This window comes from Cydia pomonella, unplaced genomic scaffold, assembly GCF_033807575.1.
Source record: "Cydia pomonella isolate Wapato2018A unplaced genomic scaffold, ilCydPomo1 PGA_scaffold_206, whole genome shotgun sequence".
NCBI lineage: Eukaryota > Metazoa > Arthropoda > Insecta > Lepidoptera > Tortricidae > Cydia > Cydia pomonella.
Genome location: NW_026907846.1, coordinates 33,676 through 322,033, shown reverse-complemented (window position 1 = coordinate 322,033; position 288,358 = coordinate 33,676). Strand labels below are relative to the sequence as shown.

Genomic DNA, 288,358 nt, shown 5'->3' with positions numbered 1-288,358 from the left:
AAACGACCCGATTTGAAGAATGATTAAGACACGTTTAAGATCTTTAAAAGATCGATAACTAAACGACATGTGAAAATTATAGTTTATTTCGATTCCGCTGTGATCCTAATAAGATCTATCTACAATATTTCTAACGTCAAAGTGACATTGGTTGCCCGAATCGAGCTACTTCTGTCAATTATACGACATACAAACGATATCTAAATGAGAGCTTATTTAACCAGAACTTATCGTTATCATATCTCATTCTTCGAATCTGGCTGAAAGTGTGTTTTAGACCTATGTTCGGGATTTTTTTCTACCGAGTGAAAGTTAAAAACTCAGGATTTGAATGACTTAAGTCCCTAGAGAAAGGCCTGAAGATTGCCAATTAAATTGTTGGCAGCAATAGTTGGCATATTGTAATCTAAAAAAGCGCTACGACTTTTTAAAAAATCCGGTCTCTGAGCCTGCTGCATCTTAAAGCCTTTAAAAAAGTTAACTTAATGCTTCTATTTATATATGTCTTCGCATACACAAATCATTGAATTAAAAGAATTAAATATTCAAGAAGTTAATAAACCACGGGTTCAGCCAAGAATCCATTAAGAATGTGAATCTCAAAAATCATAATATACATATTACAAAAGTGATTTTGTAATTCGGCCTTCTGAGGTTGGTCAGTGGACCGGACGGCCTCGCGGCCGAATTTGACCAAACCCTAGCTATAGCGGTCACTGCCATCTCGTTACAAATATATAATCATAGTCTGTGTCCTTGACAGACAGATGGCGTGACCAAAAAAAATTAAAGAACCGTTATAATCGAACGATCTTTTGTTTTTATGCGTCAACTAAGAATGTTTTTGTCTTTATGACTTTTGTGTGGCTTTGGTGCATTTTTTTCCATATCTTTATACTTTATATTACAATAAAAATAAATGCTAAAGTTGAATAAATAAGTTGTTTAGGTCATACTGAGCGGGTTTTCGTTCATTTCAACTAGGGGGGTGGGGTTAGGGTCGGCAACGCGCATGTAACTCCTCTGGAGTTGCAGGCGTACATAGGCTACGGAGACTGCTTACCATCAGGCAGGCCTATGCTTGTTTGCCACCGACGTAGTATAAAAAAATATTTACATACTGTATATTTATATATAAGTAAAATAGACGCCTAAATAAAGTACCGATACCATAAACTTTGCTTAGTTCAGGGTTTGGTCGATCTGTAAGATTGTCCCCAAATATTTAATTAACACCTTAGAATTATGCTAAAAAAATATCAGGAAGTAGATACACGGCTATGGTACATGATCTAACTCCGAAACAAAAGCTAGAACTTGTTATGCTAAAACAAACATGAGTAACTTCCCTTGCAAAAGAATAAATTATTGTAATAAATATAAACAAGTATGAACAATGCCATATTCAAACGAGTCTTAAGTTTTTAAAGTCTAAAATTTCTCTAACATCCTGTACCCTTACCGTGAGTTTGACACTAATGTATTCGATAGCGAATGCATAAACTAACATTGCATTATTGATGCAAGCGAGATGAACCGCGTTTAAGTTAACGCATTCGAATACGTCAGTGTCAAACTCGCAGTAAGGATACTGATGATCCTCGTTACGGAGAAATATTCAATTGTTATTTATTTTACCAGGGGACATCCTGGTATTACCCCGGCCAGTATTATTAGAACAAATTAAATCGGCCAGTATTATTATTGCGAACCTATTGTGTCCCACTGCTGGGCAAGTACCTCCCTCTTCCCATCCCAGTTTTGAGCTACATCTGGCCAGTCTCTCGAAAAGGCGTCTAAGTGATCCCGCCATTGCCGACGAGGAGGATCCCCGGTTTGACTCGTGGAGGACGTACTCTGTGGTTATCTTGGCCCACAAGTCATTCGGCATGCGGCAGACGTCACCAGTATATATTTAATAATATCGGCCAGTCATTTCTCTGTTGGGCAATAGTACAATATTGCCTGGTACTAATCATTAAAGTGGACTCATAGACCTGATTACTAGCATAACCTTGAGATCACTGCCCCCCTGTATTACTCATTGAAAATGGTCACCTATTTTATTAGCTTGCAATGAAAATGATGGGTTTTTGCTACGGAATGAATACCGGAATTCCGGGATTTAGAAATAACGGAAGAAAAACAAATATTTACCGGGAAAAGCATGGTTTAATCATATTACTTCAATGTATTTTTTTAATATACACCTGCCAAGAGAGACGTGAAGGAGCTGTCATAGGAACCATCAGTCGGCGCGAGAAGTATAATAATAAACAACGCCATCTACCAGCAAAATTGTTATATTAACAATGCACTCCTATGTAAATAAATATGTATTTGGGGACCTTACACAGATCGACCTATGGGTACTAGGCGACGATGTACAGTCAGCATCAAAAGTAGCGGATCAAATAACGTTTCATAAGTATCCTTATCCTACTACCATTCTGTAACAGCTTAACAAAAAGTGATGTCTTTAATATGGAACAAGTAAGAAAAGATATACTTTTGAGCGCGAATTTTAGAAATTTATCTATATTTCGAAAAGTTATCCGGAATGTCAGATACTTTTGGCGCGCTGTTTCATCCGCTACTTTTGATGCTGACTGTACGTACTTATACATAGAAAACATCCATGACAAGAACAAATGTCCGTGTTCACCACACAAGTGCTCTTACCGGGATGCGAACCCGGGACCATCGGCTTCATAGGCAGTCTACATTAGGCCAGACCGGTCGTTTAATTAATTAACTGGCCATCGCCATATGACTTGCGCGTGTCCAATACAGGCCAAGAATCTCAGTAATCGGCCGGTATATGCCCATTGTGCAACATGCCTCGCTCACGCAAGCGGCAGGATATTGCGTTCCAAGGACTTCGAAACCACTAGACTGACTTTTGCTACTTCCAATTCCTTCCGATTCAGGAACTGTTAAATTAGATAAGCGGATGTTACACAACTGTTACAAGAGTTGTGTAAGACCCTTGAATTGAAGAAAATCTGAGACCTAGACATTATTTCAGGTGTGTATTGCGTTGTAACAATTTTTAAAGGGAATTATAAATTTGTGTTTGTTTTCTATTGTTAAATCAGTTTCAATGTGGATCTTATTTGTATCATTATCGTAAAACACTATTGTATAACGTTTCAAGTATATTAATGTATTTATACTAACTATGATGTCTCCAATTATAAGTACTTTAAAGGGGTTATAGGTACTCATAGATACTGATACTAAAGCGCATTTTTAATGAGTTTAGTACCGTGATGAACAGTCTTATTTGAGTGGTTTTCATTTTTTTTTTTTTTTCATAAATCAGGCTTTCAGCTTGTTAACAATGATTTGTTAAATTTAAGATCTTGATAATAATACATACTTTTTGGATTGCCTATTTTAGCGTCGGCTGTCAGAAATTTAATTTAAAAGTTTCCTAATGGAACTTTTTATTTAAGAACAAGTACCAGTTTTAGGTCGGATGAAGTATTTTTATAATAGAACAACAAAAAAACGGAACTAAAATTATTGCAAACTAGTTTATAAACTCCTTTTACAGTACATATGGTGCTACTTTACCGCACTAGTGCGAAAATTAGCATATTACGTTACTGTGTCGAACATTTAAAGGGCCATATGTACTGTAAAACGTTGTACGATACATGTGCGAATAGGTAATTCGCAACTCGTGTCGATTTAAAACACTCCATTCGGTCATGTTTTAATTTATCGCCACTCGTTTCGAATTTCCTATTTATCGCACTTGTATCGTAATGTACTATTGAATTATAGTATTGTAATTGTAGTATTTACGAAAATATTAAACGTCGCGTTCAAACGGTAGGTAGCGGATATATTTTACATATTTTGCATATAATAGGCTAAAACAAGTATAACTGTGAACTCAAGTTCAAAACAGCTGGTTCGCAACCGAAGTAAGGATTTTTATTTCGCATTGTACGCCACTAAAATTATTTAAAAAGTTTATTTGTTTTCTTCTAATATTTCTAGAATAAGCATTAAGCATGATATAAATTAGAATAAAGTTTGGAATTGGAAAGAATAAGAAATTAGTCATTTATTTTGTCTAAGAAGGTACAGAACAGAACAGGGTATAATATATACAGTTGTTATTTATCACCGAGTGAAGCACAAACATTTTCACCACACCAACACGAGGAAAACGCTAACTGTAAAACATCAACCCAAAACAAATCAAATCGAAATGAACGTTATTAAATACCTATTTATCATTCAAATTCGTCATTCAAAAGTAAATTCTACCAAACAACATAAGGTCAGGAAATAACTCAACATTTTCATAAAATTACTTTGCCACACATGTGGATAAGATGCAAATTTCTCACCTGAAAAGTAATTTACACGTAGAATTTAGATTTCCAGTACACTAAAACTTAGTTTCTTAAATTCAAACAATTCAGCGTGGGAATGTAGCCAGCCTTATGGGCACCTTTCCACAAGGGACAGACTTGGGAGACTTAACATATTAGGTGGATGGATATAAGTCTTAGTTTATTTGATTTTATTAGTTTTAATTTAAGGATCTAGTTTATAGTCTTAATCTACTTTTATTTTTACAATAAGTGTGATAAATACACTGGGTACAATAAAAAAACGAATGTCTGCTACCATTAAAAATAACAAAAAAAAATTAAATAGTTTTTAATGAGGTTTATTAGTAATATGTTATAAAAAACAGTTGAAAGAAGCTTGTTTTAAAAGAACTTTTTTTTTATACCACGACGGTGGCAAACAAGCATACGGCCCGCCTGATGGTAAGCAGTCACCGCAGCCTATGGACGCCTGCAACTCCAGAGGTGTTACATGCGCGTTGCCGACCCTTTAAAAACCTGTACACTCCTTTTTTGAAGAACCCCATACTGTAGACCCTCGGGAAAACCTCGGAAGAGAGCTCATACATTTTCAATAATAGTGATACGAATTTGAGTGATTGCCGCTAAACCACCGCAGGAGAAATCTCTATTCATTTCGTATTTCATAATGAAGCAAATATACTATGTAACTAGTTCTTTTAAATTATTAACAGGTATTATTATTAGACGCAATTAAGGGAAAAGGATCAAAAAAAATTAAGAATACAATTTTAACCTCCTGCCTAAAACATACGAGTATTTAAGTCACATATTTTTGATGATATGTAGTTCCTTTTTGCTACACTTCTTCAACATTCTAAATTACAAAGTTTTTTTTGTTGTTTAAATATTTTTTTGCATTAACGTATTAGTAGAATGGCGCGCTTAATCTATCTTTTCAATATTCGTTTAATTCGTTGATCAACGAAGGTCAGTGCGTTGTTTGTAAGTTAAATCTCGAATTTCTTCAGAGGTCGAAGTTACTAAATTAACTAAAGGATATTGCTTAAATATATATTTAAATTAATAAGAATTAATAAATAATGTTTTGGGCGCGGAATTATTGAATGTATATGTGAATATTATCGACATTTACTCTATTATATATAACCTATAAGTATAAATATGCTTGTAACTAGCCCTAGCACAGGCCTCGGTCTTTTTGGGCTGTTACTGCACACTATGTCTTTAAACGCTGGTTTCAATTCAAATGTATAATTAGATATAGTGAAAATTTTGCTGTACATATTTAATGAATAATAAAAAATAAAAATAAATTATTTAAGTTACTTAGTATGCTCGTGGTTTGTTTAATATGTGCATCAATTACTGCTTCTGTTTTGTCTCATGGTTGACTGGTTGAAAATGCCTTTAGGCATTAAGCTCGCTATTTGAAGTTTATTTTATATATTGTGAAATAAAGTTTAGAATAATAGATAACGTGTTATGGAAACATTCAACTAAGGAGAGATTCGTCCTTATTTAAATTTAGGCCCTTGCCGGGAACCACACCTTGAACCACTCTAAAGTACCTACTTACTGCTAAATCCAAAATGACCGTTGAAATGAATATAGTTACTCAAGCTAATATACGCATTACCTAAGTCATTTTATTTAAAATCAAATATAGTTCAACGTTCAATCAACATTCCCGATGTTTTTTTAAAATTTAATATAAAAAAAAATCGTACGTGAAAATTAAATGCAGAAAATTATTGTTAATTGATTCCGGTAACTATATAACGTCTCTGCATGAAATTATATGCTATTATAATCGGAATTATGATAAAGAGAAATTACCGTTTCAGAGGAAATTATTTCAAAACAATAATTACAACCACTTACTATTAAACAATTATAAATTTAAATATACTTACACAATACGAATCAAGACAAAAATCACCTTCTCAAACTAATTTATTTCTCACAAACTAGCAGAGTCAATATACATCGCACTTTCCAAACCAAACTATCGATTTTCCATTTCTATAAACACACGAAAAAAACCAAGTATATTTATGTGTGTATATCCGCTACTAGAATGCTACTAGCATACTTTAGAAATTAAGAACTTCATATATGTTGAGTCAAAGCAAGCAACCCTTGACGAAGTTATACGGTTCGCTTGCCAAAGAGTACTGAACGAAAGCAGAGGCGTCACTCCTAATTACTCGGAGAGGGGATCGAGACTACGCTACTGGCCTTGCTTCGTCCGTGTTATCGGAATTTCATTACTAATTTTGCATAACTATAGTTTTGCAATATTTAAGCTAATAAATAATTGGGGATTAGATGAATGTTCATTATTACGAGAGTCCATTTAAACTATTAAGAGAGGTATTGGGCACTGTGAATGTCATCTCGCTTTATGTGGTAGGGCACAGTACAGCGGATGTCATTCCAGATCTAGAGCAGAGCTTTACAGAAAAGCGCAGCCAAATAACACTAGTCCCTACTTTGTGTTCCTACCGGTGTGTCAGAGCTCAACGAGGGTGCGGAGCATTATCGGCAACACGCATGTAACACTTCTGGAGTTGCAGGCGTCCATAGGCTACGGAGACTGCTTACTATCAGGCGGACCATATGCTTGTTTGCCACCGAACTAGTATAATAAAAACCTTCGAATTGGCAGCGATTAAGATTTGCAGCGTCACAATAAACGCCGTTTTTTCATAGGAATTTATGATGGCGCTTCCATACTCTCTCGTATGCCAAGATGGCGGGGCGGGCCTCGCTAATGGCTCCTTACACGATGGCCCAGCGTAGGCCAGTCCAAGAGACGCATTTATGAGGACGAGGAAGCAAGTGATATTGCTATCCCATTCCACTGCATAGCTGCGTCCCTTAGACTGGCGTACGATGGGCCATCGTGTAGAGGAGCCCTAAGATGACAATCGCACATCGGCAAACGTCAAGCAAAAAAAAATGCATCGGAATGACATACAGTGTGTCCCTAGCCATTGGACAAAGCCAGTTATTTATAACCAGTGTACAAAGTATCATAACAACCGGTGTAGCGGTTATAAAGATATTTACAAATTACGATTTTGTACTTTGGAGCAGCCTGTATGTATGTGTTAGCCTCAAAGAATAGGATGGAACCTTCTTCGACCTTTTTAATTATCTTTTTTATTTATGACACTAATAAGATTCTGACTTTTGAAAAATGTCATCATTGTCAAATATGTCGAACAAATTGTCAAAAACACTGCCAATGATTAATACAGCATGTTTCTTTTTGTTGTCGATTATTTCAAATAACTTTTGTTCGAAAATTGTTTTTTTTTTTTATCTTTTGTTCTAGTTAAAAAGATTAACGTTAGAGCATTCCTGAGAAGTAACCTCACGTGGGATTTCAGGGTTTGTCCAATGGCTAAGGACACACTGTATACTACGAAAAGTCACGTGACTAAATTCATACATTGTGTAAGTGTTCTTCGCGCCTATTTTTTTAAATTTGCTGGCTTTTTAAAATTGGCGCCAAGGTTGTTGTGACAGACCAGCCAGGGCATAGATTCATGTTAATAAAAATATTACTGTTAATGTGTAAAATATAAACGTGATTTCATTTAAATTACTCCTTAAGGTTAGGGTTCGTTAGGTTTTGAAGTTTACTTCTTAAGAATCGAATTTCATGTGTTTTTGCACGCATAGTGGAGCCGTTAATCACGTTTAGTACAATGAATCACCCCCCATACCTATGTTTTTTCTCAACCATTTTAAAAATGCACCCCTTTACAGTTTTATGGCGCCAAACACGACTGCACTTGGTTAATGTATCATTATCTGTCAATTTACCTATCGCATATTTAAAAAATAATAATCATTCTATAGCTTATGAATTAGGTCATAAATTTCAAGCATAAATGTTACAGAGAATTATCCACAATTAGTCGAGAATAAATAACCAAGATAAAAATTGTCTTCAAAAATTTACTTTTTTTTTACATTTTATCTTTTTTTTCGATAACAAGGTCGTTGATCTGTAGTTTAATGATAGTACAGGATATCAGCTAAAAGTTGACATCAAAACGATAGCCCTAGTTCAAACATTTCACAAGTTACACGAGACCAAACAAGACCTTCTGTAATGTGCGTCGAACAAAGTTGCTTTAGTTCTAAATGATAATTCGGGCGGCGGGCAATTATTCTTTAGAACTAAGTAGATGCTCATTAGAGAAGGTCTTGTTTGGACTCGTGTAACTTGTGAAATGTTTTAAATAGAGCTATTGTTTTGATGTCATCTTGTAGCTGATATCCTGTACTATCATTTAACAATAAAAAAAGTACAAATCAAGGACCTCGTTTTCGAAAAAAAAGATAAAATGTCAAAAAAAAGTAAATTTTTGAAGACAATTTTTAACTTTGTTATTCTCGAGTAATTGTGGAAAATTCTCTGTGACATTTATGCTTTGCATTTATGCCCTCAGCTATCGAATGATTATTATTTTTTAAATGTACGATAGGTAAATGGACAGATAATGGTACTTTAACCAAGTGCAGTAGTGTTTGGCATCATAAAATTTTAAAACGGGTGCATTTTTAAAATGGTTGAGAAAAAACATAGGTATGGGGGGGTGATTTGTTGATAAAATTCATCGTACTAGACGTGGTTAACGGCTCCACTATACGTGAACAAACACATTGTATATATAAGCTCGGGTTATTGAATTTATGGGGAGTAAAATCAAACGTTACGTTATAATATATTTCGTGCGCAATTAATCTTGCGCATCCCCTAGCAACGTCTGTATGGAAACACTTTATTTATTCAATGTCAATAACAACTGTCATTTTTCTCATCGATAACAAACATTATTACTTATATTATTTTTTGTTGGCATTCTGGAACGAGGTACCTTTCGTACGCAAATTAAAATACGTGCGTAAGTTTCATAATTAAATAAAGATACCTAAAAATATTAACACAAAACAATATTCGACAACTCGTAGACTCATATCAGAAAATGTATTCGGAGAAACGTAATAATACATTTTTGATAGTTATGAATTATTGTCTTATATAACATAATAAGCCCAGCAGTCGGACACAATGTAGGCTATCAAAAAAAAAAAAACATAATAATATGAAGAGTGGGCTATTCAACAGTGTTGGCCGAAGGTTAATACAATTACCCATAACAAATTGAACCGTAAACTGTAACCGTGCGTTACCGTTTACGGTTCAATTTGCAATGGTTATATGTCAATTCTAATTAGCGTTCGGCCAACACTGCTATCCAATGTGTGCTACATTGGATTTTTGGGGGCAAAATGTGACGACACGTAGGGAGGTCTTATATCGATAAACTCAATTATCAAAGCTTCTCCTGTCTAGTGATTGCTGCAAGTTTTGCTTGTAAAGACATAATTATTTTAAAAATGATAATGAAACAAAATAATACCAATTTTCTTCTCAATTGTTTGAAGGGAAACTTTACATATCATTGCATCCTTCTTTAACTGTTAATACTATTTGAATTATATAAAGGGATAATAATCATTATTTCATAATGCAATGGTTCTCAAACCCGACGATCATTTGAAGTATGCCGTAACCTACTTTATCACCGTCTTCAAAATAATACTTATTAACTAAAAATTACCTCCAAACAAAGCTGGGAGCGGTCACTAAAATCCGAAAAAATATTGATATTCGAGTTTATCGATATAGGAATTCCCTGTCATTTAATTTGGCCCTTTGGCCCCCAAAAACCCAATGTCTGGCTATCAGACGGTTAGTTTCATATTATATATCAGAGTCAATTCAAACCTATTGTATGTCATAACCATTATCAATCTGTAAGATTTTACAGAACTCCGACGGTACGTTTTGTTCTCGATCAGTGATTATTTACTGTTTTATTTACTTTCGATTTCGCGAGAGTATAACCTTCAACTTGTTCAAGTTGTGAAATGACTAGTCTTTTTCATTGACCAAGCATTGTCAACTACTTGGCTAGGAAATAAGTTCATTTGTTAATAGTTTTAGCAACTGTATCGAATGGTCACACTCCACTAGTTTTTTTAGATTTATAACAAAAGATGTACTTACATTTTTTATGCTTCTTTTTGCAGATAATTCTTTGAAATTTCTTTTGTGACATGAAATATGTAAATAAAATGAATATATTTTAAGTTCTCATTTTAAGTGAATTGTACAAATTCTTATGAGAATAAAGAATCTTTAACCCGGAAATTTACTTCGACTTAATACTTTCTTTTTTCGAAAAGAAAATAGTTATTTGTTTTACAAGGGGACTGTTCTTTAACTCGATGCGCTAATATTGATAAAATACATGAGCAAGCGAATGACTCTGAAATCGAACCACAAGCGTAGCGTGTCGTTCTCCTCCGCCTCCGTGAGAACACAATCCTTAAAGCACCAGAGACCGCCGAAGGAGGGGCGTATTTAAGTATATACAAGGTGGCCAAAAAATATGTGCATTCCCGTTGCCAGGAAGGTTTTGGGATTATACTGAGCAACTTTTACTATGAAACCAACCCCAAAACAGCGAAAAAAAATTTTACCCTCCCATAGAAAATGAACCAGCTAAAATGTATAAAACAGCAAGATTTTTTTTTCGCGATTTCGGGGCTTTGTCCCAATGTAAAAGTTGCTCAGTATATGCCCAAAACCTCCCTAGCAACGGGAATGCACATATTTTTTGACCAGCGTGTATATACATAGTTATGTACTTACAGTTTAGTACGGCAGCGCCCTCTGCTGTATGCAAAACTCGTACTCCGTGAGTAGAATACGTACTCCCCCTCCTCAGTCAGAACGCACTCCTCAAAGCACCAGAGACAGCCGATGGCAAGGAGGAGCATGTTCATATATATTATGTATGTATAACTACAGTTCAGTACGGCAGCGCCCTCTGCTGTGAGTAGAACACGTATTCTTCCTCCTCAGTCAGAACGCACTCCTCAAAGCACCAGAGACCACCGATGGCAAGGAGGAGCGTGTCTATATATATTATGTATGTATACTTACAGTTCAGTACGGCAGCGCCCTCTGCTGTGAGTAGAACACGTACTCCTCCTCCTCAGTCAGAACGCACTCCTCAAAGCACCAGAGACCGCCGATGGCGAGGAGGAGCGTGTACACCGCGTAGTACACCAAGTATATTAGGATACTTAGCAACATCGCGTAATAGCTATAACAATATATAGTATATTACTTCTAGTGCAATTAGGTATTATTTATCTTAACCTAAACTAATACTTTACTAAGTAGCCTCTCTAAAAAACGGAAACTATAAATATACCAAGTATAAAAAAATAGTTGAAATTTAAAGAAATACAAATCAAAAGTGTGTGAAGTGTGTCTATTTGAAATAACACAAATTAAAATATATTCCATAAAATAGTTAATTACGTGACACGTAAGTAATACCCGCACAAAAAATTCATTACAACTTAAATAAACACTATTGCTATTCAAATTTTATAAGCCAAAATAATTTACACTTTCTTACTCAAGTGTGCCTGCGCAGTAGCCGATAATGTGGGTTTTACTTACGTGCCGCGGACTTAAAATATAGAAAAAAAATTTACAATGAGACGGGAGAAGAAGATAATACAATAAAAACATACCCGCTTGAAACTGCCTTCTTATTCGATACGATGTTGACAAGATTAATCTGTAAAAGATCATACAACAATAGCTTTAATATATAATATATATAATACCTGCATGCAATTTCAAACACCAAAGATAAATAATATAAGAGCATAGTGGACCTCATTTGTCAAAACATACAACGACCACAATTAAAGTTTTTTTTTGTGCTTTATTGGTTAGTAATGGTTATGAAGACTATACATTTTGACGACTATAGATTTTGACGACCGGTTTGGCCTAGTGGGTAGTGACCCTGCCTACGAAGCTGATGGTCCCGGGTTCAAATCCTGGTAAGGGCATTTATTCGTGTGACGAGCATGGATATTTGTTCCTGAGTCATGGGTGTTTTCTATGTATTTAAGTATTTATAAATATTTATATATTATATATATCGTTGTCTAAGCACCCTCAACACAAGCCTTATTGAGCTTACTGTGGGACTTAGTCCATTTGTGTAATAATGTCGTATAATATTTATTTATTTATTATTATTTATACATCTCTGTTGAAGAAGTGATTATTTATTTTAGGATTATTAGATTAGATTCGATTAGATGATTTATTTCATGAAAAACAATTGCAAAATAAGTTTGCATTTATGTCAAAAATATAAGAATTTGTGTCATAATCGTCAAAATACACGTAAAATAAAAATGAAAAATAATACTAATGAAATAAAATTATCGCTCCAATAAGTGTCAATATAATTAGAATAAGAGTAAGTAGGTAAATACTTTCAAATCCAAAATATATATTTTTCTGATTAGGTAATCATTATGAGGATTAGAGGAGTTCAAATTTTGTAATATATACAATATCGATGTTTATAATTTAATAAGTTTTTCGCAAATTATTATATAATACAAGAGCAAGACGAACCGCCTAAAATTTTTGAAGATTTTTTTTAGATAAGAATTAATTCAACTGACAAATTCTGATTGAATAAAAAAACGTTTTCTAACAGATCAATCATTATTGTTCATTCTTGCGTGTTGGGATTGCAACATTCTACTTAAATTCCTACCTATTTATTTTAATATTATAAAATTCCTAGGTCCTCTGGCTTCTTAAGTGTTTTTATTTATTTTCAAGAAGTTATTTCTATGCACATACGGCATAATTCGAACTTTAAGATACGACAAACATTTGCTAAATATACGACATGGATTAGATATGTCAGTGTTAAAAGTGACGTTTCTACTACTAAACTACAGTTTTGACACTGACAATATCAATTTCAATTCATTTATCTATAGGAAAATTATATGTAGGTATCTTAAAGATCGAATCCGGCCGTTAATATACCTTTTGCGTCCGAGGTTAGCCTTAAGAACACAAAAATTGGTCAATTAATATGGAAATTTCCTTGTTTTCATTGCTTTCGAGTACTCAATCATCTCATTATTACGGTAGTTTCCCTTATTCTTCTATAAAATATTCCTTTTGACGTGTAGCCAAATCGCAATGACTAGACAAACTATTGATGCGTCATTCGAGACGTCAACATAATTGCACTAGGTAATCTAGGTATCAAAGTAAGAAAAATAAGGCATTAAATTAGCTTACGGATGTGTAATAGACTAGCATTTGCCCGCGACTTCTCTCCCGTATAATTAGTATAGTCACCATCACAGATAGCGGATTAAACTACGCATCAAAATTATCTACCATTCTCTAACAGCTTAACAAAAATATATACAGACAGACGGCCCAATTGAACTTTAAGATACGCCAAATATTAGGTAATGCGTGCTGCGACCGGTTCATGGGTGTCTATTGTTGCGCCTGTGAAAGGGTTCCAGCAGGCGTTCTACATGACATTAAAGCTCTCCAAGGGGCCTCTACGTGTTCGATCTATATCCCCACGCAAGCCTATCAAAAGACTAGGAAATCCTGGTATAAATATAGGTCTGCGAAATCCAAGGAGATACCTACTAAAGTCCATTATTTCTCCAATCTTGCACAGATCGAGATAATTCCGGAATAAACAAAATTTTTACTATAGGAATTAAGTAAAAGAAAACAATATTATACAATATTAGACAAACATACTTAAATAGTTTAAAAAAAAATTGAAAATCGGTTCACGATTCTCGGAGATATCGAGTAACATACATACAAAAAAAAAACAATCGAATTGAGAACCTCCTCCTTTTTTGAAGTCGGTTAAAAAAAGACCGTACTTGGATACATTTTCCCGCAATACCTATTTACATAGAAAACTTCTATAGCAAAGTAAGTTACACATTTTGATTATTATAAAAGTTGTGTTTATGTTTAATAACAGAACTGCCAAGTAATTGTTATTAAAATACTACTTAACGTATTTTTAAGTACTTACGCATACAATATTATTAAAAACATGAATAATAATTAACACATGTAATGTAAAAGTACCAAGTGACGTAAATTATAAAAACCTAATGCTCAAAATCTCTGTTTCTGACGCACATTTAAATAAGATAAATACCTAATAGTTAAGTTCAAAACCCTCAGTCATAAATAATAAAAATATTAAGCATTGTTTTCTAAAACAAGTTTTTGCAGAAGCGCGAAAAATAAAAAATAAATCGTTTTCCTTATTTTTTGTTTGTATTTGTAACTACATTTTAAAATACATGCATGAATGAAAATAAAATATTGCTTATAACGGTTGCTATGCAACAATTCTCTGAGATAAAAACCTAATTGCTTATATTACAGAATAAATAATAGTACTACCGTCTACCGTACAGAAAGGAAACTTCCTACAAAGCCGAAGTTTGACAGCGATTCAGGGCCGAATCATGTATGCAACTATCCCTTTTGGGCTATTTAGGGGTGTCAAAATTCATGTACTCGTAATTATCACGTTGGTGATTGTGCACGGAAAGGAACGTCAAGTTTTGCCAACCATAATAATTGCTCGGAGCAGGGATCGGAAACCGGTATTTTTTGTATGGGAACGAAAACGGTATTTTTTCGTTCTTTGTTAATTACTTCATTTCTAATTAGGCAATCTAATAATACGAAGTCGTTATCTAAAAACACAACTGACTCCTACATTTAGAGTATAAAAAAAACCGAAATATATGGTTATTTCGATGTTTTTGCAAAAAACCGGTTCCGATCCCTGGCTCGGAGCAATGCTGAGCCGAACGGAGCCGAAAATGCTTTAGTTTCCTCCCCCTGCTTATATCGCGTATTAATACAGTGTATTTAGATGAAGATGCTGTAGAGAAGTAGAGATGACTAAAACTCATTTTATATTTTATTTAAATTGGATAGACTTATATTTTTAATAGGAGTCTAGGAGTCTTGCCCAGGTGGGACTTGAACCATTTTTTTTGAAGTGGCAAAATCAAAGTATGAAATCAGCACTCGAATATCACCTAACTATACCTATTCCGACATGGCATGACATGCTGCCGTGTCAGGTTTTTTTTTTATACTAATGTTAAGCAGTCTCCATAGCCTATGTACGCTTGCAACTCCAGAGGAGGTACATGCGCGTTGCCGACCCTAAAATTCAAGCTTCATATGTGTTACGTTTTAAGCGAGTTTAAAACTTAAAAATAATATGTTTTTCCATACTTCCCATAAAACGTATTACTTGTAAATGTCTTTCTTTTGGGCTAAATGCTGGGCCGGACCTATAAAATTTTGCTATTGTTTACGAAAGGAAACTAATGTTTGGAGTAAGCACTCTAAGTTTATTTATTTCTCTATACCCTGTGCAAGCCTCGAGGATTTCCCCAACTAAATATCGTGAATACTATTTGTTTTCCATCAACTTAAAATGCCAAAATTCAGTCGCGATATGTCAAACGCGATTTAGTGTGTCAAGGCTATAATGCTAATATTTGTATAAGTGTACATATTTTTGCACGTAGCTCTAACTTATGGCCCTTGCGAAATAAGACATTCGGTTAGGTTTGATTGAGGTGAACTTGACATGTGCAACGTTACGTAGCATTTATTTATAACTTAAATTAGGACACAATCCGAATATTTTGACCTTAAGAAAGTCCTGCTAATTAGCCTCATGCATGAAGTTTAAATTTGAACCAAATATTTTTATTCGAATGACTGTTACCGTTATATTATGTTACAAATGCATTTCCATTAAATATAATTTAATTGCTTGAAATAACAAATAAAATGGTACAAAATTGCACGCGAAAAGCTAATGAGCGGAACGCAACGCCATGTGACGTCATTCGTTAAACAGATTTGTCGTTTTGTTCTGCGTCGCAACGATTCTGAAAGAAATCTGAAAAAAAAAGTATTTTCGTTGCGATTTTGCAATTCAAAATGGTTATATCTCAAACATAACTTATTGTCGACTGTCCATACGATATAAAGTCGGTTAACAGAAGATAATTCTGCGTGATGACGTCATAAGAAAACATTGATGAAAAATTGTATACTTTTATTTATTACTTGAATTATCACTGAATTATCATTATTTTGTATAATACAAAGGAGTTACCATGGAGATCTGTCCACTACGTGGCCGTAACGTTACCATGCAGATCTTTCCACAACGTGACACTTTTTTGTCAATTTATGAAGCTAATTATTTAAATATATCTTAGGAAAGAAGTTTTAAATATACTTTTAGGAGAAGGTAGCTGATTTCTGAAACTAAAACTAGGTTATATATGCGGCGTTCATCGTGACCTTAAGGCAGGAGCTAAGGATCCTTAACCTCTAGTGGTCTACCATTTAAGAAATACGTTTATGGCAATAATTTAATTTATGGTTTATCGCAAACTGTTCTTTTTTTTTTTACAGGCAACTCAATTCTATCAACGCCAAACAAACGCAACCTAATTGTGTTTGGGGTTTTTAGAATTAGCTCGATGAGTATTAGTCGCCTGTCTAAAAAAAGTACAGTCAGCGACAAAAGCTTGTTGCAAAAATTAAATTTTTGCCAAAAACTTATTTTGAGACTTTAAGCCTTGTATATCCTTATGATCTTAACATGTATTTTTAAAGTTAACTTTTTTTATGATAGATAACTCATTTTCTATTCATTAAGCTAAATTTTTTATAATATTCAACATGTGTCAAGGACCAAATTGTATTGAATTTTTCATACTTCAAATATTACATCATAAATCAGCTTCGTGCCGCCATATTCAAAGCTTACCAAAGTAACTTATTACTAAGCACATCAGTTAAACTGTATACTAACGGCCCGATTCAAAGAATGAGATACGATAACGATAAGTTCTGGTTTAGATAAGTTCTCATTTAGAGATCGCTTGTAAGTCGTATAATTGACAGAAGCAGCTCGATTCGGGCAACCAATGTCACTTTGAAGTTAGATATATCGTAGATAGATCGTATTGGGATCACAGCAGAATCGAAATAAACGTCAATTTTGACATGTTGTTTAATTACCGATCTTTCCAAGATCTTAAACGTGTCTTAATCATTCTTCAAATCGGGCCGTAAAGATATGACGGTTGAAAAAGTATTCAATATCTCCAACATGTCCATTTCTGAAACTTAAACTGTTTTTAGAATTGATTCTTAGAGAAACGATAAGACGGTAAGATGGATAAAGACGTCCAAAGAGTTTACAAGCATTGTCTCATTTTAAATATTTACATAAGTAACTGAACTTCCTGTGTTTTACCGATATTGGCAGAAGATATACATATTTATACACCTACAGGATGGCACAGAAATACGTTGGCAATGAATATTAAGGAATATTTTTCTTATTAACATAACATGTCATTAAAAATTTAAACTTCAATCATTTAACTAAATATTCTCCTTAACTTCGAAACACAAAAACTAACAACAATACGGCGCCGTAAAAAAAATTGTCAACGTATTTTTGTACCAGACTAGTTAAGAAAAAAGACTTCCGTCTCGAAGTATTGTTGTTGGGAATACCGAAAATTAAAATACAGCGTGTAAATCCAACACAGGCGATAAATTAAACCAGATTTAGAATTTATCCGTGTAATTACTAATTAAAGAGTTTTTTGAACTATTACTAATTTTTGAAAATTTACCGAGCAGCAATGTACTGCAAACATACGAGACGTAACATGACATGACATTACGCGAGATATGAGCTTTTTAGTAACTGCCAACAAGCGTTGACAGTTACTTTAAAATGCTCGTATTTCGTAACTTGTGTGTTGCTTTACATTGCGGGCCGAATTATTTTGCAAGGTTAATATTTTCATTTTATTTCTAAAGGGGCACAGTGTGTGTATTTTCAATACGGGCAAATATTTAAACGATGGTTAACACAGGACCTATGAAATATATTGAGATACATTTTGCTTAAGGGGCCCACTGATTACCAGTTCGCCGGACGATATCGGCCTGTCAGTCGCAAAAGCTGACAGACCGATGTCCGGTGAACTGGGCCCCTTAAGCAAAATTTATCTCAATATATTTCATAGGTCTTGTGTTAACCACCGTTTAAATATTTGCCCGTATTGAATATACACACTGTGCTGCACACTGTATAGTTATCGTAAACTACATGTTTTCAGTGCGTGTGTGTTTGGCATCTTCATTACTCATTTACATGTAGTTTACGTCATCAGTTTTTATATTTATTATATTTTCGGCATTGTACAACCGAGTCGTTGAACGAAGGATTGAGTCTGCAAAATTAGCTTACACAAAAGAAATAAACATTAGTATATTAACTGACTAAACTTTTTTGGCTAAAAATACATTCAAATCAATTCAAAAACATATCCCTGGTTTTCACTACACCTCTTCGTGTGCTGAACTCCCGCAGCGGGAGGAAAATAAAATGGCCACGTCTGCCGGCCTCCATTTTTTTAATTTTGCCGCGTTTGTCAGGGGCTGGGCGAGCCGACACGCCAACGTCCAATTAAACACGGAATTGTGAAGTTCCTATAAGCCTAAAAGTTAGTTGACGATACTGACCAACTGTAGCCTATCCTTGTCTAATGATCTAGCATTGGTATATTTCAGAACAGTACAGAACTAATTTTTGGCACTCAACTTTCTGTCAAGATAGAGTACCTAAAATTGTCCCGCAGCGGGACATCGGCAGACAAGCCAATATTTTTTCCTGGCAGCAGCGGAAGAACGGCATACGTACAGACTTGTAATAAAAAATGGCGTCTGACACACGAAGGGCTAGGAGAATAACCTCATAATTATAAATAAATATTTTAGGACATTCTCACACAAATTGACTAAGTCCCACAGGAAACTCAATAAGGCTTGTCTTGTGGGTACTTAGACAATGATATATATAATATAAATATATAGAAAACACCCATAACTCAGGACTCAGGAACAAATCTATGCTCATCACACAAATGAATGCCCTTCCTAGGGCTTACTTAAACCCGGGACCATTGGCTTCAATCAACATATTTTAAGATTTTGTGGTAATATTATTTAATATACGTCTTTATGTATTTTAAGAAGCGCTGGTGGCCTAGCGGTAAGAGCGTGCGACTTACAATCCGGAGGTCGCGGGTTCAAACTTCGGCTCGTACTAATGCGTTTTTAGGAACGTATGTACGAAGTATAATTTGATATTTACCAGTCGATTTTCGGTGACGGATAACATTGCGAGGAAACCGGACTAATCCCAATAAGGCCCAGTTTATCCTCTGGGTTGGAACTTGGAAGGTCTGATAGCAGTCGCTTTCGTAAAGCCTAGTGCCTACGCCAATTCTTGGGATTAGTTGCCAATCGGACCCCAGGTTCCCATGAGCCATGGCAAAAAGCGAGAAAGATGATGATGTATTATTTAACTATTATTTAAGTCAGTAAGCCCTCTTGAGTTTACTATGGGGCTTAGTCAATTTGTGTAATAATGTCCCATAATATTTGTTTGTTTAAGCATAGTGATATATAATTGTATTTGTATATGTATATGTACTATTTTTTACGTAAGTATGTTTTACATTAAGGTGATTTACTGTCCTCTTAAATATTGACGTTTCTACCAAGATGGTGCTCGAACCGGAAGTCCAATCCATATCGTAACTTTAACAAATGTTTGACAAAGTTCGAACCGGGCCGTCAGTACATGTTCGAATTGGCTTCATAATTTCGAAGTTCGAATGACACATTCTAACCTGCAGTTAAAGTTTACAGCATGACTGGTCGTGACCAAACCAGTCGGTTGCTCAATTTAATTCAATGTAAACATATAATTTTCTACGAATAGTTTAATTCAGAAAATGGCAAACTATTACTATCTACATATTTGAACATCTATGCTTCGTAGCCTAGCGTAGTCATCTCTCTCTTTCTCACTCTTCCTTATTAGTGCGGCAGTCACAGATTTCGTAAGCTAGGGAGCGTTAACGATTGACACGTTGGCTACGCACCCAGTATAGCATAAACGCTTACAACTCCAAGGAGGTTGTATGTACAGTCGCTATCACATATATCGGAGCGGCCGAGGTGCCCAAAAGTATCTGAACACGTACTCTAACGCCTTGACAATAGAGGCGTGCTCAGATATTTGTGAGCACCTAGGCTGCTCCGATATATTTGATGGCGACTGTACGTTGCTGAAACATATCGGCAAGGAGATCATTTCCTTCCTCTGAAACCGCACCGATTTCTTTCCCTGTAAATACCGTCTATATCTCAAAGCTACCTATAAACAAAATATTAACTACAGCTAACGCCTTTCAACGCCTTCAAATATGGGCTAATAGTTGCTATACATATTTATTGAAAATGTCAGGTTTCTACACTGTTCGCGGTGAATGATGGCCCCAATGACGCTAACAAAAGGGCTATTTATATTCGTTTTTTTTGCAGAGGACTCAAGTTGTTTTTTCCAGCCTGTTAGAGAGTCCCACTGCTGGGCAAAGGCCTCCCCTCTTTCTCGCCATTTGGACTCAAGTACTATCTAAAAAAATCAGAAGAGCTCGACCAGCAGACATGCCTGGTCAGCGGCAGACGCCCGAGAGTGACACAAGGTCAACAATATATAGCTGTCTCGGCGCCAACTACGAGTTCGTCTTTGGCGTTGGGACACTCGGGCCGTGGAGCAAAGGTGCGCGTGGGCTTCACAAGGAGCTCGGGAAGCGATTAAGGGAGGCAACGGGAGACCTTCGCGCAGGCAGCTTTCTCGCGCAAAGACTCGCTACTGCGATACAGCGCGGGAATGCTGCGTGTGTGTTGGGCACTATGCTAAGAGGCCGAGGGTTGGAGTGTACATTTTAGTTATTTTACTTTTTTGAGTTAGGTTTAGTTATATTAGTTTATTTTATAAGTAGTTATAATTCTTGTAACTTAAATTTAATTTGTATATACATTATTTATTAATAAATTTTGAAAAGTAGAAGAACTCGATGTCGGAGTCTTAAGTCGAGCGTTTAGTGGACTTTACAGACTTAAATCTTTACCAACACCACAAAAGTCTGGAACATTCAACTTCTAAATGACCATTCCTATGACATGGAGCATGTTTGTAATCATATATTAGTATCGAATTAAAGTAGTACTTAAAAACTGTTGCTACTTGAACAACAACCACAAACTTTATAAAAAATAATTAAGGAAATTCTCTGTTTCTGAAAAGTACTTGCGATGTTTTAAGTAAACGTAATTAAGATATAAAATAAAAGATATTCATTCGTCACAAACACAAAACATGTACGGAAAAGCTAGAAAAGAAGAAATCATAAAATGTGCATCACGAAATGGACCCAAACTCAGCATAATGCTAGCTATAAAACCAGCGCTGTTCTTTGGTCTTTCGTAGGCAATGTAGTGAATGAATCAAACCTTTACCAATACTACGAAAGTCTCGAACATTCAATTTCTAAATCACATTCCTACGACCTATTTACAGCGTGTTTTTAAGCAGATAAATTGAGACGCAAGCGCGTGGCGAGCGTGTCGAAATTCGCGAATGACGCAAGGAGTGGACACTGCTTGTACCTCCTACCGCCCGGCGAAGGTTACTCTGTGGGCGCGGACAATAATCTTATAATTTTTACCCATTTTTTTTCAATAACATGTCGGTGGCGTACAAGCATATGACTCTAATGGTAAGCGGCCACCGTAGCCTATGGACGCCAGGGATGACTCTTTAACCTGTTCACTTTTTTGAAGAACGGACATTTTGACAGTATTTGTTCTGTTATACTATGCTGTATGGGTACAGTATGGGTACTGTAGCCACTTAAGAAAACCTCGGCGGGGAGTTCCACAGCCGGAGGGTAATTCCTCTTAAACCGCACCACGCGGGTTAAGAAAAGTAATACTTCCCTCTAGAAGTTAGCAGCAAAAACAGCGAAGTGTGCGTTGTTCAAAATGAGTACAGCTTAGTTTTTAAGAGAACAGCGCGTGCATGAGCATCTCAAGAGTGCGTAGCCAACATGCCAATCGTTAATGCTCCGTAGCAACTGTCTCTGTCGCACTTATATTGAAGAGTAATAGAGAGAGATGATTAACACGTTGACTAAGCACCCAGCTCCTTACAACTTCTGCTGCTGACTGATAAATGGGTGGGGGGGGGGGAATATATACTCTCACAGCTTAAACTCACATAGTTATAGAAACAATGTGGTTAAACAAAGATGATTGTGACCATTCATATACGTATTCTACAGTGGTATTAAACGGTGACAGTCTATTAGACTATTTAAAGGACTGTTATTCGTGGGTCAGATACGTAAGATCACCTGCGAAGTAAGCCATATAAAGTATCTATTACTTTGTGAACCGGTATGAAATGTCGCCACTTCCTATGCTCCAATATTATTTGTGAGTTAATATCTGATTTTAGTAGTCACGATAAAACACAATCTGTAGTTTAGGTTAGATATCCAGGATGGAAGATTGGGGGAAATTGAAAAACGGTCATCTTCGCTCTAAAATGTGAACAACTACCGTGGGCCCATATAACCCGACAGATTTTAATCACACATTCCTGAGGTCATAGGGAGCAAAACATGTTATATGACTTTTCTTCTGACAAAAAATCATTATTTTGCATGTGATTACTTTGCCCCACATTTGGATAAAATGCAACTTTCTCATTAGTTTTTGAACAATCAAGCGGGCCTTTACCAGTTGGTATGGTGAAAAAAAAAATGTGTCTGTGTTTTCTGCATACAACACGTAATTTATTTTTACATCTTGGCGCAAAACAAAACATTGCAATGAATTAGTATTTTTTTGTTTATTTACAGATACATTTTGCGAGTTACTCTGGTCAGTATGTCTAAAACATGTCACAGACTTGCAGTATCGCAACCAAAAAGGCGTTTTTTCGGAAACAAAATATCTCAAGAATTGTCATTATTCCTAAAACAAGACTGATTTTAGAAAGCTTTGTATGGCATTTTAGTGTCTAAATGCGCTCATTAATACACCTTTAAAATCTGTTGGGTTATATGGGCCCACGGTGTAGAGGAAATAGGTGGTAGGTTTTAAATACTAGTTGTAATTTCCTTATTCTGTGTGTTATATATATTATAGGGTATTTGACTGTATTAAAAAAATATATTTCACACCATGCACGAAATAAAGCACCATAACATTAATAGAAAAACATAGACAGCAGTTATTTATAAACTCTATTTCTATTTTATAATTCGTATAGAACTATTAAGGGTAGGTGAGTTGACCGTGACGTCATTTGCTGGAGTTTCATATAAATTTCATAGTGGCAAATCGTTTTGATAGATCGTATAAATTAAACTAATTTGACTAGTAGTCAAATACCCTATTATACTTATTAGATATGTGTGAAGTGTGTAATAAAGGAAATATGTATCAGGAGAATTTTAAATTTTTATGGGACGACAGCTTAAAATGTCTGACACAAATTTAGGGTAAGTTCGCCTTTGTACTACCCAATTATTTTCCATCTTATGTAATATTTATTTTTCTCGTACAATAAAGTGTTTACTTACTTACTTAAAATGTCCCAAACCGGTCAAAGTGGCGCCATCTCCATTGGCACGCACAAAACGATTTGTCGCAATGACGAAAATTTATTGAGTTTTTTGACCTTAATGTGACCACATTCATTGCAGATGATTCTAAACGATCTCAATATGCATACCTAATGACAATGTTGTAAACATATATAAATAGTTACACGTATTATGTAAGTATGAAATGTGATGTAAAGATTAAAACGTGGGGTCTCTATGAAAGTAGTTGGTCTAATAACATATAACGTTTATTGCCGAAACGTTTTAAAACCTGTACTGCTTACTATATTTTGTAAGTCACGTTACAATTTAATTCTTCGTGTAGGTACTAGATTGTTATGTGTAACAATGTATTAGTACGTAAATTTCTTTAAAAATAGGACCATATTTTATTATTTTCGATTCTTGTCGACTGGGCAGAAACGGCTTTGGACAGAGAAGCATGGCGGTCTTTGGTGTCGGAGGCCAAGATCCACTTCGGGTCGCTGCGCCACAGCAGTAAGAATGTTTTATTATTTTATTTATTTATTAGAAGAGCAAACAGATTTAATTTTAATAAATATCATCATATTTAAATCATAATTAAGAACATACCTAGACATTATACTATTGATGTTATTAGTTTAGTTGAGAAAAACATGGGTATAAAAATTGTATTGAGTAATTAAACAAATAATTAAAAATAAATATAATAGGATATTATTACACGAGTCCCGCAGTAAACTCCAACAGGCTTGTGTTGTGGGTACTTAGACAGCGAAGTATATAATATTTATAAATACTTATATTCATAGAAAACACCCAGGAACAAAAATATCCGTGCTCATCACACGAATAAAAGCCTTTACCAGGAATTGAACCCGGGACATTCGGCTTCATAGGCACAGTAACTCACTACCCACTAGGCCAGACAGGTTATCAAATTTATTGACAATAATATTAAATAAGTATACATGTAGTATATACATATATAGACACATATATAATAATAAGAAATAATAAAGGATTTGGTAAAATTGAAGATGGAAAAATAATAAAAGCGGAACTTTATAATATATTTATTATAATAACATCATAATTTTTATTATAAAATAGTATTTTAAAATGATATATAAATACATACACAATAGTTGTAAAAATAACAACAAATATTTAAATTGAATTAGAGACAAATTAGGGAAAAGGATCCAACCCACAAACTGTAAATAAAATGTACAGTACATATCACCATATGTACATATGTGTATATGTACTGTAAGACGTTGTACGATACACGTGCGAATAGGTAATTCGCAACTCGTGTCGATTATAAACACACCCTTCGGTCGTGTTTTAATTTATCACCGCTCGTTGCGAATTTTCTATTTTCTGCACTTGTATCGTAAAAAACTATTATAGTTTCTGTCAAAAATATAAGTCATTAAGATCCAGTGAAACGCAAATGCATAATAATATATAAATAAATTTGACACATAAGAATTTTAATAAATATATTATAATCATCTAATGTTAGTAAACAAAAGTATATATAAATATAAAGGTAAAGAAAAGGGTCAAGGTCGTCCGTTTAGACGTCGACCTTGAAATAATCATTCAAGATATCATTAATGTGACGTCACAAACGTTAATGTAAGGTCATACACTAATACGCACGCATTTCCCGCCGTACTTGGGTAAGCTGAATACCTTCGATACAAATTAATAAATAATAAAATGGTTCCGTAAGATACATAGGTAGAAGTCAGACTTAACGTTAGTTTAGGGCACTTGCAGGGACTTTGCAATGTCAAAGTGTGGCTTGCCGTTACAAACGTCAATTTAATATGGCGTTTATAATGACACTGTTACACTTTCTTCTGTGAAATCCTGAGCAGAGCTAAGAACTTGACTGAGAATGCCTAGGTTGGACCGTTAAGGGAAGGAACCTGAAAATTTGACATTTTATTTTTTAAATGAGAAATTTTTGGAAACTAAATTTCTACGGAGTGAAAATGAGGTCTAAAAGTGTATAGCTCTCAAAATTCTAAATAACATTTAAAATATAACATTTAATGTACATGTACTTAAAGAGAACATGAATAAAAAAAAAAACTCTTTGGCCAGGTTCAGAAAATCTTTCTAGGCAATTGGAAAAAAACATTAACATTTAATCCACAACTAAGTAATTAATTAACCGTTTAAGATCTTTGTATAAATAAATCACCTTATAAAACAAAGTCCCACGTCGTGTCTGTCTATCTGTATGTCCGTACGTTCGTGATAAACTCAAAAACTACTGAACGGATTTTCATGCAGTTTTCACTTATCAATAGTGTGATTCTTGAGGAAGGTTTTGGTGTATAATTTGTTAAGGTTTTGTGTAACCCGTGCAAAGCCGGGGCGGTCGCTAGTAAATTTATAAAGACCTATCTTCCTAAATTATATTACAGTCGATAATTTTTTTCTACATATTTTTGTAAGATATTGAAAACCATGAAGGTACACTACACATATTTATAGCTTAAACAAAACACGCTCAATATACGTAATAAAAAAAAACGACCTACTCAGAACAATTATCAATGATGCATCAATGCGTCCTATTGAATGCATTTTTTTTATTAAACCTACGAGTAAATTAGGACCTCCTCCTTTTTAAATTCAGTAACAAACAAAGACTGCAAATGTAACAAAGGAAGAATTTTTTTTCTACATAAAACTACACACAACTTATGACTAAAAGTTATATAGATTTTAAAATATTGTTAAGAAAATGACAGGTGTCTATTAATGTTCCTTAAAATAACAAAATTACACGGGTTTTGTTATACGTAAAACGAATATTTCACCAATAAATTACCTATTTTACAAAAACAATATTCTCAAATTCCGTAAATAGAATACCTTGTAATTTAAAAATAATAAATAACAAATATTTTAGGAAAGTAAAAAATATATATTGCAATAGGTGTAAATGTGTAAGAGTAAATAAATAAATAAATAAAAAATAAAGAAATAATAATAAGTAAATAATAATAAGTGTAAGTGTAGTAAATAGGTGTAAATGTTACACGAATCTCTCACGAAGTCCAATATTAAGACTCAACGAATATATGGTATTCAAACGAATTAAAAAAAGGCCATTAATAACAAAATTATTTCGAAGTGACAAATTATATATATATACATATATTATCATCTGACTTCCCCACCCCTCCGCACCTATCTTCACTACCAATAAATGTCAGCACACAGCTGTCCCCCTAAAATTGGCCTCATGTCATAAGGTAAACATCATTGAAGTCGGTCACACACGTGAAAAACCTCTTTTTAAGTGCATTATCCTCTTTTATTCAAGATCTATAACCTAAACCTAAGACAGCAAAAAATCAAAAAATATATTAAGTCTCTGAATTTCGGGTCCGGCAAGAAACCTTCAGTCGCGAAAGGCTCTCTGGAGATGCATCGGAACTTTTGGATGGACTTAATCTTTCAGACAAATCAGGTCAGAATCTATTAATTATATAGATTTAGAAAAACTGATATAAATAATATTATCAGACGCCCTTAGCCAAGTTACTAGTAATGTCTCTAGAGACATTCGCGTTTCGTTCGCTACGGCGTAAACGAATGGCATCCTGGCTAGGCCCCCAGGTCGGAGAGAACTGAAAGATTTCCGCCCAAAATGTCGCATCTACGCTGAGCGCTAAACAACCTTTACACAAAATCTGCGATTAGTACTAATTTAGCACAAGGTATATTTCACCTGTGTATATATCATATACACTCATATACATAATAAAAAAAATAAAACACACGAACAGTTTTAACTATGTAGGTCATGGTTAAACACAGAGGTTCTAATTTTTCATTGCTGCCTAAAACTTAAGAAACTTTTTAAATCAATTTAAGGTGACAATCACATCCAAATTAAGCTCTATTATCACTTTCAAGAACAAAATTAGCTCTCCTGATTGTACCAACAAGTTGTGAATTTGATCTGTCAGTATCAAAACAGACATTTCTTCAGCCAGAACCATCACTATTGACAATGACAGATCATATACACAACAAATCCAGTGCCTTGTATATCTATTGTTAAAACTGCCCGTGTAAAAGCCGGCTTTCAATCTCAAGGTCAAGTGTAAGTTGTGCAACTCACCCCAAGGCCGGCGCGGGAGCAGCGGGCCGTGTGCGCAGCTCGCTACGGACTGAGAGCTCGCGGCGCCCGCGCAAGGGTTTCGCAAGTCTGTCTTAACTGGTGATTGGAGCGAGGGTTTCAAATGCAAGGTTGATTCATTGGAGTGGAGGGTGGAAGTAAGTAAATGATATATTTTTCTTAGTAAAATGTTTGGAAAACTTTTTTGCTGGAAGGCAAAGATAAGGCTACGATTCTGTTATGTAGACTCGGAAAATTCTACGTAATGCGGTGTAACTAAAATAATGGGAATCCTTTTAAGCGCATATTCAATGACAGCCAGTGGATGTCATTCCAGGTCTAGAGCAGAGCCAGAGGTTGCCAGAGCTCAATGAAGGGGGGGGGGGTTTGGGGTCGGCAACGCGCATAGTTACATGCGTACGCACTGGAGTTGCAGGCGTACATAGGCTACGGGGACTGCTTACCATCAGGCGGCATATGACACACACTTAGGTATTATCCTTTCTTCTTAAATATATCCGGCCCGCAGCTCCGGCTCTGTGCGGAAAGAGAAGAGTCGTATGTCCGGACTCCCTTACATACCACGACTCTTCTTTTTCCGCACAGACGCTTATAAGTTGACTGGTCTATAAAATCTCTAATTGGCTAAAAAAAATTCTATATGTCAAACTTCTTGCACGGCATTACAATATTTGACATTGTCAAGCTGCGCGCTGTACAGTGGTACGAATAACTATTATTACATATTATTATTTTTGACAGTTGACTCGCTGGAGGCACAATACACGTCGTGCCATTTTTGAGTTCCTGTCAGACTTTTATATAGTTATAAGACTTATAAGTAAGTAGTTCGTTGTCGGCAGCTTACAATCTTACGGCCTACGAATATTAAAGCATTATGTAGGTGATATATGCCTAGGGCGTCCAGACGGTCTTCGGTCATTTGGAACTCCAGAGTACGCCCTCCAGACTGCACGATCCTCACCCATCGGAGTCTGGCGGCTTTCGCTGCGTCTGGCCGCTGGAGAGACGAAGTGCAAAAAGACCTTAGCGAACTCGGCACCGTCGACTGGACGGAAACGGTTTTGGACAGAGAAACATGGCGGTCTTTGGTGTCGGAGGCCAAGATCCACTTCGGGTCGCTGCGCCACAGCAGTAAGTAAGTAAGGTAAATATATCGTTAACGATCCTATAAAATACACATTTTCAAAACACAGGACCAAATTATTTAAAAGATAATGAATTAATTGAAGTATTTGTAAGTGTATTCTAGGATAAGTACAGACAAAGGTATATTCGAACGGCCCGATTCGAACTTTAAAATACGCAAAAAAATTCCTAAAGATACGATTTGGATTGGATATGTCAGTGTTAAAAGTGACGTTTTTGTTTGAAGAAACATCACTTTTCACACTGAGATATCTAATCTATATCGTATCTTTAGCAAAAGTTTGACGTATCTCAACGTTTGAATCGGACCGATAGGCCATAGTTCGCGTTCTAAAGTATATGTTGCAGTTACAGCTATTTTCAGTAAAGTTCATTATTTATGAACCTTCATTTTATGATAGAACTATTGATCAATAATTAGGAATACTGCAAGTTTTGGTTAGTTAAATTTAAAGTAGGTAAAATATGTGCGGCTAATGTTAAGGGAGATCGAGGAGCTGCAGCTTCCCACGCACGAAGAAGGAAAAGCAGCTGACGGTCGCGAGACATCATCTCTCTGAAACAATTTACGAGTTATACATTAGTAACTGCGTGAATTAGATCGCATTCTCTCTCTATCGCACCAATACAGCATTGTGAGCGAGATGGATGTGATCGCTAACCCAACGGATCCCTTTCTTTCGCATAATTATCGCAAGTCATAATGTAATGATAGTCATATTATCATTAGTCATAACTCTGAAACCGTTAACTTTTCAGGAATATCCTTAGGTTATCCTATAGATAGGTTAGGTTAGGTTTGTTTTATGGCAATCCTGAAAAGTTACGCGTTTCTGAGAAAAAACAAATTATGGTTAACGAAAATGCGGACAAACAATACATTATGACTTAAAACTTTATGGGAAATAATGGAGACCCCTAACCCAAGCGTCAAATTAGCTCAAGAAAATTAACCTGAATATGGGCAATCAGGGGAAATAATTCATGTAAGTATTTTTGTAAATTGATACAATTATACCTTGTGGTGTCCAAATGAACATATTAAAAGTCCTCTAGGGTGGGAGTTGGTGAAATAAAAACGTAGCCAAATTTGTAGGAATTTTTATATTCAAACTTTTGTCCGAAGTAGGTAATTACAATGCTATTTGTATAGATATTCAAGATGTCATGAAAATAAGTTTTTGGCAAAAAAATCATTTTTGGTACAAGCTGTTTTTGGTAAAAATCAATTTTATCGCTGACTGTACCTTTCTTTCCACAGGCAATCTCATCATCGAGACAATTCTAAAATCCCCAAACACAATTAGGTTGCGTTTTTTTATCACAGAGTTCCTATGGCTACCTCCTGTCTCCATCATCAGATCAGCTCGATGGTACCATAATATTACAGAGTCACCGGAATTACATATGCATGCAAATTTTCACCTTCATTGGAAACCGGGAAGTGGGTCAAATTTAACTTGCAAGATTTGATTACAGACCCACAGACAACGGGACAGGTGAAACCAAATAAAAGCTTGTAAAAAGTAAATAATAAACCGGCACACTATTTTTATTAACCAGATGCGCTTAAATAATTCGACATGTAACAATCATTACTTACAATTTAATACATGATCTAACTATTACAAGATTATTACACCCTAACTTAGAATAACATAAGCGCATATTAAAACTAGTTCAATATAATGAATTATAGAATGAGAATAAGGTTTATAATCATAATCAAACAAGATTTCAAATGAAGTTATGATATATATACAGTATGTAAATTCAATACGGGCAAACCTTAAAACGCTGGTTAGCATAGGACCTTATTTCTTATTTCCTTTATTGCAAACCATGGTACATATGTTGTTACAAAAGATTAAATGTATCACATGGACCCTGACAGGGTATAGCAAGTATATTCTTAAAAATAATTCTTAAAGCTAGTTCTTAAAACAAATATAATGGGGTGATAATAATTCTTCCATTATAGATACTTATCCTACAGGAACTCTGCAATAGAATAGTAGGCTTTCCGAATTAATAGCGTTTTTAATTTTGTAGTAAATAAGTTATTAGTTGTGATATTTCGTATATTTATTGGTATTTGGTTATATATTAATATTGAGCTGTAATATGGGCCTTTTTTGTAGATATTTAGTATCGGTTCTGGAGGGATAAGTTTATCATTCCGACGTACGCTATTATAAAAGGGTGTAGCAGGATAGCCTAGGAAAAATTGCCCCCAGCGATTTTGGGCCGAAACTGTAATCAAACGATGCCTTTTGGGGAGGTTATACTCTGCACAAAGTTTCATCCCTCTGTTACCCCCTGGGGGTGAAAAACACCCGATTAACCCCAAAACTGTTTTAATTATTTTTTCCTAAACTATGAATGTGACGAATTTAAAATTTTGTACAAATATTAATAAGACTAAAAGCTATGTGCTAAAAAAATATTAACCCCCTAACCATTTAAATTCTTGTAAAAAAAACAAAAATAAAAAAATAATCACCTGTATCTCAAGTTTGGCTCATGGTACACACACCATTTTTTTTTCAAAAATGTACCAATTTATATTCTATATTATATAAAAGTTTCATGGACCTACTCCAGAAGGAACATTGCGAAATTAAAATAAACGTACTATTTCGTAGCTACTAATCATTATACTCGTATCATGCTTAATACGCAACGTCTCGGACCCGAAACCAAAATAATTTTCAAAAACCGGCCAAGAGCATGTCGGGCCACGCTCAGTGTAGGGTTCCGTAGTTACTCTTCCGTCACAATAAGCTAAACTGGAGCTTAAAGTATAGTAAATTGTTAACCAAGGAATGAAACGGTACCTTTCACGCGAGTTAAACAAATAGGCAAATTTGCATAATCAGTACCTAATTAAAGTAAGTCTTTTTACTATGAAGGGGAAACTTTTTGCGATAACTCAAAAACAGCTAAACTGATCATGTCCGCTATAGTTTTCATTTAATGTCTTTCTTAAGCTCTACTTCCACGATTTCTTTCATTTTTTTTGGATTATGGTTCAAAACATAGAGGGGGGTGGGACACATTTTTTTTTCTTTCGGAGCGATTATCTCCGAATATATTCACTTTATCAAAAAATGTTTGTTGAAGACCCCTATTAGTTTTGAAATACCTTTCCAACGATACCCCACACTGTATGATTGAAGCAAAAAAAAAAATTCACCCCCACTTTACGTGTAGGGGAGGTACCCTCAAAAAAATTAAATTTTTAGATTTTATTGTACGACTTTATCGGCTTTATTGATTTATATATCCATGCCAAATTTCAGCTTTCTAGCACTAACGACCACGGAGCAAAGCCTCGGACAGACAGACAGACAGACGGACATGGCCAAAACTATAAGGGTTCCTAGTTGACTACGGAACCCTAAAAATGTTTTTATAAATACAAATGAGTTTGATTCATACTTCTTTATCCCCACCTTTTTCAAATCGGGCCCGAGCAGCGGTCCGATCGCAAGCCATTGTTTATTAATAATGCAAGGCTCTTAGTGGGAGTTCAATGAATAGTACGCACCAAAGAGCCAATACATATTAATTTCGCAATGTTTCTTCTGGAGTAGGTCCATGAAACTTTTGTATAATGTAGAATATAAACTGGTTCATTTTTGACAAAAAAATGGTGTGTGTACCATGAGCCAAACTTGATATACAGGGTGATTCTTTTTTTATTTTTGTTTTTTTTACAAGAATTTAAATGGTTAGGGGGTTAATATTTTTTTAGCACATAGATTTTAGTCTTATTAATATTTGTACAAAATTTGAAATTTGTCACTTTCATAGTTTAGGAAAAAATAATTAAAACAGTTTTGGGGTTAATCGGGTGTTTTTCACCCCCAGGGGGTAACAGAGGGATGAAACTTTGTGCAGAGTATAACCTCCCCAAAAGGCATCGTTTGATTACAGTTTCGGCCCAAAATCGCTGGGGGCAATTTTTCCTAGGCTATTCTGCTACAGCCTTTAAATAAATGAAGGTAAAGTAAGAATTTTGAAGTTAATAAAGTGAGGCTTGCACCTTACGAGTTGAGGAATATTTGCAAGTATGCGGATACATTTTTTCTGCGTTAAAAATATGTTGTGTGCGTCGGTGCTATTTCCCCATAGCATGACACCGTAGCGTGAGCAAGCTTGAGCGTATGCATGATAAGCGGAGAGTGCACATTCTGTATGAGTGTTAGCCCTTAGTATACTTAATGCATAGAGGAAAGAGATAGTTTTGCTTTGACTTTGGCTGCACGTTTTTTCCAGTCGAGGTGTGAATTGATTGTCAATCCGAGTAGGGTGGCGTCTGTCGCTTCGTTGATTTTGAGTGCATCTAGCAGTAGTCTTAAGAAGTATATTGAGATAACTTTTGCTGCATTTTAAAAGACAACATTTTAAAGACAATAAAATAATTAAAATTAACTAACATAAACATAAATAACAGTCCCCCAGGTCTGTCCCTTGCGAAAGGGTGCCCATAAGGCTGGCTTCGTTCCCTCGTTGAATGGCGATGCCTATTCTTTGGACTAGGAATGAGCCAGCCCTAGGGTCACCCGCAGTCATTTTTGCTTAGCAATACAATGAAAATATTAACCATACAATGGCCCGCAATGTAAAGCAACACACAAGTTACAAGCTCGTATCTCGTAATATCATGTCAAGTTATGTCACGTAATGTTTGCAGTACGTTGCTGTTCGGTAAATTTTCTAAAATTAATTAAGTGTTACTTAAAAAAAAACTTCTTTAGTTCATGATTACATGGCTATTTATATGTCTAGTTTGATTTATTGCCGTATTGGATTTGTAACTGTATATAATATAATAAATAGTTTTTGTGCTTACATAAGAGGCGTATCGAATCGAAGATTGTGTCACTTTATGTCTGATTTTCCACATGATAATTATAAGCTGTATTATTTATTCCGAAAAGTCGAACCGTGCGTAGATGTATAATTCGCAAAAAGACCTAGATGTTAATCGGCAATGTGGAAATGTTGCATTTCTATTGGCTATAAGTAATTTGCCAATCCTTTAATAGAGCAATGACCTACAGGCCAAATTTGAACGTACACTAATATCAGAATTATATTTGAATTTTGTGTAGTTGTCTTATGCCCGCGCCTATTCATGTAAACAAATATGAGCGAAATATATGATAACCGAATGATATTACATTTCGCAGATGTAACACGTAGGTACTAATGATTACCTACCTTGTTGTTTGCAGAATATATATTCAATAATGATGTATTCCTCTTTATCTCGTAATTTTTTGTAGCGTTTTTCTTATATTCAAATCAAATTGAAAGAGTTATTGACTATTTTTATAAATTTTAATGTTGTCTGTGTCACATATGTAAAACAATTTGAATACACTTGTAAGGAAACAAATACATTTTATCTAGATTCTTTGCAATGCGTATAAATAAATAAATAAAAATAAATAAATAAATATTATAGGACATTATTATACAAATTGACTAAGTCCCAGAAGAGAGAAGTTGAGGGTACTTAGAAAACGATATATATAATATATAAATATTTATAAATACTTAAATACATAGAATACACCCATGACTCGGGAACAAATATCCATGCTCATCACACGAATAAATGCCCTTGCTAGGATTTGAGCCCGGGACCATTAGCTTCGTAGACAGGGTCACTATATACCCACTAGGCCAAACCGGTCGTCAAAAACAAACTCGGCGCGGCGTATGTAGGCAGAAAATGAACAATTGTCATAACAGTTTCGCTTCTGGCCACCTATGCTTATTCTTTAGCTTAGTGACAGACGTCAAACGCCGAAAATGGCAGACACAATTTGTTCTCGATAGCCTGTCTAGTACGTAGTACATTTATGTCAGTGGCCGTGGGTCGGTATTCGAGCTGGCGGCCGCCTCAACAGCGAGCTACACTACACCGCTTCCTGATGATCGCGTGGCCGTCGATCCGTCCCTCCGCGAACATATCCGAAGCGCTATGGTGTCGCGGCAGCCCGAACACTACCCTGTACGTACCTATAGAGCGCTGTTTGCCCGATGCGTATAGCTGATCCACGGCCCGATTCGAAGAATGATAAAGACACGTTTAAGATCCTCGAAAGATCGATAACTAAAAGACATGTCAAAATTGACGTTTATTTCGATCCCTGTAATCCCAATAAGATCTATCTACGATAATTCTAACGTCAAAGTGACATTGATTGCCCGAATCGAGCTGCTTCTGTTAATTATACGACATACAAACGATATCTAAATAAGAACTTATCTAAACCAGAACTAATAGTTATCGTATCTCATTCTTCCAATCGGGCCGCCATAGGCTGCACGTGTAGAAGGACTGGCAATATGCTTTAAAAAGCGTAGCCTTCACCTTCTCAGTACATCGTGCAAACCTACAAGCAATCAAAAAAAAAACCGGACAAGTGCGAGTCGGACTCGCCCACCGAGGGTTCCGTACTTTTTAGTATTTTTTTTTATACTACGTCGCTGGCAAACAAGCATACGGCCCGCCTGATGGTAAGCAGTATCCGTAGCCAATGTACGCCTGCAACTCCAGAGGAGTTACATGCGCGTTGCCGACCCTAACCCCCTCCCACCCCTCGTTGAGCCTAACCCCCTCCTCCCTCGTTATAGCGGCAACAGAAATACATCATCTGTGAAAATTTCAACTGTCTAGCTATCACGGTTCATGAGATACAGCCTGGTGACAGACGGACGGACGGACGGACGGACAGCGGAGTCTTAGTAATAGGGTCCCGTTTTACTCTTTGGGTACGGAACCCTACCAACCTGTGTACCGTCTGGGCTAACAAAATCGCTGCCAACTTATCTTGGTTTGACTCTCCAACAATGGGTTGTTTAAAACATTCACTGACCATTCTCTAACATACTAACCCCAATTACCTAATTCCTATTTGAATACAAATAGCCAATGTGGTCTAGAATCTATCTAGGCATTACAGATTAGTTACATCAAAGAATAACCTAATAACTGATGTATAATAATCGTATATAATAGCCAAATCGTTACATAATTGATGTTAACTGTAAGAGGCTGTCAACACCCAATGTCCTTGAAATTGATGTTACTTAAACAGTTTTTTAAGAAAGACTATTTGTTTTAGTCAAGTAAGAAAAATTTATGTTCATATTAATTATATTTCAAAGACCGTGGTTGTACTCGATACACGATTGAACGAAATCGGCTCGATAGAAAATAATTGCAAAGATTGGTCTTAAAATCACAATTAAACGGTTTTATGTCTTTATTGTTTTGACTTATGGGTCTGCAATTAAAATCACAATTTTAAAACATTTATATCTAAACCGTGGTTGAGTAAAATATTACACTAATAATCCACTTTTTTTTATTTAAATATTTTTCTTATTATTCCCTTGCCCAGGCCCAGTAACATGCGACAGTGCTATCTCATTTACTCCGATACAAATAGAACGTGTGCGCGCTTTAGGTATTGACAGCCTCTTAAAGACATGCAACGGTGGATAGTATTACTGAAATATTTTTAGGGTTCTGTGATTTGAAGTTTAGGAACACAAAACATCGGTTTTGTCTGCGTGTGACAGGGTCATATTATATGTATTAAGTTATTTTTACTTAATTATTTATTAATGGTGGCTCAAATGGGATTGGGCGGGGCACATCTGTAGGATGCACCCGGACAGATGGGCCAAAATAGCGACCGAATGGGCACCACAGATCACCCGAGGCAGAGGAAGGCCAAAAACGAGATGGCGAGACGACCTGGACTCATTTCGTAGCGACTGGCGGGAGCATGCACAAAGCCGTGACGAGTGGCGGAAAACAGGGGAGGCCTTTGCCCAGCAGTGGGACACAATATAGGCTATATAAAAAAAAAAAAAAATTTATTAATAGTACATTGTTATACAAGTGTGCTAAGTTGGTTATTAATGTTATTATACTCGAGGCGATATTGTGCGCGCAAGCTGCAAGCGAGCGCGCAATAAGAAAGCCGATGTGTGTAATGACCATAGCACACGTGTTTCATACGACGTTCTTCAACACACTTGCGAGGAAAAAAGAAAGTTTCGTATTAATCAAATTTTAATTATTAAATCGGTCAGTATGCAGTGTTGCATCTGTCATACTGCCTGCCGCCCCTCCCCTCGCCCCGCCAGTCCACGTTGTAAAATCTACTCGACCAATTTAAGAAGGCTCCGTTTCCATACATATTATTAGCAATCAGTTACTTTCTTAACTCAGTCGGATAATATAATGAAAAAGCACGAGTGTTATAATATACTTAAAAAGCACGCGTGATTAATATTTAGGATTATGAGCCAAATATCGGTGGAATAAAAACGCCGTTTTGAGCAAATGTACCTATTGAAAAAGCACTTTCCACTGCAGCAACTGTACGCAAGATGCCTAGGTAACTCCTATATTTATATATAGACTTATGTTTTGAAATATGCGATATTTTATCCACAATGAAAATGACACAACCCACTTTGAAATTCGTTGAGTGGTAACTGGATGTATAATTAATTATGTATTTTGGGTATTAAATTACGCTACTAAACCCCGTGAGAATTCATTCCACGTCATAATTTGACATATAAAGTCAAAATTACGAATAAGTAGTGTGCGTACTTTTCTGGTGTAACTAGATTTTTTTTATTATGATACAGGAGGTAAACGAGCAGACGGATCCCCTGATGGTAAGCGATTACCGCCGCCCATGGACACCTGCAACACCAGAGGGGTTTTCATACAGTGTGTCCAACACGGGCGATAAATTAAAGCAGGTTTAGAATTTATTCGTGTTATTATTAATTAAGACGTTTTTGTGAGTTACACTTAATTATGACGCTGTAATTATTTATTTGAAAATTTACCGAGCAGCAATATACTTAGGTACCTAATTAGGTAAGTATATTGCTGCTCGGTAATTACAAACATTACAAGACAGACCATAACATGACATTAGGAGATACGTGCTTTTTATAGTAACTGCCAACAAGCGTTGGCAGTCACTTTAAAAAGCTCGTATCTTGAACTTGTGTGTTGCTTTACATTGCGGCCTATTTTATTTTGTATGGTTAATAATTATTTTCATTGTATTTCTAGGCAAAATGTGTTTTAATATACTTCTTAGGTCCTATGCTAAACACCGTTAAAATATACACCCGTATTCAATTTATACACTGTATATATATATATCTAACCATAATGGTATTATCGTGTATTTACGTCAGTAGTTTTATAACATATATATTAAATTTATCACTGAAAATTATTACTAAACTTATATTTACAGATTTTTATCATATTACTTAATATTTTTCTTGCGATCAAATAATAATAACTTGTAATAAAGGGCACACTGATTACCAGTTCGCCGGACGATATCGGCCTGTCAGTTATTTGTAAAGCTGACAATTGTGAATAACTGCACTGACAGGCCGATATCGTCCGGCGAACTGGTCAGTGGGTCCCTTTATACGGAACCCTGTTATAAGAATGCCAGTCGAACTTGCTTTTAGGCTAGATTTTTATTACACAACAGACCAGACAGACTAAATACATCTAGATTCTAGACCTGAAATCGAATATGACCTAGTGCTTAGTAATAAATACAAGGAAGTTCTTATAACGTTACAGTCTTATTCAATTGAGACTAATAGATATTTTAGCAATACTTTTACATCCTGGGTGTTGCAAAATTCCCTAATTGTTAATTGAAACTGAAAGTCGAACTCGAAGTCGCCTTGATGATCATAATACACACACACACACACGCACGCACGCACGCACGCACGCACGCACGCACGCACGCACGCACGCACGCACGCACGCACGCACGCACGCACGCACGCACGCACGCACGCACGCACGCACGCACGCACGCACGCATGCACGCACGCACGCACGCACGCTATTTATTGTATGGACTGACATTTATCTGACATAGGTTTGTACGTACCGTATAATTAATTTAATTAATTTTGTAGCGGTTCTCAGTTGATATTGTAATGTTCATGTGTATGTTCTTTTTTTCTGATTTTTAATTTTGTATATTTAGTTTTTATATCAATGTTTTATGTTTGAATGTTAATTTCTTTGTGTGTCGTTGGAGTACGTGTCGCCATTCACTCTAGATTAAGGGCTTGTGGACAAATCACGCGAGGTTTTTTCGGCTACTTTTTGATGCACTGATTTGTGCAAAGGCCCTAAATTAGGTCCTTAGGTCCGGATATTAGGTTTCGGATTGCCACGGCATTGTGCTGAGTGGGGATCCTATTTTAGCGTCCAAATGATTTTATTTATGTCTGCATGCCTTCTTTTTTATGTACTATGTTGCGGCGTAAAATAACGCTCAAGATTCCAATATTCGAACCATTAGCTACACTCGTGTTTCAATTTTGGAAACTTTCGCTGGCTCAGATATCACTAGAAGTAAAACATCAACTTTGCTCCCTTGTAAAACAAATAACGTTTTATCTCGAGATGCTTACGCCATAACTCAATTCAGTCGCATTTCATTGAAATTGAGTCGCAATTCAGCTCGCTGACATTTTGGAAGTGATTTTATCATGCGTATATGTCAGGGCTCGGATGACGGCTGTCAAGACATCAGGAAGGGCCGAAGGGCAACAGATAAAGCACAGGTAAATATTTACAATGGATCTGGACACGGAAGTTTACATTTGGTAGTCGTACTTCTACTTACGTCGAAATATGAAAAGCACGATGTGTGCCTCAAAACTTTTCTGCCCCATTTTCATGTCAAAACAAAACTTCTAAAATCATTTTTGTGAATCTCTAAAACATTAGAAGATGTATGCTTCAAATGTTATGGTCTTTGTTTCAAGTTTGAGTTTGTGTTTATGTTTAGATTAGAGGATTCTAGGTTAGAAATATTTGAATGTATAATTCTGCCCACTCCTATGACGCAAAAGTCGTAAAATCCATTAGAGATTTGTAAAAAAATATATACACAATCGTTAGCTTTTTATATGTATTATATAAAATTAGTGTTGAGATTTAAAATTGCCGCATAAGAGTATATACTGTAAATTAGTTACTGAATTGATCGCTAGATGTCGCTTTTTAAAATTCAAACTAATTAACGATGTGTTTTCCTAAAACAATGGAGTCAAACAGTTTCCATGGTCAAGTCAGTAACCAAAAATGAAGTGACAGTGATACAGTGTTTAGTAACAGTAAAGTGAACCTTAAGGTGCAGTATTTAAGTGCGGATTTACAACAGCCAGGTACGAAAAATTAGTTTTAAAGGTTAAGTTGCATAAAAACTGAGCGCATCTCACCATCAAACGTAGCAGTCTGGCGAGAATATAAATGTTTAGTAAGTTGTGAATTAAAAAATCTAGCTCTTATTTACTGTAAGTACCAATGTATTTCCTTACTTTCTACAATTAACTTGAATTTGAGTTGAAGCACATAAATAAACAGTTCTTCCCTCACAATAAATATTCTGTTATTTACTGATCAAAACACACGATCGACCTCTATACTGACCGATAAGGGAATGGTCGCGAACTGTAAAAACTTGACATTTAAAGATCTTCATTAATTTCTCAGGCAACATTATTTCATCGCCTCTTTACGATCAGGAAAAATCACCGAAATACTCATAATAAATTCTGGACAAATTGAAAATAATTACGATCTCAATTGCACTATCGTAAATAAGGACTTAAACATCCATAATTATTTTCACCAATCACTGAGAAGTAAAATGTCAAATGTATATGTTTTATGTATGAAACTTACGGCCTTTTGATTTGAAGATTCTGACGTTTATGATAGCTTAAACCAGCGGAGGCATCGCGAAAAAAACTGCCGAGTCATTAAGATTACATGACAATCCGTGTGGAGTGAACTTGACCTGGTTTGAGAGAGGTGTGACTCGTTGAGGTATGAGATTTGTGAAATAGGCAAATAATACATGTGGATTTAAGGTCGTTTAACTCTTTTCGAAAGTAAAAAAGCACGTTTTTTAGCATTCAAGCTTCCAGTGATAATATATTTGGCATTGAACTTTGCTAAATAAACATGACATAACGTTAGTTTTGTACCTATTACATATGTCATAGTGGTTTTATTTATTCTATATTCCTGTCTCCATTACAGAATACATTATTTGCAATACACTTAAGGCCCATTTCGACGGCGCCAGAACTCGCATGCGAGTTTTATTACATTGCGGTATTTGATCGGTCGGCGAATTGGATGTAACCTCAATAGTTCGCAATGTAATTAACATCGCATGTGAGTTCGCGCACCGTCTAAATGAGCCTGTATTGTTTAATAACAAACATCTGTCTGTGATATTTTCATGATATGCTAGATGCTTGCGAATATTTGTTTGGATAATAAATTATTTTACAGTACATATGGGGCTACTTTATAGCACTAGTGCGAGAAGTAGCATATTACGTTACTGTGTCGAACATTTAAAGGGCCATATGTACTGTAAAACGTTGTACGATACATGTGCGAATAGGTAATTCGCAACTCGTGTCGATTTAAAACACTCCCTTCGGTCGTGTTTTAATTTATCGCCACTCGTTTCGAATTTCCTATTTTTCGCACTTGTATCGTAATGTACTATAATAAATTAGGAAACTGAACATTTAAAAAAGTTTTTCTTATATTAGCTTTCATAAAAAGAAATAGAGTCCGACCAAAATAAATTGGCAGTGATCTTGACAGCCCAGGCAGTGCAAGTGTTATTTTAAACAACAAACTTCTATTAATTTCTGACGTTCACTTAACACTTGCACACTGCACAGGCTGGGCTATCAAAATCGCTGCCAACTTAGCTTGGTCTGACTCTAAATACTTGCGAGTCATTTCAACTATACTCCTGTATGAAACATCTCTGTCTAGTGGCCCAATTCGAACTTGAATATATGTCGAATTAGATCTAGATACGATATGGATTGGCTATGTCAGTGTCAAAAGTGACGTTTCTTCAAACAAACACGTCACATTTGACACTGGCATATCCGATCCTTATCGTATCTAGACCTAATATTTGACGTATCTTAAAGTTTGAATCTGGCCGTAGGTGTGATGAGAATGAATATCATACATAAAATAATGATGAAACACCGCGGTCAAAGTAAAACGACACAATACTTGCCCTTTATTCATTGACTTCTGAGAAGACAGTATGAAATGAAATCTCCGCAGTTTATCTATGAGTTTCATAAGATGTTACATGTCCGAATCAAATTGTTAAACAACGGAGCTGGCGTATTTGTAAAGGATTTATGGTGTATGTATTATATTTGATGATACGTACGTATTATATTTGTGGTCATATATAGTTAAAGTTTAGTTGCTGTCAAATTGGTAGGAGACCTATCTGGTGTCCGAATAGAGCGTTTGTTTATAAAGTGCATAATTTTATTACATATCATTAATCCGATAAGAAGGAGGACAGGACACATAATTTATCAATTATTTAATATTATTACATATATTTAAAAAAATCCTAATTGTATTATCAACAGGGGTTGGTTGTTAGTAATGTTGGTGTAAAAATTCAATCTCAGCTTTTTCGAGACCAGCAGTGGAAGCATTGTCTTGTCACTATGCCCGTCACTTTCGCGCTTACATACTTGTTAGAAGGTTAGAACGTGACAGCCATGGCGACAAATATGATAAAGAGCCGACCATCGTAGTCTTACAGGGAGCAATGGTACCTGACAAGTCAAATTTCAATGAAGTAGAAACAAATATAGCTATCAAAATAATTTGTTATACAAGGACGTTAAGGGGGTCCCTACGCCAATGACCTTCGATCTGAACCCCTTAGTTTTCTAATGTTTTTTGTAGCTTATCATATTAACAGCAACGGCTGTAAGCAACATAGTATACTATATTTACTTCAAAGTTAACTGCCTTCGAGATATTTGGCATTAAAGTTGAACAATTTTAGGCCAAAGAACTGGTTTAATCGCCATAACTTTTGTGTTAATTAGTTTAAAATTAAAATCTCTGAACCTCGCGTTAAGCTTAGAAAATGTATAACTAAAAATTCTTAGTTCGTTAAGTTGTTATCACAGTGAACTTACAATGGACTTAAGCGCCATAGACGCTATTGGCGCTTAAGTCCTTGATGCCAATTTCCGCATTAAAAAATTTACCAAAAACTGGATCGACAAAAAAAATAATCATCGAATCTGGGTCAAAAATTTCACGAGAATCAGTTAAGAATTGCGACCTGTATACGAGAATATCCGGACATACAAAAGCAAATTGCCCGAGTTAAAACGGAGACCTCCTCTAACGCTTCTGTCAATAAACTCAGAGAAAGACGAGCCGGGGTTTGATTCGAATTCACAACCTTCGAGCTCTGGTTTGAAAGCCACCAGCACTGCACTTAAAGTGCCTTCACGATAGTAGATAGCAACGAACTTCACTAAGATAGTTAACATTTGTGTAGGCACTTTTTACTAAAATGATACCTAAGTAAAGCCAGCTGCAGAGAGGTGACCCCCCTGCAAACAAATTTCTATGCATTCAACTGACTGTACATACATGAAAGAGATATTGTTTCCTGAGTAAAGCCTGACCAGTAATATATGATCACGCGCCATATTGCGGAATTTCATTGGAACTAAATTTTTCATACTAAACTGAACTGTCACCCTATACATGCGACTAACAGCGCCCTCTTAAATAAATAAATATTATAGGACATTATTACACAAATTGACTCAGTCCCACAGTAAGCTCAATAAGGCTTGTGTTGAGGGTACTTAGACAACGATATATATAATATATAAATATTTATAAATACTGAAATACATAGAAAACACCCATGACTCAGGAATAAAATTAAATATCCATGCTCATCACACAAATAAATGCCCTTACCAGGATTTGAACCCGGGACCATCGGCTTCATAGGCAGGGTCACTATCTCACTATACCCACGAGGCCAGACCGGTCGTCATTCCTCTTGGCCTCTTGACAATGATCATATATTTCTGGTCGGGCTCTATATGAACAGGGCCCGTACATGTCATGCCGTTGACGGAAAATGGCGTCACGTTACATGGAATATGATTCCAATTAATATATTCGTAATAATTAATCATTTGTCAACCTCTTCTGTTAACTGCGGGCTAAGCACGGTCGCATTTTTATTGCCTGTCACGTTCTAACAACTGCGTAAGTGCGAAAGTTTTTTTTTTTTTTGTATTCTTTATTTAACATAATTTAGTACAATGTAATTACTTAATCTAGTGTACATTTCCATCCTAGACAGTAATAATAATAAATTAATACCGTTTAGTGAGCTATAGGCGCTCATTATAAACTTTTTAACAACTTAGTGTTTATAACATTGCCATGGGTAAAATCATACTTACACTAAAGCTTAGAACAACAGCATAACTATTATTACGTTCGCTCAGATATAGCTTACGTTTGTTGCATACATAATAACCACCTATAATTAAAACATTTAACGATTAAGCTAAACTAACAAATTTGATATAGTTTATAATTATAACGTACAAGTGCGAAAGTGACAGGCATAGTAACAGGTGATAATAATATCCTATAATATATATTTATTTTATTTTATATTTTTGATTATTAACAGTGTATTTTACGTAATAAGTATTTATTTTTCTACGCGTCATATAGTTAGTTACGAATTTTTTTAGTTTTGTAAAAAAACTCCCTGTATGTTTAATTATATCTGTTTTGCGTTAAGGGCATGAAATGTACGGGCCCCGTATATCAATCACGCCGACAAATTGGTAAATTAAAAATTAGAATAAAAAAAATTGGGAACTTATAATAAAAACCTCCCCCTACATGTAAAGTGGGTATGTTTTTTTTAAATCCTGTGGTGAGGTGTCGTTAGATAGGTCTTTCAAAACAAATAGAGATTTTCAACGACCATTTTTGATACAGTGAATATTTTTGGAAATAATAAAATAAAATACCTAAGCACTTGAGTAGTAATCGCAAAAAGTCCTCCCTTTTTGGTAAAAAGACATACATAGCGCTGGGAAGGTACCTTTTGTTTGTTATGGACATCATACTTACTAATAATAAGATTCAAGGCAGCCTACTGTGACAGACGGGTAACCACGGATTCCTACCCTGAACATGGCTCGACATGCTCTTGGCCTGTTTTTTTGTAAATTAGATTCCATTTTTTATAATAATTGTGGCATAGAATAAATGAAAAAACAAACCGTAGACATTATATTCCTCTAACCTCTACTTTTCTGACTAGTATTATCAACTAGCAATGCTGAAAGGAATTCGTTTCACAGTCAGATAATTTATATTTATTTATGTTTGTATAATAGGGTAATTCCGGGGAAGGTGGCCACAAGGGAGAAATAGAGTACCGAAACGTTTAATAGTTATCCCTAATAACTTACCTCCTATTTAATTGGTTCCTTTTTGCACGGAGGAGCTAAACTACATCCATAACATAAAAAAAAAAAACATACATTAGTGTGAAACTGTGATGTAAGATTCTTAAAATAAAAACATTTTTTGTATTGTTTGCAATAGATGATCGAGGTTTCGTTCATAATAAAGATCGAATCGAATCGAAAGAATCGCTAGATTATTTTCTGAATGTTACTTTGATATTAGTTCATTTAGTAGTTTAGTAAATAATTTAAAATTTACAAAATAATTTAGAAGTCATCATCTGTTCCCGGAAGGAAAAATGCATTTTTACGTGTTGTAATAATAATACAATTTTACCTATTTGTTACGTGCGAAAACTAATTAAAAATCCCAAACCTAAATATAAAAATACTGAACGGAGTTTCTAAGGCGTTTTAGAGAAACTATAGCCATTTATCCTGGTATTACCATACATATGCGACAATAACAATAGATAATTAATTATTTACTTTCTGACCTTACGCATAATCTAACGCATTTCAATACAGTAGCCAATTCCAAAGACTTTTAGTTAATTTTCAACCTTAAGTCTTATTACTAAGTTTGAAATTTAACTGCAATCTATATCGACTTTTATCCTTTTCCAGCGATTTGTTGGGTGTTAGTTAATAATATTAACATACAAAGGCGAATGACCACTGAAATCACTAATCAATCTACTTAAAAGTCAGCTAATGAGCTAGAAAGTAATTTAAGTTTAATTTCAGTATAAAAGCAACCGCGACTATGTTAATAGGCATTTCGAAATTTCTCTGTTGATTTTATGATAAATAAATTAGGTAAATAAAAGCAGATTATACTTTATTTTAAGAATGGATTATGTAAAATTAAAAACTGCATATGAAGAGAATATAGAACATATTAATCTCCTCGATGATAACGGTGAGTAAACTTATTTAAATTTTAAGATTATGGTAAGGTGAAGTAAGACGGAGAATGGGGCAATATATTATGTGGAATCCCCGCACTTTCTTTATTCTCTAGACGACACAAATAATGTTATTGTTACTATACCTGGACAATAAGATTTTTGTATAGAAACAAAATTCAAAGTAATAATGCCTGTCGATATATGTGCTACCTTTTTATAATAAATAGGATAGTATGCTGACAGCCATGAAATTTGAATTACTTATAGTGTTGGTAAATTTAGGGAACTAATAACAATAAAAACCTTGATACATTGATATTCATATTTAACACGTTAACCGTGCGGGCAAAATTAAAAACAAATTATTGTTAACAAAGTAAATTAGACGTCACGTCTTATTGCGAAAAAGGCGTTAAATTTTTCTGTCACCAATCCATTTTATATAGTCCATAAATATATTTTGTTTTACAGATATCGTTAACAGATGGACTCTCACAGAAACCTCGATAGGTTTAGGATTAGTACTAGCCCTGTATCTATTGGTAGTTCTAAAGATATTGCCAAACTATATGAAGAACAGAGAACCATACAGCTTAAAAAGTATTTTAACCAAATATAATGCTTTTCAAGTCCTGTCTTCGGCCTACATTGTATTTCTAGTAAGTATACACAAACGTATGGTAATTCCAACCCTGATTTATACATATAAATTAAGTCGATATAATGTGACACCGGATAAAATATTGAAAACTATGGCAGAAGAAAGCCAGTTGATGATAGAGGTATAGCAAAATTTTACAGTTTCAATATGGAAGCATAATAGGGTATCTTATGTTTTTCAGATATTAAGTTATTTTAATGTTTATACAAATTTTTTTTTATATATTGTTCCATGTTGACCCAGGGATCCATTTTGGTGACCTTATAAATTGCTCTTATTAAAAACGTTTTGTTAAAGTTGTTACGTGTTATTTTTCCTTACTTGTATTTATATACTAATTATTATCATTATTTTATTCCACAGTACGCCAGATACATAGTTAAACACGGCATCATCACTACAAGATGTCCCCAAGGAGTGGACCTGCAAGGAGTTAGTTTGTATACAAGTTATTTAACTAATTATATATGTACAAGGGCAATAGTCCTGTAGGATGCTGTAAATACTTACAAATATTAAACCTCCAGGTCATCAAAGAGATATATCCTTACTTCATCGCGAAGCATCTGGACCTCCTCGATACGGTGTTTTTCGTGCTTCGGAAGAAGGACAACCAGGTGACGTTCCTCCACCTGTACCATCATACGGCCATGGTGTCCTGGACGTGGCTGCATCTGATGTATCACCCGACTGACCACTTTGTGGTGGTGGGGCTGCTTAATAGGTAATTTTAGGTTTCACTTATTATCTAAAATAGATGTTATATTTGAAAGAAATAGTGACAAAGACCTACGGAACGTTACAGTATTAAATGATTTGAAATAGAAAAAAAAATGAAGAAGATAAGCCAGGAATGGAACCTGCGTCAGACTCATGACTCCAGCAGAATTACTTTTGCAACGTTACAAATGTAGTGCATATTTATTTTCCACCGTGTTTTCACGGAAATGTACAGTCGAGTTCATAATTATATGAGCAAATCTAAGGCTTCAAAAATAAATGAGCATAGAAAAGTACATATGTAGCTGTACAGATTAACCAATCAAAAATATTGACACATATCACCTGTCATATTAATCTGAGCAAGTCACAGAATAATATGTAAGCAACTGAAAACTGATAAATATGTGTACAAACATTACCACATAGGTGTCATTTTTCTTACATTTATTGAAGTGTCATTACGCTTTCTTTTCCGCCCCGTTTTAACGTACGTTCAAATAGGACAGCAGTCTGGTATCTGGTGGTATTCGACAACATCAAACATTCGTTATAAGTATCATATGTAATCAATGATATTATAACTCCAGATAGGTTATAGGCATTCCAGAATTGCAGCGCTTGCCTTGCACAAGTTGTCTGTCGCGCCTAGGCAAGCGAGACAATACGCATATATTTAACGGGTATAACAAAGATAAATGGTATGTGAAAATTAATAAATAAAAAGCGGCCAAGTGCGAGTCGGACTCGCGCATGAAGGGTTCCGTACCATTTAAGACGTATTAAAAAAAAATCTACTTGCTAGATCTTGTTCAACATTTTACCACTTTGGACACACATTTTACCACTTTGGAACTGTCTCTCGCGCAAACTATTCAGTTTAAAAAAAAATGATGTTAGGAACCTAAATATCATTTTTGAAGACCTATCCATAGATACCCCACACGTATGGGTTTGATGAAAAATTAATTTTTTAATTTATTGACGTATTCAAAAAAAACTATTCACTAGATCTCGTTCAAACCAATTTTCGGTGGAAGTTTGCATGGTAATGTATATCATATATTTTTTTTAGATTTTTCATTCTGTTATTTTAGAAGTTACAGGGGGGGGGACACACATTTTTTCACTTTGGAAGTGTCTCTCGCGCAAACTATTCAGTTTAGAAAAAAATGATATTAGAAACCTCAATATCATTTTTAAAGACCTATCCATAGATACCCCACACGTATGAGTTTGATGAAAAAAGATTTTTTGAGTTTCAGTTCTAAGTATGGGGAACCCCCAAAATTTATTGTTTTTTTTCTATTTTTGTGTGAACATCATAATGCGGTTCATAGAATACATCTACTTACCAAGTTTGAACAGTATAGCTTTTATAGTTTCGGAAAAAAGTGGCTGTGACAGAATCGGACAGACAGACGGACATGACGAATCTATAAGGGTTCCGTTTTTTGCCATTTGGCTACGGAACCCTAAAAACAGATTCACTCGTAGATAATAAAATAAATTTGGAAATAAGTACATATTTGTAATGCTTCTTATGAGTATAACCTATCTATAATTATATAATACTTATCATATTATGTAATTATTTCTTTGTCCAACAGTCTCGTCCACGTGATCATGTATGCGTATTATGGGATTAGTTCCATGGGCCCAGAATATCAAAAATATGTTTGGTGGAAGAAACATCTTACTAAGATTCAATTGGTAAGTGTATAAAAAAATTAAAGAAATTAAATTAAATATCATTTATTTTCAGGCAACTATGGTCCATATATAGGTACATACCTTACAGACTAACATACATACCTAAAATAATAAAAATCTTAAAATATAAATATCATTTTGACGACGCAGTTTTCGGTTGCGCCACCTGTTGTTCTGGTGCGGGATTCGGCAGATTCCCACGAAACCGCCGAATATCACACCTTTCGGCCAGAAGTCCGCGCTCGCGATGGTTTCCAGTAGCGGCCGCGGGACGCGCACCACAAACGAGCTGAAGTGCACGTAATGCCGCAATCGCAGCTGGAATACTTTCAGCTCGTAACGAACCTTCTTGCGGACATATTCCACCACATCTGCCGTGGCGGAAACATGCACGCGACCACCGTAACATTTGGGCGCCTACAGCTCTAATAATATCACATAACAATTGTTTTTAAATAAAAACTCATATATTAACTCATTTCACAGCAGGAGCGGTCGCGGAAAAATATTTCGTGAAAACACTGTACTGTTAGCTCGTTACGGTATTATTTTATTTCAAGCAACATACATAGCTGGTAAACAAACTCTGAATTGATCGACAAATATCCGTCTCGTCGAAATTGCTCCAACAAAAACTATAGGCGTTTCAATAAACGTATGTCAAATACATAGATGTAGGTACCTGTAGACGATGGTATTTTAGTAGTAGCAAAAATTAATTAGGTATGTAAGATCATCAGAAGATGAGCAAAGTCTAATGGCGATTATCATAAACGTCTGTCAAAACTAGAATGCCGTTGATCGTTTGTCAGTCCTTAATTTTAACATTTCTGTTTGTTAGAAAGAAACAAAATTAGAAGAGGTTTGTAAGAGGATGCTAAGTTTTAAGAATAAGAGGGTAAGAAATAATCGGGCCCCCGAGTTTGACAGCTGAAAATGGCGCTAGACATGGCCACATACTTAACAGTTCTAGTGCATAATTATTTTCCATCGTATTTTCTCGGAAACGTTCGTATTTGTCATGCTACTTCGGTCAACCTCAGTACTTTTTGTATCAAGACTGACTGAAATGAAATAGCAAGACATGTTCGTACGTTTACGTGAAAATACGATGGAAAATAATTATGCACTACTCGTACATCTGTACTTTGGTAATTGAATTGTCAATCATCTCATCAACTTTTTACAAGCTTTTATTTAGTTTCACCTGTCCCGTTGTCTGTCTGCCGGTCTGTAATCAAATCATGCAAGTTAAATTTGATCCACTTCCCGGTTTCCGATTGAGCTGAAATTTTGCATGCATATATAAATCGGGTGACAATGCAATATTATGGTCCCATCGAGCTGATCTGATGATGAAGACAGGTGGTAGCCATAAGAACCCTGTGATAAAACAACGCAACCTAATTGCGTTTGGGGATTTTAGAATTAGCTCGATGAGTATTAGTCGCCTGTTTAAAAAAAGTACAGTCAGCGATAAAAGCTTGTAACAAAAATGAAATTTTTTCCAAAAACTTTTGAGTTTGAGTTACCCGATATGTAGGTAAAACACTGTACAATATCGAAGCACGAATATGTCTTACTCGTATACTTCACCTTTACACATTTTTCCATAACAACACTTTGGTAGTAGTTATTAACAGATAAATAAATACTTATCTATCCTCCTAAGGCGTAGACCACATACAAAAAAAAAGGAATTTGAGATTAAAAGTGAAAGAAATTGAATTGAATTGAAAACATTTATTTCATGTAACTGTGACATATACATTCTGTTAGTAAAAAACAGTTTCAAAAGGGTTAGTACATACCTAGCTGGTAGGTTAAGTGTGTACTTAACCTACCAGCTACCACTGTATGGAGCCCATAGAGGAATGTAGTCCCGCACAGTGTAGGATTAGCGGACAATCAGACTTATCCCCTATCATTCTTAAGATGATGTTGGGACTGCCCCGCACCCGGCGCACCAGTAATATAAATAAATAATAAATAATAATAGTAAATATGGTTATTTTTTTGTGTTAAATCGAACGTAATAAGTATGCAAGTGGTTCCATTTAAAAAAGGTTTCAATCGGGTAGGACCATGGGCCTTACAAGATAATAGCAAACCGAATAAATAGGTAACTGTTTTATGTCACAAACATACTTCATAATATGTATTTTATTTCCAGGTACAATTCATTCTCGTAATTTCTCATCTGTACTACCAACAAAAGTTAACCCCCTGCCCGCTGCCTGCTTTCTTCCACTACTTCTGTGTCTTTAGCATAGGTTCTTTCTTCTTTCTATTTCTTAAATTCTACTTCAATAGTTATACAAACAAGAGAAGGAGAGAATGAAGAGATTAATATAAAAAAATACAAAAGGGAAACGTGTGATGTCTTTGATTGATTTTTACCTACTTATCTTTAAAAAAAAATAAAAAAATTGTATTTTTTTTTATTTAGCTCCTAAAAATACCCCCGCTGTATAGAAATACAGACTGAGATATTCTTCACAAACATTAGTATGTACATAGACAATAATGTATACCTACGTGTTCTGTGTTTTCTGTAAAAACTTGTAAATAAAATAAAAATAAATAATCATTTATTCTGGTAAAAAAACCCTGCTTTTACAATTTTGTTTTTTTTTTTTCTTTTTATTGGAGAAACAACAGAAGTATGCGACAGGATAATAGGTTACATTGTTAGGTACAAACAATATAGAGATGAACACTTACTTCCTTAAACGCTCTCACTAAAACATACATAAAATAAACGGACTTAACTAAACGGTATGTTAACATACAAGTTTACCAAGTGTTGTAGACCAAGCTTATGTATATTATAATTTAGGTACTAAATTCAAATGGAGAAGAAAATAAAATCAGCAAAAAGTCGAAATTAGCTACTGATAACCAATTTGCGCAATACATTATTAAGTACATTGACAGTACCGATACTAGCAATGATGACGACATACTACTGATGAACATTATGTTGGCCGTTGAGAATATTGAGTATTTGATAACGGAATTTGGGCCTAGTGACATTGAATAGGTATATCTATGGAAGTAAATTCTTTATTGTAAGTGTTACAAATACGACGTAAGGGGGCTCGCAAACCGGCGTTACTAGAGGTGGTGGGAACTGAGTAGTACGGTCGCCAAGCCGCTCCGAGGCCAGATTTAATTGACTCAGCTCGGCCTTACCCACAACCGGTATCAATGTGTTTGGACAGTTCTCCTGATCACCGTACATGCGGTAGTAAAGCGGAAAAATGGTGGAGGGGATAGTAATGACGTCACAAAGATGGCGGCCGGACCTATTCTTTTTGGCGGTGTATCTCGAAAACCACTTAACCGATTTTAATCATCGAGGTGTCAAATAATAGCTTATATTATGAAGATTATTTCCTTTTCTACAAACATTTACGTGAAACCTATAGGAAAAAAAATAATCACAAAAAACAGTTTTTTTATAAAATTATTATTTTTTATTTTGTAAAAATCTCCGTAAATATTAGCATTTCGCAAATTTTGTTTCATATAAAACATATTGCTTCATTATCAAGGAATATAATGAGCCTTAAAACATACAGATCGAGTAATAAACAATGAAGCTACACTCATTTATTTGCGCATGGGTAACGATAACTGGCTTTTACCGGTCGAAACTGTGGTGACTGTTACGATACATATTGAATGGAATTTATAGAGCATCGGTTTTAATTACTGAAATTATAATTAAAATTATAAAAACCAGACACAATAATGTTACCTTACTTCGACGTTAAACGAATAATGTTACGTTTTTCGTCTTAATCATAGGTAGGTACATATTTCTTTTTACTTAAAAATTTTATACAGGTTGAACTTTTAACCACCAGTCATACTCTGCGCAGCGACTTTATAGGTCATACTTAACAACTTTTACTATGGGACCAATTCCGAAATCGCGAAAAAAATTTTGACTGTCCCATATAAAGGTGCGACCAACTTTACCAGACCAACACTTTTCCAAACTGAGCTACAGCTGTCCGATGAAGTTAAGTACTTAGGACTAACTCTCGACAATAAACTCAATTGGAACAACCACATCAACAAACGGATAGACAAGGCGGGAGTTGTCTTCTGGCAGTGCAGAAGGATGATTGGTAAGAGGTGGGGACTCAACCCGAAAATTACCCTCTGGCTCTATAAGACGATAATCCGCCCCTTACTCTGTTACGGTGCTCTGGTTTGGTGGCCAAGAACAAACCTAGGCAACGTACGAGACAAACTACAGAGACTTCAAAGGCTCGCATGCGCGGCCACCACTGGCTGCACGAGGTCTACCCCGACTGCAGCCATGGAGGTCATGCTAAACCTTCCACCGCTGCACCTACACATACAGCAAGAGGCCTAGAGACCAAGAGTCTCTCAGCGGTAAGGTTGCGAACCCTCAAGATATGGTCTAACATCACAGGAGCTCTTCACACAAAATGCCTGGAAAAGGTGTATGACGAATTTCCAGTGCTTAGGTCAGGCACGGACCGGATTCACAAACAAGCTATCTTCGATAAAAGGTACAAAATACAGTTATATGAGGACGACAATCATGAAGGACTCAATCCCCGGGAGCTGAGAATCTTCACTGATGGGTCCAAAACAGACAGCGGATCGGGCTCTGGAACCTTCTCAGAAGACCTGAACATGTCGATCACCACTCCGCTAGGAGCCCATAACTCGGTATTCCAAGCTGAGTGCATGGGCATCATAAACGCGGCGGCTGCCATCACTGCAAGGAAGGTAGTAGGATCCTCCATCCGCATACTCTCCGACAGTAGAGCAGTCTTAATGGCTCTAAATAGCCATATAGTTACATCCAAACTTATACACGAATGCCACGAACGACTAATGGAGGTATGTCATAATAACAAGATCACCCTACAATGGATCAAGGGACACAGTGGATCCCGAGGTAACGATGCTGCGGACGAGCTTGCCAGGCAAGGATCGAATGCGGGGGCGATTGGTCCGGAACCGATTCTTCCGATACCATTTAGCAAGGTACGCTCAATGCTGCTGGCACGTACAGGGAAACTACACACAGAACACTGGCTGAACCAGACTGGATGCAGACAGGCAAAAGAAGCCATGCCTGGCATCAACGGAAAACTCACAAGGGCGCTCCTGCAACTAGGGAAGGTCCGACTGAGTATAGTAACCAGTGTCATAACAGGTCATGGACTATTTAACAAACATCTTTTCACAGCAGGTGTCACAGACAGTCCCCTGTGCCGAGGTTGCATGGAGACAGAAGAAATAGCCTCTCACGTGGTGCTGGAATGCAGCGGAGTGACTCCATACAGGGCTAAACATCTCGGATCTCCGAGAGACCTCCCCGAGGTCCTACTCAACATCAAAGGTTTGATAGGATTCCTCGAGGAGCTGGGCTGGCAGGACTAGCCCACCCCCAACATATCACGCAAAATAGGCGCAAGTCGTCGAGTTGCGGAAAAATCGCCCGAATACAATACAATACAAGGTGCGACCAGACCGCAGCTTAAAAAACGGTCACGATACGGAATCGCAGTGACGCGTCGTATGCGTACCGTTTTTGACGCATGCTCCCCACACCGCTGTTTAAAAAACAGTGACGGTACGGAATCGCAGTGACGTGCTTCACGCGAATCTTTTTTGTTCGCAAAACAGTTGCGTCTTTTACGTCACCGGTACGGTGTCTGCCATATTAAGATCTCCGTGTAATATTTTTTGCGATTTTTACGCAGTTCAATTTACGGTGCGTCAGCTTATTTTAAGCAGCGGTGTGGCGAGCATGCGTCATGGACCCGGGTACGTCCTTAAACTACGTCCAAAAGAGAGGCATGGGCATTGTGAATGTCATCTCGCTTTGTGTGGTAGGGCACAGCCAGTGGGTGTCATTCCAGATCCAAATTTTCTTGCGTGATTCGGCATTGGTCCCATAATAAAAGTTGTTCAGTATGACCTGTAAAGTCACTGCGCAGAGTATGGCTGGTGGTTAAAATTTCATCTTATACCTATATTCGACACAAGTAGTAAGTACTTACAGACCAACTATGATACACATTTTGCCTGTATAGTGATACATAGTGAATAAATTAATACCTGATTTAAAAAATAAAACAAAAATAACAAATAGCATGTTATTTAATTCAGTAATCACTAATCAGTCTTAAACAATGAACATCATACTTTTAGATTAGACAACAAAATGTATATTTATACTGTGTTTCGACTTGAAAGATTTTACTGCTTTAAAACATAAGACAAACCTACCAACCAAATGTATAAAAAAAAAAGTTTTTTTGTGATTATTATTTTCCTATAGGTTTCACGTAAATGTTTGTAAAAAGGAAATAATCTCCATAATATAAGCTATTAGTTGACACCTCGATGAATACAATCGGTTAAGTGGTTTTCGAGATACACCGCCAAAAAGAATAGGTGCGGACGCCATCTTTGTGACGTCATTACTATCCCCTCCCACCATTTTTCCGCTTTACTACCGCATGTACGGTGATCAGGAGAAAACGCCCGAACACATTGATACCGGTTGTGGGTAAGGCCGAGCTGAGTCAATTAAATCTGGCTTCGGAGCGGCTTGGGGACTACTAATAGTAAAAGTTGTTCAGTATGACCTATAAAGTCGCTGCGCAGAGTATGACTGGTGGTTAAAAGTTCACCCTGTATAATTTTTTTAAGTAAAAAGAAATATGTACCTACCTATGATTAAGACGAAAAAAGAGACTAAACGTCGAAGTAAGGTAGCATTATTGTGTCTGGTTTTTATAATTGTCATTATAATTTCAGTAATTAAAACCGATACTCTATAAATTCCATTCAATACGTATCGTAACAGTCACCACAGTTTCGACCGGTAAAAGCCAGTTATCGTTACCCATGCGCAAATAAATGAGTGTAGCTTCATTGTTTATCACTCGATCTGTATGTTTTAAGGCTCATTATATTCCTTGATAATGAAGCAATATGTTTTATATCAAACAAAATTTGCGAAATGCTAATATTTACGGAGATTTTTACAAAATAAAAAATAATAATTTTATAAAAAAACTGTTTTTTGTGATTATTTTTTTTTCCTATAGGTTTCACGTAAATGTTTGTAGAAAAGGAAATAATCTCCATAATATAAGCTATTATTTGACACCTCGATGATTAAAATCGGTTAAGTGGTTTTCGAGATACACCGCCAAAAAGAATAGGTCCGGCCGCCATCTTTGTGACGTCATTACTATCCCCTCCACCATTTTTCCGCTTTACTACCGCATGTACGGTGATCAGGAGATCTGTCCGAACACATGGATACCGGTTGTGGGTAAGGCCGAGCCGAGTCAATTAAATCGTGTTTCTAGAGGGCTTTTGAGATTTGGCGACCGTACTAGAGAACAAAGCATTAGAGCGCGAGCTGAATCGAGCTGGGCTGAGCTTTTCTTCTGCCAAACTTCAAGACAGTTTATTGGCAGAGGGAACTCCCTTAAATACAGATGGGTTAGCTTATTGCCTAGTTAATTAATAAGTAAGTACGAGTACGGTACATCTTATAGCTTATTGTGTTATTGTGATTGTAATGCTAGCGGTGCGCCAAAAAACGCTACAAATTGTGTTAAAAACATCAAAATGGGTATGATTGATCTTTAGGCTATTTGAATCAATTTGAACCGTAGAACTAAAAAAATGGAGCGGAGTTGTGATGTCATCTTTTTTTTTATTCAGACACCTATCGTGTGACACTTCGGGTCGCTGCGTCACAGGGCACAGCAGTAAGTAAGTAAGTATGTAGATATTTTCATTTACACAAAATTATATCCTGATTTCAATCAAAACCAGTTCAAAACCATAATCTCTTCTCCTTGTCCTTTTCCCATTATTTGGGGTCGGCTCTCTAAGTTATATTTCGCCAGGCTTCTCGGTCCTGGATCATGTCAGGTAGGATTTGGGTTTCTTCCATATCCCTCTTCACTGTTGTCAGCCATGTTAGTCGGGGTCTTCTTCGTCGCAATTGTCTGGGGAACATATCCAGCACCTTGCGTGTCATGTCATCATGTGTTTGGGCTCTCGGCGCATGACTTGCCCAAACCATCGAAGTCGCCCTTCGGTTATTTTTTCGGGTAAATGTTTAACTTCAAAACTACCATGGATGCGGTCTAGTAAAGTGACACCAGTTAGTTAGTTCAAAACCAAAATAATAAATTTAAATCGGGCTTCAGGTCGTAAATAAATGCCAAATGCGTCAAGAACTGAATTGGAGTTAGACCAAAGGTTAGTGCAAGTGTTATTTATACGTCATAGTTTCATAGAAGTTTGACTTGCTACCAAAATCGTTGCAGACTTGTCTTGGTCTGTCTCTAGTACTGGAGCAGCAGCTCTGTGATGTTGTGATGTGACCAAGAGTTTTAGTCTTAGTATGCCCTAGTGGGCATGAATATCAATACTAAGTACTAACTTACATTGTGACATCAAAATGATATCATTCGGTTTCTCGCTCGCGTCTATACATATACAGACAAGTAAGAGAGAAATGCACGCGCGACCGGCGCGACTGACATTATTTAGACATAATTTTGATGTCACAATGTAAGTACCTCTTGTAGTTGAAGTGATCAGCAAAACGTCAAAATATATAATATAATGCATCGTAAGTTCGTACGGTACCCAGCTACTAGAAAATTATATGACGATGGCAATTTGCAGTTTGTAATTGGGCCGGCAGTTTAAGGCGTAAGGCTGACTAGAGACGAAAAACCTTCAAGTATTTTGTGATGATTTTATTTATAAAAAAAAAAGTATGATAAGAAAATAGTAATATATTCGTTTAGTAACAAGCTTACTAGCTTTGATATATATTTGGGCGATTCTCCGAGATGACGTTGGGTACGTAACTTCGGTGCTGATTTTTTCTTTTACTTTTTTGATATGAATTTATTTCCTAAAATCTAGCCTTAATATAAAAAAAAAAATGGTAGTGGAGGCCTCTATTAGAACCATATAGATTTAAGATATTTGAAATTTAAAAAACACCGAGATCATGTGCCGGCACTGAATTAAAAAATGCTTTTACATTATCACGTTTAATTTGTTTATCTAAATTTATTTACAATTTATTAATATCATTTTTTTATATTATTAAAATAATAAATAAATGTTTAATAGTGTCCCAGAGAGATTAAAGGCTAAAGATAACGCCTGATTTTATTCCGATTTTTCGATCAGTAAATCCAATTTTTTTGCCCCGGACACGTAAAAATTGCCCTCGGGAGAAATGCCCATTTTACCTTGCTGCATGCTTTTAATAAACCACATAATGTCATTTACTGCGAACTATATCTCATGAAATTATTATATTGTCTTCTATTACCGCGATAGATATGATGGTCCATATGGCAGTTTATTTGTAAAATGTTTGTGAACATGTTTTGGAAGTTAAGCATATTAATTGTGGCTTTCCATCAGAGAAGGTCCTTATGAAAATGCACAATTTATTTAGGAAAGTAACCTTTAAGTAATAAAAATACGTTAAAAACATGTCTTCAAACGTTTTTTAAACAAAGCCCAGCCAGAAGAAATATGAATGTCATCAAAGATCATTATTACTGACCGAGCGTTAGCAAAAGTATCCGTTTTTTTGTCCATTCAGTATTTGGATTTTTTCAAAATGGCGGTGCCATACAACTATTCAGTTTTATTCTATTTTTTAATTTAGTTTATTTTATTCCTTAAATTAACACTTACAGTCACATACATTGATTGAGCTTCGCATCGTTATTGGCTCTAGGTATCGGCTACTATCTGCCAAAAAACTAGCTTCAGTGCATTATATTGTATTTATTTGTAAAAAAAATGGGTATACATAAAGGATCTTATTCTATAGACAGTTTGTTCATTTTCAGCCCATTCCAGACAAACAAATTAAATTCGTTACGAAATGGCAAAGTGTTCCGAGTTATTGTAATACATTTTTCTAAAAAACACCTAAATAGTTTTGATTTAAATTGCGGTAAGTCCAATTCCTTCAGTTATGTTATACTGGCGAGGTCTACATTTTAGAGAGCCACTAGTTATAGTATATTTATTTAGATTCATACTTTTATTCAGTTTTTAAGCTATTCTCACGAGGTTTCAGGTCACAGAGCTACTAGTACAGTTTTTCTGATAAATAACGAATGGCCAAATATGCGTTCAAAACGCCCAGCATGCGCCAGCCTTACAAGCACAGGCTTTCGATCTTCGCACGTAAGAAAACAGTCGCTGTCCATCGGCCGCGAGGGCCGGGTGTCATTCGAAACCGAACTTTGTATTCGAAATTCGAAACTGGGAGTTCGAGTCGCGAGTGTTTTGTTTTCAGTGCTTCGAAGTGTTTGTTTTCGAGAAGGAGGCAAAGGTTGGTTTTGAAAGGGTGAAGGTATTTTTTATTATTTAGGAATTTTCTTTTATAATTATTTTTCACTAAGAATTTTATTAGGAATTCTATACCTATTGGTATAACGTGGTTTTTACCATAATATAAGGTAAAAATTTAAAATTAATTATAAAGTACAAATATAAGATAAAGGCAAATAGGGTAAATAACATACAAGCTTCTACCTGCGCCTTTGTCTACGTGGAATGATGATGATGATTGACAAAAACTACCCTATGTTCTTCCCTAGGTCTCAATCAATCTTCATACCAAATTTCATCAAAATCGGTCAAGCGGTGTAAGCATGGAGAGGTAACAGATAGAAAAACAGTTACTTTCGCATTTTTTAGTACCTTGTAGATTTTTGCCAATTTTACTTCTATAAAATTGTTGTTTACCATAATTTTAAATAAAAACTCAAATCTGCCGTCTTAATGGTAGGCCTGCGAAAATCCAAACATACTAAGGCGATCATGATATTTATGTGGGTACTTTCCTAGCATGGGCTATTGGCTACTATAGTTAGTTTTTTTTTTGCATTAGAAAAAAGGTAAACAATGTTGACGTGTCTTTTTATTGAAGATTATTGAAAAACGTTTGTAAAATAGTAGTATCATGAAAACAGAAGTTTTTTCTAATTAAAAAAAAACGAACTATAACTAGGTACTTGTTTATTTCTCTAGTTTTTCTATAAATCCCTTCCAAAATAGTGACGCAATGGTACCCAGCAGAAGCGAAATAAAAATGAGATTATTTACTGATGCAGAAACAATATTTTGATTTGTATTTATATGCAGTTTATGGAATGTATAAACAATTAAGGTATATTTTAAAGTAATTTGAGATATTTTTTAAAGTAGTATTATTATGTAACTTTACTTTTGAGTGGCATTAACGTGAGATACTTAATTCGGTTATTTTCTGTTCGTCAGTTTTTTTTTTGTCTTTTAATAATTTATATAAGAATTCAAGTCTTGGAGACTCTTACGTCTGTAAAGATAATTTTGATGATCGTTTTTAGGGTTCCGTAGCCAAATGGCAAAAAACGGAACCCTTATAGATTCGTCATGTCCGTCTGTCTGTCCGATTCTGTCACAGCCACTTTTTTCCGAAACTATAAGAGCTGTACTGTTCAAACTTAGTAAGTGGATGTATTCTATGAACCGCATTAAGATTTTCACACAAAAATAGAAAAAAAAACAATAAATTTTGGGGGTTCCCCATACTTAGAACTGAAACTCAAAAAATCTTTTTTCATCAAACCCATACGTGTGGGGTATCTATGGATAGGTCTTCAAAAATGATATTAAGGTTTCTAATATCATTTTTTTCTAAACTGAATAGTTTGCGCGAGAGAACCTCCCAAAGTAAAAAAAAGTGTGTCCCCCCCCCCTGTAACTTCTAAAATAACAGAATGAAAAATCTAAAAAAAATATATGATATACATTACGATGCAAACTTCTAACGAAAATTGTTTTGAACGAGATCTAGTAAGTAGTTTTTTTTAAATACGTCATGAAATTAAAAAAAAATTTTTTTTTTCAACATACCCATACATGTGGGGTATCTATGGATAGGTCTTCAAAAATGATATTAAGGTTTCTAATATCATTTTTTTCTAAACTGAATAGTTTGCGCGAGAGAACCTCCCAAAGTAAAAAAAAGTGTGTCCCCCCCCCCCTGTAACTTCTAAAATAACAGAATGAAAAATCTAAAAAAAATATATGATATACATTACGATGCAAACTTCTAACGAAAATTGTTTTGAACGAGATCTAGTGAGTAGTTTTTTTAATACGTCATAAAATTAAAAAAAAAAAAATTTTTGTCAAACCCATACGTGTGGGGTATCTATGGATAGGTCTTCAAAAATGATATTTAGGTTCCTAATATAATTTTTTTCTAAAGTGAATAGTTTGCGCGAGAGACACTACCAAAGTGGTAAAATGTGTGTCCAAAGTGGTAAAATGTTGAACGAGATCTAGTAGTTTAAGTAGTTTTTTTTAATACGTCATAAAGGAACCCTTCATGGGCGAGTCCGACTCGCACTTGGCCGCTTTTTTTGATTATATTTTATCTCTAATACTTAGTGCTCATTTAGACGGCGCGCGAACTTGCATACGATTTTAGTTACTTTGCGGACTATTGAGGTTACATCCAATTCAGCCGACCGATCAAATACCGCAATGTAATGAAATTTATGAAATTCGCATGCTAGTTCTCGCACTGTTTACCTAAACCCTTAATATTATTATATTATTGTAATAGACGCAAGGGCTCGCATGATTTGGTACCTATGATACCCACAAAGTGGCACAGTATCGTTGAAGGTACTCCGACAGGTTTTTATATGAGTTGAGAGTGAAATTTGTGGTTGGACTCGAATGTGGTTAATAAATTGTTCTATAAAAAAGATGCCGTTATTTTTACAAGCTTTTATTTAACTTGCCCTGTTAGTATGTATGGGACAAATCTTGCAAGTTAAATTTGACCCACTTCGCGGTTTCCGATGAAGCTGTAAATTTGCATACATATGTAAGTCGGGTGACAACGCCATATTATGGTACCATCAAGCTGATCTGATAGCCATAGGAACTCTGTGATAAAACAATGCAACCTAATTGTGTTTGGGGTTTTTAGAATGGTCTCGATGAGCATTAGTTGTCTGTGGTAAAAAAGTACAGTCAGCGATAACAGCTTGTACCTTAAATGATTTTATTGTCAAAAACTTATTTATTGCTATAATCACTGAATTAAAAAAGGCGTTCATATAAATACATATGACAGCGTGTTTTCTATAAACGCGAAATTCCGATTTACGAAAACAGTAAAAATGTTTCTGAATGTCATGCAATTTTTTTTTTTAAATATAATTACAAAAAAGCTACACACACTTGCCATAATGCCCTTTCGTATATTATTACTTAGAACAGTAATAACTGGTTGATAATGTAATTATTATTATACGTTGATTTTGTTAAATTGTGATTTAATCTAACCTGTAATTGATATAATGCTTATTTTATAATAAAAAAAATAGTATAAAGACATAGTATAATGACTTTTGTTATATTATATTTTAATATAACATAATAATTTATACAATCATAAACATTTGTTTTTATGTATGTTATACAATATATACGGGGTCGTAGTTCACCTAACCTAACCCAATTTTCCGAGCCTTTTATTTCTATTGACACCTACATTAAATATATAATGTCATTAAAAGTAAAGCAACTTTATTTTGTTTTTAAACATCAAAAAAGGCACGTCTTGGCATTCAACCATCAAACAGTAGTTGTTTCGTAATTTGTTTTTAGCGAATAAAACAAATTGACTTCCATTTATATTCATTAAAAGATTAGTAAGTATTCGAATTCTATGTTTTTGTTACAAATGCTGTGTATATTTATTGTGTTAAGTATATTTTTTTGGATATTGGTAGCATCTAGTTTTTTTTTTAGTTCTAGTTCTAGGTTTAGTTCTAGTCTTATAATTAGTTTTAGTTTTACCAGGCTTCACTGAAAACCAGCGTCCCGTAGTGTGTCGTAAGACTAACTTCGGGACATCAAGCTGAGTGAAGACCTTTTAGCACAATTTTCTGTGAGTACAATTAAATATTAATCTAAATTTTGTAACTTTTTGTGCTAATAAATATTTCTTATTCTTATTCTTATTCATTTTTATCATTGCAAGTTTTAAAAATAGCACTATACAAATCTCGGCGAAAAACAGGGTTGCCGGCTGCATATCCCTTTCCTATGTCTATATCTACGAGTACTTGGCCTGCAACCCTTTGTTTCCCGGCCTCTGTGTATCACCATTCTTTTCGTCTCTTCACACGCGTCATTCACAGTGTTGACTCAAATCGGGTCATAGGGGTAACATTGAACACCGTCGCGCCTGAGCGGGCTCTTTCATCAGGGAAGTGCAACGCACGACCTCGGATGTTTCACGGATGCCGTTGCAACAGCACGCGTTACTTGTTTGATATGTTGCTTAATGGGAGCAAAGGGCTAGTAGGTAAGGCTGTAACAAAGATACGGTGCTCGCTACACGAGAGATATAATCTACGTATTCCTGAGGTAAAAAAATAAAACCGTACATTTATCGGAACGTACTATAGAGGGAAGAATAGCTACCGAAATAATGGTACTTTTTCTTCGAATTTCCATTTCCGGAGAAAACGTTGTCCACTAACTAAATCTTAACAAATCACTTTGATTTTTATGTCGATCGCTCCAACATAATATATTCTAGGTTTATATCCGCAGGGCAGCTTGTGGCGAGCTGTTGGGGAGTAACGACCCCACGGACCCGAGTACTCCCGAGAGTCGGTCAGGGTCTCCGTCTCCGGCGTGTCTTCGTCGATCGGAGTGGACCCCAAAGGGACCCTCAACTCTGGCTTGCCTTCATTGGCCGGCCAGAGAGGATTCGTTAGAGCTAAATGCTCCAGGGGTCGAATATTTGTAGAATTGTTTTTTAAGGATTCGCAAAAAAAAAGTTTTGCATATTTTAAAAAAAAGGAAAACGTATAAACCTAGTTATTTATTGTGTCAATAACATACTAAATCTTGGAGAATGGAAAATATTTAGAAGTGGAAAAACATTGTCTTGTATCGAAAGGAACTAGCTCATCTTAAGCGCTCTTAATCGGTCTCGGTCCTTTAGTTCCGTAGTCGGTACGTCGTCGGTACCTAGTAACAAATCGGTCGGGAGCGAATGTAGATAACGGCAGCCACGACCGGATTGATTTAGTTAGCTCCTCCCTTGTCTTCAGATCTCGAGATTTGCTCCTGTACCCCTAGTGTACATTTATTAGACAGCGAAACGTGACGTCCGCATTTGCGTTAAGTCTCATTTTGTATGCAATTTAGAATCAGCGTGCCAAGCGGGACGTTTTAGAAACTCAAAATCCCATACAAAATGAGAGTTAACGCAAACGCGTACGTCACGTTTCGCTGTCGAATAAATTTACACTAGGGGTACTGAACTAAAGGAATTAAGAGTGAACGAGTTCCTTTGACCGATTGACCGAGATCGGAGCGGTCTTTTTAAAGACCGAGCGGGCACAACTCTAATAAAAAGTAACGCCGCATTGATGCAATCGGATTTCTCACGTGTACCTTACACATGGATATAACAATTATACCTAATACCTAATATAGGTAATATACGTAGTATGTATTGTTTTTAGCTGCACCATAATAAATAGCAATCAGGTAGTAAAATAGTATCACATCAAAAACATAACTGTGAAATGAAAGCCAAGTTCAGTATTATAAGAATAGGTACGCGTCGTTGTTGACTTCGCTGGAAAAAGAATTGAGATCTATATGGATGCCAAGTTCTAGTTCTTTTGGGATGTACCTAATTACACTGTACAATTTCAGTTTTATTTCAAGTCTCTCCGATCTATATTTCGTACATGGTGCCGAAGCCCGGGCATGGACCGGGATTGCTACTGGATCCACATCGGATCTCCCAAATCAAATAAAAAATATTGATTGAGCGCTTGTACGATCTTGTCATATAAAGCATAATATATGCTACCTCCCTTCATACCTTATAAAATACTCTCGGAAAATACTAAACTACTATACTAAAGTTAATAAAGAAAAAGAAAGAAGTGAAAGAAAGTAAGTTACTAGAAGGAAATTTATAATGTATATACACCGTGTTATTTTTGATGTCCGCTAATTTCAAGGGTGCATTCCTGAGCTTAAATCAAGTAATTTTCTCAAAGACACCGGTATTCTAATTAACTCCATTTCCGAGATAATCAATAATTAATTTTTAGTTATTGATTATCTCGGAAATGGAGTTAATTCAGTCATTAGTTCAGTACGAGTTAATATATTTGCTACTAAACGTAAGTACAATCTCGGACGATGGATGTTTGAAATGTCTTTGTTATGTCACAGTTTTCTCTTGTTTGGTTGTGTTAAATGTAAAGCCCGTGTTACAAATTACAATAACGCTATATGCAGCATTTAATTACTTTTTATAAAAAAATCAAAAATGAAAAAACTATAAAATTTTTTTTTTAAATTTCCCTTGCTATTTAGTTTCCTTATACGTACTTACCCATACCCCGAAGTTAACGGAATTCAATAAAAACACGGTGTATAGTAGTGAGAGTACTTTAAAGACATTATAAAAAATATTTGTTTATAATGTAAGACGAGAATATCTTGCTCAGCACAGGGAGCATTGGAAAGCTAGAGGGGAGGCCTTTGCCCAGCAGTGGGACACACAAATAGGCTAATAAAAAAAAAATGTAAGACGAGTAGGTAGGCATAATGTGCTCGTAATTCGTAATGCGACTCTCGTATTCAATTGATCGAGTCGGTGGCACCAAATTATCTATCTGGGAAATTTAATAGTTCTCTGCTGAATCCCTTAATTGACAAAATTTTAAATTCAATTTTATTGGTTATCTACATTAACATATACATTGTTTACGGAAATATCATTCTTGCCTTCAACTTAATGTGGATGCATCAGAATAACGGAAGTAATTGCATATTATATTATAATCTTTTTCCTCGATAAGTAAATTAACCGAGATATATTGATCTACCTGCTTCGTTTCTTCCCGTGTCTATTTCTTTCTTAATTATATTGGAATAAATACTTATGTTCAATGTGCGCACGTACGACACGAAATATTTTTTTTACAATTTATCCACTCTTTTATAATTGATTTTTATATACTTATACTAAATACTAACATTAATAAATATAAAACAAAGTAAGAAGAGTTGTAGGCCGCCCGTACTTTAAGCGGGGACCTATAATTTTAAAAATAGAAAACTCTTTTGGATAAACGTGCATGTAACAGCTCTGGAATTGCAGGCGTTCATAGGTTACGGCGACAGCTTACCATCAGGCGGGCCGGATGATTGTTACGAGCACGTGGTATAAAAAAATATTAAAAAAATTAAAAAAACTTTTTTAATTTATAAGTAATATTAATAGAGATGATGGCTGCTGTGCACATGGGACATGAACAGAGTCACAGGCTGGACATAGTAATATAATATTTAATTTATGCCTTACTTATACTTTACAAGTATCATCTATTAAGGAAAAGTCAGTATGATTTCTGCAACTACTCATATGTGCGGTTTCGAACGGAAGTAGGTATACACTTAGAAAACGAGGTAGTATTACGGGAAACCCACGTTTTGACGTAATCTAATCTCTAGTTAACGATGGATAATGACTCGTCAATGTATAACTGCATAAAGGTATAATCCAGGGATACACTAGGGGACGAATGTCCTGCGACACGTGTCGCCAGCGACGTCGGGTGAAGTGGCGCGACGTTGCCGGTCTTCGCCCGACATGTCTGGCAACATCGCGCGACAGATGATTTAGATTTAGATATTTATTCTCATAATATAAAATTACAGTATAAATTATGCTAAACTAATCTACATGAATTTAGTATGGTCGTCATTAATATTCACATAATATTAATTAATAAATTAATGGTTACTATTCAAACATTAAAAAAACCGGGCAAGTGCGAGTCGGACTCGCGCACGAAGGGTTCCGTACCATTTATGACGTATTAAAAAAACTACTTACTAGATCTCATTCAAACCAATTTTCGGTGGAAGTTTGCATGGCAATATATATCATATATTTTTTTTAGATTTTTCATTCTGTTATTTTAGAAGTTACGGGGGGGGGGACACACATGTTACCACTTTGAAAGTGTCTCTCGCGCAAACTATTCAGTTTAGAAAAAAATGATATTAAAAACCTCAATATCATTTTTAAAGACCTATCCATAGATACCTCACACGTATGGGTTTGATGAAAAAAGATTTTTCGAGTTTCAGTTCTAAGTATGGGGAACCCTCAAAATTTATAGTTTTTTTTCTATGTTTGTGTAAAAATCCAAATTCGGTTCATAGAATACATCTACTTACCAAGTTTGAACAGTATAGCTCTTATAGTTTCGGAAAAAAGTGGCGGTGACATAATCGGACAGACAGACGGACATGACGAATCTATAAGGGTTCCGTTTTTTGCCATTTGGCTACGGAACCCTAAAAAAACAGTCTTATGTCAACAATTTTATAATTCATGTCAAAACAAAGTCTGGGAATAAAATAACTAAGTACTAGTATATCCTGATGATAGTCATGTTCTAAAAAACAAACTAGGTACAAATTACACTAAACTATTTATTAAACTAGGTACTTACATGATTTAGATTTACCTATTGCTTTGATAATATTAAATTACAATATAAATTATTTTAAGCTTATCTGCATGCATTTATTTTATGAGCATTAACTAATTACACAACAATACAACAACTCAAATACCAATGTTGCCAATATTTGTCATAAGTCAGTATGTCAGGCGAAGTTTCGCGAAGTCGCATGACTTCGCTTGAAGTCGCTATTCGCGCGATGTCGCCGACACATGTCGCGGGATATTTGTCCCCTGGCTTAAACAAAACAAAAATATGAAAAGAAAATGATTTCATTTATATACAGATTGGTCCCGCTTTTTTCAAAACTCAGTTCTGATGATGGGATCCATGAGGAATCGAGGGAACTCTTCAAATGTAAAAGGCATACATATTGTATTTTCATCAACAAGTCAAGCATTTACATTTAATGAAGTGACATTTGATGAATTGGAACTGCTGATGATGATCAGAAAGGAACTCTTCAACGACGCATAGTTCACGATTGGTGATTTGTCCTCTTCGTTGTGTTTGTTAAGCAAATTAGATTTTCAAGACAATTTTTCGTATTTCATTGTATGAAATCCAAATTCAACAATAATCTTTCTTTCACCGGTCTCCCTCATTGATGTCGGTTTTTTTTTCTTAAAAATTAGTATAAATAAATAATTATAATGGGACAAATGACTTAGTCCTTTGGTAAGCTCAATAAGGCGTTGTTGGTACTAGGCGAATTACTACATACTTGTATATAAATTACTACATAATTACTACATATTCAAATCAGTTTATGGTGTTCCTAGTCGCCAGATTCGAACTTTAAGATACGTGAAATATTAGGTCTAGTTACGATAAGATCGGATATGCCAGTGTCAAAAGAAACATTCTTGTTTGAAGAAACGTCACTTTTGACACTGACACATCCGATACATAATTATCGTATCTAGACGTAATATTTGACGTATCTTAGAGTTCGTTAGTTAGTTAGAGTTAGTTTAACTTCGGGGTTAAGTTCCTTAAAAATAATAAGTATTAACCATTTTCACCTGAAATCATTCACACTTTATATCAATTAAACTGCAACAAATTAAATACCATCCAATTTTACAATTTCCGACAACTCATCAATTTGGAATAAAACACACAATAACAAAATTATCCGCTAACACAATAATTATGCACTTCATACGGTGCATTTTGCATTCGTAATAGTGACGGTTGTTTGTAGAATAATGCAAAGTCAAAGGACAAATAAGTGCATTTTAAAACTGCCAATCATCACCTATTCACGCGGTCTCACTGTAAACACAATCCGATGCATTTCTAATTGTAAAATTTTACTGTCATATAAATTGATTTATGAGTAAAAATCTATCGGCACGGCAGAGGCGGGCGTAAAAATAAGAAAGACCAAATATCTTTCGGAGTCTCGGGCCCGAATACGATTTCGTACCTTTTGGCGTCGAGACCCATGGCGTGGGCCTTTAATGGAGCCCAAGGCCCGTGGAGTCCGAACTGAATACGTCTACACTATTTAAGGAATTAGGAAAAGAATAATTAGCAGACGCCACCAGTGATCGTAGAGCTAGCAGCTTCCTCGCACAAAGAATAAGTATTGTGATACAACGAGGAAATGCTGCCATGCAGCATCTACGGCACCATGCCGCAGGCAGGGGAATAGTTTTTATTATTTATTTTTAGATTTAGATTCTATTTTTATAGGTTAGTTATATAATTATCTTATTTGTTTATTTTTCTTGAATTATTAGTGAATAGAATGCCATTAAAATCAGTAAAATCTCCAAGTTGTAAAAGTTTTACATGCCAATATATAAGTAGTGGTGAATTACGTTGAACTACCAAATTATGTCCACCATCTACTACCGCTTACTACTATAAATAAATAAAACTATGACTATGACTATAAAAACTTTTTAGTTTAATTTCGAGAGGAGAGGGAGCGGATTTAGCGCGTCTCAAAGCCATCGCGGAGCCAGAATCAGGGGCGTGGCTCCATGCTTTGCCCTCACTTCAGCTGGGTACCATGCTAGATAATGACTCGCGGAGGATAGCTGTGGCACTCAAATTGGAGGCAAAAGTATGTGAGCCTCACCGCTGTAGCTGCGGGGCATGGGTGGTGGAGAACGGACATCATGGCCTGAGTTGTCGGCGATGCGCTGGTCGATTTCCGAGGCACCACTCTATCAATGAGATTGTGCGGAGGGCCATGGTTTGTGCGAACGTGCCCTGTGTTTTGGAGCCACCGGGTCTCAGCCGCACGGATGGGAAGAGGCCGGACGGCCTGACGTTGGTGCCGTGGCGGAGAGGGCGTTGCCTTTTGTGGGATGCGACTTGCGTGAGCACCTTCGCTGCATCCCATTTGGGGCAGACCGTGCGTCGTGCTGGTGCAGCGGCAGAGGCTGCTGCTAAGCAGAAACACGCAAATACTCCACACTGGCATCGGCGTACGACTTTGTGCCGGTGGCTGTAGAGACCGCGGGGCCGTGGGGTATGGAAGCCCGTCAATTATTTAGAGAATTAGGCCGGCGTTTGCGGGACAGGGTTGGTGATCCTCGTTCTGGGTCGTACTTGGTCCAACAGGTCTCCATAGCAGTTCAGCGGGGGAATGCTGCAGGCATTATGGGGACCTTTGGGCCAGGTGCAATGCAGGGGGGGGGAGGGGGTTATTTTATAGGCTAAGCGTATAATTAATTTTAGTTTTAAGTTTTTTATTTTATTTTAAGGTTTGTTTTCTTTAGTTTTTAATAATTTACTTGTGTGTATTTAAAAATTGTGTATGTGATTTAAGTCTTCCTTTTACATTGTCATTAAATATAAATTGTATCGTATTATCTAGAAAATAAAGTACTCGGTTTAATTTCTAAATATAAAACTTTCTTAGCCTTATGCGACTTTCACGTGGACATCATGAAATAAATGCAATTTATAACCATTTTCTTGCTAACCTTTTTTAGATACCTATGATCAAAACTACATTTTAAAAGCGGTAATCGGTGAAATAGTGGCATTTGGTCATATACATTTTATAAAATCGTTATACAAATTTTTACGCTAAATCCTTAGGCATGATACATTTTTGCAGTAGTTGAGACTCACATAAGAAAAACGGAACACGTATGTACCAGAGCCACCAATTCTTAAGATATTGTCCACAGAAGTGACCTTTTTCTAAAATGTGTTTGACCCCATTCACGATCACGAGCAGATTTGGCAAAACAAAACTTAAAAACATGACAGAACGAACTAAAGTACAGACAATACGTCGTGAATGAACCTATCTGTGATGAAAATCTCAGTCTAAGAAGCGCGCTCCATGTATTGGGCAATATGTAATGTTGCACTAACACTAGATATAAGTAGGTACTAACATTGACATCCTTTTTTCGTTATTTGTAGTATCTAATAATAATAATAATAATAATAAATATTATAGGACATTATTACACAAATTGACTAAGTCCCACAGTAAGCTCAATAAGGCTTGTGTTGAGGGTACTTAGACAACGATATATATAATATATAAATACTTAAATACATAGAAAACACCCATGACTCAGGAACAAATATCCATGCTCATCACACAAATACATGCCCTTACCAGGATTTGAACCCGGGACCATCAGCATCTAATTTAATTAATTCATTACCTAGTTTAATTTAATTTTTGTTGTAATTAATTATTTTGTTGTGATTGTTGTAGTCGTAGTTGGTCGAAATAAATGATGATTTAATTTAATTTTAATTTAAGAAACTTATCTTCCTTCCAAAATGTTTTTTTTTTTGTAACTGAATTGTCATTACTGCATACCACACACTATTAGTACAATCGGATTAGGACCAACATCGAAATCCCTGGAACGGTCATGAAATTTGGTATGTATATAAATTAAAGGCCCCTTTTTCATACCCAGACCATTTGACATTTAGGGACCTCGAGGAATCGCAGCCATTTTGGAAAATGTGTACCATCCAGGAGAAATTCACGTTTTACTCTCGAATCGTCGAATTTCTCCTGGGTGGTACACAATTTCCAAGATGGCTGCGATTCCTCGAGGTCTCCAAATGTCAAATGGTGTGGGCATGAAAAAGGGGCCTATAATTTATATCTTTACCAAATTTCATGACTGTTCCAGAGATTTCAAGGTTGGTCCTATTCCGATTGTGCTATATCTATGTGAGTAACTTTTAGAAATGACTTACTTTAAAGAAATGACATTACTAGTGGTAGTTAAATGATTGGATTAAAGGAATGACAGTAAATAAAGAAGTTGGTTTAAATAGCTTGCTTCAGTATGAAAGTCATACCAATGTGGTAATGACATTATTATTGACATTATAATTATAGGAATGATGAAATTACGAATTACAGAAAGAATGACGGATGAAGTTGTCAAATACAGATCTTGTCATTCACGAAGACGCGTATCTTAACTCGTACTCTCATGTCATTAAAGGTTAGATTTGACAAATCTGCGCGTCATCGTGGATGTACGGTACGGACGAACTAATGTACGGTAATGTATGGAGTCGTACAGCGTACAGTAATGTTCGAGGCACGATATTTATAAAAAAATTACAAGTCCACAATTAATTACAATTTAACTAAAATTAATTATCTAAAACCATTTTAATTGGCTTTGTTGCAGACGGCCATTTTGAATGTTTAACACAGAAATTCGGTTAACTGCATCGCATTATGCATATTAACCAAAAATACAGTTAGAAATAGGTGTGTCACGTTATTGGCCCACGATGTATCAAATTCAAGTTTTGTAACGGTAAACCTGTGAAGGTAACAACGACTCAAATTATGCATTATTAATAGGTACTAAAAACCATAAAACTAACATTAAACTTTCTATCGTAATTTGTAGTGGCTTTCTCCAATAAAAATTGTCAAATAATACACTATAGTTTTATTCAGGAAATATAGCACAATATTATATATTTGGATATTAGAGAAAAGAAAAAATACATTAGCAAAATAACGTCTGTTCTGTATGACTAGACTCGCAATCAGTCGCCGCGAAAACCGAAATTCGCAAATTGCGGGGATCTTTCTCTTTTAGTGAGTAAGCCGTAATTAGACTGAAAGAGAAAAATGCCCGCAATTGATGAACTTCGATTTTCACGGTTATAGCCCAGATGTCTCGTTGGTGGGGACGGTGGGGTCGTCCCTGGCCCGCGCATCCTCACCCTGAGCAGCGCTCGGTACTCGTCGGCAACACTTTCCGTGGCTCATAATTCTCATAAACATGCATTTACCCCTGCAATTTAAGCAGAAAACGTGTCATAAATTTAATGTTCTATAATTCTTCTCTAGATGTAAACAATAATAGAGCTATAGAAACATTGATAGGGTAAAAGGTTCTCATAAAAGTCAGAGAAAATCTCGTGTGCGCGTCGAAAGTTATTCAAGCTCAAGTCATAAAAATCGGTTTATGGGAACCTTTAGAGCGCCATAATAAAGGCACAGATACATATATAAAGTTTGATGAAGGTAAAGATAGATACAGGGTGGAAAAAATGAGCCTGGAGGGAAAATGCCTTAAAACCTTAAGCTAGTTCATTTTAATTAAAAGAAACATTAGTTATTTTTAAAAATAAATAAAACTGCAAGTTGACTGTGAATTCTCGTAGCATTTTTACAGAAGCATCAATTGCGCTGTTGAAGCGCTGGTGGCCTAGTGGTAAGAGCGTGCGACTGCAACTGCAAACCGGTCGCGCGTTCAAGCTCTGGCTCGTACCAATGAGTTTTTCAGAACTTAAGTATGTAGTCGCTTTTCATCTCAATAAGGCCTAGTAGTAGTAGTCGAAAGGTCAGATGGCAGTCGCTATAGTAAAAGTTAGTGCGTACGTCAATTTTTGGTATTGCCAAGCAGACTCTAGAATTGACGTATTTACTAGTTCTCCCATGAGCCGTGGCAAAACGCCGGGACAACGGGCAAGGGAAGGTCGGGAAGATAATGATGATATGTAGATCAAACAAATAGAACAAAAAACCCTGCAGGTGAGAATTCGTGCACTTATTGCGAAAAAACTACACTTAAAATAGCTTGAGGTCATTAACATTGAATAATCGGAAAAAACGTAACACAGTAACGGAAGATAATAAGACAGTGCACACTCAGAGATATACTTTTAGCTATGCATGTTTAGGATTAGAATGAAATCTTTCTGGTAAAGTAGGTACTTTATGCGGTAAAATATTCAAGAAAAGGTTAGTTGAAACAACGTCAATTTTGCAGTATTTATAATCGTCTTGAGGCAAGGATGTATTTTGAGGGATCAGCGGACGATGGAATGAAGCTAAACAGCTGGATTATAGTTATAGATGTCTCAAAATTGTTATTGTTTCAACCAACCTCTATTTTTCCCCTAACTAGTTAGTTGAGATTATTTCATTAGTAAAATTCATGTAGGTACCTATAAAATGGCCGAAAAGAAAATTCGTGCTTTTAAAAAACCAAGTTTATATTGTTATCGTTTAATGTAGGAGATCTCTTATTTAATAAAATTATAAAATTAAAGTGGATGCTTAGTGGTGGCAATGTCGGTGCGCAAGATTTTTCATTTTATTCTCTTTACGCTGATGATAAGCTTTTAAGTAGGTACTTCCTTATTGTTTTAAAGAAATAATGGAAAAAATATTATAAGCTACTATTAGAAATTAAATTTAAAGTACGAAGTCACAGAATGATCCAGGTCCGGACAGAGGCTCCGTCCGATACTTTTGTCTATACTTGTGCTTCTTCCTCGAGAATATTCCCCATATTAAACGGAGAACGTTCTCGAAAACGCCATAAATCTTCCGTCTGAATCATAAAGTGATCACCGATCACCCATCATTGAAGTGTCGGACTACTCGGTTTCTACTGCTACCACCAGTTTGACAATGATAAATTCGCTAGAAAGTAAATTACGCAGACGTCAGCGAATATGTCAGTTGGACAATGCTAAGGCAGCCGTGGTAAGGCTACTTGGTCCCGGACCATAGCATGAATCATCCTTAATCCATAAGGGGCCACTGATTAACAGTCCGCCGGACGGTATCGGTCTGTCAGTTAGAACAAGAAATTGACAGTTCGGAACAACTGACAGGCCGATGCCGTCCGGCGGACTGTTAATCAGTGAGCCCCTTTAAAAATTGTGGCAGATGTATTGAAAATAACCTAATGTAAAACTAGGATATGTTGGCACCGATTTTGATAGCCCAGACGGTGCACGGGTTATTTTAAACGTCAAAATTCTATGACATTATGACGTTTACTTTGACGACCGGTTTGGCCAAGTGGGTAGTGACCCTGCCTACGAAGCTGATGGTCCCGGGTTCAAATCCTGGTAAGGGCATTTATTCGTGTGATGAGCATGGATATTTGTTCCTGAGTCATGGGTGTTTTCTATGTATTTAAGTATTTATAAATATGTATATATTATATATATCGTTGTCTAAGTACCCTCAACACAAGCCTTATTGAGCTTACTGTGGGACTTAGTCAATTTGTGTAATAATGTCCTATAATATTTATTTATTTATTTATTTATTTACTTGACACTTGCACCGTCTGGGCTATCAAAACCGCTGCCAACTTATCTTTGTCTGACTCTAAACACTACTAAGCTACAAACTACCTCACACAATGATATGTACAAATAAATACTTACTTGCAGAGTTCAAGTGATGCAGTATCGCAGCATAGACAATATTGTCTTTGTGTGCACATACTTTAAAATAAATGGTTTCGCATTCAATCTTTCGACAACTTTAGAGCGTGATGTGTGGTTTTATTTATTTATTTAATCTTTATTGCACATAAGAAAACACACTGTACAAAAGGCGAACTTAATGCCATAAGGCATTCTCTACCAATCAACCTTTAGGCAAAGCAGATAAGTTGTAGGCGGTGCAAAATACTAGGTATAGATGATACAATTAGGTATTAGGTAGGTTTATTATGTTTTTAGTAATAATTGCTTTTATATTCGTGGGTCATTTCTCAACAATCTCATTCCCATGGCTGTACCAGATACCTATACGCAGAGAGATTCCGCTAAGCAGCTATGGTTGTAAATGGAACTTGGCACGGGTTAAGTCACCAAAAATGAGATGCTAGTAAAGCGGAAGCTCCTAGGAATTAGCGAATAGGTATGGCCAGGGGAATGAGATTTATCAGTTTCACTAGTTGTTTATTGTTCAACAAAGATGGAACTAGCTGTTTATTTACATGCAAACTTGCTTTTATTTTCAAGGTTCTACCTCTTTCTCATTTACACAGTTTGTCAACCATATTTTTCGAGGCGAATTTACCTATAGATGAGCAACGTTTAGTGTTCATTTACATGAACTATATACCTAATTATGATATATATGGTACCATATTATTGCATTGTCACCCAACTTACGTAATATGTATGCAAATTTTCAACTGAATCTAGAAGTGACCCAAAACTTTCCAAGATTTAACCCACCCAAAAAGAAAGCATAAATGACACTAAATGACGAAATATATTCTCAAATTACATTCAGATTCTCAATCTAAGTGAAGCGACCATTTACATACTTTATTTCGACCTTATAACCATTGTTTTAAAAACACGAACAACAAAGACGGAGATTTCACTACCATCTTCTAACCTTGCATAATATGCTACCTTTACATAATTACAGCCCTCAATAATTCCAATCATTCACACCATTATAAGAGGACCTCCAATTACATATAGTTGTTACTGGACTCAAGGCTACGTATATACTACTGACGTAAGACTGGTCTTGCGCGGCGCAGCGTGAACATCAAATCAGTAATTAGTGACTAAATGACACTTCGACACGCGAAATCTGTGATTGGTCCGGATGATATTGTACGTGACACTGAAATAAGTACTCGTACACAGCATGATAGAAGCAGAATGGAATTGTACAGAATGCCTTCTGTCTCATGCCGTATTCACATAATATCGTCGGCTAAGAATACGTTGCTGCCTTATACATTTTTGAGCAAAATCGTTTTTTTAATGATTCCTAAAATAGGACACAAAAAATATGCTCTAATTGTCAATAATCGGTTTAAAAAAAAATTTAATAGCGTAGTGTCTGACGTACTTTTTTTTTAATCGGCCTTGGCGGTCAAAGTATTAAGACACTTATCCATTTGACCTTCTTTACTTTCGAAAAAAAAAACTATCGAAACAATAAAATTTTGTGTCGAAACTCAAATTGCCTCTTTAACTTTAACTACCAAGAAAGTTTAAAATGTTGTCAACTGCTAATAACAGTAGACTCTGATCACCGTAACCAATCGGACTTCGACCCCGCGCGACTGCACTCCACGCGTATTCAAACTGATTATCAACTGATTGATTTTTTAAGGGCAGAGCCTAGGTCGTGAGTCAATGATGCTAGAGGTTCTAGGTTCGAATCTGCAAGGGTAAAATAGCTATATTTTTAAACTTAAACTGCCTCACAATACTCGCATATTATAATATTTAAAACGATGTAATTCTACGCGCGGAAAACCTATTTTTAGGGTTCCGTAACTCGAGAAGAAATACGGTACCCTCATAGGATCAGTTTGTTGTCCGTCTGTCTGTCTGTCTGTCAAGACCCTTTATCTCGGGAACGCGTAGTCTCATGAAGCTAAGTAAAAATCAAACTTCTAGTTTAACGTAAACAAAGTTTCCACGTCAACGTCTTCTTAGTTTAGCTATCATACTAATTATGGCAGGAATTCAGTACCCCTAGTGTAAATAAATTCGATTTCGAAACGTGACGTACGCGTCTGCGTTTAGTCTCATTTTGTATGTGATTTAGAAAGAGCGCGCCAAGCGGGACGTTTTGGAAACTCAAAATCCTATACAAAATGACACTTAACGCAAACGCGTTCGTCACGTTATGATGTCGATTAAATTTACACTAGGGGTACAGTATTATATAGAATCTCAAAAACGTACAACAATACAATACAATACAAATCCTCTTTATTGCACAACCTCTGAAAATAATGTACATGGAAACACATAAAAAACATGAAGATAGAGGTAAACAACAGGCGGCCTTATCGCTACAGAGCGATCTCTTCCAGACAACCTTTAGGTAGTGGAGAACTGAAACTTAAATTAACTAATTGGGAGGTGCAAAAAAACTAAATAGCAAACTAAAATACACAGTCAGTTTAGCGATGTCGATCCATTTGTGCATAATAATAAAACGTCGTTTAAACGTGCGATTGCAGTTTTAATAACAATCATTAATAACAATCAAGTAGAGGAGTGATCACACACACACATAATTTTGTAATACATATGTTTAACGACCGGTTTGGCCTAGTAGGTGATGGTCCCAGGTTCAAATCCTGGTAAGGGCATTTATTCGTGTGATGAGCATGGATGTTTGTTCCTGAGTCATGGATGTTTTCTATGTATTTAAGTATTTATACATATTTATATATTATATATATCGTTGTCTTAAGTACCCTCAACACAAGCCTTATTGAGCTTACTGTGGGACTTAGTCAATTTGTGTAATAATGTCCTATCATATTTATTATTATTATTTTATTATTTATATGCCAAGTACCTAAGCAAATCCGTATTATTTTCATTTTTATCTGTTAGTGAGACCTGTTATTGGCTTCATGATAAGATTGCATTGTAGTTATTAGTCTATACTGTTTGTTAAAGCTGTTGGTCGTCTAATAAAATAATATAAAATAAAAATTGAAATACTAGAGTACACAGAAATAGCTGTCGATTATTCTAGCTGAATTAAAATTTCCACTGTATGTACACGGCATTTATTTCGTCAACCCTATCGGACAGCTCTCATGTTTATAATTTTGCGTAAAAAATAGTTAGGCTTCTTTTGGCCATCGCCCTACGCGACAACATTTCCATCCTTACCACTTAAAATGGGTGGCAGTCCTAAACTCTGCGTTTTTACAGGAAATTTCTGCCTCGCACAGCTAAACTGTGGAATTAACTGTTTCCTGCGGTATTTCCGGACCGATACGACCTTCAAACCTTCAAGAAAAGAGCGTACTCCCATCTTAAAGGCCAGCAACGTACAAACAACCCCTCTGGTGTTGCAGGTGTCTGTGGGCGGCGGTAATCGCTTATCATCAGGTGACCCGTCTGCTCGTTTGCCTCCTCTATGATAAAAAAGCGGCCAAGTGCGAGTCGGACTCGCGCATGAAGGGTTCCGTACCATTTAAGACGTTTTAAAAAAAATCTACTTGCTAGATCTTGTTCAACATTTTACCACTTTGGACACACATTTTACCACTTTGGAAGTGTCTCTCGCGCAAACTATTCAGTTTAGAAAAAAATGATATTAGGAACCTAAATATCATTTTTGAAGACCTATTCATAGATACCCCACACGTATGGGTTTGATGAAAAAATTTTTTTAAATATTAGGACGTATTAAAAAAAACTACTCACTAGATCTCGTTCAAACCAATTTTCGGTGGAAGTTTGCATAGTAATGTATATCATATATTTTTTTTAGATTTTTCATTCTGTTATTTTAGAAGTTACAGAGGGGGGGGGGGGGGACACATTTTTTCACTTTGGAAGTGTCTCTCGCGCAAACTATTCAGTTTAGAAAAAGATGATATTAGAAACCTAAATATCATTTTTGAAGACCTATCCATAGATACCCCACACGTATGGGTTTGATGAAAAAAGATTTTTTGAGTTTCAGTTCTAAGTATGGGGAACCCCCAAAATTTATTGTTTTTTTTTCTATTTTTGTGTAAAAATCCTAATGCGGTTCATAGAATACATCTACTTACCAAGTTTGAATAGTATAGCTCTTATAGTTTCGGAAAAAAGTGGCGGTGACATAATCGGACAGACAGACGGACATGACGAATCTATAAGGGTTCCGTTTTTTGCCATTTGGCTACGGAACCCTAAAAAGTGGCTAAGCTCTGCAGTGACCCGGGCCAGATTAAAACCGGTATCTTTTACGTTGGCCCTAAGGCCAACACACATACCCTCGACCCACGATACGACGTCGTCTCACGTTGCGGTGACGTGCAACGTTACGGCGTCGTATCGTGGGGCCAAAATACATACCCACGCGACACGACTTCGTTTCACGTTGCGGCGTCGTACAACGTTACGGCGTTGTATCGCGGGGCCAACACGCATACCCACGACACGACGTCGTATCCGATACGACGTCGGATCGTGGGTACGTGTGTTGGCCCCAACGTCATAACATCTAGGCCACCCGGTCACCGTGGTACCTGTCCCAATGCACTTCAAGGTCACTTTTTACTCTTTATATAAATTTGGCATTAATGATGACACTGCCACACTTTGCCATTGCTAATGCCGTGAAGAGTTAGCTTGGTCTGAGCCTAAATAAGAAAGAACGATAGTAAATAACTTAATCAAATCAAGTTGTAGTTTTATTCCGTTTGCGGCTACTTTAAGTAAAAAGCTCTGTAATTGATGTGTGTGTAATGTAATGTCATTCCGAGACACGTTATGGGCCAGCGCCCCTGTACTGCACTTTCACAGTAACAAGATACCTACTATTATAGAGTAAGACCAAAGAGAATTTGAAATAGATGTGTATTTTTTTTTTATTCGGGACAAAAAACAGTAACACAGGTTTAGACACAAAAATAAAATACAAAGAATAATGAAGTGTGAGACCAACAACATCGTCCACAGATTACTAGATTACCTACTGATAAATCTACAATATATAGCGCTAGGCAACAATATAGAGGATATAAAGCTAAAATTAACACAGCTACGGTTACAACATAGGTTTATAGATACAGTAACAAATTAATTATCGAGTTAGCAGAAGTAGTTTTGTATATATACATTTTAAGGAGCGAGTAAAAACGGCAAGGTCCACCGGGGCGACTTTTAGTAATGTTTTGTTTGAAGCAACTGAATCACATTCTTCTTATACACATTGTCAGACATCTTGAAAATGTCAATTTCATTAAAATACAAATGTATTGTCAAAGAAAACTTTGTAGCCACGGAAATTTACTGCCATCTTTCGACGTTTTCCAAAGCCGTGAACGGATTGACGGACTGACAGACAAACGGACATGGCAAAACTATAGTTATTGACTACGGAACTCTTAAAAATCAGAAATGGTAAAACCAAAGGGTTACTCAAATTGCATCTGGCTAAAAACCGCATATTGAGAAGTTACTTTGCAATGAGCCGTATCTACTTAAGAACCCTCTTATTCATAAACGTGTACTAAAGTTACGATGACGCTAATCATCGTTTGTCCCTTTCCGACTTATTGGTATGACGGAGAGGGACAAACGATGATTAGCGGCATCGTAAATTTCCAAGCCGTTATCATGTCCTTGACGCAGAACCTTTTAATTTCGGTTTCGCTCGAAAAACCGTTATTATTATACCGGTTTTTATTAGAACCGCTATTGTCAAATTAACCGGTTTAGAACAATAAAAACCGGTTTCTTCCTTTGTCGGTGTCTATGTACCTATACGTGGCACACCACCAGGCCAACCGGCCGTTGCGTCGCTCGTATAAAAGTTCGGAGGAAAACCGAAATAAACCGGTATTTTCAAAACCGGTTCTGAGCCTGGATTTTCAGGACTGCGTTTACTACTTCGATAGTTTGTCAGTAGAATGAGTTTTTGGCAAAAATTACATTTTTGGTACAAGCTTTTATCGCTGACTGTACTTTTTTTCCACAGGCAACTAATACTCATCGAGGCCATTCTAAAAACCTCAAACACAATTAGGTTGCGTTGTTTTATCACAGAGTTCCTATATGGCTACCTCCTGTCTCCATCATCAGATCAGCCTGATGGTACCATAATATTGGATTGTCAACTGACTTACATAATTATGTATGCAAATTTTCAGCTTCATCGGAAACCGGGAAGTGGGTCAAATTTAACTTGCAAAATTTGTCCCATACATACTAACAGGGCAAGTTAAATAAAAGCTCGTAAGGAACGTAATTCAAACCTTCAATGAGAGAGCGATTTATTTGCATTATTCGATTTGCCCATTATTTACAAAAAAAATGGTTTGAATATGGCATTGGTTGTTACTTGATACCGACTGTTACAAGAAACTAACATATTACAAAAAAAAAAAGTGAAAACGTTCATGGACATTTTCAACTACTGGGTAATAATGGGGAAAAGCGAAAGTAAGTTACGTGTGCTATTAGATTATTATGATGGTATAATGATATCATACACATATCATGCCGCTAAGTGAGGCCTTTAAGTTTTTAATGCCAACGTTTCTTTTCTTCGGGCATTTTGTACACGAAACAGTTAAGCGTCGTTTCGTGACAAAATACCGCTGACGGAGTTGAAAAGGTACGATTTTGAACTTTAGTTACGATTCCTACTTACTACCTGCTGTACTTAAAACATATGTACACTTATTATTACATACAAGTTTTCTTGGTGAAAAAAGGTGTTTAATAGTCACCTGAAATAATTTACGGGGTGAATATATAGGTCATACTGAGCAACTTTTACTATGGGACCAACCTAGAAATCGGGGAAAAAAATTGTCTGTTCCATACAAAATGTCAAGGTCAGACAGACAAAGGCAATTTCTTTCCGCGATTTCGGGGTTGGACCCATAGTAAAAGTTGCCCAGTATGACCTATATATTCACCCCGTGAATTATTGCAAGTGACTAAATAAACACCATGTATGTACATACGTTTTTGGCAAAAAAATCATTTTGGTACAAGTTTTTGTCGCTGACTGTACTTTTCTCACCACGGGCGACTAATACTCATAGAGACAATTCTGAAATCCTGGAACGCAATTAGTGGGCGTCGTTTCATCAAAGAGTTCCTATAGCCACCTCCAGTCTACATCATCAGATCAGCTCGACGGTACCATAATATTGCATTATCACCTGACTTACATATGCATGCAAATTTTCAGCTCAATCGGAAATCGAGAAGTGGGTCAAATTTAGCTTCCAAGATTTGACAATAACAAAATAACATACCTACAGGGTAAGTTAAATAAAGGCCCGTAAAAACGCAAAATGAAGATCAACATGTATCCTGTTATTGCCATACGGCCCGATTTGAAGAATGATTAAGACACGTTTAAGATCTTGGAAAGATCAATAACTAAAAGACATGTCAAAATTGACGTTTATTTCGATTCCGCTGTGATCCCAATAAGATCTATCTACGATATTTCTAACGTCAAAGTGACATTGGTTACCTGAATCGAGCTAGTCAATTATACGACATATAAACGATATCTAAATGAAAAGTTATCGTTATCGTATTGCATGCTTCGAATCGGGCCGTTATATTGCATATTAAAGGGTTACGATACATATTAGTTTGACAAGTAGTACGATCACATCTGAAAATATCGATACGAACACAGTGCCAAAAATATGTATACACTACCCTAATATGTTGGCCATAAGATCGTATATACATATTTTTGGCACTTCGATCGTGTCGATTTTTTCAGACGTGACTGTACCACTTTCGATAAAAAAAACTTGTTTTTTCACACTGCGGTCAGTTTAAACGACGAAACCTATATTAAACAAAAAATGACTCTTAAAACCCTGAATTATTTCCCTAAAATTGTATTCTGCATGCAATATCAACTGTTTATGTTTTTTGGCCTTAAACGATATTCGTTCACGCGGTTGCCATTATGGCGAATGCGGTTGGCAAAACGTTTGCGGTCCAAAGACCTGCGTTTAGTGGTTACAATAATTGGTAATCCCACTGACGTGTCATTGACCTGGATATATAGAAAAATACACCGTGAGCCCGAATAACCTGACAAACTTCAACCATATTTTTTTATGAGTGAAAATAGTTACGGAAAATAATTACCGCAGGCTGTCAATTATTGAATTTATTACTCGCTGTCAGTTGTCAATTATTATTACAGAAAATAAGACTATTGATAAAATAAACTATTTTATAATAATTGTGTATCATTAAAATTCATTATAAAAAGAAAGTTTAAATCTGTCAGAGTAATTACAGCTAATTTTGTAAGTACAAGCCTTTTTAGTCTTACACAGCACTATTGTCTTTTTACAATACCTATAGTATAAAAACCTACCGTTAACAGTTAGACAGTCACAAAGGTTGACATACAAGCTAAATTACCTCTAAAGAACAGTTAGTGTATAACTTTTATGGGTATTTAAACGACTTCAAAAAAAGAATGATGAAACACCGTGGGATTAAGTGTGATTGAAAATACTTATTTATTTATTGTTATGTTAATAATGATGTAATTGATAACTCAATGTATATATTAGGTAATCCGTATTTTTGGCATTTAAATTTTAAAGTTTCTAGACTAGTATTTTTTTATAAAATTTTGGTGTTTGACGATCCTTTTTGTTTGGCCCAGTGGGCATAGTGACCCTGCCTACGAAGCTGATGGTCCCGGGTTCAAATCCTGGTAAGGGCATTTATTCGTGTGACGAACATGGATATTTGTTCCTGAGTCATGGGTGTTTTCTATGTATTTAAGTATTTATAAATATTTATATATTATATATATCGTTGTCTAAGTACCCTCAACACAAGCCTTATTGAGCTTACTGTGGGACTTAGTCAATTTGTGTAATAATGTCCTATAATATTTATTTATTTTATTTATTTTGTGAATTTCTTATTATTAAGTTTGACATATATGTATAATAATAATTCATTTTTTTTTTAGAACAATAATACAATAATAACTGCATCAATAAATTGCTCTGATATTTAGATTAAGATGATATTTGTAAAACTTGACAATTTAAAAGTTTGCTAGGCCTATTTGAATAAAGAATATATTGACTTTGAGTTCGACTTCTTCAGAATCTCCTCCATCCTCAATGTGTCGCGACCTTTTTTAGTAGGTCAAGAAATTTCATTCCAGTACCTTGTCGCAGTGACAATAGTATGAGGTTTCTAGCAACTTTCATATTGATTGTCACTGTGTCAAGGTACGAAGTGGTACGGAAATTAATTTTTTACGTACCTACCTATGATACTATTTGAATAAATTTAATTATTTTAAGAAAGCATTTAAATTTATGATATTTCAAGTAGAAACACTACTATATATATTATAAACCGAATACATTTATTTCATTTATATACTTAGAAAAAGTGACCAAAGCCTATAGAACCCAGGGCTGGAATTGAATCAGCGTCTTCTACTATCGCGGCACGTGCCTCAGTCGTGAAGCCATCCAGATCACGGCGGCATAGGTCGAATTTTTCCAAGTATATGCAATTTTTACTGACGATTTGTGGCGCCCCCTGGTCAACTCTAACATAACAGTATGGTTCGACCTATGATCTCCGATTTATCAAGCACGGCTGAACCTATTCGAAAAATTCTTCTTTATTAGTCGGAATCTGAAAATGGAAGAAACTCTGAATAATTAAAAGGACAGTATAAAGATTTGGGTATATTTTAAACATTTTTATAAAGTTCCAAGGAGTGGGTTCTTAGGAGGCTTAATTCGACAAATAAAATATTTTTAATGTATGTTCTCCGATTTCTCAAAGGCAGCTGTACTCGTACCTCCACCTTACAGAAAACCGCAGCCAAATAACACTAGACCCTACTCGTAGTGTTGTGTTCCTGCCGGTAAGTAAGGTTGCCAGAGCTCAACGTGGGGGGGGGGGCGGGTTTAGGGTCGGCAACGCGCATGTAACTCCTCTGGAGTTGCAGGCGTACATAGGCTACGGAGACTGCTTACCATCAGGCGGGCCGTATGCTTGTTTGTCACCGACGTAGTATAAAAAAAAAACTTTCTATGAATCTCGTATTTATTGATGCAAGCGCCATATTAATATAAAATCAATAACATATTTTATAATCTAAATCGCATTAGGGATAAATAATATTTCAATAACGAATATATTTTAAGCAAATTGTTTCTTAACAACTTGTTCTAGAAGGTTTAAATATCTATGTACGTAGATGCCGAGATAAAATGGAGTTCCAATATTGATTTAAGCATTATGTTTGAACAAGTACCTACTCTATTGAACAAACAAATTTTCGTTTGATTCGCATTTGGTGATTAGCTTATCTTTAGATTTATCCACGATTTAGTGATTATAGGCACTAATAGTAGAAACACCTATATAATAATAGACATCTATAAATAGTAATATGGATTCCTCAATATGCGCGTGGCAGACTCAGATATATTTTTGTGGGATAATCATACCCCGGACAGACGGGGGCAATTTAGGTTTGATAATAGTGCAAAGGCAAATGAAAGTTGAAGATGAAGCAGATATGACTGCATAATTATTTAAATTATATTTGACATAACTGTATAATTTATTTATGCATATTTAACATTGTTTTTGTTTCTTATTGGTTTAATTATTGCTTTTCTATCAATTCTAGCTTGACGATCCTCTTCAGGTGAAAATTTCTATTTTATAATTATTGCCATGGAGCTATCTGGATTATGATGTTATTTTTAGTTATTATTAGACTTTATTTTTGACTTGACATGAATGTAATTTGTAATTTAGTCATATGTTGTGTAATAAATAAATCTTTGTCTGATATTTTTCTTTATTTACTTACTTTCATTTGCCTTTACTATTGTCAAAGCCTAAACTGCCGCCGTCTTTCCAGGGTTTCGGGATAATATCTTCAATTAGATTCGTAATTTACTGCTATAACTCACCGGTCGAATGACGGTCATTTTTTTATATCGATTTTTACTTTGGAAGTGCACGCCTATAAAATCTTGACGCTAAACGCCATCTTCGAAAATCTCGGCCGAAGCCCTTCTACGGCTTCTACGCATACACTTACGACTCAAATAGCGAGCTTTACTGCATGACTTGCGGCCGGCAGGTTAAAACAAAACCCGGTTTCGCAAGTCACGTTCGAGCCCATGCACGTCAAAATTTACATAATACCCGATCGGTCGCCGTCGACGGATACGTCTGGGAGAAGGTAATCATCATCATCATTTTTATATGGAAAAGCTGTCACTCAAAATGTTTGTACACGTTTTTTGTAATTTTAACACATTTATTTATTTAGAATTGTAACATTTAAATTACTACAAACATATTCCATTTTTTTTTTAATTAAGCCCAACCAAAAGATATTTGACGGAACTGTCATAGAAACCGTCATTCGAAGCGGGAGGAAGATACTTGACGATCAAGAATACATAACTAAAGTCTATCCAGCTATCTATGAAGCAGTCAATCTATAAAGCGCTGGTGGCCTAGCGGTAATAGCGTGCGACTTGCAATCCGGAGGTCGCGAGTTCAAACCCCGGCTTGTACCAATGAGTTTTTTGGGACTTATGTACGAAATATCATTTGATATTTACTGGTCGCTTTTCGGTGAAGGAAAACATCGTGAGCAAGCCGGACTAATCCCTGTAAGGCTAGTTTTCCCTCTGGGTTGGAAGGTCAGATGGCAGTCGCTTTCGTAAGAACTAATGCCTACGCCAATTCTTGAGATTAGTTGGCAAGCGGACCCTAGATTCCCATGATCTGTGGCAAAATCCCGAGTAAGAAAAAACAAATTTCGGTTAAGGAAAAGGTTGATAACTTGATAACTAAAGTCTATCCATTTATTGAGGCCCACGGTGTATTTAAAATTTAAAGCAAAAAAGTCATGACAAATGGTAAACATGATTTGACATTGACATTGATCGGTGTTTATCTTTTTCATAACATTATCAATAGTTTGCTTTTGACATAACGACAAGTTTTAGATGATACTGACGCAATTGGCATTGACATTGAAAAGAGTTTGTTATCGTACACACAAAAATGTATAGGTTAACTGGAAGAGATCCCTCTTAGGGATAAGTTCGCCTTTGTACTACCAAATTATTTTCCATCTGATGTAATATTTATTTTTCTCGTACAATAAAGTGTTTACTTACTTACTTAAAATGTCACATTTTTAAAAAGTTTATCAAGCTAACTATTGAGTCGCTGACGGATTTAAAATATATGTGTTTATAGGATTTTTGTTATTTGCCTATAATTAAAAAAAATCGACTGATTAAATTATTAAACAGCACTAGTAAATAGATGGAGAATGTGCCTGACGCTTCTCCTATCATACCTTTATTCAGCACTACAGGGTAGCGAAGCAAATTCAACCTTAAAGTATATTTTAAAGATCTTTTTTGCCCCCAAAAAAAAATCTTGAGGCAATCTCCCATTTTTTCAAGTAAAAGTTATTTATCCAAATAGTCATCAAAAAATAAGCCTTCCATTTGGTCGGGTCTTTGACCTTACCAGGCACGATCAAAATAAAAATAAAATATATCAACAGCTCTTGGATCATAAGTAGGCCAGTAGAGATAGGTGTCTCAACGGTGAGTCGTAGGTGTGAATGTGAACCACGACTTGTACCAATAAAGGTATCGTTCAGTTACCGGCTACACCAACACTACTGCAGCTGTAATGCCGCGCTGGAATACTGCTTGCGGGCGCAAATGTGTAAATTAAATTTTAGAACACTGAGTGCCCCTAGCAAATGAAAATCGATTTTTCAAATAAACTATGTTGGTTTTTTTAACTTTTTGCGGCGGCTATATTCGTGTGACTACTCGCTCTATTTTCTTTATAATATAAATTTTCGTGTTGAGAATGTTGAGAAATACCACATGTAGAGGAAAACAATCTTACGGCCGGATAGACATATGCATTTTTCACAAGCTGAAACGGGAACCTTTGCTCACGCTCGGTCAAATATAGGTAGCTTTTATACAATTTATAGTACAGTAAGTTGTCTATTTTCACTATAGTTTTTCACTCATCTTCTTGAAGGTTAAATGGAAGAGATCACTTATAGGGATAAGTTATTCTTACAAGCTTTTATATAACTTGCAATGTAACTATAATAGCTTAAGTCTAAATGTCTTACTGTACTTATATTGTTTATCCTAAGGTACTGGAATAAGCTGTGGTTACCTATAATTGGACAAACATCTACCCTTAATGTTATGTAAGCTACAGATTATTTTTTCCCTGATGTATTGTCTGTTGGTGATCCTAAATAATATTTAAAAAAAGCGGCCAAGTGCGAGTCGGACTCGCCCATGAAGGGTTCCTTTATGACGTATTAAAAAAAAACTACTTAAACTACTAGATCTCGTTCAACATTTTACCACTTTGGACACACATTTTACCACTTTGGTAGTGTCTCTCGCGCAAACTATTCACTTAAGAAAAAAAATATATTAGGAACCTAAATATCATTTTTGAAGACCTATCCATAGATACCCCACACGTATGGGTTTGACGAAAAAAATTTTTTTTTTAATTTTATGACGTATTAAAAAAAACTACTCACTAGATCTCGTTCAAACCAATTTTCGTTAGAAGTTTGCATCGTAATGTATATCATATATTTTTTTTAGATTTTTCATTCTGTTATTTTAGAAGTTACAGGGGGGGGGACACACTTTTTTTCACTTTGGGAGGTTCTCTCGCGCAAACTATTCAGTTTAGAAAAAAATTATATTAGAAACCTTAATATCATTTTTGAAGACCTATCCATAGATACCCCACATGTATGGGTATGTTGAAAAAAAAAAAAATTTTTTTTAATTTCATGACGTATTAAAAAAGAACTACTTACTAGATCTCGTTCAAACCAATTTTCGGTGGAAGTTTACATGGCAATGTATATCATATATTTTTTTTAGATTTTTCATTCTGTTATTTTAGAAGTTACGGGGGGGGGGGACACACTTTTTTTCACTTTGGGAGGTTCTCTCGCGCAAACTATTCAGTTTAGAAAAAAATTATATTAGAAACCTTAATATCATTTTTGAAGACCTATCCATAGATACCCCACATGTATGGGTATGTTGAAAAAAAAAATTTTTTTTAATTTCATGACGTATTAAAAAAAAACTACTTACTAGATCTCGTTCAAACCAATTTTCGGTGGAAGTTTACATGGCAATGTATATCATATATTTTTTTTAGGTTTTTATCATTCTGTTATTTTAGAAGTTACGGGGGGGGGGGACACACATTTTACCACTTTGGAAGTGTCTCTCGCGCAAACTATTCATTTTAGAAAAAAATGATATTAGAAACCTCAATATCATTTTTGAAGACCTATCCATAGATACCCCACACGTATGGGTTTGATGAAAAAGATTTTTTGAGTTTCAGTTCTAAGTATGGGGAACCCCCTAAATTTATTGTTTTTTTTCTATTTTTGTGTGAAAATCTTAATGCGGTTCATAGAATACATCCACTTACTAAGTTTGAACAGTACAGCTCTTATAGTTTCGGAAAAAAGTGGCTGTGACAGAATCGGACAGACAGACGGACATGACGAATCTATAAGGGTTCCGTTTTTTGCCATTTGGCTACGGAACCCTAAAAACTATATATAACGTTTGTTCGGGTCAAATCTTGCGAGATAAATTTAACCCACTTCCCGGTTTCCGATGAAGCTGAAAATTTGCATACATTATGTAAGTCGGGTGACAATACAATATTACGGTATCATAGAGCTGATCTGATGATGGAGACAAGAGGTGGACATAGGAACTCTGTGATAAAACAACGTAACCTAATTGTGTTTGGGGTTTTCAGAATTGTCTCGATGAGTATTAATTAGGTGCCTGTGGAAAGAAAAGTACAGTCAGCGATAAAAGTTTGTACTAAACATGATTTTTTGCCAAATATTTATTAACTCTACAGGGTGATTCATGAGACGTGAGCAGGACTAAGCCTACACAATCAGTAAATGTTAATGAACCGTTCATCATCATATTTAAGTAAAACAATCTCGCTTTATTTCTGTTATTTAACTTTTTGGGAAGGACAAATTTGATAATCTACAATCATGGACACCCTACAACACTTAATTAAGAAAGATATAACCTCTTTAACCGTTATGACAGCAGTTTGATTATGAAGAAAACAAAATGTCACACTTGAGTGAGATACGATTTTTCAAAAGTAACCAGACTCCGATGACATTCAATTTGTCACCTTGTTATGGATAAAACAAAAAGGGTGACCAGACATGGCGTAAATAAATTAAAACATTTTTTTTAACAGTAAAAAATAAAATAACGTTAATCTCACAAATACTGGTACGAAACAGTTGCTTATAACTTACTGAATGCTCAAGCTTGATCCTGCTCACGTCTCCTGAATCACCCTGTATATGTAATTATTATGTGAACCTGTGTTGTGTACAATAAAGACACTACTACTAAATGCTATTTAGCGCAGCGAGTGTGTTGCGACATAGTGCGGCCAAGAGTGCGCAGGAGTGCCGAGATAATCACCCACTTGAGCGGGCTGACCGCAACGCACATCAGAATGAACTCCGAGTACGGACTATTAGGATCTCCTGTCTTATTTGCAAACATTGACATTTAGTCATCTTTAATAATTTACGGGGTGGATATATAAAACATACTGTAGGGCTAAGATGGTCGGCTCTTTATCATTTGTCACCATACCTGTCCCGTTCTAACAAGTATGTAAGTGCGAAAGTGACGGGCATAGTGACAAGTGATAAAAATAGAACCATGATGCCGCCGCTGAGCAACTTTTACTGTAGGACTAACCCCGAAATTGTAAAAAAATGGCTGTTTCATACAGTTTGGCTGTCTGACCTTGACATTTTGTATGGGAAAGTAAATATGGTTTGATTGGTTTTCGCGATTTCGGGGTTGGTCCCATTGTAAAAGTTTCTCAGTATGACCTATATATTCACCCCGTAAATTATTGCAGGTGACTAAATATAAACCCTGAACACTATTCAGGAGACGTGAGGAGGATCAAGATTACGCTTTTCGTAAATTATAAGCAAATGTTTCGTATTTGTATTGGTGAGATTACCGTTTTTTTAGGAGCGTCGAAAAAAAAGTTATTTTTTTTACGACGTGCATGGTCACCCTGCAATGGAATACTACCGTCAAATACCGATATCCTGGTGTCAACTTGAATGTAATCAGTCAGGCTACATTTGAAAACTCATATATTTACGGTTACAGTTAATAATAAGAATAAGAATAAGAATAAGAAATATTTATTAGCACAAAAAGTTACAAAGTTTAGATTAATATTTAATTGTACTCACAGAAAATTGCGCTAAAAGGTCTTCACTCAGCTTGATGTCCCGAAGTTAGTCTTACGACACACTACGGGACGCTGGTTTTCAGTGAAGCCTGGTAAAACTAAAACTAATTATAAGACTAGAACTAAACCTAGAACTAGAACTAAAAAAAAAAAAAACTAGATGCTACCAATATCCAAAAAAAATATACTTAACACAATAAATAAAAATAAAATAAATAAATACAGCAAGAGGTACAGACAGAGGAGGTATTTATTAATTAGGTGGTGTAGGGTGACCATAATTGTAAATAGTTAAATATGTCCTCGCCAAAAAGTACAAAAATGGGAAAAAGTGTGGTTGTTTCACTTAAATACAATGGTGGCCTATTATATAACAGTTACTGCTAGTCCAGGATTAATCCTGCGCACTTCTCATGAATCATTCTGTATGTATATTACTACATAAAGACCCGGGACTTATGCGCATTTCGAATGGGGCCAATTCATGGGTGTCAAAATCACATTTAGTAACACCCCTGCACTCAGTCGTGTGGCGAATTGCGCAGTGGAAAGGTGTCACGTAATTCCATTCCCAATTTTTTTAATGCCTGATTGTGTCATGATATTCGTGACCAAGGAGTAAGATCTAAATTAGCTAAAAAAAAATTACAATAGTTTTAAAAAACGACGATTATTAATTTTAAATAGTAAAATAAAATGATTTAATTGCATAGGTATCGCGTTATCAATTATAGCGACATCCCGCTCGCACGTCGGAGCGCAGTTTCTTTGCGGTGGTTCTTAGCTATGTCTAATAGAATTCGAATCAGCAGTTTGAAGAATATCAGCTTTATTCCAAATTGCTGTATTGCATTTTTAGCATAAAATGGCAGTTGGTATATAAAGTTTAGTTTTTTTTTTTTAATAATTATAAGGTTAGGTAAGATAGGATAGCGTTCAAAAACACTGCACATATAAACACTAAGTATGTAAGTTTTTTTTTACAATTGAGCTCATTATAAATCGTAGATCGCAAACGAACGACCTTGTGAACGCATCGCATGTAAACCAAGTAGTTGCATCGAACAATTCATAAGCAATACCTAATAAATAGGTGAAACAATGCATTCTGTTGGCTTTTGACCTGCATTATTAGCTGCACATGTTACGTCTTCCGCCTGCAATACACAGAAATAGTACAAAGTACGGACTGATTGTTTTAAAAACTATTCTTTAAAATACCCTTTAAGAGGAAACTAACGCAAATTGTAGTTTTTATATTATAATAATCTAATAACTCCATCTCTATTCTGCCATTGTGGGACTAGACGCGGACTAGCTTTTCACCCTTACGTCGTTACTCTCCCACTGTAGGGCTAAGATGGTCGGCTCTTTATCATTTGTCACCATGCCTGTCACGTTCTAACAAGTATGTAAGCGCGAAAGTGACGAGCATAGAGACAAGTGATAAAAATGGAACCATGCATTCGTGTAATATTACATTTTCGTGTAATCTAAGGACGGGTCTCCCGCGTTGCGGCGATAAGACTGCATGATTGGCTCGAATTGTGTGTGACACCGCTGTACTGGCCCCATTCTTATTGCCCTTAAAGCCCGTCCTAAAACATATGTCAATGTATGCTAGGTCTTTTAAAATTTGGATTATTATACTTGTACTCGATGCGATTGAAAAGTATTTACTTATAGCACATTACGTAGGTGTTTTAAATCGACACTAGTTCTGAATTACCTATTCGCACATGTATCGTACAACGTTTTACAGCCGAGCCGAGCGTTTGGTTTTTTTTATGGCCGTAAAATTTCGACATAGTTATGTAATGTGCTAATTATCGCACAAGCGCGGTAAAGTAGCGCCATGTGTACTGTAAATGTTTCTAATGCCATTGATTACTTTTATCAGACATCTTCAATGGAACCCAAAAAAATAGAGAAAAAGGTAGAAAGAAAGGTATCGCTGGGAAGACAGTGTGGCGGGGGATCTGCTTCAGTATCGCGTCAGTAACTGGCAGCAAGTTGCGCAATATGTCTCTCGATGGCCAATATTTTTTTGGATCACTGAGCCAATATAGTTAGTGACCTTCATTGTATAGTCCCCACCACACACATCGGAGAGGCCAAAAGTGCCATGTAAGAGATTATCATATAACTGCAAATTGATTGCGTAAAGTCAACAATGTAGCTATCTTTTTGAATCATCAAATTGAATTATCAGTACAGTGTGAACCATCTGTGGATCATAAGCCAATGATAGTAAATTCTGTTAGTAACTTTGTATTCGTAAACTATTACGAATACTGAGCTGGGCATGTGTACATAAGAAAGTATGGAGAAATATCTAGTGAACATTATTTATTATACAGCGTGGGCTGGTTAAGCCCGACAGATTTTAAAGGTGTATTCTTGCCCACATTTAGAGACTAAAATGTTATACATAGTTTTTTGAAATCGGTCTTGTTTTAGAGAACTTAGAAAATCGCGTTTTTGGCATTTTGGCTGCGCGGCTGCCACTATGTGATTTGGTTTAGACATACCGACTGACAGACATAAAAGTTTAAAAGGAAACTGGGTAAATCCACGGTGACTCACGTTACTTTGTAGTCACTATTCCTAACAATCTTGTCGTATATTTGAGATCAAGAGCTTTCTACCTCGAAAACTTGATAATAATATCACAGAGTACATTACTGCGAATGAATTGTCGAAGTACTTTTTCTCCAACAAATTATGGAAATTGGAGAAAAGTAGAAAATAACTCTGTGACTCACGTTACAAGAAATGGACACGGAGTTTTTCGCCTTTTGTGTTTATTGATTTCCCTTTGATTATTGAATGAATTTGTTTTAACAAAATAACAACACAATGACATAAATAATCAAGCTTATTTAATAGTTAACCAAATGAAATCAAAGATACACACTTATTAAAATAAACTATAAAACCTCACGAACTCACGTTACAGCGATTTCGTGAATCACGTTACTTGCGACTACCTAGAATATTTTGATATTTTTTTATCATTTCTAGCAAACAAATAGCATATTTTTTACTTATTATTATTAGAATTAGATAAAATAAATTGTATATAGGCTATAAATTTTTTTTTTCAGCTAGTGGGTTTATGTCATCTTGTTTTTCCATTTCGGTATAATGTATAATTTGGGGTTAATAACCTGGTTTTTCTTTTACACCTTTGTCGAATGCTTGAGATATTTGTGCTTTTTCCAACTCGCCACACTGCCAATAATGATACTTAATAAATAATATATGATACTTTGATATGCTAGTAACAGTTGGAGCCTTAGAAAATATTTTTTCAATTTCCTGAGGAGAGAGGTTGATGACTTGTACAGAAGACTCGTTTGCCGCATTGGCAAACTGTTCTGCATTAAATACAACAGCCTTTCTGGTCATAACTTGAAGTCTCACAGTTCTCTTAAGAGAGCCACCAATTCCATCGACAGGACCCTTGCCGTGGGAGGTAGCAAAATAATTCCAGATGATGTGTACTCCATTTCGTTTTTCCAAGAGTTTTATTGCTTCGACAATGAAGCGATTTTTAAATTGTGATGCAGGGCCGTCTGACCACAGATGGACTTCTTTAATGTTATTTGGCAGCTTTTGAAGTATGCGATCTATAAAGATGGTCGCCGTGTTTTTATCATGGTGCCGATTATCAGACACGATAACAATTTTTTGACGGCAAGCCTATGTTTTTTCTTATACTCTTCATACTTTCCTTCGTCTTTCAGCTTCTGTCTTCTTCTTTTTGCCCTTTCTGCCGCTGATAGAGGCATTGTAGCTACAAAATACATTAAAATATTTAGTTACTCGCTTTACAGTTGCAATAACGAGATTCACTGTGACTCACGTTACAAGTATCTCAAGTCAAGTATTTCTTTAAAATAACACTTTTGCGGAGAAATAAACCGCGAGAATGACATCATCTAAGCCAAATCATATACACATAGTTCAATATAAGTTCATTTGTCCAAAACTTCAGTACAGTAAATGAAAAATATTGTTTTTTGCGTTACTCACGTTACTCAACGACATGCAATTTTCATTCTCCTCTTACATCATTTTCTTTCAACTTATGATAATTGTAATCAAAGTACCGCGTGAATAATTTAATAGACAACAGATAAATAAAGGTTACTTACCTCTTCTTTGCGTAAAAATCAATTAAAGTCGTAATATTTATAATCACTTATTTTACGTTCGTAGTTGATTCCGCAAGCAGCACTTACAATGTCGGAAATTATGACAACCGTTGACTTATTATTGACTTAAGGGTATTAAAATTGTTCTGCTACCCTCATTTGTTTATTCTACATTCAGACACATTCTAAATTCAATAGTTTATTTTTTCGTTGTCATGTCCGAGTTACGCGGAAATACCCAACTCACAATTTTAATCTGTGAAAACAAAAACTTTACTTAGGTATTCGTTGTCATGTTTTTTTGGCTAAGATGCAAGAAGAAATAACCTATTAGAGCGTTTTCTTCTCACCAGTTTCAACAAAGGAGAATTTCTTGCAATTGGGTTTGTGACTGAGGTAAAATTTTATTCTTATATAATCTAGAGCATTGTTTTATTTATAGTAAATTACAGAAAAATAATAAAAAGCTAAAACTAGTTTATTTATATTTTCGAGACTAACTTTTATCTGCTGTATGTTTAAGAGGGAAGAATAGCTTTGCGATCCTAACGAAATAACGGTACTTTTTCTATGAAATTCCATTTTAGTAGAAAACGGTTTCCACTAACTAAATCTTAAGAAATCCCTTTAATTTTGGTGTCATACGCTTCAGCATAGCAGCATAGCTTCAGCATATTCTAGGTTTATAGGTTTCGCTTTAAAATAAATATATTTCTTATATTGCAAATTTTGAAAATAAAAGAAAAACCTGTAAACTTAGTTTTTCATTCTGTCAATATAAAAATTAAGCATTAAAGAAAATTTATAAGAACTAAAATGAAATCATAGGTGTGTGGACCCCTTCTGGGAAAAAGCCTCCCCCAAAGTGTTCCATGTATTTCTGTCTGTGGCTGTATCGAGCCACCTTTGCCCTGCTGTCGCTACTATCTCGTCCGCCCACCTGGCGCGCGGACGTGCTCGGGCTCGCGTGCCCCGTGGTTCTGTCAACAGACTAAAAAATTATGGAGAATGAAAAATAATTAGAAAGTGGAAAAATATTTTCTCTTTTTGTACGAGTACGTGATATATTTCCCTCTTAATTCTTTACCACCGACGAGCATTTGACGGAATTTCAAAAAAATTCAATTTAGAAACGGAAAATTTCAGTCCTCATACAAAAATATGTAAAGTTTCCAGAAATTTCGCAATTTGAGAAACTTTTCGACGGCAAATCGGTCATCTTTGTCACGTACCTACTAACGCGATGTCGCGGCAGGGCAATGTTGTTTCGTGCGACAAATTAGCAGCTATTCTATTTTTCCTTCACGTGTAACAATTAAGGTGTTGTCGTTATCAAGGTATAATTGACTACGTCAGAGTTATCTATAGGCATCGTTCGAATTCAGATTGCACTAGCATTACGTCGGGTGAGAATACGTTTGAGCCATATCCATTTTCAAGCAAAATGATTCCTTAAACAAAAAATATGCTATAATTGACACTGTCTAGTCGGTTTTTAAAAAACCTTATTTTTCAAAAATATTGTGCCACACCCGCTTTTTATACGATAATTTATACTCTGTTAACAAAAAATTATCACGAAAATTGTGACATACTCAAAACTTTGTGTCATCTCAGACATTGTGCGTTTAACATTTACTCATCAAAAACGGAATATGGCAATAAATAAATATTATAGGACATTATTACACACTAGCTGTGCCCGCGGCTCCGCTCGCGTGGTATTCGGTCTGTGTCAGTAACCGGCTCATTCACCGCTAATTTCTCTGCCTCTCCCCTGGAGGTGGAACTTGAAGTAAAGTTGACAGATGGATACGCTAGAGGACTGTAGTCTAGATAAAATATTTTACAATTAGGTACCACTTAATTAAACTACACTCGGCATTTTTCATAAGGCATTTTCAGTTTTTAGTTCTTATGGCATTTTAACGCGTATAAAATGCGAGTCCCAAATCGTTTGACATTTACACCGCAAACATCAGAGATTTTATTTTTCATAGTACCCACCTTCGTAGCCATTATTAAGTGCTTAAAAGAGGCGATACGTATGAATATGGATACGATAAAATTACGATTAGGTATAATTCATGACGGAGAAAATATTTTTTTAGATAATTATGCAGTTATACGCGTGTTGATATGTGTGTTGATTTTGCCACTACTTAACTATGTAAGTAAACATTATTAACCGACTTCAAGATTTCAAAAGGAGGAGAATCGAGGGAACTCTTCAAATATGAAAGTCATACATATAATGATTTTTGTATTTTCTTTAACAAATCTAGCATTTACATTTAAAAAAGTGACATTTGATGAAGTTGAACTGCTGATGATGATCAGAATGGAACTCTTCAACGATACACAGTACACGTTTGGCGATTTGTCCTCTTCGCTGTGTTTGTTAAGTAAATTAGATTTTCAAGACAAATTTTTGTCAAGTTCGAGTTCTGACGATGGGGTCCATGAGGAATCGAGGGAACTCTTCAAATGTGAAAGGCATACATATAGTGATTTTTGTATTTCCATCAACAAATCAAGTATTTACATTTGTAGAAGTGACATTTGATGAAGTGGAGCTGTTCATGATGAACAGAATGGAACTCTTCAACGATGCATAGTTCACGTTTGGCAATTTGTTCTCTGTGCATGTTTGTCAAGTGGTTAGGTTTTCAAGACACATTTTTATATTTCTATCCTATTTAGTTTTTTTAATAATTATCTGGTGCTTTATTTCATGCATGGTGTGAAATAATTTATCTTAAATACAGTCGAATACCCTATTGCGAGTATCTTACCAGTCAACCATAGGACAAATCTGAAATGTGTCAAGGTGGGTGCAGTGACAAAAAAAAACATGTTACCTCCTTTTATACATAATTAGGCGTAGGACGCTGTCTTTTTAATTTAATTGTATGAAATCAAAAATCAACAATAATCGTTCTTTCACCGGTCTACCTCATTGAAGTCGGTTTTTTTTTCTTAAAAATTATTAGTTTACTTGATTACTAAACTTTTACTCAGTTTCCCAAAAGATGGCACTGTGCAATGTATGGCAATTAATTTAGTGTCGTTTAATTTCGTTGTATTATTACATCAACACACTTGAAATTGAATTGATATCCGTACCCCCCTCTTCTAACTTTAGAGTTAATTTGGCAAAATCCTTCCTCGGTGGCTTAATTTCAGCACCATATCTGTTAGTTTAGCAGGGTACTCGATACTCGTAGCACATATTTGTTGTAAAAGTTTGCACCTCCTTCCTAAGTAGCGCCATAAGATTCAGGTGCAAACTTAACTCAATCGAGTGTAGTGGCTACCCCCCCCTTCTAGGGGTTGAATTTGTATAGCCTATAACTTGGCCGGGCATTTTCTCGACAGATTAGTAAAGTTTGCATCAAAATCCGTTCAGCCGTTTTCACGTGATGCGAGGTCAAATAAACAGACAAACAGAGAAACAGACAAACAGACAAAAATTCTAAAAACTGTTGGAACGTGTTCTGTTAACGATTCTTAGTATCCCCAGCCTATTTTTTTTCGAATATCTTGCGTGTACAGACTTTCGACCCCCTTCAGCTTTATTATATGTATAGATTGACTAAGTTCCACAGTAAGCTCAATAATAAGGCTTGTGTTGTAGGTACCTGGACAACGATATAAATATATAATTATAAATACTTAAATACATAGAAAACACCCAATACTCAGAAACAAATATCCGTGTTCATCACACAAATATATGCTCTTACTAGGATTTGAACCCTGGACCATCAGCAGCTTCGTAGACAGGGTTGTTACCCTCTAGGCCAGACCGGTCATCAAAAACAAAAAATAAAAATGCTTTTATTTCATGATTACCACTGTATTAAAAATATTTGTATACATATGTGGCTAAATGATAAATAAGTTAAATATTTCCTAAATATAAAACTTTCGGAAAAATATATTGTTTTGCTTTTTTTCGCTTTCCTGCTAACCAATCAATGTAAGTGGCGTATGGCACAAACGTATTCTCACTCGACGATTAGGTACCGCTGCATTATAATATATTGCGATGTCAAAAACCCGGGAAGTAATATCGCGCTGAATTACTGCTGCAGTAATGCTATCGGCAGTAATGTCGCGCTGCAATACTGCAGCAGTAATACGATCGGCAGCAATGTCGCGCTGCAATACTCCTGCAGTATTGCTATCGGTAGTAATATTGCGCTGCAATACTGCTGCAGTAATTTATTCGGCAGTAATGTTGCGCTGCAATACTGCTGCAGTAATGCAATGGGCAGTAATGTCGCGCTGCAATACTCCTGCAGTATTGTAATCGTCAGTAATGTCACGCTGCAATACTACTGCAGTAATGCAATCGTCAGTAATCTCACGCTGCAATCTGCTGCAGTAATGTTACAGACTACAGGAAACGTCAAATTTAATAAAGCAACAAATTTGATATTCAGACTGACTGACTATACCATGATATTTTTCTCAAAATTATTTTTTATCTAAGCACATGTCGGATATGACAAGGCAGCAATGGAGTCCATTGACCTTGTTGTAACCATACAATTTGTGGGCAGACTGTATGAAGAATATATCAGCGTCTAAATCTTTTAACGTAATTGGGTGACTTTCAAAACTTTTGAACACAGTTAAGGCCTTAATTGATTCTTATTTGAGTACAGTCAAGGTATTAAATATCGATACGGACAAAGGGCCAAAAATATGTATACATATTTTTGGCAATAAGGTCTTATTGCCTTCATATTAAGGTAGTGTGTACATATTTTTGTCACTGTCCGTATCGATATTTAATACCTTGACTGTACAAGTAAACTATATCTGTACCCATACTTCGTTTTCTGAGCATTAGAAGGAAGGTGAACAATATTGATATGTCCGTTTATGGAAAAAACACGTCTAAAAAAGTCACATTGTGTTCATTTTTTGCATGGATCCAATTAAAATCTATAAATCAGACCAAGCTAAGTGTGCACTGAATTTGGCGTGACTATTTTTTTTAATGATATATGATTTTAAGGTTGTCTGGAAGAGATCGCTTTTTAGCGATAAGACCGCCTGTTGTTTACCTCTTCTTTATGTGTTGTATTATTTGTACTGTTTCTGTATTGAGGCATATTGAGGTGTGCAATAAAGTGTATTTGTATTGTATTGTATTGTATGAGGCAAAGGAGCAGACGGATCACCTGATGGTAAGCGATTACCGCCGACCATGGACACCTGCAACACCAGAGGGGTTGTAAGTGCGTTGCTGGCATTTAAGATAAATAAATAAATAAATAAATAAATATTATAGGACATTATTACACAAATTGACTAAGTCCCACAGTAAGCTCAATAAGGCTTGTGTTGAGGGTACCTAGACAACGATATATATAATATATAAATATTTATAAATACTTAAATACATAGAAAACACCCATGACTCAGGAACAAATATCCATGCTCATCACACGAATAAATGCCCTTACCAGGATTTGAACCCGGGACCATCAGCTTCGTAGGCAGGGTCACTACCCACTAGGCCAAACCGGTCGTCCGAAGATGGGAGTACGCTCTTAAAAACGTCATAATTTCCTAAAGAAAATACTTTTGTAAACACTCATTCTCATTGCAAGATCTGTGCAGAGTTAATTAAGAATAAAAAACCGGCCAAGTGCGAGTCGGAATAGCGCACGAAGGGTTCCGTAACATTATCTATAAAAACAGCAATAAAATAATGTCTATTGTATGGGAGCCCCCTTCAATATTTATTTTATTCTGTTTTTTGTATTTGTTGTTATAGCGGCAGCAGAAATACATGATCTGTGTAAATTTCAACTGTTTCACTATCACGGTCATTGAGATACAGCCTGGTGACAGAGGGACAGACAGATGGACGGACAGTGGAGTCTTACAATTAGTAATAGGGTCCCTTTTTACCCTTTAAGTACGAAACCTAAAAACAAGCATTAAATCATTGTTTGAAAAGTTTTTTATCGTGGCACCAAAATCTTCTTACATGAATAACTTGAATTTGTCGACAAAAACCCTTACACTTTGTGGTGTGGATGGATTACCAAAAAATAGTTTTCATGGCATTAGTTTATAATTTATTTATAAAAAAATACGTGACATTTGTCACCTGCATTTTCCTCTCAATGGCCTATTAGCCTAGATCATAATTAGGTTCGTCCTAAGCAATATAAGCTAACATCTGACGTTTTCCCGTGGTCTTTGGACCGAGGTATTCAGGCCAACAAGCCTAGACATTTCGTCACAGTTACTAAAACAAACAAGACTAGCCTGTATTGCGATAGTGTTAAAGTGCATTAGAAACGCATGAATTAACCTGGCTTGTATGTATACGGCAAAATAACAAGAGCCCTGGTATGTATGGGAGTGTATAGTTTGGAGGGGTCTTCGTAAATTGGTACTTAGTTTTACTACATCAGGTGTATGGGCTGAGTTGCAAAATGTATTGGTTTAGTATTGGTTAAACAGGAGAGTATGTTATTGATGTTCTAAGTAAGATGAGCCTTTTTGAAATTGCAATATTTTAGTTCATGTTTTGCTTGAGTAAGTGAGATTTTAATTGCTTATGCTAACTTTTGACCGACTTCCGAAAGAGGCGTTACTCATATCTAGGTAATGTATTGTTAGGTAAATTATGCTCATTAGGTATTTCGACATAGACTGGTGACGTTTTTTGTAAACTCAGATATTGAACCTATGTATAACTTGATGTGACTTGAAAATATGGGCAATAATTAGGCTCAGTCGTGTTCATTATTTTCGTTGCCTTGTTTTCGTCCCCAAAATTTGAGACGGAGTAGAGCTTTTTGTATTAGTCGAAATTTGTTTTTAATTTTGCTAATGTAAAATATGATCTACAGCTAGAAAAACATACAGCACTCGACTTTTTTATTTATTTAATAGAAGATATAGCAAGCGTGACAGAGTGGTCAGAAACACGACAATGAAAAGATTTTTGAACCAGTCAATGAACTAGAATAACTATAGAAGCCTAACTGGAGCACAAAAATGACTCCACGGGAATTGTGCCAAGATGGCCAAGAGCGGCACAATTGTAATGCACACAAGGTGGCAAATGTCAACGTCAAATATTGTAATGCCGCGCAAGAGTTTTGACATATGTAACAATTTCACAGTACAGTCACGTCTGAAAATATCGGTGCGAAAAATGTGCAAAAAATATGTATATACCTTAATATATGGGCAATAAAGTCGTGTATACATATTTTTGGCACTATTTTCGTATCGATATTTTCAGACGTGTCCGTACATATGGTTCTACTTTACTTTAGGTGGTGCATTAGTGCGATAATATGTACATTACGTAATTATGTCGTTATCGTATAAGAAAACAAATTGGATATAGGGCAAAATACGTTTTTATAACCAAGCCGTCATTATACTACCTAATAGCAATTAATAAAATAATTAGGTATTATTTATTCACCAATATAGAAACAATCAAATTATTATTATACGTTGTTAAATAAAATAAAACCAACGCAATGAATCGATTTTGATATAACATATCTAAGAATCACCGCTAAAAGAAAATGCTTTCAAATAGAAAAGCCGCATTCAAATCGGTCTACCCGTTTAAGAGGAATGGTTCCCCAGACACACACACATAGCGGTAAAACTTATAACACACCTTTTTGCGTCGGGGAGACAATAACAACGTTGTTTGAAGCAGATATATACGAATTATAATAATAAACTGTAAACTTTATATCAAATCGTATACAAACGTCATACCGCGCACGAATTGGGTGAAAATCAAATAGGCCGCATTGCCTCCCTCATTAAACGGCGACCTTGACTTACCGAAACTAACAAATTCAATTTAAATCCAAACAAAATTGAGCTTTAATTCTTATTGTTAAAGTTCAAATGCCAAGCGAGGAAAAGCGAAAGTTAGGAGAATTTGAAAGTTATGTTTATCAATATGGCCGCTATAGGGAGAGGAAGAATTCCTCCCACCCTCAAAGCTCGCTCAGTTTCATTCTGAACTTCGAGACGGACGCACGCGTGTTAATGTGCCAAAATGTACTAAAAATTATTCCATATTGTGCTATGATTTGGTTCATATTGTCTTCCTATATCCATAGTGACGGTATGTATTTGTCCTATTTATGCGTACTTTAGAAAGGTCAAGGGTTATTGAGGCCTGCCATTGATTTCATGGGATACGGATTTAAAATGTTCTTTTGATAGGCATAGATAAATGTGTTAACCTTTTGGTACTACATCTACCTACTCTCGAATATTTTTTTGATTTATTTACCGTGTGTCGTGTGTTCCTGATTTGAGGCATAGTTTTACGTGCTATAACAAATACATATACTTGGCAAATACCTACTTTTATCGACGTGGTATTACTGCAGCAATATTGCACCGCGACATTAATAATTACTGCTTTCGTTGTTGCTATACCTAAATGTCCAAATCGTTGTTGGAGTATTCCACGGGCTGTGTTGCGACTTTTTTCATCGTTTAGAGCAGGCGATTATTTTTCTGTGCATATTTTTGACCATTAGTCACAGACTCTTGTACCTGGAAATCTTCAGAAATTTCGCGTTTGTACAATCTCGTGGAATGCTCCTGTTGCTGCCCGGATTTTTGTCATTTTTGGCAGTAACGCAGTCGGCAGTAATGTCGCGCTGCAATACTGCAAATGACCATAACGTTTTAAAATAGTGTTTTCAATTTTGCTTATTGATTGATTCATTTTGATTTTATGATTTGATTATTTTTTTTAAGTACACTATAAAGTTATTTGGTAATAATATACTTCAGGTAACATTCTGATCCAGACTGCACCAGCGTTACTGTTGCAGTATTGCGGCACCACATTGCTGCCTCAAATATCATTTTTTTATAATACGTCTGTGGGATTGTTTGCAAACATTTTTTTAGTTTTTTTTTTTTTAATACTACGTCGGTGGCAAACAAGCATACGGCCCGCCTGATGGTAAGCAGTCTCCGTAGCCTATGGACGCCTACAACTCCAGGCGTGTTAAATGCTCATTGCCGACCCCTAATACCCGGTATCCTCGTTAAGCTCCAGTAACCTTACTCACCGGCAGGAACACAACACTATGAGCAGGGTCTAGTGTTATTTGGCTACGGTTTTCTGTAAGGTGGAGGTACTTCCCCAGTTGGGCTCTGCTCTAGATCTGAAATGACATCCGCTGTGCTGTGCCCTGTGCCCTACCACACAAAGCGAGATGACATTCGCAGTTCATGTAGATGCCTGGAAATTTGACATATTAGGCAATAATCTTACGGCCCAACACTGCAGCAGTAAAGGTGACGTTCCGATATATGTAGACTGCAACTGCATTGCTCTATATGCAATAATCTATCAATTTCCTCGATAAAATAATGTACGTTCGCCGCCGCATTACTGTCGCAATTTCAAGGTTCATTCCGTCACTCATTTTATTAAGGAAATTATCAGTTACAACGCCAACTATGATTCCACAACAGTTCGAATCCCAACGATACATTTAACCATGTGAGCCAGTTATTGGGTACCTACGCTATAGTTCGTGTCATCCACGATGACGCGCAGATTTGTCAAATCTAACCTTTAATAACATGTTAATACGAGTCAAGGTAGGTGTCTTTGTGAATGACACGATCTATACATGCTGTTAAGTTCCATTTTTAGGATTCCGTAGTCAACTAGGAACCCTTATAGTTTCGCCATGTCCGTCTGTCTGTCTGTCTGTCTGTCCGAGGCTTTGCTCCGTGGTCGTTAGTGTTAGAAAGCTGAAATTTGGCATGAATATATAAATCAATAAAGCCGAGAAAGGCGTACAATAAAATCTAAAAATTTTTTTTTTTAGGGTACTTCCCCTACACGTAAAGTGGGGGTGAAATTTTTTTTTTGCTTCAACCCTACTTTGTGTGATATCGTTGGAAAGTTCTCTCAAAACAAAAAGGGGTTTTCAACAAACATTTTTTGATAAAGTGAATATATTCGGTGATAAACGCTCCGAAAGAAAAAAAATTGTGTCCTCCCCCCCTCTAACTTTTGAACCATAGGTCCAAAAAATATGAAAAAAATCTAGGAAGTAGAGCTTAAAAAATACATTAAACGAAAACTATAGCGGATATGATCAGTTTAGCTGTTTTTGAGTTATCGCAAAAAGTTTCCCCTTCATAGTAAAAAGACATACATCCACAGTTCATCCCTTGGTTGTTCAATCTACTATACTTTAAGCTCCAATTTAGCTTATTGTGACGGAAGAGTAACTACGGAACCCTACTCTGAGCATGGCCTCAATGGCCTGACATGCATTTGGCCGGTTTTTTATTTTTAAATGTGATGACTTAAACATCGTTTAAAATGACTAAGCAAATATATGTTGTGTCAAAATTAGCAACAAACTATCATGTTAAAATAATGTATGTAAATATTATATGAGTAAACGTATGTAAGCGATATTTCTCTCCACCTACTTGTGCTACTTTAGCTCGAGATGTTCAAGCATACATATGTAAATACCTACTTAAAAGTCGTGTAGTATAACACATTTTATAGATAAAGATAGTTTATTTTCCAATAGGCGTATACTACAAAAGGTTGTCTGGAAGAGATCGCTCTGTAGCGATAAGGCCGCCTGTTGTTTACGTCTATCTTCATGTATTTTATGTGTTTCCATGTACATTTTTTCAGAGGTTGTGCAATAAAGAGGATTTGTATTGTATTGTATTGTATTGTACAATGAGATTATGAATGTCAAATATCATGATGAGTGAGTCATGGATGTTTTATTTGTATTTAAGTATTTGTATATTATGTACCTATGTCGTTATCTGAGTACCCATAAATAAGCCTTCTTGGCTAACAGTGGGACTTAGTCAATTTGTTTAAACTTTTGACCGCCAAAGACGTCATATGACGCGCGCAGCTACAGCCCAACCCATGCCTTCATGCGTACCGACAAGGTTCACGATTACGCGCCGCGTACGATAGGCGTGGCGTTCAAAAGGTTAAAAATGTCCCTATAATATTTATTTATTTAAATAAAGTATACATATATTTATTAGTGTGGCTACCACCATCAAACTGTACCCCTAGTGTAAATAAATTCGATTTTGAAACGTGACGTACGCGTTTGCGTTTAGTCTCATTTTGTATTGGATTTAGAAAGAGCGCGCCAAGCGGGACGTTTTGGAAACTCAAAATCCTATACAAAATGAGACTTAACGCAAACGCGTTCGTCACGTTATGATGTCGATCAAATTTACACTAGGGGTACCTACTGACATTTAGGGTGAAAATCTTCACCTGCAATAGTTAACGGAGTGAATATATACCAAAAAGCCAAAATGTATAAAACAGACAATTTTTATTTCAGGATTTCGGGGTTGGTCCCATAGTAAAAGTTGCTCAGTATGGTGTTGTATTACCCTTTTGACTTGTAAAATTTGTAATTTTATTAATAAGTGAATATGAATATGACGTAAATAATATTCACATCGTAACTTATTGTAGGTGAGAAATTGTGCACCCTGTATTTACCATTACCGTACTCGCGTATTAGTGCGAGAGGGATGTAGAGAAAGTAAGTTGCGCAGACGTTTGCGAATATGTCAGTTTGACACTGCTAAGTGCTAATAAGTCAGTCAATGTACTGTAATAACCTAATAACAATCATTAAAAGGTCAATTTTTTTTTAAATTCTTATGAGTGCAGAGAGTTTCAAAGAAGTTGGAGAAGTCCACGGAAATTTTCACAGGAAACAAAAGAAAAATTGATTTTAGAAATGAAAAATTTCGATTTTCATACAAGAGTGTGCAAGTTTCCGAAACATGGAAATGAAAATATCGTAATTTCGGCAACTCTCCGGTAGCACATCAGTACTTATGAGCGCTGCGATTATGTTTTTTTTTATCTACCAATCAGGTAATTCGATAAAACGCGTAAAATATCTGTTAATTTCTAACATAATACAAAAATAAATTATTAATTACGTAGGTAGATGAAATAAAACGCGTAAGAAGTTTGATTATACATTCCAGACACACGCCAACATCATTGGTACAAGCTAGTTAAGATCTTACTTAAAATTACCCTTGTTACTCGTACATAACCGAGTTACATTATCAGCAATGTACAAGGAAAAAATATTCTTCGCACAAAACCCGGTAATGTATTAAGAAGTATTTTTTCTTTGCACATTACCGATAACATTTCCAGTTTTGTACGAGGATGTAAATATTCTTCCTACATTACTTGGTTTTGCTCAAAGAAATCTTTATTCCGTGTACAAAACCAAGGAGGTTCTGCGAGTAAATAACGTACGAGTAACAAGGGTAAAATTAAGGTCCGGCGGAGAACGTCATAACGCACATTATACTTACTAGCGTTCTTGGCACTATGGGTACGACAACTTATGACACCGTTAAGGGATTTCGTCGTTCAAAAGATTGAAACTAAAGCAACCGACACAGACATGTGAGTAAGCTGTTAAAAGTTTGCATAACAAAACGAATGGTTGCCCACTTCACAACTCGGAAATGTCGCAAGTATCATAAATGGGCACTTTTTCTTGACTAATTATTATATTACTATAATTGTTGTATTTTGATGAAAAATAATAAAGTTTTATTGAGTATTCAAGATTTTTAATTAAATAATATAGGCGATTAACCAACCCGACAAGCGGACGCAACTTAAAATGTTGTATTGCGTGGTATATTTCAAATCACATATTGCGTGTTTCATTACCAAATTGATGATGTATCAAAATAAGCTCAAAACGCTGACAAGTCGTTTAATCTGATTCGGGCTCTTTGCTATTTAAATCAGTAATTAAAATATTTGTTTTCATTCTTTCCAGAATTCAGCTAGTTCGTACAACAAAAAAATGCGGGCCTGTTCAACGTGACAGTTCAAAAGGAACCACCAAGATGTCGTTCAAACAGCTCACAAACAACACTATCGCTAAGGCCTACAACCATCTGTTTGTGGAACTAGCAGGTATTGCAAACAACAACAACAAAGAAACACTACAAACAACAACAACAAACAAACAACAAACGAGTTATTTGTACTGTACATTATGTCAGGAGGACCTCCTAGATAGATACAAGCAACAACAAATAACGAAACAACAAACAAAGAACAAGATGCAAAGAAGACCTAACTAGATAGGTATTCATAGCGTACATAGTTATTATTTTCGTTTATTCAGAAGATCTTTTATACTTCTACTAGGCTAGGTACCGAAAATGAGATCAAATTAACTGCCATTTTTCAAAAATTTATCCACGATAGTGATTCAGAAACAATCTTTTAAAATAATGTAATGACAGTTTATTACTCTCTTTACACAAAATATCAATGCATTAAAACAATTAAAATTGAGTAAATGGGCCATGGAACCATTTTTTTACCGAAATCCGCATCCACATGTCGCTCGAATAGGTCAGGAACAACACTATCGCTAAGGTTTACAACCATCTAAACTGATTCTTCAACAAAAAAAAACAAATAATAAGACACGATGAAGATCTACAAAATACACAACAAACAACAACTTACAACAACAACAGAACAAGATCCAAAGATGGCCTACTAGATTGGAGTGAGGTTTCATAATTTCCGTTTGGATCGAATACTTTAAATTTTGGCCCATTTTAAAATGATTCCGATGAAACTCAAATACCTAAACAACATGATTAGGTACTAAAGCCTGTAACGTAACCATATATTTGTGGAACTAGCCGGTATTGGGTTTGTGTAATTTTTTGTTGGATTATAGGGAGCGTGCATGAACTGTAGGAGGCAGCACAGGAGCTGTCAGATTTTTGGCGCGAAGCGTAAATGTGAGGTTTATTGTTCCAATGTAGCCCACAAGATGGCAGAACCAACTATGCACAAGAAAACACTTGACATGTAAATGTGCATGTTTATGGTTCCGATTCAGACCACAAGATGGCAGACCCTCCAACGCGCACGGTCCCTATAGACCCAACTAGAATAGATTATGGCTTTTTTAAGTATCGACGAAAAAGTGTGACCTAAACTTTGAAGGCCTAAAAACGTACTTATATTGGTAATTTAAGCGTTGCAATCGGAGTCACTGATACATTTTTTTCGAGACAACTTGTGATTTCATATATATCCCACCCAGAATAAGATCTTCAAGCCTGTAAATTTAGTCGAAATCTAACGAAAAAGAAATCGACAGCATAATGAAAATAGGCCCAAATGTCGTATGATATTTCACACATAAGTTTCGAGAAACTCATTAGTATGAGTCTGGAATTGAACCCCAGGACCTCTTATTATGAAACCCCACGCTTTACCAAACATGGACATACGTGCATTTGCATCTTTATTTAAGAAATGAAACAGACCGAAACCCACTCATGTCATTCACCTCAGTTCTAACACTATAATTTGAAGTCCAAAAGTCTTGAATATAATCAGCTAGGCTAGACAAACTAGGCATTCAGGAAGTTATTAAAAGGTTATTGACATTATACTTTTTGATCCACTACGGTTGACCGTGATCACATAATGCCTTTTAACACAATGGTTGTAAAAAAACGTTCTTTGTCTACGTGTGAAGCGATACCTTTTGTTGGGTAATCATAATGTTCTATTAGGATGTTTAACAATTGAACGCTAACTGGTTACAATTTGCAATGGTTAGCATATCAGCCATATCTGCACTTAAAAGAACTCGTTTAAAATGAAATCTTTTATATAAAATGCTTGATTCCTGCCATACTTTCTCTAGGATGAAAGATTGTATTTGACAGTTGTTTTCGTAAGAACTAATAACACACTGTATTTTATAGAATAGGTATTTTAAAACCACACAGTACCTCAACCGGGATTTCACGGTAGTAACCACATTAATAAACTACACAGGTAACCTTTGCATTCTTATTGTATTAATTTTATGTTAGTGACTTGAATTTGATTTTATATATTACGGATCGCAACTATGATGTAGCTCTGCTCATTATCATGACATCTGTTTCAAATTTAAATTATTTATCGGGTGCACGTATATTTTCTTTATTTACTACTCTTTTATTCATACAAAAAGAGCGGAACGAGGGCAAATCAATTTGGTGTTATTCAACCTGGTTTTTAGCTATTGACATGAACTGGGGTTTTAACCAGCAACTTTCATTTTAGTTTGTAGGCCTCCACTCCAGCCCTTAATGTTACTAGGTATTTAAGTTTCAAACTCCATTCAAGCAAGATTTTTTTCCCACTTACGTCCAGATTATCGCGGGTACGTTTTTCTGCAGGATCCCGTTTTAGCATACGCGCTAACATAGTAACGGTTCCACGAGCATTCTGTTTGCGGGACACTGCACGTATACTACAGGATCCTGCAAAAAACCGTACCCGCAAGAACACTGGACGTAGATAAGTTACTTATAAGTACCTAACTTATCTACGTCCAGTGTTTTTGCGGGTACGACGCCTAGGTAAGACGCATTCTAAATATAGCCGTTTCATGTAATATTCCAGATCCTCGCACCAACGACTGGTTTCTCATCACCAGCCCGATCCCAGGGCTGACCATCCTCTACCTGTACCTGAAGTTCGTCAGAACATGGGGCCCCCGCTACATGGCCGACAGGCCTCCCTTCCAGTTTCAGAAGACGCTCATCGTGTATAACTTCTTGCAGGTGCTTGTTAGCTGCTGGCTGTTCCATGAGGTAAGTTTACATGTACCTTCCAGATCCTCGCGTCAACATCTGGTTCTTTATCACCAGCCCGATCCCAGGGCTCACCATTATCTATCTGTACCTGAACTTCGTGAGAACATGGGGCCCTCGCTACATGGCCGACAGGCCTCCCTTCCATTTTCAGAAGACGCTCATCGTGTACAACTTCTTGTAGGTGCTTGTTAGCTGCTGGCTGTTCCATGAGATAAGTTTATATGTATCTTCCAGATCTTCGCAACAACGACTGGTTCTTCATCACCAGCCTGATCCCCGGGCTGACCATTCTCTACCTGTACCTGAAGTTCGTGCGAAAATGGGGCCCTCGCTAAATGGCCTATAGGCTGCCCTTCGAGTTTCAGAAGACCCATTTTACCCTTTGGGTACGGAACCCTAAAATGACATAAACAATTAGAATGTGGGACAAAACGAACGGGCTCAGCACTTATGCTGACACACGCTTAATTTATGCTGATACACAGCTTACTGTGTCAGCCATTTCACACAATTATTAAATTATAAATAGCTGACAGTCATTGTACATAATTGAGCAGCGCTGATTATAAGTTATTTATAATTTAATTTGCTCGAATTTAAACTATCGTGAGTCATACTGACAGTAAACAAATTTTTCATCACACTTGCTCGTAAAAGGTGTTAATACACGTAGGCGATTGCGGTCCTTAAATCCTAAATTTCGACGTAGGGATGAAATTTATTTGTTCATCAGACTTTCTAGGCGATGCGGTTCGTAAATTTGAAATTTCGACGTGATCTGTAATGTACGTATAAAATTGAGCAGAGGTTTTATTTATTCCCCTTTTTTCTCATAAGTGTGATGGAAAACATTGTGCGTGCCACGGGCGACGGGCGGTACAGGAATTACTAACTCGTGTTAATTGTCACACACGTTTATAACAACACAAATCACTACCTTCGCCATTTTAAGCGTTTGTAAAGCGCCTGATACGAAAGACAGAGCAATATCACTAAATAGCTGATTTATAATTTAGTTAAGTAGAGATTAACGTAAATATGAATGAGAAAGTTGCATTTTATCTAATACGAGTACATGTACATGCTAGCTTTATTTGAAGTTCATAAGCGCATTGTAATATGCCTACTTGGAAAATAAACTATCTTTATCTTTAGGTAGGTACCATGTGAGGCAAAGTAATCTGATGCAAATTTCGAGTTGTTTCTTTATGTCCGCTGATAGAATTGACTTTTTAATGATAAATATTTAATGACGTTTATTTGTATAATAAAGTTAGAATATGCCTCGCGTTGGTGTGGTGAAATTCTTCGCCAAAATCGCCAATTCTTGGGATTAGTTGCCAAGCGAACCCCAGGCTCCCGTGAGCCGTGGAAAAATGCCGGGACAACGCGAAGAAGATGATGATGATTCGGAATACTTATCCTCTTTTAACAGGCGCCAGCTAGGAGTAGGCCGCGCTCATTGAAAACTGCGTGTTGTAAATTTTATTTATGTAATTATAATACCAAAATATTAAAAGTTAATATATTACTTTTCTTTTCAGGGTCTAGATGCGGGCTGGCTCCGAACATACAGTTGGAAATGCCAACCCGTCGACTTCTCAGATAGCCCGGAAGCGATGCGAGTAAGTTCCTTTATACACACACACACGAACACGCACACGTACATGTACACGCATACGCACACGCACGCACACGCACGCACACACACACATATACGAATAATTAAATAAAAATATATATTTATTGCACCTACAATAATACATTTTAAAGACACAGATAGATAGTGTACTTTCAACAAATTTTTGAAGATAGGAAGACATTTATCTAGTCTTATTTCTACTGAAACAGCATTTCCACAATCGAACAGCCTGGAAGGTAAAATAGTTCTTATTATAAGTAGATTAAGAAGGACCAAGAATATCAGTCTGAGAAAATTATAGAAGAGAGACACTAAACTTGAAACGCTCTTTGACATACGGAGGAGTAAGAGCCACGAGCGAAAAACACTAAATAGGGTTGTTTCCATCTACAAATCTTAGGGCAGAATGGGGTTGGCAACTGTCAAAGGTTTGCATACATGGCGCCATCATAGCTTGCCCCTGTCTCTAGTTTTGTTCTATGAGATTTGGCTTAAAGTACTGGAATCCAGGTCCCAAATTCCAAAAAAAAAAACAAGAATTTGACACAATTCTAGGGATTGACAGGGCAAGCTATGATGGCGCCATCTGTTTAATACTTCGACCGGCCAACCCCATTGTATCCCAATAAATTATTTTGGATTATAAGAACATGTTAAACTACTTTTAGTGGACCTGTAATGGCCATATTGTTGTAAATATTGAATTTAAAATATCTTTTGGCACACGTCACGTGACCAAACTCGAAACGTCATTGAAGATTCTGATAACGTCACAACTCTCGGATTGACACTGTTGACAGTTAGGCGATAAACAACAAATGACAAATGTCAGTTGACAGTTCGTATCTTCTACGAGTTCTACGTGTGTATGTAGTTATGTGTCAAACCGTAAACTGTGACGTCACACAATTTTCAAAGAGCGTTTTGGGCGCGAAAGTATCTGTCAAAATATATTTTGTTAACTTAACATATTTAAAGCCGTTTTTAGTATATAAGTTGAATTTTAGGGCAACTTTTAGTTAATATAGAACGTAATACCTACAAGCGTTTCAAAAAATTGGAAACAACCGTATTGTCGTGTAACCACATAAGAAATAGCAGTCAAATTTTAATCAATAGTATTAGAAAACAAAAGCGACTCTGTTCCACTTAATAATTATTCAAATTTTAGTAAAGGTCATTTATTACTAGTATTAGAGCAGGTTATTTGTACTGGTATTAGAGCCTTGGAACGCTAGAGGATTCTGGATACTTGACAAATGTTTTTCTTAGTTTATCAATCAATCCTTTTCCAATTCCAGGTGGCCCGAGGAGTCTACGTGTACTTCCTAGCGAAGATGTCGGAGCTCCTGGACACGGTGTTCTTCGTGCTCCGCAAGAAGGACCGCCAGATCACCTTCCTCCACATGTACCATCACACCGTCATGCCCATGATATCCTGGGGAGCGACTAAGTAAGATATGCATGTTGTAATTCTTAGCGAAGATAGTGTCGGAACCCCTGGACATGGTATTCTTTGTGCTCCGCAAGAAGGACCGTCAGATCACACCGTCATGCCCATGATATTCTAGGGACCGAATAAGATTACGATTTCGAAAAAAAAACTTTAGGAGAGCACGTCACTCACGTTCAGTCACTCACGTTTAGTAGCTACCGGTCACTCACATTCACTTATGTTCGGTTACTCACAGTTGGTCACTAGGTCCCTACCGCTTTGTTACAGGTCAACTCACGTTTTTTTCGAGCGGAGCTGCCAAGATGTCTACAAATATCTGAACAAAGCAAAATAGATACGAAGTGGCATGTTCAATTATTTTTAACCACGTCAACGCTGTTTTTTTTTTAATAATAAAGTGCCTGTTAAAACGGAATAGCATGAAGTAATTTAGTCGAGTACTTTAAACCTTTCATGATATGGTGAAGTCGGGTTGTTTTAGGTACATTATTCATTAGACATTACGAGTACATTGTCCACTCGAAAGAGTCCTTGTATAATTTTTTAGGGTTCCGTAGTCAACTAGGAACTTATTTCATACCCTTATTATAAATATATTTGCGTCTTAGAGATGTTTTATATGTAATAGTTGTAATAAAATTATCTTTATACTTCCAGATACTACCCCGGCGGGCACGGCACGCTCATCGGCGTGATCAACTCGTTCGTGCACATCATCATGTACTCCTACTACATGCTCGCTGCCATGGGACCCAAGTACCAGCGGCTGTGCTGGTGGAAGTCTTACATCACTACTTTACAAATGGTGGGTAATAGTCGGTATTGACATGAAGCATTATTTTTCAAACTATAGCAACAAATTTACAACAGGTCACTCACTCCTAGTCACTCACATCAGTCACTTGTCTCGCTCACTCACAGTCGGGCATTCACATCCGGAGTGACCAAGGCCACAAAGTGGCCACATATATCTGAACCAAGCCTATATTAAAATATCAAGCGGCATGTTTAGTTTAGACACTTTATACTAACTTCATCGTAATAATAAACAGAGAATATTCTTGAAAACCAGCAAAATTTTAGCCCTTCGCTAAGGAACCGAATGCCGCTGGAGGACACTTCCTTTACAAACGATTTTCGGTTAGTTTATTACGATAAGAAAAAAAAATACAAAAGTTTAAATTTAAATGCATTTTTGACGGTGCAGTTAGCTCGTGTTCTTCTCTCACTCTCACTGAGCGCAAGCGTGAAATGAAAGTGCGTGTCCGGGAGCGCGGATATCATGCTTTTTAATTTGTTTTTTTTTTTTTTTTTTTTCCTAAGCATACTATTGCTCATTTTTAGAAATAATTCTCATAAGTTTAGCTTTCTGTAAAATTTATTATAATTTTTTAAAAGTGCATTTTAGACCTATGTTCGTGATTGTTTCTCTATTGAGCGATTCCTTTCGGTGAAGACCCCCGATAAAGGCCTCAAGATTGCTAAGTAAATTTATAGTAACTGTATTGTCCAGAAAACCGGGCAAGTGCGAGTCGTACTTGCGCACGAAGGCCATTATTTATAAAAACGGCAAAAAAAATATGTTTGTTGTATGGGAGCCCCACTTAAATATTTATTTTATTCTGTTTTTAGTATTTGTTGTTATAGCGGCAACAGAAATACATCATCTGTGAAAATTTCAACTGTCTAGCTATCACGGTTCATGAGATACAGCCTGGTGACAGACGGACGGGCGGACGGACGGACGGACAGCGAAGTCTCAGTAATAGGGTCCCGTTTGTCCCTTTGGGTACGGAATCCTAAAAAGCGCTACAACGTTTTTTTTTTAATTCGTTGTCTGAACAAAATTATCATTTTTCAACAGGTCCAGTTCTGCATAGCATTCCTCCACTCCTCCCAGCTGCTCTTCTACGACTGCGGCTACCCTCGCTGGTCCGTCGTCTTCACTCTTCCCAACTCTATCTTCTTCTACTATCTCTTCTGGGACTTCTACGACAAAGCCTATAAGAAACCTGAAGCCAATGGTGCTAAATCTAATGGGCGCGTCAAAGATGGCGTTAAAAATCATAAACAAATGGAAAGCAATGGGATTAACAGGAGTAATAATAAAAAAGTGAAGTGAATTGTATACTGTTTATGGCGTATAAAAGAGCTAAGGCAGTTTAAACCTTGACTCTTGTCTTATTTAGAAAAAAAAATGCAAAAGGAAAGGTCATAAATTGTTGTTTCTGACCTAAATTGCATGCTCCTATGCAGCAATTGAATGGTAACAAATTCGTTTGCCTTGTTTTTAAATGTACCATTTAATGTTGTACCTAGATTATTTTGGGTCGATTACAAAAAAATGTTTTAAAGATAAATTATTAAATTTTTGAGGCAAGATTGGTTTACAGACGATTATACCAATTGCGCAAATTAGTAGCTTTACTTAATAAGTCACCATTTGTTTATTGCTTAAGACAACTAATGAAAATCATGAAAAAAAATAATAATACACGCCATGTAGATTTGTAAATAAAATGTTATTCAACTGTTTACATAATAAAGCACAATCCTTGTTTACATTGTACATAAAGGCATTTTAAGTAGGTATAAATTAGAATGTTTTAAATATAAACGCATGCTCAATGTACTTATTTAAAATGTAATATTAATTGTATAATTGTTTATTATTTTCACTGTGTAAAACACGGCCTTCAGGGGCCCACTGATTAGTGATTACTGATTACCAGTTCGCCGGACGATATCTGCCTGTCAGTTATTCGCAATTGTCAGCTTTTGCGAATAATTGACAGGCCGATATCGTCCGGCGAACTGGTAATCAGTGGATCCCTTTAGTGTCATGCATGATTGGAAATTGGATAGATTTTTGCGTTTGAAGCCAAGACCTAATTCGAGCCCAAAGTGACGTAGGCGCAGGTAGGCTTTCTGTGCGCTGTACGCGAACCGCGGCTGTAGCACGTCCGGATTTTTATCACTTGTCACTATACCTGTCACCTTCTAACAAGTATGTGAGAAAGTGACAGGCATAGTGACAGGCGATAAAAATGGAACCATGCTGCCATCGCTAGAGGCCAAAGCTTACTGACTTGCGGTGTCAGAATATGACGTCACCTTATATATTTTGTCGCTATACAAGGGATAATTGCGACCATAAATCTGGCCATATACGTTACTATATAAAATATTATCTGTTGAACTCTCCGTAATTGTAATACACAGTGGGCTGGTAAAACCCGACAGATTTTAAAGATACTAAAATGTCATACAAAATTTCCTGAATTCAGTCTTATTTTAGAGAAAATGGCAACTATTGTGAAAATTTGTTTCTGTAATAATTAAGTGAAAAACGCATTTTTGCCTGCGACGCGGCCACTCTGTGACTTGGTTGAAACATACCTACTGACAGAGAATTGATTGTCATAGAGAGGTAAGGTCTAAGAAAAAAAACGTTCGACTGACAATCAAAACAGATGGCGCTGTACTGCGCCATATATTTTGTCACTGAATTGTCAAACGGTAACTTTTGACAATTAGACTTACCGCAAAATGTATGGAGCTGTACAGCGCCATCTCGTTTACCTGTCAAATTCCAAGCACGAAATTATCTTAGATTATTCGCATTTTACTCAATTAATGTATCTTTGCTACTTACGGACTTTGCTACTTTTTTTTCGGCAAAAACAATTTTTTCCGAAATTTAGCAAAACTCATAAGACCGTTTTTGCTATGACCTCAGGAATGCGTGGTTAAAATCTGTAGGGTTATACCAGCCCACGGTGTATATGACTAACCTGCGACTACTAGAATACCTATTAGAATACAAATACACAGCATCCTTCTATAATTACCTAAGTGTAAAATAATAATAAGGAATTGTAGATAGATTTTTAAATATACTAATGTATACAAATTCTTCCAAAGCGGGATACAGGACTCTCTGCCTATAGGAATAAGGTGTTCTTTAGAAAAGTGCTACTATTCAGAAATTATATAATTGTGAACCAATGTCACTTTTATGGCTGGTCTTAGTTTTATCTTTTTTCTGATCGTGTAGTGTAGTGTATACACTACGTTAAGATTTCACCGACTTGGCAAGTGAAAAAATGTGCGGATTCTATGAAATTGAAATTTGTTTAATCTTTATAACATGGCGCAGCCATATTTTATCCCTGAAAAGTCAGTGCAAATTTAAAAACTCACTATAACTAGAAGAGTGAATATCTTGGTCTCCATTTGACGCTATACGTAGCTCCCGTTCCATGGAAATGTATATCTGTATTGTCAAAGTGACACAGCATATGCGTATAGAATTAATGGGGTTGGCTTGTCGTTGAAGATGGGGAAGACTTCTCGAGAATATTTTTGTTACGTATAGCTTATTACGCAGTGAACTATCGTGGAAGTCTCTGCAGCTACTGAAAAATTAATCTTGAAACACTTTTAGCCATGTTTTAATCAACACCCGGCAATCCATCGTGGCTTTTAGTAAAGTCCAGCTATCTCTTTACTAAAAGCAACTACCGAACAACGTCATGCTCTACTAGCACATTTAAAAGTTACTACTGAATAACGATACTTAACATTGGCAAAATCATCATAGATGGAGGCCATATTATAAAACAACAAGAAGAACTGTCAAAGGTTGCATAGATGGCGCCATCATACCTTTCCCCTGTCTCTAGTTTTATTCTATGAGACTTGGCTTAATAGCATCCAGGACATAAAAAATAAAAAATAAAATAAACAATTCTAGGGATTAACAGGACAAGCTATGCTAGCGCCATCTATAAAATACATCGACCGGCCAACCCCGTCTAAAAGCGCCCAAAGCAGATACTTTGGTCAACATTCTTTTTGTTGTCTTATTTCTGACCACTCTGTCACACTTGTATAAATAAAAAATCTAGTGCAATGTCTTTCTCATATAAAATGTATGTCTTCATCAATGTAATCTACAGCTATTTAAATTATATTTTACATGAGAAAAATTAAAAACAAAATTTCATCTCATACAAAAAGCTCCACTCCGTCACATTTTTTTGGGGTCAAAAAACAAGATAACGAAAATAATTTTGACCCACTTAAGAGGCTGTCAATACCTAAAGCGCGCACACTGTCTATTTGTATCGGAGTAAATGAGATAGCACTGTCGCATGTTACTGGGCCTGGGCAAGGGAATAATAAGAAAAATATTGAAATGAAAAAAGTGGATTATTAGTGTAATATTTTACTCGACCACGGTTTAGATATAAATGTTTTGAAATTGTGATTTTAATTATTATTTTTATTAGACCCATAAGTCAAAACAATAAAGACATAACACCGTTTAATTGTGATTTTAAGACCAATCTTTGTAATTATTTTCTATCGAGCCGATTTCGTTCAATCGTGTATCGAGTACGACCACGGTCTTTGAAATATAATTAATATGAACATATATTTTTCTTACTTGACTAAAACAAATAGTCTTTCTTAAAAAACTGTTTAAGTAACATCAATTTCAAGGACATTGGGTGTTGACAGCCTCTTAAGTATAGTGCCCGAACCGTAAAAGGAGAAGAATAAAACAGGCCCATGAAAATTAAATATATTATAACTCTTATGCTGTCTTCCTAAACAGCCTAAAGCCATCATTATTTAAATAACTTTTAAATTAGTTCTTATTTTATTTTGCGAAGACAAACGTCAATTAGATATTAAAACGCTGCGAATCAAATTTTATCATATAAATTGTTTTTTATTTATTTATTTGATTTAATTATACTTAATGGATTGTACACAAATGTTTTACCTATGTACGAATGTTTTAAAGCGATGTTCGGTATTAAAATGTTACGAGAAGATTATTTGTTTTTTTTTGTTCATTATATTTTTTGCCCTACTTAAACTACTTATAGCTAGAAAGGCCGCTCATTTCATTACTAATATTAGACAATTGCGATGCAATTTTAAGAAATTTCCCTTCGTGGATTATATTAAATTGCCGCATTATGTTAATAATGTATAATATAAACCAGGACCCTATTTTATTAACGCGCTTTTATTAGGTCGACCTGTATGTAACTAACTATATATTGGAGTCTAAGGTAACTAATTTAACCATCCTCCAAGGATCATAGCGTCATGAAAATTGGCTACTGTATGTAGTTCTGATGACAATACAATAATATGGTACTGTCGAACTGATCTGATGATGGAGCCGGAAGATATGAACTGGAATTTCATGATGGAACATCGTATCATAGCTGTGTTTGGATTTGTTAGAAAAGTCTTGTAATGAACTTTGACCACGATTAGGTTTCGAGGTCTGATGATGAAGCCGGAAGATAGGCACTGGCATTCCATGATAGAATATCGTATCATTGTGAGAAAGGTCAGGTAATGGACTTTGAACACGATCAGGTTTCAAGGGTATAACAAATTCAATATATAATATGTATTGACTTGGAAGTTTTTCAGTTATCTCAAATATATCCTGATCAAAAGTGCTTGCCCGCGAAATGCATATTGCCCAAACGCACCCCTTAATTTAATGACTTTGATGAAGGGAAAGCGTGTTTTCTAGTGTTTTTTAAACTATTCAAATGAATAAATATTTAAAATCCGTTTTCTGAACCTACTGGTGACCTAGTAGCACCTTAAAGCAGCAAAACGTGTTACTGGCCTAAATTAGCTGTGAATTGTTTGCCTTTATTTGCCATTTTGACTAATGTATTTGAGGACTTAGGGATAAACCTAAATCAGGCCCGGGAAAGTTTTATGAATACCTAAGGGGGTAAAACATTATCAGTAAATAAAAAGCTTTCATAATATTTTAACGTGTACCTATATATTTCATTACGTTTTATACAATAATCGTTTGTCAATAAAACTTAACTATAAGTAAGTGTTCATGCCATCAGGCGTTGTAATTTTACGGCATCTTTATTTTACATTTGAAAATGAACATGAAATAAAATTATGTCTACACATCATATCTCCACACTAAATTATGTCTAATTGGGTCAAACATTTTTTCGTTGTCTTGTTTCTGACCACTCTGTCACAAAGTAAAAACTTAATTTCATTTCATACAAGAATCTCCACTCCGTCACATTTTTTGAGGACAAAAAACAAGACAACGAAAATAATTTTGACCCCTATACCCTACGTACTGGGTTAGGCAAACCCCGTCATCAATTCAAGTTGCAATTCATTGAAAATCAGGGTTGGAAAAGCTATCTACCGTACGTAGGGAACTCTAACTTCGCGCTGGTCCTCAACTATGCTAAAATAAAATATTAAAAGAATATTTTTACCAAGAATACCTAAAATCTTAAACGGATCTGTTGATAGCCCGGAACTGGTTATGAATATTAGTTTTCGTATCCCCAGAGCTTCTTCTAGACACTACCGACCTTTGTCACTTCCACCGACCAAAACCAACTATCGTCAAAATTCATACTTTGTCCGAGCTCCGAGGTCAATGAATGAACTGTGTCATAGCAACGATCAACTGGATTTACATCTGATGAAACCTGCTACAATTAAAAACCTCATGGCATCTAGTTTCTTTGCTCCCCTGCCTGCAGAAGATTAGCATAGGTTTAATTTTAATTTATTGATTTAAATAAGAAACAAATTACTTCTTTCTTTTCTCATAGCATGTTTTGGCGTTTGTAAAGTCTTTAATTTTGTGCTAACCTGTAATATGACTACCTTTGTATCCTGTCTGTGGAAACCTGTAATTGGCTTCCCTGATACATATTTATGTTAACCTAGTTTTAGTTTATTAAGCTGTTGGTTTTTCCGAATAAAATAAAATAAAAATAAAATAAAATAAAGAAATATGTAGCCATTGATTCCACAATAAAACAAGCTAAGTAAAAATAGTAAACAGTACCAATTCTAAAATAACCTATCTTCGCTACCTACCTTATTATTATTTATCAAGATTATACTAAAACTAATTACAATTTACGTTGCACTCTGGTGCAACAAGAGTTCAAAGTTAGTTTTTGCTGTGAGCCTTGATTTAGAGTTCTGAGGAAGGAAAAATATTATTTAGTTATGATCCCTTCACACGATAAGAAGAATAGGTCTAAATTGTATATGTTGAATACGCCCATGATACAATTTATAGCGGAATTATGAATATTATGATGTAATGCTAGTTAAGGTGAAGTTATGTACTAAAAGAGATCTTTTTCTTTTTTTCAATGAGTTGCAACATGGATAACGGGGTTTGGTTATTGGAATACTTATACGTCGTGAGCTCATCGGGTACTTTTACTTCAAGAAAATACAATAGCGACACCGACAAAAATTCCAAAGTGACATCTTTGAGGGTAATTTCAAGATTCGTACCTAAACCCAGGATGAAACGACGAGCAAACCGTTTTTGTTTACCCCAATTTATACTCAAAAGATTGTAATAAAGTTATTTGTGCAACAAGAGTGCAAAGTTAGGTTTTGCTGTGAGTCTTGGTTTAGAGTTTCGAGGAAGGAAAAAATATATTTTGAATATTGAGCGTACTTTGGTCTCGTGTGGCAAACACAACTTTTCAACTCAGCACTGAGAATATTATTAGAGAGCAAATTCAATATGAACGGAAAGTTCTCCTATATACGTTTGTTTAGAAATTATGCAAAAAACAGTCACAACCCCAATTCCATTTCCTCTTCTACTCTTCATTTCACTGCAGTCCCATTTCCGTTCCAGTTCCCGTTCCCATTCCTGATTCAACATCCGTTCCAGTTCTATTCCGGTTATTATTTCTGTTTCCGTTCCCAGATCCCAATACGACTGAGACTGACCATGACTAAAGGTAACGTTAAGATGTCGACTGCAGCTGCATTACTGTTGTGGTGACGTTGTTGAGACTGCTATTGCAGCTTGGACTGCGACCATGGTTTTGACTTTAATATCGACGTTGACTTGGAATACGACCAACTCCACTCCAAAGGCATTCTTATTTCGAGATCACCGCAAGATTATTTTGTCTCACACTCGCAACAAAATCTAATTTTGCTCACTGTTTTAAGCAGAAGTACCCTTGTTCGTTCCCCTGCTGAGGTGAAAATATGAAAATACAATTTATTCACATAACTAAGTTACGCCTTCTTCTTCTTTAAATATGCTTTTATGTAGAAATGACTAAAAAGCAGTAAGAAGAACACTGTATTGCAGAGTATGAGGATATTGAAAGACTTCTGCGGGGGACACTCTGAAACCATGACTGCTGTAGTGTACTGGATTAACACTGACACGAACTGTGCCTGAAAAAGGGAATACACTTGATTTTAAATAATATTTTAAGTCGAAGATAGCTCAAGATTTTTCGCTCAATAATGAGGAGGTTCGACGCTAGTAATCTTCGACTTATAATATGTGATTTAATTTATTATATTCGCGATTGTCAGCTTTTGCGAATAACTGGCAGGCCGATATCGTCCAGAGAACTGGTAATCAGTGGTCCCTTCAAGTATTCGTTGCTATACGATAGCCGTAAGTTCGCGTTTTCCTCGGGGCGATATTTTTTATCCTCCGACGCAAAATAGGGGTGTTTAGTTTATACTTTGAAATCAATGCCTGTCTGTTTGAAGCATCGGAGTTCTCAAGCGGATGGACCGATTTCAATCGGGTTTTTAGGGTTCCGTAGTCAACTAGGAACCCTTATAGTTTCGCCATGTCCGTCTGTCTGTCTGTCTGTCTGTCTGTCTGTCTGTCTGTCCAAGGCTTTGCTCCGCGGTCGTTAGTGCTAGAAAGCTGAAATTCGGCGTGGATATATAAATCAATAAAGCCAACAAAGTCGTACAATAAAATCTAAAAAAATAATTTTTTTGAGGTTACCTCCCCTACACGTAAAGTGGGGGTGAATTTTTTTTTTTGCTTCAACCCTACAGTGTAGGGTATCGTTGGAAAGGTCTTTCAAAACTAATAGGAGTCTTCAACAAACATTTTTTGATAAAGTGAATATATTCGGAGATAATCGCTCCGAAAGAAAATAAAATTGTGTCCCCCCCTCTAACTTTTGAACCATAGGTCCAAAAATTATGAAAAAAATCGTGGAAGTAGAGCTTAAAAAAGACATTCAATGAAAACTATAGCGGACATGATCAGTTTAGCTGTTTTTGAGTTATCGCAAAAAGTTCCCCCTTCACAGTAAAATTATGCAAATTTTCCTATTTGTTTAACTCGCGTGAAAGGTACCGTTTCATCCCTTGGTTAACAATTTACTATACTTTAAGCTCCAGTTTAGCTTATTGTGACGGAAGAGTAACTACGGAACCCTACACTGAGCGTGGCCCGACATGCTCTTGGCCGGTTTTTTTACATGAAAGCGAGTTTCCTTGCGTTGGTTCTTAGCTATGTTTGATAGAAATCAATCAGTTCGAAGAGTATCAGCTCTTTTCCAAAATGATGTAAGGCATTTTTGGCATGAAATAGATTTCTTTGCATATAAGTTTTTTTTTATCAATCAATTAGTACACGACTAGATTCTTGTATTTGATATGATCTGCCTGTACGTATTAATTTTCCATTTAGTGAAAAGTAGCTATTAATGCAATGTCATGAGAAAATAAAACAATAACTATCTGTTTAAATACATACCATCTGAAACTTAGTCAAGTACTTCTTCCACGTCAAATACTTCGTCACATTCGGCCCAAGACCAGCCAAGCCATAATACGTGTACATGACCACGTGCACCATCGAATTCATAAAACCGGCGAAGATCAGAGCGTACGTCGGCCAATACTTGACGATCGCCCACGTCGCTAGCACCATGATCGTGTGGTGGTACATGTGGAGAAATGTCACTTGGCGGTCCTTTTTGCGGAGTACGATGAATACTGTGTCTGCTAGTTCGGTTATTTTGGCGACGAAGTATACCCAAATGCTGGTGATTACCTGGAAGAAATAAATAAATAAATATTATAGGGACATTTTTACACAAATTGACTAAGTCCCACGTTAAGCCAAGAAGGCTTGTGTTGTACTCAGACAACGATATAGAAATACTTAAATACATAGAAAATATCCAAGACTGAGGAACAAATATCTGTGCTCATCACACAAATAAACCTTACCGGGAATCGAACCCAGGACCATCGGCGTCATCCCGCTAGGCCAGACCGGTCATCACACATCACAAATTTACCTGCAGAAGTTAAATATGTCAGCAAGTTATCACTCGCGTGACATGTACGCTGTTGCTTGGAAATGGAGACATTGGAGACCTAGCCCCCAAAACATGTCGCGCGGGTTGGTTACTTAAATAACTTAAATCGTAAAATTTGCTTAATCTTAACATGATCATAGATAATATAGTAAGCATAGAGTGCTCACTTCATACATCAGTTTTCTTATCAAAACGCTTATTAGTTTTGTAGTCGACATCTAGCGTCAAGTAGCGTACTTATCAGTACTGCTACTTGACGATAGATGTCGCGACGAACGAAAAGTCGAATACTCAACAATTTTCAGCAACAATTTTACCCGAGCCAGTTTTTTTTTTAAACATTGTGGTACCGTTTATTTGGCAGATTTAATGCTCAGTACAAAATCAATTTGGTTTTTACGTACGAAGTATCATTTCATATAGTTACAATCGCCAAAAAATATCTGAACACGCACTCTAACGGCTTAATAATAGAGGCGTGCTCAGATATTTGTCAGCACATTGGCCGCACACGCACAGATATATCTTATGTCAACTGTACCTACTAGTTGTTTCCGGTCATTCGATTCAGTTCATACCTAGATTATATAATAATAATAATAATTTAGCCTATATACGTCCCACTGCTGGGCACAGGCCTCCTCTCATGCGCGAGAGGGCTCGGGCTATAGTCCCCACGCTAGCCCAATGCGGATTGGGAACTTCACATACACCTTTGAACTTCTTCGCAGATGTATGCAGGTTTCCTCACGATGTTTTCCTTCACCGAAAAGCTAGTTGTAAATATCAGATGATATTTAATCAATATTAATCTCAATAAGATTGAGTACCTACCAATACGTCTTTCACATTTATATATTATTATAAATAAGGTGGCGCTAAGCTTAAAATTACGAATGACATTTTAATATACCTGAACAACTAGTTCATATACATTTGCAACTATTTAAATTCGACTTTTCTAGACCAATAATTAACATTGTATCAAGTCAGGTATGACTCATTTACTTTAATTAATTAACCTTTTCTCCGCCACGTAAATGAAGTAATAAAGTGAATCAACGCCACGTCAAAAATTGCACGTAAAGAAACCTGACCAAAACCACGACTTGATATGAAGTCGTGGCGTTTGGGGCACGAAATGTACTGTCTATATCAAGTCAATGGCGGCGAAAAGGTTAAATCTAACGTAGATATTTAATGAACGGTCATTCAAATTATTATTTTAAAATTATGTTCAGTAATCCAGAGTCTTGGCAGGGGCGAAACTGATCCTTTCGGGCATTCTCGGCTCGTTCTCGGCCGTTCAGCTCAGCATTGCTATGCTACGAGCAATTATTAGAGTTGGCACATCTTGACGTCCCTTTGCGTGCACAACCACAGATAAGATAAATGACTTGAATCTTGACAACCCTACATAGCCGAAAGATATAGTGTCATACACTAGAAAGAGACAGCATGATTCGTCCTTGAATCGCTGTCAAACTTCGGTTTTGTAGGAAGTTTCTTTTCTGTACGGTAGTAGGTACCTACTATTATTTATTCTGTGGTCATGGATGTGTGGTTGGTGTGGTGGTGTGGTTCGTTGCAGTAGCGTGCTTCTGGTTTTATTTGGCATTTCCAAAATTACCCCGCTTTCGAAGTTATCGCAATGAACCTTAGTAGGTACGTATTTATATACTAACTACTACAATATATAAAAAAAAACGGACAAGTGCGAGTCGGACTCGCCCACCGAGGTTTCCGTACTTTTTAGTATTTGTTGTTATAGCGGCAACAGAAATTCATCATATGTGAAAATTTCAACTGTCTAGCTACCACGGTCCATAAGATACAGCCTGGTGACAGACGGACAGACAGACGGACGGACAGCGGAGTCTTAGTAATAGGGTCTCGTTGTACCCATTGGGTACGGAACCCTAAAAATGCTTTGCTTACCTCTTTACGAGAAAAGTCGTTTGTCATGAGACATTTCTTCGGAGTAACGCCGTGTTCAAAAATATTCCTGGAAAACTAAAACAAAATTAGAATTTAATATCATACAAATACGATTAAGCAGCATTCGAACTTTAATGTCTACTTAATTTGATATTAGCACATCTCGCGCGAATTATAAGTGCTGATGCTATAATTTACGCACGAAATTAGGCAGAAGTTTATTTTTTTCCATTTTTCTGCCCCACAACTGTGATGCCATTGTGTGTGCCATGGGCGGATCAGGAATTACGAACTCATGTTAATAATGATCTCGCCTTCGGCTTCGGGCTTCAATTCACACTCGTTCGTCAATTATAGTTTACCGCCCTTAATGCAACCACTAATAGATGAGTACGAGTAATTACACTGTGTGAGGATACCACAAAAAAGATACATACATACATACGAGTATAGTACACAACACAACCGATGTTTGATAACGGCATGTCACAAATCATGTTAATTATGTTCCTTTTTAACCGCCTTAAAAAAAGGATGTATGTATGTATGTATGTTTGTCCGCAATTACCTCGCGTTAGGCTGATCCGATTTTGATGCGGTTTTCAGAAAATTGTTTGTTACATTCTGGAGAAGGTTTTGGAATACATGCATTGTTTGAAAATTCTTCACCAATTTCAAAAACTAAGTAAATACCCGGATGGTTATTTTTTTTTTCATTTTTTCATTTATTCGTTGCAACCATGGTATTACAAGATGTTCTTATAATTAAGTAGTCAGTACAAACATGGACCCTACTAGGGCGTAGCAATATTTTTAAAACTATGTACAGTATAAACTTATTTTAATCTAGATTACACACAAGCATAAAATTTCAAACTACTATAAATAATAATAATAATAATATTTTAATACACATTAAATTTGAAATACAACTATCATTTAGCTCAGTCTTTTTGCACTTACAGACTAACTATCCATGAATTCCTGTAGGGTATATGGACATTCTGTGACTAGATATTTTCTTATTATTAGGTTTTAATTATTTTTTGGCAGAAATTTGCTTCAAGGGATAGGAAAAGGGAGGGACTGGAAAAGGATAGGGGTGGGGTATATGTATATAAAAAAGAAATATAATTAAGTTTTTTTTGTTTTGTATTTTTTAATTTTAAATTTAATTTTTAGTATATATTTCACCACACCGTCTCGAGTAGGCTTTCTTTTTTTAACTGATAAGATTTTTTACAATTGCGGTAGCAATGCAGTCGGCAGTAATGTTGCGCTGCAATACTGCAGCAGTAATTGCTGGTGCAGTCTCAATCCGAACGGTACCTTTATTGAGATTACTGTGGGACTAGGTTCATCTGTGCATGATTGTTTTATATTTAACAAACAATATATCTTATCACGTTGCAATAAGGATCACAATTGGTTAGTTAATTAATATTTACTGTCTATTATTGACATATATCTAAGAACGGGCCTTATGGGCACTAAGAATGGTGCTAGTTCAGTTGTGTCACTCACGAATACGAGCCAATCGTGCAAGTAGGTAACTAAATAGTGTTTCGGTGGCTGCCATTCCTCAACCCACCAACGGAGCGGCAGCTGACGTTCACGAGGGTTTATCATAGCTAGCCTTTAACCACTACACGAGTTCTCGGCCAGCAAGCGATTGGTCATGGAAATCTGTTCCTGGCTCGCGGTTTACCTAGCTGTATTAGATAATGTGTTGGGTATGAATTTCTATAGGTACATTTTAAATAATAATAATTCAGCCATACATCCCGCTGCTGGGCACAGGCCTCCTATCATAGTCAAAAGGGCTATAGTCCTAACGCTGGCCCAATGCGAGTCGGAGACTTCACAATTTCACATTGACCTTCGAATTTCTTCGCGGCAGTATGCAGGTTTCCTGAGGATGTTTTCCTTCACCGAAAAGTATGACGCTCGGATGTGCGAGTGGGACACCGCTAACGTACCGCTGTCTCGCCCACACACCGTACGCGTCCGTCAAGTCTAGTGGACGATCGACAGGTTAAAGATCAATGACTTCAACTTTTTACTCTTCGTTAGACAATGGTTTCGATGACGTATCGGTTTCTCATTGTTTGATTTAGGTTGAATGTAACAAGTTTTAATTTACAATAGTGTACCTCCCGCTGCCACAATAGTACTGCGTACAGAATTCTCACTGACATACAAAATATGTTTGACAGTAGAAAGTCGCGGGACTCGCGGGTCATGTTGTTCCGCCCTAAAGATGATTGACACTAGAGATGCCACGAATATTCAGCAACTATTCGATTTTCGGTCTATTCGGCCATTTTGTCGAATAGCTGGTACACCCACTTACGGAAAAAACTGCAATAATAAAGTGTACCGAAAACCATATTATATTTTATTTTTAAAACGTATTATTGTAATTAATAACGATTTTTTTTTGAATTTGTTGCTTGTTACCTTGTTGTGTTAAAGTTTTCTTTAAATATAAATAAATATTATATATAGGACATTATTACACAAATTGACTAAGTCCCACAGTAAGCTCAATAAGGCTTGTGTTGAGGGTTCTTAGACAACGATATATATAATATAAATATTTATAAATACTTAAATACATAGAAAACACCCATGACTCAGGAACAAATATCCATGCTCATCACACAAATACATGCCCTTACCAGGATTCGAACCCGGGACCATCAGCTTCGTAGGCAGGGTCACTACCCACTAGGCCAAACCGGTCGTCAAACAATTCTTTGACAATACACATTCAAATTCTCTTTGGTCGTAGTAAGATTATACGGTTGTTGCTTTCTCATAAAAGGGTCTAAAACCAAGTAAGCTACCAGTGACAGAGTGTGGTGGTACCAACGTAAACGTTTTATACTGGCACTTTCACATTTTGTCACTTAAAGTAACTTTCTAACCATTTGTACTAAATACGCGAATATCGCCACTTGCACCGCATTGTACACTAGAAGAGTCGTAGTAAGCTTATACGGTTGTCGATCTCTTATAAAAGGGTATATAGCCGAGTAAGCTGCCAGTGACAGAGTGTGGTAGTACCAACGCAAACATTTTATACTGGCACTTTCACATTTTGTCACTTAAACTAGCTTTCTTACCATTTGTACTAAATATGCGGATATCGCCACTTGCACCGCATTGTACACTAGCAGAGTCGTAGTAAGCTTATACGGTCTCCGCTTTCTCATAAAAGGAAAACCAAGTAAGCTGTCTGTGACAGAGTGTGGTGGTACCAACGTAAACGTTTTAAATAAATAAATAGTATAGGACATTATTACACAAATTGACTAAGTCCCACAGTAAGCTCAATAAGGCTTGTGTTGAGGGTACTTAGACAACGATATATATAAAATATAAATATTTATAAATACATAGAAAACACCCATGACTCAGGAACAAAATATGCATGTTCATCACACGAATAAATGCCCTTACCAGGATTTGAACCCGGGACCATCAGCTTCGTAGGCAGGCTCACTACCCACTAGGCCAAACCGGTCGTCAAGTTTTATAGTGGCACTTCACATTTTGTCACTTAAACTAGCTTTCTTACCATTTGTACTAAATACGCGGATATCGCCACTTGCACCGCATTGTACACCAGCAGAGTCGTAGTAAGCTTATACGGTGGTCGCTTTCTCATAAAAGCGGGCCCGACTCGCAGAACAAACGCCAGATAAGCTGTTAATATGACCAGCATTGACCCTGGACTTTCCATCAGGGGTAGCTGGTCGATTTCCGGGTCTGAAAACACATACTATAGTAAACACCCCTATAATGGAACAGGCACCAGTAATGGAATGGTATAGACAACTCCTGTAAAACAAGTATTTACCATCAGTTTTTAATAGCTGCTTAAGTTTAATTTTTCATTGATATTTGTTATTTTGAAAACGAATGCCGCCATACATCCCATGACTGGAGCAAAAAACCACAGTTTTAATTGGTTAATAATATTGAAATCAATTGCAGTAGCTTTCATTAAATACATAGAAAACATAAAGGACGAATTGGACATTCAACTTTTAAAGCGTAAAGCGGTAGAAATTTACAGGTGTCGGTGAAATATCAAAAATACTCCAAATTTTCTCTTAAATGTTCCATGATTGGTGCTGTTAACATAATAAACCGATAATTACAGCGTGGAAATTTTCGTCAAAAGTCATACATTATTGATGGTTTAGTTAGAGTGTATTAGGGCAACTTGCGCGTTCCAGGGCTAGCCAACTAATTTGCTTATTTCATAATTTAAAGATATCTGTATGTTACCTCTTACTATTACTACAATTGAATTGGAATAAATTACTTATCGGTAAAGAGTCATTCTACAGATTTGTGCCTGCGTCTAAACTCCATCAAACCATACTTTAGTACAGTATTGTGCAACGAGGGGGGTAAGCGAAATATTGTACTAGAGTCTATACATTCACTACAGCCGCAGACTGGAGTGAATTAAAGACTTGAGTACCAATATTCTTAACCCCGGAGTTACACACAATGTTTTTCATCTCTTGCGAAAAAAAAAACAAATTTTAAGCGAAATTATTCTTAAATACGGTAACATTTCAAAGATTCGTCCGCCATGTTTTGACAGCTTAGGCATCGAAGGCACAGACCTATCCAACGTTCAGCCACAATTGAAAATTATTTAAAAATACTTTAAACTGCTATTAAAAGTTTAAAGGAGTTAAGTACATGCCGATTTGCACGTCGGAGCGATGTGCAAATTGGATGCAGTATGCCATGCGCCTAATAAAGCCCTACTATAGTTGCAGGCAGAACATTAGAAGAAGGATGTACATACTCGTGAAGTAGAGCATGGAGTACACTTACATGAACTTTTCTTTAAATCCCAATACATGTGCCTGTTCGTCGTCAAGTTCGCCATATTGTTCGATGTTTTGTGATCTGAAATAAAATAATGCCATCTTATATTTTTACCCAATTTCACTAGTTCATATACCTATTTTAAATCTAGTAGAAGCGAATTAAAAGAACTTGAATGTAATTTTGTTTCTTTTTACTAATAAAAGAATGTGTCCTTTAAGTAAAATGAGCTTATAAAAGTTTTAAGGCACTTTCCCATTTTTTTTTATGTATGCCATATTGTTTTATGTAAAAAGCACGTGTACAGTAGTGTATACCATTTAAGAATCAGTATTTTTTTTAAAGTTAGCTACTGTTCGCCATACATATTTTTTGCACTACGATCAACCAAACTTGTTGAAATTTATTAAGAAAAATTTAAATTGAAAAAATTTAATTGAATAAATAAGCCACTGACACACTTCCCCAAAAACAGGACGAATTTGTGACCAGTGGTCGGTCGTTAAAATCAAAGAAAGTGACAATATTTTTTAATCGCTTGTGGTCCTTGTGGAGTTCAATAGAAAAAGCAAATTATGTAATCAAATATGACAGAATTTGTTAACATTAGATATATAACCTAGTGATGGCGTCTCTTGCTACCCAAGGAAAATGAAAGAGACGCCAGCACAAATATTCGCCGAATCCCTGCATGTCTGGCCGCATCACGATATCGTTTTATGAGGGTTATTTTCACTTTATCATTTATAGGCTTGAAGGATTTAACAACTGGAGACGCCTTGTCTGTAATGTTCTGTATAAAACAGTACCTCTAGTGTAAATTTATTCGATAGCGAAACGTGACGCGTTTGCGTTAAGTCTCATGTTTCATTTTGTATGGGATTTTGAGTTTCCAAAACGTCCCGCTTGGTGCGCTGTTTCTAAATCCCATTCTAAATGAGACTTAACGCAAACGCGTACGTAACGTTACGAAATCGAATAAATGTACACTAGGGGCTCAGTCTGCCGATTTTTGCGGGGGAGGGGCACGTCAAACTATTTGTAGGAACGTAAAAATAGCCATGTCAGATAAACGTCTCTTAACGCTCTTAAAGGCGACTCCAGGCCGCGTAGCCAACGTTACAATAGTTAACGCTCCGTAGCGTAGCGTAGTCATCTCTCTCTATCACTCTTCCATATTAGTGCGACTGTGACAGTTGCGGTTCGTTCGCCACGGAGCGTGAACGATAGGCACGTTGGCTACGCTGGCAGTTGTTAATTCCTCCAAGTTTATAGGTTCTATCTACGAGAATACAAAGGAAAATTGTCATTATTTAATGATTAGGCGGGTCCACACAGAGCGAGCATACGCGCGAGGATATTTCCTCGCGCACAATCCGGCCAGTGTAGACGTGCCTCGGCCGAGGCGGCGCGCGCGTTTTCCTCGTCTGAGCACGCCGCCTCTGCCGAGGCACGTCTACACTGGCCGGTCTGTATGGACCCGCCTATTTGTGCATAATCTATAGAGAAAAACCGGACCCACTTAAGGTAAATGACACTTGAAAAATATGAAATAGATTGTTGCGAAAGCTTTCTAACCATTTCCAAGGATTTGGACTCTCGAAAAATGAGCGCTGGTTCAGTTACCTTTGTTTGCGTCTTGGAATTCAACACCCGTTTACGAGTGAAAGATGGTAAAGAAAGATAAAAAATAAATAAAATGAAAATCCTACACTCACCAGTTGCACAGGTCTTGGTTGTTGTTATATTTATAAATAAAATATTTTGTTAGAATGGCTTAATAATATATTTATTCAATTGATTTGTAAGTCCGTCAATCTGACATTTTCTTGCAATTTCAATTCAAACATTTCTTCTTCTGTTTTTCATTCTATGCAGTTGCGCATGTGCCAACTTTTTCCCGAAAGAGATGTATGTGTTAAAAATGGTATGAGTGAAGAAGATGACAAATATGTCAAAACGAAATAGTTTTGAAGATGCGTTCAGAAATCCGATATGGTATTAAAAACAAGTAGAAAAGGTCTTAAATCGACCGGGATATGAACCGTGATTACCTTTTTATTATTACACACTTTTTACTTAGTTCACATACCTGAATCAAATATTGTATTCATCGTAATTTTTATCACTTACCGTAATCAAACAGATCCGAAAAGGTATGGAGTGTGGAATTAAGACGAGTGACATCTCTTATGGTAGAACTGTTGCAAAAGTGTCCAGCTGTTAGCTATAAATAATAGTTCCAAATCTCTCCAGAGTAGCGCTAGAGTAGCTAAGAACCTAATTTAAACCTTAATTAGCTTGCAAACAGGTGACCACAGCAGCTCACATTATATCACTATCTAGCGACCCACCCCAGCTTCACACGCGTTACACAAACAAATTATACACTTAAAAACTTTCCTCAAGAATCACTCTATTGATTGGTGCATCTTTGCACTGCAAACCGCATGAAAATCCGTTCAGTAGTTTTTGAATTCATCGCGAACATACATACGAGTACACAGAGACAGACGCGGCGGGGCACTTTGTTTTATAAGTGTAGTGATAATGAGCCAAGAGTCCGATCTAGTTAATTTTGCAGTGACAAAGTGTGTCAGTGTCAATTAATGTCAAACTGCTGTGCAAAAGTGACGTTGGTAATGGTATTCCCATACTTTATCATGTCAAAGTCTATGCGGATTTTAAGACAACGTTTGTCATGCAAAAAATTATAATTTCGCTTAATTTTTTACGGCTCAAGGTATTTTGAATACCTATTTAGTCTGTCTTAAATTTTATATTTCGTAAACCTTACGGAGTTATAACATAATTTATCAGCAAGTTAGTATGATGGTCAAAATCTGAACTGCGCTTTAAAATTTTAAATTTCAAATCGTGCGTAAAAAGAATTGTACTTTCCCTGCGTTTTGGCTGGTTAAACACACAAAAACGGCTGAACGAGTTATGATTTAATTTGAAACAGTTGTTAGTTTAGTTATGGAGTTGAAAATTAGTAAAATCAAACAAAGGACCACTTCAAGTAATTTATTTTTTCAGGTTTGGTCCCATAGTAAAAGTTGTTCAGTATTACCTAAACGTTAACAGGGTTGAGTAATTTTGGGGCGGTCGTCGCCTTTCGTCTTAATTATCTTTTTTACTAATATTCAAATCCATAACTAAAAGAAGCGATGGGACGAACCACTCTGTCAACAAGTACGGAAAAACCTTTTAGATACGTCAACTAGTTCGACAGACCGAGCTCGTCTTCTTGCGACTGCGGAGTGGGAGTCAACTAACCAACCACATCGCTGTCAATGCGGCGGATGGACATCCTTGGCCACCATGGCCTCTCGTGCGTCCGAACCGCTGGAAGAATCCCCCGCCACGCCAGTATCAATGATGTCATCTGGCGGGCCCTTGTTAGTGCCAGAGTGCTGGCAGTACTTGGACCCAGCGGTCTAGCCAGGGACGATGGCAAGCGACCCGACGGGATGACACTGGTGCCTTGGAGCATGGGCCGGCCGCTAGTTTGGGACGCTGCATGCGTTGATACCCTGGCACCATCCTATGTCCCGAGCATCAAAGTTACCGCTGGCGCTGCTGCATCCTCGGTCGAAAGCCTCAAGCGCCGCAATTATGTTAAGTATCACGGTTCATGAGATACAGACGGACAGACAGACAGACAGACGGACGGAAAACGGAGTCTTAGTAATAGGATCCCATTTTACTCTTTGGGTACGAAACCCTAAAACACGTCTTAGTATAAACTTCAAAAATATTTCTTGAGGGTACTTTCACTTAACAATTATCGTTATTTACGGAATAGCGAATTAACTATCTAAGGAAATTGTACAATGAATTCATTTAAAATCAACATCTTAATTGCTTAAAAAACAAGAATAATGAACTTAGAATGTGCCGTGCTCTAGAGCAGAAACGTATCATTTTCTACACTTTTCAGAACAACAACGACCCACTTTCAGAGCATAAGAAATGAAAAGGTACTTGCTGTTCGAAAACAGCATAGCTATCTAGGGTGTTCCCGGCCATGTGCTTGTGTTTCGAGTTTCAACCTGTTGACTCCTGCTTATTCGTAGGCAATATTATTAAGGGTTCTGTTTTTTGCCATTTGGCTACAGAACCCTAAAAATTAAGGTGGTACCTATGGAAAGGGTACAATTTAATTAAATCGTTAGGAATTTGCTGATTTAAAATACTGTGCTGTGATCAATGACTTCACTTCCATTTACTAAACTTTATATATTATGACGGTCAAATAAAATTGGTTGATGTAGAGAAACAAAACAAACAATCAAATTATAAGTGATTTATTATTTTTCCTTATTAATAATAAATAAATAAATATAATATTTATGCTATTTAGACCGCTCTTCTAGCCTAGTCACCAGTAGGGTCACTTGTTTACTACCCGACCCTGCCTATGAAGCCGATGGTCCCGGTTTCGATTCCCGACAAGGGCATTTATTTGTGTGATTTGTTGGGAATCGAACCCGGAACCGTCTGCTATAACAATATTTATATATAACAATATTTATTTCTGAGTCATGGATGTTTTCTATGTATATAAGTATGTATTTATCTTTAAACGTATGTTTACCGTCGCCTAGTACCTTGTGCTCTTTATGTTAGAATATAACCTATCTATCCTCTTAAGTGTAAGGCCTGAGTGGACGCTCGAAGCGGAGTGTTCGGCGGGGCGTGCAGCGTGGCGTCGGGCTCACAAGTGATTTGAGCAGCGTGCACTAAGGCCGCTCCTATACGTTTGTATTTGTTTCCGTTTACGTTCCTATACGTTTTCATGCACGCTACACGCCCCGCCACGCTGCACGCCCAACTTGAGCGTCCACTCAGGCCTTACACAAAGGCCCAAGGTCCTACCCAGGATAGTACTTATTCAGCTCGATGAAATTTAAATCGAATTCAATTGGAACAGAGTTGTATTTGTTTTGTTTCGTTCATTTTTCAAACAAAACAAAATCAACTCTATTCCCTGCACTATAGGTACAATTTTGGATTTATCATTTATATGGCTTTAGGAGGCTATAGTAATACACTAATTTCATGGCCCGTTTACATATTATTTATTCTTCTGAATTACTGGGCTGCTGTTTTCTGCAACTTTATTTCCATTTTTACACTTGAGATAACTCTGCCTATAAAAGTTTCCGAAGAGTACAGAAATTAGTACCACATTAAAAACGATATATATTGTATGTGCCATGGAAAATGGACACTCTGACACTAGATCTGCAGATATGGAGTAAATGAAAAAGTAGAAGAACTGTACCTGAAAAAGAAAAAGTGTGTTTAATCTAATAAATCGAATAAAATAATAATCCTAATCTGTTAAGCCCATTCTGTTAAGTGCAAGCTTAATGCGCACTGGGTTCAGCCGTACGGCATATTAAGCTCCGACTGAGATGTCGGTCTCGGTCTCGTCATTCTCGGCCAAAAATCAAGCTAAGATCTTGGTTCTCGGCCAAAATGGGCCAAGATTCTCGGTCGCAGTCGCGACTAGGCAATGAGCAATGAGACAATTGGTGATTTTGAATTTACCGCGCACGAGTGCCCGTTTTTAAACTGCTTTTGGGTTGGGTTGCTTCGCTCGCGCCCGGTCGGTGTGACGTTGTTTGTGATTTTAATTGGTTTCATACCACATTTCAAGCCAATTATATTTTGAATATCTTTGTGGCTGGATCGACTCGCCCAGATGTGATTATGGCGCCGAATCGCAAATTGTCCAATACGTCGTAGTACAGGAATGCCCATTGAGAGCCAGAGCCACTCAGAGCATGGTAGAAGCCCAGAAGACCTGTTTACCCTCTCTGATTACGCAACTCAATGGCTAAGAGCCTTGGACATCAAATTGTGACATACCTGATTTATTTTTTGTGATTTTTAAGCCATTAAAATTTCAACTTGTAGATGTCTAATTTGGTAACCTAGGTCGAACGGATGAATGATTTGTAATTTGGATACAAAGTTTAGGGAATATTTAATACAAAATAATGACAAATTCATATCCGCAACGCACGCTTCGTCAGGCGGGTAACAAAACAATAAATCAGTAACAGGCGTCGTCAAAGATTCAAAGAATTTATTTGCATAGAACACAGTTATGCACACAAATAATAAAGCTATCCGGCTACGGCTAGTTTATAATCAGGGACACTTTGAAATTAGGAAATTATGACTTTATGACTCACCAACTGCAACGACGTAATATACTTCTTCCACGTCAAATATTTCGCCACACTAGGTCCCAAAGCGGCTAAACTATAATACCCATACATGACCACATGAACCGCCGAATTCACCAGACGAACCACACTGGTGACGTGGGAAGGGTGGTACTTGAAGAAGAAGTAACTGAGCACCATCGTCGTATGGTGGTAGACGTGGAGGAAGGAGACTTGATTGTTCTTCTTTCGGAGAACGAAGAAGACTGTGTCGAGAAGTTCGGAGACTTTGGCGAAGAAGTAGAGACGGTTTCCGAAGTAAACCTGGCATTAGATAAAAGAGAATATTAACCTGTTGTTTGTGCAGATGCGTCAGGAATTTAAATTAATCTACCGCTACAGATGCCTTTGAAACGATCCTGGCCGACGTTTTAGTCATGTTTTTACATGTTTTTTCGAGAACTAATATTCCTGCTCTATAGGGGTATAAAACGTACACCTTTGTAGGTACCGAACAACCGAGATTTGAACCCTCAATTACAACACTACACACATATGAACGTTTAATCCAGTTCCAGCTTCGTAGGTACGATTTTTTTTGCATTTCCACACGTTAGGATTTAGGATTTTTAGCATAGAGTTCAGTACAAGTGTATTGTTTGAACAAAAAATCTTTTTTGAGACGGTAAATAAGAATAAATACCCACAGTTTAGCAGAATTGGATGCTTGTGTTAAGACACTGAAGTATTATCGCCGACTTTGTTATTTATGTTATTATTTTTCCTTATTTACAGCCTCCTTTCTATTCTAATGACACTCACCAAGTTCCAATGTTCTTCGATGAACATATAACATTTTCTGGGTAGCAAACCGGATTCCAGAATTTCTCTTAAGCACTAAAAAAAACACACCAGCATTATTTTTTTTGTGAAATTTACCTAAGTTTTATTAAACAATATCAACAAGAGACAACTTCATCAAGCTGCACCGACATGAGCCCAGCTTTTAAGTATAATAATCACATTTTGTATACATTTTACTTTATCCGATAACCAATATCGGATAAGACAATGAGAAAATTCATTCCGGCAGCAATATCACTAAAGTTTCTATATTTAGGAATAGAACAAGTAGTTTACTTACAATTTTGACTAGATACAAAGATATCAACACTTGCATAGCATTGTAGACCAGTAAGGTTCCAGTCAATTTATAAGCGGGGCGGTTCTTCATGAAGGTCGGTCCAATGCGTAGTACAAATGCCAAGTATATCGATAGCAGAAGAACAGCCAATGGGAATTCTCCGTCTTTCCATCCTAAATTCAAAAGAAATAATCATGAATTGCATGCTTTTAAACGTGAGCAGACTCAAACCCTACGCTTTACCCTATGCATTCAGTAGATGAAGCGCTATTTATAGTGAGAGTTAACATTCATATTTATGTTTAACGAAAGAGGTCGAGACGAAAACATAATTTATTCACTGGCCCACCCTGTACAAACCAACACGGAACTGGCAGTTCCTAGCAATGAGTGGTAGAATTTACAACAAAATCAACAAACGGCTAGACAGTAGACATCTATAAATTAAACTGTTACGACTGCAAATCTAAGTTACTACTCTGGTTCCAAACACAAACTTATCAGGAAACTGAAACACTTTTAAGCTGCCTAAAATAACTCTACCTTGATAACCCCTTTACACATATTACAGCGCGGCTTACGTGGGTGATGACTCGCGAATGCGACGCGACGCGGCGCGGCGCGGCGCGGCCCGGCAGCCCAACGGCATTCGGAGATCGCCCACGTAGAACACTTCAATAGGAATCAAAGGATTGAATTCATCCGCGCCGCGCCGCGCCGCTTCGCGTTCGCGAGTTATTCGCTCAGGTAAGACACTGCCTAAGTACTCAATATTAATTGTATTAAAGAAAACCAAAGTAGATATAATTTCTGTCACATTGTATTAAAACTGAAATATTGTATTTTTTAATACTTATTGTAGGTATACTGGACTGTACATTTTATTTTTTCTTTTGTTATAATAGCTTTTATTTTGTTGCCACTATTGTGTAACCTTTAGCGGAGGAATCGCTGACTCCCGAGTCACAGGCTCTGACCTAGTTCACGAGACAAAAACTGGGACCTGGTGAATCTATTACAAACCTAATTATAAGCTTTTCTATAGCATAGCATAATATCGACTCTCTTTACTGTGTTAGGTTTTTAAAGAAAAAAAAAAGATGATAAATTAGCAAGCTCGTACATTTTGTACAAAAATATGTGTAAACAGATACATACCAAGTAAGTTACCCGTTTCTGAACTCCTGAACTCCATGTTGATTAAGTAACTAAAACAAAAAAATAAGGTTTTTGTTCAAAATTTTCATTTGTGATAAAACCTTTTATCGCTGACTGTACTTTTCTTTTAACAGACAACTAACTCATCGAGACAATTCTAACAAACCCAAACACATACAATATATACAGGGTGATCAATCCAAAACGGTCAGTATGGAGAAGTCAGAATAGAATAGAATAACATTTATTTGTATAACACAGGTGATACAAAGGGTCTTAATATACAAATATAAACTCTGTGTTTTGCCTATGGGCGTACAAAGTTCCTTAACTAACTTAAAACTAATTAAATTTAGTTATAAAAGATTATAAAATTATTACTAAATTGGACATGAAATTATTAAATTACAATGAAATTATGAGATTTTATTAAATTTTAAATAGAAGCCAGGTTTCCTAAGAACAGATATGGCTATCTCTCATAGTTTCTGACTATTCCATACTGACCGTTTTGGACTGATTACCTGTATATACGTTGAATCTTAGATAAGCTTTTGTGGTATTTTGTTAGTAGTACCTAGTAGTAGCTAATAGGACCGCCCACAATCTCTCTGCTTTACCTTAAGTTTGACTGGTATTTTTTGGCATTAAGTCCGCCTTTTGTACGATAAGTTTTCTTTTGTGAAATAAAGCTTAAATAAATAAATTAACACAAAAATTTAATACAGTTACAGTTAACCCAAATAAATAGGTTGCTTTGTTTTATAACAGAATTCCTAATTGGCCACCTCCTGTGTCCATCATCAGATCAGCTCGATGGTAGCATCATCCAATCCATATTTTATAACTATTTTAGTAGTTTGAAAGCATTTGTAATGGATTCATACTTTCAACCCCTTTTTAACCCAGTTAGGGGATGAATTTTTAAAAACGCTGAAATTACTTTTCTTGTATTCTAACAATATGTAAATATACAAAGTTTCAAGTTCCGCACTCGAAAAACATTTTGATCTCCATACAAACTTGTAACCCGTGTTTTTTCACCACCTCAAGAGATGAATTTTTTTAAAAACGCTGAAATTAGTTTTTATAAAACACCTTTTTACGAAGTTTCAAGTTCCTAGCTTAAAACAAAATCTGAATCTATTACAAATTTTCAACCCCAATTTATATTAAACCTTTTAGGGGATGAGTTAAAAAAAAACCCTAAAATGAGTTTTTTTCCTTTTATTATAATACCTTTTTACAAAATTTCAAGTTCCTAACTTACTATAAAATTTTAACCCCAAGATAAACTTTCATCCCCTTTAACCCCTTAGGGGTTACATTTTTAATAACGTTACTTTATTATTTTATGCCTTTATAAGAGGTTTAAAAGAATCTGTAATGTATTTCAACTTTCAACCCCTTTTTTGGCCTATTAGGGGATGAATTTTTTAAAAAGCTGAAATTACTTTTCTTCTGTTTTAATAATGTACCTATGTACAGAGTTTCAAGTCCCACACTCAAAAAAATTTTTGATCACCATACCTACAAACTTTCAACCCCCTTTTCACCACCTTTGGAATGAATTTGCAAAAACGCTGAAATCTGTTTTCTTGTATTTTAATAATATATCTTTTCACGAAGTTTCGAATTTCTAGCTTAAAATAAAACTTGAACCCCATACAAACTTTCATCCCCTTTTTAACCCCCTTAGGGGTTGAATTTCTCAAAATCGCTTCTTAGCTCGTGTACACATTATAAATGTAACCTAGTGTGTAAATTTCAACTTTATAGAATTTGTAGTTTCGGCTCTGCGTTGATGATAATGAGTCAGTCAATCAATCAGGACACGTGCATTTATATATATAGATAATATGTATCAATTTACTTACCACAACAGCAATTGCAACAAAGTAGACAAATTATGCTGCACCTATTCTATGAAAATCTATAAAAATTATAAATAATACTTTTATTTATTAGTTACTTTAAATATGTACAACGTAGGGCACTTCCCTGTCTTCCTTATATTTCAACTTATTTATTGTTATTTACTAAATATTTATTGGTTTGGTTTTTTTTTCGGAGAGACATTGTTAATGCGTAGGAAAAGCTAGCAGACTAACCACAAAAATTATAATACAATGTAATTATTTGTGTATTATTGTCACCAACGTGCCTTGTAAAACAAATATTACCTACGGAATTACCATTTTTATTTTAACATGATTCACGCCAAGCTCACGAACATGATGCTTTTTACTATGTAAGGTTAGTGAGGGCATTTCCGTCATACTTTTTGATAAGTTCAATTTGGCTGGTCACAAGAAAGAGGATATTTACTTTTTAATAAACCTGATCACTGTAATAGATAGGTCATTTATTTAACAATATAAATATACTCAAATTAAATTGCTAGTACTGCTGGTTATTTAATATGTTTTTTTTTTTAACATGTCAGTTGACGGATTTTCCCGAATGTTTGGGGCTATTCCGTCAACAAACAATTTTTCTTCTATCGTGACGTTTTACACTCATATGTTAAGTGAACAAATACCGCTGAACTCTTAATCGAAACTAAACTCTAGCTTACTCACTTTAAGGTTTATTTTAGATTGTATTGCCAAATATATTATTTTGGGACAATTCCGGCCTATTTTTATAATCAGGAGTAGCAATCCTTTTAAAACAAATTCCCAAACCCTAGGAAAAATCCGTTAACTGACATCATGATTTTAAAATAATGGGCTACTGTTTTTGTGCTCACCAGTTATACAAATACAAATACGTTTATTTAGTTACTTTTTACAGCAGTTCAAAGGTAAAAAATAAAAAAATAAAAATAAGTACAAACATTAGGTAGGCAAGTAGTCCATCTTAGGTACAAATTGTGGGTAAGTATTGATCTCAACAATGTGCAACAATCTGATTGGCGCCACAATAGATGTCGCCCGTCGCACCGCCCGTCGCTAAGACCAATGTCGTGGCCAGGACGTAATGTTCAACAATTTTCAGCTAATATGATAACCGGATTAATCCGGTTCCGGATCCGGAACTCTATTTTAAGCTCCTTCTGCTTGTAATATTAGTTGTAAAATGTTGAGCAATACACTTCATTCTCTTCATCAGTCGCGACACTCGTGACATCTAGCGTCAAGTAGCGTATATATCTACTATCGATTTCGACTACGAAAACAGCGTTTTGGTAAGAAAACTGTACCGGGTTGGTATCAAAACCACTGGTTCTCAAAATGACCGGTTCTGCATGAGGACGGGATTGCAAAACGACCACAATTGCAGAAAGCCTGTTTCAAAATAACATGGTAGCAAAACGACTACCTTGCAAAAGGTCTTCGTCTCCAAATGGCTTAGTATTAAAACTACTAGTTCGCAAAACGACCACCTCCTGGAACGTCTACATCTTTAAATGCCTTAGTAGTTATTATAAGACTAGACCGTAAAAAGACCAAGTGCTGTTTTACTTAACAATAGACAAATAATTCCCCGCTCGGGGCCAGCTACAAATCTAACGACTATAGAAAATGTATACTTACATTTGCTAGGTACTTAACGCAAGTACCGTCTCGTCTATCTCGGACGGTTGATATTCAAAATGTCAATGATATATCATAATTTTCAATTGTTTGGTGGATTTAATTAAAATGAACGTGTTACAACAACGCTACTAATTACTTTAAAAAAAGAGTACATATTAACTAAAAGGGGCACATTTTACCACTTTGGAAGTGTCTCTCGCGCAAACAAGAAAAAATGATATTAGAAACCTCAATATCATCTTTGAAGACCTATCCAAATCCATAGATACCCCATACGTATGGGTTTAATGAAAAAAAATATTTTTGAGTTTCAGTTCTAATCTAAGTATGGGGAACCCCCAAAATTATTGTTTTTTTTTTCTATATTTGTGTGAAAATTGCGTTTCACAGAATACATCTACTTACCAAGATTCAACAGTATAGTTCTTATAGTTTCGGAAAAAAGTGGCTGTGACATACAGACGGATAGAGAGATAGATATGATGAATCCATAAGGGTTCCGTTTTTTGCCATTTGGCTACGGAACCCTAAAAATGAGTATTCTGTTATAAATCTGCTGTAAATGTAGGTACTCGAAATTGACGGAGTAAAAAAAAAGTGTACTTCGTTGGTACCTAAAGGATGACTGACGCTAGACCGGTCTTCGGGCGCTTCGTTTTCTATGGAAAGCACCACGTGATCACCGATCAGCCATCATAGAAAATGACGTGACGCACGCTCCGACGTGGCCCCGGCCCGGTCTAGTTTGAGTCATCCTTAACAGTCAGATTGTTTTACTTAAATGTAATTTTTTGGCCTTATTTTAAATTAATTACAAATACTTACCACAGTCAATATTTCCTTAACATAATAAGCAGAAGAGTAATATATTATACTTTAGTTTTCACTTATTTATTTATCCGTCGCACGTCCTAGTGACACCGGGTTCAAAATAATATCATACAGTTAGAGTAGGTACCTAAATACGAACGTCTAGTGATAATTTGTACTTTAGTACTTACATGTTGTGACAATATGTGTCGAAGTCTAGTCAAAAGTCCCACTTTGTCACTTACCATAAGGACGAGATTTGCTTGTATCTTTATATGAGTAACCTGTCAAATCGTCCTTATGGCAAGCGACAAAGTGGGACTTTTTGATTGGAAACGATACTATAATTATGTAAATAGACGCAGTGTTATGATGCACTGTGTTTTCCCATTTCTGCCTTGTTTACGTACAAAATATACAGTGTTGACATAAACAAGATCAAACAAGGGTAAATCAAGTACCTAAAAATATACTTTCTAAAAAATAAAAACAATGACCATTTCGTTAGATATGCCTATAATGAAAGTATTAAATGATTCCGCTTTTAGCTAATCAGTGAGGGGCGTTTTGTAATATTGGTGTGACTTTGAGTGGATGTATTGGTCTTTATTTGTTTGATTATATAACTTAGCGTTAAATTGCAACCTTGTGCGATCCTCCTCTAAAGTGCGATTTTGTAGTGTGAAGTCTTAGCTACATGGACAATACGTCTATTATTTTTGTAGTTAGGGTTATATGGTACAAAATTGTGTGTTTTTAGTGTTGTTTGTACTATATTATATATAACTTCCTGACCGAAAGTAGGCTAGGTAGTAGGTAGGTTTGGAATAACAGGTTGTGGGGAATCTATTTTTTTTGGAAAACATGACTTTTAACAGTGCACGTTGAGCTCGTTCCAGGTCAATGAGCCAACTTTTTGCTGCGCCCCAACCCCCCCAAACAGGTATACAATACACTATTAAAGATTGTACCAAAGAGACATTTCATTTAAAACGTTGCGGGAGTTGGTGTTGTGCTAACTTAACATGAAGCAACGTCCCTCAGCGACTTAAATATCCAGATCATTTTCCTAACTTTACTAGTGATTTGGTCAAAGTGAGAATACCAGTTCAGGTGTTGGTCCAAGGGTACACCTAGATATTTTGTTTCAGAAACTTTTTCTATAATCGGACAATTACAGACAGAAGAGTTGTATCAGCAGAAACGAGTGAATCTTAAGGTCCATTTGAAAGGTAGGCTGAGAAGAATTTGTTATATTTACCATAGCAAATATAATTTGTCATATTTGTGTTTAGTTTGAACAAAATCCTCAGCCAATTCGAGGTTTTAGCCATACCCTGTAAAGGTTCTGTAATTAACAAACATTAATTGGTTTCTTCTTAAAAGTCCTAACCACGTGCATACGGTAGCGAACTGTTGTTCCCCACCAAAGCTTGGAGGGCAACAATGATTCCGACTTGGCTTCAAGTTGGCCGTTACCTCCGCACGACTTCATTATGCAACGGTCAACTCGAAATGAAAGGGTAGTAGGTAGTTTTTGTATGTTGTCAGGAATGTTAAAACGTGTTCTTAATTTCGACACTTGAAACTACTTAATATGATGCAAACTAAGGTGCAAAATATTCGCACACATCACGCACATAAATTAAATGTCTTTATCAGGATTCGAACCTAGTTGCTAGTTTTAAGAAGACAAAAGTGAGACTGTGAGAAGGACAAACAATAACAGCTCTTTCTCTGCTACTCCTACTGAAAGTTCCAGACCATCTCGCTCGGTCATCACTTTCTTGTCTTCTATACATATAGTTATAATTCCTTCAAGTAATAAACGTTGATCTATGATGACTTGTCCTGTCCACACTTTGTTTTAGGAAATGTCATTCAGAGAGTTCGTTTGGTCGGACAGATTCAAAAGATGAAGCTGTCAGCGTAACACTTGGTTTTTATGTACAATTGACGCTATAGGTAAAACGCTTAAGTAAGTCACCTGTTGTATGTAGTTGTGACGTGTTCGAATAGACAATACATGTTTAAAAGACACACACAAACAAAACAAATGTCTATTCGAACACGTCACAACTTCATACAACAGGTGATTTACTTAAGTTTTTTACCTGTACCTCAGATGCAGACGCCAATTTCAATACATTCTATAAAAACCGGTCAAGTGCGAGTGCGTTTTACTCGCGCACCGAGGGTTCCGTACAAACTTTGAATTATCTCATGTAACTATAAAAGGCGAAAGACTTTTGATCAGTAGGTACCCCTAGTGTAAGTTTTATCGACATCATAACGTGACGAACGCGTTTGCGTTAAGTGTCATTTTGTATAGGATTTTGAGTTTCCAAAACGTCCCGCTTGGCGCGCTCTTTCTAAATTACATACAAAATGAGACTAAACGCAAACGCGTACGTCACGTTTCGAAATCGAATTTATTTACACTAGGGGTACTGAAGACTACTAACAAAAACAACAAATACTACTAAAATACGAAGTATAATTGTGTACAGCGCCATCTATCGTCATCCAAATTATCTAACTGGCGCGATGTAATGCACGAATGTTGGTGTTTCGAGGATAAGTCTCCATCATGTGAACCGATCCAAAAAATTTGTTTTTTTATTTCCAAAAAAGGTGAATATAAACACACGTAAAGTTGGTTAAATTGCAAACTGAATTCGGAAATATTTTTTGTTAATTAAAAAAAAAAGTTACCAAGATAGAGGTCTGATTATATTTTTCCTGCAAAATTTATAATAATGTTAATATTATGTATAACATTCTTCTTCGGTAAACTTTGGAGATTTTTTCTATTTTCCTCCATAAATCTTTTTTTTTTACTCCGAAAAATAAATTAATAAATGTTTTTGAATGTAAAATTTTAGGTCTTATAAGTGATACCCAACTTGACCTAGTCACTAGACTTTAAAATTTTGCCCCCTCTTCATATTGGGCATTTTCCATAGTAAATAAAAATAAAATAAAAAGTAATACTTTTAATGTGTCTGAGTTAGCGTTGTTCATGACTATTCCAAATTTAAAATCGATAGCTTAAGTAGTTCTCAAGATATTTAGTTGTGGTAGACGGATGGACGGATGTACAGAGTTGCACCATAAGGGTACATTTTGTACGTTTTTGATACGGAACCCTAAACACAACTAAGCAAATATAATCTCAGTAATAGAGGTAAAATACACTCTCAGTCTCAATTATAGAGGTAAATGTGACTATAATCGAAACAACTAATTCCAGTTATAGAGGTTTGTTTATCTCACTAACAGAGGTAATTTAGTGCTAAAATGTCGGGGCCGTACCATAAGTCCCAGCTGTAGAGGTTTCCCACTTATCCAGGTCCTACTTAACCAGGTTTCACCGTATTTGCTATGTATTTAAGTATTTATTTATTTTTTAATTACGAGTAACTTCTTTCTTTACGTGTCTTATTCAATTTGTGTTTTTGTGTGTTCTATAATACCGTAAAATGGGGCTAGAAGGGATTACGGGGACAGATGCAACGCGAATGATTTCCGTTAAAAAATAGAAAAATAACAAATTTTTAATATACTTTTTATTTTCTGAAACCAGATCATTTCATGACATCCAGTTTTCATTTTATTTTAACTTAAATAAAGTATAGTCACAGATTTTATACCATTTTAAAGTTATTAATTATTATTAAAATTAGTACACATTTACTTTAATGTCGATGATACATTTTCTACTGAACCTTTTATACTTATAATAATTGAGCATAACTATAATAATAAAAAAAAAATACTAATTAGACTTAAAATAACACTTACAACACACACACACACTACACTAGTACTACTCTTAGTGTAACACTTATATTAAGAGCAATTCCTAGCTGAGCAACTTTTCAAATCTCGAATTTTTGAAGCTATGTTAGCGTGCGTGCGATAAGGACAACTGCAGCTCGGACCAAAATTCCTATGCAAAAAAAAAATTGAGGTTTTGCTCTCGACTGTTTCCTCCTCCAAAACGCAACCAATCATTATGAAATTTTGGAAACTGCAAGAGGAAGAAATAATCTATGCCGCTATGTTTTGATTTTTTGGATATTTGTTGCCATATTTGTATACGCCTTTCTTTGCAGCTAATTCAATTGAGCCGTTTTGGCGATTTTCGAGGCGCTGTAAGTTTCTTCAAAATAAAATAATCCAAAAAAGCAAAACATAGCGGCACAGATATTGATGATATTGATCGTATTTGAAAAAAAGGATTGCTCTAGGTTAAAAATCCAGGGAGGAAACAGTCGAGAGCGTTTGTATGGAAAAATCGCAACTAGGAATTCCTCTTAATTATAAAAATAAAAAGCCACCAGTACAGCTACAGTCACATCTGAAAATATCGGTACGAAAAATGTGCCAAAAATATGTATACACTACCTTAATATATGGGCAATAAAGTCGTGTACACATATTTTTGGCACTTTTTACGTATCGAATTTTTCAGACGTGATCGTACCAGCAGTTTGGTACTAACAAATTCGCTAGCGAGTGCGTAACTTACTTTCTATACATTATGCGAATTATCTTTATTTCGTACTTCGTCGTTCTTTATGTACCAGTCAACATGAGCGATCGTCAAGGTCATATCAAAATAGGATCAAATCCGTTACAAGTTATATATCGGGCTCTTGTGGTAACGTCGTTTTCTTTAATATTATATTGGTAAGGGAGGGTTGCACCAAAAATATCAAATTTAATTTTAACTACATACTTGGTTCAAAATTAATTTTGTTGTTTTATTTCTGACCACTCTGTCACGCTTCTACTTTTGTCTTTTTTATATAGGACATTCTTACACAAATTGACTAAGCCCCACAGTAAGCTCAAGAAGGTTTGTGTTGAGGGTACTCATACAACGATATATATAATATATAAATATTTAAATACATACAAAGAAACCACCCATGACTCAGGAACAAATATCCGTGCTCATCACATGAATAAATGCCCTTACCGGGATTCGAACCCAGGACCGTCACTAGGACAGACCGGTCGTCTACTTTATCAATAAAAAAAGTTGAGTGCTTATTGTACGTCTTTCTAGCTGTTGGTTATAATGTTTATAATTATAATTCTATAGTATTCACAAGTTTAATTTATTTTTGTTATTTAACCTGTAACTTTTACTTTATGTTAAGTAAGAAATTGTTTTTCTTTTGCATGCTGTGTTTACCTATAATTAGTTATGCATCACTGTAGGTTTCTTTTTTTTATGTAAATGTATTGGATGTAATAACTGTTTGGAGACCTTAATAAATAAAATAAAATAAAATAAAATCTTTTGAGAAAAATTAAGAACTTTTCACAGCATACAAAAAGATCCACTCCGTCACATATTTTGGGGACAAAAAAACAATACAACGAAAATAATTTTGATCCAGTTACGACGTCATTGACACAGTGCTCAGTGCAACTGACCCTAAACCTTAAAATATACTGGTAATTTCAAAAGCTATACAAGCTGGCCAAAAAATATGTGCATTCCCGTTGCCAGGGAGGTTTTGGGCTTATACTGAGCAACTTTTACTATGGAACCAACCCCGGAATCGCGATAAATTTTTCTGGCTGTTTCATACATTTTAGCTGGTCCATTTACTATGGGAGAGTAAAAAAAATTTCGCGATTTCGGGGTTGGTGCCATAGTAAAAGTTGCTCAGTATAATCCCAAAACCTCCCTGGCAACGGGAATGCACATATTTTTTGGCCACCTTGTATAAAAATTAGATTATTGCACTTTAACATCTTTCTCCTGAATCATACAAATACTTAAAGGATTACTAACATTTAATCTAGTTTTTGCGTTCTTCTTAATATAGCTTTGCTTGTAAAAATTAGCGAAAAGGACTAGAAAGAATAACGTGTTGCAGACAATGAAAATAGCGACGCCTTTAGAAGGAGGGCACTCTGATAGTCTTACTGTGATTAGGTACTGAGCGACGATGGAGATAAATTGTACCTGTAAAAAGGAAAAATACATTTTAGATACCCAATATTATTGGTATCAGTCCAGTTTTGTATGCGAAGAGCGCAGTTATTATTACTTTTTTTTAGTCAACTGCAATATAACTTTTGGCATGGGACTAATATTCATTTCATTGTTTCATATTTTAGATCGGTAAATATACTGACCTTAACCAGTACCAGCTAGTTTCGTTGAATGTAATCCTATATTGTATGAAACAATTGCTGACACACGTAGGCTCCCGGTATAGACCGCGGACCAGGAACATATATAGTCAGTCATCGCCTCCCGGCTGATATATTGCCAGATGATAGTTTAGCTGCTATCATGAATTAAAAAAATAGGTTGTATAGCGGTGGAAAGACCGTCAGTTGATGACATGACCATGTAAAAAAATTTTTTTTTTCGGGTATCGCCTCCCGATGTGTATTGTGTCAGATATCTAAGGAGGGCAATAACAATGGGGCCAATACAATGGTCAGTCTCACGCAGATGAATTCAAGCCTATTGTGCAGTCTAGCACCACATCGCGATTGATGAGTTTACATCTCGCGTGCAATTGGTCGCATCTAGTTGCGTTAGACTGCAAGATTGGCTCGAATTCGTGAGTGACACCGCTGAACTAGCAGCAGAACTGGTAGTTTAGATGCTATTTTAAATAAAATAAAATCGTCAGCCAGTTATATAGTGGTGGAAAAAGCGTCAGCTGGTCACATGAACATATAAACAATACGCGCCTTACACTTATGTCCGCAAAATACCTAATATTACCTTAACCTTGGCTTGTGCTGTGGGTAGACACATGTGTGTGTAACTGAACTTTAATTATATTTGATCATTGTTATATTTAATTTTTTATAAGTGACAACCTGTAATTGGCTCTGTATTTCTATTGTATGTTATGGAAATGTTTAAAGCTGTTGGTTTTCCAGGTATGTAATAAAAAATAAATAAATAAATATGCATAATGCGTAATCCGTTTATTTGAAATGCTTGATGGAATGCTATATGCAAAGTTTCATGATCTTGTTATTACTATAATAAAAAGGTGCTTATTTTTTACATGTTCATGCGACCAGCTGACTTCCACCGCGATACAAACCTCTGACGATTTTTTAAATCAACAATAGAATCTGAACTATTATCTGACAAAGTATCAAACGGGCGGCGACGACTAAATTTTGTTTGTGGCTGCCATTACCCAACTCACCAACGGAGCGGCAGCTGGCTCATCATCCGGGAGGCGATTGGTTATGGAAATCTGTCCCTGGCTCGCGGTCTAGTAAGACCTCAGTATGAAAACGAATTGCGTAATAAAACATGTAAAACCGCCTTAGTACGTAAAAGTTTATTGGAAATTACCCAACAAATATTTAACGAAATACCTAACAAAATATTTAAATATCATGGCTACACTCGCTTGACTTTTTCGTCGCTATTGGCGACATGTTTAGAACCCATCGGGGGCCCTTCCACAGGCTATTTAAATATTTTAGAAGATGTCTCACGAAAGTTTAATGTCGAAAGTACCTAACATGACCATGAAATGATTTGAAAATTTAAAATAGAGTTGAAATTGTTATTAATTAAAAAAATGTTATTATAGTGTACAACAATATTTAAATGATATTGACTTATAATAGTTATAATGTATTGCGTTGACGTTTATATTTATTTTATTTTGATCTCATGTTGACATTCAAATATGTCTAAGCTGTTATTTTAAATAATTTAAAATTAACTTAGTATTTTTTTTTATAGTTAAGCGCTTAATATTATTTGCATGTAATTCTCGTATTTCAATTATTTTTAGTGTCTATGAATTATATTGTTTATTATGCATGATAAACATTATTTATTTATTTATTTAAAATTTGATTCAGGCAACAAGGCCCATATTACAAATACCTTACAGACTAACATACATATACATTTTATAAAATTACAACTAAACACTATTTAGGCGACAAAACGGCGTGGCTCCGTTGGTTATAGAACATGTTTAATTATAATAATAATAAATAATAATAATAATTCAGCCTATATACGTCCCACTGCTGGGCACAGGCCTCCTCTCATGCGCGAGAGGGCTCGGGCTATAGTCCCCACGCTAGCCCAATGCGGATTGGGGACTTCACATACACCTTTGAATTTCTTCGCAGATGTATGCAGGTTTCCTCACGATGTTTTCCTTCACCGAAAAGCTGGTGGTAAATATCAAATGATATTTCGTACATAAGTTCCGAAAAACTCATTGGTACGAGCCAGGATTTGAACCCGCGACCTCCGGATTGAAAGTCGAACGTCATATCCACTCGGCCACCACCGCTTCAATGTTTAATTATATGACCAAATTTAATTAATTGCCCGTATTGGATCAACACACTGCATATCACACTGAGGCAATGGAAACATATCGCAAATTCACTTTTTTCGTTTAATTCGAAACAATTTTACCTAAGAAAACTGTTCATCAAAAATCTTAAGTAAATTATACTCACCAGCTGAAACGTAGTCATATATTTCTTCCAAGTCAAATACTTCGCCACTTTAGGTCCCAGCGCAGCCAAGCCATAATACGTGTACATGAACACATGTACCAACGAGTTCAGGAACCCGATGAACAACACCGTTTCTGACGGCGAGTATTTGAAGAACGCCCAAGTTCCGACCATCATGATTGAGTGGTGGTACAAATGGAGGAATGTCACTTGGTTGTCTTTCTTTCTGAGTACGAAGAAGACGGTGTCAAGAAGTTCTGTGATTTTGGCTGCGAAGTATAACCAGATTCCGAAGACGATCTGAAAATATTTATGGTATGAGTTGGATCCATTGAGGTATAGAACTAGAGTCGGCATCTCCAACAAAATAATTCCACACCTCATTGAAGTGCCGGCACTTCATTGCGTTTAGTACGTCTCCGACTACTGGCGAGATGCTACGCATGTAACGAAAATTTAAAAAAATATAAAAAATTAAAAAAGCATTTATGCGTTATTAAAATGTATTCTAATAATATCTAGAAACTTAATAAAATCAATATGATAACAATCCATATGCGCGATCATGCGCTAGAGGGCTTGGTCTATAGTCCCCACGCTAGCCCAATGCGGATTGGGGACTACTTCACATACACCTTTGAATTTCTTCGCATATGTATGCAGGTTTCCTCACGATGTTTTCCTTTACCGAAAAGCTAGTGGTAAATATCAAATTATATTTCGTCCATAGATAAGATCCGAAAGACTCATTGGTTGGTTGAATAATTATTACATTGTTTTGATTTCAATTCATTGAATATTTTGAGAATAATATAAGTATTATAAGATTGGAAAGAAAAACAAATTGAGAATTAATTAACAACTAAACGAATTTAATAAGTATTGACAGTTTCCAATTAGTAAAAAAAATCTAAAAGAAAAAACTTAAAAATTTATGAATACTGTGAACTTATTACTGAAAGTATGGAGAATAATCTATGTGCATGAAATGTGTCCATGAAAAAACCTTAAATAGGTGCCGCCACAATACAGCGCGAACAAATTTTTGACTTTGATGAAAAAAATTAAATCACTGACAACGTACTTCACCCCGTTAATAACGTCCAAGTTCATTTGTGATGTCCTTGTGCTACACTAGCGCCACCGGAGAGATTTCGAACTATTATTTGCAGCTGCCAGCTGGACACTTTAGCAACAGTTCTCCCATAAGAGATTGTTCTCCTTACCTCCCTCCATTACTGAAATAGGAGTAAAATGTTACATACCTCCTTTCTTAGCCTTTCGTTAGCCATGTGACATTTCCTAGGTACCAGACCGAGTTCCAATATTGCTCGAAAATACTGTAAGAAAAAAAGGTTACTATCATCATAACGATATTTAGTAGAAAAACCGGACGAACAAGTGCGAGTCGGACTCGCCCACCAAAGGTTCCGTATGAAATTGACTTTTTTTTTTTTTACAAAATAGGTTTGAGATTTTTCTCTGTACTCGTAGTGTAAGACGATATTTTTAGCCAAGTTTTAATAGTTCTAGGTCAACGGTAAGTACTGATAATAAAAAATACTGATAATAAAAATACCTAAAATAAATATGAAGTGGAAATGTTTTACGTCGACAGGTGATTTAGTAAATTATGTGTGTATAAAAACATTAATTTTTTTGCTGTTCGCGGCTACATTGTTAAATAATAGTATTTTATACAATCGTTATATAGGGAGCTTTTCAGTCGAGTACCGTGTTCTGTACTCAGCAAGCTTCGTTGCCTAAGTAAGAGGTATGAGATTGAAAAGCTTGATTTTATCACTATTGTATACAGTACTTTTTCTACGAGTCATATAAAATGATACTTTTTTTTACTATAAAACCTAAATAATTAATGAAAATTGCTAAGTATCTCAGTAGTCGTACGCAGACACACGCGCAGGCGCCGGTCGCGCGCGCTCACGCACTGCTCAGCTCCCTGCTAGAGGCGCAGCCACAGTGCGATTTGTTTGTGAGTGCGATGGGGCGAGTGATAATGGAATGCAAGAGGATATTAGAAAAAGAGATGCCTGAGAGTACTACCATTATGAATTTCTGTTCTAGCTGCTCATGTGTTATTGCTTTATAATGTTAATGCTTTATGTTGTTAATGTGTTCCAATTTGTACCGCTTTGGCATTAGCCGTAAGGTGCAATTTGTTTTGACATAAGCCCGCGACTCCCGCCCCGCGCCCGTTTAGTCTTTTCTATGGGAGCGCGGCGGCACGTGATTGGTAATTTTTTTTTCTATATCAATCTTATAGTTGAGTGGGAGCCCATCAGGCCATACATGAAAAGTACGCAATTAAATTATAGTTTGATATTACAAAATTTTAATTCAACCATTACAGTCGACGAGTAGAAAAACAGAGCCCCTAGTGTAAATTTATTCGACAGCGAAACGTGATGTACGCGTTTGCGTTAAATCTCATTTTGTATGGGATTTAGAAACAGCGCGCCAAACGGAACGTTTTGGAAACTCAAAATCCCATAGAAAATGAGACTTAACGCAAACGCGTACGCGTTTCGCTATCGAATAAATTTACACTAGGGGTACAGATTTGAGTAGAATTATTACCGATGATTTTTAAACATTTTTATTTAATTTTAAGCAATTTACTGAATCAGATGTCGACGAAAAAACCAATCTATATCCAACATATTGCCACATTCCTTGACATTTACCTTTTGTACTAAATATGCCGAAATGGCCACCTGGATCATATTGTATGCAAATAGCGTGCGAGTGAGCTTGAACGCTGGCCTCTTCCTCATGAAGGCCGGTCCTAGCTTCAATACGAAGAGCAGGTATATAGCCAAGATCATGAGAACAGGTCCAGGGCCCTGCATGAGGGGTAGCTCGTCAATTTCCTCATCTGAAAATTTAAAAATTTGCTCTTTGATTATGATCTTAAAATTCGAGTTTTAAGGGACTGATTAACAGTCCGCCGGACGACATAGGCCTGTCAGTTGTTCGAAACTGTCAACTTTTTGTTCTAACTGACAGGCCGATTCCGTCCGGCGGACTGTTAATTAGTGGGTCCCTTTAGTTATTAGATCAGTACCCCTAGTGTACATTTATTCGATAGCGAAACGTGACGTACGCGTTTGCGTTAAGTCTCATTTTGTATAGGATTTAGAAACAGCGCCTAGCGGGATATTTTGGAATCTCAAAATCCAAATCCAAATCCAAATCTCAATACAAAATGACACATAACGCAAACGCGTACGTCACGTTCCGCTATCGAATAAATTTACACTAAGGGTAATGTTCCCGATATGATACCCATCTGTCAAAAGTGATATTTCTCCAAGCAAAAATGTCACTTTTAATACTGACAGATCAGTATCATACAGATCATTGCTATAGTCCACATTGCAGATAATTGTATCTGTATTACATATACATACAAAGTTTCAAACTAGTTTAGTATCTGGTGACAGACGGCCAGATAGACAGACAGATGGACGGCCAGCGAAGTCTTAGTAATAGGGTCCTGTTTTACCATTTTGGTACGGAACCCTAAAAACCAAGAAAAGTTATCCTAGATATCAAAAATAGTATTTTTTGTAGAGGCAAGTCTATAAAAATATTAAAATAACCTAATTAAAAAATTAAAAAATATTTCCATAGCCAACATTTATTTCATAAAATAAAAATGTTATAATTAGATAATTCGTATGTATTTTGATACTTACGAAGATTCACACGGTACATTTTCAAAGTCTTATTGAAAAACAACTATGCTTAAATAGCTTATCCTTATGGTATTTTTGAACGAAAAAGAAGAAAAAATGTCCCAAATTATAAATATAAATTTTGTTTACTTTCCATTTCGTTACCACCGTATACAGAACTTATAACACATATAAACAGCTAGTTCGCCATTTGTACATTTTTCTTTATGTGTGCAATAAAGTTTAAATAAATAAATATAGAAATATAACATCAAAAAAATCACTTTTGCCTTCAAAAGAATTTAAAATATACTCGTACATATTTGTATACTCTTCATTGTTCGAAACTATCAAAGGTAACAACTCGACTAATATGAACGTAGTAATCTTTTTATGATTTATATCTCTATGATTATTTCTGCAAAAAATACAAAAGCGACATAGTCATTTTTAGGGTTCCGTACAGGCGTACACGAGGGGTTACAAATAGAACCGTTTTACTAAGACCCCGCTAGTCCGCCGGTCTTTCAGTGATCGGTATCACAAGAATCGTAATATACCTGGTACGGTCACGTGTGAAAATATCGATACAAAAAAAGTGCCAAGAATATGTATACACGAATTTATTGCCCATATATTTAGGTAGTTTATACATATTTTTGGCACTTTTGTTGTGTCAATATTTTCAGAGGTGACTGCAACTATTCATAAGTTTTGCGACGTTGACAATGTCATGAAAGTAACGACAATCAGATAAATAAGTATCGAAACAGGCATGGCAATTATGTATTGGTTATTTCAGCATAGAATTCGAAATATTTCTGAATATTTTGGTATATAGTTTAATATTTTATCTATTACAGTTTTCTTATACTTCCGGGCACCCCCTAAATACGTATTACACGACTATAATGAAGTACAGTAGGCGATTTAAACAAACTCGTTTTATTTGAATTACTTATAGTGTGGTCGTCAAATAAAAATCTTATACCTTTAAACGAGCAATTCTTGTATATATATATTTCTGTGATCTCGGAATCGGCTCTAACGATTTCGCTGAAATTTGGTATATGGGGGTTTTTATGGGTATACAATCGATCTAGATTAGTCTTATGTTTGGGAAAACGCGTATTTTCGAGTTTTCATGCGTTTTTCTTTCGTCGCAGAATATGGTCGCTAATTTCGTGTTGCCGGCTACTGTCCGTCTGGTCCAGCGGGTTAAGATTAAGACGCGGACGGCTAGAAACGAGTGTTTACGGGTTCGAATCTCGCCCGGTGACTAGCTTTTTTTTTATATGTTCAAGTTTATATATAATTCTTAAATTTTTATTGTTTTAGACAAGTTTAATTTAGTAAAAAAATGTAGTTAAGATTATCACCATATTACAATAAATAGTTATATTAATATAATCGTGCAACATTTCAGTAATTGAACTATTTGAGTTTACTAAGTATTTATAATATTATTTAATCGTATTTTTATTTTTAACTGACTAATGACAAACAAACTATAAAAATAGAATTAAAAATAAGAAAACCTCAGCACAAGATTTTTTGTTGTATTTTGTTGTACACTTTTCGTTCATTCCATTCCGTTATTGTCTATTATAAAGTCTATGAAAAATGGAAACGGTGTAGAAATAAAAATCTAGGGGATAATTATCCACCTATTAGAATAAAAAAGCACGTAAATCTGAATAAAAATACCATAAAAATTTCAAAGAGTAGTGTAACCATATTTTTAAACAATATTTTGTTTAGACCCAGGTTTATTTTGGTACGAAACCCTTTGTTTTGAAGCCCGACTCGCAATAGTTAATATATTCCGCCTTGATTTTTTATGAGTATTTGGGGAATATCAAAAAACTAAATACACACACTTAACACTAAGACATTCATTACCCTCCCTCCATTGTCAGTTTGATAATATTATACAATACAGTCAGAATAAAAAATGATTAATCCAAGGCTAAATTTTGACAAAAAAACTGGAAATTCAAATGCTTCTATACTTAATATTATATAGATCGTGTCATTCACAAAGACGCGTGTCTTGACTCGTATTGTCGTGTTATTAAAGATAAGATTTGACAAATCTGCGCGTCATCGTGGATGACACGTACTGTAAATGCGAAAATAACTCCTGCTGTTGCATTTGAGTAATTTGAGTGGGCCCATATTTTTATACTTGACTGTACCTGATTTAAATGAAATTTGGTATGGAGATAGTTTCAGTCGCAGCGAAGGACATATGAAAGTTTTTTTTAATATGACTGTAAGATCATAAGACTTATAATAATAATAAATATTATAGGACATTATTACACAAATTGACTAAGTAAGCTCAATAAGGCTTGTGTTGAGGGTACTTAGACAACGATATATATAATATATAAATATTTTTAAATACTTAAATACATAGAAAACACCCATGACTCAGAAACAAATATCCATGCTCATCACACGAATAAATGCCCTTACCAGGATTTGAACCCGGGACCATCAGCTTCGCAGGGTCACTACCCACTAGGCCAAACCGGTCGTCAAATTATCTTTATCAGTTATCTTTTGTATGTCGTATAATTCACAGAAGCAGCTCGATTCGGGCAACCAATGTCACTTTGACGGTAGAAATATCGTAGATATATCTTACTGGGATCACAGCGGAATCGAAATAAACGTCAATTTTGACATGTCGTTTAGTTATCGATCTTTTAAAGATCTTTCCAAGATCTTAAACGTGTCTTAATCACTCTTCAAATCGGGCCGTTATGTTCGTGATTTTTTTCTGTCGAAAGAATAATCTCCCTATAAGTAATATATTCAGAAACGATAAACTAACGGCCTAAATGAACAAATCTGTATCAGTTTTAAATGTCGTATGAAAAGCGTGTGCATTGGTCATTACACTCATCGGCTTTCTTATTGCGCGCTCGTTTACAGCTCGGGTGCACAATATCGCCTCGTGTGTGGTGACCAGATTAGCACAATTGTATCATAATGTACTATTATAGCGATCAAAAACACAGTACTAAAATAAGAATTCTACTAAGTAATACATGACATCCATACACACGCATATAGATAATGAGACAGAAGTTTTTATGGCAAAATAAAGTGATTGACAAAATCAAATATCGACATGTCTATTATCGATGTTACCTTAGCGTTATATATATTTTTAACATTGTATAAAATGATAGCTACCGCGAAATACACAACACGTTCGATATCTTCTTTTACAGTACATATGGGGCTACTTTATAGCACTAGTGCGAGAAGTAGCATATTACGTTACTGTGTCGAACATTTAAAGGGCCATATGTACTGTAAAACGTTGTACGATACATGTGCGAATAGGTAATTCGCAACTCGTGTCGATTTAAAACACTCCCTTCGGTCGTGTTTTAATTTATCGCCACTCGTTTCGAATTTCCTATTTTTCGCACTTGTATCGTAATGTACTATTATACACCCATTGGTAGTTTTCTTATTTTTTACACTGTATTTTTTATTATTGTTTAATATTTGTTATAAAGAAATTATGGTCGGATTTGTAATTGATTTCCCGGTAAATTACAGCAAGTAAAATTTACATCTTTTAATTATTAATCTATGACTGACTTATCGATTTTATTATTATTTTGTCGATATTTCATTTTCTCAAGCACTCGTTTTTGCCACAAAAACTTCTATTTCTGTAGATAATACATTAGACCTACTTAATTTAAATACAATAGAATAGAATATAATTATAAATTGATATAAACAATTGACATTGAAATTAGTGGGCGTTTCGCAAAGCAATCTACTTTTTCAGTAGTTTTACTGTTATTTTAATTAACATTTTGTTGTAAGTACTATTTTTCATTATCTATCTTTAGTAAAAACTTTTAATATGTGAACTCGGGAATAATACACAATATGTCTAAGTCCAAATAAATATAATAAGCTATTTTTAGCTTGTCCAAAAAACTATGCGCTCAAATATATTAGTTTTACTAAGTACTATATTTGTATCTCCTTGGATTTCACGGACCTATAAATCCCGGTCTTTTGATAGGCTTTCGTGGGATATAGATCCAACACGTACGCCCCTTGAAGAGCTTTAATGTCATGTAGAACGCCGGCTGGAACCCGTTCACAGGCGCAACAATAGACACCCATCAACCGGTCGCAGCAGGCATTGGGACTATTGTAGAAAAAGTGACCAGTATAACGGTCTATTGATTGAAGTTTGTGTGGACTAAGTTATACTATATTATACTAAGTTATACTCACATTTGCTTTTTGATAGATCCCATGAAGCGAAGTTTTTAAGGTTGAGTGCGGTTGCCATCTTCTCACTCACAACTGCAAAAATTAAAACTTTATCACTTAAATATAATGAGTAAAATGACCAGTGGCACGAGCGGTCAATACTACCGCCTCCTAAACTGTGCTGGTAGGAAATGGCGAATAACATTAATTTTTGCCCTAACATTATAACTGGTACTAGTTTTGGCTAGCGGCATACTTTCTTTTAGAGGATTCGACTTTCAAACGATAATAACGCACAGACGGATAGGACTTATTTTATATTCACAAAATATGAAAATCGGTGGGTAATTTGGCGTGTTCAAAAATCTTTGTGAGTTCATGTTTGAATTTATTTACCAGTCTGACATCTGAATTACGAGCACTATTCGGAGAAAAAACTGTCAAATTTTTTTAATTCATTAACACTACTTTTCCATGGGCATGGAAGTAACGTAATGGAAAAAATAGTAGATTAATTGATATCTTTCTTTTTGTAGTAGAATCAATACTACAATTTGAGAACCTTTAGGCCAAAATACATGTGAAGTGAAATGCATTTTATTCATTATATAAATATTACTCTTATTGACATTTCGACAATACCTAGGTTGTCCCTATAGCTATGTATACATTGACATTATCTTTTTTGTCGTGATATTTCTTTATTTATTAATTTTAAATTTTTATATTTTTTGTTTTAATGTTAAGTTGACGATCTTTTAGTGAAAGCCTTTGTTTTATCCTTTTGTGTAAAATACTGTGTCTTTTTCTTCAAGAAATAAATAAATCTAATCTAATCTACTCTATGATTATAAAGTCAGACCAAGCTAAGTTGGCAGTGATTCTGATAGCCCTGTGAAAGTGTTAAGTAAACGTCATATTTTCATAGAAGTTTGACATTCAAAATAACACTGTCATTGGCTGTCAAAATCGCTGACAAATTATCTTGGTCTGAATCTAGATGAATTTTTTAACGTTAGAAAAGTATAAATTAGTGTAGTGGTCAATCGGTGTAATGATTTTTTTTAAGAATAATTGGTCGGTTTCACTTATCGTGATATAATTGAATAGTCAATGCGGGAAAATCCGTTTGTGGGAAATTCCGTACACGAACGTACTATTTTTCAACTGTATGAAATATAGCTCACCTGCTTTAGACTGCTTTAACTTCAAGCAATCGCTGCTTTGTCGATGAAGTCAAGACTCGTGTTTGAAATAAGCGCTCGTTTAGGGAATTTCCCACAGACGGGTTTGGCCGCATTTACTCAGGAAATAATAATTCGTGGTTCCTCATTGTCCAAATAGCAGAATGTTAAAAAACCGACCAAGAGCATGTCGGGCCATGCTCAGTGTAGGGTCCCGTAGTTACTCGTTCGTCAAAATTAGGGCTTGCATGACAGATCTGAAAGGTATGGGAATATCCGCGGATCCGGATCCAGATTCGGGTAATTTTATACATTTCAGATCCGGATTGCAAACCCTAATCAAAATAGACTTTTTGCAAAAACTCAAAAACGGCTGAACCGATCAGTTTCACTATAGTTTTCCTTGTTCAAATATTTTTTTGAACCCATAGTTCCGAAGTTGGAGGGAGGGGGGGGGTAATTTTTTTTTTAATTTTAAAACTAATACGGGACTTAATCGCGTAAACTTACATCCCGTATTAGATTTAAAATTATGAATGAAAATCGTGTTGATTTAAATCAATACATTTTTTTGTTTTCTTGAAGACCCATATTCGTTATGAAAGACCTATCCAACGACACCCCGGACTATATAGGGTTGAAGCGAAAACAAAATTCATCCCCATTTTTCGAGTAGGGGAGCCACCCTAAAAAAAAAAAACATTTATCTAGTTTTTATTTTACAACTTTGTCGGTGTAACTGATTTCTTATTATTATTATTTATTATTTTAAACTTAATTGCACATAAAAAACAGTACAACAGGTGGCCTTAATACCAATACGCATTCTCTACCAGTCAACTATAAGGCAAAACAGAAATACTTCAAAGTGGGTGCAGTGAGAATTAAACAAAAAAAATCGTAACTTTTGAGCGAAATAAAATTTCTAAATAAATACTATAGTATGTTTGATTATGTTGTATGATTTATATACCTATTCGTGCCCAATTTTAGGTTTCTAGCACTAAGGATCACCGAGGAAAGCAGCGGACGGACGGACAGACGGACATGGCGAAACTAACAGAGTTCCTAGTTGACTACGGAACCCTAAAAAGTTGAACCACGGCTAAAAAACTGTGTGTGAATACCTTATAAGGCAGGTGGTAAACATGGCGTTTTTTCTCGTTTTCGTGATTTAAAACGCTCATTGTTTTTTTGAATGACATTCATGTCCATGTTTATTTTACAACCACTGACATTGTGACACTCAAAGTGGCATTCAATAGAAATTGCAAAAAAGGAAAAAAAAAAACATTTGACACATAATCTAAATATTTCATCATCTAAATCATCTTCCTCGGGTTGTACCGGCATTTTGCCACGGCTCATGGGAGCCTGAGGTCCGTTTGGCAACGAATCCCAAGAATTGGCGCAGGCACTACTTTTTTACGAAAGCGAGTGCCGTCTGACCTTCCAACCCAGAGGGTGATCTATGTAGGTCTTATTGGGTTACGGTTTCCTCACGAAGTTTTCCTTCACCGAAAAGCGACTAGTAAATATCAAATGATATTTCGTACATAAGTTCCGAAAAACTCAGTCGTACGAGCCGGGGTTTGAACCCGCGACCTCCGGATTGCAAGTCGCACGCTCTTACCGCTAGGCCACCAGCGCTTTCTTTTAATGTACTTGTGGCAGAAGGTTCCGCTCTTCTATAGTTTAAATAAATAAATAATATTATAGGACATTATTACACAAATTGACTAAGTCCTACAGTAAGCTCAATAAGGCTTGTGTTGAGGGTACTTAGACAACGATATATATAATATATAAATATTTATAAATACTTATATACATAGAAAACACCCATGACTCAGGAACAACAAAGGAACAAATATCCATGCTCATCACACGAATAAATGCCCATACCAGGATTTGAACCCGGGACCATCGGCTTTATAGGCAGGGTCACTACCCACTAGGCCAGACAGGTCGTCAATCGTCAGTTTGAAAGGGACAACCAAAATATAATTTAATTTAATATGTTACAATATGTTCAAAATAAGTTTGCATTATAAAAAACTTTACGTGCTTTCTTTGCTAGCAGAATGAATAATACATAATGTATGTGTCAGCTCTATAGTTATGTTTTGTCATTATTTATGTATATATTATAAGTGACATATGTCTGTATATTTAAATGTAGGTATGTATGGAATGTTATTATATTATATTTGGTGGTTGTTGTTAAAGTAGCACCGCCCACAATCTCTCTCCTTTGCCTAAAGGTTGACTGGTAGATAATGCCTCATGGCATTAATATCTGGAGGACTACCAGACAAATATCTACTTATAGCGTTGTGTTCCTGCCGGTGAGTAAGGTTGCCAGAGCTCAACGGGGGGTGGGGGGATGGGTTTAGGGTCGGCAACGCGCATATTACTCCTCTGGAGTTGCAGGCATACATAGGCTACGGAGACTGCTTACCATCAGGCGGGCCGTATGCTTGTTTGCCACCGACGTAGTACAAAAAAAAGACAGAGCTTTGCTCGGAAAACATATGAAAACTCAAAAATGCGCATTTCCCCAAGGATAAGACCTAGCTAGATCGATTTTTCGCCCCCAAAAACTCCCATATAGCAAATTTCATCGAAATCGTTAGAGCCGTTTCGGAGATCCCCAAAATATACAAACATATATACAAGAATTGCTCGTTTAAAGGTATAAGATAAGACACCATACAAAATTACTGCGTGTAATTTTCCAGATTATCCTATCGTAATTAAACGAAATTTGTATACATTGTCAGAAAGAGTAAAAAAAAAAAGAATTATAAAAGAAAATGTTATCTACTTACAGTTCAATACAAACTTTTTGAGATTATAGAAACTCTCAGTATGAAGTATAAAGAACTTACACGAGGTACGCCTTGTGATGTGGGGCGCTAAATGATAACTGTTAAGTATTGAATATATATTTATTTAGTCTCAAAGAACGCGTAAATGCTATTATATATACTTAGCTACGGACGTGTGTGGGTAAGGCTTAGTACACAAGCTACACCTTCCCCTTGAAGAAAATACTTTTACAGTACATATGGTGCTACTTTTCCGCACTAGTGCGTAAATTAGCACATTATGTTACTATGTCGAAAATTTAAAGGGTCATATATACTGTACAACGTTGTACGATACATGTGCGAATTCGCCACTCGTTACGAATTTCCTATTTTTCGTACTTATATCGTAAATAAATATATTATATAATAACATTTCATTTAATTGTGCATCTACGTAAAGCTTGCCTTTTTTAACTCATTAATTTTAAGGCCCTGCATCGAAAAATAACGGGATCTTTGAAGCGTGGCAGGGGCTAGCCCCGGAAACAAACTGGCGTGATTTTCGGATATATGTATCTTGACTATATGATAAGAGGTATGATACTAGTCGAAACAAAAAGGCTTAAAATTTTCTCGATAGAATATAAATCCAAAGTTACATCTACATGTTTAGTGTTTACCTCAGTGCAACTAGAAAACACATCTTCATCCAGCATAATCCACTTTAAACTAAAGGTTTTCATCTCGTCTTAAACATCATTCAACTAAATATTAACTTATTATCTTATACAAACGGATTTGTTCTGGTTTTTGATTTTATGAATTCAACAGAAAACGCCCATTTTACGCAGTTCGGTTTCTCTTTCTGTCATGCGTCAAAGTCATAAATGCGTCCTTTATGCCAGTAATGTTAGATGGCCGTAGTGCCTCAAAGAGGTAAGACCTATGTCAAATCGCGCAGCGCTCCAAATTACGTAAAATCGACATATCCAATAAACGTTGAGTCGTAGCTCTATTAACTAGTAACGGAATCTGAGGTCTACTACGAATGGAGCTATCTTTACAGGCCTATACGTTACGCATGTGTGCGTGTTTGCTTAGCTACGTCAAAGTCTAATACTCTTTGAACAATTACAACGGGTAAGGAAATTTCGACAGCTTCTGTAATGTATCAGTAGCTGTGTGGTCGTGTAGACACCAAAGAAAAAATGCGAGACATCTATAGACCAATCTAATCGCAACTTTTTGTTTTCTTGTTTTGTTCCTATATAATATCTTTATTCCTTATTTTCTATTTTATTGTAAAAGTAAATCTTGTCTGTCTTATACAGAAATAAAGTTATTCTTTTAAATATGTGTATAAAAAACATATTTTAATCACACGAATAATTTTATTTTATTCATACCAATTTTTGTATAGCCTAGGTAATCTTTATGTAAAACAAATATACCTACTTATTATATAAAAAAACGAAAAATCAACAAATTTATTAGAAAAAAAAAAACTTGTTTGCACGGGCCGGGGTTTGAACCAGCGACCTCTGATTTGTAATCCGCATGCCTTAAGAACATAATTCACATAATTTATTTAACAGGATACTGTCAAAACGTCAATGACTAATATGACTTTTCAGCAAAGAGTAAAGTAAGTATGCTTTTCAGTTTGATTTTACTTGACAAGGAGCAATAAGAAAAACGTACCGAATCGTCCTTTTCTTAAAATTGCCATTCAAAGAAAATTCAGCTCGTGTGTGGTGCTATCTATAGTTTTTTTTTTTATATGGGTATGCTGACAGCTGTTGTTTCAATACGATTTTGCGAGATTTGGCGTTTTTAGGTTAAAATTATATAGAGATAACACCTGTCACCCTACCCATCGAGTTTGAAAAATACTATAAATGTTAACATATACAGGATGGTTTTTGATAATGTACATCGTAGAACTTAATAATAACTGTTTTTAATTTCTTTTTTTTTCAGATTTTAAAATTATACCGCTCTACTTTTATACCTTATTAATATATCTTAGTCTTGACAAAGACGATTAAAGTTTTATACTTAGCAAAATCGCTTACTAACAATGTCTTTACAAAATCGCTCTCCTGTAAGTTTAGGCAACTGCTATAGTAGATACCACCATTTAACAGTTGCTTCAACCTCTTGTCTAACTGTCTGATAATTAAAGTAGTTCCTAATAGACGGCTTTGTGCAATTATGGATATCCCGATCAAACTTTTCATTTCAGAGGAACGCGATTCTGTGTTGATAATGTTAGTCTATACTTTATTTGTCCATGCTCTTGAAACCATTAGCCAACCAATTAGCTTATGGCGGGCATTGAAGGGTCATTCTTTGAAATCAGATTATTAAATATAATTTCAATATAAGCCCATCAATCTAAAAGCGACGAGAGAATGAAAAAAACCGATAAGGGAATGATAAGGAATGACATAATGACAATGAATTTCGGAACAATTAGTTCCAAAATAATACACTGAATCATAGAACGCTCTTAGCAACTTAATGTTATTTTTAAGATCTATAGAACGAAGTGCCAAGCGTTGATTTTAGTTGAAACCCCAGTCCAAAGGGATGGAATGAGAACCAGGGGAAAAGAAATAAGTATGTCTTTGATCAACTGTTATGATTACGATAATTTTACTTAATCCATGAAAGTAAATAATCATTTACTTGACATATGATTTAACATTGTACATGCCCATGAAGAATACATTTTATATCAAAACACACGGGAATGAAAATCACAGTGAACCAAAGCCAGGGGAACGATATTATGAAATCGTTTATTTCAGGTGAAAGACCCATAATTACATCACAAACAAACGAAAATACAATACAAATTAACTTAAATTAAAAACAGTCAAAATAACAAACAAAATAAAAAAAAACAGTAAGAATAGCATATATTTTTAAGAAAATAAGTTAACTGAATATCAATATACTTAGTAATTTACCTCTAGTTTTATGTCAACCTAATATCCTAAGAGCATTTATTAGAAACATAATATTAAGAAGTTCGAAATGTCACGAAACGTGTAGTGTGACTTCCTCGGATTTTATGATATCTTATTTTTCTTTGAAAGTGATTTTGGAAGAATTTTATATCAAATGTTAACACTTACACCTATTCCACAATACGGTTTAAAAATTGTATGGATATATAACGACTTTATAAAAAATTTAATAACATACGAGATCAGTTTTCGTGTCACCGCCGCGCGTGGTAACATAAACATGCAGTACTCGGTAGAAAGTTACCTTTACGTCTGGCAGCCTTTTTAACGCTATTTTTTTAGAACAGCAATACTGTGTTGGTGTCATATTTGCAAATGGCTGAAGGGAGAAGTGTTGTCGAAAATTATTTATTTGTGTTAATTAAAGAAAAAATAAAGGTCAACCTTAACGCGTCACCGCCGTGTTTGAGTTTTAAAAGTCACTACTCATTTCACGTTATTGTTTGTAACATAAGATATACCTACTACATTCGAGATTGAGCTAATTATTTAATATTTGCAAAGTCAAAGGTAATTTTTAGGTAATACCGAACATGTTTCAAATTGTCACGACAGTGGCCTCAAAATTCTGTCCCCACCACGGACTTTTGAATCCATGTTCGTGACATATAGACACGTGGTCGTGACATTCTCAATTCGTTTGATTAATTTAGAGGCATAGTCACTCTTTAGAAATGGATTTTATTAGATACGTTCATTTGTTATTATTGCCCAACTGCCAAAGCAGAAAAATGGTTTCCGCGTGTATGTGGATGTATGATGTGTATCCGGTTCTTTGTCACGCTCTACAGCGCTAGTTTGACGAATTTCAACGTATGAGCTGTCATTCGATGTGTCGTAGTTATACTTAGGCTATATTAAAAATATTGTATAATTCAAAATAGTGGAGTTGGCCGCCAAAATGCTGAAACGTCACGACTGAGGGACACTTTGTGACAACCGTGATTATGTACTCATTTTATTTACCTTTCCTGAGGGTATTAAGCTTGACCATATGCATCAAAAAATGCTTTTTATACGTAACAATATGTGAAAAATAAAAAGCTTTTATGAAAAAATATTTTTCTGGACACAATTTAAGAATCACCCTGATTGTTTGAGTAATTGTTTAAAAGTTATTAGTTGAATATTACATATTTCAGCGTAATAAAAATACTTAGTTCACTTTTTTTTGGTAGTTTTCGTTGTTACCATATTACTTACTTTTTTCTTTTATTTATATGTAGGTAGTTCCCACTGACAACTGTGATTCACTATCATCCGAAAAATTGGTCGTCGGAAAACGGCACCCTGTATTTCCTGCCTCAACAATATATTACTAAATAAAATATGATAACTAACAATGTAAGATACCGAATTTAAAAAGATAGGTAGTGTTATACTTACAATTAACTATACTATTAACATCTTCCAAAAATCAACAATAAAAATTGGCTATATTGTAGTCTCAGATTTATTACAATTTACAACAATATATTTTTTTATTTTCTAGTAGCAAGTAATAACGCCATCTTTTTTATTTTCTAAGAATTAAGTTTCTGGCCGACCACGTATAATCGTAGTTAACTTTTGTAACGCTAGATGGAGCTTTCACCTACACGTGCGCCGCGGACTCCGCGGAGCGCTTCCATGTGTGCGTGCTAGCGGGGAGTGAGGAAGCTAGCGGGCGTGGCTTACGAACCGGTATTCGCGGCTTTAGTAGGCCCTTAAGGCCCTGCATCGAAAAATAACGGGATCTTTGAAGCGTGGCAGGGGCTAGCCCCGGAAACAAACTGGCGTGATTTTCGGATATATGTATCTTGACTATATGATAAGAGGTATGATACTAGTCGAAACAAAAAGGCTTAAAATTTTCTCGATAGAATATAAATCCAAAGTTACATCTACATGTTTAGTGTTTACCTCAGTGCAACTAGAAAACACATCTTCATCCAGCATAATCCACTTTAAACTAAAGGTTTTCATCTCGTCTTAAACATCATTCAACTAAATATTAACTTATTATCTTATACAAACGGATTTGTTCTGGTTTTTGATTTTATGAATTCAACAGAAAACGCCCATTTTACGCAGTTCGGTTTCTCTTTCTGTCATGCGTCAAAGTCATAAATGCGTCCTTTATGCCAGTAATGTTAGATGGCCGTAGTGCCTCAAAGAGGTAAGACCTATGTCAAATCGCGCAGCGCTCCAAATTACGTAAAATCGACATATCCAATAAACGTTGAGTCGTAGCTCTATTAACTAGTAACGGAATCTGAGGTCTACTACGAATGGAGCTATCTTTACAGGCCTATACGTTACGCATGTGTGCGTGTTTGCTTAGCTACGTCAAAGTCTAATACTCTTTGAACAATTACAACGGGTAAGGAAATTTCGACAGCTTCTGTAATGTATCAGTAGCTGTGTGGTCGTGTAGACACCAAAGAAAAAATGCGAGACATCTATAGACCAATCTAATCGCAACTTTTTGTTTTCTTGTTTTGTTCCTATATAATATCTTTATTCCTTATTTTCTATTTTATTGTAAAAGTAAATCTTGTCTGTCTTATACAGAAATAAAGTTATTCTTTTAAATATGTGTATAAAAAACATATTTTAATCACACGAATAATTTTATTTTATTCATACCAATTTTTGTATAGCCTAGGTAATCTTTATGTAAAACAAATATACCTACTTATTATATAAAAAAACGAAAAAATCAACAAATTTATTAGAAAAAAAAAACTTGTTTGCACGGGCCGGGGTTTGAACCAGCGACCTCTGATTTGTAATCCGCATGCCTTAAGAACATAATTCACATAATTTATTTAACAGGATACTGTCAAAACGTCAATGACTAATATGACTTTTCAGCAAAGAGTAAAGTAAGTATGCTTTTCAGTTTGATTTTACTTGACAAGGAGCAATAAGAAAAACGTACCGAATCGTCCTTTTCTTAAAATTGCCATTCAAAGAAAATTCAGCTCGTGTGTGGTGCTATCTATAGTTTTTTTTTTTTATATGGGTATGCTGACAGCTGTTGTTTCAATACGATTTTGCGAGATTTGGCGTTTTTAGGTTAAAATTATATAGAGATAACACCTGTCACCCTACCCATCGAGTTTGAAAAATACTATAAATGTTAACATATACAGGATGGTTTTTGATAATGTACATCGTAGAACTTAATAATAACTGTTTTTAATTTCTTTTTTTTTCAGATTTTAAAATTATACCGCTCTACTTTTATACCTTATTAATATATCTTAGTCTTGACAAAGACGATTAAAGTTTTATACTTAGCAAAATCGCTTACTAACAATGTCTTTACAAAATCGCTCTCCTGTAAGTTTAGGCAACTGCTATAGTAGATACCACCATTTAACAGTTGCTTCAACCTCTTGTCTAACTGTCTGATAATTAAAGTAGTTCCTAATAGACGGCTTTGTGCAATTATGGATATCCCGATCAAACTTTTCATTTCAGAGGAACGCGATTCTGTGTTGATAATGTTAGTCTATACTTTATTTGTCCATGCTCTTGAAACCATTAGCCAACCAATTAGCTTATGGCGGGCATTGAAGGGTCATTCTTTGAAATCAGATTATTAAATATAATTTCAATATAAGCCCATCAATCTAAAAGCGACGAGAGAATGAAAAAAACCGATAAGGGAATGATAAGGAATGACATAATGACAATGAATTTCGGAACAATTAGTTCCAAAATAATACACTGAATCATAGAACGCTCTTAGCAACTTAATGTTATTTTTAAGATCTATAGAACGAAGTGCCAAGCGTTGATTTTAGTTGAAACCCCAGTCCAAAGGGATGGAATGAGAACCAGGGGAAAAGAAATAAGTATGTCTTTGATCAACTGTTATGATTACGATAATTTTACTTAATCCATGAAAGTAAATAATCATTTACTTGACATATGATTTAACATTGTACATGCCCATGAAGAATACATTTTATATCAAAACACACGGGAATGAAAATCACAGTGAACCAAAGCCAGGGGAACGATATTATGAAATCGTTTATTTCAGGTGAAAGACCCATAATTACATCACAAACAAACGAAAATACAATACAAATTAACTTAAATTAAAAACAGTCAAAATAACAAACAAAATAAAAAAAAACAGTAAGAATAGCATATATTTTTAAGAAAATAAGTTAACTGAATATCAATATACTTAGTAATTTACCTCTAGTTTTATGTCAACCTAATATCCTAAGAGCATTTATTAGAAACATAATATTAAGAAGTTCGAAATGTCACGAAACGTGTAGTGTGACTTCCTCGGATTTTATGATATCTTATTTTTCTTTGAAAGTGATTTTGGAAGAATTTTATATCAAATGTTAACACTTACACCTATTCCACAATACGGTTTAAAAATTGTATGGATATATAACGACTTTATAAAAAATTTAATAACATACGAGATCAGTTTTCGTGTCACCGCCGCGCGTGGTAACATAAACATGCAGTACTCGGTAGAAAGTTACCTTTACGTCTGGCAGCCTTTTTAACGCTATTTTTTTAGAACAGCAATACTGTGTTGGTGTCATATTTGCAAATGGCTGAAGGGAGAAGTGTTGTCGAAAATTATTTATTTGTGTTAATTAAAGAAAAAATAAAGGTCAACCTTAACGCGTCACCGCCGTGTTTGAGTTTTAAAAGTCACTACTCATTTCACGTTATTGTTTGTAACATAAGATATACCTACTACATTCGAGATTGAGCTAATTATTTAATATTTGCAAAGTCAAAGGTAATTTTTAGGTAATACCGAACATGTTTCAAATTGTCACGACAGTGGCCTCAAAATTCTGTCCCCACCACGGACTTTTGAATCCATGTTCGTGACATATAGACACGTGGTCGTGACATTCTCAATTCGTTTGATTAATTTAGAGGCATAGTCACTCTTTAGAAATGGATTTTATTAGATACGTTCATTTGTTATTATTGCCCAACTGCCAAAGCAGAAAAATGGTTTCCGCGTGTATGTGGATGTATGATGTGTATCCGGTTCTTTGTCACGCTCTACAGCGCTAGTTTGACGAATTTCAACGTATGAGCTGTCATTCGATGTGTCGTAGTTATACTTAGGCTATATTAAAAATATTGTATAATTCAAAATAGTGGAGTTGGCCGCCAAAATGCTGAAACGTCACGACTGAGGGACACTTTGTGACAACCGTGATTATGTACTCATTTTATTTACCTTTCCTGAGGGTATTAAGCTTGACCATATGCATCAAAAAATGCTTTTTATACGTAACAATATGTGAAAAATAAAAAGCTTTTATGAAAAAATATTTTTCTGGACACAATTTAAGAATCACCCTGATTGTTTGAGTAATTGTTTAAAAGTTATTAGTTGAATATTACATATTTCAGCGTAATAAAAATACTTAGTTCACTTTTTTTTGGTAGTTTTCGTTGTTACCATATTACTTACTTTTTTCTTTTATTTATATGTAGGTAGTTCCCACTGACAACTGTGATTCACTATCATCCGAAAAATTGGTCGTCGGAAAACGGCACCCTGTATTTCCTGCCTCAACAATATATTACTAAATAAAATATGATAACTAACAATGTAAGATACCGAATTTAAAAAGATAGGTAGTGTTATACTTACAATTAACTATACTATTAACATCTTCCAAAAATCAACAATAAAAATTGGCTATATTGTAGTCTCAGATTTATTACAATTTACAACAATATATTTTTTTATTTTCTAGTAGCAAGTAATAACGCCATCTTTTTTATTTTCTAAGAATTAAGTTTCTGGCCGACCACGTATAATCGTAGTTAACTTTTGTAACGCTAGATGGAGCTTTCACCTACACGTGCGCCGCGGACTCCGCGGAGCGCTTCCATGTGTGCGTGCTAGCGGGGAGTGAGGAAGCTAGCGGGCGTGGCTTACGAACCGGTATTCGCGGCTTTAGTAGGCCCTTAAGGTCGGCCGACCTTATAATACTTATATATACCGGGGGAGCGCTCCCGCGCGGATTACCCGGTGACCAACTCATTATTTTTACGACCAGCTGAACCGCAAGAGGTAAACAAAATAATAAAATTTAAAAAAAATTAATATAGCTACGGCAATGGCGAGTTACCGCCAGCGCTAATTAGGAAATGTGCTGACGAGCTAACAATACCGTACTATATTCTTATTAACCAATCTTTTTCGGAAAGAACCTGTCCAGATATTTTAAAAACGTCAATTATAAAACCCATATTTAAAAAGGGTAATAAAACGGATGCCAATAACTACCGCCCTATTTCGCTCCTACCAACATCAGCAAAAATATTTGATATGGCAATGAGTGATCGATTGTATTCATTTTGCGAGAAATACAACATCTTTCACGAATCGCAAAATGGTTTTAGGAAAAATAGGTCCACCATCTTAGCTACCTACAAATACATGCAAGAAATATCAAACATATTAAATGATAAAAAATACGCAATAGGTTTTCTTCTCGATATGTCCAAAGCCTACGATAGGGTACAACACCACATATCTATCCTGGCGTACTGATAGCTCAAGGCCGCCTCTCCGACCACCATATATATATAGGTATATAATTATATTTATTTTTACAAACCTTTCTTTAACTTACAATGTATGTTTGTACGGGTCAAATCGTGTAAGTTAAATTTGACCCAATTCCCGCTTGGTAAATTGGATGACAATGCAATATTATTTATGGTACCCTCAAGCTGATCTGATGATAGAGACTGGAGGTGGCCATAGAATCTATGTGATAAAACAACGCAACCTAATTGTGTTTGGGATTATTAGAATTGTCTCGATGAGTATTAGTTGCCAGTGGAAAGAAGAGTACAGTCAGCGATAAAAGCTTACATCAACAAGGAATGTATTGACAAAAAACTTATTTAATTCCACTAAAAACATTCTAAAAAACGCAGCCACATAACTCACACACAGTGAAAGCTTCAAATTATATTTCAGCAACCCTTTGATCAGGCTAATCGTCCTTTGAAAAAGTTATCTGTTTCAGTTATCTCAAATTAGATTGCTATTCAGTCTAGTGCATTGAACTTCTATAAGAAATTACCTACCTACTGCATGTTATTTTATGATTTTTTTTAATTCCATAAAAATTTAAATTGTATTTTTTTATTTAATGCATTTTAGTTATAAAATGAAATGTTTTGAAAAAATGTGTCCCGCCGAGTTTCTTGCCGGTCCCATATTGGAATACCCTCCTACAAATTGAGGGGGGATTTAAATTTTCTCAGGTTAGAGGTGTAGGGTTAGAGCCGGCGTAGCTTTATTTGACGTTTATAAGCGCATTGTAATATGCCTACTTGGAAAATAAAATATATTTATTGCCACTCGTTGCGAACTTCCTACTTTTCGCACTTGTATTGTAATGTACTATTAAAAGTCATAGCCATAATTATAATACTCATAATTTTGTTTAGGTATTTAATACATCAAATCTGTTTTACTATAAAGTCTTGTGAGACTCGAATATAATTAACATTAATAAACGGGTTACTTACGTATTATTAAGTCGAATAAACGTTCGAAATATTTCGATCCATTTTTTGAGGATCTTCTTTTCGGAGCAACGAAGACTGCACATTTATTGGTCGATTCTTGAAAATTTAATCGAAACCAGGTTATTCGACCAGTAAAGGCATTTACATAGTCCGACCGTCAAATTGGCAACGTAATGACGAACATTTATGTAAATGTCGATGCCGGTGTTATGTATGGGTTTTTGTCAAATTTCATGTTCAGATATTATTATTACTCGTATTTTAAATGAAACGGCTACTTGATTGAAAGTAACTTAAAATCAAGGCTCGGAACCGGTTTTTTAAATATCGTAAATACCGTATGACACTGGGTATCGATAATTAAGACACCTGAACACTTTTACATAGACAATCGTTTATTATTATCGCTAATACAATGTGAATAATCAAAACAATTCTAACAACCTCTCTCACATTAAAAGACCGCCGAAAAAACTGCACTCTTGACAGCTTAAACGTCAGATCAAATGACAATTGTTCCTTTTTAGGTCCAAATCAAACTGTTATATTTTTACAACAAAATTAGCCAAGTTAATATGAATTTTAATTGGTTACAACAAACATACATTTTAAATAATTCTTTGGATCTTTGGATAGAACCTTACACTCGTCCATCCTGACGCGTGTGATGTCCTCACACACGCCACCTTACACTTGGCTAAGGTGAAAGTACAAACATTTCAGGTTACAGTTTTCCTTTTTTCAACATTTTTTTAAATGTATGCCGCAGTATCCGCAGCGCTATTATACCGCAGTATCCGCACAGGTAACATGCCGCAGTATCCGCAGCGTTAGTATGCCGCAGTTTCCGCAGCGCTAACATGCCGCAGGATCCGCAGCTTGAAGTATTTCGCAGTGTTTGTAACTCTATCATGCCGCAGTATCCGCAGCCTAAATATTCATACGCTGCAGTATCCGCAGCTTAAACATGCCACAGTATCCGTAGCATAAACATATAGCCTATTTGTACCATCTGTTGACTTCTGCTTGTTATTATGAACTATTATTTTAACCCAATTATCACAATTTTTTTTTTTTTACACAATTACAGCTACTATTTTACTTTTAAACGGTATTTAAGTTTAAAAGATCAGTCTCACATATTATGCAAAGAGGGCCTCAGGGAAGGACTCTTTCAGTCTTATTATCTCAAACATATTATCAACTTATCTTATAACATATAAGAACATGCTAGTATCGCAACTATAATATGCCATTTTTGTGCAAACAAGTAACAAGTAAGTTATAATATAACAAATTATATTTCTCCTAAATATTATTCAAACAAAAAGTTACTCAAATATCAACAATATTCTGCTCGACTCATATATTATCATTACTCGTTATGCAAGTCTAATGCAGCCAAATGTATCCATGGCTGCATTCTATCAGCGGAAATAGTAGTTTTATATTTTCTTCTATTCTTTCTTTTAAAACCCTCTATGTCAGATACTTGGTAACGATCATTTCCTAACACTTTTATAACTTTAAATGGTCCTATGTACTTATCTACCAACTTTTTACTCTTACCATCATGGTCATAACTAACTTTAGTTATCTTTACCAGGTCGCCTTCGCTGTAAGAAGTTGCCGGTTTTCGACTACTATCATAATACTTCTTTTGTCGTAATTGACTGTTTTCAATATTTTCAGCAGCCTTTTCGCGAATCTCATCAACATTATCATTCGATTGAGTCGCTTCTAAAATAGAGTCGAATTGACTGCTTATCTCACAATTCATTGTAGTTCCAAACAAAACCTCAGCTGGAGTCTTGCCAATTGATTTCTGCAAGGTATTATTCATGCCCCATTGGATTATTCCAACCGAGGAATCCCAAGTCCTTTCGTCTAATCCGTGGTTTTGAGTACTTAACGCCTTGAGAACTGTCCTGTTATAGCGCTCCACTTGTCCGTTGGACCTCGGGCAGGCTACTGCATTATAGACCACCTTTATTTGTTTGCTTTGGCAAAATTCTTTGAAACCGTTCGATGTAAAACTACTGCCTCTATCGCATATTATTCTATTTGGGACCCGAAATGTATAAAATATGTCATCGAGGATCTTAATTACATTCCGGGTTTTTGTATCTCTGACCGGTTTTACGAACGCATATTTAGTAAATGCGTCGACAATGACCAAAAGATACGAATTGCCACTTTTGCTTCTTACGAATGGACCAAGGTGGTCGATATGCAAAGTGTGGAAGGGCTTTGTGCCCTTTTCTATTGGATTTAAATATCCCTCTTTAGCATTGGTATTGTCATTATGGTATGCACAGTTTAAGCAAGCTTTTACATACTTTTTTATGAAATGCCTCATGTGTGGGAACCAGTAAGTTTTTTTAATACGATCGAATGTCTTCTCAAAAGCGAAATGCCCTATGTCATCATGGTTTAGTTTACATATCTGCCACCTTGCCCCCTTAGGAACTACCCAGCGCAATTCATTCTTATCGTCATCAACATACCTATAGAGCTGATTATTTTTAATAACGTAACTACTTTTAATTGACTTTATTTCTTCTTCGCTGTCTTTCGTATTTAAAATCCTTCTAATGCGACACAACTCTTCGTCACCCAGCTGTAACGTCAGTAACCAGTTATCTACTTCTATGTGCATTACATTTGGAAAGAACTCATTACGTGACGCACTATCTTCCACTGGCAAAGGAGCGCCTATATTGCGACTCAGAGCATCTACGTGGTTCATCTGGGTACCAGGTCGGTACTCGATCTCATATTGAAACTCCTGAAGCTGCAACCACCACCGGGCAATTCTCGGAATAAGATCGCGTTTAACGAGCGTTGTTCTTAAAGCCCGGCAGTCCGTAACAATTTTGAAAGGAGTTCCAAGGACATACACACGAAATTTCTTTAGGGACTCTACTACTGCTAAAGTTTCTAACTCGTATGCATGGAAATTTTTTTCCTCAGGTGCAGTCTGGCGACTGTAGTATGCGACTACACGCAACGGTTCAAAATCGTCTTTTTTTTGCATCAAAATTCCAGCAAGACCATGCTTACTCGCGTCAGTGTGCACTTCTGTGAATTTTGCGTTAGGGTCATAAATTGTCAATATTGGTCTGTCACTTAATCTGTCCTTTAAAATAGTAAAAGCTTCTGCTTGTTTTTCTGTCCAAGTAAATGGGGTGTTTTTCTTTAGCAGTAATGTAATAGGGTGAGCTATGTTTGCGAAGTTCTTTATAAATTTGCGGAAATAACTTACAAGCCCATAAAATTGCCGAACTTGGTGCTGGTTCTTCGGCTGGGGAAAATCTATCACCGATTGAATTTTCTTTTGGCCCGGACGTACTCCATGGGATGAGATCTCATACCCAAGATAATCTATTTTATCAGATAAGAATAGACACTTCTCTAAGTTAAGAGTTAACCCTGCATTCTTAAATATCTCTAGTATGTTGCTCAGTTTATCAAGGCCTTCATCAATGGTGGTTGATACAATGAGTATGTCGTCCATATAAGTGATGGCATCACTAAACCTGACAGGTCCCAAAACACGATTAATCATTCGCTGAAATACCGCAGGAGCATTTGCCAGCCCGAACGGCATGCGAGTAAATTCATACTGGCCGTCCGGGGTGACAAACGCACTAAGGTGACGACAATCTAATGATATTGGGATCTGATAATACCCGCTTGCAAGATCCAAGGCTGTAAAATATTTCTTATCGGCAAGTCTACTAATTTGGTCCTCTATGATTGGCATCGGATAGCGCTCCTTAATGGTCTTGTTATTCAACGCCCTATAATCTACACATAATCTATATTTCCCATTCTTTTTTTTCACTAATAGAACTGGGCTCGCATAGTCGGATACAGATTCCTGAACAATGCCTGCTTCAAGTAACTCACCAACCATTTCTCTTACCACTTGCCTTTCGGTGTGTGATAGTCGATATGGTGCATAGACTACTGGTCTTTTGTCGCTTAGTTCAATTTTCATCTCTGTATCCTTGACACAACCCAGTTCAAGCAAATTCATAGCAAAACAATCCCTATATGTATTGAGGAGCGTTACTAGGCGACTCTTTTCTCCTTCATCTAAGGTAGTTTCAATTTTAATATCATTAATATTCAGAGGGGTAACTGAATTACTTTGTGTAACTCGCATGCAACTTCGCGCGTCTACATACTGTTTCGCTCGAGCTACCACAGTACCCTGTTCTAAATAAGTTGGAATACTGCCTCCCTGCAGCACTAGTAAACAACTCAGACCCTCATCGTCGAATGAGTAAATGCCCTCTTGTATAATAATTTCACTACCTATACTACCAATAGCCGCAGATGAAATGTATAGGTTACCCACATATTTTGGTTCGGTATACACCTTAAGTAAACATTGACCAACTATCTTTTTATCTTCGCTTGCCTTTAATCGTATATTGTAGTCAGTGTTTTCACTACTTAGAACAGGTAATACATTGTTAATTGAATAAAAATTTAGCTGTTTATTATTTTTCACAATAATTATATGATATTGCTCAGTAAAATCCTGCCCAATCAATATCGGCGCATTTGTGTACTTATCTTCAACAACTAATGCCTCAACACTGCCCACAACATCATCAATTGAAATTTCTACATCCAGTTCACCTGCAACGGGAACTGTTGAATATCCATAAGCATTGATCACTTTAGTAGGGGTTGGCACCGGATTCCCTAATAATATTGCATCACTCAACCTAATTATGGTAACCGCGCTTCCAAGATCAACGAAAGCGTTGTATTTCTTATTATTAACCTTGATTTCTTTGTAATACTTTTTATCACTACCCCCGTTACATATTACATTAACAGAATTAGGTTTTTCCTGTGAACCCTTAGTATAACAGTTTTCTGTTTTGTGCCCCACCCTGTTACACTTTGTACATTTTATGATAGGTTTGGGGCAGTTAGAAGAAATATGGCCCCTTTCACGGCAGTTAAAACACATTTGAGATGTTTTTGTTAAAGTGTCGCTATTTAGTTTTGTCTTTAAATCACTTATTTTTACTGGGTTGGCATAAAAGTCTTTACTACTTGCTAAAAATTCTAAAAGCTGATCTGGGTCTTTGCAGCGTAAAGACTGGGCTGCAGTTCTCAAAGTTCTATCTGTTAAGCCATATATAATGCAGTCAACCGCATTTTTACCAGATATCTGACATTGATTGAGAAGAGAAACTTTTTCATAAAAGTAGTTTTCAACTGATTCACCTAGCCTATATTTCCGCCTTAACATGTCATCTAATAATTTACCGTAATTTTGTTCAAATGGAAAAGCTGAAAGTAGTTTTTCTTGCCATTCACTCCATGTTGACAACATTGCTGGAAGGCTGCCATACCAGGTTTTCGCATTGCCCGCTAACTTGCTTTCACTACAAGTGAAAAATGAATTGTTTGCAAATTATCCCAACCATAGAAAGATGCACACTGATTTACTTTATTTATCCACAGATCAATACGATGACCTGGTAGTGACGGGTCAAAAGTAGGTACAACATTGTTTTGAAAAGTTGGCTTTTTAGATGACCCAATAGTCTTAATAATTTCATGCAAATCTTTACTAGTAAAAAAAGTTTCACATGACCTTGTAACAGCTGATTGTCCTGGCAGCAGCTCCAGCTGCGGAGAACTTGCCGCTCTCTGTGGCTCTGGGCTGCGTTGCCTATGATTAGTTTTACCACCTAGATGTGTCTCCCTACTGCGCCGTTGCTCCTGCTCTAAACTGTTATCTCGTTGCGGGTCTCTGCTACGCCACTTCTCATACACTGGACTACTATTGCGACGCGAGTCCCTGCTGTGCCGCTTTCGGTCGTGTAAGCTAACATCTTGCCGCGTTTCCCTGCTGCGACTCCGCCTGTGCTCGGTACTATCATCTCGTGACTGCGTCATGCGCCGCCGTTGACATCCATTATCTCGCCGCTCTCTACTACGCGCGCAGTGGAGTTTCGGGGTGCCCTCGCTACTAAGCGACGCTTGCCGACGTTTCTTTCTCGCTTCATATGTTCGAACCGGTGATTGTGAAAGACTCTGCCTACTTTCTCTGTGTTTTCGATTGCCGTGCTTTGATCGACTACGAGTGTGGTCACGTCTCTTTGGGGTAGCTAACCTCTTCGTAGGAGATCTTTTGCAGTTATCAGAACTTTCTTGTACCGCACGTGTTCCATTCTTGTTTGTACGGCGGTGGCTCCGTTTGCTTTTATGTTTACGTTTCACTTTCTTTGACGAGGATGGTGAGCGTGAACGAAAGGGCGGCATTACGTTCAAAAGCAAATCCCACTTACTGAAGTATGACACTGGGTATCGATAATTAAGACACCTGAACACTTTTACATAGACAATCGTTTATTATTATCGCTAATACAATGTGAATAATCAAAACAATTCTAACAACCTCTCTCACATTAAAAGACCGCCGAAAAAACTGCACTCTTGACAGCTTAAACGTCAGATCAAATGACAATTGTTCCTTTTTAGGTCCAAATCAAACTGTTATATTTTTACAACAAAATTAGCCAAGTTAATATGAATTTTAATTGGTTACAACAAACATACATTTTAAATAATTCTTTGGATCTTTGGATAGAACCTTACAACCGGTTTATTTCGGATTTCCTCCGAACTTTTATAACAAAGCGAACGATTTTAGAATTTTATTGTATCCTAAAAATCTGATTTATTCGACGAGCGACGAAACGGCCGGTCAGCCGGGTGGTTTGCCACGTATACATAGACACCGAAATAGGAAGAAACCGGTTTTTATTGTTCTAAACTGGTTAATTTGACATAATCTGTTCGCATAAAAAGCGATTTAAAAATAACGGTTTTCGAGCGAAACCGTAATAAAAAGATTTTGCGTCGAGTACAGATAACCGGTTTGGAAATTTAACCGGTTTCCGAGTCTTGCTTAAAATATTGATTATCATGTGTGCGGCCGGCAGGCGAAATTCATAGTCAAGGAAACCAATTTAAACGTAATTATATTTTGATATTTATAACATCGAATTAATGTAATTTTGTTACTCTGAACATTAACCCGTACATTTTGGCCACGAATAGATTGGCTGACCTGTTGGCAAAACTTATCAATCCTGATATAAAAAAAATTATAAATAAATTATAAAATGTATACCTATACAGGGGTGCTAAGCTAATAGTTTGGCTGACTGTACACGTAGGTAATTAGGATAGAAATGCCTGCGCGATTGATAAAGAAATGATATCATTTTGATATCGAATTAATTTTTAAGTCACTTATGAATCAAATACACCCGAAAGGTGGATAATCATTAATTGGCGCCTAGCAGGTGCAAATTACTTAATAGTCTTATAATAATGTCTGACTTTCTCACTAAGTAGGTACTCGTAAGTGCGCGTAATTTACACCGGTCGTTCACCATTATTCATCAAATCAAGTAACCATTTACTATAATCAAGTAATGCCGCTTATTCGGAATATTAACTAGAAAAACAAGTGACATTGCTCAATGGCTACATTATTAAGTGTATATAATATTCACAAGATAAAAAATCCTAAAAGAAATATCCAAAGAATATCGATTTATTGTAACAAGAGGGCCCACTTCGCCTTTACTGACTGACTGACTCTCAGAATGTTTTCCGAAACCCACAATGGGTACCATTTATATTAGGTAAGTGAAATACATGTAAATGCAAAATACTAAATGTGTATATGCTTATAATGTGTCGTGTTCCCTATACGGTCAATAGGTTCCTGGCTCCTGTGCATATCTCACCCCGATAACAATGGTCGCCTGACAATTTGCTGTCCATTTTTGGGCTCTTTTTAGGGTTCCGTAGCCAAATGGCATAAAACGGAATCCTTATAGTTTCGCCATGTCCGTCTGTCTGTCTGTCTGTCTGTCTGTCTGTCCGAGGGTTTGCTCCGTGGTCGTTAGTGCTAGAAAGCTGAAATTTGGCATGGATATATAAATCAATAAAGCCGACAAAGTCGTACAATAAAATCTAAAAATTTAATTTTTTTTAGGGTACCTCCCCTACACGTAAAGTGGGGGTGAACATTTTTTTTGCTTCAACCCTACAGTGTGGGATATCGTTGGAAAGGTCTTTCAAAACTAATAGGGGTCTTCAACAAACATTTCTTGATAAAGTGAATATATTCGGAGATAACTGCTCCGAAAGAAAAAAAAAATGTGTCCCCCCCCCCCTCTAACTTTTGAACCATAGGTTCAAAAAATATGAAAAAAATCTTGGAAGTAGAGCTTAAGAAAGACATTAAATGAAAACTATAGCGGATATGATCAGTTTCCCTGTTTTTGAGTTATCGCAAAAAGTTTCTCCTTCATAGTAAAAAGACTTACTTTAATTAGGTACTGATTATGCAAATTTGCCTATTTGTTTAACTCGGGTGAAAGGTACCGTTTCATCCCTTGGTTAACAATTTACTATACTTTAAGCTCCAGTTTAGCTTATTGTGACGGAAGAGTAACTACGGAACCCTACACTGAGCGTGGCCCGACATGCTCTTGGCCGGTTATTTTTCATTAAATACGTACAGCAAACATTTCTCTTTTTCCAATGAATGCTACCTAAATTATATTTTGAACCAGCGTTTAAAGACACAGTGTGCAGTAACATCCAAAAAACACCGGGGTCTATGCTAGGGCTACATTAAAGATAAAGTTTTTTTTTTATTGAACAAAGAGGACACAGATAACTCAGATAAGGTATATAGCAGTTGCTTCCAGGGCTCGGAACCGGTTTATTTTTAAATCCCGAAATAGCCCAATATTTTTAATTATTTTATACTCTTTATGTAGGACTGGATCATGTATTTAGGTTACAACTTCGCATTATTAGGTAGTCCCATTAGAAATGAAATAATAAACCTAAGAACGAAAAAGAACGTAATCCTAATCATACCGGTATTTTTTGTATGAAGAAAAAACCGGTTCCGAGCCTTGGTTGCTTCTAGGAGTTGGTGCATAACTAGATTGACAACAGAGTTTCCAGGAGTCCCCGCACTGGACCAGGCCTGTATCGCCGGAGGCCAGATGTACATTTAAATGTCATGTAAGTCGGAAAAATAAATTATATTTTTATAGTAAAAGATTCAGGTTTATAATGTTAATACATGCAATGCATTATAAGTAATAACAACTGTACCTTGCGTCAACATTTATTCGGTGAACCTGGATCCCTAGTTACGGTGATCCCGTCAGCTGACAGTGACAATTCGCTGCAGTTGGCTGGTCCCACAAGTAAATATTGATGATGGTACCTAATCGTTACTTATCGACCCGGATATAGATAGGATAATGTCAGAGTCAGGTGTTACACGTCAGCGGGGTGAAAAAGGCCTCAGCAATGTTTGGTGAGAAGGTCACCGTTGTGAAACAGGGCCTTAATAATTAATTAGCCATAAATTTGACGTGCCCCTCCCCCGCAAAAAATCGGCTAAAATTGTTTTGTACAGAAACTTTCAGATAAGGCGTCTCCACTTGTCAAATCCTCTAACAATATAATTAAAAAGCGGCCAAGTCCGAGTCGGACTCGCCCATGAAGGGTTCCGTACCATTCATGACGTATTAAAAAAACTACTTACTAGATCTCGTTCAAACCAATTTTCGGTGGAAGTTTGCATAGTAATGTATATCATATATATTTTTTTAGATTTTTCATTCTGTTATTTTAGAAGTTACAGGGGGGGGGGGGGCACATTTTTTCACTTTGGAAGTGTCTCTAGCGCAAACTATTCAGTTTAGAAAAAATGATATTAGGAACCTAAATATCATTTTTGATGACCTATCCATAGATACCCCACACTTATGGGTTTGGTGAAAAAAGGTTTTTTAAGTTTAAGTTCTAAGTATGGGGAACCCCCAAAACTTATTGCTTTTTTTCTATTTTTGTGTAAAAATCTTAATGCGGTTCATAGAATACATCTACTTTCCAAGTTTGAACAGTATAGCTCTTATAGTTTCGGAAAAAAGTGGCTGTGACATAATCGGACAGACAGACGGACATGACGAATCTATAAGGGTTCCGTTTTTTGCCATTTGGCTACGGAACCCTAAAAATGACTGGTCAATACCACTAGATTCCCAATTTAAACCCTCGTATTTCAAAAATAGCATTTCGCCGTTTTTCATTTTCGAGTGACGAAATCGAGCGCTCGAAATTCAAAAATCAGCCCCCTGTCTGTACCAATTATGTACAGTCAAAAGATTCAATTACGATACGAAATGGATCCATTTCGTATCGTGTTACATTGACAACAGTATGAGGTCTCTAGCGACTTTCATGTTGTTTGCCACTGTGACAATGTAACAAATAGGTCACTAATTAAATCTTTTGACTGTACCTAAATAATTCTCAACTTGGCTACTGCCGGCCCCAATATCGAGTAAAATAACGTGTTCGCAGTGTACGTGTTAATAGTAGAGATATATTATTAAATTGAAAAGATAGACATCCAAATTAATGATGTCTCGTGTCAATAGCGGTGTCAATAGATCGAGTTTAAACCGCTAAATTAAAGTGTTATATACTTGAAAGGTATCTGTTTATTTTTAAAAGCGTTTTTCTTGGCAGTGTTACCACTACTTATCACTTTTCGAATCACCGTCTGAAGTGCTTGGGATGTAAAAAGTAGTCGTTAGTTATTCAAACATGTTTTAGATCATATTTATTTTGAAATAAGATTCAAGATGGTTTAGCATGAATTGGTTAGTAGGTATTGAAGTCTTGCAGTTTTTTTAATTAAAAGTAAAGATCCGTTATTGTGCTTCAAGAAGATTTTATTGTTATTACTAATGTAATATGACTAAATTTTACACCGACTATGGGGACAACTAGGCTAACGGCACCAGTCATGGAACTTTTAAGAGCAAATTTGTAGCATTTGTGACATTTCCCTGATACATATGTAAAAATTCTACTCCTTAGCGTGTTAAAAGTTGAATGTCCTATCCGTCTTTAATATTTCAGGTGTCAGGTGTAAGATACTGCAATTCGTTTCCACATAATCAACAAATTAAAAGTATGTTTTTATCTCCAGTCATGGACCACAAAGCTCCAGTGATGGAACCCCGGTAATAGAAAGGAACCAGTGATGGGTCCCCTATAATGGGATTGGGCAAAATATCATTTTTTTTTACATATCTGGAGAAACAACATAATCTCATGGTAAACGCAATTAACAAAACACATTCTAATTTACACAAAGTAAATAATTTATTATAATTTAAAATACGTACTCACCTCTCATAGCGGAGTTGGTAAGAATTCTTACTGATTATTTTTTCAGTTTCACGTCAACTTTTGGCTTGGCGCCAATTTCTTAAGAAAAATGCAAATTTAATGAAACATCAAACTTAAGAAGCTCTATGACTCTTGTTTATGGTAAAATGTTGCCAGTGTTTATAAACTAGTTTTAGTTACTTATTTTACAAAATTTGTGGTTTTATGTCCCATTACCGGTTCCAGTTCCATTATAGGGGTATCTTCTATAAGTCTGTTGTTAGATGTAAAATAGTATATTAACATTTGTATACGCCCACGAAACCTTGCAATTTGGGACACCGAACGCGATTATCACTTTTAGTATGTAAAGCCTCACCACGCACATCACACATGGATAATGCTATTGTGTTGTTACAGTCTACGTCAAAGTTATGATATGATTTTATATTTACACCTTATTCCTTTATAAAAAAGCGAAAGAAACAAACATACATTTGACGTCGACTGTACAACACTAATTTCCTTTCTTGCAAAACATAATAGTTGTTATATTATATGTATAAAATTTGGTACTAATGTACATATTTTTTGAGATGTTATAAAAAAGTAAGTTGCTAATTTAGACTGCCATTGCGAACAGTCTAAAGCTGGCTATACACACTAGAGTATGCCTGCGCAGTTTTGCCTGTACAGTTCAACTGCACAGGCAAATCTGTATAGGAAACTTCACAGTCGAATGCCACACACGCTCCGTTTTACCCGTGAAGTTGATAAAACTGCGAGCTGCGCAGGAATACCCGAGTGTGTATGGCCAGCTTAAGGGCCTACTAAAGCCGCGAATACCGGTTCGTAAGCCACGCCCGCTAGCTTCCTCACTCCCCGCTAGCACGCACACATGGAAGCGCTCCGCGGAGTCCGCGGCGCACGTGTAGGTGAAAGCTCCATCTAGCGTTACAAAAGTTAACTACGATTATACGTGGTCGGCCAGAAACTTAATTCTTAGAAAATAAAAAAGATGGCGTTATTACTTGCTACTAGAAAATAAAAAAATATATTGTTGTAAATTGTAATAAATCTGAGACTACAATATAGCCAATTTTTATTGTTGATTTTTGGAAGATGTTAATAGTATAGTTAATTGTAAGTATAACACTACCTATCTTTTTAAATTCGGTATCTTACATTGTTAGTTATCATATTTTATTTAGTAATATATTGTTGAGGCAGGAAATACAGGGTGCCGTTTTCCGACGACCAATTTTTCGGATGATAGTGAATCACAGTTGTCAGTGGGAACTACCTACATATAAATAAAAGAAAAAAGTAAGTAATATGGTAACAACGAAAACTACCAAAAAAAAGTGAACTAAGTATTTTTATTACGCTGAAATATGTAATATTCAACTAATAACTTTTAAACAATTACTCAAACAATCAGGGTGATTCTTAAATTGTGTCCAGAAAAATATTTTTTCATAAAAGCTTTTTATTTTTCACATATTGTTACGTATAAAAAGCATTTTTTGATGCATATGGTCAAGCTTAATACCCTCAGGAAAGGTAAATAAAATGAGTACATAATCACGGTTGTCACAAAGTGTCCCTCAGTCGTGACGTTTCAGCATTTTGGCGGCCAACTCCACTATTTTGAATTATACAATATTTTTAATATAGCCTAAGTATAACTACGACACATCGAATGACAGCTCATACGTTGAAATTCGTCAAACTAGCGCTGTAGAGCGTGACAAAGAACCGGATACACATCATACATCCACATACACGCGGAAACCATTTTTCTGCTTTGGCAGTTGGGCAATAATAACAAATGAACGTATCTAATAAAATCCATTTCTAAAGAGTGACTATGCCTCTAAATTAATCAAACGAATTGAGAATGTCACGACCACGTGTCTATATGTCACGAACATGGATTCAAAAGTCCGTGGTGGGGACAGAATTTTGAGGCCACTGTCGTGACAATTTGAAACATGTTCGGTATTACCTAAAAATTACCTTTGACTTTGCAAATATTAAATAATTAGCTCAATCTCGAATGTAGTAGGTATATCTTATGTTACAAACAATAACGTGAAATGAGTAGTGACTTTTAAAACTCAAACACGGCGGTGACGCGTTAAGGTTGACCTTTATTTTTTCTTTAATTAACACAAATAAATAATTTTCGACAACACTTCTCCCTTCAGCCATTTGCAAATATGACACCAACACAGTATTGCTGTTCTAAAAAAATAGCGTTAAAAAGGCTGCCAGACGTAAAGGTAACTTTCTACCGAGTACTGCATGTTTATGTTACCACGCGCGGCGGTGACACGAAAACTGATCTCGTATGTTATTAAATTTTTTATAAAGTCGTTATATATCCATACAATTTTTAAACCGTATTGTGGAATAGGTGTAAGTGTTAACATTTGATATAAAATTCTTCCAAAATCACTTTCAAAGAAAAATAAGATATCATAAAATCCGAGGAAGTCACACTACACGTTTCGTGACATTTCGAACTTCTTAATATTATGTTTCTAATAAATGCTCTTAGGATATTAGGTTGACATAAAACTAGAGGTAAATTACTAAGTATATTGATATTCAGTTAACTTATTTTCTTAAAAATATATGCTATTCTTACTGTTTTTTTTTATTTTGTTTGTTATTTTGACTGTTTTTAATTTAAGTTAATTTGTATTGTATTTTCGTTTGTTTGTGATGTAATTATGGGTCTTTCACCTGAAATAAACGATTTCATAATATCGTTCCCCTGGCTTTGGTTCACTGTGATTTTCATTCCCGTGTGTTTTGATATAAAATGTATTCTTCATGGGCATGTACAATGTTAAATCATATGTCAAGTAAATGATTATTTACTTTCATGGATTAAGTAAAATTATCGTAATCATAACAGTTGATCAAAGACATACTTATTTCTTTTCCCCTGGTTCTCATTCCATCCCTTTGGACTGGGGTTTCAACTAAAATCAACGCTTGGCACTTCGTTCTATAGATCTTAAAAATAACATTAAGTTGCTAAGAGCGTTCTATGATTCAGTGTATTATTTTGGAACTAATTGTTCCGAAATTCATTGTCATTATGTCATTCCTTATCATTCCCTTATCGGTTTTTTTCATTCTCTCGTCGCTTTTAGATTGATGGGCTTATATTGAAATTATATTTAATAATCTGATTTCAAAGAATGACCCTTCAATGCCCGCCATAAGCTAATTGGTTGGCTAATGGTTTCAAGAGCATGGACAAATAAAGTATAGACTAACATTATCAACACAGAATCGCGTTCCTCTGAAATGAAAAGTTTGATCGGGATATCCATAATTGCACAAAGCCGTCTATTAGGAACTACTTTAATTATCAGACAGTTAGACAAGAGGTTGAAGCAACTGTTAAATGGTGGTATCTACTATAGCAGTTGCCTAAACTTACAGGAGAGCGATTTTGTAAAGACATTGTTAGTAAGCGATTTTGCTAAGTATAAAACTTTAATCGTCTTTGTCAAGACTAAGATATATTAATAAGGTATAAAAGTAGAGCGGTATAATTTTAAAATCTGAAAAAAAAAGAAATTAAAAACAGTTATTATTAAGTTCTACGATGTACATTATCAAAAACCATCCTGTATATGTTAACATTTATAGTATTTTTCAAACTCGATGGGTAGGGTGACAGGTGTTATCTCTATATAATTTTAACCTAAAAACGCCAAATCTCGCAAAATCGTATTGAAACAACAGCTGTCAGCATACCCATATAAAAAAAAAAACTATAGATAGCACCACACACGAGCTGAATTTTCTTTGAATGGCAATTTTAAGAAAAGGACGATTCGGTACGTTTTTCTTATTGCTCCTTGTCAAGTAAAATCAAACTGAAAAGCATACTTACTTTACTCTTTGCTGAAAAGTCATATTAGTCATTGACGTTTTGACAGTATCCTGTTAAATAAATTATGTGAATTATGTTCTTAAGGCATGCGGATTACAAATCAGAGGTCGCTGGTTCAAACCCCGGCCCGTGCAAACAAGTTTTTTTTTTCTAATAAATTTGTTGATTTTTTCGTTTTTTTATATAATAAGTAGGTATATTTGTTTTACATAAAGATTACCTAGGCTATACAAAAATTGGTATGAATAAAATAAAATTATTCGTGTGATTAAAATATGTTTTTTATACACATATTTAAAAGAATAACTTTATTTCTGTATAAGACAGACAAGATTTACTTTTACAATAAAATAGAAAATAAGGAATAAAGATATTATATAGGAACAAAACAAGAAAACAAAAAGTTGCGATTAGATTGGTCTATAGATGTCTCGCATTTTTTCTTTGGTGTCTACACGACCACACAGCTACTGATACATTACAGAAGCTGTCGAAATTTCCTTACCCGTTGTAATTGTTCAAAGAGTATTAGACTTTGACGTAGCTAAGCAAACACGCACACATGCGTAACGTATAGGCCTGTAAAGATAGCTCCATTCGTAGTAGACCTCAGATTCCGTTACTAGTTAATAGAGCTACGACTCAACGTTTATTGGATATGTCGATTTTACGTAATTTGGAGCGCTGCGCGATTTGACATAGGTCTTACCTCTTTGAGGCACTACGGCCATCTAACATTACTGGCATAAAGGACGCATTTATGACTTTGACGCATGACAGAAAGAGAAACCGAACTGCGTAAAATGGGCGTTTTCTGTTGAATTCATAAAATCAAAAACCAGAACAAATCCGTTTGTATAAGATAATAAGTTAATATTTAGTTGAATGATGTTTAAGACGAGATGAAAACCTTTAGTTTAAAGTGGATTATGCTGGATGAAGATGTGTTTTCTAGTTGCACTGAGGTAAACACTAAACATGTAGATGTAACTTTGGATTTATATTCTATCGAGAAAATTTTAAGCCTTTTTGTTTCGACTAGTATCATACCTCTTATCATATAGTCAAGATACATATATCCGAAAATCACGCCAGTTTGTTTCCGGGGCTAGCCCCTGCCACGCTTCAAAGATCCCGTTATTTTTCGATGCAGGGCCTTAAGATGATGATTGCACTGTTATCGTTTGTCATCGTGACCATCTCTTTCTGACAGGTTTGTAATTGCGAATGATAAAAGATAAAAGCTCAACTATAATATCCGTACATATTATTTTAATGTTTTTATTGTGAAATTATTTCTTTCTTTCCTTTAACTCGCGATTGAAACGTAGTATGTAGGTATTCTTAGTGTGGGATCATTGGCAGACAGCGCCTATAATTATAACCGACTTAATTATTGGGAACATAAAAATTGTGAGAATTTCTGACTTATGTGCCGTCGGAGAGTTTCCAATATTGCGATATTTCCACTAACAAAATTCCTCAAGAAATTTTTAAGCTCACGGATCCAAAATTTAAAACCTTTGTAAAATGAGCACTCATTGCTAGGGCATATTATAGAGTTACCGACTATAATATATCAGAGATGGGTATATATATAGAAAATGTATTCAAGTGACAAACCAGGTAACGGTAAAATAATTGAAATTGATTTTATTTTTACTTTCTGCTATGTATACCAATTATGTAATAATAATTTAGCCTATATACGTCCCACTGCTGGGCACAGGCCTCCTCTCATGCGCGAGAGGGCTCGGGCTATAGTCCCCACGCTAGCCCAATGCGGATTGGGAACTTCACATACACCTTTGAACTTATTCGCAGATGTATGCAGGTTTCCTCACGATGTTTTCCTTCACCGAAAAGCTAGTGGTAAATATCAGATGATATTTCGTACATAAATTCCGAAAAACTCATTGGTACGAGCCAGGATTTGAACCCACGACCTCCGGATTGAAAGTCGGACGTCATATCCACTCGGCCACCACCGCTTTATACCAATTATGTAATGTGTCTTAAATGAATAATTTCGGCTTTGCCCAGCAGTGGGACACCACTCCTCCTCCTCCACATCTATAAGCTTTTGTATCACCTTGACTTTTGGGTACAGACAAGCCATGAGAATATTAAATGTATGACCTAGCCTAGACAGACTTAAATGACCCTTGGCACAGAGGACCCGGGTATGTCCTTAAACTACGTCCACAAGAGAGGTATGCGCATTGTGAATGTCATCTCGCTCTGTGTGGTAGGGCACAGCACAGCGGATGTCACTCCAGATCTATAGCAGAGCCCAACTGGGGAAGTACCTCCACCTTACAGAAAATCGCAGCCAAATAACACTAGACCCTACTCATAGTGTTGTGTTCCTGCCGGTGAGTAAGGTTGCCAGAGCTCAACGAGGGTGGGAGGGGGTTAGGGTCGGCAACGCGCATGTAACTCCTCTGGAGTTGCAGGCGTACATAGGCTACGGATACTGCTTACCATCAGGCAGGCCGTATGCTTGTTTGTCACCGACGTAGTATAAAAAAAAAAATTGAAATTTTTAACAGTTATATCGGCGCTTGCACTTGACTTGTTCCCGATTACATTTGAGGTATAACGGTCTTCGAGTAGGTACAATAGAGACAATATAGCAAATACACTTTCACCTCCTGACCCACTTCGGAATGTAACAAGTGTCTAGATAGATTCAAACACTAGGTGGCATTTGATATTTAATAATATTCTTGATTTGTATATGTCTACTGTATAACTGAGGTATTATCTTTAACAGCAGGACTGGAAGGCTGAGTTGCATGAAACTGATTTATTTTATCATAAAAAGATAATAATGTAATATACATATAAATTAGTACAGACGACACGTCTATGAAACAACTTGTAGTGCAAGGAAAAGTTAAATCCACAAGACGCGGTAGGTTACTGATGCGTTGGACAGACCTAGCCAATAGTTCACACAATGTACCACTTCACGAATGTACAAGAAGGGTTGCAGTACGGGAATGGCGACGGATTGTAAAGCTTGCCATCGGACATAATATATCCATTATATCTATCTAGCCGATTTGTCTGGCGGACAAATCTGTCAATTAATGGCGGAAATATACAATGTGTCCGGAAATACATTTTCGGTGCCTTATCGCATTAATTTATACGGTTAAAATCAGGTTGAATCTGTTTTGGGAATAAAATCAAATATATTTGTAAATCGGTTCTCGGAATCGGCTCGAATTTAACGATGAAATTATAAATAACGGAGTATACAAAGACAATTAATCTAGTTAGAGTTGGCACAAGTTAACTCTGTAACTTTGCAACGCAGAGTCTGGAGTGCCATTGCCACCAAAATGATAATTGGAGGATGATAATACTAAAGGACTCTGTGTTCTGTGTTTGACCTATTCAAAATTCCGGCTATCGATGACGCGAAATGTAAATGATACAAGTACACTTAATGTAATTACAAATGGAAAGTTTGAACTACTTAAATAACAATTTGATGCTAATTTGAGCGGCATTCCGAATAGCTTCTTATTAATTATATCGCGGATGAGTTCATGGTCATCAATTATGACACATTATACAATTTATAAGGTAAAACCCTATAATAATTATTTGGAGGGACTAAGGCTCGAAAACAATCAAAGATAACATCTAAAAATACATCTCAACCTTAGTACTTAAAATTTAAATAAATATTAATATACCATTAAAAAACACATATAAAAATGTTTTAAAAAAATTGGCTACCAAATTAGAATACTAGTGATATCTTAGAAAATTTTAGTAAGTAATTATTACTCATATTGTAAAGCGAAATTATTGCATCCATTGATAGCAACTATAGCAAGCACACGATGGTCAAGGTCGTTGAAGTACAGAGGTACCGTAATTACATCTAAATGATCATATTATTATTTTAGTCATATAGGTAATCATATTAAACTCCGTTGTTTCACCATTTTGAAAAAAATAACCATGCACACAAGTTCTCTCAAAATTAAAAAATTGGTTACGGTCGGAAATACATACTTCGCGGATCACACTTTTGGAATTTGGACAATTTAATTTTAGAAACTCTCACCAGTCTCACCACCGTCTTCAATATATCTTTTGGCGAAAGAACTTGGATCCAGGCTAGCCTCTCCGTTAGGTTGGGTGGCCTGGGCATCTGGGCATAATAAAGACGACTATTAGGTGCAATACAGGTGTGAGGGGTGTCGAGCGGTGTGCTGCGCTTTCTCCGAAGTTACTCGCGGCGTTATGCCCTTTAATTTTTCCACTCCTGGAGCATATAGCTCTAACGACTCCCCTCTGGACGGTCAATGAAGGCAAGCCAGAGCTGAGAGTCCTGCAGGTCCCCTTGGGGTTCCACTCCGATCGAAGAAGACACGCCGGAGACGGAGACCCTGATCGAATTTCTGGAGCACTAGGGTCCGTAGGGTCGTTACTCCCAAACAGCTCGCTGCCTTGCGGGCTTATTATTACTAGCCTCTTATCTATATTAAGCTTATTTGAATATTGTGCAACGCAAACTATTACTTTCTTCATCAAATAAATGGCAAGTAGTTTATTAAGGACATTGTGAAACAGATTCTTAATGAAATATTAAAATGTTATAACGGTATTTTATACAATCGTGATATAATGAGAGCTTTTCAGTCGAGTACCGTGTTTTGCTTGCTTGCTTGCTGAGTTGCCTAAGTAAGGTACGAGATTGAAAAGCTTGATTATATCACTATTGAAATACTATACTTTTTCTACGAGTCATCTAAAATAATACTTTTTTTACTATAAAACCTAAATAATTAATGAAAATTGGTAAGTATCTCAAAAAAATGTAGACATAAACGCGCGACTCCCGCCCAACACGCACCCCGCGCCTGCTTAGTCTTTTCTATAGGAGCGTGGCGGCACGTAATTGGTCAATTTCTATTTCAGTTGACTACAGCGTATCGAAATGAATCTTATAGTTGAGTGGGAGCTCATACATGAAAAGTACGCAGTTATAGTTTGGTATACGAAATCTTAATTCAACCATCACAGTCGGCGAGTAGAAAAACTATTGTTTTAAACACAGCATATCTTAATACAATCAAATATAATAATATGACACTTACTTGCCAGTCCTAGTTTATCGTCCAAAAACAATCAAATCAATATTTGTCTTATTTATATTTCTTTTATTTTATATGGAATAAACTTCACTAAACACGTCAGCTCTATAAAAAAACCCACTTCGTCTAAGGTATGACGAAATCCAGTATCGTTTAAATCTGATTCGTTTGACCATCAATCCCAGCCTTGGACAAAACAATTAGCGACCTGTGTCACCCTGCCCTGTATGCACTGGCGAGCATTTAAGGTACTATTCTTAACTGTCAATCTTAAACCTTATTGCCAAGTCCCTAGGGTCCATCGATGGTGAGTTAATAGTTTCGATGTGTATTTGAATAAAGAATAGCCGTTGCCCGTGATTTTCTCCGCTCATCACTTCCCTTATAGTTCATGCCCTCGATGATGACGCGCAGATTTGTCTAATCTAACCTTTAATGACATCACATTACGAGTTAAGGCATGCGTCGTCGTGAATGACACGATCTATATTCATAAAACTTACAGGCCAATTCCAACAATATAATATGATACTGATATAACACGAATCTGACATCATTCCAATATGAGATGGTTCCAATCTTCTTTAGAGGACCTGTTGAATTGCGCATTAACAGCCTTCAGCCAAAACTCTACTCATAGTGTTGTGTTCCTGCCGGTGAGTAAGGTTGCCAGAGTTCTACGAGGTGCGGAGTGTTAGGGTCGGCAACGCTCTGGAGTGTCCATAGGCAACGGCGACTGCTTACCATCAGGCGGGGCGTATGCTTTTTGCCAACGAAGTAGTATTAAAAAAAGAATCAACCCAACTTTTCGTCACGCACAAAGTGTCCTTTTTATAAAACGATTTGACTGCCATATTCAAAATCTGATTTTTTGCATGACTAAGCGCCACTTGCATCATCCCACTAACTCGTGGTTAACCGGTTAAACCTGGAGTTACCATGGTTACCAGTTCAATTTGTCAATGGGGCAGCGGTTTAATCGAATAACCCCGGGTTAGCGGGATAGTGCAAGTGGCGCTATACAAGATAGATTTCAACAAAAAAAAAAACACCATACAACAATGTTAAGAAATTGAAATTATATTTAATAATAATAATTCAGCCTATATACGTCCCACTGCTGGGCACAGGCCTCCTCTCATGAACGAGAGGGCTCGGGCTATAGTCCCCACGCTAGCCCAATGCGGATTGGGGACTTCACATAAATCTTCGAATTTCTTCGCAGATGTATGCAGGTTTCCTTACGATGTTTTCCTTCACATTCGCATAGCTGGTGGTAAATATCAAATGACATTTCGTACATAAATTCCGAAAAACTCATTGGCACGAGGCAGGATTTGAAGCCGCGACCTCCGGATTGAAAGTCGAACGTCATACTCCCCTCGACCACCACCGCTTTTTTAAATAATTTAAATAAACTGAAATAAATGTTATATACGAAGAAAAAGTGACCAAGGCCCCGGTCTTATTGATTGGCGGCGCCATTTCTCTCGCTAGCTCGGTATCACCTGAGTTGATCCAGTTAGAAGGTCGAACCATACTGTTCTACCTTAGAGATAGCTAGGCATAGGATAGGCTAGGGATGGCAACCCTGGCTGTCAAAGAATCAGCAGCTGATTTTGCTAGGTCCCTTTTAATTATTCTATATTTAATTATATTTCATGTAATATTAAGCCATTTTGGTGTGAATTAAATAGTTTTAGTGTTAATTTTAATGTATACATAATAAGTGAAGTGCTTTAGTGACGTTTACAAGTGTCTTGTAATATCTTAAATTTATAGCCGTTGTAGGTTATAAATTTAAATTTGTGTTCGTCTCGGTATATTTTCTATGTTTTTATCGCTATTTATTACCAATTTTGTTTGTATTACAGCGTAGTAAATCATTGTACAGAGTCAGAACACAGTGTAGGCATAGTGAAACGTCACTATTTCATGTAAGTACGCTCGTAATATCGCTTAGCTTGAGTAAGCAATTCCCTGGTTTGTTTTGGGTCTATCCTACTATAAAATACATTTATAATGCTAACTCGCAGAGCAGCTGCAGCGGTTCGCCAGCAGGAGGCTGACAAACTCCAAATTACCTTGCTGGAATTAAAAAAATCCAAGGAATTGTGTGCTCAATTGCTTAGTGAAAGAGAGGATAGTGAAAAGGAACTATTATTATCACTTAATAGTATAGAGAAGTTAAAGAAGGAACTATGTTCTTTAGAAAATGTTTACAATGATGTAAATTCAGAGCGACCCGGCTCCAGGAGACGGTTGACAAGTTTACTGAGTGTAGTGCAGCATATGAACAGGCCTTGACAGACATCAACTCATTAGAGAGAGCACTGCACGACGCCCACGAGCAAATCTACGAGCTACAGGAGGCCCAAAATATTGCTGCAGCGGCACACACTCAAAACTTATTCGAGGAACTGGTCCGGCCCAACTCACAGTTGGTTGCCGCTCCAATTGAAAACCCTGTTGTTAGTATAGATTTAATCAATGAATCCACCACAAGACTAGTAAATTGCAGCGGAAACAAACTCAAAAAATATATTAAATTAAATAGAATGATTAAAAAAAACCAGAGATTATCAAAAATGAATAAATTGTTTTTTAAGAAATTGAGATTTTGTAAAATTAATGTTAATTTAGTGGATAAGTTAGACTTGTATTCTGTTCAATTAGAACATAGTAAACTACAGTATGAAACTGACACACAGATTTTAAAAACAAAAGTTCAGAGTTTGGAGGATTCTATACAATCCCTAGAAACAATAAATGAGAGTTCGAAAAAGGTGATTAATGAATATTCTTTAGCCATGGATGATTTAATATCCCAGATTAAGCACAATTCAGAGCGGTTTGAGTCGCTGACCAATGCCCAGTCATGTGCATGTAAGCAAGCGACTGGACATTTGTTGACCAGTGTACTCGATCCAAGCCTGTGTGACAGTTTACCACAACAGCAAATAAATGATAATAGCTCCTTCCACACTCCACAACAAAGCACACCTAAACCTAATATTATTATGTATTGTGATGAAATTGGGAGCAATATGAGCTCATTTTTAAACTATCACCTAAAGGGACTTAGTACAATCAGCAATTGTCTGCCTCACAGTAGCTTTGAAAATATCTTAAAACAAATTTTAAATGACAGTAATATTAATTCTAAGACAACACTGCTAATTCTTATGGGTAATAGGGGAAATGTGAACAAAAATAATTTACTTAAATACTTTGAACAGTTAAATTCACTTGCAGTGCATGAAATTATTATTTTCACATTCCCCTATTGTGAGCAAATGTCAGAGGCAGAAAATAACATTAGACATAAGTTGAATATATCTCTATATAATCTTTGTACATATAGTAGTAAGTTTATCATAATTGACACTAACAAATTTGTTAGTAAATACCATATGCCTATGGTGTTTTTGACTAAAGGTAAGTGTTACCTTTCAAATTATTACAAGAGACAAATAGCTTTATCGCTATCCTATTTACTTGACATTTCTGCCAAGAATTTGGCAGACAACTCTGCTCCTATTGAGCAGCCCAGTGTGAGCTTGGAATTGGTTCCAGTCATAACCAATGATTTAAACTAGCTGTTAAGACAAAAGATTCTGTCTCTGGCAATTTAGTTTTAAATAAATATAATGAAAAATACTGTAAACATGGAAAGTATATCCACCTGGTGCATCAAAACATTCAATGTATTAGAGGAAAAGATTTACAGATTGAACTTTTTATGAACGATTTTTATGTTGATATTTTATGTATTACTGAACATTGGTTAACAAATAATGAATTAATGCCTCAATTTAATAATCATCAGGTGGGAAGTTCGTTCACCAGAATTAGTTCCATACATGGTGGGTCGTTAATTATATTAAATAGTCAGTTAAAATTTAAGGAACGTAAGGATATTGTATCCATGTCTGTTGAACGGACTATAGAACTAAGTGCAGTAGAATTGGAGCAATTTATTGTTGTCTGTGTGTATAGGCCGCCATTAAGTAATTTTGAAATATTTGAAAGTGTAATGGATTCTGTGCTACTTAAAATATCATCTTCTAGTAAAAAATTATTTATATGCGGCGACTTTAATGTAAATATTTTGGAGAATTCAACAATGTCTTGTAGATTGTTGAATCTATTCAAATCTGGTAATCTCAACCACATGTTTATGGAGCCTACTAGAGTGACTGCTACTAGTGCAACCTGTATAGATAATATTTTCACTGATATTGTTCCTATTACTAAAAAAGTTATCAGTAATTTAGAATCAGACCACTTAGGTCAATTAATGGTATTTGAGACATTAAGGAAAAATACCTTGAGAAAACAAATAACTTTTGTACCAGTAACCTCGGACCGCGTAGAAAGAATGAAGCAAAGTTTAGTTCAGGCGCTACCCTTTTTGTCTTCCGATATGGGTCCAAATAGTATGTATAATTCATTCTTTCACACTTTTATGGATCATTATAATGCGATATTTACTTCAAAATCGGTCGTAGTTAGTGGTGCATCAGTTTTTAGTGAGTGGGCTACTGCGGACTTACATCAACGAAGACGTGCACTGTATGCCTTGTATGAGGAACGGCGGTTTAACACGAGTGATGAATTTAAAGAACATGTCAAGCAATATTCGAAAAAGTTTAAAATAGATTGTCATATAGCTAAGCGAAATTATCTAAGTCAAAGAATAAAAAATAGTACCAACATTATTAAAGCAACCTGGAAAGTAATCAATGTGGAGACTGGTCGCTCGAAACACAGAGTGAATGATTTTAAACTAAATATTGATAACAAAATTATAGATTCCAATTTAGAAGTAGCTACAGAATTTGAAATTTTTTTCACTGACGTACCAGTTTTCACAACTAAGGATTTAAATTCATCACCCTCATCTGCTGTTACTCTATTAAAAGATAACGCTCCAGAGTGTTGTGGAGATTTTCATTTTGAACGTGTTTGTACCTCCGATGTAGTAAAGGCGTTTAATTCGGTTAATGTCAAAAAAACGAATGACCTCTGGGGAGTCTCTGTCCATGCTGTCAAATCCTTAGTAGAAATTATAGCGCCTGACTTAGTAATTATATTTAACAACAGTGTTGATTGCGGCGAGTTTCCTGATTTAATGAAACATAGTAAAATAACTCCTTTATTTAAATCGGGTAGCAACTCTGACCCCACTAACTTTAGACCGATATCTGTGCTACCAACGTTCAGTAAGATTTTTGAAAAATTAATTCTTTCTCAATTAGTACGACATTTTAACGTCAATAATTTAATGCATAATAAGCAGTTTGGTTTTACACGGGGTCGCTCGACAACCGATGCTGGTGTTGAGCTAATTAAGCATATCTTCGATGCCTGGGAGGAGTCACGAGATGCTATAGGTATCTTCTGTGATTTGTCTAAGGCCTTCGACTGCGTTTGTCATGAAACATTAATCAGGAAACTACACTATTATGGAGTTAGAGGAGCGGCACTGGATTTACTTAAGTCCTACTTAAATGGTAGAATACAAAGGGTCGATGTGAATGGACAGCGATCACCGGGGTCATTGGTCTCTATGGGTGTACCACAGGGGTCAATATTGGGACCTTTCCTGTTCCTTATCTACATAAATGACTTGCCATTCCTTGTAAAGACCCACCATGATATAGTATTGTTTGCAGACGACACTTCACTTATTTTCAAAGTCAAACGACAGCAACAAGCTTACAATGATGTAAACGATGCTATTTCTAAAGTAGTAAATTGGTTCAATGTTAATAATTTATTGTTAAATGAGAATAAGACTAAATGTATTAAGTTTGTCACTAGTAATGTAAGGCATGTACAAACAAGTGTCATTGTGAAGGATGAGGAATTGGAACTAGTTGATAGTACAGTTTTTCTTGGTATAACTTTAGATTCTAAACTCCAGTGGGGTCCCCATATTGCTACTCTTTCGAATAGACTGAGTTCTGCAGCTTTTGCAGTAAGCAAAATCCGTCAGTTAACTGATGTCAAAACAGCTCGATTAGTATATTTTAGTTACTTCCATAGCATTATGTCATATGGTATTTTACTGTGGGGTGGTGCTTCAGAGATAAATACCATTTTTGTTCTGCAGAAGAGGGCTATTCGAGCAATATATAAATTGAACCATAGAGACTCACTGAGAGATAAATTTAAGGAAATTGACATCATGACAGTGCACTGTCAATACATTTATGAGAATATTCTGTATGTGCATAAAAATATTGCCGATTTTAAGAAAAATTGTGACATTCATAATATTAATACTAGAAATAAACATAAGCTCGCCGTGCCCTTCACTCGGCTCCATAAAATTAAAAAATCATTCATGGGTAATTGTGTGAGATTTTATAATAAACTTCCAAACCATATTACTGAGTTACCAATTAATAAATTTAAGAATCATGTAAAGCGTAAACTTATTTCTAAAGCTTATTATACCACACAAGACTACATGAATGATAAAACAACGTGGGATTAATTGTGATTCGAAATGATTAATTATTTATTATATTTGAATAATGATGATGAAATGGATATATTCCAATGCATGTATTTCCTTTGTTGTTTTTATTATATTTGTTTGACATTTAGAATTTATTCTAGAAACAATCTAGACAAGTATTTTTTATACATTTTTTTTGTATGACTGTATTTTGTGAAAGTTTTAGTATTAAATTTGATCTATGAATTATATTCATTAGTATTATATATGGAATAATATTTACAACATCAATAAATTGCTCTGATAATTAGATTAAGATAATTATATGTAATACTGTCTTACTATTCATAAGTGCTTGTTGCTAGGCCTACATGAATAAAGTATATTTGAATTGAATTGAATTGAGGGGTCGCCGTAAGCCTTCAGTAAAAAATGCATATACTTGGAAAAATTCGACCAATGCCGCCGTGACCCCGGTGGCCGAGTGGCTCAGGCACCTGCCGCGATAGCAGAGGACGCTGGTTCGTTTCCAGTCTGGGGCACTGGAGGCCTTGGTCACTTTTTCTTCGTATATGACATTTATTTCAGAGGGCCTACCGCGAACCACGTTCGACGTGTTGCCTTCCTGTCACACTTACGTACGAATTTACAAGTGCGACAGAGAGGCAGCACGTCGAACGTGGTTCGCGATAGGCCTTCTGTTTATAATTTATGCAGTAGTGTTCCTTCACTTCCTACTTGAAATAAAAACAAATTTTCTGAAAATGATTTAATTTGTTCTAATACTTCTAATAGTATATTTAAATAAGATTAAAGCTACTTAAAGTAACAGGTAAATATTGAGTATATTTATGCTATTTGTCCAAACATTTGTATCTTAAATTTGAAGTTATCGCTGTCGGAAAATAAAAACGTAAGACGGTGATGTATCATGAGTGGGTTATTTACATATCGTCATAGGGAATCCAACAAACAATTATAACTACTGATTGATATTTGATTAACTACTAGTTACAGTTCATCTAATCACCGATTAGCACCCATAGAATAGTGGTAGAGCAGTTCAGTCGAGGTATTAAATATCGACACGGACAAAGTGCCAAAAATATGTATACACGACCTCATTGCCTATACTTACGTTAAAGTAGTGTGTACATATTTTGGCACTTTATCCGTTTCGATATATAATGCCTTGACTGTACCTATGTGTATGCAAATTTGCAAAAACATCTGCCTGCATTTACGCTTTAAAGATATTGGGACGTATTTTTAAGCGCCTGTGGAAGTTGCTATAGCAATAATTATGTTCATTAAATTTCATGCATTTAAAAAAGAGAAAAAAATCGTCTCCCTACGTAGCAGGAGGTCCCGGGTTCGAATCTCGTTTTTTTTTGTGTGTTCATCTTGAGTCTTCATTTTTAGGGTTCCGTAGCCAAATGGCAAAAAACGGAACCCTTATAGATTCGTCATGTCCGTCTGTCTGTCCGATTCTGTCACAGCCACTTTTTTCCGAAACTATAAGAGCTGTACTGTTCAAACTTAGTAAGTGGATGTATTCTATGAACCGCATTAAGATTTTCACACAAAAATAGAAAAAAAACAATAAATTTTGGGGGTTCCCCATACTTAGAACTGAAACTCAAAAAATATTTTTTCATCAAACCCATACGTGTGGGGTATCTATGGATAGGTCTTCAAAAATGATATTGAGGTTTCTAATATCATTTTTTTCTAAAATGAATAGTTTGCGCGAGAGACACTTCCAAAGTGGTAAAATGTGTGTCCCCCCCCCCCCCGTAACTTCTAAAATAACAGAATGAAAAATCTAAAAAAAATATATGATATACATTGCCATGTAAACTTCCACCGAAAATTGGTTTCAACGAGATCTAGTAAGTAGTTTTTTTTTTAATACGTCATGAAATTAAAAAAAAAATTTTTTTTAACATACCCATACATGTGGGTTATCTATGGATAGGTCTTCAAAAATGATATTAAGGTTTCTAATATCATTTTTTTCTAAACTGAATAGTTTGCGCGAGAGACACTACCAAAGTGTAAAATGTGTGTCCAAAGTGGTAAAATGTTGAACGAGATCTAGTAGTTTAAGTAGTTTTTTTTAATACGTCATAAAGGAACCCTTCTTGGGCGAGTCCGACTCGCACTTGGCCGCTTTTTTTCTTCTTGAGTTATAGATGTTATTTATGTAACTAAGTATGTATTTATTTAAACATATAAATGGGTATATTGTCGCCTTGTCCTCATAGTACAAGCTTTGCTTAGTTTTTGGCTAGGTCCATCTGTGAAACACTGTCCCCAAATATTTATTTATTTATACTCGACAATTCAAAAGCTCTTATTGCGAGGCCTACTTGACCATCACGCTGGCCGTACGCATGTTGGCTACCATAGTAGTTAAATATCATCATCAACCTTAAGGTCTTAGCACACTATTACAACTCACCAGCCACTCGACTCAAAATTAAATATTGAAATTAAGGCCTTATCTTGTATGTCCTACAGTACAATGTTTAACATTTAGTAACTGTCGGGTGGTCTACGCGTCGTCCACTCGTCGTCCACTAAGCTGAACCAAAAGTGAATTGAGTTGGTGTGGAATTGATATAGTGTGCGAAGACCTTTAGGTGACCAAAAAAGATATCTATCTATATAGGTCTTGGAGGATTTGAGAACTTGAGTAGCCTTTAAGAGCTTACCCCTCTGTCGAAAAGCTCAGCCAATGGTCATATATATTGTATGGACTGGCGTTTATCTTACATTTGACGTGCCGCTCCACCGCAAAAATAGGCAAGGTCTTTTGTATAGAATATTACAAGTCATCTTCAGTGGTTAAATCATCCAAGACATATATAGAGAGCAATTACACTCTGGCTGATACTTTTGAACACGAGCTGTCGATATTTATCTATTAGAAAAAGTATTTGAGGGCGGCAGATACTTTTAGCGCGTTGTTTCATACGCTCCTCTTGGCGCTCTGTCACCTGCAGATATAATTGACCGAGTATTGTATTGAGTAGCTAATTGTACATCCTCACCTTCTGGGCATTTGTTTCAATTGCATCGAATGACAGCTATTGGGGGATTGGGGTGGTTATGGCTCCTCTACACCATGGCCCAGCGCTGGATCAGCAAGATGGCCATGCGATGGTTGAGAGTACGCTCTATGGAATGGAGCACGTGTATCTACACGTATCTGCGTACGAACCATCGCTGGCCCACTACCTTTGATATGCGGACGTCAAACCGACACCGTGGCCATCCCATCGCCATCCCGCCGCGCCATAAGCAGCCGACACTACTACCCTGTCTACACGCTGGCCCATCTTAGTGGGCCAGTAAGATGGCACATCGTGTAGAGAAGCCATTATATATTCATACAAAATAAAAACAAATTAGTGACTTTAATTACATCTACTTACATTACAATAACTCACACTATGAATAAACATATATTAAATAAGGAAGTTGTTATTTAATAATATCACATCTACAGTTATTTTATCTTTCATATTTATTTCCCGCCGTCCTCTGAATTCCATTCGCAACATTTCCTATTTTCTCCTCATATTCTTCTCTTATTCTCTGTAATTTGATGCCATTTTGAGCATTTTTCTCAGCGTCAGCTTTAGGCGTCTTATAGGCTTTATAATAGAAGTCGTAGAAGAGATAGTAAAAGAAGATGGAGTTAGGAAGAGTGAAGACGAGCGTCCAGCGAGGGAAGCCGCAGTCGTAGAAGAGAAGTTGCGAGGAGTGTAGAAACGTTAAGCAGAACTGGACCTGAGGAAAAAAGAGATTATTTTTAACTAGCTGTTGCCCACAAATTCGTCCGCGTGGATTTATTTCCCTAGAAATACTTTCAACCCCTTTTTAAGGAGCTTTTTATAAGGAGCTGAATTTTCATAAACACTAAAATTATTTTCCATACTTTTTAATATTTTCTGTTCCTACTAATTTCGAGACCCTACTCAGATCATTATCGTTACAAACTTTCAACCCCTTTTTAACCCTTTTAGGTGATGAATTTCCAAAAACGCTGAAATCACTATTATTTTATTTTAATATATTACCTATTCTCGAAGTTACAAGTCCCAAGCTTAAAATAAAAATTTAACGCCATACAAAAGATCAAACCCATTTTATCCACCTTAGGGGTAGAAATTTTCAAAATCGCTTCTTATCTCTTGTACATTTCATAAATGCAACCTATTGTGTAAGGCACCGTTTCAGCCTCGAACTATTGTAGTCCGAAACTAACTCGACAGAAATGAGTGTCTTTCATCCCTTGGTTAACAATCTACTATTTTAATCCTGCGTCTGTAGCACGGTTGCATTTTTATGACTTGTCATAGGCTTGGCATAGGCCTGTCACGTTCTAACAAGTATGTAAGTGCGAAAGTGACGGGCATAGTGACCAGTGATAAAAATGCGACCGTCCTACAGCTGCTGCGCTGGCAGCATGGTTCCATTTTTATCACGTCACTATGCTCGTCACTTTCGCGTTTACATATTGTTAGAACGTGACAGGTATAGTGACATATGATAAAGAACTCTTAGCCCTTAAAAAAATCTTAGCCCTTATGATCTACATACAAAGCCGTTTTATCCACGTGGCTTGGCAAGGCCAAGTACAGAGACAATGGTCTAATGTTAATTTAAAATTTACTTCGTCTAAAATAAATCAACACAATACTATTTATAAGCCATTCCATTGTTTTGTTCTATATAGAATGATTAAGGAATGAAACTCCGATTTTAGGAACGAATACGAAAGTTCAATATCTTGGTTCAGTGGATTGTCTTAAATAACTGTAACAGATCTTAACTACAAAGGAAAATGAAATAATTAGCGGTCAAAATACGCGATTAATTTGACGACCGGTCTGGCCTAGTGGGTAGTGCCTACCCTGCCTACGAAGCCGATGGTCCCGGGTTCAAATCCTGATACACTGCAACACTGATATTTGTTCCTAGCTGGCCTGGTTGGCTATCAAAAGTCACAATTTATCGAGTTTTATTGAAAAAAAAACGCATCTCAAGCGGGAATGCATATTTCTTATGTATGCGTGGACGTAGTTATTATGTGCAGCTCAACGAGGGTGCGGAGTGTCGTCGACGCGCATGTAACACCTCTGGAGTTGCAGGCGTCCAAAGACTGCGGAAACTGCTTACTATCGGGCGGGCCGTTTGCTTGTTTGCCACCGACAAAGTATAAAAAAACCGTCATAAAATGTATGTTGCAGGAACCAGTGCAAAATGGCATATTACGCGAGAAATCAAATTTTACTTTTATCAAGCGGGTTCGCTCAAAAACATAACCGTCATTACAGCTATAAGAAAGACAACTTACCATTTGAAGTGTAGTGATCTGCCGCTTCCACCAGTTCAGTTTCCTCTGGTACTCAGGACCAAGGGCGGCCACCATGTAGTAAGCGTACATGAAGATGTGGACGAAGGAGTTCACGAGGCCGATGAACGTGCCGTGCCCGCCGGGGTAGTATCTGAAATGAGTTTTTTTAAAAAGAAGCAAACGATGAGATGGATCCCCTGTTGGTAACCAGTTATCGTTGCCTATGGACACCCGCAATACCAGAGTGGTTGTAAGTTCGTCGTCGAAGTTCGTTGTAAGTGCGCTCTATGAGCAGGATCAGGATTCTCTGTCTCTGGCTGGCCTTAGTCAGCCGTCCAGGGTGGAGTCGTGAGAGCTGCGTTCTCGAGGGGAGATGCGGAAACATAAGTGGCAAGTTGGCTATATGTCTAAAGTCCACTAACACCTCTCTAACCTTAACGCTCACACCGGTATTGCTCTTGAGCCATCTTATATATCGCTTTATGTGGGGGCCCATCTTGTGAGGGCAAGTCTGCCGGAAATAAAATTGTCTTTTTAACTCATAGCCCAGAATTAAGTCCATCGCTTTCACCCAATAGCCTAGTTCAATTTAGATTCCATCAACTCTCTATAGACTTACACCCTTGCTGGTGCTGCCTGCTGCTTGTGGTGGCAAGGGCAGCATCCACTCGGTGTACCCCTTATATTTCATTGAAGTATCAAAAGGGACTCCACATGTTGGTTTCGGCTCCGCACACGCCTCCCAAATATACGGAACACGATTGTTCCGTGATAGAAAAGACATAATAAAAATAATATATTAATCAATAAATTTCTAAGCTTCTCAGAAGGTCAATTAGTGTCATTACTTAGTCGCTCCCCAGGATATCATGGGCATGGCAGCGTGATGGTACAGGTGTAGGAAGGTGATCTGGCGGTCTTTTTTGCGAAGCACGAAGAACACCGTGTCCAGGAGCTCTGTGATCTTCGCCAGGAAGTATATGTATACACATCGGGCCGCCTACAATCAGGACAAACAAACTGTACAAACAAAATCATTGGTTGTCTTTAAATGGGAGATAGAGGTTTTCAATTAATGAAGATCGTTTTTTTTTATGTTTTCTGAGTTCTCAAAGACAGCTGGACTGAGTGGATTATTTATTTGAAAGATAATTCACAAATTACTCCACTTTTTGAAGATATTGGTTAATGAAGTATTTTACAGATTGCGCCAGCGTAGGGTTTTACCTATACAGGCTATAAAAAATATTTTTTTATAGCCTGTATACAAGCCTCCTAGAACAAACTAAGGACAGATAGAATCTATGCTGGCGCTATCTATTACCCTTCACAGTTGCTAACCCTATTCCATTTTCAACCGACTTCAAAAAAGATTTGAAAGGAGATTCCCAATTCGCCGGGATTTTTTTCTTTACGTTTGTTGGGTAGCCGATTTCCCGGTTAATGGTTATAAATCTCATTAAACTCACTCTCATCCCCTCGTGGCTGTTAGAAAAGTCGACTGGTTGGCATTTCAAACTATAGTGCCGAAGCCAGGCTGCATCCAGACCCTGGAATAAAAGATAACAATCAACAAACAATTGTTACCATAGTAAAAGAACAAGTGGAATGAGCTTTGTGTCCACTGATCTGTACCATTTTAAGCAACATTAAACCTTCGAAGCGTTTCATGCTGCCGAGAACCGGAATAGATACCAGAACACGTTACAGAAAAAACTTACGACCCTGGCCTGCGTTGGGGTATCGCTATTGGTTGAAGCTTGGAGAGCGTTTACACCTCCAAATCTCATTAGTATTAGTATTTTCTGTAACTTTGGTGGCTGAAATCAGAAGAAATGTGGCTTTCCAGCAGGGAAGGGTCCTGTGCGTAAGAACCTTTCCATCAGAAAAAAGGCTCAATGCGCCCACAGAGCATTATGTTATGAATCTTCCCTGATAGAAAGCCACAAATGATAAATAAATACCTCTAATCACCTCATATACTATCCAGCAGCTGACACAAACTTGCAGAAAGTTGTATACCACCAGAGTCTTCTGAAGCTGGAAGGGCGGCTTGTTGGCCATGTAGCGGGGACCCCATTTGGTCACAAACTGTAGGTATAGGTAGATGATGATCAGCCCTGGGATGGGGCTGGAGATGAGGAACCAGTTGTTTGTGCGGGGATCTGGAATACAAAAATTAGGGGGGTATAAGGAGACCTCACGTGGATTTTTCTACAGTGAACGAAACTAAGAAAAAATATCTACCACATGAGTAGATACTTTTTCTCGGTTTCGTTAAACATAAATCTTCACTTCGAACTAACCAGTCTTTTTTATGAAATTTTGGAGTGCGTATAGTAAAATATACACCACACACAACGAAGAAAAATAAACAAGATTTACTACTAAAAATACTGTTTATCTTAAAATTTGGTCGAATGAAAATAAATCCAAAAAAATACACTTGAGATTATTACCACCCAAGCCCTAACTGCGTCTGGGTTTTCCTTTACCTCGCTTTAAATTTAAATTAGTAAAATGTGAGTACTTTAGTACAAAACTTGCTCCAAAATACGAAAATTAAAATGTTTATTCAAATTATTATATTGTAGTATCTACTACAATATAATAATTATTTCTATAGGTATCTACCTATGGTGATTTAAATTAGACTCCAACTGGTTCAAGTTCAGACGTATTTTTGTAAAGTAATAGCAGTGAGCTGTGGTGGCCGAGTGGTTCTGACGTCCGACTTTCAATCCAGAGGACACGGGTTTAACCTAGATCGTACCAATGAATTTTCGGAACTTATGTACGGAATTCTTTTCGGTCAAAAGTTGGGCTAGCTGGGGACTATAGCTCAAGCCCTCCCGTGCATCAAAGGAGGCCTGTGCCAAGCAGTGGGACGTATATTGACTGATTTATATAGATGGAAGAATAGCTTTGTGATTCTAGCGAAATAACGGTATTTTTTCTATGAAATTCCAATTAGAAGAAAATGTTGTACTCAAACTAAATCTTAACAAATCACTTCGATTTGATGAAAAAAATTGTTTTGCAAATTCAAAAAAAATAAAACCTATAAACCTAGTTTTTCATTGTATCTATAACATACAAAAACATATTTTTTTTATACTACGTCGGTGGCAAACAAGCATACGGCCCGCCTGATGGTAAGCAGTCTCCGTAGCCTATGTACGCGTGCAACTCCAGAGGAGTTACATGCGCGTTGCCGACCCTAGCATCCCCCCCCCCCCCTCGTTGAGTTCTGGCAACCTTACTCACCGGCAGGAACACAACACTATGAGTAGGGTCTAGTGTTATTTGGCTGCGGTTTTCAAAATTATGGAGAATGGAAAATATTTAGAAGTGGAAAACGTTTTCTCTTTTTTTATAGACGATCACGTGGTATATTTCCCTCTTAATAGTAGTGAAGTTGAATAGTACATACCCGCTAGTTCTCCAAATACATATTTGTAGTATTGAACAACAGAACTGGTTCGTATGCGCAGCATGTTTCCTTTGTTCGCTATATTGCGGTTATTCTAATGCTGGCGCCTGCAGACAAAGAAAAAATTGACTATAAGCAAAGATAATTTGAAATAGAGGGGGATTATATAATAATATAATAATAATTCAGCCTATATACGTCCCACTGCTGGGCACAGGCCTCTCATGCGCGAGAGGGCTCGGGCTATAGTCCCCACGCTAGCCCAATAGAGGTGGATTGTCCAAGAAAATTTTGTAGCCACAGTAAATTTACTGCCATTTTTCGACACATGATTAAAACTTTTAGAACGCCATTTGACTTTGATCCTTATCCTTTCACTGATATGCGTGAAATTTGTAAAATATCAAACAGTATAAAAGGCACGTAGTTGAAGAATAAGTATGTAAAGTTTCCTAAATGTATGAAAAAAGTAAAGTTACAGGCAAAAAAATATAATTGACTCATAACAAGGTTTTGGTTACTCCCATACAATCGGAGTTACGCTCTCACATTAGAACATAATGCTTAAATTACATGAAACTTGGATGAACGTTTACGTAACATATATCTATGTCTGGTACTAGTATACAAAGAAAATAGAGTGAATATAAGTTTTATTTGTCTTGAATTATTTATGATTTCTTTGTATTAATATTTCTAGCAACCGAAACTAGTAAGTACCAGGCATAGATATCTCGACACTAATTCCTAATGTCGGATGTGAACCTCCGACCAAAATGACATTTTAACATAACGGTAATAAATAGCGCTTCCTCTTTCTAATAAGCCGACTCTGGTATTTCTATCATTTTTAGTTTCCGAGATACAGAAAGTAATGGTCGTATTTGTCGATTTTCCATATTTCCGTGAGACGTAAGGCAGTATTTTCTAAGACGTCTTTTTCCAAAGTGTGTGTAGTACTTTTTTCACATCCGACCTTATGTTAGTTAGTTAGTGCTTCTGGGCATTTTCCGCAAATCGACAACCATTGTGCCTATTTTGCGTGAAACGAGGTAGCGCTACTCTAACCACCCCAGCTCCTCCACGAAGCCTAGCAAAGTTTTCAGGTTGCTAAATGCCTCTCCTAGTGTGCACGGAGTCCCTAGGTATTTGTTCCTGTATACTTCTACCTGTTTGCAGTCTAGGAGAATATGTTTTGTTGTTTCTTCTTCTTCCATGCACGCTCTGCACATGGGGCTGTCTGTTTTACCCATATTGTGTAGGTGTTTGTTAAGTGTGTTATGTCCCGTAATTAATCCTACTATTTTACGTAGTTGATGTCTAGGTGTTTTCAGTAGTATTTTGGTGAGTTTGTGGTTCAGTTCCGGTAGAAAATCCTTGGTCTGCCTGCATGTGTCCATTTCCTTCCAGTATTTATTGTGCAGTTGTCTGTGATGTAGGTCTAGCTGGTTGTGTATATAGGATATTGGTAGGGGTATGATGGGCTCGGGTCCATATGCCGGTGTTTCTGAGCCTTTCCTGGCCAGTTCGTCCGCTGCATCGTTTCCTCTTGATCCACTATGCCCCTTTATCCATTGAATTGTTACTTTGTTGCCTTCTTTGCTCACTTCCGTGAGGCTTCGATGACATTCGAGTACGAGTTCTGAATTAAGTTTGTCGCTGCATAGCGCTTGTAGTACTGATTTACTGTCTGATAGTATTAGTATATTTTCGTGTTTCACTTGTCGTCTTGTTATAGCATTGCAAGCTTCTATTATTCCCACACATTCAGCTTGGAATACCGTGTTATGTTCTCCCAGGGGTTTTGAGATGTGTATATTCAGGTCCTCCGAGAAGACACCACATCCTGTCCCTTCAAATGTTTTTGAGCCATCTGTGAATATTCTTAGGTTGGTTTGGTCTAGTCCTTCTTTAGGATCTTCTGTTAATGATATGGCGTATTCTTTCCAGAAGATCATAGTTTTTGGTGTTTTGTCGATGGGCGCCTCCAGCATGGGTAGTTTTGAGATCATATTTTCATAGATCTTCTTGTGCGATGAGCTGAAGGATGTCCATAGGTTTAGCTTTTTCAACCGAAGAGCCGTGGCAGCCGCTTCTTTTTGTATGTATATGTGTAATGGTAGGAGTCCTAGCATTATTTCTAGCGCCGCAGTCGGAGTAGTTCGCATACAGCCCGTCGCAGCCACACATGCTAGTCTTTGTGTTTTGTTTAGTTTGTCTATTACCGTGGTTAACTGGGTGCGGGGCCACCATACGACCGCGCCGTAGCTGATCATTGGCATTATTACCATTTTGTATAGCCACAGTATGATGTGAGGAGCAAGTCCCCATCTCTTGCCCACCATCCTCCGGCATTGCCAAAAGGCTACTGTTGCTTTGTTTAGTTTATTGTCCAGGTGTTTGTTCCAGTTCAGTCTATCGTCCAGGATTATGCCTAGGTATTTTACATCCTTTGAAAGTGTCAATCTTGTGCCAAAAAGGGTTGGCAGTTCGTATGTACCCAGTTTTCGTTTGTGTGTGAAGAGAATTGTGTCGGTCTTTTTTGGGTTTACCGATAGGTCATTCTCCTTGCACCATTTCTCTACTATTTTCAGTGCTGTCTGTGTGAGATCGCACAGTGTGTTTATTACTAGGCCGCTGATTAATATTACTAAGTCATCTGCGTGCCCTATAGTCATAAAGTGTTTGTTGTTTAATTTTGTTATCAATTCGTTCACCACCAGGTTCCAAAGCAGTGGTGAGAGTACTCCTCCCTGGGGGCATCCTCTCACGACTAGTGCTTGATGAGTTTGGTTTTCGGATAGTCTTATTATTCTCTGTCTTAACATATTCATTATCCATTCGGTTACGAGTGGATTGGTTCCATGTCTTTGTAATGCTTGCTGAATGCTGCTAAAGTTTGTCTTGTCAAAGGCTCCTTCTATGTCGATGAAGGTGCCTAGGCATGAGTTCTTCCTTGCTAGCGCATTCTCTATGTTGCTTACTACAGCATGGAGAGCTGAGTCAGTTGATTTCCCTTGACTGTAGGCGTGTTGGTTTGGATGGATTTCTATGTTTTTTAGGGCCGTGTCCTTCAGTTCTCTGTCACATAGTCTTTCTAGTGTTTTTAGCATGAAGGATGTAAGGCTGATTGGTCTGAAAGACTTGGGATCCGAGTAATCGGTTTTGCCTGGCTTTGGGAGGAAAATCACTTTCACTTCCCTCCATTTATGTGGTATATATCTAAAGGCTATACAGCTGCACAGTAGATTGGATAGATGTTTGATTAATGTATGTCCACCCCATTTCAGTAGGGCTGGGTAAATTCCGTCTGTTCCCGGCGATTTAAAGTTATCAAAACTATTTACTGCCCAGGTCGTTTTGTTATGTTCTGTTATACATTCTGCTGTTCTCCATTCGCTTTCCGTTGGATTATAGTTCATTGTATCCTGTTCTGGGTCTTGCTCATTTACTACTTTGCATCCTGGGAAATGGGTCTCCACCAGCAGCCGACCTTATGGCTCAGTTTCATTGGTCGATAGGGCCCGCGTGCGGGGTTCGGGATATTTCCATAAAGCATGTCATAGGGCCCGCATTCGGGGAACTGTTTTCATTGGTGGACAGAGCCCGTATGCGGGGTGTGGGAGATTTCCAAAACGCTAACTAACCTTACCGCCTGCGGGGAATCACCAGCATGCGGTATATCGCTCGAATTATCGACTAATGAGTTTTATTAGTCGTTATACCGCCTGCGGGAAGTCCCTGCACGCTTTACGTAGTCTTGCCATAAATTCTGTCTTACATGAAATGACATTTATTTTGAAAATAAAAGAAGGCTTATAAATAAATCAGGGTTATTTTTTTTTTAAATATATTATACAGATTCTATAAAATAAAATATTTATTCAATCCATAGTCCAAGGGGTTGAGATCGGGGCTTCCTGAGGGCCAATCTTCAGCTGCAATAAACTCGGGTAAATGTGTCACTAACCACCGTTATGTTGTCTTAGCTTTATGTGTAGGGGCAGAGTCTTGTTCAAATATCCAGTGCTTGCCGGCAAATAAAGTATCATTTAGCGGCTTAAGAGGCTGCTGTCAATACCTAAAGCGCGCACACTGTCTATTTGTATCGGAGTAAATGAGATAGCACTGTCGCATGTTACTGGGCCTGGGCAAGGGAATAATAAGAAAAATATTTAAATAAAAAAAAGTGGATTATTAGTGTAATATTTTACTCAACAGCGGTTTAGATATAAATGTTTTGAAATTGTGATTTTAATTGCAGACCCATAAGTCAAAACAATAAAGACATAAACCCGTTTAATTGTGATTAGACCAATCTTTGCAATTATTTTCTATCGAGCCGATTTCGTTCAATCTTTTTAATATAATTCGTCTTTGAAATATAATTAATATGAACATATATTTTTCTTACTTGACTAAAACAAATAGTCTTTCTTAAAAAACTGTTTAAGTAACATCAATTTCAAGGACATTGGGTGTTGACAGCCTCTTAACAACTCTCTTCAAAATGACGTTTTGATAGTTCGTAGCACATATTTTTACCCTTTGTTCACAAAAATGAAGCTCTGTGACGCCTTCATAAGATACTCCCCACCAAACCATGACATATGCAGGATGGTGGCCTCTTTCTACCCTCGAAACTTTTTCAGAAGCTTCTTGGGAAATGTGAGCATATATTTTATCATTTCGAACAGAATATACGATGCATGCCGCTGCCACAACACTTTAGCTCTCGTCGCTCTTATTTTCCGTAGGGCCGCTGTCAATAGCTGTCCTGTGCTCCGACGATAAACCCTAAGATTAAGGTCTTATTTTATGATACGCGACATCGTTCGAGGGGGAATTTTCATTTCTCTAGACATGATTTTCTGCTTGCATAGCGGATTTCTCCGACTTCGCTCAGCAACCGCTATAATCACTGCCGGTGTCCCTGTTTGACGTGGTCGACCGCTCCTGGGTCGTTGTATCGCTTGATAGTACGATAGATAAATTTCTTCGTTATATTCAACGTTTTCAGCATTTTGAAAATATCATTCACTTGCTTGTTGCACTTGTATAACGCTATCACTGCGACACGATTCTCTTCGAAGCCCCACTCCATCTTCAGGGAAACGGTACCTGGATCTTTTTCTGATAGCCAAATGTCTATTTAAGCATAATCAAGAAACAAAAGTATATCAAACATTCCATTATTAAATTTAATATGATGAAAAGGTTGGAACAGAATTTATGGCAAGACTACGTATATCGACCGAGTTATCGACCAATGAAACTGAGCTAATATGGAACTCGAGGCGAGATATATGTTACTTGAATGTTCATATTTAATTTAAAAAAAAACGTCTTTTTAAAATAAGAGCGTAACTTCAATTGTATGGGAGCGGAAACACTGTTTTTTTTTACAAATAATAAGAAGACTTAAACTTAGTTTATCCTTAAAATTTGCATAACTGTGCTATTTTTGTTAAGTTTATAAATTACTTGAGATATTATAAAGAGTGGGATCTTCAATCACAGGTATTCTCTACTGACTGCAAGTAAAGTTGCTAAATTGAAACCCACAACAGTAGTTAACAAAATAAACAATTATTATTTTCATCTATAATTCAAAACTTACTTCACGCTGTTATGCAAAAGTCCAGTGTATTAAAAAAACATGTAACTTAACTAATTTCACTTTAACAATATAAAAAGGGTTACAAAACAGTTAACAGTTAGTTCAAAGTCTGTGCACATTGTAATAAAAAAAAAATTAAAAATAAACCATACACGTCAATGTTTCCCGAATTTATAAAGAAGTCTAAAACCGTGTAGGTAAATCGTAATAAGTAATTTGCATCAAGATGGTAATGATTTCTGTGGATGACCTTTTGTGCCCTAGTCGGCGGACAATTTAAAGAAAACAGAAGGTTCAAGGTGCAAAAAGGCTTAAGCGCATTTACGGTAGTTATTTATTGCACAAAACATATTATTACAAATAGTATATTTAATGCCTTAAGGCTTCCTCTACCAGTCAACCAATTGATTAAACCAGAGAGATTAAAAAGGTGCAGGGTACCGGTCGATACGACCTCCAAACCTTCAAGAAAAGACGGTGTTCCATATATTCCCATCTCAAAGGTCGGCAACGCAGTTTCAAACTCTCTGGTGTTGCAGGTGTCCATGGGCGACGGTAGTCGCATACGATCAGGCAATTTGTCTGCTCATTTGCCTCCAATATCGTAAAAAATCGGCCAAAAGCATGTCAGCTCATGCTCAGTGTAGGGTTTCGTACTTACCATTCTGTCAAAACAGGCCTAACGGGGGCTATGCTGAATGTAGATTATATGTAATCTACATGAGATTACAAGACTAAGGGATTAAAGGACTCTAGTATTAAATACATTAAAATAAATAAAATAGCCATTTATTATGAACTTAGATTTAAACATTATTTTTTTTTTCAAGTTATGAAAATTTTACATTATTGTAAAACATTTTTTTTTTATTAAAAGCTAGTCTGCGATTGGCTCTAGTCACACCTGATGGAAAGTGAAGACAGGGCCTAAGATGGAGCTCCCCGGTTCAGTAGTAGCCTATTCACTCTTGCTAAAGAGACCGAGGTCATATTTATCAGGGAATACAGATGGCGGGAGCGCATTCCATTCCATAGCCGTCCGTACCAGAAAAGAGGAGGCAAACCGTTTCGTGCGAACAAATGGAACGTTCACAACGAATAAATTAAAAATTACCATAATAAAGTTCATTGTCATGACTGTCTTCAGATATACTCAGTTGACTTGCCTCCCAGCATAGGCCTCCCTTAAGACGTTTCATTCCTCTCTCTTGGTTGCTCTTTTGGTCCATGTTGGTCGAGCGATAATAATAATAATGAGCGCCACCAGCAGCTTGCTCTACTATACGGCCTTGTGGACCGCGAAGTGCCGTACTACAAGTACTCACCTGCGCCAGTTCTCGAAAATGGTCGTGCCACGCTCTATTGGGATCGATCTATCATCACTGACAGGACTATTGTTGTCAATAAGCCTGACATCGTGCTGATAGACCGATCGCAGCACCGGGCCGTGCTCGTCGACGTCACCAAACCCCATGATGAGACTCTCGTGAAACCTGAGAAGGACAAATCCAGCAAGTACCTAGACTTGGCTCACGAGATTACCGCCATGTGGGATGTTGACTCGACGATCATTGTTCCGATAGTCATGTCAGCGAACGGTCTCATAGCGAAGAGCCTCGATCGACACCTAGAGAGACTCTCTGGGCGGCTGGATCAATGTTCAGATGCAGAAGGCGGCAATCTTGGACACGGTGCGTCTAGTACGTCGGTTCCTCACTCTGCGGCCCTGACTACCGGCAACTTGGACCCCGCCCCGCTGCTGGCGGCACCAAAAGTTAGGTTTTTTTAATAATATGTTCACGTGTTTTTATATTTTAATTTTATATTCATAATATAAATGACCTGACTAAAGAAGATAAATAAATAAAGAGAATAATAACTTTACCATTACAAACAATAACTCAAGCACACTCATTAGTAGGTACATATTTAAGTCTTATTTATTTAAAACCTAAAGGCCCAGACGGTCAATGTCCTATTCTAATTTCAATTGAATGAACTTGTAAAACTTAAACGAATACTTTAAGTACTAAAGAGCTATACATTTCCTGTATATACTGTAGGTATGGGCACTAGAGTTCAAGTCACGCACACAACAACAAAATCATGTAATGACTAAGCATCGGAGTTTTTGTACTGTAAGGTTATAAAGCTATGGAGTCAATATTAACATTATAATTAAAATCATACTCACTCATCCTCCGACTTATTTAGTGATTTCGCCCTGAAATGCCTTTATAAACATCTTTTCATACTCCTCTACTGTTATCTGTCATTTATGCATTCATTAACACGAATATAAGAACATACATAAAAGATTTCAAGAAAAGTCTATATTGTCTATTCCTCATAAAAGCTCTTGTGCTTTTATAAGCTATAACGTTACTGCGATTAACGGCTACCAACCTAACAAAACCAAAACGAATACAGTTTTAAACTAAGTGCATTGCTGCCAACTTACAAAATATTCATTTGGTTGCATAGTAAAAAATAATTACTTCATAAGTCGGAAACACGCATGTGACACCCGTAATATAGCAACACCCATAGACTACGAAGACCGCTTAGCGTTGCTTGTTAGTCTCCGTAGGCTACGGTGGCCAAAATTGAGTAAAATCTGTCCAATAAAATTAATTTAGCAAGTAGCAAGTACCAGGGCCTCATGAGTTACGAGAAGGTGTCGCTGACCGGCCGGCCGGCCGCGGCCCGTGGCGGGCCGGGCGCGAAACAAGGTATGCTCGCGCGTCTTGGCTATATACTTTTGCTGTAATTTGTTTACCTAAATTAAGATTTATTTTTGTTGACTCGTAGGAAAAATATTGTATGCAACGTTGTATAAGTAGGTCAAAAAATTCTCGTGGTGTATTCCTTTACAATGTTCGCCTACGCCTTCGGCTCCGGCTCACATTGTAACTCACGCCACTCGCCTTTTTTGACCCTTCTTATACAACTGTTGCATAAAATACTATAAGCAATCCCTTCTTATCATCATTATCATTTAGCCTCCAGTCGCCCGCTGCTGAGCACAGGCCTCTCTTCGTGTACGCCACTTATCCCGGTCCTGGGCACTAGCCTGGGCATCTGTGAAGCCGATGGTCCCGGGTTAAAATCCTGGTAAGGGCATTTAATCGTGTGATGAGCACGGATATTTTTTTCTGAGTCATGGGTGTTTTCTATGTATTTAAGTATTTATATATATGTTATTGTCTAAGTACCCACGACACAAGCCTTATGAGCTTACTGTGGGACTTTAGTCAATTTGTGTAATAATGTCCTGTAATATTATTTATTTAAAAATAATTACCGTTTATTTATAATTTAAATATCTAATTACTTAGAAGAATTGGGCGGGACATGTTGCCAGGCAGAGTGATGGCAGGTGAACCAAAATGTTGACGGATTTGTGGCCGCTTTCGGATGGAAGAAGCGCCTGGTGTCCGTTGGCTCGTTGGGTGGATGACATTTGAAAAATCGCGGGACACTTCTGGATGAGATTGGCTCGGGAAGAGAGGCCTATGCTCAGCAGTGGGCAATAAAAGGCTGATATGATGATGATGATGAAGCTCAGAGAACCGATTTGAAAAATCGTAGTGCTTTTTTAAGGTCACAATACGGCTTTTAAAATTTAATTAGCAATCTTGACTTTGGCTTGACAGAAAAAATCAGTGTTGGTCTAGCTACTGGAGAGAAATAAGCGGACTGTATAACTTATGTAAAAATATATTAAAACTATAAATCGACCGTTACAATAAAAACAGAGCGCGGCGCGTACAGCATAATCGCGAGCGGGATGGACGCGAGCCGTCGTGTTTCGTGTGTCGCGGTTGGTGGAAGAATGTCGCGCGCGGTGCGCGGGGCGCGGGCGCGGGCGCGGCGGCCGGTGGACGACCGGTTCTGCTCCGTGTGTCCAGCAGGGCCTAAGATGATGCGTTGGTGCTATCACCACCATATACTCCCGGCGTTGAAGACTCATTGTCTTCAAGACTGTAGATCGGGAGAGGGCATATTGTGTTAAAGGCTCGACGTATGATTCCCTTCTTGGTCTTGATGTCTGCTACTCTGGCCACTCCATCCTTTCCAGGTAGCACGTTGACGATACGGCCCATTAACCACATAAGAGGCGGTTGGTTGTTCTCCTTCACTACTACCATAGTGCCAACTTCAAGCCTTCCTCTTGAACTGCGCCATTTTGTCCTCTGTTGAAGACTGAAGATGTACTCGCTTGAGAAACGATTCCAAAAGTGCTGTTTGAGAACTTCTATCCGCTGGAACCTTTGGAGACTTGAGATGTTCTGGCTGGAGACTTGACGATGTGGTACGGCCGTAAGAGATCTCCCAATAAGAAAGTGTGACGGAGTAAGGGGTATAAGGTCAGAGGGGTCGTCGGAAAGGGGGGTAAGAGGTCGCGAATTTAAAATTGCTTCGACCTGACTAAGGCATGTCGCCATCTCTTCAAAGGTGAGATGCGTAAGGCCTAACACTCTACGTAAATGATGCTTCACCGATTTAACAGCAGACTCCCATAAGCCGCCAAAATGAGGAGTGTACGCGGGAATAAAAGAGAAGTTAATACCTTCAGCAGCCCTATCCTTGGCTAAATCTTGGTTCAGCACGTTAGCGAGCTCGTTGGCAGCGCCAACAAAGGTAGTACCATTGTCCGAGAATATGGTTCTCGGCTTCCCTCGACGAGCTATAAACCGATCGAGCGCTGCAATAAAAGCTTCTTTAGTAAGATCAGAGACAAGCTCCAAATGAAGTGCCCGTGTTGCTAAGCAAACGAAAATACAAATATAAGCTTTCACAAGTCTGCAGCCTCTACCCTTGCGATCGGCTATCAAAATAGGTCCGGCATAATCAGTGCCTGTTTCAATAAATGGAAATTCAAGATGTAACCGCTCCTTTGGTAAGTTACCCATTACAGGTTGGATCGTTTCTGCCTTGAGCCTAATGCAACGGATACATTGTTGAACTGTATGCTTTACTAAGTTGCGTCCCCCAAGAGGCCAGTAATTTTGACGTAAAACTGTCATAAGTAACTGAGGACCTGCATGGAGAGCGCGGAGGTGCAACATCCTAACTAGAAGCCTTATTATAGGTTGTTTACAACAAACAATTATGGGGTGCTTAACATCGTAATCGTAGAAGGAATTAAGTAGTCGACCGCCAACTCTGATAAGACCAGCGTCGTAAAATGGGGACAATGATTTAAGTCTGCTTTGTTTTGGTAATTCCTTTCCTGATTTGAGCAATTCATAATCTTCAGAAAAGGCAGTTTGTTGAGATATGCGAAGGATCAGAGTCGATGCAGCAGATAATTCAGACGCGGTAAGGTAACCCTGTTTCTTATTACTAGCATTCTGACAATTGTATGTGAATCTTTTAATGTAGGCAATTACCCGCTGAATCTTTGCATAATCTGAGCGATTATTAATCAAAGTTTGAATAGCATTGGCATCATCTGAATTGGATGAAGTAATGACGAATGATTTATGTGTTATGATCTCTGGTAATGAGGTTTCACTTTCAGAGCCAGGTGTAGTTGGCCAATGTGAAGAATCTGACGCTAAAAAAGACGGCCCGGACCACCATAAAGACGAGGTTTGTATAAGATCCGCATCAAGACCCCGAGACACGAGATCAGCTGAATTTTCTTTAGAAGGAACGTAACGCCAACATTCCTGTTGAAAGCTATCTTGTATCTCGGAGATACGGTTTTTTACGAACGGCCTTAGAAGAGCTGGAGAAGATTTTAACCATCCAAGGACAATCATGGAGTCGCACCAAAATATGCAACGTTCTGGTTTCAAGGTCAGTGACTCCAGGACTTTAGTACACAGTCTTGTTCCTAACAATGCTGCACAAAGTTCAAGGCGAGGGATAGTCGTGGCCTTAATTGGTGCAATTTTGCTCTTGGAGGCCAGAAGACGCACACACACAGAGCCATCCCCGGCCACGGAGCGGACATAAAGGCACGCTCCATATGCCCTTTCTGAGGCATCAGTAAAAATATGAAACTCAATAGAAGCAAATGATTCACATAATATCCATCTTGGTATATTTACATTATTTAGGTTAGGTACTGTTTTTGCAAAATTGTTCCATGATGTAAGTAAGCTGCCTGAAAGAGGCTGATCCCAATCCATTTTGTCTACCCACAATTTTTGCATTAAATTTTTGGCTTCTACAATGCAAGGTGTAACTAAACCAAGAGGATCGAATATCTGTGCTATGGCTGACAATATAGTGCGTTTGGTAACTACGGAAGGAACTGAAATGTTTATTTGAAAGGTTAAAGTATCTTGAGTACAATGCCAGCTAATGCCAAGTGTTTTTGATAATTCACGTAGCACGCAGCTACTACGTAGCTACTGGAGAGAAATAAGCGGACTGTATAACTTATGTAAAAATATATTAAAACTATAAATCGACCGTTACAATAAAAACAGAGCGCGGCGCGTACAGCATAATCGCGAGCGGGATGGACGCGAGCCGTCGTGTTTCGTGTGTCGCGGTTGGTGGAAGAATGTCGCGCGCGGTGCGCGGGGCGCGGGCGCGGGCGCGGCGGCCGGTGGACGACCGGTTCTGCTCCGTGTGTCCAGCAGGGCCTAAGATGATGCGTTGGTGCTATCACCACCAATCAGGAACATAATATTATGTCTAAAACGCATAAAAATCAAACTTCGAATCGATACTCTTTCTAGAGAAATGCCTTAATATTGCTTATTACATTTATGGAAGCTGTATTGTGATTCAAAAAAGCGGCACGACTTTTTTAAAAACTCCGGTTGCAGAACCAATTGCACCTTAAGGTAAGTATAGGTAAAAAACTTAAGTAAGTCACCTGTTGTATGTAGTTGTGACGTGTTCGAATAGACATTTGTTTTGTTTGTGTGTGTCTTTTAAACATGTATTGTCTATTCGAACACGTCACAACTACATACAACAGGTGACTTACTTAAGTTTTTTACCTATAGTTATTTGTTGTTTTACTGTTTTGTGTATCAAACGGTTCGTTTGTTTTGGTTTGTTCTGAGTGTCGTGAAGTTGGAATCTCGACACAATGCGAATTTTAATTCTTATGTAGTGAGCTTTCCGACTGAACGTCTAGCATCTGCGCGACGCAGGCGGTAGAACGACTAGTGAAACTCAGGCATGCGTTTTGGAAATTTCTCGCACTCCGCATACGGGCCCTATCGGCCAATGAAAACAGTTCCCCGGGCCTTTGGCATGCTTTATGGAAATCTCCCGCATCCCGCATACGGGCCTTATTGACCAATGAAACTGAGCCATCAATATGTTTTAAGATAACTGATGCTCAAAAAATTACTATGTTATATTATTTGAGCGAATAAAAACTCCTATAATTTATTAACATTTTATTTCATCTTATTATATAATATTATTTTGTACTATATTAAACAACTTAAGTAATTAAACAAGGCCACATTAAACTGAGTGATTCATTAATTATACATAAATTATGTTAAAATATTTATTATTATACATATTTTATTAATGTGTGAAAGTTCTTAAAACTTAATTGCTTCTTAAAGAAATAAAAATAATATGCTTCTCTTTTTACAATTAATTCCATATCATTACGAGTATAGGACGCTTAAAACAAGGAATTTCGTACATTGACCCGCCTGTTGCTATCTCTATCGCTCGCGCGTAATTTTATTGCTGTGTCACTGTGCGATCTGGATAGCAATATAATTATGCGCGTGCCGTATTTTATTGAAATAGACGAGTACGAGATTCCTCGTGAAATTTCTAGAAAATTGCAAAAGTTTCCACATGGAAAATTCTGAAACTTCTCATGTAGTAAAGGAAACGAAATTTTTCGTTTCCAAAACGAAATTTTCCTTTGTTTCCTGTGTTTTTTTCTGAAATTTCCGTGATTTTTCTAACTTTTCGGAAACTTTCCGCGACTTGCACATCTGTAATCACTACCAATCAACGAACTGATCAAAGTTAAATATGGCGGCGGCAGCTGTCATAAAAGACTTCAACGGCATATTCATACAAACAAATTTTAACTATAGATCGTGTCTTTTACGAATAGTATGGAAAGAGGTACGTCATATTCAGAACGCTTGTCAGTATTATTCTTACAGATCGATCTGAAAAATTCATATTCTGAACAATTAGAATGTGTATGGAACACAATGACATTCAACCCGATTTGAACTTTAAGATATGGAAGGTAGAGGTAAGGTATGTATTCTCCATAGGCAGAACTGTTGCAAAAGTGTCCAGCTGTTAGCTATAAATAATAGTTCCAAATCTCTCCAGAGTAGCGCGAGAGTAGGTAAGAACCCAGTCCTTATTGACGGTGTAAAGTGCGCTGTCTATGATTTGTTTTTTTTTTTCAAATATTCTAGGTATTGTAGCGCCATGGTTTTTTGACGGACACTTTTTGGTACAAGAAGATTTCATTCCTTACCTCTACCTTCCATACTTGAAGAGATCGTTTTGTTTGAAGAATCGTCACTTTCGACACTGACATATCTAATGCATATCGCAAATGTTTGACGTATCTTAAAGTTTGAATCGGGCCGTTAGTATGGGATTCTGTGTTTTCTGAATTCAGTGAGACACTCCGGACGTGTCGGCCAGCCGAATTTCTAACGTATCGTATCAGCAGGAATATGGTGGTCGTATTTGTCTACGTAATAATGACAGTATCTGTCTCTTTCAATCGCATGGTGTTAAAAAGTGACAGTTATTTTATCCCATAGATTCAGATATCACATAGAGATTCCATCCAGATTCGCCTTTTATCTGGTATTTATGGGATTACAAATAGGGAACCTAAGACTTATGGATTTACAGACGTAGTGAATAATCCTTTCCGTCATATAATCACGGAAATGTTATATATGATGCTATTTCATTCCGACTCATTACAATCTCAATAAACTGACTGAAATAGCATGAGTCATGCCACTTTAATTAGCATGAAAAATGCGATCTTTTTCGTGAAAAGACGACGGGAAAGGATAATATATTACATCTGTATAACGTACCAAACCTACGCCCTTATGTACAGTCGCCATCAAATATATCGGAGTGGTCAATGTGCTCAAAAATATCTGGACACGCAAGCCTCTTGACAATAAAGGCTCTGTTCGGATACTTGTGAACTTAACTCGATCAGTTTTAACCTTTTAACGAATAGTTTAACCAATTATACAAAATCGTTGAAATTGAAAAAAAAAAACATCAATTTGGCAGTAAATACTTTGTTTACAACCCGCAAAGCTCGTTAGAAATGACATTTAGATGCCATTAAATTATTAGTGAAAAATCGGACGGTGGAAAGGAAATGGCGAGAAAAAAGTTAATTTATGTACGATACCCATCGAGCGGCTGGAGTCGGGCCTTTCCCGGCCGTGTCATACATTATGACGCAATGGAATCCGTCCGATCGGCTTGCAGTCGTACAAATGTGCAATGCGCTCCGATGCCGCCCGATCGGTGGGAATCGTACATTAAACCACACGTCATGCGTATTGTAGCACGACTCCGGCTCCCTTCGTATTAGTCACGTCTGAAAACATCGACACGATCGAAGTGCCAAAAATATGTATACACGACCTTATAAAATAAATAAAAATGAAAATTGTTTATTTCGGACCATTAAAAAAATCCATAGCGATATTAGTAAAAATCTTAATAGCTATCTTATTCTCTATGTTAATTAACTACAAACTAATCCATACCTTACCACCTCACCAAGAGGCTTTACCCTACTTATCCCTCCCAATCACCACACCGACCCAGTATTTAGTGAGCGGGCAGTCGAGTCTCTCGGCCAACGTCCTCAGCATGCTGTTATGTGCTTATGGCCCATATATTAGGGTAGTGAATACATATTTTTGGCACTTTGTCCGTCTCGATATTTTCAGACGTGATCGTACACGAATGCCCTACGAACACGAACTAACGCAACGCAAGCTATGTACAGTCGCCAATAGATATATCGGAGAGGCCTAGGTGTTCACAAATATCTGAACAAAGACTCTATTATAAAAATTTTAAAGTACTTGTTCAGATATTTTTCAGTACCTTGTCCGACCCAATATATCTGATAGCCACTGTACTACAGTGTGGCCTAAGGCAGCGCAGACCGGCTGCGTGAGCTAAAATGTTGGAGCCGGCACCGCACATCACGTCACGCAAACGTAAGCGGTGTGCCGTCTCTTATAAGGATCTGTATATTAAAATGCGCATGAGCACGTCTACGCGCACGTATCCGGTGCGCACACCCCTTTAAACTTCATAACATTAGTTAATAAATTGCCAAATCCAGAATCCAGTGTATAAGGTGTGAATGTGAAATTACGATCGAGACATAAATTTTATTGTAATAGTCTAAAAAATCTGCGGAAATTTTTCCTATAACAGTGCAGCATATTACGCGATCCTTACGTGGGAAGAATAGCTTTCCAATCCTAACGAAATAACGGTACTTTTTCTATATAAAATTTAATTTCGGAACAAAACGGTTTCCACTAACTAATTCTTAACAATTCACTTTAAATTTGATATTGAACGCTTTCTAGGTTTAAGGGTTTCGCTTTTAAAAACAATATTGTTCTGGAATTAAAAAAAAGGAAAATCTATAAACCTAGTTTTTCATTGTGTCAAAAACATACTAAAACATCATGTAATTCTACAAATATTTAGTTTTTGTATGGTCAAGTACGTGCTACTTCCCTCTTAAGCTTACTTTAAGGGCTGAGGGCTGTAATGTTATACGACATTCCATTACAGTCCTCTTGACTCGTTGCGCCTAAAATGTGATGCTTCAGAGTCCTATTATGATAACGTCCGCCTCTTACGGCTTTTCCAAATGTCCACTGTCTAAAATCAATTATGCATAAAAATCTATTAACATACGATAAACCCTTACTTAGAAATATTGTTTACAATTACAAATAAACAGGAAAATTCCAAAATTTGTACAGAACATTTATTTTGGCAAGAAACTAAAAGTACACGCCACAGTGGCAAGATTCTTAGATAATTTAATCTTGGTCATAATAACTAACTTATCTTAAGTACAGTATTGCGCTAACCGGTTCACCGGAACCGCATATTATAATACCTCTATTCTTACTTTTGACTCTGCGAGCCACTTTTTAATAACTAATTAAGTTAGTGTTTGCAGTTACATACAGTTCAAGTAATTTTCGAACTGTACTTTTCATACAATGCTTCGCATCCGTAGGTTAGGATTGGGCGAATCACGGTCTTAGAGATTCGGATCTTGGTGCGTCTGCTTAGATGCTTGGACACTAACAACTTATGAGGCCACCTTAAGAGATTGGATGGAGATCGGAAGGTGAAAAGAACCTGGGTTGCCTAGCAGGAGGATGTCCTATCAGACGCCCCAGGTATCGCTGAAGCAACATGGTGGAGGCGGATCTGCGCGAACTTCAAGTCAACAATTAGCGAGAAGTCGTACAGGACCGAGAAAAGTGGCGCTGTCTTGTGTCGGAGGCCAAGTCTCATTTTGGGTCGCTGAGCCAACGTAGTAAGTACTTTTCGTACTAAAAAAGCTACCAGGTAAGTTTGAATATTTTTCAGTTATTGCTATTTAACATAAAATGTTTTTAATTTGCTTTATGTTTATACCTCTTTTAATCGATTTATAAGTATATTAGTTTCACATGATGCAGAAACTTTGTCCTCTTCTATAGGGGTCAAACACATTACAGAATAAGTTCTCTTCTGTGGACGAAACAACGAACGTTAACGTCCCGGGTATATTCATATCACGTTTTTATATTTCCCACTGAGATTCTTGCGCCGTTATCTTCTCGGGGCTGTGTTCTAAGGTTAGAACCGGCGATCGTTTCACAATCATAAGTGCATTATAATATGCCTAAATTGAAGAAAAAAGACTTTAATGTTCCCTTTGGGTCTCAAGCGCTGAAAAAAATTATTCCGTCTGTAAGAGTGCAGCGTTAAAATTAGCTTAGCTTTGCAATGTCTACAGGAACGCGAACGAGTTAATCATACAATAAAATGTGTATGACACTCAGTAATCTGCAATGTTAAACTGAAATGCTATTCGCTAAACAATAACAGCGTAAAGCTATAATTTCAACAATAAAATTCTTAGCATCTACATTATTTAAAATTGTGCGGTTGGCATTTTAATATTAATATAATTTAAATCTTAAAGCGTATCGTCTCACTGTTACGTTCAATAATTCAACAGCATAAAAATGTTCTGCACTTTAACTACGATATGCTGAAACATCTTTTCATCAATAAAATTTAGTAGCACAATCAACATATTTTCAGTGACAGAATTGACACTAATTTAATTAAAAATAAAGTCAGTTTTAAGCTCTATTTCATACGTCCTTAATACTAAAACAATTTTTCCATATTTACTTATCAATCGCTCCTAAATTATTTCGTTTATCTTCGCCATCACAAAATTCAGTCTCAAAAAACCCGGAACTAACCATATTGTTCAACCATAAGAATCATTTCTTTATGCTTTCGTAATCTAGTTCTCCACACGCTTTGGCTGTACGTCTAGTAAGGAACACCTTGCCTTTCTTTATGTAATCCCCACAGGCTTTATCAACTGCGCAAGGAACTTCTTCTACATTGGAAATATCCTTACAATCATTTGTGCACCCCCCTTTGTTCTTTCCCCCTGTGATTCCATTCGCTTCAACTCCATTTTGTTTGGTCCCGTTTCTTTGTTTCTCGAATTCATTCTGTATCTCCTTTTCTACGCTTTTCTTCTTCTTGTAGCTTTTGGAATAGAAATTAAGGAACAGACACAGGAAAATGGTGACGTTGGCCGATATGAAGTAAGTGAAGCCTACCGCGTACTGACATCTTGGGGAGAAGTGAGTCCATATGCAGTACGCGAGCATAATCACGAATTGTACCTGGAAAATAACACACAATTATCAGACAATGATCTATGAAATGCAAAGCATATCTTGCACTGTTAAGTCAAGGCAGTCTATCGTAACTGTCAAAATTTTACCAGCTGCAACGTAGTAACATATTTCTTTCACCACAAATACTTTAAGAACTGAAGCCATAGCTCCGACAGAAGGCAGTAGGTACATGACAGCGTGGGCAGTATAGTTGAGCAGGGCAAGGATGGTTCCTTGACCACCAACCCCTGGTCTCTCAAAATTAGTTAAAAATGTATCGTATCAGCTGCAACGTAGTGACGTACTCGTATTTCATCCAGGCCAGGCCAGGCCCCAGTTCAGTGTGGAGATATTAGGAATGAGTACATGACAACGTGAAAGGCAAAATTCAAGAGCGGCAGCCCATCCTTGGTCCTTTGCAACCCTTGGTCCATTGATAATTTGAAATCGAGATGGATTTTCAAAGAAAATTTTGTAGCTACAGTAAATGTACTGCCATCTTTTCGACACATGATTAAAACTTTTAGAACACCATTTGACTTTGATCCTTATTCTTTCACTGATATGTGTTAAATTTATAAAATATCTAAAAGTGGCGCCATCAAATTTATGTGGCTACAGAGTTTTCTTTGACAATAAAACCTCTATTTCGAATTCTCTTTGATAATAGGAATGCATACATGATAAAGTGAAAGGCAAAAGTTTAAGAGCGTTAGCTCATCCTTGGTCCTTTGACTCCCTTGGTCCCTTGAGCGAAGTCTGCTAGCGCCAGTGTGTAGTATTATTTAGAATCAAAACTATTAAAATCTTACCAACTGCAAAGTAGTGACATATTTCTTCCACCACAAATACTTCTGGAACTGAGGCCCCAGTCCAGAGAGAAGATAGTAGGAGTACATGACGATATGGACGGCAGAGTTTAGGAGGGCGAGGATGGTCCCTTGGCCGCCGGCGGCGAACTTGAGGTAACTCCAGGAGTAGAGAGCCATGATGCCGTGGTGGTATACGTGGAGGAAGGTCACCTGAGAAGAAAATAATTAGTCAATAATGTACATATGTTTTAATTTACAATATAACGCGTGTCAACGTGAAACAAATAAAAGTAATAAAATGTTTGCTCTATTCTAAGGATAGGTGTTTGCAACGTTTTGCATAACTTATGCAATAAATTGAAAACTACGATCTGAACTAGCCCGAAGTAAGACATTTATATTATGTATATGATTTCTTTACTTTAGCATCAGAACTTACCTTGAGAACCATTTACAACAGCTGCACTGCTAACGACCGCTATTCTGTTGAGTTTTCTGAATGCCAGTTTTTGTGACAGTGTATTTTTTAAACTCGGTCGTGAGATTGAGAAATCGAGAAATTTATTTACTATTAGGGAAAATAAATTTATCGTGGATTTCCTCAAAGTAACTCCTGCTTCATTCATAATTCAGTCATAAGATATCAACAGATTAGATCCAAAAATTAGTATCCTAATTTCTCAGACGTTTTCCTTTTTCAGAGCTATTTCTAGAAGTAAGACTAATATCCTGAAGTAACATTTAATACTATCTCTAATGAATACCTGTTTATTCTTTTTTCGTAGCACGAAGAACACAGTGTCGAGGAGTTCAGTGAACTTGGCGAAGAAGTACCACCATCCTAGCTCCAAAAGCTGTAAAACAAATAAAAAATCAATAAAGCGTTACAGATGAATAAATAGGTACCAAGACACGTAATTAAGTGCAAAAAAATATACGCATTTACAGGCATAACCTGCATGTGATTCTATACCTACTTGGAAGTTTACCAACTGCATAGAGTTTAATAGAAAAATATTCCTAAGTCTAAGGACATAGATAAATCATAAATCTAAGCTCACTCTTTATGAAAATGATCTCGAATAGGTAGATATATTTTATAGTTTCAACATACAGTGTGTCCCTAGCTATTGGGAAAAGCCGAAAAATACATATGCATTAGGGTATTTAGAACCAGTGTACAAAGTATCATAACAGCCGGTATAGCGGTTTCGAAGAAATTAACAAATTACCAATTTTTACTTTGGAGCAGGCTGTATACTGTGTTAGTAGCTCCTAAGGTAATATCCTCAAAGAATAGTATGGAACCTTCTTCAACCTTTTTGATTATCTTTTTTATTTATGACACTAATAAGCTTCTGACTTTTGAAAAATGTCATCATTATCAAATATTTTGAACAAATTATCAAAAACACTGCCAAAGATTAACACAGTGTGTTTCTTTTTGTTGTCGATTATTGCAAATAACCAGGGGTCGGACAAAAAGTGCGGATGACGTCAAACCACTTATAGGTGATTTCAAATAGTATTTTTGATTTTCATAAACAATTATCACTTATCATTTATCAACCTCTTTATTAAACGATATCGCCACTTGAAATGAGTAAGTACGTTTTTGACTGACACATTGTCAATCAGATGAACAATAAATTGACTTCGTTATTGTTTAGCTATTGTATCTTCACGATTATATTTAGCTAAAATTTATATTTACTAATGTATAAGAAAACGCTCTAAAATGTCATCTTTACTCGAATATTGTGGCAATCCCACAGACTTGTTCTAACTAATTTCAAATAATTATACCTTATGGTAACAAGTTTCGTGAAATTTATTTTATTCACTACATCACCCTACCACCTGTATTATTAATTCCATGGATTTATTTACGATTATTTTGTTACTTCATTAATACTACTTTGTTACTACATGTCACACGGAAGTTTAAATACAAACTCAAACATCATCCTGTGTGCAAGATTACGTCATTTTTACGTCATCCGCACTTTTTGTCCGACCCCTGCAAATAACTTTTGTTCGAAAAAAATATTTTTTTATCTTTTGGTCTAATTAATAAAATATTAACGTCAGAGCATTCCTGAGAAGTAACCCTACGTGGGATTTCAGGGTTTGTTCAATGGCTAAGGTCACCCTGTATATTACTTATATAAGATTTCGATAGTGTCATAATGGACCAGATTTGTAGGCAAGTTTCTCAATCCGAAAGGAAAAAAAAACAACTTGCGCCTTACAAAATTATTTAGCAATTGCACTTTTACGATCAATGTAGCTCGTTACTTTCTTTCAGTAACTATAGAAAATAATAATTTTGTACTAAATGTACCTGCTTGTTTTGAGTATTCGAGGGATATCTGCACCCCGCATAGAGCACACCATCTCGAAATATGTTCAAATTCAGAGCCTGGAAAGAAACAAATATTTAATCAGCTCATTTCCCCGTAAGTTGATTAGACATTAATGTATTTATAAATAGTTCTTGGTGTACGTAACGAAATATTTTATGTTCAAATAAATTGTAAAAACACGCGAGTGTAATATAATATTTTACAGTACATATGGTGCTACTTTACCGCACTAGTGCGAAAATTAGCATATTACGTTACTGTGTCCAACATTTAAAGGGCCATATGTACTGTAAAACGTTGTACGATACATGTGCGAATAGGTAATTCACAACTCGTGTCGATTTAAAACACTCCCTTCGGTCGTGTTTTAATTTATCGCCACTCGTTTCGAATTTCCTATTTTTCGCACTTGTATCGTAATGTACTATTAAGTTATATTAGTTTAACTGAGGCTTATTAGGATTAAGGTCTTGTAGTAGTAGTAAGTTATTTCAATATTTTTAACACTTTTTTTTTGCATTAGAAAGAAGGTAAGCGATCTTGACGTGACTTTTTATTAAAAATCACTTTTGAAAAATAAGTTACAGCAAATATCTAACAATTATAAATCATAGACGATTTTTTACATTCTTTTGCTTAAATAACTAATAGTTACTGTGATTTTTATAAGCGTTTTTCAATTTACCTATTTATAATGCTAAAAAAAAACGAACTATATGTATAGTCGCCATCAGATATATCGGAACGGCCGAGGTGCTCAAAAATACCTGAACAAGCAGTCTAACACCTTGATCATAAACGCGTGTTGAGATATTTGTGAGCGCCTTGGCCTCTCCTATATACTGATGGCAACTGAGCAAGGTCATATCATAGATTTTGAAGGATCTCAACGGTCGATTTTGATGTTTGACGATCTTTTTGTGAAATTCTTATTATTAAGTTCACCATATCTATAATAATTCAATGTTTTTTTTGAGAATAATAATAACTGCATCAATAAATTGCTCTTATATTTAGATTAAGATGATATTTGTAAAATTTTACAATTTAAAAGTGCTTGTTGCTAGGCCTATTTGAATAAAGAATATTTTGACTTGACTTGACTTGACTTGGTGCACGGCGGCTTATCGTAAGATCTGATCAGGCAGATCATAATGTTCCTGTGTAATGTTTTGACGATAGTCACATTAAACCCTAGCTTTGCCTAGGTTGCTTCAGATGCCCGAAGGGCAAACTATCCAGAAATGGGAACGTCGACTCAGGTAACAGTTTGTTAAGTTTCACGATATGCCTAGAAATTTCACAATCTGTCTGATCTTACAATCAGCCGCCGACATATATATCACATAATAAATTTACTAGATCCTGTCTAGTTTCAAAGGTAATCCGTTAACTTCTATAATTAGTACAAGAAAGTACCTTATAAACCATCATCACAGACAGCAACACCTGCGTTGCGTTATAATACGTGATGAGTTTCGTGATCCTGAGTGGAGGCCTATTCTTCATCAGACTGGGGCCCACGCGCACGAAGATCAGGTACGCGATCACCACGCAGATGATCGGGATCGGACTCGACATCATGAACCATGAGTCAACTAGGGCACCTGGAATAAAATATAACGTCATCCATACTATCCTCTTAAGGCCCAGCCATAGAAATGAAAAATCCAAAATTTGCCACTGGAATTTGAACCTATAGTGCACGGAATACAGTATATTTTATTTTGTTTGAAAATTGCACGAAACAAAACAAATGCAACTCTGTCCTAATTGAATATGATTTAAATTTCATCGAACTGAATAAGTCCTATAGGTAGGACCTTGGGCCTTACGAGGCCATAAAACAAATTTTAGAAAAATCTTCCATTCCACTGTATCCCTATAGTTCGTTTTTTTGGGTTCCGTATTCAACTAGGAACGCTTATAGTTTCGCCATGTCCGTCTGCCTGTCTGTCCGAGGCTTTGTTCTGTGATCGTTATTTAGCATTAAAAAGAAGGTAAGCGATTTTAACGTATTTTTTTTAACACTTGAAAATTAAGTCACGACAAATATGACACGACACTTACAAATCATCAGGCGGGCCGTATGCTTGTTTGCCACCGACGTAGTATAAAAAAAAAGAGATTGTTCTTTTTTGACTGTGTCTGAGCGAAGAACGTATAAGTACAGTCAGCCAAGTGGTTTACCAATTTTCTACTCTATTACTTGACAAATAGAGTCGAAAAGTGGTAAACCATTTTCTTGACTGGCTGTACACATACGAGAGTTCTTTTCTCAACAAAAAAATGTATATGCTCCACATTGACATTAAAAAGTTATCCTTAAAGTACGCGTCAAATCCGGTAGTTCTGATTTTTTGCTGACTTATTTATGATGTTGGCTCAATGAATAATCCAAGTTTATGACCTCGAGCGCCGAACACAACTTTGTCAATAAACGAAAACACTGCGAAAATTTCGTTTTTTTTTTAGATTTGGGCGACTACCTACCTACCTACCTTCTCAGGTAGTTTTTAAAGTAGACTAAATTTCCTACAAGACTAGAATTGTTTCTGTAGATCTAATAATTAAGTGAAATTTGCATAAGAAAGCGGCGCACACCTCTCCACACCCTGAGCCGCTCACGCAATGTTGTCCCCTTGTCGCTCCGTGCCAGCGGCCGTTTTCGGGGACCCATATAATAATAGTTTCCGAGATAAGATCTTCTAAAGTTCATAATTTTTTGCAGAACTACCGGATTTGACGCAAACGCTAATGTTTAAAGTTAATGGATTATATTGACAAAACGCCGAATACTCACTTTTTCCAACTTTCAGAGAATCCAGGTACCGGTCCACCTTTTCAAGGTAACTCATTTTGATCCCTTCACCTGAAAAACACAAGGAAACTATATTTATATTAATAAATCTAGCAACCGTTAATTATTATTGTAATTATACTACATTGAACGTAGTGATTACGAGTATATGCTCTTTGACTACATTCATGTTATTCGTCAATAGATTTGAGTTTTCTTCTTCAAATTGGATTGACGTTAAATTTATGTGGCCAGTTACATTTGAGGTTAGAAGGAAAAAGTTTATTCGAGGATTTACTCGAGCGGCATACAGCGTGTAGGTTGAAATTGAAAATATATCTTTGCTTACAATTTTAAATATAGGTACATCTTAACATATAAAATTCAAAATTCAAAATAGATAAAAAATCTGCAAGTATGTCATAATATATCTTTCACAATTCATTACAACATTAACCGTGGCATCGTAATATACATTATACAATGTGTTTGTGCACGTATAGTGGAGTCGTATGGCCACGTATAGTACGATGAATTTTATCGACGAATCACCCCCCATATCTATTTTTTTACTCAACCATTTTTAAAATGCACCCCTTCAAAGTTTTATGGCGCCAAACACGACTGAACTTGGTTAATGTATCATTATATGTCCATTTACCTATCGCACATTTAATAATTAATATACATTCGATAGCTTATGAACTAGGGCATACATTTCAAGCATAAATGTTACAGAGAATCTTCCACAATTACTTGAGAATTAATAACAAAGATAAAAATTGTCTTCAAAAAGTTTACTTTTTTACATCTTTTTTTTTTGAAAACAAGGTCGTTGACCTGTACTTTTTTATTGTTAAATGATAGTACAGGATATCAGCTAAAAGTTGACTTCAAAATGATAGCCCTAGTTAAAACTTTTCACAAGTTACACGAGTCAAAACAAGACCTTCTGTAATGTTCGACTGTTGTAATGACTTCAATCTTGACACCCCTAAATAGCCGAAAAGGATAGTGCCATGCATTAGAATGGGACGCATAATTCGTCCCTGAATCGCTGTCAAAGTAAGTAAGTAAATATTCTTTATTGTGCACCATACAGTTAAATAGTTATAGATAGGAAATGAAAAAAACACTTAAAAGTTAGGTAACAACAGGCGGTCTTATCGCTAAGAAGCGATCTCTTTCAGGCAACCTTTGGGTAGCAGGAAACTATGAATTTACAACATTGAACGGGTAGTGCCGATATACATATAACTCAACAAAATAAAGACGCAAACAATAGAATACATACCTACTACATACTCGTACTAATAAAATAAATACATAAATATATACATACATACATATATATATTATACAATCATAAATAAAGGCAATTTAAGGCAGCGAAAGGTAATGAGTTTTCAAAAGATTTTTGAAAACGGGAAGGGATTTTGCACGTCTAATTTCTAATGGCAAAGCATTCCACAACCGAACAGCACGAAAAGTAAAAGAGTTGTTATAACATTTTGATGATAAAGGTGGTGGAGCAAGGAGATGCTTCTCCGCACAGCGGACTGAGGAAAGATTGTTGAAACGCTCTTTAAGATATAGAGGGGTAGAGGGGTTGAAAAGAAAATTATAAAGAAGTACAAGAATATAAGAGTTACGGCGATGACGAATAGGAAGCCGAAAGTTTTGAAGGCGCTCAAGTTTATTTAGCTGCTCCTCTGTAAGATCAAGATAGCAAATATCGGCATAATCCAATATAGGGAGAAGAGATTGAGCAAGCGCAATTCTGGTAGCGATCGGCAAGAAGCCACGAAGCGAGGGAAGTGACCCCAGAGAAGCAAACAACTTCCTACTGATCTCACTGATCTGTGGCACCCAAGACAGTGTGCGATAAAATATCGATAATGGAACCGGGACATCATCAAACACTACTGTCTGTCAAACCTCAAGTTATGTAAGAAAGGTAATTTCTATACGGTAGTACTATTATTTATTCTGTGCTTTTACTCTAATTTAGGCGTAATTAGAGTGACAAAAATAGTTACTCGAAATTTTACGAACTTTGATTCTTATTTGTTCGTATAGGGACGTCAAGTTGTGTCAACCCTAATAATTGCCCGGAGGAATGCTAAGCCGAACAGAACCGAGACAAGCCGAAAGGAGGAGTGTCGCCGCACTGGTTATATTAGCCCGGTTATATCTGTTAATTTTGTATATTACAATACATATGTTTTTCTATTTGAAGAACAAAAGATGTACCTAAGTTTTTCTGTCGTGTTTCATGCGCTAAATTGTGTATAGACCACAAATATTTCAATAATATGGTATACACTTTTCACTCTTTATCTTAACGTCACTTTCTGACAGCTAACTGTAACATCATTTGTTATGTCAATGTGATACCAAATTAGTTAATGTGTCAAGTTTAACCTTTGTATTTGAGACAAAAGTTGACTATGAATGGGATGTATGAGAGAAACATATTATTCGTTTCACACGTGTTTTTAAAGGTATAATTATAACGGGACCATATTATAGTACATAACTCAGTGTTGTTATAGTACATTGTGCAACGAGAGGGGTAAGTTATATTTTGCAAACGAATGTTTAGATGCACGACAGCCGCAGGCTGGAGTGCATTATAAGACTCAAGTTTGCAATATTCTTACCCCCGGAGTTACACACAATGTTTTTCATTACACTTGCGAAGAAAAAGCTAACTTTTAAGCAAAATAATTCTTAACTACGGTTTTTTCACATAAACAATAAATAGTACATTGTGCAACGAGGGGGGTAAGTGAAACCTTGGATACGAGGGTGGTAATTTTCGAGTGCGAGTTTGAAATATTCTTACCTCCGGAGTCACACACAATGTTTTTCATCACACTTACGAGGGAAAAACTAAATTTTACTTAAATAACTAAACTACATTCGTCCGCCATTTTGTAATTTCTTGACAGGTTAGCATCGAGGGCACGGACCTATTAGCCATTCAGCCACGATTGAAAATTATGTAAAAATATTTTAATTGCTGTTAAATAAATCAAATTATTTAATTTTAAACATAAACAAAAATATTAAATGATAAAAGTCAGTATTTTAAAAGTAAAACTCATTTATGCTACTTGGTTTGTATGAATAAGTGACACGATAAAAAAAAGCAATAGCTCCCTAGGGAGTTATAGCTTTTTTTTTTCACAATCCACCACACCACAATAACTCCAGCGGGAACAAAATAGGCTATAGTAAGGCTAAAATAAGAACTTTTTCGAGCAAGTGTGATGAAAATACACATATAATTACGACTACGTTACGTACGTAATATGTTGTAATAATGTGTTGCTAGGCAGGCTTTAGCTGTTATGTAACAGTTCCTAGTTCCGGACTTATGATAACGAGATTATACCTGAACTCTGCTTAGACTAGATGTGACTCATGTGACAAACTACATCGGAACAATCACATGAAAGAAATCGCCACTATATTACTATACATTGTGTCATTCACGAAAACGCATGTCTTGACTCATATTTTTATGTCATTACGGGTTAGAATTGACTAATCTGCGCGTCACCGTGGATGACACGAACAGTCTTGTTCGACTTCTGGTTTTAGCGCCATCTTCTTAGTCACGCCTCGTGATTAAGTCCTTTGTTTTTCGCTTTCGCTCATTAAAGTGTAAGTACCTGGGCGACCGAGCATTGCTCGGTTATAATAACTATTTATTGTAATATGGTGGTGTATAGGTGATAATCTTAAATAAATTTTTTTACTAAATTAAACTTGTCTAAAACAATAAAAAATTAAAAAAAATATATAAACTTGAACATATAAAAAAAAACAAAAGTTAGTCACCGGGCGAGATTTGAACCCGTAACACTAGTTTCTAGCAGTCCGCGTCTTAACCCTCTGGACCAGACGGACAGTGGCCGGGAACACGAAATTAGCGACCATATTCTGCGTCGTAAGAAAAACGCATAAAAACTCGAAAACACGCGTTTTCCCAAACATAAGACTAATCTAGATCGATTGTATACCCCCAAAAACCCCCATTTACCAAATTTCAGCGAAATCGTTAGAGCCGTTTCCGAGATCACAGAAATATATATATATACAAGAATTGCTCGTTTAAAGGTATAAGATATCGATAGCTTATTATAAAGTAAACTAATGTGGTGTGCAGTGAATGAAGAATAAATCTTGAAACCACCATTTTGGAGTCAACGCCCGGTAGTCCACGTGCTACTTGTAAAGTCCAGCTATCGCTTTACAAGAGCTGATAAAATCACCGTACATTGTCTTGTACTAACCGTACAAATTTAGTCGTATGTAAAGCTCCTACCTTGATACTGGTGAAATAGTCCCACTGGACTAAAGCCATAATTTTAAAAGAATGAATGAATATACTCGGTCATATGACTGCTCCCCCATTTCATCTCTTTATTATTGTAACTATGGATTCTAGTAATAAGTACTCTCAAGTCACGTTTTAATGAACCATACCTAACAGTGTTGATATAGCAATTTAAGTTGCCACTTCACTCTAGACGCCCTATGTAGCGGTCTAAGCCTATCGACCTGTACGTTTCTAGGTCGTTTTCCTTTATCAAGTTGTTATGTTGACATTATTGTCCATTCGCCACCGTTACGTTTGATCCTTATTACAAAGGAATAAGGTACTGAAATGTGTATATATTTGAAGTTGCTTTCCCTAGTCTATTAGGGATTACGGTCAATCGATGTTATTCAAAAGTAGGGAAAACGAACGGCACAATAGTCATTCAAGCCCATACAAATCATAAGCGATGAAGATGTTTGATTCAATGTTGTTCTCTGTGCCGGATATATTATGACTAGATGCATACAGGATAGGTTCTTCGAGGTGAAAATATTAGGTAAGTAAGTATTTACCCGACTGCCAAAGGGAGGAGGGTAATGTTTTTCGAGTGTATGTATGTATGTCTATTTCTTTGTGGCCTCCTGTAGCCTAAACGGCGTGATGGATTTTGATGTATGAGGTATTGTTGGATTCGTCTTGATACTTACCATCAACAACAATATTCTTGTGGGGCTTGTTTTCCTCTTTTTTAGTGTACAGTCGGGTTTTTGTTTATATATATATATATATATATATATTTTAATTTAAGTATTTGTAGAGCCTGACTCTCCCGTCTCCCGACACAAGTATTGTTATACTTAATGGGAGATTCCAGCCCTTTATGTTATGTGTATTATAAGTTACACCAAATAAACTATTTTGTATTTTGTATTTTGTATAGGTACTATTAAATTCTTGTTTTAGGATTTATTTTTATTAAGTAGACGAGAATTCAGAATTATTTAAATAACAAAAAAGCTGTAACTATATTACAAACCGGTTAATTTTATGAAGGAGTTACCGATGTTAATCATACCTTAGCTTAGCCAAGATGACAATTGCTTATTGATAAACGTCAATCAGAAAGTAAAAATCTATCGAGATAACATGCAGATGCCAACGAAATACGTTATAAAAATATATTTATTTATTATTATTTATTTATGACTAAGATACACACATATTATGTTAGTGTGGAAACACCGTTTTAAGACGCTTTCGTCTTGTTGTCGTTGTGTGTGTTGTTGTCGTGGAGGACCCGTGGGAAATCACCTTTTCATACAAACTTAGTCCTCATTTTCTGGATATTAACATTACCGTAAAACCACCCAACTATAGTCCAAAGCTCCCAACTATGGTCCACAAATAAACTAAATTTTTCTCGTTCGTGTGTATTTTACTATATTTTTGTAGTTCTAAGGCAAAGTATATTTATAAATGGAAGGTAAAACTAGGAGTAAACCACAAGAAACATTGGTATAGATACTTAATTTCCTTTCGAACTTGTGGACCATAGTTGCAGTATTGGACTATAGTTGTGTAGTTTTACGGTATTGAAAATATTATGATACAATTTGTTGTATATCGACCACAGATTTGATTACCCCTTTGATTTTTTCGATTTTGTAATTATTATCAGAGTTAGGAGCATTAAAAAATTATTAGGTAAGTATGAAAACTGTTTTTTTCTACTCGTTGACTGTAATGACGTTGAATTAAGATTTCGTATACCAAACTATAATTGCGTACTTTTCATGTATGGGCTCCCAACTCAACTATAATAGTACATTACGATACAAGTGCGAAAAACAGGAAATTCGAAACGAGTGGCGATAAATTAAAACACGACCGAAGGGAGTTAAATCGACACGAGTTGCGAATTAACTTTATTATTTAACCTTTAAATGCTCGACATAGGAACGTAATATGCTAATTTTCGCACTAGTGCGGTAAAGTAGCACCATATGTACTGTAAAATTTATTTCGATACGATAAAAAAAAAATTACCAATCACGTGCCGCGCGGGCGGGGGCTCGCTCGCAATTATGTCTTTGTCTACTTAGATGCTTACCACTTTCCATAATTTATTTATATTTTATAATTAGAAAAATATTTTTGATGACTCGTAGAAAAATTAGTGCATACAATAGTGATATAATCAAGCTTTCCAATCTCGTACCTCACGTAGGCCACTCAGCAAGCATCGTTGCCTAAACACGTCGTGGTACTCGACTAAAAAGCTCTCTATTATATGACGATTATGTAAAATACTATTATGCTCTTCATTTTTACAATAATCAAAAAAAAATATTTTATTTTATTTATTGTTTATAAAATTATTTATATTATTATTTTAGGTACATATATATATATATATTTTCTGGACCATGATAGTCATGCTAACATATGATGTCAACTGCTTCATTGCCGCTTTGTTGTTTACTGTCGTAATTATTATAGTTATCTCAGTAACTTAACTGTAGTTGGTAGGTGCGCGCAACTACGCTCCCTAAAGGTGTCCACGGAAGACCAGCGTCAGCGTACTACTTCAGTAGGACCTGGCATTATGCTGAGTGTTCACCTTTTTCAGTATAATTATATACAGTGTACAAGTTAGTTATAAGTCATTTTTTCTCTTTCTTTCTCTATATGTATTGTATAACTGTGTACTTATATTGAAATAAATGATATTCTATTCTATTATATTGTTCTAAAAAAACACATACATGAACAACAATCAAAATTTCGCCAAACTGCATAACAGTTTGTTGGCATCTATAAAAGTCAAACATAGGGTATGCCCTATGTGAGTTTGGGATCGTCGACGATTCGTACCGCCTTTGAACTGACTCGAAGGGTCCAAGCTAGCATCCAGGTGCTATGCTGTGCTTAGTCTGTGTAAATCTAGGTGCTTAATCAATAAGTCAATCGTTAACGCTCCGTAGCGTAATCATCTCTCTCTATCACTCTCCCATATTAGTGCGACAGTGATAGTAGCGTTTTATTCGCTACGGAGCGTGAAACGATTAGCACGTTGGCTACGCACAATGTTATAGTTGTTTTGTCTATGGTAATAGCTAATAACAAGGCCTGAAATTGCTGAAAGCTTCCTTGCTTTAAGCTATTTACGTAGACATGTTATTTAATAGATTACCAGTCGTTACTGGGCCAGTAATTGGATACAAGCATTTATTTCCCACATACATCACAACGCAGTCATAATATTAAGTTATTTCAGTCTTTCCTAACCGTTTCAATTCAATGTTGTTATTATTTTATAATTCGCAGAATTGTTTATACTCCCTAAATACCACCAATGATTCATATCCGAATTGTTATGTACACTCCTAATTATTTTTAATATCTCATTCTCTGAAAGTTGGCCGTTGTTGTTCTCAAAAGTTTGCAGAAAATTATACGTTTCTGCATTAGGCCATTCTATTTTTTAATAATTTCCATTCTGTGCCCCTAGTGTAAATTTATTCGATAGCGAAACGTGATGTACGCGTTTGCGTTAAGTCTCATTTTGTATGGGATTTTGAGTTTCCGAAACGTCCCGCTTGGTGCGCTGTTTCTAAATCCCTGACTACTGACTGACTAGGGCCTCTGAACATGGGATCTGAGATTTAGAAACAGCGCGCCAAGCGGGACGTTTTGGAAACTCAAAATCCCATACAAAATGAGACTTAACGCAAACGCGTACGTCACGTTTCGCTATCGAATAAATGTACACTACGGGTACTGATGTTTAACTCACCATTCCATAAATCACGATACTTTTACCTAATTAAAATTGTTAATTGAAAGTGCCCTCAAGAAATACTACAAAAGTTTATGCGCGTAAAGCCGGAAAATTATGCGATAAAAAGTTATGCGAAAGAAGGTAAGGTTATCGCTCGAGTTTTCACCTTTTATAGTTCGTGTCATTCACGATGACGTGCAGATTCTGTTCAAAATGTTGCTCTTCAGAGCCCTCGACTAAAATTATCATTAGCTATTTTACACTAAAATACGGCTAACGCCTGGCTAACGGTTTGTAGGCTAATATACAAAATTATTTATGAAAAACCAGCTTACATGTGTCCCACAGCTGGGCACAGGCCTCCTCTCAGGCACAGGTTTGAGCTATAGTCCCCTCGCTTACCCAATGCGGGTTGGGAACTTCACAATACACCTTTGAATTTCTTCGCGGATGTATGCAGGTTTCCTCACGATAAGGTTTACTACCTACTTGCTTTTCGGTGAAGGAAAAATTCACACACAATACTTCCTAAAATAAGTAATTGTTAGTTATGGAGGAGCGGGGCATCCTGATACAAGTTCATTCACTTAAAAGGAAGTCCTAACTGATGGCAATTTACTAAGCTTAATAAGGAAATAAACAATTTTTCATTTTCTAATTTCCCCTTACTCCGCTCTTAAGAGTGTGAACGATGATATGGCCTTCGGTTAATTTGTTTCCCCTTCCACCCTCATTTTTCTACACGCCCACACACTATACAAAGTACGTCATGATAAATTTAAGCAACTACATAGGTACATAAAATATAGTTCGATGACGCACCTGTACGGGTTTATTTATAGAAGTAATCACTTAGCGCTTGTCGTATTTTAAATATACAGGATGGAATCCCTTAGCCATGCTAATGCTGAAATCAAGGGTGACTAAATTGGATTGGCAAGTTGCAAAGGTTTTGATGGATGGCGCTTTTTGTCCCTTGTTTTGTTTTGTTTTAGGCCATTAAAAAAAAAACCAAGAATTTGGTAGCATTTGTAGGATTGACAGATAAAACCTACGCTGGTGCCATCTGTCAAAGCCTGAGCCCCATTAATAAGGGTGTACTTTATTTTTTTATAATTACTTTTCATAGGTATATTATAGTTTTATATACCGTCATTTTGAATAATGCATACATACATAATGTTTTTTGGTTATACACAGCAATAATTATTACGTACACTAAAATATATTTGTTCTAAATAGTGACATTATATAATTATATATAGAGCTTAATAGAAATAAAAGGCTCCCAGAAAATTGGAATAGGTTAGGTTAAAACTGTGACCCCACACAAACGTATATGTAGCAAAAAGTGGGTTAGGTTAGGTTAGAAATACGACCCCACATAAAACATAATGTTTACATTTTATAAAGTATAACGTAATGATGAGATGGTCTCATCGGAAGATCAGCGCTGGAAGTCGCCAGCAACATGCTGAGATGAGGCCATTTCGTGACACTTTACTCTCACTATGTTCTCTTTTATGTCTGTCTATTACTGTTTGTGTGTTTATGAATAAAACAAATTCTATTTCTATTTCTATTAATATTAAAATATAATAGAACAAAATCAACGTATAGTAATAATTACATTATAACAAGTAATGATATATAAAACGTCAATGTGACAAGTGTAGGATAGTTTGTTATAATTATATTAAACATTACACACCTCATTAATAACTTAGTAGAAGCCCCAACAAAACAGACCAAAAGGCAAGCCAAAAAAACGATAGATAGAATGCGTGGAAGATCTTCGAAAAATGGGGAAGTAAAAATAAAAAAGTTAAACTATATAAAGAAGTTAAACTTTGTGCACGCTAAACAAATACGTAAAGCGTTACTTTTTGAGGAACTTGTAATAAAAAGAGTATCGCTCTAGAGCACAAATTAGATTATAAATAACAAAATCCTGTAGTAATAACAATTTCCGTTACTCCACATTCTACCGCAATTCTTTTAGATTACCCATCTCTTTAATACTCAACTTTCGACATTTACCGAATTCACCTTTGGGTTGCTCATCCTGTATATTTACAGCCTCAGAATATAAACTAATTAAAAATAAATATATTATTAAAGATAATTATCTTTTAAGGCCATTATTTCAAGCCCAATAACCCCACTACAGGCTGACCGTTATTCCGGTCAATACTCGTACTATTATAGGAAGTTACTATTTCAAGTTAGTCGACATGTTAATTTACATCCACTAGAACCTGTGATTAAAGTGGTATTATTAACTACGAATAAAGTCAATTCTAGGGGGTGGTTGACACCCTCAGTTGGCAACAGCTGGCATTAAAAATAAATTAATGGTTGGAAAGTCTTAATCAGTCTAGGTCTTTCAAATTTATTTATTTTACTGTGCTATTCGAATCAGCTGTTTTATATGTAATAGGGTAAAACAGCGTGAGGAAACCGGACTAATTCCAATAAGGCCTAGTTTACCTTCTGGGTTGGAAGGTCAGATGGCCAAATCTTGGGATTAGTTGTCAAGCGGACTTCAGGCTCTCATGAGCCGTGGCAAAATGCCGGGACAACGCGAAGAAGAAGAAGAAGAGAGTAAAAAGGGTTATTAAATGAATTTATTTATATTTTATATGAAAAGACTGAATTTTTTGTTATTATTATTCAGTTTTAGACATGCAGCTGATGCGGGTACGTCTAAATCAGAATTCACTTAGCACGAGTTCACTATTTAGATAGTTTGTTAAATTGTTTTTAAAATGATTTATACAAGAGTTCACAACTGGGTAATTCCACGAGACTGTAACGTCAGTTACCAATTCTTTCGTGTGGTCTTACATTAATTAAGCAAATTTAAGTATCCAGATATCTACCTGTTGGGCTATGCCAAATATACAGACAGCTAAATTTGCTTAATTAATGTAAGAACCAGGGATCGGAACCGGTTTTTTGCAAAAACATCGAAATAACCATATATTTCGGTTTATTTTAAACTCTAAATGTAGGACTCAGTTGTGTTTTCAGATAACGACTTCGTATTATTAGATTGCCTAATTAGAAATGAAGTAATTAACAAAGAACGAAAAAATACCGTTTTCGTTCCCATACAAAAAATACTGGTTTCCGATCCCTGGTAAGAACACACGAAAGAATTGGTAACTGACGTTACAGTCTCGTGGCATTACCCAGCTTCAGAGGGTAATAATTTGTTCCAAGCATTTACTATTCGGTTTGCAATAAAGTTTTTGCCGATATTTATTTTATGTTTTGTTGTTTCTAGTTTAAGGTAGTGTTCTCTTGTTCGAGTGAACAGATCGCTTAGTTCTGGACAGTCGTAGTATCCGACAAAATCCGTATCCGTATTTCCTGACAAAATTTCAAAAGTCAAGGGAAATCCTTATGTTATGGTAACCCTACTTGGGTTACTTATGGTAACCCTACTTGGGTTACTTATGGTAACCCTACTTGGGTTACTTATGGTAACCCTACTTGGGTTACTTATGGTAACCCTACTTGGGTTACTCGTAAACAAATAGGGATACTAAGCCCTAGCAATGCTAAAATAATCGGTCACACGCTGATCACAAGATATAGATAGACGCACAATTGTCAAAAACGTACCATACCTAATACCACCTTCGTTGCCCAAACATACTCGTATACTTAGCTTGCATGCTAAAACACTCCCCTGAGGAAGTCGGACAAAAATGGGCCACATAGCCAACAACAAACCAAAAGTCTTAGGTCAAAACAAATCTAATCGCTCATTAAAAATGTAGGTTAAACAAGGGCTAAATTGCGCCAAAAATATCACCACAACTCCCGTCTTAGTACCATACAGTAAGGTCGAAAACTGTGTACATATCTCTGAACTTTACATCGCGTGACTCGAATGAACGATCGGTAAAACAAATGAAAAGCGATTGTTGAAAAGCCTGTTTACTATATTAGCGGTAATTAGAGTCTTATTTCTAAGTGAAAATAAAGTTGAATTTTGTAATTTGTTTACTAAAACAACTCCTTTAATTTTGTTTATGTTATACATTTCTAAATCTAGTGCGGCTATTCACTACCTCAGTTACCTACATTATAATAAAATAATATGATGAATTAAAACAGTTTAATAGGTACAGTCAAGGTATTAAATATGGATACGGACAAAGTGCCGAAAATAAGTACACACTACCTTAATGTATGGGCAATAAGGGCGTGTATATATATTTATATATTTTGGCAATTTATCCGTGCCGATATTTAATAAAATTTGTTTTTTTTTGTCAAACATTTACAGTTTCAAAAAAAGCGAAACCTATGAACCTAGAATATCTATGCTGAAGATCGCTTCAGACAGACATCAAAATCAAAGTGATTTATTAAGATTTAGTTAGTGGAAACTGTTTTCTCCCGAAATGAAATTTCATAGAAAAATAACCGTTATTTCGTTGGATTCAAAAAGCTATTCTTCCTTCTTAAGGGAAATAACGACCGACATAATTATAACAGGATATTAATACAATGAAAACATTACGTAGTCTGTTATCAGAGCCCCTAGTGTAAATTTATTCGAATTCATAACGTGACGTACGCGTTTGCGTTAAGTCTTATTTAGTATGGGATTTAGAAACAGCGCGCCAAGCGAAACGTTTTGGAAACTCAAAATCCCATACAAAATGAGACTTAACGCAAACGCATACATCACGCCATCGAATAAATTTACACTAGGGGTACAGACTACGTTTCCAAATTTGGACGTACAGATGTAGTGAATAATCCTTTACCATCGTATTTTCTCGGAATCGTTCGTATTTGTCATGTTACTTCATTTAATCTCAGTACTATTTGTATCAAGGCTAAGTGAAATAGCAACACACGTTCGTGCGTTTGCGTGAAAATACGATGGGAAAGGATTATTCTCTACATCTGTACGTACGTTTAAATAAACATCGTTAAAAAAATCACATCCTTATAAAAATTACGCTCAAACGATTCTGCAATTGAATGAAATTATAGCATCTAATTAATTTTGCCATTCAATTACTTTAATAAGTTTTAAATTGATAATTTTGTATATAAAAGAAAAAGGTGCTTAAACGCGTTAAAAATACGCTATAAATATTTTCGTCATATTCGTTATATCTAATAATAACTTAAGGCTTGTGGGTGCGACTGGGGACCGTAGGGCTGGCAGCTTCCTCGCACAGCGCAATATTTAGTATTACAATCCAGCGGGGTAATGCTGCCAGCATCTACGGCACCTTGCCGAGGGGTGAATTTTTATTTTAGTTTAGGTTTTACTAAAAAAAATTATTATGTTGTATTGTATATTGTAATTACATAAATAAATAGTCGTTATATTGTAAAAAAAAAAAAATTATAATGTCATATCTTCTGGACGCCGTAAATAAATGCATAACCTTAAATCAAATAAAAATATATTTTAATAATAACTTTAAAATGGTGTCAATTTATATAATCTTTTCAGTAATATCATAATTATTATACACGGTAGCCAAAAATATGTGCATTCCCGTTGCCAGGGAGGTTTTTGGCTTATACTGAGCAACTTTTACTATGGGACCAACCCAGAATTCGCGAAATAAATTTCTGGCTGTTTCATACATTTTAGCTGGTCCATTTCTATGGGAGGGTAAAAAAAATTCGCAATTTCGGGGTTGGCCCTATAGTAAAAATTGCTCAGTATAATCCCGACACCTCCCTGGCGACGGGAATGCACATAATATATTTTTTGGCCACCTTGTATGTATTCAAAGCTAAAGATATTTACACCCTATTGTTTAAAAGAAAAGTTTATGATTATGGCCCATTTTCAGACTATTAAAATGTCCCAACGAGGACGTAGGTACTAAATATACCTGTACATGTATATACATTTATGCCCAGACATTTGATTGCTGTGACTATGTAATGTCATTGTGAATGTTTTTATGGAAGTCATAAACCGGTGACTTTCTTGTCTGACCCTTTCTTGGATAGATACCATACTTTCTGAAGCGCCGTAGTGTGTTGCCATGGTAACCCATACGACTTGACAGTTCGTGGACTAATAATATTAGTCTAATATTAATCGAGAAACGGGCCCCGGTATTAGACTAATATTATTAGTGTGTTGCTATGGTAACCCATACGAGTTAACAGTTCCTGGACTCAACATGGGATGAACCTTTTTGGATTCCGTACCAAAAAGGCAAAATAAAGTTGCGACTCTATCCATCCGTTTATCTATCCGATCACTCAATATTTTGAAAACTACTTACGCTATCAATTGAAAAGGAAGAGTTACAAAAAGGCTATACTCTAAATATAATACATAGGTACAGGGTATATAAAACAATCAGATCTGTAGTAAAGCTCATTGAGGACATCTAAACTTGTTTTCTATTATGCATGGCATAATTATTTTGATGTTTTGGTATTTCTTACTTTTAATATATTATTAATAGATTTTCATCACATATATCTTTTAAACATTTTGTATTTTTTTTTTTTTACTATTAATTCAGCGTTTTTGCAAATACCAAAACATATTAATATAACATGATTTAAATAAGTAATAGATTTACTTAATAGAAAGACATTATAACAAGCTTGCTTACTCAATATAGTGCTCAGAAATGTAAATAGGGCGTCAAATAGATTTGTAAATACGTGTAAATAATTAAAGTACACTTTGAATAATCGAGTAGAAGTATACAATGGAGCGGGGTTAGCGGTTACGAAACGAAATAGATGAAAACAATGATTGATTACTTAGTCTAATGTTAATATTTAAAGAGAACCGCCTTGGATTCATTGATTTCAAATTTCATGATTTTCACTCACCTATTTTAAGGCAGAGTGAAGGAAAGCAGATTATTAAAAATAGAAGAGGAACATTGATCGGTCACGCGACACGACCACTTCATCAGAAATATCATAGAAGGGAAAATAAATGGAAGGAGTGGGAGGGGAAGACCAAGAAGAACGTTCTATGAGCCAAGTAAAGGAACATGTGGGGGCCGTGTCGGACCAGGACACTAAAGGCTTCGGATTGACTAAGTTGGAGACAACTTCATCATGCTGCACCGACAAGAGCCCTGCTCTTAAATTAAAGAAGAAGATTTTAAGTCTACTTATTTGGGACCAATTATATTATTATCAAATATTTTGATTTGCACCCGGAAAGGTGGCCTAAATGGTTACTGAGTTGGACCCACGGAACACCATAGACGGGGTGCAGGCCGTCCTGCACCCCGTGTGCAGGCAGACCGAAAAGGAGACGGCGGGACGACTTGAACGCATTCTATCCAAAATGGTGGCAAAATTCCAATGACAGGGTCGAGTGCAGAAATCGAGGGGAGGCCATTGTCCAGCAGTGGATCCCAGGGAACACCATATACGGTGCAGGCAGACCGAAAAGGTGTTGGCGGGACGACTTGGATGCATTACATCCAAAATGATGTGAAAATGCCAATGACAGGGCGAGTGGAGAAATCGAGGGGAAGTCTTTGCCCAGCAGTGGGACCCACGGAATACCATAGAAGGTGCAGGGCGGGTCGCAGGCAGACCGAAAGATGGCGGGACGACTTGAAGGCATTCTATCCAACATGGGAAAATGCCAATGATAGGGTCGGGTGGAGAAAACGAGGGGAGGCCTTTGCCCAGCATTGGGAAACCAAAGTAGGCTAATAAAAAAATGTGTTTTTAAATTATAAGCCCTCCAGAGGTGAAGGCCGGATGCGAACCGGCATCTTGTAATTGTAACAATGCCACTCCACCACCGCGGAATCTGACCTAATTTCTGAGCTATATCCCATAATACGTAATAAATAGGGCACAGGTAAGTACCTATATATGGGGTATAAGTATACCCCATTCCATTTGCGATGGCGGAATTCCACTTGAGAAGGTCATTAGACGTAAACAATACAACAAAAGATACCCGGCAACCTTTTTTTGCGGCGTCGTATTTTACATGACATGTAACTGTCCAGTAGGGCTAAGATGGTCGGCTCTTTATCATTTGTCACCATGCTTGTCACGTTCTAACAAGTATGTAAGTGCAAAAGTGACGAGCATAGTGACAAGCGATAAAAATGGAACCATGCTGCGACTGCTGTATTGATCCTTTTGTTATTATTTGACCACACGCTGGCTTTGAAGAGCAGACCTCGTAAAGCCATTGTTAAACAATAGTTCAATCATTATGGTTTTCTTTGTGCAGTTTTATTATGCATATTGTTATTGTAAATAAATATTATATATAAAATATGATAGTACCTATAAATAAAGGTATTTTGAACTACTGAACAAAAATAGACAAAAAAGTTTTGAGGTGATTCTCGCAAACTCATAGAAACGTGCGCCACGTATTTTAGTAGGAATTACCATGTTCCTACCAAACTGGTATGAAGATCAAACTGGCCACATTAAGTACGTAGACGATTTAATAGTATATGAAATAATAATGCATCTTATCCGAACCATTTTACTCGTTTACATGAGTGCAACTGAAATACAATAAGAGTATTATTATATCAATTTTAAATCAAATTGAAATGTTTAAATTTAGAGTTATGTAACGATTTTTCATCTACTTTACACTCTTTAGATTTGAAGCAGTGAAAATATAAAGACTGATTATACATCTGACATCGAGCGGTCATTTACAGAAAATATTAATAATACTTTGAAACGAAATAAATAATTAATAGAATAAGGCGTTACTTTGCGGATATCCATATTAATTAAAACAAAAAATATTACTTTGCTTATCCGCGAAAAGATAACGTGCTAGTCAATCAGTGCTAACCCGTTATACTTACTTGCGTATTTTTACATGCAATTAATGTTCCCACCCTCCCACGGCAAAATAAATACGCAAATAAATATAACAATAACAACCCACCACCGAAAATACAAAACTCGACACGTGTTTTTGCTCTCTACGAGGCATCCTCAGGAGATGACGGTCAGAAGTCCGACGACTCAAACCTTCCGTCCGACTCGTCCAGTCTAGGTCCGGTGATTCAGTTGTTGGACTTCGGACCGCCTCGTTTGATGTTGGTGACCGAAGAGCTGGCGGTTTCCTCGCACTACGTTATCAGCATTGCGATGCAACGAGGAAATGCCGCCAGCATCCTTGGTACAATACTTCAAGGGCCTATTTTAGATTTAAGTTAGTTATAGTAATCCTCTGTATATAACCATTATGCATATTGTGATTGTAAATAAAGATATCGTCTTTAATGTAGTTCTAGCCGTGAGGTGTTAGAGTTCCGTGTATACTTACTTGAAGGATTAGCGAGTTGAAGCGGCAACGGGCTGGCCATGTTTGCCTGGATGTCTGGAGCATGTGATTCACGAGGCTGGTGCCCAACGGAATGAGACCTGACAAAGTAAATGACAGGTAAAAGAGATGTTGACATAAGAGAAGATTGTCTATCAGGTCATGAACGTCGCCAGGAGGTGGCAGGGGGAGTCAGATCCGTGGTGGAATGTCATCGAGCCCAGTGCGCCCTCACGGACGGGAAAGAGGGTGAAACGCCGGAGTGGGCTTAGTGGTAAGGGCTCAATTCCCCCTCTCTCTTGCCAAGAGAGGGGAAAAGAGCCGTGAGTCCTACACACCATGCGAAAATGCATTCCAATTCCGTCAAAAAAAAGGGGAGTCAGCTGCCTCTCCCTAGAGAATAAAATTTGTAACTAAATATATGCGCCTCCCCTCATCAACCCTATCAAATACATAAATTGTGTCTACTTACAGAAGGCTAAATCACAAGGAGCGATGATTTTCTTTTCTGACTGAGCGAAGTATGTATACAAATACGAAATTATGTACAGTCATGGACATGGACGTTTCTTACCGTTAGAGTTCAACCAAACTAGCTTGAACCCTAAATGGCTCAGCAATTAAAGTCCGTGACTTTATTGTCAAAAATGTTATATGACTATCATCTCCACATTGATTGATTGATATGTCTTTTGGTTATTATGGTTTTTTTTTATACTACGTCGGTGGCAATGAAGCATACGCCCTGCCTGATGGTAAGAAATCTCTGTACATGCGCGTCCCCGACCTTATCACGACCCCCCCCCCCCCCGCCTCGTTGAGCTCTGGCAACCTTACTCACCGGCAGGAACACTATGAGTAGGGTCTAGTGTTATTTGGCTGCGGTTTTCTGTAAGTTGGAGGTACTTCCCCAGTTGGGCTCTGCTCTAGATCTGGAATGACATCCGCTGCGTTGTGCCCTACCGCACAAAGCAAGATGACATTCACAGTGCCCATACCTCTCTTTTGGACGTAGTTTAAGGACGTACCCGGGTCCATGAAAATAAATAAATTTATTATTTGAATAATGCAGGTTTCCTCGCTTTATTTTCCAAAAGAGCGACTAGTAAAATATAAAATATTCGAGCTAGGATTTGAACCCTCGACCTCCAGTTCAGAAGCACTTCATAATGTGTATAGGTATATCGCGTGTCGCTTGCAAATAACCTTGGTATGAAAGCTCTAGGATTTGTCATTTGCATAATGTCGCAGAGCCAATACGGGTGGGTACTTCAGTGTCGTGTCAATATGTACTGAAGGATTTAAGATTTACTTCAAATAATACTAAAATACTTACCTAATTATTGACAAAATACAAAGTATATATGTGTGATAGTGTTGTTTTCGTGAATATAAATTGTTTTATCATAATTTAGTATTTTTATTACAAGCTCACATGTCAAATCTAATTCCAAGATCCATAAATATTAAACAAGTGAAATTACCCATACTAATGTTATTGTTGTTTTCTTACACCAAGCTTTTAAACGAATATTGCTTTTTAGGGTTCCGTACCCAAAGGGTAAAACGGGACCCTATTACTAAGACTCCACTGTCCGTCCGTCCGTTTGTCTGTCACCAGGCTGTATCTCATGAACCGTGATAGTGAGACAGTTGAAATTTTCACAAGTGTAGTATTTCTGTTGCCGCTTTGACAACAAATAGAAAACAGAATTGAATAGATATTTATGGGGGCTCCCATACAATAAACGTGATTTTTGCCGTTTTTTGCGTAATGGTACGGAACCATTCGTGCGCGAGTACAACTTACACTTGGCCGGCTTTTAATATTCAGGCTTCTATTATTTTCCTTGTGTGAACACATTTTTCACTAGTCTCTTTCATTGTTTAAAATTACGTAAGTTTTCCTTCATGCTCAAATTGAATTAAACGTTACGTAAACTTTTTCCAGCAATAATTTGGTAATCTTTAGTAACTAACTTTCATTCTAATTCTCTTTTACAACAACTTCCTAACCATACCAACACCTATATCACTAAACATACAAAGATTATTAATTATCAAAACAAAAAAAAAAACCGTTTTACCTAAAACATAATCTAATTTGTTAAAGAAACACTGTTTCACGCACACTTTCGTTACGAAAAAGACTGGCCAGTTTCAGCCATTACTATTTACAATTAAAAAAAAAATACTCACCGTTCAAATTTCGAATCAGCCGGTGTTCGAAATCGTTGGTAACGGGCACCGTGCGAGCGGTGCGGTGATGTAGCCGGCACTGCGGCACTATCGACCGGGCTGCTTATAAAATAAGTGAGCACGCGATAGACATAGTTCCTTCAAGACTACAGGAGTTCTAATTTTGAATTTATAATGTGTTTTTATTCTCATAGAAGGTGGGTTAAACATAATATAGGAAAAGGTAACTTCTCTGGACAAATAAAGATTAACGAAAGGAGTAGTCAAATATGTACTGTAAAAATCTATCCCGCTTGTACTCGTAAAGGTTCAATGTTTAAATTTTCGCTATTGTGTCTATTAACTTTGCGATGTCTACAGGAAATACGGAAAGAAGTTAAACAAACAATAAAATTTGCATGAACGAGATGCCGGAAAAATGGTTAACCCTTCAAGTGGCATACGTCATTTTTGTGTTGTTGGAATTGTGATTTTATTTTTATTAATCTAATTTAAATGACGTATTTGACCGGGAGGGATTCCTGCTACTTGAAGGGATAAAGTTATGCCGTTGCGTGCGTAAAGCGGCGGAAAAATGTTTTCTATGTTGTTTATTCAGGATTTGCGACAAGAAACCTTTATTTATTCACTCTTTTCGTATACAGGGTGTCTCCCGTCATGGGACTTTAAATGCTGCGCTTAATTATATTCGCATTATTATTTATTCCAACACCAATCGCAATAAAATATTTGACTTTTTATAAAATTATATATTGGCTGATCGGCAGAGACCGGATTTATTATGGCATTTTAACTGTCATAGAAAGTTCTCATTTATCGACTTCCGATACAATGTAGAATACAATATATTCAAAATTTTTAATAGTTGATATTTGTCTGCAAAAAAAGATGACTGCACTTTTTTTATATAAACTAATGTAATATTGGTTAGCATTAAAACATACTTTGAAAGTGAAATTGAAAAAAAAACATGGAACTCAAGTAATTAAATGTGAAACTATTAACTATTTAGTTTCATTGTTTTTATTGCACATCTCTACCTATTTCATCGCATTTTCTACAACTCAAAAGATATCTGGAAGAGATCGCTCTTTAGAGATAAGATCGCTTGTTATTTACCTATCCTTTTAATCCATAGTTATAGGTATATCGAAAATCGATAAATGAGAAGTCCCTTATGATAATTCAAACTGCCACGAGAATTCCGGCCTCTGCTGATCAGATATCGATGTTTTCTAAAAACAAGCCATAAATTAGTAGTATTGTTTGTGGTATTAGTATTATTGGTAGTAGTGTATTGTATTTTACAGTACATATGGCGCTTATTTACCGCCCTAGTGCGGTAACTAGCACCATACGTGCGTATGTCGAAAGTTTAAAGCGCCATGTGTATTTTAAAACGTTGTATCCTTCGGTCGTGTTTTAATTTATCGCCACTGGTTGTGAATTTCCTACTTTTCACACTTGTATCGTAATGTACTATTTTAATTATAAGATGTAATGTGTTGAAAAGTTTTGTCCCGCCGAGTTTCTTGCTGGTCCCATATTGGGATACTCTCATACAATACCATGACCATAGTAGGAACGTGTCAAACAAAAAATATTCTTTGTATTGAAAACTATGAAATATTACAAGCGTAACGAAGTAGATATACTTTCTTAGCGCTTTGTACTTCCGTTTACTAAGAAGAGAAGACTTTTTGAAATAACTCAAAAACGGCTGGACCGATCATGTTCGCTACAGTGTTCATTGAAAATATGTAACAATGTTTTGTATAACGATTTTTGTCATATTTTTTGTATCCATGGTTCGACAGTTAGAGAGGGGGGTTACATTTTTTTTTCGGAGTGATTATTTCCGAAAATATTTATTTTATCAAAAACCGTTGTTGAAGATCCGTATTACGATATCCCACACACCATTGGGTTAAAGCGACAAACATTTTGTATGGGAGGTAACCTAAAAAATATTTTACATAAGTATCTTGGTGGTTTACTGATAGTAGTATTAAAAAAAAGCCACTCCTTTCGATTTTCTATCGGTTGTAAATTGTACCGTATTGTTAGGCACGTTACGTTTATATTAAAAAGTTAGAGTTACTGGTCAAAAATCCTGGACTGTTCCCATTGGTGGATAATGTAAATAAGTGACCGTTTCCGGGGTGCATTTGAAAACGAACTGTAGCATGCTTAACCGTCGCTGCACCCTTAGTCTTTCTTAGTTTTTATTTTACCGTTCTGTCGCCATGCATGATTTAAGTATCCATGCCAAATTGCAGCTTTCTAACACTGACAATCACGTAGCAAAGCCGCGGACGGACAAACAGATGGACATGGCGAAACTACAGGCTGGGTAAATAAGAAAGATGATTATGTTTTAAAATATATTAATCATACATGCGGAACATAATGTCTGATATATGTCCACCTCTACCAACAGGCTAATGTAACCCTTATCATCGCAATTTTCAGCATAAATTCGCACATATTCGGCGTTATCTTAGTAAATTTGTGTCGGATAGTCGATTTTAACTGTTGAAATTTCATCAGCTTATTAGCCTAGACACGTAATTTCAAATAGCCCCGCAGAAATAAATCAGGAGCTGCAAAATTTGGGGAATTTGGGTACCGATCACTGTCATGTTTCTCAAAATTAATCAAACAAACAACGTTATTTGGCAAAAATTATCTTCCGTGTACAATTGCAACCCCGAATAGTATAGTTAAGAAATTTTGCTCACTCAATATAAAAATTGTATCACTGTTATTTGCTCACCCTGTATAAGGTTTCCTAGTGGACTACGTAACCCTATAAAGCGATTTTTCCTAAATGCTGCTGAGTGAACCCATATAAAATAAATAAATCATAACTTACGGTGCTTATACATGGTCCCTTACCGAGTTACAGAAGACCAAACTGAAGGTTTGCCAAAGAGTCATGGAGCGCAGCATACTTGGGGTGAAAAGGATTGACCGGATCCAAAACACTACGTTGCGCACCAATACAGACATCGTCGACGTTGGGTTCAATACCGCCAGACTGAAGTGGGACGGGCAGGCAATGTACGACGTATGCACCCACAGAGGTGGGTTAAACTAGCCACGGAGTGGGAGCCACAACGTAAACGCCGGCATGGTCGGCCTAAGAAAAGATGGTGGGACGACTTGGACGCATTTCTCAGCAACTGGACGGATGCAGTTAATCGGGAAGATTGGAAGTCTAGCGGGCCTTTGCCCAGCAGTGGAACACTATATAGGCTCGTTAAAAAACCGGTCAAGCGTGAGTTCGTTTTACTCGCACACCGAGGGTTCCGTACAAACTTTGAATTATCTCGTGCAACTATAAAGGCGAAAGACTTTTGATTTGAAGTACCTATACTAAGTATAATTGTGTACAGCGCCATCTATTGGCAAATGCTCTAAATAATTTGCGGGATGTAATGCACGTATGTTGGTTTTTCGAGGATAATTCTCTATTACGTGAAACGATTTCATAAATTGTTATTTTATTTGAAAAAGGTGTCTTTTCTAAAAGGGTTCCTTTTGTGTCTTTCTGGTACGGAACCCTAAAAAGACATCATAATTCATTTATTCGTTGCAACCATGATGTTACATACATGTATCATTATTATAACAACCGTGTGTGACATTAAATAAACCGGCCATATCAGGCAATGGGAGATTTTTCCGAAGTTGCAATACTATAAGAAACGTTCTCAGAAATTTAAATTAATAAAAAATAAACAATGAAACTATGTTAAGAACCAAATAGATACCCGGACCCGGGTATCGGATCCTTAAAATACGTCTAATAGTCCTCGCATCCAGGCCATAAATGTTAAAAAAAAAAAAACTTCTAATAGAGAGGAATGGACACTGTGAATGTCATGTTGCTTTCTTCCTGATCTAGAGCAGAGCTCAACTCTGGAAGTACTTCCACCTTACAGAAAACCGTAACCAAATAACACTATACCCTACTCATAGTGTTGTGCTCCTGCCGGTGAGTAAGGTTGCCAGAGCTCAACGAGGGTGCGGAGTGTTAGGGTCGGCAATGCGCATGTAACTCCTCTGGAGTTGCAGGCGTACATAAGCTACGAAACTGATTACCATCAGGCGGGCCGTATGCTTGTTTGCCCCCGACGTCGTATAAAAAAATGATACAGGCTTTATTAGATATTTCTGCCTGTTTGGGTAATATATGATAGGTATATAATTTTCTTAAAGATTCCTTTTTGATAATTCCCACAAAAATAGTTCTGAATGAAAAGCTTTAAATTTTCATAATTATATTCCAGGAACTTCCGAAAATGCTCCTGCATTTTTGAGAATGTTATTACGGCAACTTACACATTGGTAAAGCAGAGACGCTTTCCATATATATTTTCGTACATTTCCGCCTGCCGCTATCTCTATTATATTGCTATCAAGCTCGCATAGTGACATTGACAACCGGCATCATGGGTGGGACAGCAATATAATTATGCTCGTGCAATAGAGACAGCAACAGGCGGTCAATGTACGAAAATCTATGTGGAAAGCGTTTCTGTTTCAGTTGCAAGTCTGTCATATTTCGACTTTTACACTTCAAGCAATAATAATGGTACTTTTAATGAAACATTTCATTGCCATTTTCATTGCCTTTTTTATGTTTTAGTTCTCTCATGGCTTGTGGCGGCTCAGCTTAGAATAAATTTAAAAGTTGAAAGATTACTGACTTGAACTCACGGCCTCTGGATCGATACTCCAGCGCTCTGCCAACTGAGCCACTAAGACTTCATCCATAGCCAGCAAATTTTCCCACCCTATGGGTCTACTAAGGGACCGTAAGAACATTACATTACTTAGCCGGCCACTGGAGTTCCAAGTCAGATTGGAAAGTCACCAGTTACGATGTGCTACCCATTCTAAAATAATTTTTAATACGCAGAAATGTCTGCGAACGATGCTATTAAGCTTAGAATAAATTTAAAGGTAGAAAAATTAATGCCTTGTATTTGGTGAGACTTGACTCGCGGCCGCTGCTTCGATACTCTACCTAGTGCTCTGCCATCTGAGCAAATTTAATAGCATCGTTCGCAGTAAATAGATATTTCAGGACATATTCGTCCACAATCCCATTTCGTCACCTTCTTAACTTGTCCTTATTGCCAAACGGCCCACAGTTCTAATTCGTCAACATTCCTTTATCGTCACTTTTCAATCTTGTCCATGGTCCACGATGCTGGCATGTTATGTCCACCAGGAGGTTAAAATCGCAGGCCAACAAAACTTTTCCGTTAGGAAAAAGCTATGCAAAGGATAAGGTAGCACAATAATGTTGACGAGCTGGCACTGTGGTGAAAATGGGAATGTGGATGATCTAGGACTGTGGTCAAAGTGGGAATATGGATGATATGGGATTATGGATGGTGATGTGGACGAATTAGGAAGGTGACGATTTAGGAATTGTATGCTGACAACATGGCGAGGGGACGATTTAGGATGCTAACCATATTGCATTGTGAACGATTGAAGGTGACAAAATAGAATTGTGAACGAAACGGTCCTGAGTCTTTTTGGCTATGGAAAACTTGGGAATGCAAATTTAAAAAATTTCACTTAAAACATATGTTTATTTTTCAATTTACATTAGTTAATAAAATATTTTTCGTCCCTACGAGCGATGAATTATCCGATATCGGGTGTCGGATACAAGTGCTTTTTCGTATTTTTTTATTCATATGATATTATTGAAAAGAAAGCATTAATGCTATATGGCCCTCTTTAGGAGCAGTTTTTCTCCAATGTTCAGTCTCCATCAGATATATCGGAGCGGCCAAGATGCTCACAAATATCTGAACACCCCTCTATTATCAAGGCGTTAGAGCGCGTGTTCAGATATTTTTGAGCACCTCGGCCACTCCGGATCGGACCAGAATATGACAATGTGAGAATGTGAGAACGCTCTGGACGCCTGAATATGCTTATTATGAGCAAAACTCAGCGCCTGCATTATTATAACTTAATAAATATGAAACTCTCAATGTTCACTATAAAAACTAAAAGGGCGGAGCGACGGAAAACGCCGAAATTTTGAAACGTGGTAAATATAAGAGCCTTGGTATAGAGTACCATTCTACAGCATTTGGCGTTGAAACTAGATGTCCTTGGGGTCCCATCGCGCACAAGTTTTTTGCAGATATCGCGAGACGTCTGGTTGACGCAACTGGTGGCCGAAGAGCTGGCGGCTTCCTCGCACAACGTATTTTAAAATATATGACTTCGTTGAAATAAGCACATCTCATAAAACATAGTATATCTCACACGCACAATAATGAAATTGGTCAAAGAAGAAAATAAGATAAAAATAATTAATTTTTAACTTTTTCTGTTGCGGCAAAAAAATAAGCGGTTTCATTTTGTGATTTGCTACAATACACCGTGGACTAGAGTAACCTGACAGATTTTATAGATTTCCTGCTATCGGTCTTGTTGTAAAGATAATGATAATACTTGTAAAAATTTATTTTTGTAATAAATAAGTAAACAACTCCTTTTTGGCTACGACATTGCCACTATATGACTTAGTTTAGACATACCCACTGACAGACATTAAGGTTTTAAAGGAAACTCACAATTTTTATCTGTAAATAAAAAAAGAATTATTCATTTGTTGTGTTGCCTTTTTTTCGCCAAGGTATAAAAAGAAATACCATGTCGTGTGAAAAAAAAATTTTTTTCACGCAAAAAAAAAAATTGTTGAGTTTGACTAAAACTCATAAATATCATTTTTTGCTCCTCGTGACCTCAGGAATGCGTGGTTAAAGTCTGTCAGGTTACTCCAGCCCACTGTGTATAATTAAATTGTCTTAACGAGCTATAGGCTTTAGAGAGCCTTGGTCTCCGTTTTCAGGCACTAAGAATGACGCAAAATTAGTGTAGTGAATAAATAGGTTTTTGGCAAAAAATTAATTTTTGATACAAGCTTTTATCGCTGACTGTACTTTTTTTTCCACAGGCAACTAATACTCATCGAGCCAATTCTAAAAACCCCAAACACAATTAGGTTGCGTTGTTTTATCACAGAGTTCCTCCTCCTCTTGTCTCCATCATCAGATCAGCTCGATGGTACCATAATATTGCATTGTCACCCGACTTACATATGTATGCAAATTTTCAGCTTCAAGTGGGTCAAATTTAACTTGCAAGATTTGATTACAAACAGACAACGCAACGGTCTGGTGAAAGTAAATAAAAGCTTGTAAAATGTGTGAGCAAACCGTAAAAATATTATAGAGATTAAAACATGGGTAAATACCAGTGATAAGTACAAAGTACAAAAATATTATTGTAATGTTCTAAAGGTTTTTGTTTTTTTATTGTAATAAAATATAATAAAATGTATACAAAGGGAAATAGTAATACTTACAATCTATTAGGTGGGTCAGAATTATTTCCGTTGTCTTGTTTCTGACCACTCTGGCACGCTTATATCTTTGTCTAAATAAAAGTTGAGTGCTATTGCATGTCTTTCTAGCTGTAGATAATAATTCTCTTGAAAAAAAAAATAACTAAATTTCACCCCATACAAAAAGCTCAACTCAAGACAAAGAAAATAATTTTGACACAGGTTAGGAACATAGTTTATTTTCCTCGGGGCAAGAGAAGCAGTATGATGATTCCCTAACAGCGCGGCTTACGTGGGCGATGATTCGCGAATGCGACGCGACGCGACGCGGCGCTCGGAGATCGCCCACGAAGGACACTTCCATAGGTATAAAAGGATTGAATTCACCCGCACCGCGCCGCTTCGCGTTCGCGAGTTATTCGCTCAGGTAAGACACTGCCTAAAAGTGTTTCTATTGTCCCGTTGTTTTTCGTACCCATCTAACCTTAATAGCAACAGAAAAATAAACAAAATTGTATATTCATGTAAATAAAAAAAATAGTTCATGTAATACGTTCTCATTGTTTTAAGGCTGAAATATACACTGAATTGAAACTATAATGCGTTTCTTTTATTTTTACTATTAATATATAAATATTATAGGACATTTTCTTATACACAGATTGACTAAGTCCCACAGTAAGCTCAAGAAGGCTTGTGTTGAGGGTACTCAGACAACGATATGTATAGCTATAATATACAAATACATAGAAAACACCTAAGACCCAGGAACCAAATATCTGTGCTCATCACACTAATACTTGCCCGTACCGGGATTCGAACCCAGGACCATCGGCTTCATAGGCACTATAGGCACTTTAGAGTCACTACCCACTAGGCCAGACCGGTCATAGGTCCGGAGGAAAATAAATACGTTGTTTTTCTCACAGGGATTAATTGATGTTTTTAAATACAAATTATATTATACGAACTTTAACGTTACACAAATTTACTTATTAAGTTAAAGCCTGACCAGTAATATATGATCACGCGTCATATTGCCGAATTTCGTTGGAATTAAGTTTTTCATACTTAACTGAACTGACAGCCTATACATGAAAATAACAGATCTTGACAATGATCATATTTTTCTGGTCGGGCTTTATAACTGTACGTAACAGGACATCATTGATAGATAATTGCATGCAATTTGCGTTACATTTCGGCATTTGATCGATCTACTTACTAATTTCGTTGCGCCTACTTGGACAGCAATAGGGTTGTTTCCAATTTTTTGAATCGCTTATATTACGTTCTATATTAACTAAAAGTTGCCCTAAAATTCAACTTTTATACTAAAAACGATTTTAAATATGTTAAATTAACAAAATATATTTTGACATATGCTTTCGCGCCCAAAACGCTCTTTGAAAATTGTGTGACGTCACAGTTTACGGTTTGACACATAACTACATACACACGTAGAAGATACAAACTATCAACTGACATTTGTCATTTGTTGTTTATCGCCTAACTGTCAACAGTGTCAATCCGAGAGTTGTGACGTCATCAGAATCTTCAAAGACGTTTCGAGTGCGCCAAAAGATATTTTAAATTCAATATTTACAAAAATATGGTCATTACAGGTCCCCTAAAAGTAGAGTTCTTATAATCCAAAAGAATTTATTGGGATACAATTCTGCCCGAAGATTTGTAGATGGAAACAACCCTATTGCCCAAAATCGCATGCGATTTGTTGCAACGTGACTGGAGCCTATTAGCGGCTCGAATTCACTATTAAATAACAATAACGGCCCTCCACAATCATGCGCGAATCACGGCGTAAAGTGAGGCGTACATTTCGCAATGTGCGGAGAAGAAGGCTTATCTGCTACAAGATAAAGTATCTAAATTTTCGAAGATTTATAAGAAAACAAAATGGAAAAATTGTTACAGCACATAACAATTACATTGCTGCCGTAGCTAATTCACAGTTAATTTCGATCAGCTGATGCTTTGGAACCATCTTGCCGTGAAGTTCTGCGAGTAATGGAGTCGTACGTCAACGTCGAGATATGTTCTATTCACGAGGTCGCACCGCGATTCACGCATATAGTCTGGAGGGGCTATACAAGTAGCTATAACTATAATCTAAAAATACAGGAACTTAATATTTAACTAAATTAGTCTAACTTCTAAATTTATAAAATCTACTCTATCTTTTTATGAACACCGTTTTTTCCATTTTTGAGATGAACACCATTACTGTGACCATTTTGGAGACCATTGTGTCTATTTTGCAGACCGTTTAGTTTGGCCTTCTTAGGCTTGATGTAAGCTTTTATGTAAAAGTCTATGAACAATATGAGCATGAAGAGGTTTTGGGGTAGGAATACAGCTGCTATCCAGCGGGGGTAGGCGCAGTCGGTCTTCCAGACCAGGGTCGCCATGTGAACTACGATCATCAGGAACTGCAACTGCAAATAATAATAAAAAATGTATTAGTCATTCTAAGATGGAATAACAGAAATGGTACCTTCCGTACCTGAAAGTGTCTGGAGCCTAACTTCTGTATTTACATGCATCAATACGTACGAGTATTGATCTCAATGTAATGTTCAAAATTTGGAATAGAACAAACGTTAAAAAAATAAATAAACCAACTACGGTCTATCACAATCTCTGATTCTCATCGATTATAAAGTCAATTAATGTAAAAATACATTCGTCGACTGTAATGGTTGAATGAAGATTTCGTATACCAAACTATAATTACGTATTTTTCATGTAAGGACTCCACACTCAACTATAAGATTTATTTCAATACACAGTAAATCACGTGGCGCCGCGCTCCCATAGAAAAGAGGGTCCCAGGTTTTGCGCGTTATGTCTTTTGTATTTTTGTCTACTGAGGTACTTCCCAATTTTCATTAATTATTTAGGTTTTATAGTAAAAAAGGTATTATTTTAGATGACTCGTACAAAAACGATTGTATACAATAGTGATATAATCAAGCTTTTCAATCTCGCACCTAGGCAAATCAGCAAGCTTCGTTGCCTCAACACGGTACTCGACTCGTATCGTTTTTTCTTAAATATTTAACTGAACGACAGATCAATCTCTACGTTAAACTTACAATTTGCATTTGCGTGATGTATTTCTTCCACCACATGGATTCCTTCATGCTCGGCATGGCCACGGTCAGCAGATAGTACCCGTACATGATCACGTGGACGAATGAGTTGATCACGCCAATTAATGTTCCGTGGCCCCCTGAAATCAGAGATAGAAATGTTTACGAATTTTAAACTTTTATTTCGACAGTCAGTACCGCTAGTGTAAATTTATTCGATGGCGTATCGTGACGTACGCATTTGCGATAAGTCTCAATTTGTATAGGATTTTGAGTTTCTAAAACGTTCCGCTTGGCGCGCTGTTTCTAAATCCCATACTAAATGAGACTTAAAGCAAACGCGTACGTCACGTTACGCTGTCGAATAAATTTACACTAGGGGTACAGATTCAAAACTACACGGAAAATGTCTCAAGCTTGAAAAGTTTGTTTAGTCTTTTTAACTCTTGTAATCAAGTAACAATAATGAAGACAAGTGAAAAATGAAAATCTCTTCAGACCTTTATGATTAAGAGAAGAGCATGCGGAACAAAGTGCTGAATTTATTACAAAATGGTCAGATAGCCAAAGCAAAAGTACTTGGCAAAAAAGAAACGAGGTCTTTTATCAAAATCAATGAACTTTTGTTCAATAGGCCTCTGAATATTGAAGGAGCCATTATGGACATTGACAATGTCGTTAAATTCTCCCATGATATAAATAAAAATACCTGGGAAGTATGTAGCAGCGCCCCATGTCAACATAACCATGCCTGTGTGATGGTAGACGTGCAAGAAGGATACGTGGCTGTTCTTCTTACGGAGCACGAAGAATACCTGTGAAATTACAAACGTTCATTAAATACTCGAATCCCAAAACCAACCGCCAAAACGCCGAGATTGAAAATCTTGTGGCTGCACCTAATATTATCGGCGAGACAAAAGCCCACCGCCTCCGCTGGCTTGGCCACGTTTTTAGAATGGAAAAGTATCAAGGCGCTAACAGTGCATACCTGGGACGTGGGCAGGGTGGAGGCCGGTTGGACGTCCCAGGTATAGCTGGAGCATATTCACTGCTCAGCAACTTAGAAAAAACTAGAGCAATCGGTTGGTGGAAGTTCGTCGAAGGACAAGAACACTCGAAAGCTCTAATCAAAGGGTTAAACAACAAATTTGCTAAGGAGATTCTAGGGCTTCCTGTGGATCACTAATGTCAAAAACAAGTACGCACTTAGGGCGGCGCGTATTGCAACTCTATGAGGTACAGAATATTACGGCCCAAAGAATCTGGAATTTCCTGGATTCAACGGGCATTAGTAATGAACTTTGCTGGGCTGTCACAATAGATCACTGCGTGGTCGACGTGGCACTCAAAGGACCACAAACTCCAATAAGAATAATAATAATCGCTGGAGTTATGCTGTTGAAGCGGACTTGCGCTGTAACTGGCGGGAGATCGCACAGGACTGGCGTGTGGTCATGTCGCTAAGGTTAAGCCTAAGGCTCATTTTGGGTCGCAGTAACCGCCAAAACATCAACTCGTTAAACTAAAAAGGAAGCGTTTCGTCATTAATTCAATTCTCAATCAGCATCAGAAATTCAGAGTCCGTCTAAGCTAAGTTTGTATAACGACTTGAATAAATCAAATAAATCATTATTCAAAATAGGGTGTCATTAGTAACTTTATATTTTCATAAAAATTTGATATTATAATGGTAACATGGCCACAATTTGGCATTGCAAATGGCATGCAAAGTTGCCTTGGTCTGACTCTATACCAATAGAAAAGGGTATCCAAAATGACCAACACGTTATAAGGAAAAGAGAATGTGCAAATCGTTTTCAACAACTCACTTGCTTAGCTAATTCTGCTGCTAACTGTACCTCACATTATATATTTTTTTTATTTATTAAAACCCCACTGTCCCACTGCTGAGCAAAGGCCTGCAACCTCTTTTTCCACTCATCTCCTTCTCTACTTTGATGCATTACATAATCATTATCAAAATCATTTGTTGAAAACAGCCGTGTCAAGGGAAATGTGTTAAGTACATAAATAACATTTCAATTTTCCGCCGCACATCCCCCGGGATTACTCAGCTTACTCAGCTTGCCTAATATTGAGGCATGATTACACAATACACATTTTGAAAGGAATACATTATAGTAACTAACAATAGGTCTTGACAGCAGCAAATGTTGTTAACAGGGCGAGCTATTCAAAATGATCAACAAAAAAGGTCAATCTAAACTAACTATGGATGCTACAGCGGCGACGACCAGTGAAGTGACTAAGGTAAACAAATGTTTGCGAGCGGCCTCACTCGAGAGCAATCGAACGCAGACCGGGGGCCTACCGCGAATACCGAAGTACGCAAATTGCGGGCAACTTTCTCTTTTACTCCAAGCATGGCGTAATTAGGGTGACAGAAAATGATACTCGTAATTTGCGAACTTCAGGGTTCGGGGTAGGCCCTCTGGTCATAGGCCCAGGCGTCAGTGCACGCTGCTCAAATCCCTTCGACGCTCGACGCTCCGCTGAACGCTCCGCTGGTCGCTCGCCACTGAGATTAACTTACGGTATCCGCCAGGTCCAGAATCTTGACAAGGAAGTAGTAGTACACGTATCGAGCCACACGCATCGCCTTCTCATCTGTTGAGTAGTCTACGGGCTCACACAGCCATTTGTAATCGAACGCCCAGGCGTAGATTAGAGACTGGAAATAAATGAGTAATTTTCTTGATTAGGCTAAAATGACAAATTGGGTAATTTACATTACAATTTGTTATGATTCTAATATTGGTATGACGTGCTATATCTAGCTTCATTCGCAGGTGTAAAATGCTATGTATCCCACTCGCACTAAAGAAAATTTGAAATAGAGGTGGATTGTGAGGCCATCGCTCGAGAAGATGCCGATTTTACTAATTCGCGCAAAGATAAATAACGTGCTAGTCAATCAGTGCTAACCCGTTATACTAACTTGCGTATTTTTACATGCAATTAATGTTTCCATCCTTCCACCGCACACGAGTGTACTTTCGGTCGTGGTGGTGGAACAAAACTCGTAGAGAGGCGAAACATCTGTCGAGTTTTGTTCTTTCGGTAGTGGGATGTTATATTTATTTGCGTATATATTTTTACGGTGGAAGGGGACATTAATTGCATGTTAAAATACGCAAGTAAGTATATCGGGTTAGCACTGATTGACTAGCACGTTATCTTTTCGCGGATTAGCAATGTAATATTTTTTGTTTTATTTCTTATTTATTAACTTTCAAACATTTATTTAACTTACCCCTATAAATATCCGTGCACATATTAACACCTGTAACGCATTGTACATAATAAGGACCTTTTCCAAATTGTAAGCGGGCCGGTTCTTCATATAGGCCGGGCCCCATTTGAGTACAAACATGAGATACAGGCCGAGGAGTGTTAGACCCTGGTACGGTCTGGCGCAGAGGAACCATTTGTTTGTTCTTGGATCTGAAATTAATGAAAGTAAATTATTAGCTACTACTGTATTACAAGTGTATCCAATGTGACCCTGACCTGGAAGATGCCTGACAAGCAAAAAAAGTAAACATAATATATACCCTAAATTTAATTGGCGCGGTTGCGTAGAGCAATAGTTGGGTTTACTGGGGATGGGTTGGGTTATTGGGCTGCCCAAGGTCGAAGTCAGTCGAAGAATATGATTCGAGCCCTACACCCCAACAGAGGGTAACAAGATGAAAAGAAGAAGTAAGTATTAGTGCTGGGCTGGGACATCAATGAAATTTTCAACGGTTCGCCTAATTTTGACCGGGTTAAACACTTTTCTTAAAGCCTACCAACTCATGATGAAAAAGATAGTCACTGATATCTAAGGAAGATGGAAGTAAACTTTTGGGACACCACAGTTAAACTCTCGCTAGAGTCGCGAATACTGAGGCGCATTAGTCTACCTTTCCGCTAACGTGGAGACGAGAGGAGATGAGAGGCATTAAGGATGACCAGGGCTCGAACAAATCATGCGGATGACGCAAAAGTGACGTAATTTTGCACTCAGAATGATGTTTGTATTTAAACCACCGTGTGACATGTCGCACTAACTAACAAAATAATCGTAAATAATTCCATGGAATTTAGGTGACAGGGTGATGTCTTGAATAAAATAATCTCACGAAACTTGTTACTGTAAGCATAGCATAACCAAACTTAAAGTGCTCACTCCATGGGTGTTTCTCAGAGCGTTTCAAGTCTGACAGTCCCCTGCCCATATATATGATGACAAATAAATTATGATTTATGCTAAACAATAACAAAGTCAGTTTATTGTTCATTTGATTGACAATGTCAGTCAAAGACGTATCTACTTACCTTATGTATTAATGTTTGTTATGTTTTAGTTATTTTGATGATGACATTGACATATTAAATACATAGTAGTTATGTATTCTGTAGAACTAGTTTTAAGATTGTTAGCTTAACAGTCTCTTGACGTGAAATATGTATTTCATACAATTTTTTATATTTTTTATTCTTTGACATTTGGAGAACCTCCAAATCTTATTATTGTGTATTATTATTTTTCTCAGACCGTGGGGACCTTATACATCTCCAAACTTAATGTATTAACCGTGGAGACTATACGTCTCTGTCATATTGTATAATATACTTGACTTGGTACATACTAGTTATGTACAGAATGTAGCATTAGTTTATGAGACTGCTAGTTTAACAGTCCAGACGCGGTTTATTTATTTAGTATAAATTTTATTTTGACACTTGGAGAGACTTTACACCTCCAAATTTTATTAATATTAGTACTCTGACATTGGGGACCTTTTACATCTCCAGATTTAATGTGTTTTTAACCATAGAGACTATACATCTCTATTGTATTGTATTAATTATTTATTTTAAGATTATTATAATGTAATGTTTACCCAGGTATTGGCTGTTGTATTTATAAATGTTGTTATGTATTTTTCATGTCACTATATGATGTTACTATAAATGTTGTATTGACTTGTAAAAGAGCCCTTGAGGCCTACTTGCAGAATAAAATTTTGAATTTTGAATTTTTTTGAATTTTGAATACTCATATCGATATCGTTTGATAAAGAGGTTGATAAATGATAAGTGGTAATTGTTTATGGGTGGTTCTCAGAGCGTTTCAACCGCTTACAGTCCCCTGTCCGCATTTATGTCGAAGTTCCCCAAGATTGGTATGCCATATATGGTTACGGTAAACTACCTTTCTTGTTCAAAATAACCATAACTGATCTGACTGACAGCGGTTGAAACTCTGAGAAACACCTATGAAAAATAAAAATACTATTTGAAATCATATCCTATGAGTGGCTTGACGTCATCTGCATGATTTGTTCGAGCTCTGAGGATGACTCATGTTAGACCGGCCCGGGGCCGGGCCGGGGCGTCCAACACTTCGTGTTCTATAGAAAGCATCATTGACGTGAGCACCGATCACCCGTCATAGAAAACGAAGTGTCTAAAATTAAGTCACTTTAAGCAATATCATTGGTTGTACTCCACATCTCTTCTTCGCTGCATTACAACACAGACTAGTACCTACTAGACTGAGCACATAAGACAACCGAGGTCACCACACATAAGTGCTCTCGTACAAATTTAGTATGTGAGCGCAATCGCTTATTTTACTTGCGACCTGTACTCATGTAAATTAAAATTATTTACAAAAATTAAGCTTTAGGGGTGTACCTAGGTTGTTATGGTATAATATAGTGTAGAATACGACTCAATTGTACTGCTCGCATCGTAGGGTTTTACCAATAACAGTGCACCTATGTGAGGTAACCACGTGCTCTTTGCGAACCCTTCATAATATTATGGTGTCTGTATAGTCTGTGGAACACAAATAATGCTAAGGGTTGATTCGTCTCCATCACAATGGAAAAGCAACCTAACAGCCATAACAACTATTGGAAAACTCATGCAATTGTTTTCTGCATTCTCGTGTGATAAATTCCACGTTAAAACTGGTTATACATGGCTGCATAACTGCAGAATTTATCGATGTCCACTTTATACCTATTCTTCTGTTCTTTTTGCTATTGTTATCCACATATCAACCGTAAATTACATTCGTAATCTCTTTACTGTATTTTTACGTAATACATAAATATCTCCTTCAAACCGTATTAAATTTAGTGGAAGGGATCGCTTGTCATAACTATGTTATACTTACATACATAGGTAACTATAGGGAGCGTGCATTAACTATAGGAGGCAGCACGGGAGCCGTCAGATTTTTGGCGCGAGGCGTAAATGTGATGTTTTTTGTTCCGATGTAGCCCACAAGATGGCAGAACCTACTATGCACAAGAAAACACTTGACGTGTAAATGTGCCTATTTATGGTTCCGATTCAGACCACAAGATGGCAGACCCTCCAAAGCGCACGGTCCCTATAAGATCCAAATCTTGGTAAACTTTGGGTCACATGGGTGCAATTTCACTTGTAACCTGCTAGGACTTAAAACTGGGGTGTATATATATATATAGATAAACAGTTAGTCCTCATAAGGCTAATCTGTCAAACTTGAAGCCGACACACGCTCGATGTGTGCGTGCGACGCTCGTGTCTTACGCTCAGCGACACACACACATATATATAAAAATGGGTTGCCAGTGTTAATTTATTCCCCTCAAAGTAGAGGGATTTTAACCACATCCTTAAACTTGGTTATCAATCATTTGGAAGTATGTATGTAGATGTTAAATTTGTAGCAAAAGCGTTCAAGGACTTTGCATTTCTGTACTTTGTGAAATAAGGTTTATATAAATAAATTATTTTTTATTTTACAAATATACACAAAATAATATCAATAATTTTCTGAGCCTATTTACAAAGAGTGACGTTAAAATTCTGTTAGCAACATATCAATAGCCCTGAAACTGTAGTTAAAAATTTCCGTCCATCTCGCAGATAGAAGCGGATCAGTCGGAAATCTAAAACGAACATAAAAATATGAATTTAAACTGTAATTTTATAAAAGACAAAACATAAAAAACAAAACAAACATATGTGTATTCAAAACGTGCATTTCATTAATTTCAGTGATTGTACACTTTTGTTTGTGTTTGTCATTCATTCACCGTTACTTCTGTTTTACTCATTTCCTCAAAGGTTAACTGGAAGAGATCCCATACAGGGATAAGTTCGCCTTTGTTGTATTTAATTTACTCTGTAACTTTGTTTTTCGTGTTTTTATTTCTATGTACAATAAAGTATATACATACATGCATACATAATTTAAAATAAAAGAATGAAAAACTAAAAAAGTATATAATTTTCTATAGTCATACAAGGAACTTAAAGTAAGCATATTAATTTTATCAATGTAATCATCATGCCTCATTTGGAGGAAAAGAGATTCATATCACCTGGCAACATTTATAAGTAATGGCGGCTGACGAACATTTTAATTTTTTTATTTACAATTACGTAAAAATATCACATTAAACACGATACTTACGCGTGAAATATTATATCAGGCGGTTTGTTTTTATTCACCGATGTGTTGTGACACCCATTTACCGCACAAACAACCATCTTTATTGTATTTTTTAAATTATAACCGGGAGGTGTACACAAACCAACTCGACCTTGAGTACTGCGAGGGCCGTTCGGATACGATGACACGAGTGCGACATAATGTCGTACTCGAAATGGCTTCACTAGGGATGTACAGGACTGGATGTCGTTCGATACCCCCCCGTCAGGGGGGTATGAGGGGCCGCTTCCGCGTTTCGGTTTCGGCTGCGGCGGCTGTCGCGGGTCGGAGGTCAGTTGGCCGTCTTTTGGGGGACGGTGTGTGTGGCAGGGATGTACAGACTAGATCTATGCTAATTATAAATCTATGAATACGAGTATAAAGGGACAATCTTACACAGATTGACGATCTGTCTTGCCTAGTGGGCCGCCCTCCTGCCTACCCCTAATGCATGCCTGCCTATGAAGCCGATGGTCCCGGGTTCGAATGCCGGTAAGGGCATTTATTTGTTTCATGAACACTGATATTTGTTCTTGAGTCATGGGTATTTTCTATGTATATAATGATGTATTTATCTATATACGTATGTACATCTTCACTTAGTACCCATAGTATAAGCTTTGCTTAGTAGGGTAGGTTAAGTCGATCTGTGTCCAAATATTTATTTATTTATTCTACACCATTTTATACTACAGTCAAGTGCAAAAATATGTATCGAAAGAATAGTCTCATAAATATTATTATGGTACAACGCTCTTATTACACTGGAATAAGATGCTATGGGACATATTTTTGAGTAAGATGTGTACACCCATATTTTTACACTTGAGTTGACTGTACAACGGCCCAGTTGCCTTAAAACTAAACTTTAGTAAATATTTTTAATTTACACAAGTACCTACTTGTCGTAATTGTGAGCGCAATTGAAATAAGGTTTCGCTCCCATACCAAATTTGAAGCGAGCGCTTTTGAGTGGTGACTTCGGTTGTCATTATATGCTCTGTCTAGTAGTTGAATCTATGGGCAGGCTGCTAAGAAATATCCACACTCTTTACTGTTAACTGGCAAACTAATAACGGACCAATTGTAAACCTTATTTCAAAGACATAGAATCCTCCAATGGTCAGTTAATAATGCTGTTAGCGACATAAGTATTTCTCATGTTATAAGCATGATATTGCAAATTATAAACTCGCACTATAAGCGTATTGGCCGTTAAAAATGTATGCATTTACGTCTTTTTTATATAGTACGTATGACCCCTTCGTTGGACGATTAACCTTAACGGGTGGTGTTTTAAATGTGCTCATTAACATGGTTAATTGAATTAATGGCTGTGTATGGGTGTTGTTATATTCCAATCAGTTTACGTGCGTTGCCAAGAATGTAAAGGTTACGTTTCTATTGCGACTTCAGCGTTGAGGTGTCGTTTGGATGTCAGTTAGGGCCACCCACTAGCGTCTAGCGTCGACGTCTCGTCAACTCTATGGCTGCCGCTCGACGCAACGTTGGCGCAACTGCGCAGCGACGCCATTTTCCATAGCGCTGGCCGCGTAGCCAACGTTACAATCGTTAACGCTCCGTAGCGTAGCCATCTCTCTCTATCACTCTTCCATATTAGTGCGACTGTGACAGTTGCGTTTCGTTCGCCACGGAGCGTGAACGATAGGCACGTTGGCTACGCGGGCTGACCAGACGCTGACGCTCGAGAGACGCTATTGAGGAGTGGACCTTACAGCAGAGCTGTATTACTGTTCCTGCCTCGTTATTGCGGGCGCTGTATCAGTATTTTTCCTTGAAGGGACGGAATCATCGTTATCATCAAATCTCAAACATTTATTCAGCAAATAGGCCACAGGGGCACTTTTACATGTCCATTTTACAAACAATAAAAATTACAAAAAACAACAAACAAACAACAAATATTAACATCACAGGCCTTTGCGTCTATTGCAGACGATTTAAGAATTACTAATTAGACAACGGGTTTGACGGAAGTGACGGAATGAACGCATAATAATTGGGGCAGTTATGCGGCGCTGAACTTCACTTATTTTATTAATGCAAAATCGGCCATGTTGGGCCATGCTCAGTGTAGGGTTTCGTAGTCACCATTCTGTCAAAACAAGCCAAACGGGGCTAATTATTAAGTATCACGTATAGGGACTAAAGGACTAAGGGAGTATCTTTGCAGCGCTTTGTACATCTTTTTACTAAGAAGAGAAGATTTCTTGCAATAACTCAAAAATGGCTGGAACGATCATGCTTGCTATAGTTTTAATTAAAAGTATTTACGTAAGCTCTTGTTTCATGACTTTTTTCATATTTTTGAACCCATGGTTAGGGATCCCACGGAATGAACGCTACAATCAAGGTTGTGCGGCGGCGCGGCGAACGACAGTCATTTTATAAGGATATTGACAGATTTTATTACACCGGCGACAACAACGCCGCAACAGTAATGCAGCTGCAGTTGACATCCGAACGTGACCTTTACTGTTGCAGGTGAGAAACGGGCGATGTCATTGTCAATTATCTTGATAAAATGAGACTAATCGCTTCAGTAATGTATAGTTAGTTGCCAGCTTATTTTATAGCCTAGAGACGATGCGAGTGTTATTCCAAACGCCAAACTTCTACGAAATTATGACGTTTAATTAACACTTGCACAATCAAAATCGCTGCCACCTTAGCTCGGTCTGACTCTAAGAATGAGACTACGCAATTAATTGGCAGTACATACTTACTTAATTTGAATTTGAAAACATTTATTTCATGTAACAGCGACCTAAAATGAGTCTTGGCCTCCGACACGAGTACACGCCAGTTGTCTCGATCCTGTGCCATCACCCGCCAGTTATTGGCTTGGAGATCGCGCAAGTCCGCTTTAACAGCATCGCCCCAGCGATACTTGGGACGTCCGATAGGCCTCCGCCCTACCGGGCGTCCCAAGTAGTAACATCATCTATTTTCCGCTGCTGCAACACTGCAGCAGAAACGCTGCAACATTAATGCTGATGCAGCGTTGAAACGGGCGGTTTGACTGCCAAAGTCTTTAATAAAATAAATAATAAATAAATGAATACTATAGGATATTATTACACAAATGTACTAGTCCCAAAGTAAGCTCAATAAAGCTTGTGTTGTGGGTACTTCTTCATATTTATTTCGAACAATTAAAAATAATTAGAGTAAAATGTAAATATAGGTACAATACAAACTTAACTAATTAAACACTAAAAATCTATATCTAAAGAGGGCCCCTGGGGCATAGTGCCAAAGATACCTACTGGCAGCATTTCCTCGCTGAATCGCAACGCTTATTCGTTGAGCGAGGAAGCTACCAGCTCTTTTGTTCCCTGTAACGTCAACCAGCCGTTTGGCCAAATCATTAAATAATAAATAAATGTTTCTTTATTTCGGACAAACAATGTATCCATAGAGTGTTAGTACAACAAGAAAATATCTTAACCTAGTATTAGTGCTTATTTATAAATATAATTTAAATAAGATGAGCCAATTTATATCTATATTATAAATTGCGCAACACTTTTAATTAGCTCGGTCCAGTGCTTTAACATGGGACAATCGAACCTATTAGCAATTTCCTTTAGAATGCTGTTGGGACTACATCTCACACGACTTAGTAATGAGACTATATTTTTCCGTAATATAGTCTGAAAACTATCCGTGCGAGCTGCCACAAACATACCCGATGCAGAGCTCCTGCTAGGCAGCCCCATCAGCATTCTAAAGGCATTGTTGTACTGTACGCGCAAGGCGTTGTAGGCTCGTTTCGTGTACCGGACCCACAGGCTGCTCGTGTACAAGGATTGACAGTATGATTTAAATAACGTGATTTTTACATCACTTGAGCAACGAGCAAACCTGTGGGTAATCATGTTACTCCGAACCGCCAACGCCCTGCGCTCCCTTTCGATGTCCAAGTCATCCCTTAGGTCGCTCGTGAGGATGTGCCCCAGGTATTTTACCTTATCTACAACCTTTAATGGGCTAGAGTTCAACAAAATAGGTGGTACATGGTATGGCTTGATTTTACCCGCATTAAACACCAAAACCTCACTTTTTTTAGTGTTGTACTCTAGTCCATGGGTCAAGGCGTAGGCTTCACAGTGGGCAAGCAGCTGCTCCAACGCACTGACAGACGGGCTCAGTAGCACCATATCATCGGCATAACTTAGGCTATTGACACAAGTGCCTCCCACATAGCACCCAGCATGCATGCCACTCAGCCCGACTATCAGCTTGTTGATATATAGGTTGAAGAGCTTCGGTGAAGTGATACCACCCTGTCTTACCCCACATTCAAGCCTATACTCACCGGATAAGCTGCCCGCCCATCTGACCTGGTTTACTTGATTGCTGTACCAGTGCCTAAATAGTCCCACACACTCCGCCGGTATACCTGTCTCACTTAATTTTTGCCAAAGCAGATCATAATTAACTCGATCAAATGCCTTGGACAAATCGAGGAAACAGGCATAGACGGGGGTTTTCCTATCAGTATAATACCTGACCGTGTGCTTAAGACACAGAATTGCACTATCCGTGGACAGCCCCGTTCTAAAGCCGAATTGACCGTCATGAATATTTAAGTAGTTGTCTAGCATATTATCAAGCACACGGTCAAGTATCTTAGCTGAAGTGGTGGCGAGCGAGATAGGCCGATAGTTTGCCTTATCAGAAAGGTCACCCGTTTTATTTTTAACCACCGGTACAACAATCGTCCTCATGAGCTCCGCCGGAAGGTACGAGTGACTCATACATAAATTCAGTATTAACGACAGTACTCGAGGTAGGTGCACTCCTGCATATTTGAAGTGCTCTATACTAAGGCCATCGTGGCCAGGCGACTTACCCCTCTGCATATTGCTTATAACCAGTTTAATTTGTTTAGAGGTAATATGGGTAGTACGCCCGCCCCCGAAGGCCCTCTCATTTGCTTTCGAATGGGAGATAGACTTCACATCAAGCAGCGATTTGACATTGAAGTGTTCTCTAAATATGTTAGCAATCTCCCTGCAGTCTGTCTTACCCTCCACACTTACTGGCAAGCCCGGCCTCACGTTCATTTTCTTAGTCCCATTCCAAAAATCTGCGAACTTTTTATTTCTATGGGAGGTAGCTAGTTTATCCATTAAGATCTGTTCCTGTCTGTTCTGACACCACTTAAGTCTAGATTTAAACACTTTCTTGGTATGATGCATCAGATCAGAAACTCTACCCTGTCTTGGTTTGCCAGCTAACTCCCACAACTTGAATTGAAGCCGGGCCTCTCTGTGTGCTTCTGCAACATATTTGTTCCACCCTGCTAGACAACGACCCCTGGCTCGCTTACCACATTTAGCTGTTACCTTTGCAGCATTAGATAAGGTGTTAATAACCTTGATATATAAGTCATCAATAACTTTATAGTGATGACAGTTATCACAAATCCCGTCACAACAGTCCCTAAGCGAGTCAGGAAAGTCAATGTCCTTTAATTCACTATTACAGATCCTATTATATTCATCAATTTGATCTATCTGCCTTTCACCCCATATTACACCACTATTTACATAACTATCACAAATATTAATTACAGGCTCCAATACATTAATATTACATTCAATAAGCATAGGGAAATGGTCGGACCAAAAAACATCATACATAACCGTAACGTTACGAATAGTATTCCAAGCGCATTTCGTTACGATGCAATGGTCCAACCATCTCCTACACCCATGTATATCACTAACGTATGTATACGTATCAGAACTCACGCCCAATTTATCGATGTCCGCACATATCCATTGTTGCTCAGAGCAGAAATCCATCATCTCGCTATAAAACGGCTCGTTAACGTGAGCATTGAAGTCCCCCAGTATAAACACCGCTTGCACGTCATTATTGTCCGCAATAGTCGAAGAAAGCGCACCTAAACACTCTGTGTACAATGGCTTATTATCATATGAGTCCGTAGGCATGTAGACGCAGCCCACTAAAAATGATACTTCACCAGTTAAGACTTTCACGAACGCTATTCTGTCACTATCACACTCAACTATAGTTACCGCATTGAACGCACTTTTCCGCCAAAGGATACCCACTCCACCGTGAGGGCGCCCTTTCAATAGTCCGACAGACACGTCAACCGCCGATTTACCCGTCCAGCCGAAGTCCTTATCAATCGTACTAAGGAAAGGCAGGTCAAAAGGAAGAAGCCATGTCTCCTGCAACGCCACGATATCCGCACTTTTACACAAGGCTCGTAAACCATCTATAGACCTTTTTGTAGACCTACAATTAAAGGTTATCATTTTGCATGTACTCGTATCTGTCATTTTTCAATATTATTAATTTCACTCGATTTCACTCGATTAATTTCACACGATTTAAATTCTGTATCTGCCATTTTCCCTCTAAACATAACAAAACGCCTAAAAGTTATACCACTGGGCCACAGGTTGTCATTTAGGTATTCTCCCAATTTAGATTTACTAACATATATTTTATAGGAGTAATAGCCCTTATCGCGCTTCATGGCAATCCTTTGTAACGTTACTCGATCTTGAATTTTTTCCAATATATACTCAGATATATCTTTTTCCGTTACCGATTGGTCTACATTAGAAATAAACATTGGCACCTTAACATCTGCCGCTTTAAACTTCGTATTGAACGATGTTTTAGCACTCCCGGTTTTACCTATAAACTGGTTTCGATGTCGTTTATACTGAACAAGTTTCCATTCCTCATCCATCTCCTTATCCTTCCATTCACCTTTTTCCGGTATACACTCGGCATAAGACTTTTTTAAGTTCGTTTGTTTAGTAACAATTGGTTTATGTTGCAAATTATTCTTATCTATAGTTGACTCATCCAACTCCATAGTTTGCTTATTCGCCTCTCCGCCTGCATCGATAACCGGTTCTGCTCTCGTTATTCGCTCCTGCGGCGCGCACGTCGGCTCGGCATTAAAGAAGCTCTGAGCTCCAGGGCCCCACGGACCGAGGGTCTCGACACCGAAAGGAAAAAAGTTATAATTGGCGTCGAGACCTCCGTATTTCCGCCTTTTGAGGACCTCGGCAGCCTCAGCAGCAGTGGGTACTTAGACAACGATATATATAATATATATACGTATTTATAAATACTTAAATACGTAGAAAACACCCATGACTCAGGAACAAATATCCGTGCTCATCACACGAATAAATGCCCTTACCAGGATTAGAACCCGGGACCATCGGCTTCCTAGGCAGGGTCACTACCCACTAAGGCCAGACCTGTCGTCAATGAGTAACAAATTGAATTTTCCAACCAGTGTAACTTTTTCGTAATATTTATATGTTATTTTAGTATATAAGGACAATTAATTATCAGATTAGCTAATTGAGATGCAAAAATACAGATAACGGGCTTCACATAAATACACATAAATGGTTCTGCGTAATAGCAACATTCGCAACAAAAATGCGTTATCAGCGCTATTTTCATTTAAATAACATAAAAAGGCGGCAAAGGAAATCTTTTAATTGTTTTTACTTTTTTCTGTGAAAATGTATACGTATAAGAACGTTGCTTCTGTGAAATGTTTCTATTATATTTATATTTCTTGCATCATTTTCGAGAAAAGCACTATACAGGGTGATTTCGGGGTCGTGGAGCAAGAGAACAAGACATCACACAGAATTACGAAAAAGAAAGAAAGATAAGTCTAATGATGTTGCTCATTATTTATTATCACCAATAATTATGATTATTCTTCAGATGACAAGTAGAAAAAAACATGTTTGCATACAGTTTGGTCATCCTACTCAATGTGACGTCTTGTCGCTTTCCATACAGCGTATGTCAAAAGTCATAGGGTGACCATGATTACTTCGTATAAGATTTTACTTGAAAAATAATAAAAATCAAACTAATTATCTTTCAATCAAATACTACCGTATGATAATATAAATCATTTATAGATTCAGAAAAAGTGGTTCTGGATCACGACCCAGAAATCACCCTGTATAGTATGTATGACTCTGCTAGAAGTCTACTTGCTGGCTTTGGATTCAATTAAAAGGACTCCCAAGGTCTGTTGAAAGCGATTCCTCAGCCAGCGGGTAGCTAACAAGCTATAGCTACTTCTGAGCCTCGATAATAATCTACTTTCACGTCATAAGCTGATTTTCTATCATCTACGGTTGTTTTTCGAAGTGGGGCAGTAAAACATAGCGGTGTTCTCAATAAACACCGCAAATCTCAATTTACCGTATGCGATTCCCCCATTACAGATAGTTGCACTTGTGGACGTGACGGCATTATAATGACAGTTTGTGTCTCTTTCTGCCGGTGTTTAAAGTGAATTTTATTTTATCATGTGGATAAACCAGTTAATGTTTTATCCTAGTTGAATATTGCATGTCAACTGCAGCTCTTTTCCCTTTACTTTTGAAAATGAAGAGAAAGTTGCATTTTATTCACGAGAGTGGCAAAGACTTCATATATATTTTTTTAATGATAAATATTGAACAGCGGTAACTTTATTATGATTTGTAATAATTTACGGTTAGTTGATACAATTTGGTTTTTTACTCGATAGCAAAGTTTGTATGGAATTTTTTCGCTTATTTGGATATCAATAATACCTATGTAATATGACATTTGTTTCGTTTGTGTTTACGAATAAAACTTTTTTATTATATTATACCAACATATCTTATTTTAATATCAGCACGAGACGTTATACAATAAATTTGTCCCCTTGTAAAACAAACTATTTTAAAGATAATCTTTCGTATACTATTAATATGGTCAATTATCGTCCAACATTAGCGCAATATTTGTATGCTGAATATTCATAAATAATATATAAAATATTTAATTACCAGCAGGCCGACAAGAAAGGTTAACTATACAAACAATGCTATTATAATGTTCTACATTAGTTTTCTTTATACTTCTATGATGAGTCAGTCCTGAGGGCCTACCGCGAACCATGTTCGACTTGTTGCCTCCCTGTCACACTTACGTACGAATTTGCTAGTGCGACAGAGAGGCAACACGCTTTGTTATCAACATAATTTGAGAGTCCGCAGCAAGCTCGACCGAATTTCACCTTCCCACATAAACAGAGTTTCGTTCTCATTTCAAAACTACGTGTTGGATTATAATGAAACTTTGCACATACAATGACAATGATATCTATAAGCTTATAAAATAAACGAAACAGAGCAAAAACTAATTTTGTGTGAAAAACTTAAATTCGCTGTATTTTTGTTAACTACGGTATCTGAAGCTATTGTACATAAACTAATTACAGGCATAGATATACCTTATTCTATTATAAGTACAAAGTTTCAGAGCAATCTAGCTAGTCGTTTTAAAATGAGAGGGTAACTACGTTTGTATGGAGAACCGAGTTTGCTGCGGACGCACAATGTAGCACAATCGGATTAGGGCCAACCTCGAAATCTCTGGAACAGTCATGAAATTTGGTATGTATATAAATTAAAGGCCCATTTTTCATGCCCACATCATTTAACATTTCATTTAAGCTTGCTGCGGACTCAAGAGCCTGGCTTTTGTCGGTGGAGTAGATGCAACGTAGGACAAAGTCAAATCGTATTTTGAACTTTGATGGAATGAAAGAACGTTTCGAGTTCTTAACTGCAAAAAATACTCTGGGACTTAGAAGGATATAGGTACCTAGGCCACAAAAGCGTTAGGTCTGTCGCCACGCATAACTGCCCTAACAGACATTGGAAAATTCGTTCAATGGGACTTGAAACTGTCAAAGCTTTTTATAGATGGCGCCATATATTTCTCTGGTTTCTAATTTTGTTCTAAGGGCAAGTAAAGTACTGGATAGCTAATTAACAAATAAATTAACTGCCAGATAAAAGTTACTACAAAACTTAGCGCTTTATCTACCAATTAAGCTTAATTAAAGATTGTGAAACGCCAACGATGACTTTATTCGTCAGGTAAGTGGCAAGTAGCTTATTCAAAACTTTACTTGGAGATTGTGAAACAGGCCCTCAACATGCAGGCCATTAATATTCGAAAAATATAATAATAAGACAGCTGAAACCTTTGCTGATATCCGTAAAATATTCGGTGTCATCTGTAAAAGACTTTGCCCGGCCAACTCCACTGCTAATCGTAAGGTAGAAGTACTAGTGCTCGACGCTGCACTAGTACTCGACATGGGCACTTTATGTCAAAGTGACAAGGATTAAGTTCGAATACAGAAAAATCTTCGTTGTTCAAATTTAACCTATATTTCCATGAAATAAAGTGCCCATGTCGGTGACTAGTGCAGCGTCGAGCACTAGTACTTCTACCTTTGTCGTGGAACAAATCCATATTCGAGTAGATTTCAATGCAAGTGTGCAAAGTGTGTTATTATTTGTCCCGAGATGTGTCCGAGTGTCCGAGAAGACACGGGACAAGTGAATAAAAACACTTGCACACGTACATTAAAGGACGTTTTTTTAATAAATTTTCTAAAAATCACTATAAAACTAATACTGGTTACGTGAGTATTACATTTACAGACCTCACAGTTACGAATTTTCCCTTGAACTTGACTGATATTGTTAATTCAGCACTACGTTTAGCGATGATTAAAATTGCAAAAAATAATTACAACAACTCATTTCATACAAAAACACTTTCACAGTTGCAATATAAGTTGAATTATTTTGATGCACTACGCTGTGGCGCAGCGACCCGAAGTGGATCTTGGCCTCCGACACCAAAGACCGCCATACTTCTCTGTCCAAAACCGTTTCTGTCCAGTCGAGTCCAGTGTCCATTTGGATACAACTAAATTTTAAGTGAAAATACTGAAAATAGCGGATTTTTTTTGTATGTATGTTACTCGATATCTCCGAGAATCGTGAACCGATTTTCAATTTTTTTTTTAATCGATCGGGTATATATGGTCCCGTTGGCACCAAGTCGGGGTCTGATAATGGGATCTTGGAGAAATCGAGGAAACTCTTCAAATGTTATAGGTACATGTATGGCGCTTTTGGTAATATTTGAAGTCGGTATTATTTTTTTCTCGTATTCGAAATGAAAGAAGATTGATTTACTCGGGTGCAAGGCACTCTCGGACAGTTGGCGCTTGACAGAAATTGGTGCTTTTCATGCCTTGGTTAACAATCTACGTTTTACAAGAGGGTAAAGTTGCTGTTTAACCCCTCGTGCTTATATTAATTTCAAGGCCCGAAGGTTAAACAAACTTTGCCACCGAGTAATACACAAATTTGTCACCACACCAACGAGGGAAAAATAAGAACGGAAAACATTACAAAACAAATCCAAATGAACGCTATTAAATATTTATCATTCAAAATCATCACTTAAAAGTCAATTCCACCAGCGATAATGAGGAAACAACTTAACATTTGCATCTAATTAAGCAATTACTTTGCCACGCTTGTGGATAAAATGCAACTTTGTCATCAGTTTTTCAAGTATCAAGAGAGCCTTATTTACGATATAAGTAAGTCCGCAAAGTAGGAAATTCGCAATGAGTGAAGATAAATTAAAACACGACCGAAGGGAGGAAGTGTTTCAAATAAACACTAGTCGCGAATTGCCTATTCGCACATGTATTGTACAACATTTTAGAGTACATACTCGTATAATTTTTATTCGTAAACACAAAGAGAACCTTATTTACGATATAAGTAAGTCCGCAAAGTAGTAAATTCGCAATGAGTGAAGATAAATTAAAACACGACCGAAGGGAGGGAGTGTTTCAAATCAACACTAGTCGCGAATTGCCTATTCGCACATGTATTGTACAACATTTTAGAGTACATATAATTTTATTCGTAAACACAAACAAGACACATTACATTACATAATATAACAAAAACAAAGAAAGTATAAAGTGTCTTCCGATATGGCCCTTTAAATTTTTTGACATTGCTACGTAAAGTGCTAATTATCGCACTAGTGCGGTAATAGTGTTATTTGATACACTTGCTCAAAAAGTGCTACTTTACTTACCGGTTTAGCGTTCGCCAAGTTGATTTTTGCGAAGTGCTTTTTACTTTCAAACTTTTTTAAATTTATTTCCACGATTAGAAAAGGTGCTTTTTCTTTTCCAACTTTTTTAAAATTTCTGATCGTAGTCCATACGTCCGCACTAAAGAGTTTGGTACCCAAAAACTTTATATAGGTACTTTATTTCGCCATATCACATTTATTACGTTCAAAAATATTATTTCACGATATAAATTAAAATAATAAATATTATTTGTTATTATAAATATTGGCCGAATGAAACTATCATTGCCACGTTGGCTGTCGTTAACAGAGAAAAAAAAAAGTAAAACCGGCGCCCGCTATTTGCAGTAAAAATTTAATTGTATCAAAATAATGCAACATACATATATGACAACTGTGTGTGTTTTTGTATGAAAAGACTTGTGATTATTTTTTGTAATGTAAATCATCGCTGAACGTAGCGTACCGAATTAACAACATCATTCAAGTTCAAGGGAAAATTCGTAACTGTAAGGTCAGGTGTAACGAATATTTCTTTTATTGTGAGTTTTTCGCAAATGTATTTAAAATGTCGTTTAATTTACATTTGCAAGTGTCATTATGTACTTACTTGTCCCGTGTCTTTTCTTATCTCGGTACTCGTAAATAAAGACACACTTTACACACTTGCATTGAAATGTACAAGAGTACGTTTCAATGCAATTCTTAGGGCAGAATAGTATCCCAATAAATTCTTATGGATTATAAGAACATGGTAAACTACCTTTAGTGGACCTCTAAAGAGCATATTTTTATAAATATTGAATTTAAAATCTTTTAACACACGTCACGTGACCCAAGTCGAAACGACATTGAAGATTCTGATGACGTCACAACTCACGGTTTGACACTGGGCTATAACTGCGAAAATCGAAGTTCGTCATTGCGGGTATTTTTCCCTGTCATTCTCAAGAGAAAGATCCCCACAATATGCGATTTTCGGTTTTTGCGGTAGGCCCCTCTTTTTTTCCTTATTTATTTATTGAGAGTTTTTTAAACAAATAGGCCAATCAGGCCCCCTGTTGTCTGTTCTCAGTACAAAATTTAATACTCAAGCCGTAGCCATTTTGGTGGTGGGCAATTAATTGAAGCTTCGATATCTGCACTAAAAATTAACATCATAGAAATGCTAATGGATAATGAATACTTTATGATTATAATAACTCAATTATTACATAAAACATATTTTATTAGTTGGTTAAAACCCCACATGCACGCATACACAGCCTACTACCTAAACTCGGCTACGGCTCGAGTATCAAATTTTGTACTGAGAATTGACTCGGGGGGCCTTGGTGTTACGTGTGTATGTACCTATATACGCGTTTCAAAGAAT

General features: G+C 36.4%; 8 protein-coding genes across 14 annotated transcripts in view; 2 read left to right on the top strand and 6 right to left on the bottom strand.

The window, feature by feature from the left end:
* The first annotated feature begins 45,602 nt into the window (after positions 1-45,602).
* Positions 45,603-52,053, top strand: LOC133533823 (elongation of very long chain fatty acids protein 7-like). Its single transcript, XM_061872878.1, has 6 exons — positions 45,603-46,606; positions 47,067-47,254; positions 47,620-47,688; positions 47,784-47,980; positions 49,587-49,689; positions 51,863-52,053. The coding sequence occupies exons 1-6, from the start codon at positions 46,537-46,539 to the stop codon at positions 52,028-52,030; spliced, it is 795 nt and encodes a 264-aa protein (XP_061728862.1). The 5' UTR covers positions 45,603-46,536; the 3' UTR covers positions 52,031-52,053.
* A 7,808-nt stretch (positions 52,054-59,861) lies between these two features.
* LOC133533821 (elongation of very long chain fatty acids protein 7-like) lies at positions 59,862-118,194 on the top strand. 2 transcript variants are annotated; one of them, XM_061872876.1, is made up of 7 exons: positions 59,862-60,094; positions 109,489-109,628; positions 112,146-112,336; positions 113,884-113,964; positions 115,283-115,434; positions 116,095-116,242; positions 117,302-118,194. In XM_061872876.1, exons 1-7 carry the CDS (start codon positions 59,877-59,879, stop codon positions 117,557-117,559), a joined length of 1,188 nt encoding a protein of 395 aa, XP_061728860.1. In that variant the 5' UTR covers positions 59,862-59,876; the 3' UTR covers positions 117,560-118,194. The 2 variants fall into 2 exon arrangements, with proteins under 2 accessions (XP_061728860.1, XP_061728861.1); XM_061872877.1 differs by lacking the exon at positions 59,862-60,094 and adding an exon at positions 104,522-104,747.
* Positions 118,195-123,281: 5,087 nt separating this feature from the next.
* LOC133533813 (elongation of very long chain fatty acids protein 7-like) lies at positions 123,282-135,247 on the bottom strand. The gene is made up of 6 exons (XM_061872866.1): positions 135,119-135,247; positions 133,407-133,481; positions 132,127-132,317; positions 128,544-128,618; positions 126,035-126,334; positions 123,282-124,698 (listed from the first exon to the last, which is right to left on the bottom strand). Exons 2-6 carry the CDS (start codon positions 133,459-133,461, stop codon positions 124,534-124,536), a joined length of 786 nt encoding a protein of 261 aa, XP_061728850.1. The 5' UTR covers positions 133,462-133,481; positions 135,119-135,247; the 3' UTR covers positions 123,282-124,533.
* A 3,702-nt stretch (positions 135,248-138,949) lies between these two features.
* Positions 138,950-141,921, bottom strand: LOC133533811 (elongation of very long chain fatty acids protein 7-like). Its single transcript, XM_061872861.1, has 5 exons — positions 141,897-141,921; positions 140,674-140,911; positions 140,576-140,585; positions 140,405-140,479; positions 138,950-139,906 (listed from the first exon to the last, which is right to left on the bottom strand). Exons 1-5 carry the CDS (start codon positions 141,919-141,921, stop codon positions 139,583-139,585), a joined length of 672 nt encoding a protein of 223 aa, XP_061728845.1. The 3' UTR covers positions 138,950-139,582.
* A 7,746-nt stretch (positions 141,922-149,667) lies between these two features.
* Positions 149,668-198,650, bottom strand: LOC133533812 (elongation of very long chain fatty acids protein 7-like). Of its 4 annotated transcripts, none has more exons than XM_061872864.1 (6): positions 197,572-198,650; positions 162,712-162,783; positions 157,438-157,628; positions 155,998-156,072; positions 154,733-155,032; positions 149,668-152,225 (listed from the first exon to the last, which is right to left on the bottom strand). In XM_061872864.1, the coding sequence occupies exons 2-6, from the start codon at positions 162,767-162,769 to the stop codon at positions 151,995-151,997; spliced, it is 855 nt and encodes a 284-aa protein (XP_061728848.1). In that variant the 5' UTR covers positions 162,770-162,783; positions 197,572-198,650; the 3' UTR covers positions 149,668-151,994. The 4 variants fall into 4 exon arrangements, with proteins under 4 accessions (XP_061728848.1, XP_061728846.1, XP_061728847.1 ...); XM_061872862.1 differs by lacking the exon at positions 197,572-198,650 and adding an exon at positions 166,706-167,031; XM_061872863.1 differs by lacking the exon at positions 197,572-198,650 and adding an exon at positions 166,766-167,031.
* An 8,860-nt stretch (positions 198,651-207,510) lies between these two features.
* Positions 207,511-213,513, bottom strand: LOC133533815 (elongation of very long chain fatty acids protein AAEL008004-like). 2 transcript variants are annotated; one of them, XM_061872869.1, is made up of 6 exons: positions 212,839-213,513; positions 211,380-211,570; positions 210,875-210,955; positions 210,254-210,405; positions 209,406-209,556; positions 207,511-207,835 (listed from the first exon to the last, which is right to left on the bottom strand). In XM_061872869.1, the coding sequence occupies exons 1-6, from the start codon at positions 212,900-212,902 to the stop codon at positions 207,557-207,559; spliced, it is 918 nt and encodes a 305-aa protein (XP_061728853.1). In that variant the 5' UTR covers positions 212,903-213,513; the 3' UTR covers positions 207,511-207,556. The 2 variants fall into 2 exon arrangements, with proteins under 2 accessions (XP_061728853.1, XP_061728852.1); XM_061872868.1 differs by having other exon boundaries at positions 207,725-209,556.
* Positions 213,514-229,422: 15,909 nt separating this feature from the next.
* On the bottom strand, positions 229,423-257,173 carry LOC133533825 (elongation of very long chain fatty acids protein 7-like). Its single transcript, XM_061872880.1, has 8 exons — positions 256,962-257,173; positions 254,766-254,863; positions 237,357-237,425; positions 235,973-236,160; positions 234,532-234,609; positions 232,952-233,041; positions 232,188-232,397; positions 229,423-231,381 (listed from the first exon to the last, which is right to left on the bottom strand). Exons 2-8 carry the CDS (start codon positions 254,803-254,805, stop codon positions 230,965-230,967), a joined length of 1,092 nt encoding a protein of 363 aa, XP_061728864.1. The 5' UTR covers positions 254,806-254,863; positions 256,962-257,173; the 3' UTR covers positions 229,423-230,964.
* A 9,035-nt stretch (positions 257,174-266,208) lies between these two features.
* The window catches only part of LOC133533826 (elongation of very long chain fatty acids protein 7-like), a 25,710-nt gene continuing 3,560 nt past the window's right edge, over positions 266,209-288,358 (bottom strand). For both annotated transcript variants that reach the window (XM_061872882.1, XM_061872883.1), the window contains exons 2-6: positions 270,739-270,929; positions 270,019-270,156; positions 268,171-268,276; positions 267,465-267,601; positions 266,209-266,804 (exon numbers count right to left, since the gene is read on the bottom strand). In XM_061872882.1, coding sequence (XP_061728866.1) covers positions 266,538-266,804; positions 267,465-267,601; positions 268,171-268,276; positions 270,019-270,156; positions 270,739-270,929 — 839 coding nt within the window. In that variant the 3' untranslated portion in view covers positions 266,209-266,537. The remainder of the gene's footprint in view (positions 266,805-267,464; positions 267,602-268,170; positions 268,277-270,018; positions 270,157-270,738; positions 270,930-288,358) is intronic.

Excerpts from the sequence above, each read along its gene's own strand:
- LOC133533821 (XM_061872876.1), top strand. The coding sequence starts at position 59,877 with ATGGCCAAATATGCGTTCAAAACGCCCAGCATGCGCCAGCCTTACAAG. Across the intron at positions 60,095-109,488 it reads TTTTCGAGAAGGAGGCAAAG|AATTCAGCTAGTTCGTACAA; the intron begins GTTGGTTTTGAA and ends CATTCTTTCCAG. Across the intron at positions 115,435-116,094 it reads ATATCCTGGGGAGCGACTAA|ATACTACCCCGGCGGGCACG; the intron begins GTAAGATATGCA and ends TTATACTTCCAG.
- LOC133533813 (XM_061872866.1), bottom strand. The coding sequence starts at position 133,461 with ATGGCGAACTTGACGACGAACAGGCACATGTATTGGGATTTAAAGAAA. Across the intron at positions 132,318-133,406 it reads GGATTTAAAGAAAAGTTCAT|ACCCGGAAATCGACCAGCTA; the intron begins GTAAGTGTACTC and ends ATGTGTTTTCAG. Across the intron at positions 126,335-128,543 it reads ACGACTTTTCTCGTAAAGAG|GTAATCACCAGCATTTGGGT; the intron begins GTAAGCAAAGCA and ends TATTTCTTCCAG.
- LOC133533825 (XM_061872880.1), bottom strand. The coding sequence starts at position 254,805 with ATGGCCAGCCCGTTGCCGCTTCAACTCGCTAATCCTTCAA. Across the intron at positions 233,042-234,531 it reads CGAATACTCAAAACAAGCAG|CTTTTGGAGCTAGGATGGTG; the intron begins GTACATTTAGTA and ends TTTGTTTTACAG. Across the intron at positions 231,382-232,187 it reads ATGTCACTACTTTGCAGTTG|GTACAATTCGTGATTATGCT; the intron begins GTAAGATTTTAA and ends GTTATTTTCCAG.
- LOC133533823 (XM_061872878.1), top strand. The coding sequence starts at position 46,537 with ATGGATTATGTAAAATTAAAAACTGCATATGAAGAGAATATAGAACAT. Across the intron at positions 47,689-47,783 it reads AAGGAGTGGACCTGCAAGGA|GTCATCAAAGAGATATATCC; the intron begins GTTAGTTTGTAT and ends TTAAACCTCCAG. Across the intron at positions 49,690-51,862 it reads ATCTTACTAAGATTCAATTG|GTACAATTCATTCTCGTAAT; the intron begins GTAAGTGTATAA and ends TTTTATTTCCAG.
- LOC133533815 (XM_061872868.1), bottom strand. The coding sequence starts at position 212,902 with ATGCTGCGCATACGAACCAGTTCTGTTGTTCAATACTACAAATATGTA. Across the intron at positions 210,956-211,379 it reads GCTGCTGGATAGTATATGAG|GGTCTGGATGCAGCCTGGCT; the intron begins GTGATTAGAGGT and ends CTTTTATTCCAG. Across the intron at positions 210,406-210,874 it reads ACAGCCACGAGGGGATGAGA|GCGGCCCGATGTGTATACAT; the intron begins GTGAGTTTAATG and ends TCCTGATTGTAG.
- LOC133533812 (XM_061872864.1), bottom strand. The coding sequence starts at position 162,769 with ATGGCAACCGCACTCAACCTTAAAAACTTCGCTTCATGGGATCTATCA. Across the intron at positions 155,033-155,997 it reads ACGAAAGGCTAAGAAAGGAG|ATCGTCTTCGGAATCTGGTT; the intron begins GTATGTAACATT and ends AAATATTTTCAG. Across the intron at positions 152,226-154,732 it reads ATATGACTACGTTTCAGCTG|GTACAATTTATCTCCATCGT; the intron begins GTGAGTATAATT and ends TCCTTTTTACAG.
- LOC133533811 (XM_061872861.1), bottom strand. The coding sequence starts at position 141,921 with ATGGAGTTCAGGAGTTCAGAAACGG. Across the intron at positions 140,912-141,896 it reads GTTCAGGAGTTCAGAAACGG|TTTTGAATTTAGGATGGAAA; the intron begins GTAACTTACTTG and ends CATGATTATTTC. Across the intron at positions 139,907-140,404 it reads TCGAAGAACATTGGAACTTG|GTTTACTTCGGAAACCGTCT; the intron begins GTGAGTGTCATT and ends ATCTAATGCCAG.